At 39.4% G+C, this 288,358-nt stretch overlaps 4 protein-coding genes and 1 long non-coding RNA gene across 6 annotated transcripts in view; 3 read left to right on the forward strand and 2 right to left on the reverse strand.

The window, feature by feature from the left end:
- The window catches only part of LOC133652311 (uncharacterized), a 1,143-nt gene extending 703 nt beyond the window's left edge, over positions 1-440 (reverse strand). The window contains exons 1-2 of the long non-coding RNA XR_009826563.1: positions 280-440; positions 65-207 (exon numbers count right to left, since the gene is read on the reverse strand). This is a non-coding gene — a long non-coding RNA (uncharacterized LOC133652311). The remainder of the gene's footprint in view (positions 1-64; positions 208-279) is intronic.
- Positions 441-7,574: 7,134 nt separating this feature from the next.
- On the reverse strand, positions 7,575-208,236 carry LOC133652312 (single-stranded DNA-binding protein 2). 2 transcript variants are annotated; one of them, XM_062050916.1, is made up of 17 exons: positions 208,096-208,236; positions 117,230-117,302; positions 93,672-93,733; positions 92,597-92,681; positions 39,294-39,383; positions 25,475-25,534; positions 25,315-25,381; positions 25,155-25,225; positions 25,004-25,071; positions 23,743-23,791; positions 23,617-23,652; positions 14,011-14,065; positions 11,958-12,028; positions 11,783-11,861; positions 11,658-11,686; positions 11,484-11,582; positions 7,575-8,809 (listed from the first exon to the last, which is right to left on the reverse strand). In XM_062050916.1, the coding sequence occupies exons 1-17, from the start codon at positions 208,149-208,151 to the stop codon at positions 8,780-8,782; spliced, it is 1,080 nt and encodes a 359-aa protein (XP_061906900.1). In that variant the 5' UTR covers positions 208,152-208,236; the 3' UTR covers positions 7,575-8,779. The 2 variants fall into 2 exon arrangements, with proteins under 2 accessions (XP_061906900.1, XP_061906901.1); XM_062050917.1 differs by lacking the exons at positions 39,294-39,383; positions 92,597-92,681; positions 93,672-93,733; positions 117,230-117,302; positions 208,096-208,236 and adding an exon at positions 26,029-26,155.
- On the forward strand, positions 33,624-34,943 carry LOC133652313 (uncharacterized). Its single transcript, XM_062050918.1, has 3 exons — positions 33,624-33,676; positions 33,765-34,392; positions 34,475-34,943. The coding sequence occupies exons 1-3, from the start codon at positions 33,661-33,663 to the stop codon at positions 34,743-34,745; spliced, it is 915 nt and encodes a 304-aa protein (XP_061906902.1). The 5' UTR covers positions 33,624-33,660; the 3' UTR covers positions 34,746-34,943.
- A 40,459-nt stretch (positions 208,237-248,695) lies between the features above and the next one.
- On the forward strand, positions 248,696-250,517 carry LOC133652739 (uncharacterized). The gene is made up of 3 exons (XM_062051790.1): positions 248,696-249,506; positions 249,732-249,923; positions 250,053-250,517. The coding sequence occupies exons 1-3, from the start codon at positions 248,991-248,993 to the stop codon at positions 250,515-250,517; spliced, it is 1,173 nt and encodes a 390-aa protein (XP_061907774.1). The 5' UTR covers positions 248,696-248,990.
- A 34,086-nt stretch (positions 250,518-284,603) lies between these two features.
- LOC133652317 (arrestin domain-containing protein 3-like) overlaps positions 284,604-288,358 on the forward strand; it is a 17,205-nt gene continuing 13,450 nt past the window's right edge. The window contains exons 1-2 of the mRNA XM_062050922.1: positions 284,604-284,959; positions 286,430-286,499. Coding sequence (XP_061906906.1) covers positions 284,605-284,959; positions 286,430-286,499 — 425 coding nt within the window. The 5' untranslated portion in view covers position 284,604. The remainder of the gene's footprint in view (positions 284,960-286,429; positions 286,500-288,358) is intronic.

The following is a 288,358-nucleotide window of genomic DNA, read 5'->3' on the forward strand; positions in this document are numbered from 1 at the left end:
AGCAGGACTATCACAACGTCTGTTTTATCTAAACTGACATAAATAATGAAAAAAAATAAGTTACATTTTGTCGCCCCAGCGTGCTGTAAAGTCATTACTGTTGAGGATCGGTGTGAATTCAACCCAAGAGCTGCTGACTGTTTTAAGTTCTTTCATTAAATCTTCATGGTCTGATGTTCCAGCGTAAAAGATCCATTTTCCAGAGACCTATGAAGAAATATGACCAAGACTTTTGTTATTTAAATGTTGGTATCTTCACAGATTTTAGGGACTATGCACCAGGTTCGGGTCATCCAGAGGCACGACAAGCTCTTCACAGGTAGGATCAGACGCAGAAGTCAGAGAAAAAAGAGCCAGCAGACCTAAACAGTTGTAAACAAACATGACGACAACTGGACACCACGCTGATGGCAGGAAGAGTGTCCATAGATGTGAGGAGGAGGAGCTGTTATATAGTACGAGACATTGTTATGTAATCAAGGACTTGTGACCTGACAATGAACTTGGGTAATCATTCATTAGTGTCAAGGTATTGATTCTTTTTAAATGCCACCTGATTCATCATGGCGGGACCCAGGCCCTATCTGCTACTAATAAAGAATCCTTGGAAAAAAATGTGTGTAATCCAAACGTGTGACCTGTAAAGGAGTGTCGAAGGTAACTGATTAAACTCCTCCCCAGGTTCTGTGTGCAGAACAGTGATGGTACACATAGTCATTAGCAGTGTTGGGACTAACGCGTTACAAAGTTACCGCTGTTATTTTCGGCGGTAACTAGTAGTCTAACGCGTTAGTTTTTATATTCAGTAACTCAGTTACTGTTACTACATGATGCGTTACTGCGTTATTTTACGTTATTTTTTATGTAGTATTGGCTAAAAACAAAAGATCTGAGTGTGTTTTATTGGAGCGCTGTGGTGTCGTTCTTCTGTGTCACAAGGGAGAGAAGAGGCGCGGTGTGTGTGGGTGTGTGTGTGGGGCGGGGGGGGGGCGTGTTTGTGTTTAATAACAAGACATCATGGCGGAGCCGAAGCCGAGTTTCTTAACATGGAGATATTCTCACTACTTTTCTTTTGTCGAGCACAAAGAAAAGAACATTTTAGTTAAATGTAAGTTGTGTCTTGGATCAAAGATCCTATCTACTGCCCAAAACAGCAATTCAAATCTGCTGAAACAGTTACAAAAGGAACATGCTTTGACAAAGCTAGTAAAGAGAGACACAGACTCCGATGCCACTTCAGCTCCACTTAAGGATTTTAATGGAGGGACTGCTAGCCAGGACAAATTTAATAGAGCCATTGCAGCGTATGTGCTAGAAGACATGCAGGCTATTTCTACAGTGGAGTCACCCGCTTTCAGGCAGCTAATTAGCATGATACCGGCGTCAAACAGCAAATGGCACGGAAAACATTTTCCACGTACCTGGACACAGTGGACAGTGAGTACATAAAAATTGAAAGCGAGCTAAAGAAAACACTCCAAACTCTGCCTCTGCTCAACATTCAGCACTGAAGGTACACACACTCTGTCAATTGTCTTATATACTCTTTCATTCTAGACTTCTAGAGTGTTTGATTATCCCATCACTCTAAATGTATAGACTATAAAGTTCACAAACATAAAGAGGGATCCTAGTGGGCCAGGCCAATCTTTCCTTTTCTCTAAACTAAAACTGGGGAAATGCGTAGAGTGTTCTGGGCTTCAGTACAGTGTTGATCTCCTAAAGACATGATTTGATTTGCGAATTCCTTGACAGAAAACAATGCCTAGTTAGGCTTTGTGTATGTCATGTGTGCCTTTCTTAGGTGAAGCCAGGTTTACAGCTATGTTGTTATTATGCTGTTTGTTACTTATGTATGTTATGTTGCAGCTATTTAAAATAGTTTTTTCAATTTGTTCTGGCCTGAAATAAATTGGCCCTTTGAAACATATCTTTGTCTTTGTGTAGACAACATGGCTTAGCAGAGTTCAGTGACGCAAATGCATGTCAAGTTTATCAACAGATTTTATTATTCTCCAGTGCAATAACAGTACTGAAATGAAGGCTAAAAGGGCATTAATGGGAGCTTTAAAAAAAAAGAAGTAACTAAATGGTTACTTTTCACAGTAATGTATTACTTTTTGGTGTAAGTAACTGAGTTAGTAACTGAGTTACTTTTGAAATAAAGTAACTAGTTACAGTAACTAATTACTGTTTTTCAGTAACTAACCCAACACTGGTCATTAGTACTACTACAAAACAGAAATAAAATACACTTAATAATTAAAAAGCTTGGATGATCCGTCTAAGGCTCAATCACTATTTCATCGACAGCAAAATGAGCGAATCAGTGATTGAAAAAAATACAAACCACTAACTACTAACTTTTTTTTAAAGTCTTATTCCGTTGATATGGAGTTGATATGGAGGATTTTACAATCCTCTTAAGTGGTGTTTTCTTTGTCAAATTATGCATCTTCAAATCTTCGACCTGTGTTTGGAGAGTAGCCAAAAACGAGCTTCTCCTGTTTGAAAGACCAACAGCCGCAAAGTGAATGCAGTGTATGTGCAATAAAGGTATGATACAATTTAAAATATTGCGCAAGAAGAGAAATATTGTCATTTGGGACACTTCTCACCAAAACCTAAACATTCCTATGTACTTTAAACGTACCTTCGACTGGGGCGGAGGGATTTGTATTCATTGCTTCCCAAGTCATTGTATTCTCAGGGCATTCATTTGATCACAACCGGACTAGATGTGACCAATCCAAATCAAAGACTAGATCTGACCAATCTAAATCAAAGACTAGATCTGACCAACCAATCTAAATCAAAGACTAGATCTGACCAATGCAAATCCCAAGACTAAATCTTACCAATCCAAATCAAAGACTAGATCTGACCAATCCAAATAAAAGACTAGATCTGACCAATCCAAATCAAAGACTAGTTTTGACCAATCTAAATCAAAGACTACATTTTACCAATCCAAATCAAAGACTAGATATGACCAATCTAAACAAAGATTAGATCTGACCATTTCAAATCAAAGACTAAATCTTACCAATCCAAATCAAAGACTAGATCTGACCAATCTAAATCAAAGACTAGATCTGACCAACCAATCTAAATCAAAGACTAGATCTGACCAATGCAAATCCCAAGACTAAATCTTACCAATCCAAATCAAAGACTAGATCTGACCAATCCAAATAAAAGACTAGATCTGACCAATCCAAATCAAAGACTAGTTTTGACCAATCTAAATCAAAGACTACATTTTACCAATCCAAATCAAAGACTAGATATGACCAATCTAAACAAAGATTAGATCTGACCATTTCAAATCAAAGACTAAATCTTACCAATCCAAATCAAAGACTAGATCTGACCAATCTAAATCAAAGACTAGATCTGACCAATCCAAATCAAAGACTAGATCTGACCAATCCAAATCAAAGACTAGATCTGACCAATCTAAATCAAACACTAGATCTGACCAATCCAAATTTATGAACAGGAACTGATGAAGCCTACTTGGATGAGAGGCAAAACATCTAAGACAAACTGAACATTCCAGTTGCGATCGATTGCCCTGAGAGTTGCTACAGAGCACCATCGAATTTCAGCAGTCTTAACGGCTTTCAGAAAGAAGCTGTTCTTCAGTCTTGGTGGTCCTACTACGGATGTGCCGCAGCCTCCTGTCTGAGTGGAGGGGGTCTCAGAGAGGGTGTCTAGGGTGGGTGGGGTCCTTGGTGATGCAGAGAGCCTTCCTGCTGCATCTGCTGATGAAGATGTCAGTGGTGGTGGGAAGAGGGACTCCCCACAACTTTCTAAACAGCTTTCACCACCCTCTGCGGTGCCTTCCTCTCTTCAGCCGTGCAGCTGCTGTGCCACACGGTGCTGAGGGTGCTCTCCACCATACATCTTCTAAGAATGGAGCGCCCTAGTCCAGCATGACACAGCTTCCTGAGGAAGTGTAGACACTGGTGTTCCTTCTTCAGCAACCATGTCCCAGAATAGATGAACCCCAAGATACCTGAAGTTGGAGACCGTTTTCACATTTCCCAGGGGCGGGGGGGATTTGGATGTCTGACATTCCTGAAGTCCACCACCACCTACTCTGTTTTTTTTTTACATTAATGCAAAGGTTGTTGCTTTTACACCAATCCACCAGATGTTCTACCTCCTCTTTGTACTCGGACTCGTGGTTGTCTTTGATGCGTCCCAACTGTTGTGTCATCTGCAAGTTTCTTAAAATGACCGCTGGGGTGTTTAGCAGTGCAGTCATAGGTCAGTAGCAGGACAGTTGCTAGGAATTCTGGGCCCCCTGAAATAATTTTGGTGTGGGCCCCTCTACACCATTCATTGCTTGTGTGTGGCGAAGTGTGGGTCCTAGTGGGCTGTGGGCCCTTAGAATTGTCATCACCTTTCCCCCTATAACACGTCAGCACGAGTCAGTAGTGTGAAGAGAAGGAGGCTCTGCACACTTTCCTGGTGAGAGCCTGTACCGAGAAGAGGAGCCAGTGTTGTGGGTTCTGAGACTTTTGGGCTGGAAGTCCAGGCCCCGGATTAATGCTTAATTTGTGGACCCATCAGATGTAAAGACATTATGTGCCTCCAATCTTTTCTTCTCTAAATAAATAAATATTTGCCTCTAAATCTTTCAAAATAGCCAAAATCTGTACTGATGTAGGTAAATAGTCAGTATTGTAAAGAAAAGGAGGCTTTGCACACTTTCCTGGTGAAAGCCTGTACCGAGAAAAGGAGACTGTAGCGGAGTCTTTTGGACTGGAAGTCCAGGACCCAGTTGCCAAGTCTTGGACTTGCTACAGTATAAACTGAAACTGGAAAATTCCCAAGAAAATGTTGATGGGCCTGCTATCTTAATTATTGAACACCAAAGTTAATTTAAAAATAAGTGAAAATTAGCTATAAAATGATTTTGTTTATTTCTGCATAATAACAGGCTAAAATTAGCATGATAACTAGGGAACACACATAGAGAGGCACCAGATGAGGCGGTTTGGGCATATGGTCAGAATGCCCCACCAAACACCTCCCTGGGGAGGTGTTTAGGGAACGTCCGACAGATAGGAGGCCACAGGGAAGACCCAGGACAGGTTGGAGAGACTATGGCGTGGAAAGGCCTCAAGATTCCCCGGGGCGAGCTGGACTAAGTAGCTGGGGAGAGGGAAGTCTCAGCTTCTCTGCTTAGGCTGCTGCCCCCGCGACACAACCTCAGATAAGCGAAAGATGGATAGATAGATGGACTAGGTCAGTGTTTTTCAACCTTTTTTGAGCTTAGGCACTTTTTTTGCATTGAAAAAATCCGAAGGCACACCACCAGCAGAAAGCATTAAGAAACGAAACTCAGTTGACAGTAAAAAGTCGTTGTCGCAATTGTTGGATATGACTTTAAACCATAACCCACCATGCATCACTATAGTTCTTGTCTCAAAGTAGGTCTACTGTCACGACCTGTCACATCACGCCGTGACTTATTTTGTTTTGTTTGCTGTTTTCCTGTGTGTAGTGTTTTAGTTCTTGTCTTGCGCTCCTATTTTGGTGACTTTTTCTGTTTTTTTTTTTGGTATTTTCCTGTAGCAGTTTCTTGTCTTCCTTTGAGCGATTATTTCCCGCATCTACTTTGTTTTAGCAATCAAGAATAATTTCAGTTGTTTTTTATCCTTCTTTGTGTGGACATTGTTGATTGTCATATCATGTTCGGATGTACTTTGTGGACGCCGTCTTTGCTCCACAGTAAGTCTTTGCTGTCGTCCAGCATTCTGTTTTTGTTTACTTTGTAGCCAGTTCAGTTTTAGTTTCGTTCAGCATAGCCTTCCCTAAGCTTCAATGCCTTTTCTTAGGGGCACTCACCTTTTGTTTATTTTTGTTTTAAGCATTAGACACGTTCTTACCTTCACACTTCCTCCCGCTGTTTCCGACATCTACAAAGCAATTAGCTACCTGCTGCCACCTACTGATATGGAAGAGTACTACACGGTTACTCTGCCGAGCTCTAGACAGCACCGACACTCCACAACAAAACATAATTTGCAGACTATAATTACTGGTTTGCAAAAATAGTTTTTAACCCAAATAGGTGAAATTAGATAATCTCCCACGGCACACCAGACTGTATCCCGCGGCACACTAGTGACTAGACTAGGGAACAGTTAGCTTGCTTACAAGATGGCAGCAGGTATCGAAATCCATGATTATTAAGTTTAAACATACGAAATTAGCTAAATATGTAATCATAAGACGTTACCATGCAATTAGCATACTTGTAAGATGACAATCCATGATTTTTAGGTTTAAATGTACAAAGTTACCTAAAATACTTGTATAAAACATGCTAACATGAAACAATATGCACACTCACCAGTGTGTATTCTGGCAAATATAAACCTGGTCTGTGTTTTTTGAGACCAACTTCTTCATGTGAACATTGTTAAATAAATGATGTTAACCATCCCAAGCGGCCCGATCCTTGGAGCTGCTCAACAACAATCCACTCAATCAGGCCTGGACCTAACCAATCTGGCGCCCTAGGCAAGATTTTAGGTGGCGCCCCCCCACATCGGCAGTGAAGTGTATATACTCACAAGAAACTGAATAGCTTTGTCTTTGACCTTTTTTTTTTACTTAAAGAAAGCAAATTAACATATTATATGAGAATGTTATGTTATGATTATCTTTAACCGAATCACAGCAGTGCTCAAATTAAAAAACCGCATTCCCTCTCATGTGATATTGCTTAATTAACATTAATGATGTGCACTTTAACAACTAGGCTTACAACTATACCTAATATATATATAAAGGGGTGGAAAAGTGACTATTACCTGCAGGTCAAACATTAGCTAACCAGAAGGCAATAACAATGTAAACAAAAAACACCTGCTTAAAAGATCTAATACAAATGTCCCTGAGGAATGTAAGGTGGGAGTACTGTAATTACCTAACGTTACATTATTATTTTCCATAACAACTTAGCCCCCTCCACAATATTAACCCGACGTTTAAACAGAACTAGCTATTTATTGATTAGCAATTGCCGAATCATGTAACATTAGCTTAATGCTAAAAACCCAGGTTACTATCACATTCTGTAACAGACAAATAATTTAATGTAGGCTAACGTTACCTCCCTGCTACCTCTGTCTTTTTCTCGTTTCTCCTCCTCTTCTTTTCTATTTTTTCTTCCCTGGGCACCTGACAGTTTTGGTCGTTTTGACATCTTGTGTTGATTTCTAGATGTGGTGACGTCCAAAAAGAGTCATGATACGGGAAGGGAGGGGGCGCAGCGTGCGGGGGGAGGGGGGCGTAATGTTGTAACAAATAATATTTCTATTAAAAAGGCTTTACTTTGCATTTTAATTAACTTGGGGTTGTTTTTTGTATTTAGAAATAATAGTACCAACTTTTTTTTTTTCTTTTTTTTCTTCTCCAACATTTGTGGCACTGGCGTGGCGCCCCCTGATGGACGGCGCCCTTAGCATTTGCGTATACGGCCTATGCCACGGGCCGGCCCTGCACTCAATCGAGGAAGAAAAGACGCACAAAGGACAAAAGAAGACTGTGAATGAGGGAAGAGAAGCTTTATACCGGCATATTCAAAAACATCGAAATACTTCTCCGTATATTTACAAAAACTGAATATAAAAAAAGAGAAAATGAACACATCACAAATGGGAGTTGGACAAACTGCCACCAAACACGGTCCGATTTACAACCGCGTCCTCCTGTCGTCCCACTTATGGCTTCAACCTTACAAAAAGAACCACAAACAAAAGCTACTGTATCTGTGTTGAGTCAACGTCATCAGTCCATACCTCCCTCCCGTTCACAATAGCAACTGTCCTTAAATAATATGAATTGTAATATCAAATACACGTACAAGACAGGGAGCTACATTTGGGGGCTGTACACTTTGCAGTTAGGAGGGCGGAGAGAGAATAATCACAGGCACCTGGACCTTTTTGTACACCATAAATAAAACATCGCCTTTTTGTACCAACACTCCTTTATTTCACACCGACGTCACAGTTCGATCGGATGGTTAGTTGACACTACTTTTTACCTGGGATTTTCTAACTAAAAAGTGCGACGTGTAGTGAGCACTGAATATTTGGTCTCAAAGTTTAGACTGGCGATAAGGGCCTCTTCAAACAGAATTCACCCAAATCAAATTACCTAGGTTCAAAGTTCCATCTTTGCAAATATATTTGAAGCTTTGTTACACCGCCATGTCAACATTGGCCTCGACTTTAGCCTCTGTTTTTGCCAAAATGTAGAATCAGAAATGAAAAACTGGATGTTTGCGGAGAGCACAGATGTAGAAAAGTCCTTAATGATACCTGAAGGACATTACATAACATGTTATTGTAAGGTCTCCGTCATTCTCCTATGGGAAATATTTGACAGAAGAAGTTATAAAAACAAGGCCATGTTGACAACAAGTTACAGTAAAGTGAAGATAACCATCCTGCCCAACCAGAGAGTCTTTAAACTTTATAATAAATAGAATTCTGGCCGTCTGTGTGTTAACTGGGTCATGAAAGGTCAGTTTTTCCTCCACGTGTTCGATGGGTTCCTTTTGTACAGTCGCATAGTCGCAGAAAGAGAACTGCTGACGATGGCCAAGAATTTAGTAGAGACACAAAGAACAGGGGCGACGTGGGATGATGTTGGGCCGAAGGCTTGAGTCGCTGTCCGGACTGGGGTGGTTGAGGGCGAGGATGATGAGGAAGTCACATGTTCCTTGGCGCCAGCAGATGAACACGGTGCTTCACACGCTCATGGTCATGTTTGGAGAATACTGGAAAGGAAAGAGATTCACAGTGTCGGAGGGTTGCATATGACGTCACGTCATCAATCAATCAATCAAAGTTTATTCATATAGCCCTTAATCGCAAGTGTCTCAAAGGGCTGCACAAGCCACAACGACATCCTCGGCGCAGATCCCACATCAGGGTAAGAAAAAACTCAACCCAATGGGATACAATGAGAAACCACGTCTGCTTTTCTTCTTCGCGGCTTAATTGACACGACAGTCAAGCAGCTTGAGCGAAGCATTAAACAAATGAGAGTGAGTGTCGAGTTTGATCAGACAATGTTGTATTGCTGTTCTGTTGTTGGGTGTTCCAGTCGATCAAATAGGAAATACAAAATAACTTTCAGAGAGTCCTGAAAGAAGTGGTTCATACAGGTAAGAGAGTCAGGGAAACGAAATGGCTCTTAAAAATATCACTTTTATCATCTTGTGGAATAGAATCGGACCGGGCTCGTGTCTGCAGAGATCACTTTGTAAAATGTTTGTTTGAACATTTAAAACTTTCTGTGATGCAATCGACTTTATTCTCTACTATATTACTAGTGTTTGAGAGCAGAACTAAACGTGGAGAAAGGACTAAAGATCGCAGTAGTTTTTTGTTCTAAATATTTACCTAAATAGAATTACAAAGACCTGGTTGTGCAAATAAACTAATGTCATGTTAAATCCTAGTAATAACTATTGTGACTGTTGGTCCAATCCATCGTATTTTCTTTCTCAATTTTCATAACAGAAACTAAAAGCGTAGTTGTTGTTGCGCAGGGAAGCCAAGTGCTTTATTTTGACACGGATTACCACATTATAGTGTCTTTGGTGATATTTGTTAGCCACAAGAAATAATATTAATACCTTAGTTGAATGGCAACAGCACATACTGAATATTGATATCACTAGCAAAGATTCAAACTAACTTATCATTTTTCTCATTAGCGTCACGATCACGATCTTTATGTCAATCAAATACGTTACTTACTGATAAGTCCAAATTTGTCTTTCAAGGATTAATGCTTAATTTGTGGACCCCTCAGATGTGAAGACATGATGTGCCTCCCATCTTTTCTTCTCTAAATACCGTAAGTGTCAAACTAAGTGAGGTAGCAGTAACCTCTTGGTTATGATAAATAGTTTAAATACTTTTTTAAATATTTTATAAGAGTGTAAAAATCCACTCCATTTTTTAAATATTTTTTTCATGATCGCTTTTATATCTGCCTCTAAACCTTTCAAAATAGCCAGAATCTGCACATTGAGCCTGCTCAGTGGTCTTGTGGTTAGAGTGTCCGCCTTGAGATCGATAGGTCGTGAGTTCAAGCCGAGTCATACCAAAGACTATAAAAAATGGGACACATTACCTTCCTGCTTGTAGAATAGAATCGGAACCATGCTCGTGTCTGCAGAGATCACTTTGTAAAATGTTTGTTTGAACATTTTAAACTTTCTGTGATGCAATCGACTTTATTCTCTACTATATTACTAGTGTTTAAGAGCAGAACTAAACGTGAAGAAGAAAGGACTAAAGATAGCATTAGTTTTTTGTTCTTTTGTGGGATTTTTTTTTAATCTAAATATAATTACAAAGACCTGGTTGTGCAAATAAACTAACGTCCTAGTAATAACTATTGTGATTGTTGGTCCAATCCATCGTATTTTCTTTCTCGATTTTCATAACAGAAACTAAAAGAAAATTATGTCAATCAAATACGTTACTTACTGATAAGTCCAACTTTGTCTTTCACGGATTAATGCTTTATTTGTGGACCCCTCAGATGTGAAGACATGATGTGCCTCCAATCTTTTCTTCTCTAAATACCGTAAGTGTCAAACGAAGTGAGGTAGCAGTAACCTCTTGGTGATGATAAATATTTTTACTAAATATTTTATGAGAGTGTAAAAATTCACTCCATTTAAAAAAAAAAATGTTTCATGATCGCTTTTATATTTGCCTCTAAACCTTTCAAAATAGCCAAAATCTGCACCTTGAGCCTGCTTAGTGGTCTTGTGGTTAGAGTGTCCGCGTTGAGATCTGTAGGTCGGGACCCATTACCTCCCTGCTTGGCACTCAGCATCAAGGGTTGGAATTGGGGGTTAAATCACCAAAATGATTCCCGAGCGCGGTCACTGCTGCTGCTCACTGCTCCCCTCACCTCCCAGGGTGTGGAGCAAGGGGATGGCTCAAATGCAGAGGGTAATTTCACCACACCTAGTGTGTGTGTGACTATCAGTGGTACTTTAACCTAACTTTAACTTTAACTGATGCAGGTAAATAAACAGCCTTAAATAAAGTGCCTTTGGGTCATGCGATTGCAACACAACTCTTGTCTGATGCTATAAACGCTTCGATATTTAGCATCCTCCATATGTCTTATCTATTGGGTTAAAGTTTGAAAGCAATCAGAAGAAATATCTATGACATACTGTTTAAAAAAATACATTTTTTTGAATGTTTTGAGGTTAAAAATGTACATAAAACATGCAGAGTTGGAATTAGGCACACGACTATGACAATCTCTAGTACCTTACAATTAACTATTGCCGGTATGTGGCTAAACAACTTCCTGCCTGCACGTTGCTTGCCTTCTCTGCATGCTTGGATCACGGCAACAGCCGCTATGCACCATTGTCACTTAAATAAAAGCCCAAATCCTATGGCAACACTCACACTATCACTCTGGAAAGGGTTGAGGAAGTTCCCACCCATCTCTCCGTCCTCTCTGGGGGTTCCGGGCTGGTTACTCATACTCAGATTGCCTGGGGAGTTCTGCATCGACACAACAAGACGTCTTATAAGAAGCACTTGTCGGGTTATATAACCCCGGGGATATATTCATCGTACCTTTGGGAGACTGTCCATATCACCAGACCCTGAAAGAAGCACACGCATAAAACTCATTAACATCACTTTAATGATCTGACAAAGGACGTCAAAGAAAAAGACACAAAGGCAGTTTATTATTGTACCTAATGATCCATTCATATGATGGGGCTCCATTCCAGCCATTCCCCCTAATGGGCCGTCACCTCCTGCACCCATTGGGAACTGAGGACAGACAAACAGAATCTGATTATAGTGTTATAAACCTGATAAATACATATCAATTAAAGTATACACTGACACCACTGGCACAAGTCATACATTGGGTCGACTGCCACCTGGAGGGACTGTGTTGATCATGGTGTACATGTTGTCACCAGAGTTGGTGGAATCTGGTGGGAAAATTGCACACAGTTGATAGAAGCATGGAATACTGTAGATACCAGGGTTGTCTCGATACCAATATTTTGGTAACGGTACTGGTACCAATTGCTAAATAAAGGGCACCACTAAAAAATTGCAATTGGCTTTATTATAACACAACATCTTAGGGTACATTAAACATATATTTATTATTGCAATTTTGTTTTTAAATAAGTGAAGTGAATTATATTTATATAGCGCTTTTACATAGTGAAACCCAATATCTAAGTTACATTTAAACCAGTGTGGGTGGCACTGGGGGCAGGTGGGTAAAGTGTCTTGCCCAAGGACACAACGGCAGTGACTAGGATTGTGGAAGGGGGGATCGAACCTGGAACCCTCAAGTTGCTGGCACGGCCACTCTACTAACCGAGCTATACCGTTTATTAGTAAGTAAACAAACAAAGGCTCCTAATTTGTCTGCTGATGCATGCAGTAACATATTGTGTCATTTATTATTCTATTTTGTCAAAATTATAAAGGACAAGCTGTAAAAAATTGATTTTTAATCCACTTGTTCATTTACTGTTAATATCTGCTTACTTTCTCTTTTAACATTTTCTGTTTCAACATGTTCTATCTACACTTCTGTTAAAATATAATAATCACTTATTCTTCTGTTGTTTGGATACCGTATTTTTCGGACTATAAATCGCAGTTTTTTTTCATAGTTTGGCCGGGGGTGCGACTTATACTCAGGAGCGACTTATGTGTGAAATTACTAACACATTACCGCAAAATATCAAATAATATTATTTAGCTCATTCACGTAAGAGACTAGACGTATAAGATTTCATGGGATTTAGCGATTAGGAGTGACAGATTTTTTGGTAAACGTATAGCATGTTCTATATGTTATAGTTATTTGAATGACTCTTACCATAATATGTTACGTTAACATACTAGGCACGTTCTCGGTTGGTTATTTATGCATCATATAACGTACACTTATTCAGCCTGTTGTTCACTATTCTTTATGTATTTTAAATTGCCTTTCAAATGTCTATTCTTGGTGTTGGGTTTTATCAAATACATTTTTATATATGTTTTTTTCCTTCTTTATTATGCATTTTCGGCCGGTGCGACTTATACTCCGAAAAATACGGTACTTTAGATTAGTTTTGGAAGATACTACAAATTTGGGTATCAATCCGATACCAAGTAGTTACAGGATAATACATTAGTCATAATTTAATTTAAGTCATACATTGATTATACATTATCATGTGTCCAGAGACGTAGTTCTTGAGTTTATGAATATATTATGGCTTTTTTTTTAAAAAGGAAAAAATATTTTGTGACGATAAAAAATATCGATGTAATCACAGTTGTATCAACTAGATACGCTCTTGTACTTGATATCATTACAGTGGATGATAGGTGTAGATCCACCCATGGCTTTTGTTTACATTGTGACGCCGGTGAGCTATTGTATCCTCCTACGATGTGTAGTGAAGCATGTTTAGCTATTCCTCGTCCTGCAGGGATGATACTTGTAAGAAACGTATTTTATTTGTCGCCATGGAGGCGAGGATTAGTGATTTACAAGTAGCTAAAACACGGCCGATTGCAGATGGACGTTAGCTGCTAGCTAGCTAGCCATGTCAAAAAGCACCTCTTCCTGTGGGCGTTTCAGTGTTATATCTTCACCTTTATCGTTAGTTTTTAGGCCAAAATGCGTCCGATCTCCCTTTTCTGTCTACACACTGTCTCTGCTTGTAAGTACTCTGTGATTGTGTGCTGCCGAACATGCTCCTCTGCTCATAAAACCAGCAATGTCACGACGTGACGACGACACGCCGTCATGCCCGTTTAAAAAAGGGGGGGAACGGGTACTTTTTAAACAGAGTATAGTACCGTTTTTGATTCATTAGTACCACGATACTATACTAGTACCGGTATACCGTACAACTCTAGTAGATACACGTTACCATACGCTTGCATATCTTACCTGCTGGACTTGGCATTATCGGGGTCCCAGGCGGCCCCCCTCCTCCTGGAGGTCCCTGAAAATTCAAGTTCCATCAGAGTCACTACATCATAGTCTGCACAAGAGATAACTAAACTCTCTTAATCTACTCTATCTATTTATCCCTTACTATTATAACATGTCTCTGGAGACTGTTTATGAGTAGCAAATTTGGGAAAAAATCCATCAGCTCCCTCCATTATTTGCTCCTCTCGTGATAGAAAAAGCACTCAAACGTTCACTTTTAAAACTCTGACGTCGCGACAGAAACATGTCCCTGTTCATAGACTCGAGACTGTGACCCACCCTTAGCTAGATGAGGACAGAAGGCTTTGCCACTAGGAATAGGTGTCGTTTAATCCAGCCCCCTAGAGAGCGGCGCTCGGTTGTCATACACTTTTCCACTACTTGTGGCAGTAATGACAATATCAAACCAGAGCCAACAAACTGAAGAAGCATGGAGCTAAAGTCAGAGAGAAGTTTCTTAAGTGCAAAGATTATGACTAAAGTGATGAAGCCGTATATTTTATTTACATTTAAATTTTATTGACAGTTTATCTAAAAAACGTATATAGTATCATTATTTTAAGGTGCCATATGTAGAAATTTCATGTCAAGTCATCATTAAATGACCGTGATATGCGAAAAGACATTAATAAATCATGTTATTTTCCAATACCTCTATAACTGATAACAGTAGTTCAGCTGGGATACGCTCATTTCAAAATTAGATTTACAGCCCCAAAATATTGTGTTGGTTTTCATTTCGATGCCCCGCCCTCTACCTTTTGACCAATTAGAAAGTCTGTGAGTGTGTCACATCCAGGTTGCTGGTTACGCACCACCCCTTTTGTCTAGCTACTGCCACTGGTAAAGTTACTAAACATGTCAGACCTTAGTAAATCTAAAAGGCCTTGTTACGATTCTCAACTTATTCATGACAAAGCCAGGAACAAACAAGGATTTGTATCGGGGATGCCTTTGAAAGATGGAGATGATTGAAGGCCGGAGAAGATTTTTTCATCTGACGCCAAACTTGCTAATTTCCTCCTTGATAGGTAAGTCAGGCATTTACGTTTTCTTACTATTTGTAATAAATGGAAATTGACATTTGGTATGTAAACTATGATCTTTGGTATGTAAGTCTACGATCTTGTTTAACAAAGCTAGTATGTTCGTGCAACGAATGCTTAGTGTGATGGTGCTTCGCTCCTAGTGCAATGATTAGCATGCTAGCCCGGTTAATGACACATAAACATACAGGCTAACGGGGGAAATATATGCCCGTTAGCCTGTATGTCGATGTGTCATCCAACTGATAGGGCAAAATACACTATATTGCCAAAAGTATTTGGCCACTCACATATGAACTTAAAGTGTCAGCCCATTCCTAACCCATAGGGTTCAATATGATGTCAGTCCACCTTTCGCAGCTATTGCAGCTTCAACTCCTCTGGGAAGGCTGTCCACAAGGTTGTGGAGTGTGTTTATAGGAATTTTTGACCATTATTCCAAAAGCGCATTGGTGAGGTCACACACTGATGTTGGTGGAGAAGGCCTGGCTCTCAGTGTCCATTCTAATTCATCCCAAAGGTGTTCTATCGGGTTCAGGTCGGGACTCTGTGCAGGCCAGTCAAGTTCATCAACACCAGACTCTGTCATCCATGTCTTTATGGATCTCGCTTTGTGCACTGGTGCACAGTCATGTTGAAGGAGGAAGGGGCCCGCTCCAAACTGTTCCCACAAGGTTGGGAGCATGGAATTGTCCAAAATGTTTTGGTATCCTGGAGCATTCAAAGTTCCATTCACTGGAACTAAGGGGCCAAACCCAATTCCTGAAAAACAACCCCACACCATAATTCCTCCTCCACCAAATTTCACACTCGGCGCAATGCAGTCCGAAATGTACCGTTCTCCTGGCAACCTCCAAACCCAGACTCGTCCATCAGATTGCCAGATGGAAAAGTGTGATTCATCACTCCAGAGAACGCGTCTCTACTGCTCTAGAGTCCAGTAGTGACGTGCTTTACACCACTGCATCCAACGCTTTGCATTGGACTTGGTGATGTACGGCTTAGATTCAGCTGCTCGGCCATGGAAACCCATTCCATGAAGCTCTCTGCATACTGTACGTGGGCTAATTGGAAGGTCACATGAAGTTTGGACCTCTGTAGCAACTGACTGTGCAGAAAGTCAGCGACCTCTTTGCACTATGCGCTTCAGCATCCGCTGACCTCTCTCTGTCAGTTTACGCGGCCTACCACTTCGTGGCTGAGTTGCTGTTGTTCCCAAACTCTTCCATTTTCTTATAATAAAACCAACATTTGACTTTGGAATATTTAGGAGCGAGGACATTTCAAGACTGGATTTGTTGCACAGGTGGCATCCTATGACAGTTCCACGCTGGAAATCACTGAGCTCATGAGAGCGACCCATTCTTTCACAAATGTTTGTAGAAACAGTTTCCATGCCTAAGTGCTTGATTTTATACACCTGTGGCCCGGCCAAGTGATTAGGACACCTGATTCTGATCATTTGGATGGGTGGCCAAATACTTTTGGCAATATAGTGTATATTGTGGATATGTGTAGTGTCAGTGCCTATTTCCTTCTCAATATGCTGATATGCTGAGGAAATGGGTTACAACATTAGCACGGCTGTAATGACAATGTGAAACGTATGGAGACAGCCAAATTACATGATAAAATAATTCCTCATTCGTGTTTGCATACTGCGGACTACATGTACCAAGTTATATGGCACTCTGAAACCTTTTAAACAGTAGCCTACAGGCATACCCTGGTCAAATGTCTCCTCTTTAGTTTTGGGCGTACATTAGGCTGCTAAGCATGCTCTACTTATTTCCACCAGTGTAACCATTGCTAGTGTTGGTTGTAGTTTGTTTTAGTCTTTGTTTTCTGATAGTACTGACAATAACCATATGATTGCCATTTGTTGTGACATTGTACGCAGGCATGGCGTTGTTCTTCCTGAATATAACCTAGTTTCTGTGTAAAATGGAGTAGCCCGGTCGATCGATCTGGATTCGGTCAGAGAGATGGGGAGGGGACTACGGAATTTTGACCGTGATTGCAGTACCATTTCTGGCCACATTATTACATATGGCTCCTTTAATATTAATTTAGTTAGAATTTATTTCATCCTGACCTCAGCCTTGATAATAATTTTTGTGATTTTGATATGATATGAAATGTGTGAAACCATTGTGATGATATGAAACCATTGTGATGGTTTCATATCATTTAACAAAGGTGTATCCTGTTAAACTGTGAGTCGGTTAAATATAATTATTCAATATGAATACATTTAAGAGCAAGATTACTAATTCAGTGTTTTTTTTACCAAGATGGCGTCATGTACAGACGCTGCGGCTAGTGGCTCTCTGTATTGGTGCAGTTTAGTCGGTGTTGTATGTGTTGCTGAATGAATGTGATTGTGTGGATGGTCTCAGTACTTCATACTCCCTAAGTGAATTGTGGTCAGATTTATTTGTCAGATGGTGAGTTTTTGTTTTTTTTCTGTAATTTTGTCATGCTCTCATGTTTGATGACAATTAAGCGTTCTATTCAAACAGGTTAAGAACCCCTGTTTATCCAATACTAATACCAATTTGGTACTTTTGTTGAGAATTTTGCCCATCATTCTCAATCCACATAAATATACCTGTCAACATTTGCGTTTCAAAATATGGTACATTTCATCACAAATCACCGTTAAAAAAGAATAATAACGATTCAAGGACTAGACGGCACTCTAAGCAATGTCCTTATAATCATGGTTCTCAAATTTTTTTCACCAAGTACCACCTCAGAAAACACTTGGCTCTTCAAGTACCACCATAACGATCAACATTAAAACACAGTAGCGTAGTAGACCTAATGCAAAAACATCATCAACAAGATACGTATTTACAGACTTCTTTGGCAAACCACTAGATAGAGCCAGTGTACTACGAGTGGTAACACTGCACTACACTCTCAAATCCCATTAATGAAAAGATACTACGTCGTCTCCTATTTGTTAAGATTAAGATTAAAGATAAAAGTACCATTGATTGTCACACACACACTAGATGTGGTGAAATTTGTCCTCTGCATTTGACCCATCCCCCTGGGGAGCAGTGGGCAGCAGCGGCACCGCGCCCGGGAATCATTTTGGTGATTTAACCCCCAACTCCAACCCTTTGTTGCTGAGTGCCAAGCAGGGAGGTTATGGGTCCCATTTTTAAATCACATAAATGTTGGATTTTTGCCAGAGATGATTTTCTCGTCCTCTTCAATCAATCAATCAATCAATCAATCAATCAATCAATCAATCAATCAATCAATCAATCAATCTTCATGTCCTTCCATCTCCCTTGCGTTGTTTTTTGATTGACTCACATAACATCCGTCCTTTTACAAGCCCACTCCTAAGTGTCGCCCCGACTTGAGTAAAGAAGACACGATTGCAGCAACACTGGCAGTACTGGAGGAAAAAAACAGTACCGGGAAGATGCCAGGAAAGAAGGACCAAAAATGGATTCCCTAGCAAAGATGGGACAGTTGACAGGTCTATGTTTATGTGACTCAAGAACACATTAGTGCACATATGTCAGAGTCAAGGCCCGCGGGCCATATCCGGCCCGCGAGAAGGTTTTTTACGGCCCTTGGGATGATCTTGATTTATTATTAGAACCGGCCCGCAGACCGCAGATCTTTTTTTTTTTTTTTTTTTTTTTTTTTTTTTTTTTTTAGACCGCAGATCTTTTACACGCACCAAGCGGATGCCGGTCCAAGGTTCCGAAAGGGGGCGAGCGGCCCGCCGGGACGCGCCTGCCGGCCGAAGAGCTGCAGCCCGGCCGTCAGTCGCGGAGCCCGCCGTGCCACGCGCGCCAAGGGGGCGGGCCGAAACCCGGCCCCGAGGCCCTGAGACTTCTGCTTTGTTTCCCCAAACCGCGCGTCACCGCCGGGCCCGCACCACCGTCGGGCTGCAGCCCGAGCGTCGGTGGCGGAACCCGTCATGTGCCACGCGCGCCAAGCGGAGCGGGGGGGTCAAGCGGGCCGAAACCCGCAGGCCACCCCCTCCCCACGAGGCCCTGAGACTTCTGCGTTTGACCCCTACGCGCGGCCCGTCGGGACGCGCCCGCCGTCAAGCCACGAGGGCCAGCCGTCGGGTCGCGGAGCCCGCCGTGCCACGCGCGCCAAGGGGCGGGCCGAAACCAGCGGGGGGTTTCGGGCACCCAACTCGCCTCCCTCCCACGGAGGGAGGAGGGGGGTTTAATGTGAACATTACTGTGCAATCACATATTTAGAGTTTTTACTCAATTCAAGTTTAAAAGTTAAAGTTTAATATTTGTTTTCACTGCATGTTACTTCTCCTTAAACAAAGTGTTGTTTTTGATTTATAGATTTTTGCACTTTATTTTATTGTATTTCAATTTAATTATATTTTAAAAATATTTCAGTTGAGTGGATGATAGAAAATTGCTATTATTGTTTTTTTCTTTGAAGTAAATTTAGCCCACTTTTGCTAAAATAGAAAATATAGGCTACTGATGGTGCCTTGAATACCGGTTTCTTTCATTTAATGTTCATGTTATGGGGATTTTTATATAAAGGAAATTTGTCTTTTGTGTCTGTTGAAAATTAAAGATTACTGACAGAGCCATAAGAAAATATTGCTTTATTTATCTGATCATATTGGAATATATTTGTTAGGTTTTCAGTAGGTTCAATTAGGTTCACTAGACTATATGCGTCATTTAAAAATTTTTCAATGAACATTCGAACAGTCCGGCCCTCGGCTTGTAGCTAAATTTTTTATTTGGCCCTCCGTCCATTTGACTTTGACACCCCTGCATTAGTGTTTCCCATTTATGTGCAGTCTAGATCAGGGGTCGGCAACCCGCGGCTCTTTGACCACTCTGATGCGGCTCAATTGCATACTTGCCTCCCTCCCGATTTGACCAGGAGACTTCCGGATTTCAGTGACTTTCCCTGTAATCTCCCGAGGCAATTATTCTACGATTTACACCATGACTATAATAAGGGGATACTGTGATGACACAGCATTTTGCGCCCTCTACAGCCAACAGTATCAACGTGCCAGTCCAGGTACATGTTGTATGCCGCTTCTAGTTACACACATATGTGACAGCCAGGCATACTTGTTCCACAGCCATACAGGTGACACTGACGGTGGCGAAATAAACACCTTTAACACTCTTACTAATGTACTCCACACTGTGAACCCACACCAAACAAGAATGACAAACACATTTCGGGAGAACATCCACACTGTAACACAACATAAACACAACAGAACAAATACCCAGAATCCCATGCATCCCTAACTCTTCCGGGTTACATTATACACCCCCCGCTACCACCAAACCCCGCCCCCATCAACTCTGCCCCCCACACATCAACCCCCCATCCTCCCTCCGTGCGTCGGTTGAGGTGGGCGGGGTTTGGTGGTAGCGGGGGTGTATAATGTACCCCGGAAGAGTTAGGGATGCATGGGATTCTGGGTATTTGTTCTGTTGTGTTTATGTTGTGTTACAGTGCGGATGTTCTCCCGAAATGTGTTTGTCATTCTTGTTTGGTGTGGGTTCACAGTGTGGCGCATATTAGTAAGAGTTTTAAAGTTGTTTATATTTCCACCGTCAGTGTAACCTGTATGGCTGTGGACCAAGTATGCCTTGCTGTCACATATGTGTGCAAGCAGAAGCTGCATACATGTACCTGGACTGGCACGTTGATAATGTTGACTGTAGAGGGTGCTATTATTGTTGTTTGGGTGAAAATCAGCAGATATTCGAGAGAAAAGTGGACTTAAATTTCGGGGATCTCCCGGTAAAATCGGGAGGGTTGGCAAGTATGACGCTGTCAAGTGCCATTCATATAAAACTTGTGGTCCGCACTAACATTACATTTTCATATTAAGATGCGGTCTGCGTGTTTGAAACCCTTGGTTTATACATAGCACAAAGCAAAATAAAACTTTGTATGCACTGTTTTTTCATTTTAAATTTCAAAAGAGTTTGGTGGCTCCCATTGTTTTCTTTAATTTGTGAAACTGGTCAAAATGGCTCTTTGAGTGGTAAAGGTTGCCGACCCCTGGTCTAGATAGTAAAAAAACTGCTAGCAAAAGGCGGCTAATAATGCGGCCAATAGAGATTCACCTATTTCACCTATAAAGCCCTCTAAAAAACATCCAAAAACCGCCAACAACACTCCATTTACATACTAGATGCCGACGTAAACACACACACAAAAAAAGTCTGATACTGGGAACAAACCAGTACTTAAAAATGGTGCTGATGCTTAAACATTGCCTGAACATGTATCTAAAAAATGTTTACCGTAATTTCCGGACTATAAGCCGCTACTTTTTCCCCTCGTTCTGGTCCCTGCGGCTTATACAAGGGTGCGGCTTATTTACGGCCTGTTCTTCTCCGACACCGACGAAGAGGATTTCGGTGGTTTTAGTACGCAGGAGGAAGACGATGACACAATGATTAAAGACTGACTTTTCATATACCGGTAGGCTGGTTATTTTGATAACGTACAGGCGAGCACTTTGTATTACTTTGCACCGTTGTATTATTTGTACTCTGCACGAATGCTGTTCGCCATGTCAAAGATGTGAAAGTTTGATTGAATGATTGAAAGATTTATTGTTAATAAATGGGACGCTTTGCGTTCCCAAACAGTCATCTCTGTCCCGACAATCCCCTCCGTGGTAGCAGGAACCCCTATATACTACGGTAATTACACATCAAAACCCTGCGGCTTATAGTTGGGTGCGGCTTATATATGGAGCAATCTGTATTTTCCCCTAAATTTAGCTGGTGCGGCTTATAGTCATGTGCGGCTTATAGTCCGGAAATTACGGTATATATTTCCATTCTTATGTAATTTTGTGACATTAAATTTTAAAAAATAACTGAAATGCTTAGTTTATGTAAATAAAAGATAACAAAGTAATATAGTAACAATAATACAAAATAAATTATTATTGCAGCCGTACAGAACATAGAGAATGTGCAAAAAGCGACTTTTGCAATATTGATGCTCATAATTTCAGGGTTTTGTGAATGCAACCATTTTTGGTGCATAATGTGCGGTGTTGTTGTTGTTGTTGGCTAGCAGTGTTATGAGGGCAATAAAGTTGTTGCAGGTGGCTGAGTTTGCATTCATTTAGCACCGAAATGAAACACAAATAGCTTCTTCTTTTTCCGGTGTGGTTACAGTTACCGTGCATTTTTCATTATGGAGGAAAGTTTCGATACCCATCCCTTTTCGCTACACATCTTAAAATAAAGCCGAGAGCTCCGCCATTAGCATTAAAGCTAGACACACACACACACACAACTGCATGTTGCTAGTAAGACTTACTAAAATCACTTTTAAACTGTCTACATTGCAGGATCATGGCAACATTTTTGGGAGATTAACGTAATGGGATGGGAGACTCTTGTTTCTGAATGTTCTGAACTCCTGTTTCCACGCCTGTGTTGTATCGACCAGAATATTGTGGCCTGCAGGCCATGGTGGTAACAATCAATTGGTCAATCATTATGCTATACTCAGTCTGCATAAGAAGCAAATTGTTAATATTAGTAGCATAATTTTTGTTTTCATGTATTTAAATATGTAGTTACAGTATATAAGTTTTTATATTGTGTTACTATTGTTATTTATGTGCATTTTTGTTGTAACTAGATAGTACTGTCTTCCTGACACAGTGTTACTGAGGGGGAAACATACAAAAGAGCATTTTTTTTGTATTTTAGTAATGAACATTGTTCAGCAAATTACTTTTAAAAAGTAATTATAAATACTTGTTACTTTCCCACTGAAGTATTTGAACTAGTCACAGAATTACTCAGTAATAAATGTAATTATATGACTAGGAAAAGTAATAAATGCGTTACTTAAAAATAAAAAAGGAATTAAAATATCTGGCGTATGCAGTTGAGAGACGTTTCATGAGAGCAGAGTGTGCGTGTGTGTGCCTTTAAGAGGCGGTGCTTGTTGCCAAGTAACGTGGGACATCAGCAGGAGCGCGCTTCGACAGAGCAGCATTTTAGCTCAGCTGTGTTGTGTTAGCTTAGCACTGACGTCAGCTCTGTTGAATCTATTAATTAGAGCTAGCATAATCAGGTGAAAACCTGATTGTGCTAGCCTATAATTAATAGCGATTGAATGTGCTTTGATGGCTGTAGTCTCCTTGTCCACAAACAGAGTATTGGAGTGTGGCATTCTTGTCACTTTGTTCTTCATTATTCCTGTAATTCCTGTGTGTATTTACATGTGTGTTGTTTGCTGTGTGATGTTGCCTCTTCCAATTTGATTTCACGTTTATTCTAGTGCAGTGATGGTCGTTGCTTTCATTAGTAAAACATTACCATGCTTCTGACACTGTTTTGTTGACGTACAACCACATCAAAAGTAGCGTGCCATATTACATCAAACGCATCGGTAACTGCGTCGTAACGTTTATAAAAGCAATTAATTTGATTACTTGTTACTAGTAAAAGCAACTACATTTTTCCTAACAAGTGCAGTAGAGTATACACACCACATAACTGCCTGGGGATGCAGACGAATATGGAGTCTGCAAAATACACAACAAATGAGTAAAAGCAATGTTAAAATGCGGCAACATTTATAAAATAGGGTTGAGTGTCATTAGTATGATACTTACTGAGTTTGAATTTGGGGGATTTGGCCAGGGTCTTCCACCTCCTGGCCCCCTGGAACAAACACACTTTAGTTTTAGCCATTGTTTTGGATTAATTGGGCTGAGTTGGCATAAACATGCTCATTTATAGTCAGGGAGATGTTCCAGCAGTGGTGGGCCGTCAGGGCCAGCAAGGCCTTTTCTGCTGGCCTAACATAACCAGACATCATGATCATAATTAAAGATAAAAGTAATTTTTTATTTACTTTCCCGAAATATCTAAATTATTAATATTCTCTTCATGTCATATTATGCTCTTTCCAGCGCTGTTATATAGTTTTTATCCAATCAGAATTCAGCTCGCTTATGTTGCCATGCGGTACGAAATCTGCCCGAGGCCTTCAGAAACAACAATGCGGGCGTCCGTGCACTGTAGGTGAACGGGGACATACATTTGACAGACAGTTGCGATAACCAATCAGATCACTAGTTGTTGTCAGTAAGGCCTTCTAGCTGGCCTAAGGCAGATATATTGTGATGTTATGAGCTAGGTAACATAAGAACTCCATTACCCAGCATGCCACAGTAGTGAGGAGCATGCGCAGTAGCCCCGTTTAGGTTGAATGTAGACATGCCGGCAGCTGGAGGTTTTTGATGAGCATGCTGTGGAGTAAACTTTAAGAATTCGGCCAACACGCCTCGTCTGCATCTTTTATGATTAGAGAAAACAAAATATATTTGCAAGGCCATTTTCAAGTAGGATATTTTAAGATAAACTACATCTTGTGGGACGATGTCGGCCAACAAGCTAGCTCAGCTGTTTTAGCGATGATATGGGGAAATGCTCGCCACACAACAAGCGGCACCACTGGCTTATACGGCATCAAATGGGTCCTACAAATTGTGAGTTCAAATATTTTATTTCTTTATTTTGTCACGTTTAATATGTTTTTTGCAATTTTTTAATGTTGACAGTACCACATAAGATACGTTTTAATTGCTGATGCGGGTTTATTTATTTTTAAATACGCCAGAAAATAACCCGTTTTGTACACTGTTGAGGTGGTTCAATGCCCAGTAAATGTGTTTCTGTATAGTATTTCTCCGGCAATGGTTATGTGGTGACATAAAAGATGGTATTTTGTGAGGTAATCATTGAAGTCGGACATCACTGAAGGCCTAGGTGGGAAACGCACGGCCCGCCACTGTGTGACAGGAGCCCTACGTAAGACACGTACACGAGCACTCACACTCTTGTGATAACTGAAGGCCTTAGTGTTCTTACATGTTCATACCGGGCATCCCAGGCCCGACGAGTGCGTTCAGTGGTGGCCTCATCCCTCCTCCATAGCCCTACAAAGACGAAATGCCACAAAACGTCACAAAAAAACCACTAATGATATAGTAGTTAGTGTAAGAAATAAACACCTACACACCTGGGGCCCGAGTGGCACCATGCCTCGTGGCGGCGTCATCCGCTGCATTGGTCCACCCATATTTGGATGTCCTGCATCACAGTACCAGTCATACCTGCAATCCATCCATCCATCCATCCATCCATCCATCCATCCATCCACTCACCCATGCCCACAGTACCTTGCTGCCTTGTGGGGTCCATGCCACTGGGCAACATGGCTTGACTTCCTGGCACACCACCAAGCCCCTGCAGTCGTAAGAGGTTCTGTCACTAGAATTACCTCAAATGGAAAATACCTTTTTGTTGCCCGCAGCAGGGGGCCACTGTGTCTCCTCGTACCTGATTGGGTAATCTGAGGGGCGGTCTGGGTCCTCCAGGGTATCGAGGAGACATAAAAGGCTGCAACAAGCATTTGATTAATAGAGCTGTTTTTGTCATTCATGTAACTGAGCATTTCAAAGTACCCCAGAGTGGGAAAAACAAGTAGCCTCTATATTGAAGCTATTATCATATATATCTGAGGTTTGGCACCAAAAGACTATGAAAGTTTGCGGCGAAAGAGATATGATCAAAATAGTACAAATCTCATGGAGATTCCTGAGCCATTTTGAGAGATAATGAAGAAGCCAGTCACGTGATCGTGTGGCGTCGCACTAGGAACTAAAGATCCCTTCCCCATCAACAACAATGCTAATCAAGCAGACTTTGTGAGAGCCAACAACGATTACTTCGGGAAAAATTGTGATCCAGAACCTTATATTTTTGAGCTAACAAGTTTTAGAAAGCCGACTGCTACCCCGTTGTAGCTTTATAGAAACATTAGCATTAGCAGCATTGTGAGGTGCTCAGCGTACAAACAAACCTTTTTAATTAATAATAAAACAAACACTTACTGTAATATTTACGCTCTCGCTGGGATGCCAAGTGATGGAACGCTCACATAATTCTATTCAGATGAGGATTCGATCACAATCCTCACAAAAGGGTTTAAAAACCTTCCTGCATGAAGTGTCTTTTTGTGTCTTTTTCGCCACCTCGGTTATGTGAAAGTCAACCAGCCTGTCGGTCCATAGCCACATTTGTCTACTAGCAGGTGAAAGATCCATGAATTATGATCTAGAATTTAGTTTTAGCAAGTTTAAGACCAAGCAGAAGCAGCTGTCGGCTTATAGTGTGTCAACATTAGCAAAGTAAGCTAGCATTAGCTCAATGCTATAAATGCGCCGCGTAAATAGACCGTCTGCGTTGGTGCTTATAATAACAATATCACTCATATTTGGTTAATTTTCAGGTCACGCCATGTAAATGGAGTATTGTTGGCGCTTTCTGGATGTTTTTAGAGAGTATAATGAGAGGACCCTCGATCTGTTCACTCAATTGTTAACTATTTATTTACGATTTCGAATGCATAAAAAAGTAAATTTGTTCTTGTCTTACATAAGGAATGTGAATGATAAACAGCACATCTCTTTCAAACTGTTGCGTATTTCCAGTATGACTGATCTGATAAGCGTTACTATTGTGAAGTAGAATCCACGGAAATTCCCGAACATATTCGGAGAGGAATATTCATAATGGCCGACTGAATTTCTGGCATTTTGTGATGTTTTTTGACGGTATTTTCACATACTTTGCGGATATGGTTTAATGGATACAATGCAATACAATCAAGCAAACAAAGTCAACTTGTTTTTCCACTCTACTGGTACTTTAAAGGTTACAAAATGATAAATGATGAGTGACAATATACATACTGTACAAGTATACTGATTGTATACTACATTACATATTACATTTATATATATATATATATATATATATATATATATATATATATATATATATATATATATATATATATATATATATATATATATATACAGTATATATATATATATATATATATATATATATATATATATATAAATATATACATATATGTATGTATATATATATATATATATATATATATATATATATATATATATATATATATATATATATATATATATATATATATATATATATATATATATATATATAAATAAATAAATATATGAATATATTATCTTTGTGTAGATTACATCCTATATACATCTATCTATATATGTATATATATATATATATATATGTATATATATCTATATATAAATGTATATATACATGTATATATATATATATATATATATATATATATATATATATATATATATATATATATATATATATATATATATATATATATATATATATATATATATATATATATATATATATAAATGTATACATCTATATATAAATGTGTATATATATATATATATATATAAATACGTATATATACGTATATATATATATATATATATATATATATATATATATATATATATATATATATATATATATATATATATATATACACAAACCCTGTTTCCATATGAGTTGGGAAATTGTTTTAGATGTAAATATAAACGGAATACAATGATTTGCAAATCCTTTTCAACCCATATTCAATTGAATGCACTACAAAGACAACATATTTGATGTTCAAACTCATAAATAAATGATAAATGATAAATGGGTTATACTTGTATAGCGCTTTTCTACCTTCAAGGTACTCCAAGCGCTTTGACAGTATTTCCACATTCACCCATTCACACACACATTCACACACTGATGGCGGGAGCTGCCATGCAAGGCGCTAACCAGCAGCCATCAGAGGCAAAGGGTGAAGTGTCTTGCCCAAGGACACAACGGACATGACTAGGAAGGTAGAAGGTGGGAATTGAACCCCAGTAACCAGCAACACACCGATTGCTGGCACAGCCACTCTACCAACTTCGCCATTATTATTTTTGCAAATAATAATTAACTTAGAATTTCATGGCTGCATCACGTGCCAAAGTAGTTGGGAAAGGGCATGTTCACCACTGTGTTACATGGCCTTTCCTTTTAACAACACTCAGTAAACGTTTGGGAACTGAGGAGACACATTTTTTAAGCTTCTCAGGTGGAATTCTTTCCCATTCTTGCTTGATGAACAGCTTAAGTTGTTCAACAGTCCGGGGGTCTCCGTTGTGGTATTTTAGGCTTCATAATGCACCACACATTTTCAATGGGAGACAGGTCTGGACTACAGGCAGGCCAGTCTAGTACCGCACTCTTTTATTATGAAGCCACGTTGAAGTAACACGTGGCTTGGCATTGTCTTGCTGAAATAAGCAGGGGTGTCCATGGTAACATTGCTTGGATGGCAACATATGTTGCTCCAAAACCTGTATGTACCTTTCAGCATAAATGGTACCTTCACAGATGTGTAAGTTACCCATGCCTTGGGCACTAATACACCCCCATACCATCACAGATGCTGGCTTTTACACATTTTGCGCCTATAACAATCCAGATGGTTCTTTTCCTTTTTGGTCCGGAGAACACAACACAGTTTCCAAAAACAATTTGAAATGTGGACTCGTCAAACCACAGAACACTTTTCCACTTTGTATCAGTCCATCTTTGATGAGCTCAGGCCCAGCGAAGCCGACAAAGTTTCTGGGTGTTGTTGAAAAACGGTTTTCGCCTTGAATAGGAGAGTTTTAACTTGCACTTACAGATGTAGCGACAAACTGTAGTTACTGACAGTGGGTTTCTGAAGTGTTCCTGAGCCCATGTGGTGATATCCTTTACACACTGATGTCGCTTGTTGATGCAGTACACCCAGAGGGATCGAAGGTCACGGGCTTAGCTGCTTACATGCAGTGATTTTTCCAGATTCTCTGAACCCTTTGATGATATTACGGACCAAAGATGGTGAAATCCCTGAATTCCTTGCAATAGCTGGTTGAGAAAGGTTTTCCTTAAACTGTTCAACAATTTGCTCACACATTTGTTGACAAAGTGGTGACCCTCGCCCCATCCTTGTTTGTGAATGACTGAGCATTTCATGGAATCTACTTTTATACCCAATCAAGGCCCCCACCTGTTCCCAATTTGCCTGTTCACCTGTGGGATGTTCCAAATAAGTGTTTGATGAGCATTCCTCAACTTTATCAGTATTTATTGTCACCTTTCCCAACTTCTTTGTCACGTGTTGCTGGCATCAAATTCTAAAGTTAATGATTATTTGCAAAAAAAAAACATTTTATCAGTTTGAACATCAAATATGTTGTCTTTGTAGCATATTCAACTGAATATTGTCACACCGCGGTGAGGGATGTCTTGTCTTGGTTTTTTTCTGTCTTGTGATTTTCATGTTTTATTTTGAAAAGTAACTCTCCTCTCGTTTCAGGTCACTTGCCCTTCCTTTTTGTGTCATAAGTCTGATTTCATCCCTGTTCCCTGATTGTTTCCACCTGTTCCCTATTACCCTCATGTGTCTTATAAGCCCACTCCTCCGTTTGTTCTGTGCCAGATTGTTTCGTTCATTCGTACTTTCCAGCGTCTACGTCCATGTCCATGCCTTGCCTTGTATCCAGTCTATGTTCCATGTTCTTGAATCCCTTCGTGGCTATTTCGAGTTTTCCTTTTTCCTCCTCAGCAAAGTGATTTTTTGTTATTGACTTTATTCAGCCGAAGTGGTAAGTTATTAGTTAAATTCCTCAATTTTTGAGTGACTATTTTTGTTAAACTTTATTAAATAAGATAGTGTAGAATTGTTCATAGCTGTTGTTTATTCCTCTCGTTGGAGCGTTTTTTGTTTATACATTTTATAGCATTTACTGCGCCAATTATTAGTTCGTCTTTGGTTTTGTGTTTTCCTCCGTTCGGAGTGATTTTCAGTTGTTCCTATTTTTTGGAACCTTTTTCATCGAGTAGTTTTTTGGTTAATTATAGTATTGTATTCCTTGACTTTGGAGGTGAAAGGAAGCTGCCAAAATAAAAGCCTGTCAAGTTCCCTACTCTGCATCTGAGTCCAATCCTTTTACCAAGCCCTGACATTACAATCTGGCCAGAATGGACCCAGCAGAGCAAGGACAGTTTTCAGCGATCCTACAAGCCCAGGAGTCACGCCTCTCTCACCAGGAGGAGTTTCAGACGGCGATGGCCGATTACATGAGCCGTCTTACCTCCCAGCTACAGGAGACGGTCATGCGACTTCCTCAAACTACCGCTTCGGCTCCCGTACACGCTCCGCCTACGTCATACGCCGAAGCAGGAAGTAAATTGGCGGCTCCGACTAAGTATTCAGGTGAAACAGGACAATGCAAGACATTCATCATAGACTGTTCTATTCATTTTGAATTTAACCCTCACGCCTTCTCCTCCGATCGAGCAAAGATTGCTTTTATGATGTCTCATCTAACGGGGAGAGCCAAAGCTTGGGCTTCCGCCGAATGGGGCCGGCGCTCAGCTATCTGCAGCTCGCTCACGGAATTCCAAGCGGCCCTACGAATGACTTTTGATCCAGTCACCGACAACCAGGAGAAAGCACAAGAACTGAGCAGACTAAGGCAAGGCCGAGACTCGGTATGCAACTACGCCATCCGGTTCCGCACGCTCTCGGCGGAGAGCGGTTGGAACTCCACAGCCCTCTATGACGTATTTTTGAAAGGGCTGGCCGCACCGATTCAGGACTTTCTCGTCCCGTTGGATTTACCTGCCGGTTTGGACGAGCTTATCGCGCTCGCCATTCGCACCGACAACAGGCTCACTCAGCTCAGACGACATCGGAGCGCACGGACCACTTCTACGGGAGGGGCCACATACACTCAGACGCAGCACGGACCAGCCTTCCACCACGCTTCACCCGAGCCGAGTCATCACCCTTCCGTGGAGGAAGGTGAGGATCCCATGCAGCTGGGAAGAGCGCGGCTGTCGCAGGAGGAACGACAGAGACGACAGATTGAAGGAAGGTGTTTTTACTGCGGAGAGGCGGGTCACCTCGTCGCCACCTGTCCAGTTAAGCGACCCATAGGAGTGAGTCAACTCTCAGCTTCTACCCCCATTACGCGCACTCTTACTAAAGTGCAGGTAAAACATCACACTATCACAGACATTGGGGTACTTATTGACTCGGGGGCAGATGAGAGTTTAATGGACTGGGGTCTGGCTGCTAAATTGGGTATTAAGTCTGAGCCATTAGCCCGACCCGTTAGAGCCAAAGCCCTAGATGGAAAGGAACTTTTTCTTATCACACACACCACAGAACCCATACGCATGCGCATAAATAACCATGAAGAAAAGATTCGCCTGTATCTGTTCAAAAGTTCCTCGCACACTATGATTTTGGGACAACCTTGGCTTTTTCACCACAACCCCCATATAGACTGGAGGTCGGGTGAAATTAAGGCATGGGGGAAGGACTGTGTCAATGAATGTGTCACCAGTGCTACACAAAATAAGGATGCAGCACAACTTAATTTGTTTTCTACGAACCCCACCACAGAATCAGAGTACCCGGACCTGAACTCGGTCCCTCCATGCTACCACCAGATACGAGATGTTTTCAGCAGGACTAAGGCCATGTCGCTCCCTCCTCACCGCCCGTACGACTGCGCCATTGATTTGGTCCCAGGATCCACCATCCCCAAAGGACGCTTGTACTCTGTTTCCGGACCTGAGAGGGCGGCCATGAAAGAGTACCTCACCACCTCATTAAAAACGGGACTGATTCGCCGCTCCTCATCACCGGCAGGTGCCGGATTCTTCTTCGTGGACAAAAAGGATGGAACCCTGAGACCCTGCATCGACTACAGCCCACTGAACGACATCACCATAAAGAACCGGTACACCCTCCCTCTCATGAACTCTGTGTTTGACCAACTCCAGCAAGCCAAGGTATTTACAAAACTTGACCTTCGTAACGCCTATCATCTCATCCGTATAAGGGAGGGGGATGAGTGGAAGACTGGTTTTAACACTCCCAGTGGACACTATGAGTATTTAGTCATGCCATTTGGACTCACCAATGCTCCTACTGTATTTCAAGCCATGATAAATGATGTGCTAAGAGACTTCCTAGACCATTTTGTATATGTTTACCTTGATGACATTTTAATTTATTCTCCAGACATTGATACTCACAAGGTCCACGTGACCAAGGTCCTAAAAAGGCTACTGGAGAACCAGCTATTTGTCAAAGCTGAAAAGAGTGAGTTTCATGCCAACACTATCTCCTTCTTGGGCTTTATCGTAGCCCCTGGAGGAGTTAAAATGGACCCGGCTAAAGTTAGCGCCGTAGCCGACTGGCCTACTCCTGATAGCTGGAAGAAGGTTCAACAGTTCTTGGGGTTTGCTCATTTTTATAGGCGATTTATTAGAGGTTTTAGCACTATAGCTGCCCCTCTCCATGCTCTCACTTCCACCCAGGTGCAGTTCCGGTGGTCTCCAGAGGCTGAAAAGGCGTTCCAGAACCTCAAGCTTCGCTTCACTTCAGCTCCTATCCTCACCATGCCAGATCCCCAACGCCAGTTTGTGGTAGAGGTGGATGCCTCCAACGAAGGAATCGGAGCCGTCCTCTCCCAACGCTCGGAGAAGGATGGGAAAATGCATCCCTGCGCCTTCCTGTCAAGACGCCTATCCAAAGCTGAGAGGAATTATGACGTCGGTAACCGTGAGTTGTTGGCGGTCAAACTCTCTCTGGAGGAGTGGAGGCACTGGCTAGAGGGGGCCAGTCTCCCGTTCATTGTCTGGACTGACCATAAAAATCTTGAGTATATAAAAAAGGCTAAAAGACTCAATTCTCGCCAGGCCAGGTGGGCGCTCTTTTTCAACCGCTTCTCTTTTTCTCTCTCTTACAGGCCGGGGTCCCGAAACGTCAAGCCAGACGTCCTGTCTCGACTGTTCGACCCCGAGCCTGTTGCCAAGGAACCAGAAACTATCCTTCCACTTACCCGTGTGGTTGGAGTGGTCACCTGGCAAATAGAAGATGAGATGAAGCAGGCCAATGGTGGAGCCCCGCCACCTAGTGGGTGCCCAGATAATCGCTTGTTTGTCCCGGTTGGGTTGCGCCCACAGGTGATCCACTGGGCTCACAGCTCCCTGCTTTCATGCCACCCGGGAGTTCGGAGAACGATGTTCGCTATCTCCCGGCGATTTTGGTGGCCATCCATGGAACCGGAGGTACGGGAGTACGTGGAGGCATGTTCGGTCTGCGCTCGTAACAAGACGTCCTCTGGATCCCGTATGGGCCTATTGCAGCCCCTACCCATTCCCTCCAGACCGTGGTCCGACATCTCAATGGACTTCGTCACGGGGCTCCCGGTCTCTCAAGGTAACACCACTATCCTCACAGTTGTGGACCGTTTCACCAAAATGGTGAGATTCATTGCCTTGCCTAAATTGCCCTCTGCCAAGTAAACGGCAGAAATCATGATGAACAATGTATTCAAGATCCACGGCTTCCCTAATGACATTGTTTCCGACCAGGGGCCCCAGTTCGTGTCACGGTTTTGGAGGGATTTCTGCAGGCTCATCGGAGCTAAGTCCAGCCTGACCTCAGGCTATCACCCGGAGGCCAACGGCCAGACCGAACGCCTCAACCAGCAACTGGAAACCAGTCTCCGGTGCCTGGTGTCCCAAAAGCCCTCTACATGGAGCAAACACCTGGTCTGGGTCGAGTATTCTCACAATTCGTTACCTACATCTGCCACAGGTTTCTCTCCGTTTAAATGTGCGTATGGTTTCCAACCTCCAGTCTTTCCAGACAATGAGCCGGAGGTGTCGGTCCCCTCTGCACATGCCATGGTCCAACGCTGCAGACGCATTTGGGCAGCAGCTCGTCAGGTGCTGATCCGACAAGGAGATCGGATGAAGAAGGCAGCGGATCGCAAGAGGAAACCCGCTCCTGCATATCGGCCAGGGCAGAGAGTATGGCTCTCAGCCAAGGACATGCGGCTCAAAGTTCCTTCCAAGAAGTTGGCACCACGGTTCGTAGGTCCGTACTCCATCACCAGAGTCATCGGACCCTCAGCAGTACGACTCCGTCTGCCTCGGTCCCTGCGTGTACACCCAACCTTCCACGTCAGTAAAGTGAAGCCAGTCAAAGAAAGCCCGCTGGTTCCGGCCACCACGTCCCCTCCACCACCCGAGATGATAGAAGGCGGCCCTGTCTACAAGGTGAAGAAGTTATTGGCAGTTCGTAGCCGGGGCCGGGGCAGACAGTACCTAGTGGACTGGGAAGGTTACGGACCGGAGGAGAGACAGTGGGTGCCTTCTCGGCATATCATGGACTCCACCCTCATTGAGGACTTTCATAGAGACCATCCTGGACAATCTGGGCCGTCAGGAGTCGGCCCTAGAGGGAGGGGTACTGTCACACCGCGGTGAGGGATGTCTTGTCTTGGTTTTTTTATGTCTTGTGATTTTCATGTTTTATTTTGAAAAGTAACTCTCCTCTCGTTTCAGGTCACTTGCCCTTCCTTTTTGTGTCATCAGTCTGACGTCATCCCTGTTCCCTGATTGTTTCCACCTGTTCCCTATTACCCTCATGTGTCTTATAAGCCCATTCCTCCGTTTGTTCTGTGCCAGATTGTTTCGTTCATTCGTACTTTCCAGCGTCTACGTCCATGTCCATGCCTTGCCTTGTATCCAGTCTATGTTCCATGTTCTTGAATCCCTTCGTGGCTATTTTGAGTTTTCCTTTTTCCTCCTCAGCAGAGTGATTTTTTGTTATTGACTTTATTCAGCCGAAGTGGTAAGTTATTAGTTAAATTCCTCAATTTTTGAGTGACTATTTTTGTTAAACTTTATTAAATAAGATAGTGTAGAATTGTTCAGAGCTGTTGTTTATTCCTCCCGTTGGTGTCACGGCCGGGGCGCATTGGAATGCGCCCTCAACCTTGCGCGCTGCAAGCACCGCAGGACACGCCCCCACACGCGCCGCGCAGACCGCGGCCACGCACCTCCACAGCTGGCGGCAATCCTCTATCAGCACACCTGCCGTTAATGAAGTAGCTGCCTTCATAAGCGTGGACAACCTGGCATGCCGCCGCCGGAATATAGTCTACTGTACAGTAAGCGATCATCTCCTGCTTTATGTATCTTGCTCTCTCAGTGTTTTCCCTTCCGTGTTTCATTGTCGTGTCATCCTACCGCAGACCTCCGTTCCCGTGTTTTGACGTTGCTGTGTGTCTCGTCATTCCTCGTCGTTCCCCTGCTTCTCGGACTGCCCCCTTGGATCTCGACCTCCCGCTTGGACACGGATTCCCCTCTTCCCCTGGACTTCCTCATCTCTCGTTCAACACTTGGTAACACACACTTCAGCTAACTACACACATAGCCTAACACCACATACACTTTTGGATCTAGTTCACACTCCACTCTATTGTTTATTTGTATAGTTTGATTATTATATATATATATATATATATAGTTAATATATATAATAAATCATTGTTCACACTGCCATCTAGTGTCTGTCGCCGTCACCTCCCCTAGTAAACCATAACAGTTGGAGCGTTTTTTGTTTATACATTTTATAGCATTTACTGCGCCAATTATTAGTTCGTCTATGGTTTTGTGTTTTCCTCCGTTCGGAGTGATTTTCAGTTGTTCCTATTTTTTGGAACCTTTTTCATCGAGTAGTTTTTTGGTTAATTATAGTATTGTATTCCTTGACTTTGGAGGTGAAAGGAAGCTGCCAAAATAATAGCCTGTCAAGTTCCCTACTCTGCATCTGAGTCCAATCCTTTTACCAAGCCCTGACAAATATGGGTTGAAAATGATTTGCAAATCATCGTATTCCATTTATATTTACATCTAACACAATTTCCCAACTCATATATAACTCTCCTGAAGGAATCAATAAAGTACTATCTATCTATCTATATGGAAACGGGGTTTGTATATATATATATATATATATATATATATATATATATATATATATATATATATATATATATATATATATATATATATATACAGCAAACATAGAACACTAGGGTCCAAACTTGTGATGTACATAACTGAGGAGTTCCACAAGCTCTCTCCTTTTCCCTCCGTAATGTGATTTATGTAATTAAGGTGTTGCCGTTGCCGTAGCAATTTTACTTCAACTTCTTTAGTTATACTAGTGGTGTTTCTTTCAGGTTCCATTATAGGTCCTCTCTTTTTACATCATCCTGACTATTTATACGGTGGCCTGTAAGTTCAGTTCAAAAAAACTTGCGCAAGACTTAGATATTTGCAGCAGATTCTGAAAAACACTGGAGAGTGCTGTCATAGAGGTGATCTTTGACTAGCTTTTTTGCGGAATGGCCTTAAAAACAGCAGAGCGCTCCTGTAACTAACAACACACCTAAGTTAATCACACCTAGCACTTCACTGTTTGGGCTGTTTTGCTATATAGATATACTCGTATATACTGGTTTATTACTATTGTTTTGTTTTTCATTGTAATTATCTTATATGAAACGGTAATACTAACTGTTTAGAGTTTTATCACAGTTTATCATTAATAATTAATATGGTATTTATTAATTTATTCAGCAGTAGTGCGTGATTTCTCTGGCTTGTGTGATAAACATTGGGAAGTTCACATTTACTTGTCAGTAAATCCAGTCAATAATCAAACTACAGGCTCTACCAGCTCTGAAAATGCACCAGTTATTAGTCAGAGCACCTTGTAAGACCACCGGCAGATTTCACTCGCAATATAAATGAAATCTTTAAGATGAAACACTCCTAATGAACAACATAATCATACAAACCTCATGTATTCATTTAACACACAGACCAATTTGGAGCACCTTTGTCTGTGCAAGAACAATAAGATCTGTGTTTACATGGCACATTGGAGCGCTTTAACAGTGAACGTTCAGACAGCGATGTCATTACACTGTTTTTTTTTAATTAATTGTATTCACATAACCCCTTTGATAATTGGCACACCCCACTTTGGAACCTATGTCAAGTGTAAAAACAGCACTGCAAATTAGTTTTGAGACGCAGCTAACAATGCAACCACTAGAGAGCAACCAAGTTCTTGTATTGGTTTGGAGCTCTGTACTGCATTCCTTATGCTTATGCATGCTCTGAACTATGAAGAATGATGTGAGAAAAAGTACTTATTTAGTAATGAATGACTAATACAACATGTTTAGGAAGTACATGTGCAGGTATTAGTTTGATTTAAAAAACATGTATGATGACTTGACCATTACCTATGAAAAAGGAAGACAAGATGGAAATCAGCCTTCTTTTTGCAGCATTAACAGCTTCTGAGAAGATAAGTGTGTTTGCAGGATTTTTTTGTCCTTTCTTTCTGATGTTGGACCTGATAGAGGTGCTGTTTCTCTGTCAACTCTTAGGTGGTCAGGCTCTGCCACTGCAGACTCCCTGATAAGATGAAGAATTAAGAATCGGGGCGAACTAACAGGTCTACTAATCCAGTGTTTCTTAACCATAATTGGGCCCCGAGCATGCCCTAGAGGGCCGCCAAAAAATACCTGTTTCTCAGCTGCATCGGTACTCCGTTGTAATACACTTTTCCACCACTTGTGGCAGTAATGACAGTATCAAACCAGAGATTCTATGGCCAACCTGATTTCAAAGTCGGTAGCAAACATGGCGCCCATAGTCACGTGAAGGGCTTTTGAACAATTATTTAGAAGATCCTCTGGCCATACTCTCATTACGTCGATCACGAGCTACCGGTCAATTGCGGAGGGTGTGTCAGTCCATCGCTAGCCAGGCATTAGAAAATGAGACCTAAAATTAACGATCATCAATCTTCCCCAAGACGTCACTTTCGTCACTTGATTGACATTCACGTCACCCGAGGGTCTTGTGAGATGACACTGGCTGCTGTGAGATCATTATTAAGAAAAAATGACCGACAGGAAGGCGAGAAACACTTTTTATTTCAACAGACTCTCGCGCCGTACCTGCCGTCAAAACTCTAAAGACTGACTGCACAGTTCCTGTCTTCACAATAAAAGCGCTGCTTCGTCCTGCCTGTGCTACCAAAATAAGAGTCTCAGAAAACTGGCGTGCACAAGCAAGCAAGCTACGGAGTTTGCTGTCAATGTATTTCTTGTAAAGTGAATACAAACGAGTATGGAGGCTGGACAAATAAGATGCCAAAATCCAACCACTTTCATGTGGTATTGGACAAAAAGGAGGACTTTTATTCTCCTCCATTTGAAAATGTGGACATTATCATCACTACTGTCTGATTCCAATCAATGCAAGTCATCAGAATCAGGTGATACACGAACTTATATTCTTGTCTTCATGAAAGAAAGGAATCTATATGTGTTAAACATGCTTGTATTATCATTAAACACCTTTAGCTTGTTAACAAAAATGTCTCTTTTATAAATAAATACAAACGTAGATATAATTTATATATATGAATGAGGTAGATCCCCTCGACTTGGTCAATTGAAAAGTAGCTCACCTGCAGAAAAAGTGTGGGCACCCCTGCTCTAAACGGTCAAATGCCCTTCACGCGACGACGGGGCGACATGTTTGCTACAAACTTTAAAACCGAGTTGGCCATACTCTCTCTATAGACGGCTCTGTATAAAACAAACAAAAAAAGTCTGGCGCTAAAGTCAGAGTAGTTTCTAAAGCGCAAAAATGAAAACTAAAATAGTGAAACTGTATTTTCTTTAGTACTGAAATGTTCTTGACAGTTTATTTAAAGAACATATATATTATTTATTATTAACTTAGCTAGAACTCATTCATATCATTTGACAATGTTTATCCTGTTAAACTGTAAGTAGGTTAGAAATTATTATTGAATGTGTGTAAAATCAAGAGTAAGATGACTAATTCAGTGTTAATATTTGATTTAATATCTGTAGTGCGAAAGTTGGACCCCCAGGTCAAAAAGGTTAAGAACCCCTGTACTAATCAGGTGAGTTTATATGTGCAAACTCAAATTTACATCTATTTGGATTACAAGTAAGCCTTTAATTGTCATTGTGTGCTGTAACACAGATTTAACCAACACACACAAAAATGCAAATACATCTAAATCTGTGTGACAATATGTACTTGCCGGTTATTGACAGAAAGCTTTTCATCAGCTTTTCTAAAGGAGATGGAAAACTCGACAGTGACTTTCTGAAAGCTTGGACTGGAGAAAGGCCAATGAAGGATATCGATCTGCCTGTCGGATGCCAGTATCCAGGTTGGACTGATCCAGACAGCAAATCAATGCACAACTGGCGCCCTCACGTGGCTCTGCTAAATGTTTACACTGTACGCTCACCTGGAAAAATCCTGGAGGGACCGGACCCACTGGCATGCCCTCTCCTGGGGGGAGGCTCCCAAGCACGGGGCTGGGGGCTGCCGCTGCACTCTGGAGGAAGAGAGTAACACATATCACCTATGAAACATCAGACAGGAAAAGAAACAATCTCCTGGTCTCTGTCCCAGTGAGTTAGGTTTTCTTTCTGCCATGTTGGACACATTTATTTGGTTTATTTGTTGATGTTTTGCAGGAGTTTGCCACATTATTGTACCACTACTGATCAATCCTAGTCAGCTGTCACCTTAAGATAAAACCTAAACATGTACCGTAATTTCCAGACTATAAGCTGCTAATTTTTTCCCACACTTTGATCCCCTGGGTTCACGAGATTCACAAGGCACCGATAAATTTAGCCTTGTCACATCAGCTCAATAAAATTGCCGAACAGGTCACAGTGGACCCATTAAATTGTTGTTGTTGTTAAATAGTAGTATTTGGCATGGCGCAGTTGGGAGAGTGGCCGTGCCAGCAACCTGAGGGCTCCTGGTTCAATCCCCACCTTCTACCAACCTTGTCATGTCTGTTGTGTCCTTGAGCAAGACACTTCACCCTTGCTCCTGATGGGTCGTGGTTAGGGCCTTGCATGGCAGCTCCCAACATCAGTGTGTGAATGTGTGTGTGAATGGGTGAATGTGGAAATGGTGTCAAAGCGCTTTGAGTACCTTGAAGGTAGAAAAGCATATAACCCATTTACCATTTAAATCAGCACTATTGTTATGGGGGCCACATTTCCAGGACCGTAGGGCACACTTCTTATTATTAGTTTTATTTTGTATATTCCAGAGAACCAGCGTCCTCTACAGCAGCTGTTTGATTTTGGTCTAACCATTTTGTCATAATCACAGGAGCACTCTGCAAAAAAGCTCGTCAAAGATCATCTCTATGACAGCTCTCCCTTTTTTAAAGAATCTGCTGCAAAAATAAGACTCTCTCACAAGTTTTTTTAACTGAATTTGCAGGCCACCAGTCCAATAGTCAAAATGATGAGGACCTATAATGGTACCTTGAGGAACACCACTAGTATAACTAAAGAAGTTGAACAAATGACTGCTGACTGCTAAAGTAAACACGCTACAGCAAAACCTTGGTTACTAAAATCAAATAACAAAAAAATGTGTAACCACCAAAAAAGAAAGGACTTAAAGTGGTGCCTTGAGGAACGCTTCAGTTAGGTAAATCACAAGTTTAGACCTCAGTATTGCTAGAAAGGTTAAAATGTCAATGCAGGGATCTGCCAGTGTGTTTACAGTGGTCCAAGTTCCTCTATACAACAGGAGCACTCCTGTGTTTTTAGGAATTTGCTGCTAACATATTTGTACCCCAAATTTTAAACTGAACTCGGGGGCCAGTATGATGTCATTCCCGTGCCAGTATTTTTCCCACCTGTTGAATGGCCCTGCATTAAATCAAACGCGCTGACACAATCATTCACTCATCCATTTATCGCGTTATGGACTCACCCCCGTCATGAAGAAAACACAGGAAAATAATGACGGCGCAGCACCAAAGTCAAAGACTATAGACCCGCTACAGGAATCCACCGCCTGTCCCGGGCCCCGAAATGCGCGGATATAGGGGAAGGACAAAGAGGGCGCTCAATGACTGTTACAGTAGGCTATTGTATGCCATGTTCCAGGCACAATCTTTTGCTAAATTTGCGCCTGTTTAAATATTTAAAGGCCTACTGAAATTAGATTTTCTTATTTAAACGGGGATAGCAGATCCATTCTATGTGTCATACTTGATCATTTCGCGATATTGCCATATTTTTGCTGAAAGGATTTAGTAGAGAACATCGACGATAAAGTTCGCAACTTTTGGTCGCAGATAAAAAAGCCTTGCCTGTACCGGAAGTAGCGTGACCTCTCAGGTTGTGGAGCTCCTCACATCTGCACATTGTTTACAATCATGGCCACAAGAAGCGAGAGCGATTCGGACCGAGAAAGCGACGATTTCCCCATTAATTTGAGCGAGAATGAAAGATTTGTGGATGAGGAAAGTGAGAGTGAAGGACTAGAGGGCAGTGGAAGCGATTCAGATAGGGAAGATGCTGTGAGAGGCGGGTGGGACCTGATATTCAGCTGGAAATGACTAAAACAGTAAATAAACACAAGACATATATATACTCTATTAGCCACAACACAACCAGGCTTATATTTAATATGCCACAAATTAATCCCGCATAACAAACACCTCCCCCCTCCCGTCCATATAACCCGCCAATACAAATCAAACACCGGCACAACACACTCAATCCCACAGTCCAAAGTACCGTTCACCTCCGCAAAGTTCATACAGCACATATATTTCCCCAAAGTTACGTACGTGACATGCACATAGTGGCACGCACGTACGGGCAAGCGATCAAATGTTCGGAAGCCGCAGCTGCATACTCACGGTAGCGCGTATCCAACTCAAAGTCCTCCTGGTAAGAGTCTCTGTTGTCCCATCTCCACAAGCATGCGTATCATACTCAAAGTCCTCCTGGTAAGAGTCTATGTTGTCCCAGTTCCCCACAGGCCAATGGTAAAGCTTGACTGTCATCGTTCGGGAATGTAAACAATGAAACACCGGCTACGACGTAGCCGCTACGTGTTTGTGTTGCTGCAGCCGGCCGCTAATACACCGCTTTCCACCTACAGCTTTCTTCTTTCCTATCTCCATTGTTCATTAAACAAATTGCAAAAGATTCACCAACACAGATGTCCAGAATACTGTGGAATTTTGCGATGAAAACAGACAACTTAATAGCTGGCCACAATGGTGTCCCAAAATGTCCGCTACAATCCGTGACGTCACGCGCAAACGTCATCATACCGAAACGTTTTCAGCAGGATATTTCGCGGGAAATTTAAAATTACACTTTACTAATCTAACCCGGCCGTATTGGCATGTGTTGCAATGTTAAGATTTCATCATTGATATATAAACTATCAGACTGCATGGTCGGTAGTAGTGGGTTTCAGTAGGCCTTTAATGTTTCAGTATGTACCATTACGGCGTATGGACTTGTGTGGCCAATAATGTACAAAATAAATCCCAAAAATAGATGGGTGCAGCTAGTGTTGTACGGTATACCGGTACTAGTACAGTACCGCGATACTAATGAATCAAATGCTGCCCCTTTTTTTTAACGAGCATGATGGCGCGTCGTCGTCACGTTGTGACATTGCTTGTTTTACGGCATGTTCGACAGCACACAATCACGGAGTTCTTACAAGCAGACACAGTTTGTAGACAGAAAAGGGAGAATGGATGCATTTTGGTTTAAAAATTAAAGATAAAGGTGAAGCTATAACACTGAAACGCCCTCAGGAAGAGGTGCTTTAAGTCATGGCTAGCTAGCTAGCGGCTAACGTTCATTCGCAGTCGGCAGTGTTTTAGCTTCTTCTAAATCACTAATCCTCGCCTCCATGGCGACAAATAAAGTAAGTTTCTTACAAGTATCATCCCTGCAGGACGAGGAATAGCTAAACATGCTAAACATATACACACATAAACACATCGCAAATACACAATAGCTAAACCGGCGTTACAATGTAAACAAACGCCATGGGTGGATCTACACCTGACATCCACTGTAATGATACCAAATACAGGAGCGTATCTATTCGACACTGCTATGATTACATCGATATTTTTTAGTGTCACAAAATCTTTTTTCGTTTATTTAAAATTTAAATCATCTTTTATTGCAATAAGAAACATATGTTTAATGTACCGTAAGATTTTTTGTTAAAATAAAGACAATAATGCCATTTTTTGTGGTCCCCTTTATTTAGAAAAGTATTGAATAGTACCGGTACCAATACCAATATTTTGTTACCGGTACCGGTACCAAAATATTGGTTTCGGGACAACCCTAGGCTTATATTTAGGTGCGCTCTATAGTCCGAAAACGACAATACTGATGAGTTGAGGAACATGCTTGGTGCCTTGTATCTGTTTTCAAGTATCTGCCCACACTATTTCTCTGATCCTTCACTCCCCCACTGAAGGCGATGTGCAATAGTGAAATTGGGCCCGATTCTCTGAAGTTTCCGCCGGCTGACTTTTTAGGTCACAGAGAAGCAAGGTTTAAAGAGTTGAGATAAAAGCAAGCTGATGACACTCGCCGCTCTTCCTTTTGTCTTCCATCTATGTCCACAGTGTCTATTTTGCTGATGCAAACGTATAGCTTTGGGACAACAGTGGACACAAAATTAGTCAACTTGTGTTGTGTAACACAGATCAGCCTCAAGAGCGGAACTTTGGAAGCCTCCCCCCACTCGCCATTGCATGTTTCTTGCACCTTGGATTACCCAGAATGCATCTGCACTCCGGCAGCCTGGAGGTCTGCTGAGTTTGCCTTCATGCTCAGAGAGAGAGCAAAAGGGAGAGAGAGAGGAAAATGAGGACAAAGCAGAGATTATGTGCGAGTGTGTGGCGGTGCGCACATTTTGTTTGTTTGTTTGTGTGTGTGTGTGTGTGTGTGTGTGTGTGTGTGTGTGTGTGTGTGTGTGTGTGTGTGTGTGTGTTGGGGGGATGCTAAAGGAGAAAAATATCTACCTGACCTGCTGACAAAGCAGCATTTCTCTTCAAATGAAGGAAGAAGAGAGAGAAACGAATAACAACAAAAACGAGCAAAAATGTCTGCCTGCCCCAGAGACCAGCACAGACATCTTTTAAGCAAAACCACCACGTTGTCCCATTTAGAAACGGATCTAAACATAAACAAAATAAAGTTAAAAGAAGAGTGTCAGAAGAAGAACACATATGAGAAGAAAGAAGATTATGTTGGTGACGAGAGATTGGATTAATTTTCAATGTGTTGAGAATTGCACGGAAGGTGATTGTTACAGCAAATGACACACAATGGATTGCATTGATCCATAGGTTGACTCACTGTACGTTAGGGTGTAAACAAGGGCAACACGACATCAGCTATGGTACCAGCTTTCACAGACATATTTATAGGTAGGTAGGTAGGTTTTTATTGTCATTGCATAAGTACAACGCAACTTTGTTTTCAGCACAAACCCGTTTAAGATTACACCAACAAACTGCCAGTTAATTAGTTCTAATGTTTAGATTTGGAGAGCAGTGCAAAAAGAGGCAACAAGAAAGTTAAGACAAGACAAGACAAAGAAGCAAGCAGGAGAGATAAGGGAGAGGAAAGGGGAGCGTCTGCCCTTGATGAGTGCCAGTGAGATCAGAGGTCTGCAACCTGCGGCTCCCTTTTGGCTTGCCTTTGACACACAATTTAAATAAATAATGGCTATTTAATTTTAATGAATTCTATTTTATTTAGTTGTTATTTAGGAGAGTTCTATGATACTGTAATATAAAAATAAAACATATTTTAATATTTTGTTGATCAAAACGTATGTCACAAACGTATGTTGACGAAGTTGGTTCATGTGTGTGCTTACTATGTGGGGAGAAAATAGCAAACAACAACAAAAATCAAATGTTGAAGACATTTCCAGAACAAACACACAGAATTTGCGAAAATATACCCAGCTGGAGATGACCGAAAAAGAGCAGTTTCGGAACTGCTGCTGCGTTTGATTTCATAAATGCTATTTCATTAGTGTAGTGAAACTATAAGTGGTGTTATAGTCATTTTAGGGATCACACAGAGTTTGCGGCTATCTGTGGGTTTTATTTGGTGGGAAATGGGCTCAAATGGCTCTTTGTATGGTGAAAGTTGCCGACCCCTGCCCTAGATCATTTAAAAAATCCCATAAATGTACAATAATTTGACCCCATCAAAACGGCTCTGAGTAAAAACACAATCAAACTAAGCCTGCTATCGTGCACTTTACTAATCTAACCCGGCCGCATTGGCATGTGTTGCAAACACTGCGACGATACTTTGCTACCCTAAACATGCTTCTATATTCTACTGATGGACTTGTTAGTCCTGTCTCTACATTACTACTGCATTTGGTGGCAGAAGCAATCTGGTGCACATTTTGAAACAAACTTGGCGGGTTGATAGAAACCACTTGAGGTGAGGCTGATCCCTCTACATAGTGCTTCCCTGTAGAGAACGCTAAACATTTGTTCGACATTTCACTGTAGTGCAATTACACAACAGCACACCACTGTAAAAACTAATCAGAAAGCACAGAACACACTACACACTCCACCAATCCCATCACTGTTATGTCCCAGCAATCATTGCAATACCTAATGAGATAACACACCATGGGCACGATCTACTAAAGGTTTGTTTAGTTGCCAACACAGACAGTTTAAGTAATTTCCTATATATTATATATATACACCTGTTGTGGTTATATACACATTTAGTGAAGAGTATAAATTATTCTATTCATTATATATTGTTTTTGTACAAAACCCAAAACCAGTGAAGTTGGCACGTTGTGTAAATCATAAATAAAAACAGAATACAATGATTTGCAAATCTTTTTCATCCTTTATATTCAATTGAATGAACTGCAAAGACAAGATATTTAATGTTCGAACTGAGAAACTTATTTTTTTTTTGCAAATAATCATTAACTTAGAATTTAAAGGCAGCAACACGTTGTAAAAAAGTTGGCACAGGGACATTTTTACCACTTTGTTACATGGCGTTTCCTTTTAACAACAACTGAGGGGACCAATTTTTGAAGATTTTCAGGTGGAATTCTTTCCCATTCTTGCTTGATGTACAGCTTAAGTCGTTCAACAGTCCGGGGGTCTACGCTGTCGTATTTTAGGCTTCATAATGCGCCACACATTTTCAATGGGAGACAGGTCTGGACTACAGGCAGGCCAGTCTAGTACCCGCACCCTTTCACTACGAAGCCACGCTGTTGTAACACGTGCAGAATGTGGTTTGGCATTGTCTTGCTGAAATAAGCAGGGGCGTCCATGAAAAAGATGTTGCTTGTATGGCAACATATGTTGCTCCAAAACCTGTATGTACCATTCAGCATTAATGGTGTCTTCACAGATGTTTAAGTTACCCATGCCTTGGGCACTAATACACCCCCATACCATCACAGATGCTGGCTTTAGAACTTTGCTCCTAAAACAGTCCGGATGGTTCTTTTCCTCTTTGATCCGGAGGACACCACGTCCACAGTTTCCAAAAACAATTTGAAAAGTGGACTCGTCAGACCACAGAGCACTTTTCCACTTTGCATCAGTCCATCTTAGATAAGCTCGGGCCCAGTGAAAACGGCTGCGTTTCTGGGTGTTGTTGATAAATGGCTTTCGTTTTGCAATAGTACAGTTTTAACTTGCACTTAAAGATGTAGCGACAAACTGTAGTTACTGACAGTGGTTTTCTGAAGTGTTCCTGAGCTCATGTTGTGATATCCTTTACACACTGAAGTCGCTTTTTGATGCAGTACAGCCTGAGGGATCGAAGGTCACAGTCATTTAATGTTGCTTTTCAGCCTTGTTGCATACGTGCAGTGATTTCTCCAGATTCTTTGAACCTTTTGATGATATTACGGACCGTAGATGGTGAAATCCCTGAATTCCTTGCAATAGCTCGTTGAGAAATGTTGTTCATAAACTGTTCGACAATTTGCTTACGCATTTGTTCACAAAGTGGTGACCCTCGCCCCGTCCTTGTTTGTGAATGACTGAGCATTTCATTTGGAAGCTGCTTTTACACCCAATCATGGCACCCACCTGTTCCCAATTAGCCTGTTCACCTGTGGGATGTTCCACACATGTGTTTGATGAGAATTCCTCAACTTTCTCAGTCTTTTTTGCCATTTATGCCAGCTTTTTTGAAACAAGTTGCAGGCATCAAATTCCAAATGAGCAACTATTTGCAAAAAATAACAACGTTTACCAGTTCGAACGTTAAGTATCTTGTCTTTGCAGTCTATTCAATTGAATATAGGTTGAAAAGGATTTGCAAATCATTGTATTCTGTTTTTATTTACGATTTACACAACGTGCCAACTTCACTGGTTTTGGGTTTTGTATATCTTTGTAAATATACAGTATGTGGGTTTATTCAATGACGGAAACAATGTTCGCTCTGTACGTCTTGTGGTGTGGGACGTTAATGATTGATGCACACTGCTACACTGTGTCACAGGAAAACAAAGTCCCTTTCAAGTTGCCAATGTAACCACCCAAAAAGCTTTATTTACCCCTCTAGTGAACGCGGCCAATAAGGTAACCTAAAAGCAATAATACTCTGACTGTGATTTAATTCAAATCAAGTTTTTTGAGTAGTAAATACATGTTTTATGTTCTCTATGAGAATTATCTTGTGTTGTATTGTATTTTAATACCATGTTTTGTATTTTGTACAGTTCTCACGGCATGCTTAACATCATTAAAAGGAACATTTGTTCTGCTACGTTCGACTGGAGGGAGCAACAGTTTACCGAATTAAAACACATGCAAACTTGGTAGGGCTGGCAAAGCTGATCTAATCAGCTCGTGCGCGGATAATTGCGTCTCTTAAATGAGCAAAATAGAGCAATCCATTGAGTGTCTGCCTTCCTGTACAGTATATGCAGAACACAGTATATGCTTATAATGAGAGCGCCCACAATATTAGGAGGAGGAGATGCAAATATAATCATTTAGCACTCGCAGTGTGATTCATCAAGCCTGAAACTTTTCTGCGGCCGCTGTTTTGTGTCTATATTTAGCACGTTTGAAAGGTGCGTGCAAACTGGCTTTGCCGCAGTCAGAAGGAGGCGATCACTGCAGAAGACGGAGGGAGAGGATATTCCAAGCTTATACAGTATTTCTGTCAGACATAAACATAACCATCTTTGAGCTGACTAATGACTTATAATAATAGCATTCATTTTTCCAATCTTCAAGATATATTGTCATTACTCACTATTATTATATTATCACAGTTTTTGCCCGTTGAAAATACTGATTGTGCGTTCTCCTGCAGAGCGCACCTTCAGCACTCTGAAAATAGGTCCTGTTGTCTAGATTGCAATTTTATATTACCGAAAAGATGGTACATATCATTTACTGCAGTGTTTTACAACCTTTTTTGAGCCAAGGCACATTTATTTCACTCGAGTCACACCACCAACCGAAAATGTTAAAAATGAAACTCAGTAGCCTGAATTGATATAATAAAGTAGGGTTGTCCCGATACCAATATTTTGGTACCGGTACTAAATACTAAATATTTCGATACTTTTCGATATTTTTCTAAATAAAGGGGTACCACAAAAAATTGCATGATTGGCTTTATTTGAACAAAAAATCTTACGGTACATTAAAAATATGTTTCTTATTGCAGTTTTGTGCATTTACTGAACATACTAGACAACTTTTTTTAATTAGTAAGTAAGAAAACAAAGGCTCCTAATTTAGCTGCTGACGTATGCAGTACTATATTTTGTCATTTTTCATTCTATTATTTTGTCAATATTATTATAGTACAACACTTAAGACCTTCAGTATATCAGTATGTGGAATTAAATTATGGAATGGATTAAGCAAAGCAATCAAACAATGTACTAATATGATACACTTCAAGAAACTCTTCAAACTTAAAGTGTTTACAAAGTACAAAGAAGAAGAACCATGACAAACATTCTCAATTTATTTCATCCATCCATTCATTCATTCTTAAAGTAATCTTACTTATCTCATCATATGAAATATGACTTACTTCACCAATTATTATTATTAAATTCTTACTATTATTTATTTATTTATTTTTATTGTGATTACTTATGGAGTTTATTGTGAATAAATTGTGAACAGGAAGTGAACAAAAAGTTTTGCAACTGTTATGTAAAGAAAAGGGGTAGGATTAAATAAGCTCTGCTTCTTCCTACTCCTTTTCGAACATGTTGAAAAGGGAAACTGGAAATTGTGATGTATCATGTTGTATGCTTGCATGTTCGAAATAAACTCAAACTCAACTCAACAAGATTATAAAGGACAAGCTGTAAAAATTGATTATTAATCTACTTGTTCGTTTACTGTTAATACCTAGTTATTTTCTCTTTTAACATTTTCTATCTACACTTCTGTTAAAATGTAATAATCACTTATTCTTCTGTTGTTTGAATGCTTTACATTAGTTTTGGATGATACCACAAATTTAGGTATTGATCCGATACCAAGTAGTTACAGGATCATACATTGGTCCTAATTTAAGTTCTCATGTGTCCAGGGACGTATATTTCCTGAGTTTATAAACATACATTTTTAAAAAAGAAAAAAAATATTTTGTGATGCTAAAAAATAGCGATGTAATCATAGTAGTATCTACTAGATACGCTCCTGTACTTGGTATCATGGATGTCAGGTGACGCCGGTGAGCTATTGTATCCTCCTACGGTGTGTAGTGAAACATGTTTAGCTATTCCTCGTACTGCAGGGATGATACTTGTAAGAAACTTACTTTATCTGTCGCCATGGAGGCGAGGATTAGTGATTTAGAAGTAGCTAAAACACTGCTGACTGTGGATGGATGTTAGCCGCTAGCTTGCGAGCCATGTCTTAAAGTACCTCTTCCTGAGGGCGTTTCAGTGTAATAACTTCACCTTTATCGTCAGTTTTTAACCCAAAATGCGTCCGTTCTCCCTTTTCTATCCACACACCGTGTCTGCTTGTAAGTACTCCGTGATTGTGCGCTGCCGAACATGCTCGTCTGCTTGTAAAACCAGCAACGTCACGATGTGACGGTGTGCCCGTTAAAAAGGGCAGGGGAGAGAACCGGTACTTTTTAGAGGCGGTATACACACACCATAGTAATACTTGTATCTCTGACTACGGTAGCTGTAATGGGCCGACAATCCATCAAGCGGTGCGGCTTCAAAGTCACACAAAAACATTTTGACTGATTTTTGTGAGTGTTTTGTGTCATGTTCTTTATTCTCAATGGAACATTTAAAATGTTGGTGGTATTTACTGGCCTCATATTGCAGTCTACACATATCTCTAATGTGTGACTACCATCTACTGGTCACACTTATCATTGCACCATGTACCAAATAAAATTGCTTTGCGGTCGGTAAGCACAACCAGAATTATTCCGTACATTAGGCGCACCGGGTTATAAGGCGCACTGTCGATTTTTGAGAAAATGAAAGGATTTTAAGTGCGCCTTATAATCCGAAAAATACGGTAGGTTTAAATTGTATTATTTCCCACGGCACACAAGACAATATTTCACGACACACTAGTGGTTGAAAAACACTGATTTACTGCATGTTCAACAACATTGCAAAACACTACACATTGGAGAGCGTGACAACATCAATGTGGAGGGAAATGAGTGTCTCCATGGTGACAGTTGGTACACACGCAAAAAAACTCATTTAAAAAGAGTGGTGTGTACCACTTTTGCACTTGTTATCAATTGTGCCAAACATCTTAGGAGATCACCTGCAACACACCCACTAATAGTACACACAATTGTATAGTTTCCACGCGCTATTTAGCACTTGTTATTTGGATCTTAGTAGATCAGGCCCCCTATGTTTACCACACTTGTTCCTTGCTCGTATGTATGTATAACACGTTCTTTGTGTGTCTGTGCGCGTCTGTGTGAGCGAGTGAAAATGCGGAATCATTTCCATTCTGCTTTAGAGATGGAGCAACACTATGAGAGACACTGCGTGAGAAGAATCTCAAACATGCTCCTGTCGTCGCTCTCCCTGTTTTAGCCTTTTTTCCTCCTCGCCTGTAATTCTCCTCCATACTTCGTTTCTCTTGCAGTCCGGCTGTTTTTAAATGAATACAAATATGGTCTTATCACACATTCAGTCAATCAAAATGCATCAATGCTAACACTACTTATCAGTCTATTGTCACAGCAGAAAAACAAAAAAGTGACAGTTTTTTCTAAAAAACAAAGTTAAGCACTGTTAAAGGAAGACAGAGGGGAAAATTGCAGGGACAAGAGGGGGATAAGACAGAGAGAACAACAAGAACAAGACAGAACATCATCAGCAATTAAGATATGTACAAATATGATAGTAAAAGTGAAAGCAGAGAAGCAATTAGTGAAGCAAATAATAACACAGAAATGACAATGAACATTATTACACTACAAATGGAGCAATACAAATACCAATTGAAATAGCACTATTGATAATGAATAATAACAATAATTACCTCAATTATCAACAATACAATTGTTTCAAATGCATCAATACATATATGCAATGATAACTTGAAATACAAAAGAAAGCAGATAAATGGAGGAGAAGAAAGAGAAACTAACTGTATTGACCTTGTAGATTGTTATAGTAACATTAGGTTTGTCAGTGTGCCGTGTTTTACCCAGTTTCTCCTAGGGGAACAACGTTAATATATGTTTGATGTGTGACTGTATGTATGCATATGTGTTTGTATATGTACAGTATGTGTATATGTATGTTTGTACAGTGAATGTTAGACTTAGACTTCATTTTATTGTCATTCAAATTTGAACTTTACAGTACAGATAAGAACAACATTTTGTTGCATTAGCTCGTTGTAGTGCAGGATAAAAGAGCAATAAGGTGCAGATATAAATACATATATTACTGTACAGATAAATATATTGCACTTTTGCATATGCATCCACGTTTATGGATGTATGTTATATTGTCTTTATATTCCAACGAGTTATTACGTTTTTGAGGGGGAATTGAGGGGATTATTATGATGCGTTCAAGAGTCTTCTGTGTGACGTGAGGATGTACGAGCTTTGAGTGTGTATGTACAGTATGTACTGTATTTGTGTATGTATGTGGGAGCGTTGGTACCTATGTGTGCGCGTATGTATGTATGTATGCATATATGTATAAATAATTGTGTGTATAGGAGTATATATGTGTATTTGTATGTACAACATATTTGAAAGCCCAACCCAAAACAGCAGGTGTGGCGCCCAGGGAACAAGGGACCAACGGCCCCACGCAGCCAGGCCGGCCAGCGACAGGAACCCCAGAGCCTGGCCCACCGTGCCGCCTGGAAGGGCAAGCAGCAGCCATAGACAGACGCGCCCGGCAGAGGACAAGGCACTGGAGAAACAGGGGACAGCCAGCCCCCAACTTTCAATGTTTATTATTTCCCACTGAAGTATTATCTTGATATTATTTGTTTTTTTGCAACACATGTTTGCTATGAGTGTTTTGAAAAGCAGCAACTCGCCGAGTCTAAATCAAAGAAAGAAAATGCGAGCAGAACCTAAAAGAGTTAAGTTTTTTACCAAAGGCAACAATCATAAATGAAACTTCCAGCACATACACAATGTTGACATCTAGTCATATTTTGATAAAGACTGGGAAAAACACCCTACTCATAAACGACGCGTGCATCAGCAACAAACATAGCAGTAGACGCAAAAATAAATCATGAAATGCAACCTTACCCGAACAAAAACTATGCATATTTATCCGGGAGAGTCTTGATACCAATTTCCTTGACCCAGCCACACACAAAGGAGTTGTAGACCTCCATGCTTTTCCAAGTTTCCATATCTTTTGTCATCCAGGATGGCGTCTGGAGCACAATAGTTTGATATGTCTGGGAACGCGACCGACGTATAACCCTTGACATCACTCAACAGATTTTTGGGGGATAAAGTATAGAGATTTATTCCATTGTATAGTTTGATTTTTTGCTCGTATCCACTTTTTGCAGGAAGATTTAAGCCTCTTTCGTACTCAGATAGTTCGCGCGCTGCCTCCTGTACAACTGCCATCTTGGCTTGGTTGACCAACGCCTGTTTTCACTTCCGGGAAGAAGTCACGTGACAGAAGACAAGCAATTGGATGGGGATTGTTGTGAGGTGACATCGCTCAAGAGGGGGGATGTAGTTTAGACCAGGCCTGGACAATTATTTTGCCTTGGGGGGCCAGATTTAGAGAAAAAAATACCTATTTTTAGGAACACTAGTAAAAAAAGCTCACAATAATGTCTGATTGAATGCTAAAAACATTATGACAGACCGCCTTAAAAAACGGAATGGAATTTCATATTTTTTTACTCAATGTACATGAAAATAAAGAATGTAGGATCGCGATGAGGTGGCGACTTGTCCAGGGTGTACCCCGCCTTCCACCCGAATGAAGCTGAGATAGGCTCTAGCACCCCCCACGGCCTCAAAAGGGACAAGCGGTAGAAAATGGATGGATGGATGGATGGATTTACAATATTAACTATGATAAAACGTCACACCCACTCTCGATCAACATATTTTACAATCAAGCCAAACGCAACAAAAATGCAACAAACATAGCGAAATATGAACGCGAAGGGTAAAAAAAACATAACACCTACTATCTGATACATCAGATACATCACTAAGCTTTAGAACTTTGTTGTAAAAATCTCCTTCCGCGTCTGTCCCTGACACACGCATGTCAGGCTGGCACTCTTTGGAAACACTCCCCACCCACACTGCTTGGTGCCTCGTCTGAGCTGCTGTGACTTAGATTACCATAGTAACTAATTAGATTACCATAGTAACTAATTAGATGACCATAGTAACTAGTATATCATGCAAAAGCGCGGATTCCAACCATTGAAATAGTTTGTATAATTCAAGACTTACGGTCATTTGAAAACGTCACTGCACATCATAATGGCGGCTACATTTTCGATCTTAAACATCTAAAAACAGTTTTGGGGATTGAAAATCTTAACGGGCTGGGTCTAATTTGCCCAGGTCTGGTTTAGACCATGTGACCAATGAAGTAACGGGTGCCATTTTTAACCTGAAGTCCCCTAAGTCATCCTTGTTTGTAGTCCCTTTTGTGATCATTATCTTATAGGCTTTTTTTTTACTAGGTTCCCATAGCAAACCTGTGGGTGTAGGGATGTGTCCCCTAGTGGTACAAAGGTGTTTTTGATTGATTGATTGAGACTTTTATTAGTAGATTGCACAGTACAGTACATATTCCGTACAATTGACCACTAAATGGTAACACCCGAATACGTTTTTCAACTTGTTTCAACGTTAATCAATTCATGGTAAATTCAATTCAATTCATGGTGTCACTACAAGTAAGCTTTAACTTCCTTTTGACGGCTCAATCAGTTGAGATATTCCCATTCAGTTTGTGCATTTCCCCGCAAGTGCAATGGAGGACCAACCTGAGTAGCTAGCTGATTGTGGTTATAGTGTCCGCCCTGAGATCGGTACGTCATGAGTTCAAACCCCGGCCGAGTCATACCAAAGACTATAAAAATGGTACCTATTACCTCCCTGCTTAGCACTCAGCATCAAGGGTTGGAATTGGGGGTTAAATCCCCAAAATGATTCCGGAGCGCGACCACCGCTGCTCCCCTCACCTCCCAGGGGGTGAACAAGGGGATGGGTCAAATGCAGAGGGTAAACAGGTGACAATTGGTACTTTAACTTTTTTTTTTTTACTTTATATACTTCTTGTAGCCAAGTGGTCTTACCAAGTGCCTCCATATACTACTTACAATTATTCATTATTTTTTCCAATGAAGATATTTTCTTTCAAAACCACAATATCTATATTGTTGCCAAAACTTACTCGAAAGTACATCATGTATATTTTCCTAATTTTCCATTACTGTACACAAATTATAGATGTAAAAAAAATAAAACAGGAGCTGTACAAAGTATAGTTTGAAGGCCGCCTGCAATATAAGAGATCTGCAACCACACCACACAGGAAGGAACTCCATCCCTCCTCCCTCTCTCCTGCTCTCTCCATCCTCTAAAATGCCATTAGTCTACTTCCTGTGCAAGAGAGGCGGTAGGATGCAAAGAGGAGATGCTACAAGTTCGACACACGCACAGACAGAACGGAGAGGAAATGATTAATGGATTACAGAATATTCATACGGTATATTCCCCAGTCTCCTGTGGTAACCAGATACTTTTCACAGTCTTTTTGCAAACTCACTTCTTAGCTTTTTACTTATTTCAAGAACTGTAGTCAAGCAGTATAGTTCCCTTATCTTACGCAACACACGCCGGACGTTACCAGGCCATCCGCCGCCTCATCATGAGCACACCCTGACCTTGCCGGGAGTCCATACAAGCACATGGATGCCATAGGTGCCACGGAGCGATTATAAGTAAATTAGAAAAATATGTTATCATATTTTTCCCACTTTAAATTTGAATATGATTCTAAAAAAAACAGTCCTCTGTGGATTAAATATTTCATTGATTGAAATAGGACAAATGTGGCATGTGTGCTTATTTTGGTTGTCTATGTAGTTCACAATATTTCCAACCATTTTAATTGTAAACATTAGGGCTGTCAAATATAACAATATAAATATGTGACACAAACAAATGATCACATTAATCATGTACAGTACAGGCCAAATGTTTGGACACACCTTCTCATTCACAACACAGCTGATGGTCCCAACCCCATTGATAAAGCAAGACATTCCACTAATTAACCCTGAGAAGGCACACCTGTGAAGTGAAAACCATTTCAGGTGACTACCTCTTGAAGCTCATCGAGAGAATACCAAGAGTGTGCAAAGCAGTAATCAGAGTAAAGAGTGGCTATTTTGAAGAAACTATAATATAAAACATGTTTTCAGTTATTTCACCTTTTTTTGTACATAACTCCACATGTGTTCATTAATAGTTTTGATGCCTTCAGTGACAATCTACAATGTAAATAGTCATGAAAATAAAGAAAAGTCATTGAGTGAGAAGGTGTGTCCAAACTTTTGGCCTGTACTGTATGTATGCAGATTAATCACGCAATGTATTTTAGTCAGTAATCAGGTCAACGCATACGTCAGTGCAAAGATAAGTGAGGAGACTACGACTGGTGCGCTCACTGGTAAATTTCACTTCAATATACGCCCTAACTGCACTTTAGATAAAACTGTTACCAGCAAACACATGACGTACAAACGTACAATCAAGTGAAACATTTAAGAAATATTCCACATTTCAAATATGTGATTAATGATAATTAATCCAAATTCAAATGTGCGATTGTAATTAATTCAATTCTAAAAGTGCGCTTTATTATGCTTAATCTAAACACAAAAGTGTGACTATTCATGATTACTCTAAATTAAAATGTTTAATTAATCATGAGTGTTTCAAAAGTGTGACTGATCATGATTCAAAAGCTTGCTTAATCATGATGAATCCAAACTCAAGTATGATTAGTCATGATTACTTTAAATTCAAACGTTTGATTGATCATGACTAATCCAAATTCATAAGTGTGATCAATCATGATTACTCTAAATTCAAAAGTCAGATTAATCATGATTCCTCTAAATTCAAACGTGTGATTAATCATGAATAATCCAATTTCAAAATGTGATTAATCACGATTACTCTAAATGCAAAAGTTTGATTAATCATGAGAATCCTAATTCAAAAGTGTGATTAATCATAATTACTCTAAATTCAAAAGTGTGGTTAATCATAATTAATATAACCTCAAGTGTGATTAATCATGATGATTCTAAATTCAAAAGTTTGATTAATCATGAGTCATCCAAATTCAAAACTGGGATTAATCATAATTACTCTAAATTAAAAAATGTGGTTAATTACGAGAATCCAAATTCAAAAGTCTGATTATTCATAATTACTTTAAATTCAAAAGTGTGATTATTCATGAGTAATCCCAATCTAAAACTGTGATTAATCATGATTACTCTAAATTCAAAAGTTTGACTAATTATGAATCATGAATACTCTAAATTCAAAAGTTTGACTAATTATGAATCATGAATACTCTAAATTCAAAAGTTTGATTAATCATGGACATCCAAATTAAAAAGTGTGATTAATCGTTATTACTCTAAATTCAAAAGTTTGAATAATTATGAATCATGAATACTCTAAATTCAAAAGTTTGATTAATCATGAACATCCACAATCAAAAGTGTGATTAATCATCAATCAATGTTTATTTATATAGCCCTAAATCACAAGTGGCTCAAAGGGCTGCACAGGCCACAACAACATCCTCGGTACAGAGCCCACATAAGGGCAAGGCAATTCAAAAGTTTGATTAATCATGAACATCCACAATCAAAATTGCGATTAATCATGATTACTCTAAATTCAAAAGTGTGTTTAATCTTATCTAATCTAAACTCAGGTGTGATTAATCATGAGTACTCTAAATTAAAACATTTGATTAATTATGAGTAATCCAAATTCAAGTAAAATTAATCATGATTACCGGTATTCTAACTTCAAATGTTTGATTAAACATGAGAATCCAAATTCAAAAAAATTGATTAATCATGATTAATCCACATTTCAAAGCGTGATTAATCAGATGTTAGAAAAATATATATTTGATAGCATTAACACAACTCTATATCAACACAAAGTGGAGATACATCCATTGACTTTTGGGAACAATTTGTAGCATCGGGGATGTATCGGGTATTCTGTGATGTATAATTGCATGGTTTAGCTTGAAGATACCTAATGTGCCCATCTTGTTGGTGTTAATAATAAGTCAGTTGCACATAAATCTTTTAATGTCTGCGTTCAACACAGCACCAAAAGTAAGTGAAATAGGGAACAGTTAGCAGATAATTTCATAGACTGCAAATGATTTGTAGCCAAACAAATTGATTATTGATTATTATGACTGTTCCAGATAGGGAGGCGTATTCCAATCAATATTAAAATATAATTGGCCCTCAAAATTGAGTCTCTAGATCAGGGGTCACCAACCTTTTTGAAACCAGGGGCTACTTCTTGGGTACTGATTAATGCGAAGGGCTACCAGTTAGATACACACTTAAATAAATTGCCAGAAGTAGCCAATTTGCTCAATTTACCTTTAACTCTGTTATTATTAATAATTAATGATATTTATCTTTGTGGAAACACTGATCATCTTAATGATTTCTCACAATAAATAAATATAGAAACAGATAAATATCAATATGCAACCCTTTATTTTTATATTTTCTCTAAGTGTGCATTTTTCAAATTGAACATTTTCAAATGATCACTTCTAAGACAGTCTTGTGAAATCACAATATCCCATTTTAACTAGCTAGCCACTAACATTTTTTAACAAATCATGAATTACTTTGCACCATGTTTGTACAAATAATAACTCATGTAAAATACAAAAGTAAACTCTCAAATTTTTAAATCATGTCACACTTTGAACTGGACACCAAATCTGTTATCTGTTTCTTTGTCAGTTAGTGGGAAGCCTGGCATTGCATGCTGTTAACTAGTGTGTTGTACTCTGGTGTGTAACTTGACACTGCAACTCTGAGTGAGTCTTGCAGATGTGCATCAGTGAGGCGTGTTCTGTGTTTGTTCTTGATGAAGTTCATGTCAGAAAAGGCTGATTCACAAAGATAAGATTTTTCCTCATTGTTTGCGGAACCTTCTTAATCTTTTGGACATATTTTCACAGCAATCTGGCCTTAAGCTTAATTATGATAAATGTAAAATGTTAAGGATCGGAAATCTAAAGGGAACGTCCTTTCGAATGGAATGCAAAGTGCCTGTTTTGTGGACAGATGGACCAGTTAACATACTTGGTGTTGTTGTCCCAGAAAATCTGGAAGATCTAGGCTCAGTAAATTATGATAATCGACTAAGAAAGCTGGACAAAATTATGCAATTATGGAAAGGGAAATCCCTAACCTTGTATGGTAAAATGTCTATTGCCAACTCGTTAATTATTCCCCAATTTATTTATTTGTTTTTGTCATTACCAGCTCCATCACAAAACTTTTTTAAGATTTATGAGCGGAGGGTCTTCGATTTTGTCTGGAACGGCAAACCAGAAAAGATTAAAAGAAAGGTTTTGTACAAAGAGTATGAATATGGGGGCCTGAAACTTCTCAACCTTGAAGCTATGTGTCTGTCTTTAAAAGCATCAATTGTTCCAAAGATGTATTTAAACATTGAGTGGTACACAAATGTCCTGTTGGACAAAAAACATGTACTGTATCAAAAGAAATTGTATCCTTTTTTACAAGTGATCCCCTCCCAGAGAGTCTGCTGGGAAACATGGCGGGGTTCATAAAGGAAACAATCCACTCATAGTGGTGTTTTCAATTTTATGTGCCAGAAAAAAGAGACAATATTTTGCAGCAGTTAATTTGGATGAACTCTAATATTGTAATAGATGGAAAGCCTTTCTTTTGGAAAAATATGTTTGAAAGAGGAATCATTTTTGTCAATGATATTATCAATGAGAATGGTAAAATTATGAAGTATGATGAATTTAGAGCTATGTATGGTGATGCTTGCTCAAGCTTTTCATTTTATCAACTAACTGGAGTAATTGGGAAAAGATGGAAACAAATAATTAATTATGGAACTACTAAATTATTAGTTTGTAAACCTCTAATAAAAAATTCTAGTTGGCAAAAAGGAACTAAAATAAATAGAAAAATATATAATTTTTATTTAATAAAGAAATCTTTGAAGGCTGCCTCATACAACACAAATGGAAAATGGGAGGACTTTTTTGACTGCCCGTTGCCATGGGATGCCATATTCAAACTAATCAATAAAACTACTATTGATGTGCAAAACCGTTATTTTCAAATTAAAATTATTTATAACTTCTTACCCACAGGGAAAATGTTAAAATTATGGAATATGACAGAGTCAGATGATTGCAGATTTTGTTGTCAGGAGCCTGAATCACCCTGCATTTGTTTTGGTATTGTCATATTGTGTCTTTGTTTTGGGTGGAAGTTGAAAAAATGTGTTTAAGGATTGGTTTGTTTATGAAGCTTAATGTGGTTTCTGTTATTTTAAGAGAGTTCATTGACAATCATGATTTAGTCAATTTAATTATAGTACTCGGTAAAATGTTTATTTTTAAGGCCAAAAACAGATATTCACTTAGTATTACTTTCTTTAAATCATTTATTCAGTATTGTCTAACTTTAGAAAGTTACATGGTTGAAAACGATGATGCCAAAAAACATTAAAAAAAGATGAGAAGTCCTCAAAGGCTTATTTTGAAAGTATAATTATGTTTATAGATTATATAATATCTGTTGTTGTGTTCCCTAATTTGAGTGACCTGGACATAATCTGGACTGTACATAAATGCTTATTTTGAAAATGTAATTTTGTTTATAAATTATATGCAATCTGTTGTGTTCCCTAATTTTTTTCTGTGTACATGAATGAAGGTGTGTGTTGCTGAGTCCGACTTGGACATTATCTGGACTGGGCCTGGTTAAAAAAAACATTTTTTTATTTTTTATTTATTTTTAATTTTTTTTAGAACAGGCCCGCGGGCGACTCATCTGGTCCTTACGGGCGACCTGGCGCCCGCGGGCACCGCGTTGGTGACCCCTGCTCTAGATCCTGTCCCATGCTTTCAGTCTTTATCACCTGAAGGAGAAAACCATCCTTGATTACTAGCTATACAGGCAGCACAATGGGAATCTACCTGGCTTCATGGGGTCACCACAGGTAGGACGCTATCTGCGACTCAGCAAAAGGGTGGTGTCAAAGACAGGGGCGCCGCTTGTTTATCACTGATGTCATTATCGACCCTTGTAAACATCCCTGGCCAGTAAGAGGCGGTGTGAGATGTGAGGTGGCGCGGCGGGCTGATGCTCTGTCAGATAAGTTGCAACGGACTGAAAATGATAGCCAATGTTCTGCTGGAGAGTCACACTTCTCTCCTCGCCTCTATCTCACTTGGCTTCACCTACGCTGGAGCAGAGATAAGAGACTCACCAGAGCAGAGAAGAGAACGATTACAACCTCAGCTTGTTATGACGAGGATGCTGGGTCAGGGCGTGTTATACGCGGCCATTAATGCACATTTTCTTGCAAACCTACTTAGTAATATCATTCCATTTAATAAAACAGAAACTTCAACACATTACAAACGGATTCTGCATTGCAGTCTGCTTTAACACAACAAATGATCAAAATGGTCTGTGCAACTACAATGGAACACACTTTATTAGCACGCAAAAGGTGCACTCTGTAAGGATGTGCTGGAATGTTCTAGATGCGCCAAAATGCATATTGCAAGAAGTTTTCAAATATATGAAAAATAGAACATCATTTAAAAAACACATTTTATATATATATATATATATATATATATATATATATATATATATATATATATATATATATATATATATATATATATATATATATATATATATATATATATATACACACTACCGTTCAAAAGTTTGGGGTCACCAAAACAATTTTGTGGAATAGCCTTCATTCTAAAAACAAGAATAGACTGTCGAGTTTCAGATGAAAGTTCTCTTTTTCTGGCCATTTTGAGCGTTTAATTGACCCCACAAATGTGATGCTCCAGAAACTCAATCTGCTCAAAGGAAGGTCAGTTTTGTAGCTTCTGTAACGAGCTAAACTGTTTTCAGATGTGTGAACATGATTGCACAAGGGTTTTCTAATCATCAATTAGCCTTCTGAGCCAATGAGCAAACACATTGTACCATTAGAACACTGGAGTGATAGTTGCTGGAAATGGGCCTCTATACACCTATGTAGATATTGCACCAAAAACCAGACATTTGCAGCTAGAATACTCATTTACCACATTAACAATGTATAGAGTGTATTTCTTTAAAGTTAAGACTAGTTTAAAGTTATCTTCATTGAAAATTACAGTGCTTTTCCTTCAAAAATAAGGACATTTCAATGTGACCCCAAACTTTTGAATGGTTGTGTATATATCAGTGGCGTGCGGTGACGTTCATGTCAGGTGAGGCACTGACTTTATCACAGTCAGATTTACAAACATATGAACCCTAAAGAGTATCTTATTCAAAATTTGATTGGCAGCAGTTTTACGGGTTATGTTTAAAAGCTCATACCAGCATTCTTCCCTGCTTGGCACTCAGCATCAAGGGTTGGAATTGGGGGTTAAATCACCAAAAATTATTCCCAGGCACGGCGCCGCTGCTGCCCACTGCTCCCCTCACCTCCCAGGGGGTGAACAAGGGGATGGGTCAAATGCAGAGTACAAATTTCACCACACCTAGTGTGTGTGTGAGACAATCATTGGTACTTTAACCTAACTTTAACTTTACACTTACAAACTGTAGCACACAATAAAGCACATTTAATTAAAAAAACGTTATTATGGTCTTACCTTTACTTATAAATGCGGGAGCGTTGTGAATGAATGAAATATGAAATCCGCGCTGCATTCTGCAGGTGTACCTAATGTTGTGTCCCTGTTCACGGCTCCTCCGGCGCGCCGCGCGAGCATTGTTGTTTTTGCACTTTTTGGCTTCTTGTTAAGTGACTTTTTTTGGGTGGATTCGGTCTTGCACGTGGAGAGTTTGGGTGTGGGCTGTGGTTGGTGTGGCACTCCCGTCGGGCGATGCATTCTGCGGCGGGAGTGTTAACCGGCACCAGGAGGCGGGGTTATGAGACGAGCCTCACACAGTGTGTCTTGGCAGCAGTTTTATGATCGCTCAGCACTAAAAATACGTTACACACATAAAGTTGTGGACAAAATACACTGTACATTATATACCTCAGCTAACTAAACTATGGAAATGTATAATATAATTCATATAGCAATACGGTCTCACTGCACAGCAGGCCGGCAGTTAGCCGAGTCATTGCCACAATCCATGTTGAGGGCGAGGCACAACGCAGTGACGTGCCTCAACTGGCTGCTGATCACCGCACCGTCTCTTCTCAGTATTTGAACGGCAAATGTGAAAATAAAAATACAAATAATCTAAAACTGGTGAAGTTAAATGGAAAATAACTTTAGTATGATCACTGGATACATATAACAATTTAATGTTTTCTTTTTTTCTTTTTACTTTTTTTTTCTTTCCTCCCCTGCCTCTAATGACTGCACGCCACTGGTATATATATATATATATATATATATATATATATATATATATATATATATATATATATATATATATATATATATATATATATATATATATATATATATATATATATATATATATATATATATATAAACATATATATGTGTATATATTTTAACAGATAAAATACATGCACTGGGGGTAGGTTGATTGGCAACACTAAATTGGCCCTAGTGTGTGAATGTGAGTGTGAATGTTGTCTGTCTATCAGTGTTGGCCCTGCGATGAGCTGGCGACTTGTCCAGTGTGTACCCCGCCTTCCGCCCGAATGCAGCTGAGATAGGCTCCAGCACCCCCCACGACCCCAAAAGGGACAAGCGGTAGAAAATGGATGGATATATATATATATATATCCATCCATTGGGGGGAGGGGGGGCGCTATAGCCTATCTCAGCTACAATCGGGCGGAAGGCGGGTACACCCTAGACAAGTATATATATATATATATATATATATATATATATATATATATATATATATATATATATATATATATATATATATATATAGTCGAGGTTTCTGTGGTTTATCAAGGTTTCTCATAGTCATTCACATCAACGTCCCTTGTGTGGGCTCTGTGCCGAGGATGTCGTTGTGGCTTGTGCAGCCCTTTGAGACTTTTGTGATTTAGGGCTATATAAATAAACATTGATTGATTGATTGATTGATTATCCGTTATACAGTGCTCAATACCGGGGTAGAGGAAAAAACACAGAGGCTATTTCATCCCTACAAGCCTGTTTTGCAGGTTTCTCTTTTTATATATATAAAATCCCCCAACGAGCAGGGAAACCTACGAAACAGGCTTGTAGGAATGAATTAGCCTCTGTGTTTTTTCCTGACCTAACGTCGTCGTCGGCATCCTTCCGTCTCAGGAGACGATGGGGTAGATCCAAAAAGGGGGGGGGTCTCACTGGGATGGTCCCTCCCACGGACGGAGATGGCCCCTGGCACCTGTTTCCTTCGCCAATCGGATGGGCTTGGATCCGGTATCTGCTGGAGTGACCTCTCCAGTGGATCTAGATGGCCTGGGCATAGAACTATGGAGGGCAAGCTGTTGTCCAGGCAGCAGGGCCCCCCTCTCCGCATGGCTGGTGGATCCAAGGGAGCGACGAGTGTCAATACAACTTGGCACCAGCGACGCCGTAGGAGTTGCCGGAATGACGCTACAACATCAAACCGCCTTCAGGACTCCGGCTCCTGATTTTCTGTCGGGGTTTACTACCTTAGCCTTACCCTCAAGTGGGTTGACCGCAAGGCAGCGGTGGTTTTGAGATTGGAGATTTCCTTCTCCTAGATGGGCTGCCTTACCAGGTTTACGAGCCCCATCTGCCCGAATGCGGCAGGTAGCACGAGGGTATATATATATATATATATATATATATATATATATGATTTATATATATGATTTATGACAGCGAAAGGCATTCAAAGCTTAAGAATAAATAGATATGATCAAAATAGTATCAATCTCAAGGAGATTTCGGAGCCATTTCTAGAGTTGATGAGCAAGCCGTGACGTGGACAGAGTAACCACAGATACCTTCCCCATCGACAACAATGCTAATCACGCAGACTTTGTGAGAGCCGACAACAATTACTTTGGGAACAATTATGATCCAGAACCTTATATTTTTGAGCCCGACCACAAAGAAGATGAGCAATAAGTTTAAGAAGCCAAGTGTAACGACCTGGTCGCATCGTGGTGCGAGGTGTTCTCCCAGGGATGCAGACGCTTCGGACACAGCGTGCAGGTAGGAAAATGATTTATTTAAGCAAATAAGTCATAGCAGGGAAAAAACAAAGATGTGTACATAGCACAAAAGACAAAAACAAAGGGACTAGCGTGGGAGCTAGCAAGCAAAAATAATATAGCATGAAAGCTAGCAGGAATCGAAGAAGTCGTATACTGTTGCATGAGAACAAACTAGCAAGCCAGGCCGAGTGAGGCCCGGGCAAAGACTAAATAGCCCTCTGATTAGCGCTCGGGCAACAGGTGCGCGTCCCGAACGCTAACCAGAGGCAGGTGAGCACAATCTGCCGTCATGACAACAGAAACAAAAACAAGGTGCTGAAAACACACGTGACACTAAAAAGTAAACAAACTGTGATCCGAGCAGCGGATCCTAACACCAAGCGCTAAACAGACGTAACTTTATTGAAACACTAGCATCCGCAGCAGTGCTAGGTGCTCAACATACAAACTAACGAAACCATAGTAAAACAAACACTGTAAAAAAATGTATGGGATCCCGACTGACAGGACACTCACATAATTTCGTTTACATGAAGATTCAATCGGAATCCTCACGAAGGGTTAAAAAAAAGTTGCTGCAATTCGCGTCTTTTTGTGTCGTTTTCGCCATCTCGCGGGATGTGTAAGTCGACCAGCCTCTCGGTCCATGGCCACATTTGTCTACTAGCAGAACAGAGATGCATTAATTATAATCTATATTTTATAATGGGCACATTTGCACAATTGTTGGCTATTTATTTACGACATGATAGACAGCACATTTTTCTTTACATTTTTTGCGTATTTCCAGTATGACTGATCTAGTAACATGGTCAGAATGCAGAAGCGTTACCCCGCTGACGTACAATCTATGGAAATTGCCAAAGATATTTGGTGCAAAATATTCAAAATGGCCGACTAAATTTTTGGCATTGTGTGATGTTTAGACAGTATTTTCACAGACTTTGTGGATTGTAAATACAATTGGATATGGTTTAATTGATACAAAGGAAATTAACTTATTTTTTCACTCTACTGGTACTTTGTCATACAGCAGCTAAAAAACGATATTGCTGAATAAATGATGTGTCTAATATTGTTATTTTTGATAGTCCATATGTTTTAACGTGCATACATAAGACGGAGCATCAGCGCGATCGCCTCCTTTCTCATTTCTGCGCATCTGTTAGTTTGCTCGTACATTTGAAACGTGCTAAATAAAGACACAAAACAATACCGCTTTATTCTTGATAAATCACACTGTGTGTGCTAAATATTTATATTTGCATTTTCTCCTCCCAGTATTGTGAGGATCAGCATATACAATTCATGAAGACAAACACGATAAATGGATTATGCTCTCTATTTTGCTCACTATAGAGATCTGCTTTTGCGTGTGCTATCAAGTTTGCACTAGTGATGTGCGTTGCCACTGATTTTCTTTCCAATCCCATACAGAGTAAACATCAGGCTGGTATCGGCGATACCGATTCAAAACCGATACCTTGTGCAAATGTATCTAATGGGTCCGCTAAAATTTAAAATGTTGTCTATTTCAAATAGTAAAATTGAATAAAGAACACCATTATTTATTAATTGTAATTATATATTACATAGTATTTATTTATTTATGTTTTTATTTATGTATTTATTTATTTATCTATTTATTATTATAAATTCTTTATAATTCTAATTATTTATTTTTTTTAAATCATTATTTATCCTTATATACTAGTTTAGTTTCAAACTCTGAAGTATACTGAGGTAGTGGCGTGAATAACAATATAGCCAAGCTAATACAACAGAAAAAAGTCATACAATGTACACAACAATGGTGTTTCAAACCATAACAAAAGGAATAAAGTAACATAATAAGAGCATTAAAACAAATGAATTAATCAAAACTACTATTAGAATAAAAAACAAGTCACAATTCAGTTCCATGAACATGTTAACGTTAAAATACTGAACACGTAAACACAATCCTTCAACATTGACACATTGCCTCATTCCCAAGTTTAGTTATTTTTTCACTGTGTTCCTGTTAATGATACAGACTATCTCAAATAACTAAAGTATCAAAAGTATCGATATTTCAATTGGAGTATCATTATTAGAGCAGAAAGATGTAGCATCGGCGGTATCGATATTTCAGTATCAACGCAGGTTTAAATTCACGCATGCTTTGTAGATCAGCCCCATGTTTTTCCAAGTCATACCGAAGCCTTTCGCTACCTACATTGTGTGACTCCTTTGGTGTGAACCGGTTTAGTTTATTTCACTGGGAAGACCTTTGCTTTTGGGTTCATGACCCCTGTAGCGGCTCAGTCGAAATTAAGGTCTAGAACTGATGGTCAAATGGTCCTTTACTTTACATCCGTCACCGTGTGCCCAATGACCAACGCATTGAGCAAATGAGCCCGAACACAAAGAGGATGAGCAAACATACAAGATAAATGGTACATTAGAATATGTTGGACTTGAGCATTCAATATTTAAAACAAATTAAACGACTGCAACAATTGACTTTGTTTCCCTTTCAACTGGCGCTAGAATCCTTTTAACTGTTAGTTTTGTATTTCACCTTAACATATACGCTTTACCATCGCATTGAAAAGCAACAACTTCCTTTTTCCGCTTTCATTCGTGAGTTCCTTAACACAATAAAAGCATATCCGCTTGCACAACCTTCGAAATAACAGTCATATGTTACATAACAAAACAGACTTTTACTTAAACTTTTAACAGTTGTCCCTTACAACCCCCGTGGTCATCTCCTGGTCAAACTAGCTTCTCAATCTTACACCTTTTTGTCTTCCGCTGTCCCCGGTTGACCTCTCCCCTTCGCGCATACGTCAGCGATCTGCACAAACACATATATCCTCTCTCTCCCCCTTACATGTCCAAACATGCAAGTGATATGACTCAGCGTTCGGCAGCTCTGCTAAGCGAGCTCCCCTGAGACCAACATGCTGTGGGGTTGTTTTAAGACTAAAGGCAGAGGGGGAAAACAAAAAAAGTGACAAAAAAGAGGGAAGGGCTACTATTTTGAAAAGAGAAAGGAGGAAGCCAGACATGCAGTCTACACCGGGGGTCAGCAACCCATGGAGCTTTATAAAAAATGTATGAAAATGGAAAAAGTTAAAATATATATTTTTTGTTTCAATATGGTTTCTGTAGGAGGACAAACATGACACAAATCTTCCTAGTTGTTAGAAATCCCACTGTTTATATGAAACATGCTTCACTGATGAGAGTATATGGCAAGTACCGTCTTGTCCTACTAATTTCCCGGTCCTGGAACTAACCATAGTTTGTTTACATGTACAACTTTATCCGATGCTGCCACAGAAAGACGTGTTTTATGCCACTCCGTCTTTGTCACATTTTGTCCACCAAACCTTTTATGCTGTGTGTCAATGCACAAATGTGAGCTTTGTTGATGGTATCAACTTATTGAAGTAGTAAATTTGTATATTTGGTCTTCTTTCTTTCTTTCTTTCTTTCTTTCTTTCTTTCTTTCTTTCTTTCTTTCTTTCTTTCTTTCTTTCTTTCTTTCTTTCTAATAGAAACATAGATATCTGAAACATTCATCCAATGTATGCATCATAGTGTTTGTAGCCAAAGCTAATTTACAACACTTGTCCCCAACAACAACAACAACAACAACAACACAGATCTAACATCATTAAAATAGAAAAATAAAAAGAATGAGGCAAAGAGGAGTCGATAATAATGATAATAGTAATAATACAGACAAAGTGCAAACTAGATAAAAGCCAATACAAATAATAATAATAATAATAATAATAATAATAATAATAATAATAATAATAATAATAACACAGACAAAGTGCAAACTAGATAAGAACCAATTAGTAAAAATGAGTAAAAACTAAACATGGGAACATAATTGCTGCTCAACTAGCCACAATTGTGTTTGTTTTTTGAAAGTGACAAGTGCAGGTATACTTTTCAAAGTGTCAGCGAGTTCCATAGTTGTGGTCCTTTTATTTAAAAGGCAGTCCGGAATGGAACGCAACAGTTGCCTTTTGACATTGCTCGGGTGGTAGATCTGGTACCACTTTGCAGTCTTGTAATTGCCTTGCAGAGCAATTGGGGAGCAGTTATTTTATCACTGCATGACTGCAAGCTAATAAATGCTAACATGCTATTTAGGCTAGCTGTATGTACATATTGCATCATTATGCCTCGTTTGTAGACATATTCGAGCTCATTTAATTTCCTTTACTTATTTCCTCTGTGTATTTAATTTATATTTGCATGTCTCATGACACATTATCCGTATGTAATATTGGCTGCATTTCTGATAGTTGTTTTTGTGCCATGTTGTTCCAGACCACAGCAAATGTTACCCAGCTTGCAAAGATTGTAATAAATCCATTACAAGAAGACAGCCTGCCGTTTCCTTTAACTTGGACACACACATCTTTACCTTTGGCCATTCCAAGCCAGTCATTTCCAGGAGTTATCTCACCCTCTGAGAAGCCTTTGTTTTACTAATGTTTTGCAATATTGTAAAAATGTGAAGAATACATTTTATATTTCAACATTTCTGTCAACGAAGATTTGTGTCAGCCTGCGACACATAGTCATTTTGATAGTAGTCTATTATAGCTAATATAGACACTTATATCATGTGTTGTCTTCATTATAACACTTCTATAAGACTTTTAAAGTAATTTTGTTAGTAGGCTATTATAGCTAATATAGACACTTATATCATGTGTTGTCTTCATTATAACACTTAGATAAGACTTTTAAAGTAATTTTGATAGTAGGCTATTATAGCTAATATAGACACTTACATCATGTGTTGTCTTCATAATAACGCTTATATTAGGCTTTTAATTTTTTGTGGCTCCAGACAGTTTTTATTTTTTATTTTTTGGTCCATTTTGGCTCTTTCAACATTGTGGGTTGCCGACCCCTGGTCTACACCAACGAGCATCACGACAACCATTCCCACCCAAACCCAAACTGGAGTTGTTCATGCTTCTTTCCCCCCATCACTCTCTCTTCACATGCCTCCGCCACTTCTCATTGCCATGGCGATGATGCTACAGTGAGTCACCTGCACCTCCTCCCTCCTCCTCAACTGTGCCAAGGAACACTGGAGGATGGACGAGACAGAGCGAGAGAGGAGGAGAGACGGCTCTGTTTCCTAGGAAACAGACTGGGGATCTCCATAGCCCCCATTGGTTCACAACTGGTTGGAAGCAGCTTGTTACCCACGATGCTTTGAGGCAACAGTCTATGTGTCTTTCTGTCTTTTCTGGTTATTGCTCACATGCACATGAACACTCACACAAGTCAAAGTTTGGTAGTGAATTTTGTGATAAGCTTTGAAAATAGATTTCTTTAAACCAAAAATAAAATGTGTTTGCTTTAAGCAGGATAAACTATTGCTGTAGGTTTAATAGTTCTTACGGCCATATTGTAGCGAGTAGTAGTTTCTGCAATTAGCAGCTTGTACTCTGACACAAACGAGGCAACATAGTTTACACAGAAACAAAAAACAAAAAAATCCTTGTACACAAAGAATGTGAAAGAACATTAGTCAATATAAAAAAACAAACCTCACTAAAAGCACCAAAGTCCTAATGTCTTGTGCATGGAGAGTGACGTGAGTAGGGATGTATATCGTTAGGATTTTATCGATACCAATATGGAAATTCCTTATCGATACCGGTATTCATTTGTATTCAAATTTTTTTAAATGCATTTCTTTTATGACCATTTTTTATTAGCACAAGAGGTTGTACCAGCAACATCATGTAACATCTCACAGCAGGGAAGTTAAAAAAAGTTAAAGTTAAAGTAACCATGATCATCACACACACACTAGGTGTGTCGAAATTATTCTCTGCATTTGACCCATCACCCTTGACCACCCCCTGGGAGGTGAGGGGAGCAGTGAGCAGCAGCAGTGAGCAGCAGCAGTGGCCGCGCCCGGGAATCATTTTTGGTGATTTAACCCCCAATTCCAACCCTTGATGCTGAGTGTCAAGCAGGGAGGTTATGGGTCCCATTTTTATAGTCTTTCTTATCAACACCTAATTTTTAGGTCTAAAGCAAGTCAAAAATGTTTGCAGTGCAAGGTGTGATGCAGTGTTGTTTCTGAGCAATTTTATGGACTATTATATCACTTCAATTGTTTACTTTTTTGTGATGATTATTATTGACGTTCATTTCCAACTGATACTAATTATTTTTACTGTCGCGTGCGTTACGTTGAGGGACTTTTGAGGAGGGAATATAGTTGATACAAACTTTTGTGTGGCTTCACTTACTTTATTTATGATTATTCCAAGCTGATTATCAGATTTTTATCTGTGTCTATTTGATGCTTAGCAGCGGCACCTGAAGGAATGACAACGGTCAAATGGATTAAGATATACATATACATACTGTGTATAAATATATATATATATATATATATATATATATATATATATATATATATATATATATATATATATATATATATATATATATATATATATATATATATTTAGGCATGGTGTTCCTGGGATTGAAGGCCTCCCCTTTTCTCCTCCAAACATATCGCTAGGTGTTGTGGCCAAACAGCTAAATTTTTGCTTAATCTGACATCACATGGACAAAGATAAGACCTTTTGGAGGAAAGTTCTGTGGTCAGATGAAACAAAAATTGAGCTGTTGGCCACAATACCCAGCAATATGTTTGGAGGAGAAAAGGTGAGGTCTTTAATCCCAGGAACACCAATTCCTACCGTCAAGCATGGTGGTGGTAGTATTATGCTCTGCGCCTGTTTTGCTGCCAATGGAACTGGTGCTTTAAATGGGACAATGAAAAATGAGGATTACCTCCAAATTCTTCAGGACAACCTAAAATCATCTGCCCGGAGGTTGGGTCTTGGGCACAGTTGGGTGTTCTAACAGGACAATGACCCCAAACACACATCAAAAGTGGTAAAGGACTGGCTAAATCAGGCTACGATTAAGGTTTTAGAATGGCCTTCCCAAAGTCATGACTTATACGTGTGGACAATGCTGAAGAAACAAGTCCATGTCAGAAAACCAACACATTTAGCTGAACTGCACCAATTTTGTCAAGAGAAGTGGTCAAAAATTCAACCAAAAGCTTGCCAGAAGCTTGTGGATGGCTACTAAAAGCGCCTTATTGCAGTGAAACTTGCCACGGGACATGTAACCAAATATTAACATTGCTGCACATTTGGTCACATTTTCAGTAGACCCATAATAAATTCATAAAAGAACCAAACTTCATGAATGTCTTTTGTGACCAACAAGTATGTGCTCCAATCACTCTATCACAAAAAAATAAGAGTTGTTGAAAGTATTGGAAACTCAAGACAACCATGACATTATGTTCTTTACAAGTGTATGTTTACACTTTTACTCGCGACTGTATATATATATAAAGCCATATTATTTGTCCAGAATCTTAATGGTCTTCCTGGACCGGCCTAATTCAGAATTGATACTCGGTATACATCCCTAGATGTAAGATTATGAAGCTGTACTATTTATTCTAGGGTGGGGGTAACACTTCTCTCATATGGGCACATACTTGTGTTTCATTAGTCCACATGTGTTTGTCATCAGCTTTCAAATTTGAACCGATACGGTACCAATTCCAGGTACTCAAAGGTACCAATTTTTGGTACTTTTGTGTGTGTTAATAAATGTTAATTTTTGAATAATTAAATAATTTTTTTAATACAACATTTAAAAATGAGCTGAATATGGTAACTGTGCTTTCCAGTTGTTATATCTTGATGTATTATTACATTTCTGAGTCTTATTTGCAAGTATTATATAAAAGACTTTGCATTCAGTTACAATTCCAAGATGTTAGATGGCAGTAGTGTACAGACTATGGTGTTTTGCCTTAGCCAAGAAGTAGTTTTTGCCTTTAAGTTTAATGTCCCGGTCTAGTCTTATGTTGGGTCCTAAAAAGTATTCATACTGTAAGTATTGTACTTATTACACATCACCTGTTTGATTGTAACATTTATCTTAGTTGTAGTTTACATTACCAAATTTGGAGATGCCATGAACAATTGCTAAAGCTTATCAGAATCAAACATATGGCAAAGGTAATATAAATTAGCATCAAGCTAGCGCATCATAAAAAACGGAGTCATAATCTTCTATCAAATTCTAACTTCTATCAGGCATCTTAGTAGGAATACTAGTGATGGTATTATTTTAGCTACATGCATTGATCATATTTATACAAATGTTCCTGACCAATGCTCCGAAGCAGTCTCGGTTCCTGTAGGTTTTACTGACCACAATATAATAGCTGTCACTAGAAAGACAAGGGTTCCTAAACCTAAAGCGAAAATTATTTTTACAAGGTCTAATAAGAGATTTGATTAAGAATGTTTTATTGATGATATATCCTGTTTAAATTGGAACGAGGTGTGCAGTGAGGAAGACCCTGAGGCTGCACTGGACTTATTTATGTTAATGTACATGAGTGTTGTGGACAAGCATGCTCCTTTGAAAAAGTTTTCAGTCAAAACTAAGTCTGCCCCATGGATTGATAATGGACTAATGGCTAAAAAAGCTTTAGTCAACTCTGGTTTAATTGATGACAGGCATGAGTACTGTTCCTTAAGAAACCAGGTCACAAAGTTGAACAAACTGAAAAAAAGGGAATATTACAAACAGAGGTTATATGATGTGAGATATGACAGCAAAAACTTATGGAATGTTTTGAATGAAATCATGGGTAGAAAGAACAATGTCTGTACACCTTTTGTGGAATCAAATGGGTTGGTACTCACTAAGCCATGTGACATTGCCAATCATTTTAATAACTATTATGTTGACAAGGTATTTCAATTAAGGCATGGTATGCATTCATCCAATAACAACAAATCAGCTGACCTCATTAGGAATATTATAATGGATAATAAGGACTGTGAATTCAATTTTCATCAGGTTGAAGTCAGTGAGGTTGAGAGGTTACTACACTCTCTTCCGGACAACAAAGTAGCTGGTGTAGACAACCTGGATAGTAAATTACTGAAAATGACTGCTGGTATCATATCAGTGCCTGTTTGTCATATTTTTAATAAATGTTTACAAGTGGGCCTGTGTCTAAAGATATGGAAGGTGGCAAAGATTACTCCTCTACATAAGGATACCAAATTGGCTTTCAATGAGGGCAATTCTAGACCATTAAGCATCCTACCTGGGTTATGTAAAATACTGGAGAAATGTGTGTATGCACAAATTCAAGCTTACTTTCAATCAAATGGGCTAGCAACTGATTCTCAACATGCATATAGAACGGGCCACTCTACGTCCACTGCTCTTATACAAATGGCCGACGATTGGCTTAATGCTATAGATGATTCTATGTTGGTTGGAGCTGTGCTGTTAAGATTTTAGTGCAGCTTTTGATGTGATTGGCCACTCTCTTTTAATTGAGAAACTTAAATGTTATGGTTTCAATACTTGGGCTTTAATGTGGATACAGAGTTATTTGTCCTCAAGATCACAACAGGTGTATCTTAATGGCAGCTTGTCTAATAGTAGAAGTTTGGATTGTGGTGTTCCACAGGGAAGTTGCCTAGGACCTTTACTTTTTTCTATATTCACCAATGATTTACCTTGGGCTACCAGGCGTGCAAGATTGGTTCTTTATGCTGATGATGCAACCTTATATCAATCAATCAATCAATCAATGTTTATTTATATAGCCCTAAATCACAAGTGTCTCAAAGGGCTGTACAAGCCACAACAACATCCTCGGTACAGAGCCCACATACGGGCAAGGAAAACTCACCCCAGTGGGACGTCAATGTGAATGACTATGAGAAACCTTGGAGAGGACCGCATATGTGGGTAACCCCCCCCTCTAGGGGAGACCGAAAGCAATGGATGTCGAGTGGGTCTGACATAATATTGTGAAAGTCCAACACATCAGCGAGAGTCCAGTCCATAGTGGGGCCAGCAGGAACCATCCCGAGTGGAGACGAGTCAGCAGCGTAGAGATGTCCCCATCTGATGAACAGGCTAGCGGTCCACCCCGGGTTTGGAGCAGAGTAGATAAGAAAAGAAAAGAAAAGAAACGGCAGATCAACTGGTCTAAAAAGGGAGTCTATTTAAAGGCTAGAGTATACAAATGAGTTTTAAGATGAGACTTAAATGCTTCTACTGAGGTAGCATCTCTAACTTTTACCGGGAGGGCATTCCATAGTATTGGAGCCCGAATAGAAAACGCTCTATAGCCCGCAGACTTTTTTTGGGCTCTGGGAATCACTAATAAGCCGGAGTTCTTTGAACGCAGATTTCTTGCCGGGACAAATAGTACAATACAATCGGCAAGATAGGCAGGAGCTTGACCGTGTAGTATTTTATACGTAAGTAGTAAAACCTTAAAGTCGCATCTTAGGTGCACAGGAAGCCAGTGCAAGTGAGCCAGTATAGACGTAATATGATCAAACTTTCTTGTTTTTGTCAAAAGTCTAGCAGCCGCATTTTGTACCATCTGTAATAAAACGTTACAGTAATCGAGACGAGATGTAACGAACGCATGGATAATGATCTCAGCATCGCTTGTGGACAAAATGGGACGAATTTTAGCGATATTACGGAGATGAAAGAAGGCCGTTTTAGTAACACTCTTAATGTGCGACTCAAACAAGAGAGTTGGGTCGAAGATAATACCCAGATTCTTTACAGAGTCACCTTGTTTAATTGTTTGGTTGTCAAATGTTAAGGTGGTATTTTTAAATAGATGTCGGTGTTGAGCAGGACCGATAATCAGCATTTCCGTTTTCTTAGCGTTGAGTTGCAAAAAGTTAGCGGGCATCCATTGTTTAATTTCTTTAAGACACGCCTCCAGCTGACTACAATCCGGCGTGTTGGTCAGCTTTAGGGGCATGTAGAGTTGGGTGTCATCAGCATAACAGTGAAAGCTAACACCGTATTTGCGTATGATGTCACCTAGCGGCAGCATGTAAATACTAAAGAGTGCAGGGCCAAGAACCGAACCATGGGGAACTCCGCACGTTACCTTAACATAGTCCGAGGTCACATTGTTATGGGAGACACACTGCATCCTGTCAGTAAGATAAGAGTTAAACCAAGACAAGGCTAAGTCTGTCATCCCAATACGCGTTTTGATACGCTCTAATAAAATATTATGATCAACAGTATCGAAAGCGGCGCTAAGATCAAGAAGCAGCAACATAGATGACGCATCAGAATCCATCGTTAGCAATAGATCACTAGTCATTTTTGCGAGGGCTGTCTCCGTAGAGTGATTTGCCCTGAAACCGGATTGAAAAGGTTCACAAAGATTGTTAGACGCTAAGTGTTCATTTAGCTGCTGTGCTACAATTTTTTCGAGGATTTTCGAGATAAACGGAAGGTGGGACACCGGCCGGTAGTTTACCAGGAGATCAGGATCGAGGTTAGGTCTTTTGAGTAGAGGATGAATAACCGCTTTTTTGAATGCTAGGGGAACAGTGCCAGAGGAAAGTGATAAGTTTATAATATTTAACACTGATGGACCTAGTAATACAAAAAGCTCCTTGATAAGTTTCCCGGGAATTGGGTCAAGTAAACATGTTGTTAGTTTTGTCCCATTTACACATTTTGACAATTCCTCCAATGTTATTTCATCAAAGAGAGAGAAACTATTTTGGAGGGCGGTATCCGTCGTATATACAGTCGTATCTGTGTTAATAGAACCCAGTTGTAGCTGAGATGCATTGTCTTTAATCTCTTTTCTAATGACTTCAATTTTCTTATTAAAGAAATTCATAAAGTCATCTGCTGAGTGGGTGGAGCTACTGGGAGAAGTCCCTTGTTGGGTTAGAGATGCTACTGTACTAAACAGAAATTTAGGATAATTTTTGTTGAGGTGGATGAGATTTGAGTAATATTTAGCTTTAGCTGAGGTAAGCATGCGTTTATAAGTTATTAAACTATCACACCATGCTTGATGGAAAACCTCAAGTTTAGTCGCACGCCATTTGCGTTCCAGCTTTCTACATGATAATTTCTGGGCTTTAGTTTCTTCTGTAAACCATGGGGTACGCCTTTTAGGGGCCCTTTTTAGCTTTAGCGGTGCTACAATATCAATGGTGTCGCGCAGGGCGTCATTAAAGTTGTTAGTGAGGTTATCAATAGAGCCCACATAATTTGGGAATGGTGCCATTACCGAAGGCAGTAGGTCAGTAAGAGTCGTCGTTGTGGCAGCATTAATGTTGCGGCTGCTATAGTAGTTATTATTATTATTATTAGTTTGTTGACAATGAGTCAGAACTTCGAATTTTATAAGGTAATGATCGGACATTACTTTAGTGTACGGGAGTATCGTAACTTTAGAGGTGGTGACACCCCTGACAAGCACTAGATCTATCGTATTACCGTTGCGATGCGTGGGTTCATTTATTATTTGTGTAAGACCACAGCTATCAATTATAGTCTGGAGCGCCACGCATGGAGGGTCCGATGGGGTATTCATATGGATATTAAAGTCCCCCATTATGATTATATTGTCGGCGTGCGTCACTAGATCAGCAACAAACTCTGAGAATTCACTGATGAAGTCCGAATAGGGCCCAGGGGGGCGGTAGATAACAGCCAGGTGGAGAGGCAGCGGTGTGACAAACCTCAAAGTGAGCACCTCAAACGAGTTATATTTATTATTTAGGTTAGGTGTAAAATTATAGTTTTCATTGTATATTAGTGCGACACCCCCTCCCCTTTTCAGAGGTCGGGCAACATGTGTATTGGTATAGCCAGGAGGAGATGCTTCATTTAGCGCAAAAAAATCGTCTGGTTTGAGCCAAGGTCTCGGCGAGACCAATGACGTCAAGTTTGTTGTCTCTAATGACTTCATTAACTAATAGCGTTTTGGAAGATAATGATCTTATGTTTAAAAAGCCCATATTATAGGTAGTGGGCTGTTTTGAGGATTGTCTGTTGAAATTATCCGAAGTAGCAATATTAACAATGTTGCGTTTATTATGCGTATTGCACTTTAAATAGTTTTGACCATATCTAGGAATTGATACGACGGGGATATTCAGATTGTTTGCTTGATGTTGCGATAAACTGAACGCATCATAGTTAGCTACCTCAGTACAATGTATGTCTGCCTCTGACATGGTCACAAAAGAAAAAACATTATGTGAGTTGTGTTTTATTCTAAGAGAATTGCTATGTGTGCAGGGATTATCCAGCCTGACGCCGGCTAGTTCTAGTTTAAATGGCTTCTTACCCGGAGACTCCACGCTTCTTTGGTTAGCTTTTCTCTTTGTTGTTAGCCCAGCTCGGCATCCCCGCTTCTGCTTCCGCTCGCACCGCCTATGTCGTCTCCATTGGCGGTCACCGCTAGCACTTGACTCCGCTGCTACAAAGGCCGCTCGATGTAGCCCACAAAGTATTCCCATGCTAGCGAGGAGGTCCACCGTACATGCATCTTTCAGTCCATAACGACCCGATCCATCCACATCCAGAATTGTCTGTCGGTCATATGTGATCACAGAGTGTTCACGCTTTGAGCCAGCCATGAAATTGACAGAAATGACGGGTGTTTTTTGCCAAATCGCTCTACACTCCCAAGAGCGTTAGCAGAGCCGCTGCATTCCCATGCGCCGCCATCATGCAGTGTACTTAATGTAGTATTGAGTGAGGAACCAAAAGCTGTGCATGACTGGACAGTATGCAACAGACTTGTCCTTAACATCTCAAAAACAAAAAGTATTATATTGGGGACTAGGCAAGGGTTATCTTGTGACCCAAAGTTGGATCTGAGGCTAGGTATTTCAACAGTTCAACAGGTCAGAAGTGCCAAGCTCCTTGGAGTGATGCTGGACTGCACTCTATCCTGGTCAAATCATATCAGTGATATAGTTACAAAGATGGGAAAGGCTGTTGGTATTTCCAGGAAATGTGCTGATTTTGTTGATCCACCTCTTCTTTGTCAAATTGTTAAGAGTTTAGTCTTGTGTCATTTTGACTATTGTTCTAGAGTCTGGGCGTCTGCTGCAAGTGGTGAGATGAGTAAGCTCCAGATTGTCCAGAATAGGGCAGCAAGGCTGGTTCTTGGTTGTTCATTAAGAATGAATGTGAACCAAATGCATGCTTCTCTTTTTTGGCTAACAGTGCAGAACAGGTTGTCAGCTAATACTCTTATATTGTTAAAATCAGTAACCGCTAGTAAAACTCCTGCTTTTCTCATGGCCCAAATAGTTCACAGTAGCACTATATATAGTCATAATACCAGGGCGTCCAGTGAGGGGCATTTTGTACTCCCTCGTCCCAGGAAGAATGCTTTGCGGAAATCTTTTATTTATAGATCTTTATCGCTCTGGAATAACCTGCCTCAAATTCTCACCGGCATTGAAAGTAAACAGCTTTTTAAAAAGAAAGTAATATTTTATCTGAGTTTTTAAATGAGTTTGCTCGTTGATGATTTGTTTGGTTCTATATTGTGTAGTTATATTTTTATGGTAATTATTATTCTGTGACTGTAAATTGTTTGCTCGTTTTCTTATTGATGCTTTTATTTTTATTCTTTTTTCTGTATTGTGTAGGTATAATTATATGCTTTTACTTGTAATTGTATTGAATTGTGGACCCCAGGAAGACTAGTGGGTTGTTGGGGCAACCAGCTAATGGGGATCCTTAATAAAAATCTAAATCGAATCAAATCTTAGTTTTATTGCCATTGAAAATTGTAACGCTACCTAGAGGCAGTTTGGCTGAGAGTGCTGCTTAAATGCTTGTTTCCTCGCCAAATGTTTGAGCCAATGTTTAGTCTGCAACCAAATCTGATGTCACGAGCAACACAGGTATTGAAATATAGCACAAGGTTTCATCGAAACTGTTTGTGTATTGAGTATGTCGACAAATAAACAGCATTATCACATGCCTTTGTGAAGCAGAATCCTTGGGATGCACAACAGACACAGAATGTGTTTTGTCGCGCTGATCGGTCAATACATGTGAATTCACTTGCAGTAGTGAGTATATGTAAGACTAGGCAGCGTGAGGTGTTGAATTTGTATCAAAGTAACTTGCTCTCAGTACGGCCTCTTTGCCTGTTTGTCTCTAACTGCCGTGTGTTTGCCGTTTCCCACAGTGCTATCTTAAAATGATAGCATGCAGGCTGCTCACCATTTACATCTAAAATGCTCATTTAAGGTCTTTACGCCGTTAAATATATTATGGTTCGAGTGCAGCTGGGCTAGGCTCCATCCCCCCGCGACACCAAGAGGGACATGCAGTAGAAAATGGATGGATGGATATAACATTACCTAATACCTTCTTAGGTGTTTCAAATATTGGTTACTGATAGTGTAGTGCAGGGGTTTCCAAACTTGTTGACTGGGGGCATTGGGCTTAAAAAAGTTGTCCAGGGGCCGAAAGCCTGTATATATATATATATATATATATATATATATATATATATATATATATATATATATATATATATATATATATATATATATATATATATATATATATATATATATATATATATATATATATTTATACACACACACATATACACACACACACACACACACACACACACACACACACATATACGTATGTATATATATATATACCGTATTTTTCGGACTATAAGTCGCTCCGGAGTATAAGTCGCACCGGCCGAAAATGCATAATAAAGAAGGAAAAAAACATATATAAGTCGCACTGGAGTATAAGTCGCATTTTTGGGGGAAATTTATTTGATAAAACCCAACACCAAGAATAGACATTTAGACTTAGACTTAGACTTAGACAAGCTTTAATGCTCCACAAGGGAAATTGTTCAACTTGAAAGGAAATTTAAAATAAATAAAGAATAGTGAACAACAGGTTGAATAAGTGTATGTTATATGACGCATAAATAACCAACTGAGAACGTGCCTGGTATGTTAACGTAACATATTATGGTAAGAGTCATTCAAATAACTATAACATATAGAACATGCTATACGTTTACCAAACAATCTGTCACTCCTAATCGCTAAATCCGATGAAATCTTATACGTCTAGTCTCTTACGTGAATGAGATTAATAATATTATTTGATATTTTACGGTAATGTGTTAGTAATTTCACACACATAAGTCGCTCCTGAGTATAAGTCGGCCAAACTATGAAAAAAACTGCGACTTATAGTCCGAAAAATACGGTATATATATATATATATATATATATATATATATATATATATATATATATATATATATATATATGCTGTGATCCTTGTGGTGGTGTTTTTTTAAATGTATTTAATTTTTTTTAAATTAATGAACACATGTTAAAAGTACATTTATAATGTTGATGAAAACAAGTCTCTCACACGCACATACACACACAAACACCAATCACGGTTGCAGTACTGTAAGTATTACTTAAAAACAAATTGAGTATTTTTTTTCACTGAATACTTGTTTACTGAAGTACTTATTTGGATGAATACTTTTTACTTATACTTGAGGAATAATAATTTAAAGTAACAGTACTATTACTAAGTACTATTTTAGGCTAGTCTGGTGATGTATAATTACTTTTTGTTTAACAGGCAAAAACAGGCTTTTTTTTTTACAGCTGGAGGATGGATGATTGTCATCACTTTGAGAAAAAAACCTAATAATTCTCAAGTTTTAGCGGACTACCCCTACAGTACTTTAGTTCGAATATCTAATCATACGACTGACTTTAGTCAGCAAACACACATTACCACATGCACAAGTGACACATCTGGAAGATCCCCCTCAGTACTACATCGTATCTGCAAAGTTTTATTACAGTGCACACGCAAAGACAAACTACTCACTTCTTGAGCATAAGTTTGCCCTGAGGACACTTTCCCCTCGCCCCAACCAACAGCTCGCTTCTGTTAATAAGCATATTCTTATCAGGGGTTGTACAGCGCAGCCAGTACAAGTGTCAGACGCTGATAATCTCCTCCGTTCAGGACTCGGGTATCACGCTCATTTTTCCATCCCAGCAGAACCTGCCATGCCACCAGTTTGCTTTGTGATCTTAGGCGGCCTCTGTCTATTCTGACGCCAAATTCACCAACTCAGCAAAATTTGAGTGTCTGTGTCGTTAAATTGGATACTACGCACATCCTGAACACTGATCACAGGATACTGTTTGTAGACAATGCAATAGTTTAAGTGTGATTACTGGTAGTAGAGGTACCTGCGCTCCCACATACAGTACATAAACAAATACAGTACATACATCCACACACACATTCACTGTACAAACATACATATACACATACTGTACATACAGTCGTGGTCAAAAAATTGCATACACTCGTGAAGGACATAATGTCGTGGCTGTCTTGAGTTTCCAATCATTTCTACAACTCTTATTTTTTTGTGATAGAGTGATTGGAGCACATACTTGTTTGTCACAAAAACATTCATGAAGTTTGGTTCTTTTATAAATGATAAATGATAAATGGGTTATACTTGTATAGCGCTTTTCTACCTTCAAGGTACTCAAAGCGCTTTGACAGTATTTCCACATTTACCCATTCACGCACACATTCACACACTGATGGCGGGAGCTGCCATGCAAGGCGCTAACCAGCAGCCATCAGGAGCAAGGGTGAAGTGTCTTGCCCAAGGACACAACGGACGTGACTAGGAAGGTAGAAGGTGGGAGTTGAACCCCAGTAACCAGCAACACTCCGATTGCTGGCACAGCCACTCTATCAACTTCGCCACGCCGTGAATTTATTATGGGTCTACTGAAAATGTGACCAAATCTGCTGGGTCAAAAGTACTGTATACATACAGCAATGTTAATATTTGGTTACATGTACCTTGGCAAGTTTCACTGCAATAAGGCGCTTTTGGTAGCCATCCACAAGCTTCTGGCAAGCTTTTTGACCAACATTGGTGAAGTTCAGCTAAATTTGTTGGTTTTCTGACATGGACTTGTTTCTTCAGCATTGCCCACACATTTAAGTCACGACTTTGGGAAGGCCTTTCTAAAACCATAATTCTAGCCTGATTTAGCAATTCCTTTACCACTTTGTGTGTTTCGGGTCTTTGTCCTGTTGGAACACCCAACTGCGCCCAAAACCCAACCTCCGGGCTGATGATTTTAGGTTGTCTTGAAGAATTTGGAGGTAATCCTCCTTTTTCATTGTCCCATTTACTCTTTGTAAAACACCAGTTCCATTGCCAGCAAAACAGGCCCAGAGCATAATACTACCACCACCATGCTTGACGGTAGGCATGGTGTTCTTGGGATTAAAGCCCTGACTTTTTCTCCACCAAACATATTGCTTGGTATTGTGGCCAAACAGCTCAATTTTAGTTTCACCTGACATCACATGAACAAAGATAAGACCTTTAGGAGGAAAGTTCTGTGGTCAGATGAAACTAAAATTGAGCTGTTTGGCAACAAGCCAGCTCCAGCTCGTAGTGCCCAAGACCAGACTTAAAACCAGAGGAGACAGGGCCTTCTCTGTGGTCGGCCCTAAGCTCTGGAACACTCTGCCCCTCCATGTTCGAACTGCTCCCACAGTGGAGTGTTTAAAGTCTCGTCTTAAGACCCACTTTTATTCTTTGGCTTTTAACACTACGTGAGTTGTGTGGTCCTCTGTTGTCCTCTGTGTTTTTAAAATGGTATTTCTATTTACTGTTTTAATTGGTTTTACCCTTTAAAATAATTTTTAATCATATTTATTTTATATTGTTTTGTTTTATATGTATTTATTTTTTGTTTTTATTCAGTCATTAGTGGAGCTAAGGATAATATTTGAATATTGTTTTTAATATTGTTGCGCAGCACTTTGGAAACATTTTGTCGTTTAAATGTGCTATATAAATAAAGTGGATTGGATTGGATTGACAATACCCACAATATGTGCTCCAATCACTCTATCACAAAAAAATAAGAGTTGTAGTTATACATATGCATACATACACTCATGCATATAATCACGTTTCATCAAACATATATTAACGTTGTTCCCCTAGGGGAAACTGGATAACACATGGCACACTGACAAAGCTTAACCTCTTGTTACTATAACAATCTACAAGGTTAATATAGCTGGCTTCTCTTTCTTCCCTCCATTAATCTGCTTTCTTTTGTATTTGAAGTTATCATTACATATATGTCATGTAAATGGGTTATACTTGTATAGCGCTTTTCTACCTTCAAGGTACTCAAAGCGCTTTGACACTATTTCCACATTCACCCATTCACACACACATTCACACACTGATGGTGGGAGCTGCCATGCAAGGCCCTAACCACGACCCATCAGGAGCAAGGGTGAAGTGTCTTGCTCAAGAACACAACGGACGTGACGAGGTTGGTAGAAGGTGGGGATTGAACCAGGAACCCCTCAGGTTGCTGGCACGGCCACTCGCCCAATTGCGCCACACCCGTCCCATATGTATTGTTGCATTTGAAACAATTGTATTGTTGATAATTGAGGTAATTATTGTTATTATTCATTATCAATAGTGCTTTTTGTATTGGGATTTTCAGTACTCTATTTGTAGTGTAATAATGTTTATTGTCATTTCTGTGTTATTAATATTTATTTTACCAACTGATTCTTTGCTATTACTTTTACCATCATATTTGTACACATCTTATTCGCTGCTGCTGTTCTGTTGTTGTTGTTGTCTCTCTGTCTTATCCTCCTCTTGTCCCCGCAATTTCTCTTTCTATCCCCTCCTGCTCCGGCCCGGCTGCACCAAATAATAATATAAATCCATTTAATAAAGTCAAATACAAATAAGGCAACAGGAGAAGTATCACAGACTTCTCTTTTGTAAAGTAAATCTGTGCAGCCGATATGGACATCTACGTTTGTACATCAACAATACAATTTGCCTGAGTAGCTGGACAGGACACCAACAAAAAAAGTGTAATTATTGCTTTCAATCAGTCTATGTCATTTATTTACCCAGGTAAAAACTCATTAGGATTCAAATCTATTTTCCAAAAGTGATCTGGCCAAGAGGGCAGAAAAACAAAGTCACAGAAATACATATAAGAACAACAAAAACAGCAGCAGTCACACGGCACAACTAAAAAGTGCATTATTTATATATGTTAACATAAAAATAGGTCAATTGTTTTGACCTATTTTAAACAACGTTAAAAACAAGTACAATACCCAATAGGAACAGATTCTCGATTCTTTAAAATGGCCTGATATTCCCCCAAAGTGATCAGCTCAAGTACCTCAGATCGTTTTGTAATTTATTCCATGACCATGGAGCAGCATATCTGAAACCCAACCGTCAACACGTCTTTCAAGTTCGCTTGCATTTACCTTAAAATGCAGACTGCTCACAGAGTTTGATCCTGGCAGCGTAGTCAATACAAAATGCTTCTAATGGAGGTCGGCCTCTTCAACAAGGCCAAGCCCGCACAAAGCGTAAGCATTTAAAAATAACTTGCTTTCATGACATCATGGCCCCTGGCAAATGGAATACATTCATTTACTATTGAGAACGCAATTTACAAAGCACTTAACAGGACTGCAAACTGCACATCTGATGCCTGGGAAGCCTTGACTAATGACGGAAATCAATATCATAGCATATCACATCACTCCGGTCCTCAGTCTGTCTTTCTCTGTAAGGAGAAACAAAAAGACCATCGCTGGCTTGAAAACCGAAAATAATTTGACATATGAAATAACAAAAACGATTACATGGGTAAGTATAAAAAACAGCAGGGGCTACATGAAAGTAATTACAGAATTAAGGCACAAAACCTTTTTTTTCCAAAACAACATTCACCGCGATTGTCCTCTTATTTAGTTTTAATTGAGCGACAGATATCTCAATTGTACCTCGGATTGGATCTCAGAAGCAGTGCAGGATTGATGCGGTTGATTAAAAGTGACCTGTGTCTAATTACAATTGGTCTGATTCTCTTTCTTTCTCTTATTATATCTGTTTTGTTTAATCAGCCCTTTTACTGCTGTGTTTCAGGCAACGCTAGGAAACTATGAAAGTATGTAAATAAACATTTACAAAAGCTTTCTGTGTAAATAACTAATTTCACAAAGTATATATCTGCGGCTGGATAATATATGTACACAAAAATGTTTCTTCAAAAATTTCGTGGGTATGTCAAGACTTGGACTTTGGCGTGGTTTGTTCTCCCGTGGTGCAAATGATTTGGACCAGACATGGCGTGAAGGTGAATACATATCTAATTTTAACACTCAAAAAAGGATTAAACAAAAGGCGCGCACAATGGCGGAAGTACAAAACTTGGCTATAAAAACAAAAACTCGCACAAAAGCAGAACTATGGACAAAAAAACAAAACTTGCAAACTATGGCATGAATAAAGAAAACTTACTTGGACGAGAAAAGGGCATGAAGAAGAGCAGCATGGATCATAAGGGTGTGTAGAGAGTGTGATGTCGCCAGGCTGACTTCCTGGCAACAATGGGCTTAAATAATAGTGACATGATTAGTGAAAACAGGTGCGTGACTCAAAACGTGAAACAGGTGCGTGACAGGACAGGTGAAAACTAATGGGTTGCTATGGTGACAAAACAAACAAAAGTGCACAAAGAGTCCAAAAACAAAACCGAACATGACTAAAACAAAACATGATCACACAGACTTGACAGGGTACAGCTCATATAAAACTTTATAGTCCGGAAAATACACTATTAAATTTCAGAATAGGCAAAATAAAATGTGGAAAAAGTGAAGCCCTGTGAATACTCTCCCCGGATGCACTGTACAATGTCGCAGCAATAAAATAATTAGCCTTTTAACATCAGACAGATGACATTTCCACAATCATTCATTCATAAATAATTTTGTCAGCCATTTAGCGTGTTATGCACTCACCGTTCTCAAAACACAGCGAAATGCACACAACGCAGCCACAAAGCCAAAGGCGATCGGCACGGTCATTAAAAAAGAAAATGGCCGCTGCACGGTAGAGAAATCCACCACCACCAACGAGCCCTGAAAGGCCGAAGAAAAGGACACAACCCATTGCTGACCAACCTGAAAACGAAAGTGAAAGCGAAAACGAGGCCAAGAAATACTTACCTCAGACACCATAGAAGACAATCCCAGCGCAAAGGAGGTAGGCTGTATGGTGTGTTACAGGTACTGTCTTTTGTTAAATTTATGAATGAACACAAACGCATGTGTAAATATTTCCTCTTTCAGTGTGTACACTTAAAAAAGCATCATGTTTAATTAACAAACATTTACATAAAGCAAACAGTTTTTCCAGTCCAATGTTGATAGTAATAAAAACTTGAAAATGATCTGTCTAAGGTACACTTGTTAAAAAAAATAAGAAAATATATAGCTGTGAATAATCACGATTAGTTAGTTAACTACAGACAAATTGTGATCAATTGATTAAATATTTGAATTGTTTGACATTTGTTGTAAGTTGTATTTGAGAACATGTCTACTTTTTGTTTTATATTATGTAATTAGATGCTTTGCAGATAGCCGAAATAACGATGGTTTCAAGAAACGTTAAAGGTGCCTTATCCTTTGTAATTCATATTTTAGTCATTGTAATTTTAGGCACTTCAAATGTTGTCAAATGTAGTCGACTAAACCTGGAATAAAACTAAATCAGTCTAAATGACTCAAGTATGACTAAAACTAAAATATATTTTTGTCAAAAAACTAAGGCTAAAATTGAATTAAAAACTGCAGTCAAAAGTAACACTGTTCTAGAATGTTCTTTAACTTTAACTAATGCTTTAGATACCAGCAGCCTGGCTCCATAGTCCCCACTCCCTCCCCTCTGTTGCAAGTCTTGTGGATTCTATGTATGTATGGCTATTGTTTTTTTTTTTTTCTTGGCCTCAGTCTGGACCCCCTCCCCAGGAGCCCAGTCTGATACAGATCTTTTTTTTTACTCATCTCCCCCCCAGAGCGTTTACCTTATTCCCATCTTTCTAAGGGGCACCTGAAGTTGGCTGACCCGTCAGCGTTCCTGTTCTGTCTCCCTGTATGTCTGCTCTTGAATGGGATTGTGCTGAAAATCTGAATTTCCCCTTGGGGACTAATTAAGTAAACAATTGAACTTCTGTAACGGTTCTTTAATCATGTTTGATTGCAGTTGATAGTTTCTCCGTTTTACTGTAGGATACAAATGTTTAGCTTGACAGAACTCATAATTAGATAAACCAACAACCAACAATGGAAAAGTCAAATGATTAAATAAAATCCAAATTAAATTCAAACTTATGCACTTGTTTTTAAAAAACATTACAAATGCGCATGGAGTCATTCCACCCAGTTCAAATAAATAACCGAAAACTTAGACTTTCATGCCCTTGCTGTGTAAACATCTGAACACAATTGTAATATATGTGTTACAGGTTTTTGACAAGGATGCATGTATTTATGTTTATGTTTCATCTCTGTTCAATTCATATTTTGACCAGTCCGTTTTTCTTCCTTGCCTATCCCTCGGGACTAAGGTCATGCCGTCCTCCAGCTGCCTTTCCCGCAGCCAGTGGATGACATCATTGCATATCTACCTCGTCCTTGGAGTGACTATTCATCACCCTGATCATCAGCGGCATCACCTGCCCACACACACACACACACACACACACACACACACACACACACACACACACACACACACACACACACACACACACACACACACACACACACACACACACACACACACACACACACACACAATTGCACGAGTCCAGATCCTGCGGCAGCTCTGCAGGATAGCAAGTGTAAGAAAAGGAGGGATAGAACCGCAGAAAAGAAGGAGATGTGGAGGGCAGGATGCTCCTGCTGGGGTAGGCAGAAAGTCCTGACCTGTGCACTTCCAACAATACGTCTCAATAAAGTCTAATCCAGACAAATCTGATGAGTCAGACCTAAGGATACACAGAGGGGGTGAGAAGACCATCTACGCTCATGCGTCACACTCTCTTCCACAAGCAAAATGGATCGTGGAGTGCATCTTCTCTATAATACACCCTTTCTGAATCCACTCGTGTCCTAATGAGCAAGCATTGCAGGAGTGAAGAGGTGACACATTAAGAACACAACAAGCTTTCTCTGTATTTTACTTGGAGTTTTAGACATGAATACTAGGAATTGAACTACTGTGAAACTTGGATTCACAAACGTAATTGCTTCTTGAACAGGATTTGTAAATAGATATAAAAGTTTGTATATTAAAGGAAATTTCTCCATAAGAAAGACTAAAAATGAATAATGGGTTCCAGCCATGTTTTAGAAAAAAGCCTGTACCCTTGAAACACATTATAAAGCGCTACACAATACTGTATGACAAACAAATATGACAAGGGGTGATGGATCAACTATCTATTTAATAACAAAGTCAAAACAACAACAAGTTGAACTGTCGACACGCACACACACTGTCACTAGCTCAGTGGTGCACTCACATTTTCAAATCATAAAACTCCTTAACCTTAACAGCCAGGCTGCTAAATTGAATTGGACTAGTTAATAAAATCCACTTTACCTTGTCGGTCAATTTTTTCTGGAGTTCGTTAGAAGGGAGGGGGACTTATATTGAGCTAGCTGTACTAGACAAATGTTGTAAAAAGGCTAAAAAAAAAACACATTAATTTGCACAGTAGCTAAAGATAAAATGGCTGGGCTGCAGGCACACAATGAAACATGTGTGCAATGAGCCAAAATTTGTACACAAAAGCATATTTACATTTTTTTAAAAAGTTTGTACAATGAGTTTTCACTGTACAAATGTTATCCCTTAGCTGACGAAGGGTGACGTCACTCCATTGTCATTAAAACAAATCTGGTTTAAATGTGTTTCATTTTGGTCTGTCTTTTGACTACAATCTGGACGATCGAGCATTACACTTGCTCACTGAGTCTTTTTATTTATGTAATACACACTAACCACACATACATCGGTAACTGTTAACAGCCAATATGGTTTCCGGTCCGTCACTCAAATACGTCTGTGTGCATACAGTAAACACAAACAAAAATTCCTAGTGTTACAAAATGCACACCCAACATGTTAATTGATTGTATGTTGTCTGTCTATCTGTGTTGGCCCTGCGATGAGGTGGCGACTTGTCCAGGGTGTACCCCGTCTTCCGCCCGAATGCAGCTGAGATAGGCTCCAGCACCCCCCAAAGGAAAAAGCGGTAGAAAATGGATGGGATGGATGGATGGATTTATATATGATATACCATGTAAAAGGTCTGTGTTTTGCACATGAATGCCATACATTATATTTCCAGCTGAGTGTAATTGTAATGAATAGAACACAGTGATGGATCTGTGTGGTGTTTACAAGAAGATGACATAATTGCATTTCACCTTACACTGCACACCTAAAAAAAAGAGGTGTTGATAAAAGACTTCCCTGCTCTGAGATGTTACAGTACATCATGTTGGACGTGTTCAACCTCTTGAGCTAATTCTACTTAAAATGCATTATTTCACATCATTGTTTTCACAAATTACATATAGTACCGATAAGAGTACCGATAAATACTGGTATCGATAAAGGAATATCGATAAGGATATCGTATCGATGAATTCTTAACAATATACATCCCGAGTCACTGGTGAGAATATAATGCACAATTTCGTTAGTGCTGGTCTACAAAGGAAGTCTTACTGTGCCAGGTTTGATCCCAGGTTGGAGCCGTCTTAGAAAGGCTTTCAAATGTATCTTCATTAATTGTGTTATTTTGCAATAAAAACATTAATTATTGAACAATTCATTTCCCATCAATTTGTTTCAGAACAAAACATGCGTTAAATTAAATTTACATTTGGTTAAAAAAGTAAATACATACGGTTTTCCTGAAAAAAATCTATTTTACTCTCGCAAAGAAGACATTACTTTATGGTAGGGTTGTACGGTATACCGGTACTAGTTGTCATGTCTGTTGATCATGTTTTTGTTTGGCCATGTGCTGTTTGTTTTTTGGACTCTTTTTAGTTCCTGGTTGCACTTCCTTGTTTGTTTGTTACCTAGACAACCATTAGTGTCACCTGTTACACTTCTTGGACTCACGCACCTGTTGCTAATTATGTTCTTCTGTCTCTGATTAGTGTTCGGCCACTCACCTGCTACCCGAGCACTAATCAGAGGCATTATTTAAGCCTGCCTTTGCCTGTCAGTCGGCCTGGCGTCATTATTTGCTTCATGCAACCTGCTGCGGAGGTTTTGTTTCATGCCAAAGTTTTGTGAGTATTACTTGTCTCAAGTCCATGCTAAGTGTTAGCTTCTTTGTTTCCTGCGCTAAGTTTTGTGCTTTAGCTCCAAGTGCGATCAGCGCGTTGTGCCTTCGCTTTGTGTTACTTTTTTTTTTGCACCTCTTTGAGGTTTGGGTAATTAAATCATGTTTTTACCTGCACGCCTTGTCCGGAGTAGTCCATTCTGCATCCTGGGAGAACAACCCGTAGTGAGCTGACACTAGTATGGTATCACGGTACTAATGAATCAAAAATGGTACTATACTCTGTTTGAAAAGTACTGGTTCCAATTTATTTATTTTTTTAATGGGTGCGCCGTCACGTCATGACGGGTTTACGAGCATGTTCGGCAGTGCACAATCACAGAGTACTTACAAGCAGACAAAGTGTGTAGACTGAAAAGGGAGAACGGATGCATTGTGGCTTAAAAACTGACGATAAAGGTGAAGCTATAACACTGAAACGCCCTCAGGAAAAACATGGCCAGCTAGCTAGCAGCGAGCATCCCTCTGCAGTCAGCAGTGTTTTAGCTACTTCTAAATCACTAATCCTTGCCTCCATGGCGACAAATAAAGTAAGTTTCTTACAAGTATCATCCCTGCAGGACGAGAAATAGCTAAACATGCTTCACTACACACCGTGGGAGGATATAATAGCTCACCGGCATCACAACGTGAACAAACGCCATGGGTGGAGCTACACTTGACATCCACTGTAATGATACCAAGTACAACAGCGTATCTAGTCGATACTACTATAATTACATCTACATTTCTTATCGTCACAAAATCTTTTTTCCTTTTTAAAAAAATCATACTATGTTTATAAACTCAGTAAATATAGATAGAACATGTTAAAACAGAAAGTAAGTAGATATTAACAGTAAATGAACAAGTGGATTAATAATACATTTTTACAGCTTGTCCTTTATAATTTTGACAAAATAAAATAATGATAAATGACACAATATGTTTCTGCAGACGTCAGCAGCCAAATTAGGAGCCTTTGTTTGCTTACATACTAATAAAAGACAAGTTGTCTAGTATGTTCACTATTTTATTATTATTTGATTGCAATAACAAACAAAGCCAATAATGCCATTTCTTTGTGGTCCCCTTTTTTGAGAAAAGCATCAAAAAGTATCGAAATACATTTTGGTAAAGGTACCAAAATATTGGTATCGGGACAACCCTACTTTTGGTGTAAACAAAAAAAAATGGTGGATGAAGAACAAATGAAAGGTAAACATATTTTATAAAATGTCCAAGAATTTCAAGCATGCATGGGAGTCCTCAGATAGGAATTCTCAAGGATGAGAACGCTACCAAACTCTGTACCACTCATTCATTATCAAGTTAACACTGCTGTTGAAGGTTAGATCGGGCAATATAGAATGTGTATAAGAATATGAATGTGGACACTGACTAATTAAAAACTGATAATGCAGCATTATTTGTGGGAGAAAGTGTAAAGTAGGCAGTTGACTCACGTAGTCATGGAAGGCCTTGGCCTCACTGGAGTGCTCACACGTGTCTCTTCTCTCTGGAGCAGCGCAGTACAGGTCCCAGAAAACACTGCAACACACCACACATCTTTGAGAATCAGACATCCGTCTGATGAATATCATGTCACAGTGATACCTCATCTTAGGAGTACCTCGGGTAATTTGCGGTACTAGCTGTCTCTCGGCTTTTTGTTACGCTTTAAGTTGCGAGTCCACCCTGCCACCGGTTGAAGTAGTGTTTGTCACAAGGATGTGCGGTTTGAGCAAGGGACAGATTACGTATTGTTACACATGGCTGTTTCTTCTTCGTTTACACAACAAACAAAGTTTTGATCAAACAGACGTGCTCAGAGATCCACATAACCCTGCCCTTCAACCACCGGAGCTGAGAAATGTTTGCGTGAAGGAGAAAACGCGGATAACCGAATCAGAAAGATAAAGCAACGTCCGTGGGACATTTATCCATGAAAACATTGAGAAGCTGCAGATGCTGTGTTTCAGTTTATGTTGCCTAGTCCTGACTTAATAAACTGGACAGTCAAGATCCCCTTTGGTACACAAACATACATATTCTTCTACTCTAACCTCTTCGGTCCGTCAATCAAATACATCCGCGTCCAACATAAACAACAGTTTCCTAGTTCCTATTGTCACACAGCCGAGAAACTGCCTGTTCAATGCTGAACAACATTATTTCATTCAGTTGTTTTAAATAAATCTAATGTAATTGTTTGTGCTACATGCCATTGAAATGTTTTTCAAACAACAATTCTTATCTAAAAGTTAGTTTTTCTTTTGAATAGGCATGTTACATGATAAAATGGGGATGTTTTGGGAAGAACAAGCAAATATTCAATTGATTTCAAATAATTTCAACGGGCGGGGCTGATTTGAAATACGAGTGTTTGGAGTGGAACGGAATGTGCTCATTTGTTGAGATACTACTGTACTTTTGTGCCATAGTCACGCAGTCGGCCCATTATATTGTAGACAGAACTTGAGATAAAACTGCAAGATTAAGACAAGGTATATTTTTTTGGTCGGTGCTATATAAACTTACCACCACCAAGAATGGAGGAACCCTGGAGGTTCTCCTAATGTGATGTTCTTCTCCCATCGGATCTGAACAAGCCAGGAGACAGAAAAAGTTGCTTTAGAAGAAGAAAAAACACAGGCTAGACCAAATACAGGATGCGATAGAATACTGAGACACACTATGCTATTATGTCATTGTGCTATGAGCCTCCTACTGTATTTTTTTTTCTTTACAACTAGATAGGTCAGTGTTTGTCTGTGATCACTGTCAATTCACAATAACCCAAATATGTGTTTGAAGTGAGGTCATGGACATGTACCAGCCTGAGGAGCACAGTGAAATAACTCAAACACACATCCCATTGTGCGCCTACTAGAGATGCGCAGATAGGCAATTATTTCATCCGCAACCGCATCACAAAAGTCGCCATCCACCCGCCATCCACCCGAACTAACATTTAATCAAAACCACAACCCCCGCCACCCACCCGTTGTTATATATCTAATATAGATGATGCAAGGCATTAGTGAGGTTAGAAAGCTTTTGCCTGTTAAAGAAAGGAGACTGATCCAATGCAGCAGAGACATTCAATGCGTGCCACGCATTAATATCTCTTGGCCACGCATTAGAGGCTAAGAGATATTAATGCATGATAATATTATTTATCATTATTATAATATTATTGTCATTTCCATTAAGAAAGTGTTGACTATTATTGTTATTTTTTTCCCCTGGTCTTTAGTATTCCCTTTTTTAGTTTGTCGCGTACCACGTTTGCAGCCGGCGTTGCCATCTTTTTATTTTTTTCTTCTTCTTCTGTTGTGTTGTGGTGTGCTGTGTCACGCCAAATTTCTTCCCCCTACAAAAATCTTCCCCCCACCCCATTTACTTCCGTGGTCATGTTTCCTCTTACGTCATTGACAGCGATCGATAGCACTTCGGCTTTGACTGCCCGTCGCTGGAAGGATACTTCGTCTTTGAAAGCTGCTGGAATCTGAAGAAATCGATTATTGTTTTTTTTTGTACAGGCGCGAAACAGGACAGTCACGTGCCGGTTACGGACCCCCGGCAACTTTGTGACTTTATTGGACGCAGCCCCGGAAGTAAATGGGGGGGGGGGATGTTTTTGTAGGGGGGAAGAAATTTGGCGTGGCAGCTGCAGCAGTGCCTGATGAATAATTGCCTGTTTCAAAGAGTGCTGCTCGTTTTTCGTATGTGGGTAACAACATTTAACTATGTATATATATTTCTGAATTGGTTCAACCGCCACCCGCCCGAATCTATTTAAAATCAATTTTTTTCGTCATGCATCCGCCCGACCCACTGATTATCCGCGGACTCCACGGTTGTGTCCGCAAACCGCGCATCTCTAGCGCCTACTCTATTTCTGGCCCATTGCAGTATTTCTTACTGACAATAATTCCCAAGAAAAGACAGCTCTATGTGTGTTTAACTATTCATCAAAGGTGTTGTGGTAATGACCACCCAGAAACAAAATTCAACAGAAAGAGTTTTTTTTTTTTTTTATAGCGCATGTCTACACGAAAATGAATACTTTTATGAAGTGTTAAAACACACAATCTCTGTCCCCACGAAAACGCATAAGCAGGGCAATTTTGGCCAATCATAAGCATCCAGTATGGCGAATATGGCGGGTCACGGCAAGAAAAAGGCATACTGACGTCTTTTTGTCAATGTGTAGCGAAGCTGCAGTAGAAAGGGGATTCCTATGGCCCCATTCGTCGTGGTTTACCTGACGCATGAAACATGACAAATTTGAGGCACGCACTATCCAGTTTAACTACCAGATGGTTGTAGATTGTTTAATATCTTAAAATGTGCTTTGTGGCAATTACAACTTAGACCACAGCGTGACGAGTGGTGCTTTCCATCGTTTTCAGTAGACTGGATTGCCAAATGATTAACCCCCCCACCTTCCTCTCAAGCAAGATCCACCCAGGAATGGGGCCAAACGAATCTCCCTACTGTGTATGTGTACCATATTTTTCAGACTATAAGGCACACTTCAAATCCTTTCATTTTCTCAAAAATGGACAGTGCGCCTTATAATGTACGGCATAATTCTGGTTGTGCTTACTGACCTCGAAGCAAATGTATTTGGTGCATGGTGTAATAAGTATGACCAGTAGATGGCAGTCACACATAAGAGATACGTGTAGACTGCAAGATGATGCCAGTAAACAACACCAAAACCTTAAATGTTCCATTGAGAATATAGAACATTACACACGGCACTCAAAAATCTGTCAAAATGTTTTTAGTACGATTTCGGTAAGCTATGAAGCTGCACCGCTTGATGGATTGTCGGCGCATTAAATGTACAAGTATTATTATGGTGTGTGTATAAGGAGCGCAAAATGGCACCTATTAGCAGACATTATCTGGTGTTTTGTTTCACAATATTATGCAAAACCAAGTTTTCTTACCTTCTGGTACCTGCTGATGTGTATTTGGGATCTGCATAAATCCTGAAAATGTGCGCGGGTCTGCCATTGTAGTCCGTGATGACGCTGTAGTCATAATCTTCTTTTTCACTATCTTGTTATGTGACAGTCATCTTCCGCTGTTGCCATTTCTAATATAAAGTAGCGTTATAAAGTTCTTACTCATATCTGTCAGTAGACTAGCTATCAAAGCACTAAAAACTGTAGTGAGTTAACATAATTCACCCACGGAACTTTAGTTATTAGAGAGTTCCGGTCGAACGGTTTTTCACGGGACACATTTCCGGCGTTAATGTTGCATTATTGAGCCACGGATGAGGAGATACTGCTCTGTTATTGATTTAAGTAAAGTCTGAATGTCATTAAAACAGTTAGCTCCATCTTTTGACACTTCTTCCACTCCCGTCCTTGCACGCTTCACCGCTACAACAAAGATGACAGGGAGAAGACGCTGCCGAAGGTGAGCCACGTAAATAAGACCGCCCACAAAAAGGCGCATCCTGAAGCGACTGTCAGAAAGCGACTTGAAGATGATCAGTAAAACATAATCTATGCAACATTTTGACCAAAGAACCACCATTACATGTTATGTAGACCACAAGGAAGTGTTTTCCATTTAGAAAATAATCATAATATGACCCTTATAATGCGCCTTATAATCCGGTGCGCCTTTTGTATGAAAATTGACCTGAATAGAACCGCTCATCAGCAGTGCCCCTTTTAATCCGGTGCGCCCTGTGGTCCGAAAAATACGGTACACTTAAAAAGGTTATTTCAGTATGTCTAAATTTTGCGCAAAATTGTGACAATACGTCAGCGGCACTATAGCAAACATGGTGGGTCACAGCCAGAAATATTATTTCCAATGAGTTATTTCAGTATTTTTTTTGCCTGTGTATTTTTCGAGGGTGAAAATAATGGGGCTTAATTGTGACGTCATCCGTGGACAAGCCATATACTCTCTGTTTAAGTTGTCCTCACACGCACACGCTGAAAACAGAGATTTGAAAATCTTCACCCTGGCCAGCATGTTCAAAAGTGTGAGTTTTCAAGGACAAAAGCTTCTTTGTCAGTGTGGACGTTGCCTTTTTTGCACTGCTTCACCTAACTTCTGAGTTAGGATAGGATAGACCAGACCTGGGCAAATTAAGGCCCGTTAAGCTTTTCAATCTGACCCGCCGGACATTCCCAAAACATTTTTTTAGATCTTTAAGATGGAAACTGTAGCTGCCATTATGATGTGCAGTGATGTTTTCAAATGACCGTAAGTCTTGAACTATACAAACTATTTCAATGGTTGGAATCTGCACTTTTGCATGATATACTAGTTACTATGGTAATCTCATTAGTTACTATGGTAATCTAATTAGTTATTATGGTCATCTAATTAGTTACTATGGTCATATAAGTCACAGCGGCTCAGATGAGGCACCAAGCAGTGTGGTAACATTTCCACAGAGATGCTATAGCTTAGTGATATATCTGATATATCAGATAGTAGGTGGGATTTTTTTACCCTTCGCGTTCATATTTTGCTGTTTGTTGCATTTTTGTTGCATTTCGCTTGATTGTAAAATATGTCGATGTTGTCGTTCATATGTTGTCAATATTCAGTGTTTTATCCTTCATAGCAGTGGCGTGCAGTGAGGTTAATGTCTGGTGAGGCACGACTGCATCATCACAGTCAAATTTAAAAACATATGAACCTGCAGTGCAGGTGTACCTAATGTTGTGTCCCTGCGGTCGTTCGCGGCTCCTGCAGCGCGAGCATTGTTGTTTTTGCACTTTTTGGCTTCTTGTTAAGTGACTTTTTTTGGGTGGATTCGGTCTTGCACGTGGAGGGTTTGGGTGTGGGCTTTGGTTGGTGTGGCCGCGGCGCTCCCGTCGGGCAGTGCATTCTGCGGCGGAAGTGCTTGGTACTAGGAGGCGGGGTTATGATACGAGCCTCACACAGTGTGTCTCCGCAGCAGATTTATGATCGCTCAGCACTAAAAATAAGTTACACACATACAGTTGTTGACAAAATACACTGTACATTATATACCTCAGCTAACTAAACTATGGAAATGTATAATATAATTCATATAGCAATACGGTCTCACTGCACAGCAGGCCAGCAGTTAGCCGAGTCGCAATCCATGGTGAGGCACAAGTGCCTCAACTGGCTGCTGATCACCGCACCGTCTCTTCTTAGTATTTGAACGGCAAATGTGAAAATAAAAATAAAAATAATCTAAAACTGGTGAAGTTAAATGGAAAATAACTTTAGTATAATCACTGGATACATATAACAATTTAATTATTATTTTTTTCTTTTTACTTTTTTTTTAGTGACGGCACGCCACTGCTTCATAGTTAATATTGTAAATCACACATTCTTTATTTTCATGTACATTCTGGGTGTCTAATTCAGTAAAAAAAGAATACAATTCCATTCTGTTTAAGGCGGTCTGTCATAACGTTTTTAGCATTCAATCAGACATTATTGTGAGGTTTTGTATTAGTGTTCCTAAAAATAGATATACCGGCCCCAGACACATTTTTTCTCTAAATTTGGCCCCTCAAGTCAAAATAATTGCCAAAGGCCTGGGCTAGACCTTTATTTATCCCACAGTGGGGAAATTATGTGGTTGTAGTACATCTTTTTACATACAGCTACAAAAAAAACAAAAAACTAATGAACAACTAAAACATTTGAATAAATATTACATATTGTGCATGAACAGTAGGTAAGATTGTATTTTTGCCTCATTCCTGTGAGAATCCTGCACGTGACTGAAGCATTAAGGAGTGGGATTATCCAGGACTAGCTGCAGGGTGCAAACAACCACCAGGTAGCATCTGTGAGCAGATACTACTGTATCATCTAATTCTCTTTCTGATTTATGGTCATACATTCTTCACTCAGGCTTTAAGTGAAAACCAACCCAGACCCACCGTTTAAAAAGAGTTCATAGGAATTACATAAGTGTGTTGTAAAGTCTAATGGCTGTGGAGTTACTGAGTTAAGACAACCTGAAACCTTGCCAAATGAAATACTGTACCAGGTACTAGGGTTGCAAAACTGTCCTGTTTTATCCGAGGCATGCCATAAGCTAAATTGTACGGAACCCTGTACAATTTGTCTCGTATTGACCATCAGTAGGTTACCAAAGAGGCAATCGCCCAATCAATTTATTGAGCGATAGACTTTTCCGTTCCGTAAAAACTGGGTACAAGAGGGTTCACTCTGTGCATCGCTCTCAGTACCTGAAAAATTATGTCAATAACCAAATGTTCCAGTGTGGGAATATTTCGGCTTCAAATGAGTGAGAAAGTGGAAAAAGTGGTAAAGGAATGGCTAAATCAGCGTAGAATTAAGGTTTTAGAATGGCCTTCCCAAAGTCCTGACTTAAACGTGTGGACAATGCTGAAAAAACAAGTCCATTTTCAGAAAACCAACACATTTAGCTGAACTGCACAATTCTGTCAAGAGGAGTGGTCAAAAATTCAACCAGAAGCTTGTGGATGGCTACCAAAAGCACCTTATTGTAGTGAAACTTGCCAAAGGACCCAGCACATTTGGTCACATTTTCTTTCAGTAGACCCATAATAAATTCATAAAATAACTAAACTTAATGATTTTTTTTGTGACCAACAAGTATGTGCTCCAATCAGTCTATCACAAAAAAATAAGAGTTGTAGAAATGATTGTACACTCAAGACAGCCATGACATTATGTTATTTACAAGTGTATTTGTATGAATGATGGTCAATTGAAAAGTAACTCGCCTACAGAAAAAGTGTGGGCACCCCTGCATTAGCGCTTAATTTGGTGTCAATGTCTTTGTTTACGGTGAAATACTCAAATCCAGCAAAACGTGTTGTCGGCCCAAGCTTTGTTTCAAATGATGCTGCTTCGGACATGCAGCAGTTAATCCATCTTTCATTATTAAAAAGGTTAACGAATAATCCCCGTGAGACCACCGTCATAAAGGTGTAGAAGGAACGAGACCAGGCGCACAAATCACTTGGGTTATAAGCGGTGACTCTCAGTGAAGGTCAGTGACTAACACAGCAGTGACGTCAGCACATGTACTTGACTTTGATTTACGTTCACCCAACCCTTTTAAAAGACATGAACACACAGGCTGCACAATCACCATACTGTTCTATTTCTGAAAAAAACAAAAAAACAAAAACATACCAGTTGCCTTTGTGATGTCTAAATTTAAGGTTTGATAAGGCAAGACTGAGCAATCTGTTTTAAAAGAAGTGTGAAAGATAACAGGAAACAGAAGAACGTAGCTCTTTCTACAGACTGCCCCGACCTCGGTTGCAGGTCAGACTGTGACTTTTGAAGGAATGCTTTGCTTTGAAGCTCACTGGAGGTCAGGAAGGAAATGCTTCTCTTCTTGCATGCGTCGACAGCTCCAGCAAAGACATTTATCTGGCATGCACCGTGACGAAGACACCACAGTTACTCAAAGGGGAACAAAGGAGAATGAAACAAAACAAAAAATAAAAGTCCCATCTCTCTGAATTTGGCCCCTAATCTTGCACAAGTCCAACTATTTAGAAGAACTACTGGAAATGTGTATACTAGTGGTTAGAGTGTCCGCCCTGAGATCGGTAGGTTGTGAGTTCAAACCCCGGCCGAGTCATACCAAAGACTATAAAAAATGGGACCTATTACCTCCCTGCTTGGCACTCAGCATCAAGGATTGGAATTAGGTTTTAAATCACCAAAAATGATTCCCGGGCGTGGCCACCGCTGCTGCTCACTGCTCCCCTCACCTCCCAGGGGGTGATCAAGGGGGGTGGGTCAAATGCAGAGAAACATTTTGCCACACCTCGTGTGTGTGTGACAATCATTGGTACTTTAAAGGCCTACTGAAATTTTTTTTTTTAAATTTAAACGGGAATAGCAGATCCATTCTATGTGTCATACTTGATCATTTCACGATATTGCCATATTTTCTCTGAAAGGATTTAGTAGAGAAAATCGACGATAAAGTTCGCAACTTTTGCTCGCTGATAAAAAAAAAACCTTGCCCCTACCGGAAGTAGCGTGACGTCACAAGCGGTAGTGCTGCTCACAATTCCCCGTTGTTTACAATGGAGCGAGAGATATTAGGAGCGAGAAAGTGACGATTACCCCATTAATTTGAGCGAGGATGAAAGATTCGTGGATGAGGAACGTTAGAGTGACAGACTAGAATGCAGTTCAAGAGATATCTTTTTTCGCTCTGACCGTAACTTAGACACAAGCTAGCTCTTTGGATTCCACACTCTCTCCTTTTTCTATTGTGGATCACGGATTTGTATTTTAAACCACCTCGGATACTATATCCTCTTGAAAATGAGAGTCGAGAAGGCGAAATGGACATTAACAGTGACTTTTATCTCCACGACAATACATCGACAAAGCTGTTAGCATGAGCTAACGTGATAGCATCTGTCTCAAATGCAGATAGAAACAAAATAAATCCCTGACTTGAAGGATAGACAGAAGATCAACAATACTACTATCAGGAGACACCGAACCAAACACTGGACATGTAAATACACGGTTAATGTGTATTCGACGCCTGTCGAAGCCTAGCAATGCTGTTGCTAACGACGCTAACTTAACAACGGGACCTCGTTGCGCTTAGCGCTTCACCTACGCCAGCCAGCCCTCCTCCGGTCATCAACACCCGTGCTCACCTGCGTTCCAGCGATCGACGATGCGGTCGGCGGCCCGGAGACGTAGGAAGTCAAGGTGAGTTCACCGCTAGCGCGTCTTCTATCTAACAAAGTCCTCATTGTTGTGTTGCTACAGCCAGCCGCTAATACACCGATCCCACCTACAACGTTCTTCTTTGCAGCCTCCATTGTTCATTAAACAAATTGCAAAAGATTCACCAACACAGATGTCCAGAATACTGTGGAATTTTGTCGAAGAAAACAGAGCTGTTTGTATTGTGTCCAAAAGGGTCCAAACACTTCCGTGGACCTCGCGACGTCACGCGCATACGTCATCCTCCAAAGGCGTTTTGAACCGGAAGTTCCCCGGGAAATTTAAAATTGCACTTTATAAGTTAACCCGGCCGTATTGGCATGTGTTGCAATGTTAAGATTTCATCATTGATATATAAACTATCAGACTGCGTGGTCGGTAGTAGTGGGTTTCAGTAGGCCTTTAACTTTATAAAATGGAATTGTAAGTTTAACATGTTTTTGCAAAAAATTTGCCAGATCTAATCTCGATGAGCATGAAAATGATTTTTAACGCTTTTTACGTTTTCTTTGGCTGTTTTGCACATTATTGTGTGTAATTCTAGCATGGAAAAGTGGCAGTGAAGGCAAGGGCGTTGAACTGTAGTGAGGCTCCACTTTTAAAAATGTGCTAGCTCGATGCTAATTTACATTGTGAATTAGCATTAGCAATTTTACATGGCGATTTCATCACTTCCAAATTTGTTAATCAAAACTACAACTAAGATGCATTTTACAATCAAACAGCTAGTGTGTCATAAATACAATACTTATAGTATAAACAATATATAGGGCATTTGGCATATTGAGCTCAATGGCAAAGATTGCATCCTGGCTAAGACGACACACTGGCCCCGTTTACACTGCACACCAAATCAGATTTATACGGCCCGCCCGCGTCCAAAATCCAGCCCGCGGAAGTCTCAATTTTTAATTTTTTTTTTGTCCGACCGCTTCTATGTTAGCTACCTCTCTTTGTTTAGCCACTAAAATGTTTTTTTTTTGCTGCAGCTGTTACATTTACTGTAATACTGTACATCAGGGGTGTCCAACTTATTTTAGCTCAGAGGCCGCATAAATCTGATCTTTTGGCATCAGATTCGGGCCACATTAGGAGATAGTCCTGAATACGATGGGAATGTAGGATCTGATGTCGTTGTAGCTTGTGCAGCCCTTTGAGACACTTGTGATTAAAGGCTATATAAATAAACTTTGTTTGAGATAGGCTCCAGCACCCCCCCGCGACACCGAAAGGGACAAGCGGTAGAAAATGGATGGATGATTGATTGATTGATTGAATCTGATCTTTTCAAATGGGACTTCTGTCTAAACGCAACACGACCTGAATGTGATTTTTTTCCCGTCAGCTTTGAGAGAGCTACGTCACTCGTGTGCGCGGGGAAAGACGCGGTCGCCAGCGGAAGTGGATATTTCATCACAACATTCGGTTTTGCTGAGCAAAGTCTATTTAAGACGACTGAATTTTGGGTGCATCACTTGTCAATAGTGCACAAATAATAGACTATATGAAATATATGAATATATATTTTGATTCCGAAGAAATAGCGTTTGTAGAAGGACCGGAACTGACGCTGTGGCGCATTTGCTTACATGTGAGTTGAAAAATAAAGCTGATGTCCGTGTTGCCTCTACTTAACAGCCATAAAAAGATTACAACCCTCCCAAATATATTACACTATATACATCCATTCATACATTATATTACTTTCATTTATTTTCACGTAAAAACCAACACTCATTTTTAAGGTGTTGCAACTTTTGTTTTATTTTGTAGTAGTAGCAACTTCCTTTTTTTTCACTTCATCAAAGTGCGCATGCAAGTAATGTCGAGACCACATTAGGGCCGGTGCGCTTTTATGGAGTCTGATCAAAATCGCATTTTACTTGCAGTGTAAACAGTCAGCTGTAAAAAAAATAAAAATTTTTGGCCTGCAGTGTAAACGTAGTCACTGTAGCCTTTACACTAAAGCCATACAGCATCTTGGAATTGCTACTGCTATTTTACTACATACAGTAATACCTAATAATTATATACAATAATATATGTAATAAGTATATACAGTAAAACTTGCAAATGAGACTCAAAAGTGTAAGAAAACAAGATATAGCAACTGGACAGCACGGTTATCATTATCAGATCGGCGCTAAATGTTGAACAAACGCACATACAGTATATACAGTACAGGCCAAAAGTTTGGACACACCTTCTCATTCAATGTGTTTTCTTTATTTTCATGACTATTTACATTGTAGACACATGTGGAGTTACTGTATGTATTTAACAAAAAAAGGTGAAATAACCGAAAACACGTTTTATATTCTAGTTTCTTCAAACTTTGCTCTGATTACTGCTTTGCACACTCTTGGCATTCTCTCGATGAGCTTCAAGCACACCTGTGTAGTGAAAACCATTTCAGGTAACTACCTCTTGAAGCTCATTGAGAGAATGCCAAGAGTGTGCAAAGCAGTAATGATATATTTTCAATATTTTGAAGAAACCAGAATATAAATCATGTTTTCAGTTATTTCACCATTTTTTGTTGAGTTCATTCATAGTTTCGATGCCTTCAGTGACAATCTACAATGTAAATAGTCATGAAAATAAAGAAAAGGCATTGAATGAGAAGGTGTGTCCAAACTTTTGGCCTGTACTGTATATATTTTACAATAAAAAAAATTAACATTTATTAACGCACACAACACAAAAGTACCGGAAATTACTACTGTTGATAGCCATCCCAAGTACCAGGAATTGGTACCGTTACAATTCAAATGTGAAATACAATAACCAAAACAAATGGAAATTGGACTCACTGTAATTAAACATGGGAAAGTGGGTTTACAGGTCTCTAGCTTGGCTGCTTATTAAAATATGGCTGAGTCCAAAACAATAATATACTGTAGAGATTAAATCAATGGAGATTTAAATGTACACTGAAATGTTACAAGCAAAAGAAAAACAACTTACTTTTTTTAAGCATCGTTACAATAATAATAATGACAAAAAATGAGTCCCTTATTTTCATTTTTTTATTTTTGTATTAAACAGTCCCAACAAAATAATACACACTAATACAATTCCAATTCCAGAACCAAACCCAGCCCAGCAACATTCAGATTAGCAATCAATAGAGTAATTGAGAGGACACACAAACATAATACAAAACAATACAAAAGCAGTCAACAAAAATGAATAATATCAACAACAGTATCAATATTAATAAAAATTCCAACCCAGCAGAGATTAGAAATCCCTCATTTACATTATCATCACATCTATTCATAAAAAATAAAATAAAAACAAAAAAAGGAAGTCACCTTGCCTGGGACTCTCTGCAGTTGAGTTGCATAAAAAAGGAAGGGTCTAATAGCAGTTTAATTTAGCCTCTCTTATTTTCTTCCCTCAATTGCATTGTTTAAATTTAACACGTTAGGCCTCCTTGAAGTATGGAAATGAAAATAAAATGTGCTTACAGTATTTTGTGTGTGTGTATTTCGGGGCAACGTGATTTTTGTTTTGCTATTTTTGCCCGGATGGCCTTCCTGAGACGGCGGATACACTTGAAAGAGATGTAGATGATGGAAAAAAAAAGTAGATAACAGGCCTTTAAAGTTATGTTTTACTCCACCCCACCAGATCAACGAAAGCAACACTGCGGCAGAGAACTGTGTGTACAAGGCTGTGTTTATACTTGTTGCACTCTTAGCTAATGCATTCCCACATTCAATCCGACACCGCCTATCCTTTTCATCTTCCACATCTGTAGGAGAGAGCGCACATACGGTGGAGGAGGGAGAGAAGATTGCGCATGTGCACACACACACACACACACACACACTTCTTAATTTTTTACTTCAAGTTATTACAGTATGTGTTTATATACACACAAACACACACACACACACACACACACACACACACACACACACACACACATATATATATATATATATATATATATATATATATATATATATATATATATATATATATATATATATATATATATATATATATATATATATATATATATATATGTATATATATATATATATATATACACACATATATATATATATATATATATATATATATATATATATATATATATATATATATATATATATATATATATATATATATATATATATATATATACATATATATATATATATATATATATATATATATATATATATACAATGTTTTAATACATTTTATTTCTTACACAAACTTGTTATTTCATATGTTGGCCAGAGGGGGAGCACTTTTAAAACCGACACACATTCAATATGAAAAATCCCTTCTTTTTGGAACCACCCTAATTTTGATAGTTTTCACCACCAGGGGTGAAAATGAGACATTCTCTATTAGATGCAATGGTTTTCCGTATTGGGACCATGATTTATGTCCTAACTTGTTCACCGATCCTCATATGGAAGGCACTTTTCCTTGTTGATGTCTCAAGAAGGTTAGAAATACAAACACACACACACACCCACACACATTCTTGTATTTGTTACCTTCTTGAGACCTCTGAAAAATGCCTACCTTTTTAGGACCACCCTTTCGAGATACAGTATATAAAGATTTGTATTTACAACATTAATAATATATACATACTATGCAAATATAAAAAAGCTTGTTGTGAAAACTGAGTTTGAATATCTCAACAAAACGGTCACAATTTCACAAAGAAAACTTAGAATTTTGGCAGTATTTTAACAAAAGTCGTAATTTTACTCAACGCAAGTCAAGAGTTTACAAAAAAAACTGAACATTTGAGCAATATTATGATAAAAGTTGGAATTTTACTCAATAATATGTCATGATCCGTTACCCGGGTCATGGCATGATTTATGTTTGGTAGTTTTCCTGTTTTAGTCTGTTTCCTGGGTGCACCCTGTTTCCCTGTTTACTGTCGGTTTCCATGGGCACTGATTCTCCTCACCTGTCTTTTTTTTAGCAATTGGTGTTCCCACCAGGTGTTTTGGTTAATCACTCCCCTTTATAGTTTTCTGTCACCCAGCATTAGTTGCTGGGTCAATGTTTGCTATAGGCAACATTTACGTTCTCCTGTTTTTTTCTCCTCGCTCTAGTGATTCGTTTACACATTAGCATTCCTCGTTTTTTCACCCTTGGTGACATTTTGTTTTTTTTAGCTCCACGCTTGTTAGCGTCCTTAGTTTTGTATTTTTGATCCTGCCTTAAAATAATTAAAACCATAAATCCTACCTGCATGCCGCTCCAGCTTGTCTTCTGCCTTGGAAGAAACACTACCAGCGCAGTCATGCGACCACAATGTAACATAACACTCGCAATTTTACAAGAAAAGCTTGAAATGTTGGCAATTTTATGAAAAGAGTCGTCATTTTACTCGACAAAAGTCACAATTTTATAAAAACTCTAAAAATGTTGGCAAAATATTATAATAATAATCGGAATTTTACTTGGCAAAACTATGACATAAGTCATAATTTTAGTCAAAAAATGTCACCATTTTACAAGAAAAACAAAAAAATTAGCAATAATGTTAAAAAGTCAGAATTTTATATGACAAACATCACCATTTTGCATTAAAAAGTAATAATTTTACATTAAAAAGTAATAATTTTACATAAAAAAGTAATAATTTTACGAGAAAATTTTGCCACATTACAGAAACAGAAAGAATATGAGAAATTGGTCCCAATTTATAAGAAAAAAGTCGGCACACTGTGAGAAAAAGACCGCTTTAAGTTATTTTATATTTTGGGGAATTTTTTGTTCGTAATTGTTTTTTAATTTTCATTATTTACTTCCGGTTATTACATTATGTCTCCATATATGTATTTATTTATTTATTATTAAATATTTATCATTAAAATAAAAATACTGCTTTTAGTAAAACAATTGTTTTAATTTTTTGTTTGTAATTGGTTTTTAATCTTCATTATTTACATTACGTTATTACAGTATGTCTCAATATACAGATTTTTATTTTTATTTTTATTTTTATTTTGGCCAAAAGGGGTGCATTTCAATTTCTTACACACACTTATTACATATGGCCAGAGGGGGAGCACTTCGAATTTGTACACACACTTGTTATTTCATATGTTGACCAGAGGGGGAGCACTTTTAGAACCAATACACAGTCAATTTGAAAAATCTGTCCTTTTTGGGACCACCCTCATTTTGATAGATTTCACCACCAGGGGTGCAAATGAGACATTCTCTATTAGATGCAATGGTTTTCCGTATTAGGACCATGATTTATGTCCTAACTTGTTCACTGGTCCTCATATGGAAGGTACTTTTCCTCATTGATGTCTCAAAAAGGGGACAAATACAATAAAACACACACACACATACACACACACGCACACACACACACACACACACAAAAGGTCACAATTTCACAAGAAAAACTTGGAATTTTGGCAGTATTATAATAAAAGTCGTAATTTTACTCAACGCAAGTCAAAAGTTTACAAATAAAACTGAACATTTGTGCAAAAGTTGGAATTTTACAAGAAAAGCTTAAAATGTTGGCAATTTTATGAAAAGAGTCGACATTTTACCCAACAAAAGTCACAATTTTAAAAGAAAACTTTAAAATGTTGGCAACATTATAATAATAATCAGAATTTTACTGGGCAAAACTGTGACAAAAGTCATAATTTTACTCGAAAAATTTCACTATTTTACAAGAACCACAAAAAAATGGGCAATATTGTGATAAAAGACCTAATTTTACATTTTGCATTGAAAAGTAATACTTTTAAATAAAAAAAGTAATAATTTCACGAGAAAATATTGCAATATTACAGAAACAGAAAGAATATGAGAAATTGTTCCCAATTTTAAGAAAAAAGTTGACACATTGTGAGAAAAAGTTATTTTATTTTTGGGGGAATGATTTGTTTGTAATTGGTTTTTAATCTTCATTATTTACTTCAAGTTATTACATTACTCCTCTATATACATATTTATTTTAATTAATCTTGACAACAGGGGGCGCATTTCAATTTATTGTTATTACATATGTTGGCCAGAGGGAGAGCACTTCAAATTTTTACACACACTTGTTATTTCCGACACACAGTCAATTTGAAAAATCCCTTCTTTTTGGGACCACCCTAATTTTGATAGATTTCACCACCAGGGGTGCAAATGAGACATTCTCTATTAGATGCAATGGTTTTCCGTACTGGGACCATGATTTATGTCCTAACTTGTTCACCGGTCCTCATACGTACTTTTCCTTGTTGGTGTCTCAAGAAGGGTAGAAATACAAGAACGCACACACACACACACACACACACACACACACACACACACACACACACACACACAAACACACACACACACACAAACACACACACACACACACACACACACACACACAAAGTCAGAGTGATGAGAATTGGTGCCAGCTGATGATGTAACCTTTTCCATCCCCGCGTTCTTTGTTCTCCTCTTAGTTCCCACAAGCCACTAAAATGGTAATTTATTGTCATCTTGGTCAAACCACCACCATCGACTGACCTCCTTTTCACCTCCTCACCTTTTTGCCTCATCTGAACCACGCCGAGGACACACTCGCATTCAAGGGAGAGACATGGAGGCGGAGATAAGGACGAGCGAGGTATCCAAAAAGGAGCATTAGTGGCGATCACAGTCAGTGATATCATGGAAAAAGACATCAGCTTTAAGACGTCATGCTCAATGTTCTCTGGCGTCAGTTCTTTTAAATTCCTGCACCGACATTAAAAAAAAAGCCTATCATGTTGGCTCAGCAATATTGGTCCCGGCTAATTCAATCATCTGTTACATTTACTGGACACACACTCGACAAGGCGAGGTTGTTTGTTAGAATGTGCTCAACATGCACCACATGTACATATACATGTACATGTACAGCATGCTGGGGCTGGCCAACAGTCCCTTGTAGAGTTGTACCGTATACCGGTACTAGTATAGTATCGCGGTACTAATTAATCAAAAACGGTACTATACTCTGTTTGAAAAGTACCTGTTCACAATTGTATTTTATTTTTTAACGGGAATGACGGCGCGCGGTCATGTTGTGACATTGCTGGGTTTACAAGCAGAGGAGCATGTTCGGCAGCGCACAATCATGGAGTACTTACAAGCAGACACAGTGTGTAGACAGAAAAGGGAGAATGGATGCATTTTGGCTTAAAAACTGATGATAAAGGTGAAGTTATAACACTGAAACACCCTCAGGAAGAGGTGCTTTAAGACATGGCTAGCTAGCTAGCGGCTAACGTCCATCCGCAGTCTGCAAGGTTTTAGCGACTTCTAAATCACTAATCCTAGCCTCCATGGCGGCAAATTAAGTATGTTTCTTACAAGTATCATCCCTCCAGGACGAGAAATAGCTAAACATGGTTCACTACACACCGTAGGAGGATACAATAGCTCACCGGCGTCACCGCTAACAAAAGCTAGCGTGGCTGAATGTAAACAAATGCCATGGGTGGATCTACACCTGACATCCACTGTAATGATACCAAGTACAAGAGTGTATCTAGTCCAGTGGTTCTTAACCTGGGTTCGATCCAACCCTAGGGGTTCGGTGAGTCGGGCTCAGGGGTTCTCCCTATCAGCGTAATACGGATACGGCGACAGCTGACTGATTTGCAGGTGTGTGATTTGTTGTGAGTTTATGCACTGTGTTGGTTTTGTTGTTTGATCAAGGTGATGTTCATGCGCGGTTCATTTTGTGCACCAGTAAAAATAAAACATGGTAACACTTTAGTATGGGGAACTTATTCACCATTAATTAGTTGCTTATTAACATGCAAATTAGTAACATATTGGCTCTTAGCTAGTCATTATTAAGTACTTATTAATGCCTTATTCGGCATGGCCTTACTATAACCCTAACCCTCTATCCCTGACCCTAACCCTAATCTAATAACTCTAAATTAAGTCTTTATTACTTAGAATATGTTCCCCTAGTGTCCAAATAACTCTAAATTAAGTATTTGTTACTTAGAATATATACCCATACTAAAGTGTTACCAAAAACATAAGTTTGTCTTGAATCTGAAAAAAAAAAACATTTTATTTTTCACTAAAGAAGGTTTCAGTGAATGCGCATATGAAACTGGTGGGGTTCGGTACATCCAACAAGGTTAAGAACCACTGACCAAGTCGATACTACTATGATTACATCAATATTTTTTATCATCACAAAGTCGTTTTTCTTTTAAAAAAAATCAAGTTATGTTTATAAACTCAGTAAATATGTCCTTGGACACATGAGGACTTTGAATATGACCAATGTATGATCCTGTAACTACTTGGTATCGGATCGATACCTAAATGTGTGGTATCATCCAAAACTAATGTAAAGTATCAAACAACAGAAGAATAAGTGATTATTAGATTTTAACAGAAGTGTAGATAGAACATGTTGAAACAGAAAGTAAGCAGATATTAACAGTAAATGAACAAGTGGATTAATAATCCATTTTTTAGAGCTTGTCCTTTATCATTTTGACAAAATAATACAATGATAAAAGACACAATATGTTACTGCATACGTCAGCAGACTAATTAGGAGCCTTTTTTGCCTACTTACTATTATTAGTAAAGTTGTATCGTATATTCACTATTTTATTTAAGGACCTTGTTCTTGATTGCAATAATAAACATATGTTTAATGTACCCTAAGATTTTTTGTTAAGATAAAGCCATTAATGCCATTTTTATATGGTGCCCTATATTTAGAAAAGTATCGAAAGTATCGAAATACATTTTGGTACCGGTACCAAAATATTGGTATCGGGACAACCCTAGTCCCTTGAAAAACCGAGTCGTCCCGCGTTTAGAGTACACGTTCCGTATTGAGTTGTCAAGGGATGCACTTTCTCCCTTTATTTTTGTGACCGTGAGAATAAACAAAAGTCTAAAATATAATAGTTTGACTTTTCTGTCATTTTTGAGTATTTTGCCGAGTGGCATTTTTTTCCTCAAGAAAAAAGGAGCAATCGGGGAAGCGACATATGTTGCTGTCACACCCGCCAGAGATGTGCTAACTTACTTTATTTAGAAGTGTCATTTAGCAACTCTGCTCTCTTGTTGTCATTACAGTAAAAATGTCTCGCCCTCAAAACACTAGTTGTGCATCCAAGTGGTTGAACAGAAACACAGCTCTATGATGGAGACCAGGGCCGCCATAACCCATGTGGGGGCCCTGGGGCTGAGGGGGTTTTGGAGGCTCACCTGCCCGAAAACACAGTTTGAAATTTGTTTTAATATATATATATATATATTTTTATATATATATATATATATATATATATATATATATATATATATATATATATATATATATATATATATATATATATATATATATATATATATATATATATATATTAACGTTCATGAATTGAGCTCCTTTGTGAGTGTAATAGTAGCCAATCAACTTCAAGTAAAGTGCTGCCTCTGTTTTAGCTCAATGGTAGTACGCACTGAGCAGTGGGAAAAAACAACACTAGACCAGAGAGAGAGAGAGAGAGAGACGCTGTCTATCACAAACACTGATCTGTTTGTGATAGACAGCTATGAACACCAATCATTGCATTCCGCCATCAAAATCAGGGGCCGTAGTGATAGCGACATTACACTTTATAATAGTGACACTACACTTTATGATAGTGGCATTGCACTTTATAATAGCGACACTACACTTTATAATAGTGACACTGCAATTTATAATAGAGACACTACACTTTATAATAGTGACATTACACTTCATAATAGCGACACTATACTTGATGATAGTGACATGGCACTTGATAATAGACACTACAGTGTATAATAGGGACACTGCAACTTTATAAAAGTGACACTACACTTTATAATAGGCGCACTACACATTCCGATCGGGACACTACACTCTATGATAGAGACACTACACTTTATGATAGTGACATTGCACTTGGTAATAGAGACACAACACTTTACAATAGTGACATTGCACTTGATAATAGACACTACAGTGTATAATAGGGACACTGCAACTTTATAAAAGTGACACTACACTTTATAGTAGGCGCACTACACATTCCGATCGGGACACTACACTCTATGATAGAGACACTACACTTTATGATAGTGACATTGCACTTGATAATAGAGACACTACACTTACACTTTATCTTTGGGACACTACAACTTTATGATAGAGACACTACATTTTATAATAGGGACACTAAAACTTTATGATATATACATTACACTTTATAATAGAGACACTACACTATATGATAGTGATATTGCATTTTATGATAGTGGCAGTACACTTCATGATAAAGACACTACACTTTATAATAGGGACACTACACTTTAAAATAGGGACACTACAACTTAATGATAGTGACATTGCATTTTATGATTGTGACACTACACTTTATGATAGCAACACTACACTTTATAATAGGCACATTAAACCTTACAATAGTGACACAACACTTCATGATAGGAACACTACACTTTATGATAGCGACACTACACTTTATGACACGGACACTACACTTTTTGATAGGGACATTGCACTTAATGAGAGTGACTCTACACTTCATGACAGGGACACTACATTTTTTATAGGGACATTGCACTTTATGATTGTACACTACACTTTATGATATTGACACTACATGTAGCTGGTAATACAGTAACTTACCAAAGGGTCAAATAATATTTGCGCGAACTCTCATTTTGCTTCAGCTTCTACTTATTTTTTGTCGTTATAATAATTATAGCTTTTATGTTGAACATAAATAAAGTGTGTCCAGTTTTATTATAGTGACGTTACACTTTATGAGAGTGACACTACACTTTATTATAGTGATATTACACTTTATGAGTGTGACACTACACTTTTTATAGTGACATTTCACTTTATGAGAGAGACAATACACTTCATTATAGTGATATGACCTTTATGAGAGTGACACTACACTTTAGTATAGTGACTTTTCACTTCATGAGAGTGACACTACCCTTTGAGAGTGACACTACACTGTATTATAGTGACATTTCACTTTATGAGAGTGACACTACACTTTCTTATAGTGACATTTCACTTCATGAGAGTGACACTACACTTTATTATAGTGATATTACCTTTATGAGAGTGACAATACGCTTTATTATAGTGATATACAGTACATTTTATGGTTTTGACACTACACTTTCTGATAATGACGTTATTATAGGTACACTACACTTTGTGATAAGGACACTACTTTATGATAGTGACACTACACTTTATGATAGGTACACCACACTTCATGATAGTGAAACTATGGGGCTTTCCAACAGGTAGCTGGTAATACATTGACCAATGGGTTGAATGCTATTTGCTTCAACACTTAGCAGATCTCAAAGTATTAAAGGAGAACTGCACTTTTTTGGAATTTTGCCCATCATTCACAATCTTTATGAGAGACAAGAAAACACATAGGTCTATTTTTGAACAAATGAGGGTCACAACCTTATATTTTTTAAGCTGAATATAAGGAGAATGAACTTTTGGTTCTACAAGCTAGTACGGAGAAAAGCTGGAACATTAGAGCAGACAGAAGCCGAGAAAGTGAGGTCGGCGTGACTCATAGCTCATGTGGAGTTTGGAGCCAAGCTATGCAGACATAAATTGAGTGCTTACCCAAAATAAACTGGAATTGTCTCCGGCCATACATGCGTGTTACAGTACATATGCTATCAAGCTAGATGTGTACAAACAAAGCATGAAATGTGGGCTGATACTTTACAGATACTGTAAAATGATTGTTCATGTTGTTCAGTCAGTACAGATTGGTGTCCTATCGCATTGTGTTGTGAATTGCAAACTCAGACGCTATTCGGGTGCTGACACAGCAGCTAGCTTATCTCTGACTGTGGTTAGTTTTTACGGCTAATACCGTCGCACGCCGATGTGTTACTACGCTAGAAAAATAATTCCTTAGTGTTCGCTCTTGCAATAACAATGTCGCTACACTTAAAAGTATTGTTGGCGGTTTTTGGATGCATTTTTAAAGTGATTTAAAGGTAAAATTGATTGCTCCCATTAGCTGCATTGCGAGCCACCTAAAACGAGACGATTTTTAAATGTTAGAATGCAGAAAAATAAAAAAACCTTTTGTTATCTTGTCTCTCATAAGGAGTGTGAACAATAGGCAAAATTCCAAAAAAAGTGCAGTTCCTCTTTAAATTCAGACATTATATTTCTGTTTTCACACTGATGAAAGTTGAAGACCTGCTCCATCATAAAGCTGCCCACTGAATTTATACTGTTTTAAAGTAAGACTTCTGTTATAGAAATATGTTCATTTGTATTCTGTTAAGTTAAGCCAGGGGTGGGCAATTAATTTTTACCGGGGGCCGCATGAGCAACCCGAGCACTGCTGGAGGGCCACACCGACAATATTTCAATTAAATTTTGCTCAAATTATTTTTGATGTACCGTAAGATAAATAATAATAATAATAATATTTTCATTTAACCTAACTTATCTTTATTCAAAAGCAGATGGCTTTTGATGGTTTTATTTTTAACACTTTCTTACACAAAGCTTCCTGATGTGTAATACCATGCAAAAATTTAAATTTCTGTCACTTTATCCTGCATCCTCTTTGTTGTGAACGTAGCACGCCTGTAAGGTGATTGGCGAAGAAGGAGGAAGCGTTGCTGTTGCGGAAATGAGGAGTGAGGATGGACGTGCTTGTGGAAAGAACGAGATAAGTTGAGCTGTGTTAGTATAGGTTGCTAAATAAAAGTTTATAAAGAGCATCAGACTTGGTGTGCACTTCTTCTGGACGCTACAATTGGTGTCAGAAGTGGGATGAAATGCCTCCCAGTTCGCCTTGCCATCAAACCTGGGAGTCTTCATTGAGGGCGGGATTCCCCCATGCCAAGCAGTGTGCGCTGCACCTGTAGACGCTGCCTCTCTTCTTCCTCCCTCTCTCTCTCTCTTTGCGGCGAGCTCCTCACGTCCTGGATTCACACAGACATCTGCAGTGCTGCTGGCACCTTAAGTTCCCACTCAATGTAATTTCCCTCCCGTTCCATTTTGACAAAGTCGCCAGGAAACATCGATGACGTAGCAGGCTGAGCACACAAGCAGCGCAGTATGCACAAAGATTTACTTCTGACACCAATTGTAGCGTCCAAAAGAAGTGCACACCAAGTCTGACGCTCTTTTTAAACTTTTATTGAGCAACCTATACTAACACAGCTCAACTTATATCGTTCCTTCCACACGCACGTCTATCCTCACTCCTCATTTCCGCGACTCAAGAACACAACATCAACTTCAGCAGGTTGTTACACTATATTCTTTAAACACAGCAACATGTGTACCACAAATTGAGCATGCAGCTTTACCTTTACTTGGCAGTCTATGTCTTCTTTAAAACACTCCATTCGTCATCAACTTTTCTCTTTTTAGCGTCTCGGGGATAACCGGGCATCACTTGTCACTGTGCGCCTTTACTCACAGGTTACACTCGGACATACGCCCATAAATAACACTTTTCAAAATAAAAGCAGCACAGTTGTATTGCACGCACGACATAGATGTTTTTTAAAATGTATTTTGTAATTTGTGATTGCCGCTGCGCGCACAAGCATACGTCCACACGGAAGTAATACAAATAGCGCTTTTCAAAACAAAAGCAGCACCGTTGTATTGCACACTCAAGATACATACTTTTTTTTAAATGTATTTTGTAATTTCATGATTGGCCTCACGCGGGCCAGACAGGGACGTACAAAGGGCCGGATGCGGCCCACGGGCCGCAGAATGCCCAGGTCTGAGTTAAGCAATCATTTTGTATATTTAAGACAAAACATATTTCATGCTGTTGATGCTGTGATTTTACACACACACACACACACACACACACACACACACACACACACACACACACACACACACACACACACACACACACACACACACACACACACACACACACACACACACACACACACACACACACACACACACACACACACACACACACACACACACAAGGAATATTAAAAAACATATTTGCCATGCATTAAATTCTAATTCAATTCTGCTTAAGGTGAAATAGTATAAAATGTGTGTTCGTAGATTGTCAGTGATCATATAATCCACAAAGGTCGAATGGATGCAACTTTGAAACATCTTCAACAAACAAGAAGAGTCCAGTTGCTTCTATTCAACCTTATAAAAAGTCAATTCACACATATAAAAAAAAGGCTTAGAAAAATGAGGTCGACCAGCCCTGCAAGGTGTCCCTTATTTTTTTTTTCCCAGGGAGTTGGCAACCCGAGAGGTGACTTACCTCTGAGAGGAAGGTCTGTGCTGACTTCTGTGCTCCTACATGCAGCAGGTACTCGTACACATACAGAGCCAACCTGCACATAAAAGACAGGGATGGGCTAACTAGTCTATTTCTTTAATATGAGACACTCTGCATTTATGAGCAATATAAAAAATACCAAATGTAGTAAACTGCTGTAGTAGACGTATAGTTTTCTGCAAACTCATTGAAGTCAGCTCAAGCTACAGCTTTTAAACACTCTGACTTCATCTATTGATTTTTACGGCTTATCCTGGTCAGTCGGGGTTGTGGAGAGCTGGAGCAGAAAACCAGCTGACTTTATGTGATAGGCTGCGTAAACCTGAGGCTGGTCGTAAGTCAATCACAGAGTATAGAGACAGAAATTCACATATCAATACAGTCCCAGTTCATTATTTTCTCGTTGTTTCATACTACTGTTGTGTTATGACCAACATGGTAGAGCATGTGGTTTGGCTAATGGGTTGACTCTCGTTTTTTTCTGATATCTAAAAACATGCATAGTATGTTACACTAATTGAAGACTCTAAAATGTCCGTAGGTGTAAATGTGAGTCTATATGTTCCTGTTATTAACTGTTGACCAGTCAGGGACTACTCAACCTCTCAACGAAGTCAGCTGAGGCAACGCTCCAGCTCATCCTTGACCCTGAACAGGGTAGGCGGGGGGTTAGCGCCGCCCTAGTGGCTCCCTGGACCTCTTTCAGAAATGTGTGAACATGGGAAAAGATGAAGAAAAAAAAAAAAAAGTATTGTGATATATTTTCTGTAGGAGGACAAACATGACACAAACCTTCCTAATTGTTACAAATCCCACTGTTTTTATGCAACATGATTCACTGATGAGAGTATTTGGCAAGCACCGTTTTGTCCTACTAATTTCAGCGATCCTTGAACTCATCATAGTTTTTTACATGTACAACTTTCTCTGATGCTGACACACAAATACTTTTTTTTATGCCACTATTTTTTGTCTCATTTTTCCCACCAAACGTTTTATGCTGTGCATGAATTCACAAAGGTGATCTTTTTTGATTTTATTGATTTGCTGGATTGCTAATCAAGCATATTTGGTCAGTGCATGACTGCAAGCTAATAAATGCTAACATGCAATGTATGTATATATTGCATCATTATGCCTCGTTTGTAGGTATATTTGAGCTCATTTAATTGCCTTTACTTATGTCCTCTGTGTATTTAATTTATATTTGCATGTCTCATGACATATTATCTGTGTGGAGTATTGGCTGCATTTCTGATAGTTGTTTGTGTGCCATGTTGTTCCAGACCACAGCAAACATTACCTAGCTTGCAAAGATTGTAATGAACCCATTAGAAGAAGACAGATGATTAGAATTTTACATGTTAATGCAGTGGTTCTTAACCTTGTTGGAGGTACCGAACCCCACCAGTTTCATATGTGCATTCACCGAACCCTTCTTTAGTGAAAAATATTTTTTTTTTTTTTTTTTTTCAAATTCAAGAAAAAGTCATGTTTATTTACTGGTGCACAAAATTAACCGTGCATGAACATCACCTTGTTCAAAGAACAAAACCAACACAGTGAATGAAATCACAACAAATTACACACCTTAAACACATTACCAGGAATTGATTAACGTGGACCCCGACTTAAACAAGTTGAAAAACGTATTCGGGTGTTACCATTTAGTGGTCAATTGTACGGAATATGTACTGTACTGTGTAAACTGTACTGTTTCATATAATGTATTCTCTTCCTTTGCAATCTGCTAGTAAAAGTTTAAATCGATCAATCAAACAACCTGCAAATCAGATGGAAAATTAGGGGAAACATTGTTGGGTCCGTAATACGCTGATAGGGAGAAGTTTTTATTTACACGATAAGTCGGATGTGTCTTTACCTCCGTGGCGGAGGCTCCGCCGAACCCCTGAGGCCGACTCACCGAACCCCTAGGGTTCGATCGAACCCAGGTTAAGAACCACTGAGTTAATGTATGTAAATATTTGTATAATGAACAACATTAAATTATAAACAATAAACAAAATGAAAACTACATTGACAACAACAATTCTGTTCAATGTTTCAAGTTCATGTTTTTATATTCCAGACAATGTCTAAAGTTCATTAGAAAAAGGGGAAAACAAGGTTAATAGGTCCTGGAGGGGGAAAAAAAGTGTTCAATATCTCCTACTGCAGTGAAGTCAATTTAATCATCAATCAATCAAAGTTTACTTATATAGCCCTAAATCACAAGTGTCTTAAAGGGCTGCACAAGCCACAACGACATCCTCGGCTCAGATCCCACATCTGGGCAAGAAAAAACTCAACCCAATGGGATGACAATGAGAAACCTTGGAGGGGACCGCAGATGTGGGGACAGCAGATGCGCAGATGTGTCGCTTAAGAACAGGAAATTGAGGCTACATTTTTTACATACTCGACAGATTTCAGCAATAAACGGTTGTAAAAACTTTGTCAGGCCAAGTTCTGCTGATTCATGAGAATTTGAAATAATCACCATGAAAAACTAGAACCATCCGGCCTCGGATCAATATTTCAGTCTGGGGGTGTAAAGGTTTTATGTTACTTGCGAGAAAAGACCATTATTTAAACACCACCGTCTGTCTGAGTATTGTTGCTGACCGTGTCTATTCCAATAAGATCAACATGTTGAAAAGAGAAACTGGAAATTGTGATGTATCATGTTGTATGCTTGCATGTTCGAAATAAACTCAAACTCAAACTCAAACTCAAACTCAAACTCAAGTATGATCACATATTTTGAGAGGGGAACATGTTGCAGAGCTAAACTAATCATCTAAATCAAGGGTGCCCACACTTTTTCTGCAAGCGAGCTACTTTTAAATTGACCAAGTCGAGGGGATATACAGGTACCTCATTCATACAGTACATATCCATCCATTTTCTACCACTTGTCCCTTTTGGGGTAGAGGGGTGGTGCTCAAGCCTATCTCACCTGCTTTCGGGCATAATTTATATTTATCTATTTATGAAAGAGACGATTTTGTTAACAAGTTAAAGTTGTTTAATGGTTACACTAGCATGTTTAACACATATAGATTCCTGTCTTTCATGAAGACCAGAATATTGGTTGGTGTATTACCTGATTCTGATGACTTGCATTGATTGGAATCAGACAGTAGTGATGATAACGTCCACATTTTCAAATGGAGGAGAAAAAAGTCCTCCTTCTGTCCAATTCTACATGAAAGTGGTTGGTTTTTGTCATCTTATTTGTCCAGCTTCCATACTCGTTTTTAAAATCCTTTACAAGAAATACATTGGCGACAAACTCCGTAGCTTGCTAGCTTGTACATGCTAGCTTTCTGAGACTCTTATTTTGTTAGCACAGGCAGGATAAAGCAGCGCTTTTATTGTGAAGACAGGAACTGTGCGGTCGGTCTTTAGAGTTTTGACGGCAGGTACGGCGCGAAAGTCTGTTGAAACAAAACGTTTTTTCTCGCCTTCCTGTCGGTCATTTTTTATTAATAATGATCTCACAGCAGCCAGCGTCATCTCACAAGACCCTCGGGTGCCGTGAATGTCAATCAAGTGACGAAAGTGAGGTCTTGGTGAAGACTGACACACCCTCCATCGTCGACCGGTAGCTCGCGATCGACGTAATGGGAACCCCTGATCTAAATAAAATCACTCTATTTCAATGACGACTAAGGATAATAATAAAAAATTTTTAGATCTCCTGAAAGTGGGTGTTTAAATCACTGATTACCAATGTGCATTGTAAACAGTTCCAACACCCTATCCTACATTTATGTCATATCCAGGTGGTACCTAGATTAAGGATGTATCTGTTATGTACTGTTTTGTCATGTCCGAGCCACCGTAGCCGGTGTTCAGTGTGTGACGTCAGGAGAGCGAGGGAGAGTTTGGACTCTCGAGGTTGTTAATAAACGGGAGCGATCCGAGGCATTGAGTTGAAACGTGTTGCCTGATTATTATTAAATTAAGACACCTAAATAAGCATATAGGTGAAACCGAGGACATAACAATGGCGACGAGTGATGCACAGAGCCTACAAGCCAAGTGAGATAACGCCAGCATACCGAAGTTTAATTTGAAGTGTAACAGAAAGTTGCTGCTAGCGTTAGCATAGCATTAGCATGGAGAGACGAGCCTGTCTGCGTTTGATTGCTACTCCGACCCGGCGACGTTGGGACCGCGGTGGACAAGATGGCTAATGTCATTTGAACTGTTTGCTGATGGAAAAGGTCTGATCATCACAGAAGACGCAGATGATTTCGTGAAACAGCGGCGGAGAGCACTTCTTTTGCATCATGCAGGACCGGACACACAGGACATCTTCTCGACGCTGGATAACACGGGAGGTGCAGCAGACTATGATGATGCTGTTGCTGCTTTAAACGGATACTTCGTGCCACAAGTAAACGCCACTTTCGCCCGCCAGACATTTCACAAAATTACACAAAACCCAAGTGAGACTGTACAACAATTTTCCACACGTTTAAGGCGTGCTGCAAAGGACTGTAGTTTTGGTGCAGGTGCAGACGACCAGATTAGAGATGCTATTATTAGCAAATGCACATCGAGCTATATTCGCCGTAAACTGTTGGAAGAAGGACATGGGTTGGTGCTCGCTCGCACACTCGAATTGGCGGCACAATGTGAGCTAATTGAGGGACAAATGGCGGAAATGTCTGGGAAAGGGGAGAGAGCAGAGGCGTCTGTGAACCGCGTTACACAGAAAGGAGGGAAATATCGGAAGAAAGGACAAGGAAAATTTGGCATGGACAGAGAGAAAACAGACAAAACTTGCTACCGGTGCGGACATGCTGACCACTTTGGGAGGGATCCTAAATGTCCCGAACGCGGTCAAACATGCCACAAGTGCAACGGTAAAGACCTTTTTGCCAAACAATGCAAAACAAAAGGCGCAACAGGAAAATAAAAAGTTCATAACATAGGGATAGAGCAACATGATTATGCTTTTATGCTAAATGACACTAACAGGTCAGAGAGACTTAACATAAATGTGGGAGGAGTTAGCTTGAAGATGCTTATTGACTCCGGGGCTACATGTAATGTGATAGATGAAAAGACATGGGAGGGGTTAAAAACAGAGAAAATAAAATGCCACTCCTATATTCTAAAATCAGAGAGGAAACTATTTTCTTACTCATCCAACCAACCTTTACCTATTAAAGGGGTGTTCACATGCCAAGTAAAAATAGGAGAGCGCAGTGAACAAGCAGAGTTCATAGTAATCAGAGGTGATGGAGAACCTCTACTGGGAAAAGAGTTAGCCATGAAACTAGGTATACTGAAAATAGGGGCCAACATATCAGCAGTCACAGACCTGAAACAGTCACTTCAGCACCAGTACCCGATTGTATTTCAGGGGGTAGGGAAGCTGAAAACAAAACAGATAACGCTACACATAGACCCAGAGGTGACACCAGTAGCACAGCCACTCAGGTGTGTACAATTTAGCACCTGTGGAGGCTAAGATTAAAGAACTCTTAGATCTAGACATCATAGAACCGGTCGATGGACCAACACCATGGGTAAACCCAGTGGTCATCGTACCCAAGGCAAACTCCAAAATCAGACTGTGTCTAGATATGCAACAGGCAAACCTTGCAATCATCAGAGAGAGATACCCTATTCCAACAGTGGATGAACTGCTACAGGGGATGAACGGATCAGTGGTGTTCAGCAAACTGGACTTAAAGTGGGGCTACCACCAACTCGAAATGACCCCAGAATCGCGTGGTATTACCACATTCGCCATCCACAATGGAGTATACAGATACAAAAGACTTATCTTCGGCGTGTCTTCAGCCAGTGAACAGTACCAGCATGAAATCGCTGCCGCACTTGCTGGTATAGATGGGGTGGAGAACATCTCAGATGATGTCATAGTTCACGCGAAGGATGAGGAAATGCACAACGAGCGACTACATGCAGTCTTGAGAAGACTGGAGGAATGTGGACTGACGCTGAATTCTGACAAGTGCCAGTTCAACATGGATCGGCTAATCTTCATGGGAATCCTGCTGTCTGAAAAGGGAATCGGTCCGACAGAAGAGAGAGTGAGAGCTGTGAGCGAAGCAAGAGAGCCAGAAAATGCATCAGAAGTGAGAAGCTTCCTCGGACTTGTGAGTTACAGCAGCAGATTTATTCCACAGTTCGCAACATTGTCAGAGCCACTGCGACGTCTGACAAGACAAGACACTACTTTTGAATTTGGTCCCGAACAGAAAAAAGCGTTTGAGGTGCTAAAAGAGGGCTTAGCCAAAGCAGGGACACTAGCCTACTTTAAAAAAGATGCACCAACCAAGATTATCGCAGACGCTAGTCCCGTGGGGCTAGGAGCAGTGTTAATACAGAGCCAGAAGGGAGAGAATGTTCCCATATGTTACGTCAGTCGTGGTCTAACTGACTGCGAACGTAGGTACTCTCAGACAGAAAAAGAGGCCTTGGCTCTTGTATGGGCCTGTGAGAGGTTACACCCATACGTATATGGTAGACAGTTTGATTTGGTTACAGACCATAAGCCTTTAGAATCTATCTACAGTCCACGTTCAAAACCATGTGCTCGTATAGAGCGATGGGTTCTAGGGCTACAACCTTATGATTTTAAAGTAATACCTATCTTGGGCAATAAGAACATAGCAGACCCGTTATCACGTCTACTAGGAACAAGTGTACTGAAACAGAAACATGCACACGGATCAGACGAATACGTGAGATTCGTGGCAGTGAGCGCGACACCCAGCGCACTGACAACCCGTGAGGTTGAGGAAGCATCAGCCCACGATGAAGAGCTGAGTGAGGTGCGTAAAGCCATCGCTAGTGGACACTTTGAAAAGTGCACAGCATATGCTGTTGTAGCTAGTGAGTTATGTGTGATAGGACAACTGCTTCTACGCGGGACGCGCATCGTGCTGCCACAAGCACTGCGGGCACGCGCTCTCTCACTAGCACATGAAGGACACTTGGGAGTCGTCGGTACCAAACAGCACCTCAGGAGCAAAGTCTGGTGGCCAGCTATGGACAAAGCAGCTGAGAGACATTGTAAATCATGCCACGGTTGTCAAGTTGTTGCTCGCCCAGATGCAGCGGAACCTTTGAGACCAACACAGTTACCGGAGGGGCCTTGGCAAGATGTTGCAATCGACCTACTCGGAACCCTGCCGACAGGTGACTCAATTCTAGTTGTAGTTGATTACTACAGCCGTTATTATGAATATGACGTGTTAAAATCCACAACTGCATCAAAGGTGATAGACAGTCTAGAGACAATTTTCGGTCGGCATGGACTTCCCATCACACTGAGGTCAGACCAGGGTCCTCAGTTTAAATCAGAGGAGTTCAGTGAGTACTGTGACACCAACGGCATTAAGCATGTGAAAACGACGCCACGATGGGCGCAAGCAAACGGCGAGGTGGAGCGTCAAAATGCTTCGCTGATGAAAAGGATTCGCATCGCTGTCTCAGATGGACTTGATTGGAAGCGAGAACTCAGAAAATATGTCACAGTATACCGGAGCATCGATCACACAACCACGGGGAAGAGCCCCGCTGAGTTGCTTTTCAATCGAAAAATGAGGGGGAAGTTGCCAAGCATCACGGCAGCAGCACACGCTGATCTGGAAGTAAGAGACAGAGACGCAGAACAAAAAGGACAATCCAAGATCTATGCAGATGAACGCCGTGGAGCCAGATATTCAGATGTCAATGTTGGTGACACTGTCCTGGTGAGACAAGAAAAGATTGATAAACTCACCACACCTTTCTACAGAACGCCACATAAGGTGGTGAGCAAATCAGGAAACCAAGTAGTTGTTGAGTCTCCAACGGGAGCCAGATACACAAGGAATACAACATTCGTGAAACGATACAACAACGCTCATGAGACACTCACCAGAATGGATGCATCCCAGGACGCTGAGGACTGCACAATGAACAGAGAGACACAACCTGCTCAACGCGCAGAGCAGAGTATCACCAGCCATGATACCCGAGAGACACAGAGACCTTCTAGAGAGATACGTTTGCCACAGAAGCTGGCAGACTATGTAATGACATAGACGTTTATCTTGTTACGATCTGGTGATGTAGGTGTAACATTAAAAAAAAAAGGGGAGAAATGTTTGAGTCAAGTTGAGTGACAATATTGTGTGATGTTGTAATGTGAAATGAACAAGTTCAAAGTAAGGTCAAAGCAAGTTTAAAGTATAATATATTCATTGACTATTCAAGAGTGAAAATGTGTGTTAATAGTGAATTGAGGCATGGTTGAGAATACTGAGAAAACATACAGAATATTTGAGTATGTGTTTAATAAGAAATGTTTTGAATACTGCCTAATGTTTATTTTTGATATTTGAAAATAACCTGAAGTTTATTTCTAAGGAAAGGAGGGATGTCATGTACTGTTTTGTCATGTCCGAGCCACCGTAGCCGGTGTTCAGTGTGTGACGTCAGGAGAGCGAGGGAGAGTTTGGACTCTCGAGGTTGTTAATAAACGGGAGCGATCCGAGGCATTGAGTTGAAACGTGTTGCCTGATTATTATTAAATTAAGACACCTAAATAAGCATATAGGTGAAACCGAGGACATAACAGTATCGATCACTGTTATAATGTAAAAAAATAAGAAAAAGAAAGTGCTAAAATTCCTGACGGTTAGTATTACATTTTCAAATTCGCAAAATTTGTCAAACCATGATTAGGGATCGGTACAGAATACTGTACTTTTATAGGCATCGATTCACATAAAATCAAATCAAATGGTTCCATATTGCAAAATCTTTTTGCACTTGACGTCACATCCGGTTGCTAATTTACTTTTTGGCTGTTCTATTTTTGTAGCCATTTTTAATGGAAATTCCAACACCTCCAAATTTGGTAATACAATCTACAACTAGGATGCATGTTACAATCGAACAGCTAGTGTGTAATAAATACAATACTTACAGTATAAAGACTTTTTAGGGGCTCAACAAAAGGCTACATTCAGCTTAATGGCAAATACTACTTCCTGGCTTGAAAACACACCATTGTCTATAGAGGACTGCCATCTAATGTCTTAGAATTGCAACTGCATGCAAAGTCTACTATATAATACTTGCAAATCAGATTTAGAAGTAGGGATGCTCAACAAGGGAAGTTTGAACTAATACCGGTAATTTCCAGACCGGTACAATTTATAACTCATAACGATAACAATATTTATGTATAAATATTTACAAAAGATTTTATGGGAATAAATCATTTTAACACTCCACACTTTCGTCAAATATGTGGACACTAGGGAATAAAACAATGTCAACTGATATTTCTTTACTTAATGAACTATAATTTAAGTACAAATACATTTCTTACTACATTATTATTCTGAACCATGCAAACAATTAGCATCATTACGCAGTGCAAAAAGAAAAAAGAAATGTATTGACATTTCAAGTTTTAAAATCACGCCATTGACAGACAACAATCAATTCGAACCTGATTTCATAAAATAAAATAAAAAAAATGTTCGACACAACATACATAAATGAGGCCAACAGAACTAAGAACTAAGAACTGCATTGCAGTGAGAAATAACATTCTAACAAATGTAGCCATAACATTTGTTGATTGACAAAATAAAATAATAACAAATCAGTGTTGATATAATAAAGTGCATTTTTTCCACAAAAAAATCATAAAACTGTGTCTTCAGATGAACCATGCAGTGAAACATAAACACTCATTTTGTCGTCAAGTGCTTTTCACTAAAGGTATTTTCATTCAAAATGTTGCCTTTCTCATCAGTCCTGTGACTTTGCTGTGGTCGCCGCTATTAACACAACAGGCCCCGCACATACAAAAACTCTTGGTGATACTGCTCATTTCCTGGAGAAGTAGCTAGCGCGCTGATCGCTAGCTAGCTTAAACGCTAACATGAATACAAGGCACATTTACGTCTTTCCCCGTTACACCCGTGTTGCCTTTATCATTAGAAAACTTTTACGAATTAAGAAGCCAGAAAAATATTTTATGTTTCTTTTGCCAAGAAAAGTATATTATTGTATGTCTCTTTATATTTTTTAATTGACCTTGCTTAAAATATTTTAATGTGTGTATAAGTATTTTTTGTACACATTCAACAAAACCGTGGGAATAATGACAACCGTGATATGTATGTTCACAATAACTGTGATGTGAAATGTTCATATTGTTGCATCACTAATCTAGATTGACTTTTGTTACGTCTGATCAGAAAAAATTCAGTTATTTTCCAAATTTGAGCAAAAAGACGAGTGCCCTGGCCTCATAAATTGAACATTTGAGCAGCATACAGAATGATGCCATGGAGACAGTGAAAACATTAACCTACATCACTAGTCAACTTCCATGGTTCAGCACAGTGTTAGAGCACCTTAACTTGAGAATGCATGTACAGTCATGGTCAGAAGTTTACATACACTTGTGAAGGACATAATGTCATGGCTGTCTTGAGTTTCGAATAATTTCTACAACTCTTATTTTTTTTGTGATCGAGTGATTGGAGCACATTCTTGTTTGTCACAAAAAACATTAATGAAGTTTCATCTGACATCACATGGACAAAGATACGACCTTCTGGAGGAAAGTTCTGTGGTCAGATGAAACAAAAATTGAGCTGTTTGGCCACAATACCCAAGTGGGCAGAGAAGGTGAGGTTTATTGAGGAAAAGTGGAGGCTTATTCCATACTCCATGGTGGTGTAGTATTAGTGCTCCTGGACCTGGTGTTGCTGCCAGATGGAACTGTGCTTTACAGAGTAAATGGGACAATGAAAAAGGAGAATTACCTCCAAATCTTTCAGGACAACCTAAAATCATCAGCCCGGAGGTTGGGTCTTGGGCGCAGTTGGGTGTTCCAACGGGACAATGATCCCAAACACACGTCAAAAGTGGTAAAGGAATGGCTAAATCAGGCTAGAATTAAGGCTTTAGAATGGCCTTCCCATAGTCCTGACTTAAACGTGTGGACAATGCTGAAGAAACAAGTCCATGTCAGAAAACCAACACATTTAGCTGAACTGCACCAATTTTATCAAGAGGAGTGGTCAAAATTTCAACCAAAAGCTTGCCAGAAGCTTGTGGATGAAAAGCACCTTATTGCAGTGAAACTTGCCAAGGTCCAGTATCTGCATCATTTACAATAGTATCCCACGCAGAAGGTCAGTAAAGATTGTGGATGCAACAAATAGGATCTGATAAGGTGAGGTTGAAATTAAAACATCATGATCTGATCGAAGCAAACCAAATTCTCATTGAAACCATTAATAGACGTATTGGTTTAAGTAAAGTTTAAGTAAAATTCCAGAATAGTTTGGAGCCCAAGGAATGTTTCAGCATGCATAGACGCTGGTTGTCCTAGAACCCCCTTGGAAAGACACTACAAGCCTGCTAAATCTGGTGATGGTTAAAAATAAACTAAGTCCCCGGACTGTCTGGCCGTCTTGAAGACGATGGACTGTGCACCTTTCTGCTCTACTCACAGGTATGTCTCCTCCTCTGTCTCACTCCCCATCTCCTTTGTCACGTCCATCCTTGTTTCCTGCTGCCAGTCCGACAACATCCATTTCACCCTGCCTTCCTCGCTGCCCGTGTTTGTTTAATGATATGTGGAGTTGCGCTGCGCCACGGCGTCTTTTATGTCCCTTTCGTCCCTCATGCTGCCTTGTCGTTGCCATGTCTCACCAAAGAGATAGAGACAGAACCTTGTACAGGGACAAGTTCAACAAAACAACGAGAAGCTCGACAAAACTCCCGACACCTCGACAACTGAACATGAATAAAACATGTGTCCCACTACATTTTTTACCAGGCTCTGAACATGTCGAGGAACAACTTAGTTTTCTGTCCACGTCTATACGTATCTCTACCTATACGTGTCGTGTATCTGCCATATTCACAGAGATAACATGGTAGAAGGGCTGGGCGATGTACCGAGTTTGTAAGATACACTATATTGCCAAAAGTATTTGGCCACCCATCCAAATGATTAGAATCAGGTGTCCTAACCACTTGGCCCGGCCACAGGTGTATAAAGTCAAGCACTTAGGCATGGAGACTGTTTCTACAAACATTTGTGAAAGAATGGGCCGCTCTCAGGAGCTCAGTGATTTCCAGGGTGGAACTGTCATAGGATGCCACCTGTGCAACAAATCCAGTCGTGAAATTTCCTCACTCCTAAATATTCCAAAGTCAACTGTCGGCTTTATTATAAGAAAATGGAAGAGTTTGGGAACAACAGCAACTCAGGCACAAAGCGGTAGGCCATGTAAACGGACAGAGAGGGGTCAGCGGATGCTGAAGTGCATAGTGCAAAGACTTTCTGCACAGTCAGTTGCTACAGAGCTCCAAACTTCATGTGACTTTCCAATTAGCCCACGTGCAGTACGCAGAGAGCTTCATGGACTGGGTTTCCATGGCCGAGCAGCTGCATCTAAGCCATACATCACCAAGTCCAATGCAAAGTGTCGGATGCCGTGGTGTACTTTGAATGCTCCAGGATACTAAAAAATTTTGGACAATTCCATGCTCCAGCGCACAAAGCAAGGTAAAGACTTGGATGACAGAGTCTGGTGTAGATGAACTAGACTGGCCTGCACAGAGTCCTGACCTGAACCCGATAGTACACATTTGGGATGAATTTAAGAGTGTTTTGAGACAACAGCTAATCGCTATGCTTTAGAATGTTACCAAAACAATGTAGTTACAAGCATTCTGGCTGTTAGTTGTCACAGCAAATGGGACAGGGAGCCCCGTAAGATCTGACCTTTGGGGCCCCCGCCTTATAAGCTAATACAGCTTCCTGGGAGTTTCCCTTTTCAAAAGCACATACAAATCATATACAATTAAGTGTATGGACTTTTATAATGTTTTGTAAATAAAGAAAAATTTAATTTAATTGACCAAAACATTTGGTCTTACTCGCGAGCATTAGCTAGTAGCTACAGATGGACATAACGTTGTTTTCCATCCATGGTAACAAAGAAAGTGCGAGTCAACGGCAGTGCTGAGAAGTAGTAAATGGTATTCATTGAATTAAGAAAATAAATCTTCAAATTGGCAAGGCAATTTGAAGATATCACTGCAGGTCTGCACCATATTGAAGTTGAATGTTAAAATAATATTTAAACGGCAGACATTTACCAATGAAAATATGGAGAAGCTGCTGATGGTGTGTTTGACGGAAATACCATAAAAGGCCACGCTCCGAGGTAAAATGCTGTACATTATTACGACATTACTTCATAAAAGAACTGTAATTGTCAGTAGTAAATTATATTGTATTGCTTTTATACAATATTCCTGATGTAAAAGTTTTTTTTTCTTTTTAAAAAGCATGTCACATGTTAAAATTGGGCTGTTGATTTGAGATACAAGTGATTTTGGTAAAGAGCTCCATCATAGAACAAAATATGGTTGTGGTGTTAGTTTATTCCAAACATTATGATGAATCCCATATTACAGTTTCTCCTTACAGCATGTCTGAAAAGGAGTATGAAGAAGCAGTGCTTATTTAAGCCTACTACTTTTCGTGTCATAGCAGTTACTAACACAGTTGTTACTAGTCATTATGTAACACAACAATGAATAAATAGCTGTATCAGTAAATAATTAAATAGACAAATGAGTGAGTAAATTGTTATTAAATACATAAATAGCATTAAATAAAGTTCTCATAAAGAAATACTTAAGTAATTTATGTTTCACATTATGAGATGACCAAGACTATCTCCTTTTTTAATAATGTTCAAGATGTATATCAAGATTATTCTTCTTTGTATTTTGTGAACACTTTGAGTCATATTAGTACTCTGTTTGATTCCCGTACTTAATCCATTCCATAACTCCAAGGTTATATATTGTTTCTTTCGTTGAGAAGAATTGTTGCACATTCTTGCTTAGTGCATTATTTTAGCTGTTTGCAAATTCACCAAATCATTAAATTTTAATATTTTTGATTCAATAAATATAGAGTTTGATTGTTCTCTATATCCAACATTATGTATTATTCTAACTGATCTTTGTTTAACAAGGTAAGGGAATTAAGCTGTTATCAGCTATTATCAGAGGTAATATCATTATTATCATTAATATTAGTATTATTATCACTGTATTGTTGAATGTTTTTTAAAAGTACTCATACACACATACTAAAAATGTTTAATTAAAAAAATAATTAAATAATTAAATATAAACACAATATATTTAGAGTAGGGTTGTACGGTATACTGGTATTAGTAAAGTACCGCGATACTAATGAATCATGTTCTGTACTATACCACCTCTAAAAAGTAGTGGTCCACCACCACCACCCCCTCGTCGTCGTCACGTCGTGTCATTGCTGGTTTTACGAGCAGAGGAGCATGTTCGGCAGCGCACAATCACGGCGTACTTACAAGCAGACACAGTGTGTAGACAGAAAAGGGAGAACGAACGCATTATGGCTTAAAAACTAACGATAAAGGTGAGGCTATAACACTGAAACGCCCTCAGGAAGAGGTGCTTTAAGACATGGCTAGCGAGCTAGCGGTTAAAGTCCATCCGCAATCGGCACTGTTTTAGCTTTTTCGAAATCACTAATCCTCGCCTCCATGGTAACAAATAAAGTAAGTTTCTTACATGTATCATCTCTGCAGGACGAGGAATAGCTAAACATGCTTCACTACATACACACCGTCACACCGGCGTCAAAATGTAAACAAACGCCATTGGTGGATCTACACCTAACATCCACTGTAATGATACCAAGTACAGGAGCGTATCTAGTCGATACTACTATGATTACATGGATATTTTTTGGCATCAGAACATCTTCTTTCATTTTTTTTAAATTTGTGTTATGTTTATAAACTGAGGAAATATGTCCCTGGACACATGAGGACTTTGAATATGACCAATGTATGATCTTGTAACGACTTGGTATCGGATTGATACCCACATTTGTGGCATCATCCAAAACTAATGTAAAGTATCAAACAACAGAAGAATAACTGATTATTACATTTGAAAAGAAGTGTAGATAGAACATGTTAAAAGGGAAAGTAAACAGATATTTACAGTAAATGAACAAGTAGAGTCATAATTCATTTTCTACCACTTGTCCTTAATAATTTTGACAAAATAATAGAATGATAAATGACACAATACGTTTCTGCATATGTCAGCAGCTAAATTAGGAGCCTTTGTTTGTTTACTTACTACTAAAAGACAATTTGTTCACTATTTATTTAAGGACACAATTGCAATAAGAAACATATGTTTAATGAACCCTAACATTTTTTGTTAAAATAAAGCCAATAATGAAATTTTTTGTGGGCCCCTTTATTTAGAAAAGTATCGAAAAGTACCGAAAAGTATCGAAATATCGGGACAACACTAATTTAGAGTCATATTCTTGTTGTTTGAGTGTTTAAAGTTGTGTTCACACGTTTATATCTCTGGTACGCTGTTTGTTTGAGTTTGAGTTTGAGTTTGTGTTTATTTGGAACATGCATGCATACAACATGATACATCACAATTTCCAGTTTCTCTATTCAACATGTTCGAAAAGGAGTAGGAAGAAGCAGGAAGAAGCAGAGCTTATTTAATCCTACCCCTTTTCCTTTACATAGCAGTTGCTAAAACTTTTGTTCACTTCCTGCTCTCAATTTTTTTTCACAATATACTCCATAACTAATAACAATACAAATAAATAAATAAATAAATAATTAGTGAAGTAAGTTATATTTCATATGGTGAGATGAATAAGATTATCTTGAAAATGAATGGATAGATGAAATAGATTCAGAATGTTTATCATGGTTCTTCTTCTTTGTACTTTGTAAACACTTTAAGTTTGAAGAGTTTCTTGGAGTGGATCATATATCCATAAACGTGGATGCATATGCAAAAGTGCAATATATTTATCTGTACAGTAATCTATTTATTTATATCTGCACCTTATTGCTTTTTTATCCTGCACTACAATGAGCTAATGCAACGAAATGTCGTTCTTATCTGTACTGCAAAGTTCACATTTGAATGACAATAAAAGGAAGCCTAAGTCTAATTAGTATTTTGTTTGATTTATTTACTTAATCCATTCCATAATTTAATTCCACATACTGATATACTGAAGGTCTTAAGTGTTGTACGTGCGTACAAATGTTTTAAATCACATTTTTCCTCTAAGATTATATTTGTCCTCTTTTGTTGAGAAGAATTGTTGAACATTCTTGGGTAGAAGATTATAGTTTGCTTTGTGCATAATTTTAGATGTTTGCAAATTCACTATGTGGAATTTCAGTATTTTTGATTAAATAAATAAAAGGTTTGTATGTTCTCTATAGCCAACATTATGTATTATTCTGACTGATCTTTTTTGTAACACCGTTAATGAATGAAGTGTACTTTCGTAGTAATTTCCCCATATTTCTGCAAAATAACTCAGATATGTAACACTAGTGAGCAGTAGAGAATATGAAAAGATTTTTGGTCTAGTACATGTTTTGCTTTATTCATTATTGACGTGTTTCTTGCTACTTTATGTTGTATATTTTTTACATGAGATTTCCAGTTCAATTTATCATCAATCTTTATACTAGAAATTTGGTTTCATTTACTCTTTCAATTTCTAACGGGGAAAGCTGTTCATATCTCTCGAGTTAGCATTTGAGTTCGCAAGCCAACAGCTTCCTAGCTTCCTTTTTTTAGTAAATGAGCGATATCACGGTTGGTGAGTTTATCGACGAGCAGTTATCAACCACGGTTTTACTTTCAAACGGTGAGACTAACTGAGTTTTACCGCGATTTATCATGAATTAAATCCTTGAAGGCCTACTGAAATGATTTTTTTTTATTCAAACGGGGATAGCAGATCCATTCTATGTGTCATACTTGATCATTTCGCGATATTGCCATATTTTTGCTGGAAGGATTTAGTAGAGAACATCGACGATAAAGTTGCAACTTTTGCTCGCTGATAAAAAAAAAGCCTTGCCTGTACCGGAAGCAGCGTGACGTCACCGAAGGAAGGACTTCTCACAATTCCCCAGCGACGATTACCCCATTAATTTGAGCGAGGATGAAAGATTCGTGGATGAGGAACGTTAGAGTGAATGACTAGAGTGCAGTGCAAGACATATCTTTTTTCGCTCTGACCGTAACTTAGGTACAAGCTGGCTCATTGGATTCCACACTTTCTCCTTTTTCTATTGTGGATCACGGATTTGTATTTTAAACCACCTCGGATACTATATCCTCTTGAAAATGAGAGTCGAGAACGCGAAATGGACAATCACAGTGACTTTTATCTCCATGACAATACATCGGCGAAACACTTTAGCTACGAGCTAACGTGATAGCACCGTGCTTAACTGCATATAGAAACAAAATAAATAAATCCCTGACTGGAAGGACAGATAGAAAATCAACAATACTATTAAACCATGGACAGGTAACTACACGGTTAATGCTTTCCAGCCTGGCGAAGGTAAACAATGCTGTTGCTAACGACGCCATTGAAGCTAACTTAGCAACCGGACCTCACAGAGCTATGCTAAAAACATTAGCTCTCCACCTACGCCAGCCAGCCCTCATCTGCTCATCAACACCCGTGCTCACCTGCGTTCCAGCAATCGACGGTGCGACGAAGGACTTCACCCGATCACAGATGCGGTTGGCGGCCCGGAGACGGAGGAAGTTAAGGTGAGTTCGGCGGCTAGCGCGTCTGCTATCCATCTCTCAGTCCTCCCGGCTGTGTTGCTGTAGTCCGCCGCTAATACACCGATCCCACCTACAACTTTCTTATTTGCAGTCTCCATTGTTCATTAAACAAATTGCAAAAGATTCACCAACTCAGATGTCCAGAATACTGTGGAATTATGAGATGAAAACTGTATTGTTTTCAATGGGGTACCGATACTTCTGTTTCACTGGTTACGTCACGCGCATACGTCATCATCCAAAGACGTTTTCAACCGGAAGTTTAGCGGGAAATTTAAAATTGCACTTTATAAGTTAACCAGGCCGTATTGGCATGTGTTGCAATGTTAAGATTTCATCATTGATATATAAACTACCAGACTGCGTGGTCGGTAGTAGTGGGTTTCAGTAGGCCTTTAAGTTGGTGTGGTCACTTCAGTTAAAATGAAAGGAACACGTTGAGGAAACTCACGGGCGCAGAGATGGGTATTACAAAGAATATTTTTTTTGTATGAGCAATGAAAGAGTTTGTATACAAGTTTATCTCCGAACTTGATTTAAAAGCTAAGACATAAATTAGACATCAACATCGCACTACTATCTTTGTTAATATTCAACACAGAGCAACAGGAGGTAGAGCTGCAATTGGACCGATAAGCAGAAAGCAGAGGGACACATTCTGTAAAGGTAAGCATTTATAATCGGCCAAACTATGACTACTCATTCCCCTTAAAAGAAAGAGGGCTTAAGAAGGTACGTTAAAACCACTCACTTTGCTCGCTCATTGTTCATTTCCCACTTGTTCGCTCGACAAAAAGCACTCAGCTCTGTGGAAGTGGACGGACAGTCAAAACACTGAACAGAGATAAGCTTGAAGGATTAGAAGACGGGGAGACTGTTCAAGGTTAACAATCCTCCATATTTGACACAATAAAGTGAGAGCATTAGGGCTCTTGCCGTTAAACAAACTGTCAGTTTGAATAATATTTTCATTAGCGGCTGAGCAGTTCAGCTTGAGGCAGCTGGTGCATTTTTCATGAGTTTGGAGTCCATATTCTTGTTGTTGGACGCTAAATTAGATTTAGTAATAGTTTATTTGGATCTGGAATTATGGTAACAAAAATAAATCAATACATTTGTTTTTATATACAGTAAAGGCCAAAAGTTTGGCCACACCTTCTCAGTCAATGCATTTTCTTTATTTTCATGACTACTTAGATCAGGGGTGTCAAACTCATTTTAGATCGGGGGCCACATGGAGAAAGATCTACTCCCAAGTGGGCCGGACTGGTAAAATCACGGCACAATAACTTAAAGATAAAGATGACTTAAGATTGTTTTCTTGGTTTAAAAATAGAACAAGCACATTCTGAAAATGTACAAGTTATTGTTGTTGTTGTTGTTTTTTTACTCTTACATTTTGCTGTTAATAGGGGCGGTATAGCTTGGTTGGTAGAGTGGCCGTGCCAGCAACTTGTGGGTTCCAGGTTTGATCCCCGCTTCCGCCATCCTAGTCATTGCCGTTTTACCCACCTGCTCCCAGTGCCACCCACACTGGTATATATGTAACTTAGATATTGGGTTTCACTATGTAAAAGCGCTTTGAGTCACTAGAGAAAAGCGCTTTATAAATATAATTCACTTCACAATTCACTATCTTTATTTGTACTTTCTGAATAAATTAAGTGATAATGTTCACCAGTCAACTCATTGGGGTTATTTTCCATTCTATCAAGATAAAAAAAATAATATCGAAATCAAATTACAGGATGTTATTTATGTAGTTTGCTCATTTTCCTCGACTGGTGCACTAACATCATGTGGTTTATTAATTTTTTTACATACACAGCTTAATCTACAAAGATACAAAGAATTGCTATTGCGACATCTAGTGGACACATTTAGAACAACGGTTTCTTTCATTCAAAAATGTTGGCTAAATTTTACACTTGGCAAACTCATCCCGAGGGCCGGATAAAACCTGCTCGGAACAGGCCTGCGGGCCGTACGTTTGACACCCCTGACTTACATTGCAGATTGTCATTGAAGGCATCAAAACTATGATTGAACACATGTGGAGTTATGTACTTAACAAAAAAAGGTGAAATAACTGAAAACATGCTTTATATTCCAATGTCTTCAAAATAGCCACCCTTGGCTCTGATTACTGCTTTGCACACTCTTGGCATTCTCTTGATGAGCTTCAAGCACACCTGTGAAGTGAAAACCATTTCAGGTGACTACCTCCTGAGGCTTGTTATGATTTTTAATCTACATTTTAAGCACTACTTTGTGGTCTACAAAATGTCTTCTAAGCCCCTTTCTGACTGTCTCTGGAAAACGAGTTGTTTTGGGAGGCTGTCTTCACACTGTCTCCATGCCCCGTTCCTAACGCTGACTGAAACTGCTTCCCCGCCCGTCAGCCATTTTTTGCGTTTGAGTACGATACATTTCTCACAAGGGACTGAAAAATATCATACATTAGAATTATATTACACTTTTTCTTAGAAACAGCAACAGCGACAGAGTGAAAACCTCCTAAAACAGGCCTGGTGACGCCTCTGCTTGTTTTTTTTGCATTCCAAATGTTTCAGTCAAAATGGAACATTATTATCCTCATATTTGCAGATTTTTTTTTATATAACTCTTGTATTGGATGTTATATTTGGTATCATACAACTGTTTTAAATGATGTGTCTGAAGCTGCATCATTGACAGTTTTTAATAACTTATGGGCCTATTCTCCAGTTTCTGCATTTTGCTACGTGCAATGTAAAGTGCAGGCCAAAAGTTTGGACACACCTTCTCATTCAATGCGTTTTCCTTATTTTCATGACTATTCACATTGTAGATTGTCACTGAAGGCATCAAAACTATGAATGAACACATGTGGACTTATGTACTTAACAAAAACAGGTGAAATAACTGAAAACATGTTTTATATTCTAGTTTCTTCAAAATAGCCACCCTCTGCTGTGATTACTGCTTTGCACACTCTTGGCATTCTCTCGATGAGCTTCAAGAGGTAGTCACCTGAAATAGTTTTCACTTCACAGGTGTGCCTTATCAGGGTTGATTTGTGGAAGTTCTTGCTTTATCAACGGGGTTGGAACCATCAGGTGTGTTGTGAATGACAAGGTATGTCCAAACTTTGGGCCTGTACTGTACCTCTTTAGGCTGAGCTGGAGCGTATCCCAGCCACGCCGCATTGGTCACCAGTCCAGGGCCGCCCCTCACTATATTGTGCTTCAAAGTTTGTGGCTTTACTGAATCACACATTTTTTGGGGTCACCTCAAATTTTGTTGTGTGCATATTTTAAGTATAAAAATGGCTGAATGGACAAGAAATTTCAAAATTGCAGTAGTATTGGCCATGAGATGAGACCAAACCAGTCAGAGTGCGCTGTTCAGTAACGTGGCCACTGATTGGTTCAACACATCTGTGAAGGCACCATTAATGCTGAAAGGCAGATACAGGTTTCGGAGCAATATATGTTGCCATCCAAGCAACGTTATCATGGACGCCCCTGCTTATTTCAGGAAGACAATGCCAAGTCACGTGTTACAACATCATGGCTTCATAGTAAACGAGTGTGGGTACTAGACTGACCTGCCTGTAGTCCAGACCTTCCTCCCCTTGAAAATGTGTGGCGCATTATGAAGCCTAAAATACCACAACAGATTGACAGCTTAAGTTGTTGAACAACTTAAGCTGTACATCAAGCAAAAATGGGAAATAATTCCACCTGAAAAGCTTCAAAAATTGGTTTCCTCAGTTCCCAAACGTTTACTGAGTGTTGTTAGAGGGAAAGGCCACAACACAGTGGTAAAAATATCCCTGTGCCAACTTTTGCAATGTGTTTCAGCCATTAAATTCTGAGTTAATGATTATTCGCAAAAAACATAAGTTCCTCAGTTCGAACATTAAATATCTTGTCTTTGCAGTCTATTCAATTGAATATAAGTTGAAAAGGATTTGCAAATCATTGTATTCTGTTTTTATTTACAAATTACACAGTGTGCCAACTTCACTGGTTTTGGGTTTTGTAGTATAAATCTCGTTTCACGGAAATAAAGTGTTGCTCCTAATTAAAATCTGCTTTGGGCCTTAATTTAGTCAGGTGTGGCCGTGAGTCAATCACATATAGCCACATACAGTAGAATCTCTATGTAGCCCAACATTCATGTTTTGGGGCTATGGGAGGAAGCTGCAGTACTTAGAAAAAATGTGCAAACAGATTTCCTGACTATGAGGCTAAATAAGATAATATATATGATGTATAGTTCTATATGAAAAAATAACCAAAATGGATGATTTAAAAATACAGTGCATTATACGCACATGTTACTTTGGTTTGCATATCGAACAAGGCAACATGATGAAATGAAGAGCACTTTGCAGTGCAGTAATTACAACATTAACCAGGGTCAGGGGCTCACCAATTTTCCTTCCCCTTTCCAACGGAGGTGACAAGTGGAGGTGAGCCAACCTTAAGATCTCCGCCTGACCTTTTTCTACTTCATACTGAAGTGTGTTTGTGCTCTCTGACTCACATTTAATCACATTTAAATTTGGAACCGACCCTCATCTGGGTGCTGCCGAGTGAAGAAGCAAACAGCCAGCCAGCCCTAGGAGTCAGAGACTGCCTTTGTTTAAATAAAGGTAGTCAGTGGAAACCCGCCTACACTTTGAAAAAAGAAATATGAGACACAAATGTTTCTGTATGTTGGGTAAAATGACTATAATTGGGACATTATGGGTGTTAATTCATGTTTTAGTGGGCTCTAACCAGCTTTTTTAATGCTCAAACTAGGGAAATATTTGATCTACGATAGTAACCCACCGTGACTGTTGTTGTTATTGTTTTTATAAATGCCAGTGGTGGTGATAGAAACAACAAGTGATAATAACTATGATACACATCGTTCAGTTTATTTAATACATTTTGTTATTGTTGTCTAATGTTTTAAATCACTTTTACTGATATGGTTATTGATACTGTTGCTAATAATTTTTGGTTTACATTTTTTTTTTCGTATTTTATGTGTATGTTTTCTTAATTGCTTTGTAAATTTTGATCCTAAGTATTGCAAAGCAGGGGTTGCAATGGGGTTGTGGTTGCTCTATTTTCTTTTATTACAAAACCCAAAACCAGTGAAGTTGGCACGTTGTGTAAATCATAAATAAAAACAGAATACAACGATTTGCACATTATTTTCAACTTATATTCAATTGAATAGACTGCAAATACGAGATACTTAACGTTCGAACTGGAAAACGTTGTTATTTTTTTGCAAATATTAGCTCCTTTGACGCCTGCAACATGTTTAAAAAAAGCTGGCACAAGTGGAAAAAAGTCTGAAAAAGTTGAGGAATGCTCATCAAACACTTATTTGGGACATCCCACAGGTGAACAGGCTAATTGGGAACAGGTGGGTGCCATGATTGCGTATAAAAGCAGCTTCCATAAAGTGCTCAGTCATTCACAAACAAAGATGGGGCGAGGGTCACCACTTTGTTAACAAATGCGTGAGGAAATTGTCCAACAGTTTAAGGACAACATTTCTCAACGAGAAAGGAATTTAAGGATTTCACCATCTACAATCCGTAATATTATCAAAAGGTTCAGAGAATCTGGAGAAATCCCCGCACGTAAGCGGCAAGGTCGGAAACCAACATTGAATGGCCGTGACCTTCAATCCATCAGCCGGTACTGCATCAAAAAGCGACATCAGTGTGTAAAGGATATCACCACATAGGCTCAGTAACACTTCAGAAAACCACTGTCAGTAACTGCAGTTCTTCGCTACCTCTGTAAGTGCAAGTTAAAACTCGACTATGCAAAGCGAAAGCCATTTATCAACAACACCCAGAAACACCCAGGGTTGTGGTTGCTCTATTTTCTTTTATTAGATTGAATAACATTCTGTTTGATGTTTGTCAATTAAATTGAGAGTAAAATATTTTAATGAAAATAAAAATATTAATAATCTTACTTAATGGTAATGTGTTTTCTACAGTCATGCATGAAACCATTTAACTGTGAGGAACCAGGGACGACTCTAGAACTTAGTACATTTAACAGTCATGTTTTTCTTCAACAAATAGGCTAACCTAGCATATTAGCCTATTAATGTTATTACTGTAACATTGCAAACTTCCCTTACTTATTATGTTGTTGTTGTAGGGCAAAGCATTTTGGCTGTAAACTGTATCACGATACAAGTGTTTTATTTTGGCTAATATCGATAATGATTGATATTTTTTATGACCTACTGAAAATAAGGACCAGGAGAAACATATACTAAATGTAAACATTTGTATTTAAAAGGTAACCTTCCTCTGATTATAATCACCGCAGCCATTGAGGCAGAAAGGAAAGGAAATGTCAACACAACCACGGAAGACACTCAAACAATGTAAACAAAATTATAAAATCACATTAAGCGCTTAACAATAATAAGAGATTAGTAAGAAATGGTTATTAAAGCGTAACAAAATAGTGCAAAGTGTGAAAATGTAAACCTAGAGAAAATGGAAAATAACTATTTTCTGCATGTGTAGAGCTCAAGGGGCAGCGCGGCCAAGGTGGCATGGTATTACTGATTATGAGCATCTTGGTCTGATTACGGTCTATTTTATTTTTATTTTTTCAAAAACTGCCATTGGGCCGAATCGATTTTCTTGTTTTATCGACAATTTCTTCGCTATCTGCAGGACTAATTTTTTATTTCTCTTCTCATTCCCTGCAGAGAATCAACCACGAGACAACAAGACGGCGTGTCCAAACGTGACCGTTGATACTGTTACCTGATTGGCGGTTAGCGTGTCACTCCCACTAATCAGTGATCACTTCCTGTGTTGCTCAGTTAGCAAGTGCCTTTGTTCATGCAACCAACCTTGTTTCGGCACTTCCTGCTTCCTCCGACGAAGAAAAAAATATATAATGTTGTATCAAATAGATTTTTTATTGATATTGATTACGTGTCTATCGCAATATATATTGATATCGTTTTATCGCCGAGCCCTACGTTGTTGTATGTGATACATCATATCTATAAACTTCTTTGTAGTATTTACTGAGAACACTTTAACATTCCAGCATCTCCCAAACACACTTTGAATACACTAGAGTGGGACCTTGGAGACTTAAGTAGGAGAATATGAGACCTTTAATGAAGGTTTGGAGCCAAAAATGTAATTGACTTGAATGAGCTTATACTCACTGTGGTTTAAGTGTCCTACTATGAATTCTATCATGAATAACTTACAGGTGACACACACTGAGGGGGAGGGGAAAAAAAAGGAATTACAGACAGAAAAAAAAAGCCTCATGAGGAGTACGGAGATGAAGGTGTCTAGCAGGATGAGACGAATACATGTTCATATTCTGACGTGGTAGCTGCAGTTTAAGCTGAAGCTCACCTAACATAACACCTTGCTGTGACCTCCTTCTATAATTAAACACTAAGTTCTTCTTTGCTTACCTCGACTACATGGTTCAAAGAAATGAACACACGCGCATTTCATGTGCTGTTAGCTGTGTAATATTTATAGCAACGGAATTCCAGTTTTAAAATGAGAAATTCTAACAATTGTACACTAGTCCTAGAATGAACGAAGCCACAGTCAGAAAGGCGAAACACTATGATGGCCTCCTAATGATGCTTAACCACAATAGAGACACCAGATTACCTCATTAATGTAAGCTTGTGTTTTGTAAAAGCAGCACAAGAAACTTGCGCGTCGATTCCAAGTGGACACAACACTCTCTTGGCTATAAGTCTAAATAATGTCACTTCTTGTACAAATTAGAACGTCTCACAATACATTGAGCAAGACTGAAGTTTTCCTGAAAAATATGTCCCTAAAACCACAAAAAACAATCAAATATTAAATTGGTGTCATTCGGGATGTCAATATTTTGCATTTCTAACAGAAGACACTGCATAAGAAGTGATAATAGAACCTCCAATGAGCCTAACATATTAAACAGTATTTGCATTTGGACAGTGAGATGAAGCGGAGGTGCAAAAAAATGTGCAAGAAAACATGCCAAACAGAAAGCACAAATAATATAATGAACCGCCCTGAGATCGGTAGGTTGTGAGTTCAAACCCCGGCCGAGTCATACCAAAGACTGTAAAAATGGGACCCATTACCTCCCTGCTTGGCACTCAGCATCAAGGGTTGGAATTGGGGGTTAAATCACCAAAAATGATTCCCGGGCGCGGCACTGTTTCTGCCCACTGCTCCCCTCACCTCCCAGGGGGTGAACAAGGGGATGGGTCAAATGCAGAGGACAAATTTCACCACACCTAGTGTGTGTGTGACAATCATTGGTACTTTACTTTAACTTTAACCATATCAAAACTAGATGAGGCAATTCCTGCAGGAATTGCATGTGAATACTTCAATGCTGAAATTTAACTAAAATGCTGACAGAATGTAGTATAAATGTAAGAATAGTTTGAATGTTGGAGTGGTTTGAATGTTGAAGCGTTTGAATTTTCGGGAAAACCGGAATTTGGTTTGGAACTTGGGAAAGTGTTAGTTTGAATGTGCATGATGAGTGGAATGTGTTGAAGGTGGAATGGTTTGAATAAGTTGAAAAATGTGGGAATTGTGGAAATGTAAAAAATGTGTTAATTCATTTTGAATGGGGAAAGTGTTGGTGCTGGAATTTTTCGAATCGGACGAGAAATGTTGAAGTAGTAACATTTTAACTGAGCAATGGTATTACGTAATTCTTGGAATTTCGGGAAAACCGGGAATTTTTCCAGTTAAAAAAACAACTTTGTTTTTTGTCCTGATTAAGAGGAATGATTTGTCGGTGGAACGGTTGAAGTGGGTTAAAAATGTGGAAGGAGTAGTCGACAGAAAAAAGGGTGAAAAAAGGTTTTGAAAAATTGGAAATTCCGGGAATTCCTGGAATTTTTCGGACACTTGAAACAATGATAGTTTGAATGTGCAGGATGAGTGGAATGCGTTGAAGGTGGAATAGTTTGAATCGGTTGAAAAATGTGGAAATGGTTGAAGTTTGAAAAATGGATAATTCATTTTGAATGAGGAAAATGTCCCTAAAAACTGAGAATTCTAGGAAATCCAGGATTTTTTTAAAATAATTGTTGAAAGGGAGCACACGATTCCTGAACAGGCTGAATATTTTGAAGTTGGAACGGTTTGAATCGGATAAAAAATCTGGGAGTAGAACTTCGAAAAATGTCCTATTCTGTTTAATGGGAATTTCATTGAAATTTGGAAATTTCGGGAAAAGAGGGAATTTTTGGGAAAATGCAAAAAAAAAGGATGTTCTGAATTAAATGGTTGGTGTTGGAATTTTTGAAATCGGTCGAGAAATGTTGAAGTAGCAACATTTTTAATTGAGAAATGGTATTACGGAATTCCTGGAATTTCGGGAAAACCGGGAATTTTTCCAGTTAAAAAAACAACTTCGCTTTTTGTCCTGATTAGGAGGACTGATTTGTCGGTGCAACGGTTGAAGTGGAAGGAGTAGTCGACAGAAAAAAGAGTGAAAAAAGCTTTAATTCTGGGAATTCCTGGAATTTTTTTGAACTTGAAAAAATGAACGTTTGAATGTCCAGGATGAGTGGAATATGTTGAAGGTGGAATGGTTTGAATCGGTTGAAAAATGTGGAAATGGTGGAAGTTTGAATAATGGCCTATTCATTCTGAATGGGAAAAATGTTCCGGAAAACCTGGAATTCTGGGAAATCTGGTAATTTTTGGAATTTTTCAAAAGGAAAGCCCGCGATTCCCGAATAGGCTGAAGAGTCAGTGGCCTAGTGGTTAGAGTGTCCGCCCTGAGATCGGTAGGTTGGAGTTCAAATCCCAGCTGAGTCATACCAAAGACTATAAAAATGGGACCCATAACCTCCCTGCTTGGCACTCAGCAACAAAGGGTTGGAGTTGGGGGTTAAATCACCAAAGTCATTCCCGGGCGCGGCGCCGCTGCTGCCCACTGCTCCCCAAGGGGATGGGACAAATGCAGAGGACAAATTTCACCACATCTAGTGTGTGTGTGACAATCATTGGTACTTTAATCTTTAATCTTTAGTTTGAAGTTGGAACAATTTGAAGCGGATGAAAAATGTGGAAGGTAGAGCGTGCCAAAAATAAATAGATGAATGCTTTAGACAGGGGTGTTAAACGTACAAACAGGTTTTGTTCGGCTCGCGTGATGAATTTGCCAAGTATAAAAATGAGCTGCTTTTTTCTTTTTTACGAAAGAAACTGCTGCAAGAGGTACACAGTAAAGGGGGACTGTGGCTCCTCCTCCTCGACCCACATGAAACTTAAAACCTGCCGTTTTATGTCTGCCCCAAAATGTCCCTGTCAAACACGAGAAAAGTGTTAGTTTTTAATTTTTACCTCCGTTTCTTACGGTTTGTTGAGTTAGCACTGCATTGATACGTGGACATGACAAAGGAGGTGTTTGATACCTAGAAGAGTTTACATGTTGTGTTTTTTGTTCAGTCCTAGAAAGACTGTGACGGAGAGTTGAATCCTGGCTTTGTAGATACACTGAGACCAAGTCTAAGCTCATTGTGTTTTTCAAACTGCACCAAGTGGTTAGAGTGTCCGCCCTGAGATCGGTAGGTTGTGAGTTCAAACCCCGGCCGAGTCATACCAAAGACTATAAAAATGGGACCCATTACCTCCCTGCTTGGCACTCAGCATCAAGGGTTGGAATTGGGGGCTAAATCACCAAAAATGATTCCCGGGCACGGCCACTGCTGCTGCTCACTGCTCCCCTCACCTTCCAGTGGGTGATCAAGGGTTATGGGTCAAATGCAGAGAATAATTTCGCCACACCTAGAATGTGTGACAATCATTGGTACTTTAACTTTTTAACTTTAATTTCCTAAGAATTTTCAACAAATTTTAAGTGTTTTGTCCAGAGGATTATTTGTGATTTGTAGGTTTTCAGAATGTGATTGTTCTATTTTTGGCCAAAGTAAAACAAAGAAAACAACCTGAAGTTGTCTTTATTTTTAAGTTATCATGCCATGATTTTACCATTCCGGCCCACTTGGGAATTGATTTTCCTCCATGCGGCCCCTGAGCTAAAATGACTTTGACATCCCTGCTTTAGAGCAGTGGATCTCAACCTTTTTTCAGTGATGTACCCCCTGTGAACATTTTTTTAATTCAAGTACCCCCTAATCAGAGGAAAGCATTTTTGGTTGAAAATACAGCACTATGTCATCAGTTTCGGATTTATTAAATTGTATAACAGAGCAAAATATTGCTCTTTTGTTGTGGTCTTTCTTGAACTATTTGGAAAAAAAGATATAAAAATAACTAAAAACTTGTTGAAAAATAAACAAGTGATTCAATTATAAATAAAGATTTCTACACATAGAAGTAATCATCAACTTAAAGTGCCCTTTTTGGGGATTGTAATAGAGATCCATCTGGATTCATGAACTTAATTCTAAACATTTCTTCACAAAAAAAGAAATCTTTAACATCAATCTTTATGGAACATGTCCACAACAAATCTAGCTGTCAACACTGAATATTCCATTGTTGCATTTCTTTTCACAGTTCTTTTTGACAGACATTTAAAAAAAATCTCACGTACCCCTTGGCATACCTTCAAGTACCCCCAGGGGTACGCGTACCCCCATTTGAGAACCGCTGCTTTAGAGCAATCACACAATAAACCAATAATGACTTTGCACCAAGTAAAATTCCTAGTTTTTGAACCCGTTCTCAAACAATGGCAATAAAAACTATTCTGATTTTATTCTGATTCTAATGTAATTGTCTACTTTACGCAACTTTTATCATCACCGGATTCAAAGGAGCCAAATGGTCCCCTGAGCAACGAGCATCAAGCACACGCCACCTGCAAACCTCGCTCTGGCTGCGTTGCGTGCCATGTGCTTGTGACCACTTTGGCCCAAATAGAGAGGGACTCACACAAAACTGTGCGGTGATCAAGATGGCGCCCCCACTGAGGACAACCCTGTGAATGCTGGCCAAACACTTTCCCTGATTAATCAAGCCTCGCATCACGGCTTTATGTGCCATTAAGAGCCGCTCTAAATGACTCCACTTCATTCATTAAAGTGGAGCATCCTCCACGGGTCCGAGCGGCTCGCCAGGAAGACAGACGGACATGCGAGGGCGCCGGGGCACGGCGAGGAGAGAGGCAGGGGCACTGAGGCAAGATGTGCAACAACAAACATAGACCCATTACTATGTTGAATAATTCATGGTAAATGCGAGGCTTTGAGAAAACAACAGCAGAAAAAGAAAAAAAAAGACAACAACCTTTGGGATGTTTTCTTTCCCCCCAGTGAAAAGTATCCTCGGAATAATTTTGCACAAACACAGTCTAGGAATGCAAACGCAGCACAGGCAAAACGCTCTATGACGGAAATCAGGCTACAGCTGATTAATCCCTGTTGCATTATCATTAGACCAACGTGTAATTGAAATCGGTGCAGGGGACCAGCAGGTGCGTTCACAGCTGGTCTCGCTTGCAAAGTTGCACCGGAGCCGTGTAAACTGTAGGCCCACGGAACTTGAAAAAGGTCCTTCTCGAATAGACGCAGAGATGAAGCGTACGAGTGGCCGGACAGAAAGATGGAAAGAGACACAGCGCGAGAGAGTAAATGATTAATGAAAGGAGCGGGGAAGCGCAGAGAGGGCAGGTCAAGACGCAGGCTGACGAGGAGTGATGCCGCAGTCTGGGAGCGACATTGTAAACATGCCGCGCATACAAGAATCGCCTTTGAGTGAGGATAGAGCTTCTTGTAAGCTTGGTGCGAGACAATGAACTAGTCCTTTGAAATACGAGGGATCGGAAAAGAAGATCCGTATCGGTCAATTTCCATGAAAAAGTGTTCCGCCGATGCGATCCCTATTGGCTGATACTTTATTTAGCAGAGGCTAGCAGCTAACTGTCCATGTCCATACACAAATAAATCCATAAAGTAGATAATCATCAATTACTGCAAATAAAGCACATTTCTAACAAGTACACTTATCACTGGAGGACTGAAAAACGAGGCTAAACATGTTACACACCGAGTAAGAGCAGACGAGAAGGCATGCTAATTAGGGGTGTCCGATATCGGACTGCCGATATTATCAGCCGATAAATGCTTTAAAATGTAATATCGGAAATTATCGGTATCGGTTTCAAAAAGTACAATTTATGACTTTTTAAAACGCCGCTGTGTACACGGACATAGGGAGAAGTACAGAGCGGCAATAAATCTTAAAGGCACTGCCTTTGCGTGCCGGCCCAGTCACATAATATCTACGGCTTTTCACACACACAAGTGAATGCCATGCATACTTGGTCAACAGCCATACAGGTCACACTGAGGGTGACCGTATAAACAACTTTAACACTGTTACAAATATGCGCCACACTGTGAACCCACACCAAACAACAATGACAAACACATTTCGGGAGAACATCCGCACCGTAACACAACATAAACACAACAGAACAAATACCCAGAACCCCTTGCAGCACTAACTCTTCCGGGACGCTACAATATAGACCCCCCGCTACCCTATAACCCCCCCAACCTTGCCCACCTCAACCTCCTCATGCTCTCTCAGGGTCAGCGTGTCCCAAATTCCAAGCTGCTGTTTTGAGGCATGTTAAAAAAAATAATGCACTTTGTGACTTCAATAATAAACTTGAGTTGATTTATTTTGGAAAACCTTGTTACATTGTTTAATGCATCCAGTGGGGCATCACAACAAAATTAGGCATAATAATGTGTTAATTCCACGACTGTATATATCGGTATCGGTTGATATCGGAATCGGTAATTAAGAGTTGGACAATATCGGAATATCGGATATCGGCAAAAAAGCCATTATCGGACATCTCTAATGCTAATCGCTAAGCATGCTCGTAACAACACAAGAAGTAAGTGCTTCGTAAAGTTTAAGAAGTGTAGATGGATAATGACAGGGATTAATGCGGCCCGCGAAAGCCCTGAACTAAACGAGTCAATAAAACATGTTATCATTTACTCAATGTCATCTTTTATTGTGACAGACATAAATAAATGTATTGCATGCTATTGAGTATATTTTACATGGAATTATCTAATAATGCAACAAATATAATACAAACATGTACAATCATTAATTTAAACTTTTTAAAATAAAATGAAAAAATATATATCTGCTTGAGTTATATCAAAGCAAGTTAGTCATCAAATTGTACACTTTAGAAATGATTTTACAGTAAAAAAAACAAAAACTGGCAACTCAGTTGCCAGGATTTTACAGTAAAAAAAAAAACAACTATAGTACCGTTTTTCCATTTACAGTATTATGCTGTAAAACCATCGTAAATTTTTGCCAATTTTTATTTTTTTTTTACTGAAAAATCTATGTATTTATTTTTTTTACAGTGTCTTTACAAATACAAATAAAATAGTCAAATGCATAGCAATTTATTTTATAATATCAAATACAGCTGGGATAGGCTCCAGCACCCCCCGCAACTCCGAAAGAGACAAGCGGTAGGAAAAGGATGGATGGATGAGGTGAATTCGTACACATTCATATTCATAAATTATATACGGTTACAAGCGGCCTTCCTAGGGCAGCCATAACTGCGATGTGGCCCTCAGTGTAACCGTGTTCCACACCCCTGACTTAGTAGAGTAATAAGAGACTAAAGAGAGGATAACATAACCATGTCCATTGCTGTGTGGCCAGGCGTACACATAAGGGGAGGGCGTATCCATCCATATAGCGAAGGTATCAATAGCGAGTGTAGTTTCAGTATGTGATTGATACTAGAGCAGGGGTCGGCGACCCAAAATGTTGAAAGAGACAAATTGAACCAAAAAAATCAAAAAATGATCTGTCTGGAGCCCCAAAAAATTTAAAGCCTAATATAAGCGTTATAATGAAGACAACACATGATGTAAGTGTCCATATTAGCTATAATAGACTACTATCAAAAGCACTATAAAAGTCTTATACATATAAGTGTTATAATGAAGACAACACATGATATAAGTGTCTATATTAGCTATACTAGCCTACTATCAAAATTGACTATGTGTCGCAGGCTGACACAAATCTTCATTGACAGACTTGTTAAAATATAAAAAAATGTCTTCACATTTTTACAACATTGGAAAACATTAGTAAAATGAAGGCTTCTCAGAGGGTGGGGTTAACTCCTGGAAATGACGGGCTTGGAATGGCCAAAGGTAAAGATGTGTGTGTCCAAGTTAAAGGAAACGGCAGGTTGTCTTCTTCTAATGGATTTATTACAATCTTTGCAAGCTGGGTAACATTTGCTGTGGTCTGGAACAACATGGCACAAAAACAACTATCAGAAATGCAGCCAATATTACATACAGATAATATGTCATGAGACATGCAAATATAAATTAAATACACAGAGGACATAAGTAAAGGAAATTAAATGAGCTCAGATATACCTACAAACGAGGCTTAATGATGCAATATGTACATAAAGCTAGCCTAAATAACATGTTAGCATCAATTAGTAAGTCAATAACGTCAACAAAGCTCACCTTTGTGCATTCATGCACAGCATAAAAGGTTTGGTGGACAAAATGAGACAAAGAAGAAGTGGCATTAAACACGTCTTTCTGTGGCAGCATTGGAGGAAGCTGTACATGTAAACAAACTATGTTTAGTTCAAGGACCGTGAAATTAGTGGAACAAAACGGCACTCTCATCAGTGAAGCATGTTTCATATAAACAGTGGGATTTCTAAAAAAATAGGAAGATTTGTGTCATGTTTGTCCTCCTACAGAAACCATATTGAAACAAAAAATACATATTTTACCTCATCTTTTTCCATTATCATACATTTTTGAAAAAGCTCCATGGAGCCACTATGGCGGCACTAAAGAGCCACTTGTGGCTCTAGAGCCGCGGGTTGCTGACACCGTACTAGAGTGATTAGATAAATATTCTTATTTTAACAAAATAAGTTTTTTGTTGTTTATGTTCACAAACTCAGTCAAGAACTCCCTGGACACTGGAGGACTTTCGGCAAAATACCAAATGATTTAAATGAGTAGAGCAATGTAGATTTTGTTTTGTTTAGCTATGGTGTATTATTGACGTTTTCTTGCTCAAACAATTGTACATAATAAAAAATAACAATAAACCAGTCGACATATTGTGTTGAAATCGTTAAACTGTCAATAGGATGGACAATGAATGGTTGGTATCGGACTCGGCAGCATAAAACCCAGACCAGAACATCCCTAGTTTTTAGGAAAATTAGAGGCTGCTGATACTTCGAGCTCGTTTTCATGGGTTGGATATTTAAGTGTTTATGTGCAAGTAAAATTAAATACATAAAGATAACTATATTGTCAGGGTCAGATAAAAACGGTGAGTGGGTTTTTACAGTGACATATTTCATAAATACAGTAGTCCACTCATGACATACAGTATTTACAGTTTGCATCTTAGTACACATGTACTGCGGTAATGATTGGGTATTTTGAATCGAGCATAACAAAAATAAGGAGGAATTAACCGATGATTGGACTGAAGCAATATAATTACTTCCACCACAGACAATTGTAGGACAGTTTTTGCAACATTTTCTTAATTTGCCATGCAGAGAAAATACAAGTGTGTAAGTGCATTATTAAGACTAAACTTAAACTATCATTGCATTTCAAATGAGTTTGTACTATATGATAATAATTAGAGATGCCGCCATCAATATTTTTGGCCTCTAATCCCGATTACATTTTTTGGCATCAGATTGGATCCGAGTTTGAGTCCTGATGCGATACTTTGACAATAGATCATAGAACTGAAAATGTTTTAGAGCAAGTAACTAAAGTAAACACAAAAAACAACTTTTTTTAAAGGTTTATATTATAAATAAATAAGTAAATTTAAAATTGGATAATATTGTTGAAAATTATATGTATTAAAAAACAGTATATGGTATTTAAAGCTACATACATTTTTTAACAAAATAAAGTGGCTAGTGCACAATAACTAAATAAAAAAGCAAAAACTACAATTGGCTCCCATTTAAATCAGTTGGGTTTTGCCCTCAAAGCCATCCTCTATCACAGGGGTCCCCAAACTAGGGATCCGGCCTGCCAGTGTCCAAAATCCGGCCCGCTAGAAGCCCCAAGTAAAAAAAAATAAAAAAATGTAAAAAAAGATATGTATATATATATATTAATATATATGTATTTTTTTGTTTTTTTATTTATTTAAAAAAAAAAATTAATTCTTATTATTTTTTATTATTATTATCTTTTCAAATCTGTCCTTTCTAATCCATTTTCTACCGCTTGTTACTTTTGGTGTCTCCTAGCCACTCAGGCAAATCATATTGTCTAAAAATGCATTTTCCATCAATAACGTGATATTATCGCGCTCGGAATACATATATATATATATATATATATATATATATATATATATATATATATATATATATATATATATATATATATATATATATATATATATATATATATATATATATATATACACATACATACAGGTATATGGAGCCCTGGCCACATTTTTTTAACCCAATGCGGCCCCCGAATCAAAACGTTTGGGGACCCCTGCTCTATCCAGAGGCATACTCCCTGACTTTGGAAACAATGACAAAAGCGCCCCCAAAAGTATTTTGTAATAATAAGAACAGGAAAAAGACAAATATCAATCTAGAGGGATGTAACGTTGTTATAGTTACCGCGGTATTTTAGTTCAAAGTCTTCACAATAATAGGGTAGTGTGATGGTATAAACTAAAAACTTGGTGGGTGTAGTTTTTTTTCTGGTGCTTTAGCTTTGGCCGGATCTGTAAATAAACTACATCTGCCGGAACACCCTACGCAGCACGGGAACGGCAAGGTGGAGGCGTGGAACGCCGTAAACAGGAAGTGGAGTGTTTTTTTTATTCGTTGTCGATAAAAGGAATTGTTTTTTTAGGACATTAGATCTGATTTATGCTAAAAGACGAACAGTGGCGAAAACATAACCTTTTTTAGCGCAGGTAAGAAAGTCTGTGTTCTGCAAAGCGAAAGCGCAGCACTTTCGTTTCGAGTGTTTCCAAGGCGACACAAAGCCAGCTGGTCACGGAAATCACCCCAAAAAATATTCACCGCAGGGAATACGAGTAGACTGAAAAGCTACTTAATTAATCCTTAAACCATCCATCCATATTTCTATTGGTTGTCTCCCTCAGGGGAGGGGCAGCAGCCTACTCACTCGAGTGGAAGGCAGCGCTGGACAAGTTGTCACCTCATAAACCATCACCCAGAAAATATATTTGAAGCCAGCAGAGCTAAACATCAATTTGTGATGTACCTACATGACTAAAAGTTATATCGTTTTCTGAGAAACAACATTTTCCAGAGTGATATAAACATGTCCACCGTAGAGGACACTGCTTCCCATATTGTACAAGTTGAAAGACACTAAACTGTACATTATTGTTGTACATAATTGATACAGTGGATGTTTACATTACTTTAAAGACATCAACTGTATGTTATTATTTTTAACATTTGCTTTATTTTATTTTATTTGCTTTATTTATTTATCCTAAACATTCCTGACACTTCATCTTACACACTTTGGCATTTTTACCAAGCTTTTTTGGGGGGGTGACATACACCACAATAATATCGTAGTGTAACCTTAATACCGTGATAATATCGTGCCGTGAGATATTGATACCATTACACCCCAACAATCTAATCACTTTAGTATTTTTATATAATGACACTACACTAAGTATCGATATTATCGACATCTTGATTGATCACCCCTACTTTTCATTGACGCTTTGGCGGTTAGCTTTTTGTGTCATGTGTTAGCCATTTCTTTTTTCTAGTCCCCCAGTTAAAAAGCTACTTTGGAAGAAAATTGGTTTACTTTCCGCAATGGTGGTGAGAATTGGTCTCTTAGAAGTCGATCTCGGCTTGCTCTCAAATTGGGGCCGATGTTGTGGCAAGACATGCACCCTCTTGGAATTAATGCAACTAGTTCATGTGTTTAACAAGGAATCCGGGGGGAAAAAAACAAGGAATCCGGAAATGTAATTGTGTCTCCCTGAGCGTGCATGGCTTTGGATTGTTGGATTGTTTTACGCAAATACAATCTTCAATCTTACAATCTTACAATGATCTCGGCAGATCATCAGCTGATCGTTGAAAAAGGCAGATATGGGCCCTCGAATCAATCCCACGATCGTAATCGGGCACTAATAATAACCCACACAATTATGAATAAGCTTAGTTAATTGAGTCAACAGAAAGAGCTAACCTTGATTGATCAAGTCCTAGTAAAAAAGATAATATATAAGAAAATAACATTAAAATGACGATTGTTATCAGTCTCCACTGTGCTTTATCCATGAAATTGATGCTTCTGATTCATCTCCAAGTAGATTAGCGGTATATCACTGGCCTTTCACTGATGCATCTCTAATTGACATTTCTGCTGATGATCACAAGTTGAGTCCATATGCTCCATTACGCTCCCTAGAAATCCCCCTGAGACCTATGTAATGGTTTCTGCTAAACGCACGGGGCTTCTACTGAGATTCCGATTAAGTGTTTTCTCCAGCGCAGATGTCAGCGGCAGGTTTGGGATGTAGCAAAGTGTTCGGAGGAGCGGCGAAAAGTTCACTCCAGCTTTGAAGATTAGCGGAGCACGTCATAATCCCGCATGGAAAGAGTCTCGGGGGGAAGACGTTTGTACTCAAATAAAACTTAGTTTGGTCTGCTCATGTTCTGTGTTTTGTCTCCACTGAAGTCGTCTTATGCACGGCTTTGCTGGGAAAATGTTTGTCGTAGTCTTTATCCCGCTCGCTTCCGTGGCCAATGATGGCACTCTTGGCTGAAGGGGCCTAGTGCTTAGGCTCCGCTTTGGCACAGTCCAGACTGAAGAAAGCTGCACCACATCATACTGGTTACTGACAAAGGCTGCATGAGGAGAAAATGTTTCCTATAAAGACCGTTGGCTGTTTATACAATAAAGACGGAGTGCTTTGTAAAACTTGCCCTCCCGCAAAGGGAAGGATTCTCCAGCGGGAAAGGTCACACGTGAGAGTTTAAATCCCAAAAAATGAAGTTCATATCCTGATGGGGAGGAAGAATTCTGTGTTCTTTGGATCACCTTTTGTTTACCTTTCATTAAGTCCAGATCCTAGAATGCCCTTCCGGCAATAACCTTTGGAAAAATCCGATGTAAGATGAAAAATGTACAAAACAAAACGTGCGGTTCAAAAAAGACTGTGTTAAAACGCGTGTAAACTTGATAGCACACGCAAAAATGATCGACTAAACGTGGGCAAACATTGTCTGTTAATAAGTTGTGCAATCTATTTTGCATCTCTGTCTTCATTAATTTGCAAAATATCGTCAAAATGCCCACAATACCGAGAGGAGAACATGCAAATATATTACAGAGCACGCGCAATGTGATTTATCAACACTCATCAATATTTTGGGAGCACTATTTTTCCTTGTTTTTTAGTACGTTTGAAAAAGACACGCAAACTGACTAAATTCCGTCCTACGTGTACGTATGAACATATTTGGACAGTCAGAAATAAAATATGTTTAGACACATCGTCTATGCAACAACATTCTTTTATAATTTAATAGCAACTGGATGACTTAAAGCAGGGGTCCCCAAACTACGGCCCGTGGGAAGTCTCAAGTTTAAAAAAAAAAAAAAAAAAGTTTTTTTTGTTGTTGTTTTTTAAGTATTATTTTTCTAAATATGTCCTTTTTAATCCATTTTCTACCGCTTGTTACTCTCGGTGTATCCTAGCCGCTCAGAAAAATTATATTGTCTAAAAAGGCATTTTTCCATCGATAACGTGACATTATTTCACTTGGAATATATATATAAATATTAGGGGTGTGGGAAAAAATCGATTCGAATTCAAATCGCCATTCTCACGTTGTACGATTCAGTATCGATTCTCATTTTTCAAAAATCGATTTTATTTTATTATATATATATATATTTTTTTTATATATATTTTTTTTTTTAAATTAATCAATCCAACAAAACAATACCATAATAATGCAATCCAATTCCAAAACCAAACCCGACCCAGCAACACTCAGAACTGCAATAAACGGAGCAATTGAGAGGAGACACAAACATGACACAGAACAATCCAAAAGTAGTGAAACAAAAATGAAAATTATCAACAACAGTATCAATATTAGTTACAATTTCAACATAGCAGTGATTAAAAATCCCTCGTTGACATTATCATTAGACATTTATAAAAACAAATAAAAAAATAAAATAAAAATGAACAATAGTGTCACAGTGGCTTACACTTGCATCACATCTCATAAGCTTGACAACACACTGTGTCCAATATTTTCACAAAGATAAAATAAGTCATATTTTTGGTTCATTTAATAGTTAAAACAAATTTACATTATTGCAATCAGTTGATAAAACATTGTCCTTTACAATTATAAAAGCTTTTTACAAAAATCTACTACTCTGCTTGCATGTCAGCAGACTGGGGTAGATCCTGCTGAAATCCTATGTATTGAATGAATAGAGAATTGTTTTGAATCGGAAAAATATTGTTTTTGAATCGAGAATCGCGTTGAATCGAAAAAATCTATTTATAATCAAATCGTGACCCCAAGAATCGATATTGAATCGAATCGTGGGACACCCAAAGGTTTGCAGCCCTAATAAATATATATGTATATACAGCCCGGCCCCCAGCCAAATTGTTTTAACCCAATGTGGCCCCCGAGTCAAAAAGTTTGGGGACCCCTGACTTAAAGGGAAATTGCACTTTTTGGGGGTATTTTGACTATCGTTCAAAATCATTATGAAAGACATGACGATGGATGGATTTTTTTTAATGCATTCTAACTTGTAGATAAACGTAAAAAAAATAAAAATAATAATAATAATAATAATACATTTTATTTAGTGTAGCGCTTTTCAGGGTACTCAAAGGCGCTTTACAGGATACAGAAAAACAATAAAAATTAAAATATGAAACAGTTCAAAGTAATAATATAAAATACAGGAAAAAGTCCGTTCTCAGTGGAGCCAATGGGAGGCCCTCTATTCCGCCCATAAAATCCAATAAATAACCATTCAGAATCTGCCAACAATACTTTATTTACATTTCGTGACTTGAATATTAACCAAGTATTAGTGATATTGTTATTATAAACGCTAACGCAGACAAACTATTTATAGCGGCGATGTGGGCACTTCCGTTTGTCCCTATGTTTACATCATCGAGTGGTCTGCTGCTTCCTCGCTTCCCTGCTCCCTGTAAGTTTATTGTAGATCATAAAGAATGCATCTCACCTGGACAGATAAGTCAGAGTAATTATTCCGACAAGTTGGTACACTTTGACAACCATTTAGGACCCCGAAATGGCGAGAACAACACGAGAGACGCTTGGTGCCCCGCCCCCTTTTCATCGTGAGACATTCTTCACCTAAATAGGAATATATAAACATCCCAGCAGTCGGCATCCTAATGACAGCAGACCTTGCACAGTAAGTGATGTCGGAAAAACGAATCATAATATGACCATTTTAATGCGCCTTATAATCCGGTGCGCCATTTGTATAAAAAATAGACCTGAATAGACCTGCTCATCGGCAGTGCGGCTTATAATTCGGTGCGCTCTATGGTCCGAAAAATAAGGTTTTTTGTTTTTTTTTAGAAGATTGTCTTTCTTTTTAAAATGCATGTTACGTGTTAAAAGTGTTGTCTTTGGGGGGCGGGTGAAGCACGGATTATGATATGAATGTTTTGAGTTACGAGCCCAGTCATTCTCCTATATTAAGACTGTCATGACTCTCCATGACAGTTTTAGACATGTGTTTATTTTCCAGTCCCAGCGCTTTTGTTTTCATGTTTCCACTTCCTGTGTTTTCATTTCCTGCCACTTCATCTCTGCCCTGACAACTGCTTCCATCGCCTGCTCTTGTTTGGCATTTAGGACACACCTGTGCCTCTGGACAGGGCTTAATCATTGTTTGTGGCTACCTGAACAAGTCTAGACCTTTTTAGCTGCATAAGATCTCTTAGCTGCATTTTCTATCATTATATACTGTAAACATTTTTTACTGCGCTACACCTGCCGTCTCTACATCCTGGGATCACGCTTCAAGCTTTGCTTGTGTCAACCTGACAAAGGTACTACTGTATTGATTTTGTGAATTTCAGGTATCATAACCTTGACAGGAATAACTTTAACTCAAACAACAACCACTAAAAAGCTTCTAGAAATTCCTAATTGTGTAAAAACTCCAAAGCATTCACACAATTCCGTAATAGCATTTCTCAATTCAACATGTTACTACTTCAACATTTCTCAACCGATTTGAAAACTTTCAACACCAACCATTTCAACTCATTCAGACCATTCAAGCTTTTTTCAATTTAAAAAAAAAAATCCCGCTTTTCCCGAAATTCCCAATTGTTTCTGCAATTCCCATTGAAATCAATGGGACATTCTTTAAAGTTTCACAATTCCCACAATTTTCATCTGATTCAAACTGTTCCAACTTCAAAATATTCAGCCTGTTCAGGAATGGTGTGCTCTACTTTAACAATTCTAAAAAAAATTCCCAGATTTCCCATAATTCCTTTTTTTTTTGCATTTTCCCCATTCAAAATGAATTGTCCATTTTTCAAACTTCCACAATTCCCACTTTCTTCAACCCATTCAAACCATTCCATCTTAAACACTTTCAACTCATCCTGGACGTTCGAACTACCATTTTTCCACATTCAACAAATTTCCAGGAATTCCCGTTTTTTGGTAACGTACTTCCAGCCTTAAGTTCGACTACTCCTTTCACATTTTTTAACCCATTTCAATCGTTCCACCGTCAAAACACCCCTCATATTCAGGACAAAAACCAAGTTGGTCAAGGAACTAGACAAATTCCTGGAATTTCTCAATTAAAAACTATTACTAATTCAACATTTCTTGACCGATTTAAACAATTCCAACACCAAACAATTCAGCTCATTCAGGACATTCATGCTCCTAATAATTTTCAAAAAAAAATCCTGCTTTTCCCAAACTTCCCAGGAAGTATCGAATGAAATGAATGGGACATTTTTTCAAGTTGCACAATTCCCACATTTCTCAACCTATTCAAATCATTCCAACATCAACACATTCCACTCATCCTGGACATTCAAACTAACACTTTTCCAAGTTCCAAACCAAATTCCGGTTTTCCCTGGAAATTCAAACTCTTCAACATTCCCTTTGGGACTGTGCGACAAGGGCTGGCACTTTTGTGACTTCTGCGGTGCTTTATGGTGAACTTCTGGATTTCAGTTCAACTTCAGCATTGGAGCATTCACACACAATTCCTTCAAGAATTGCCTCTTCTAGTTATGATTAGTATTGTGGAATAATTATTTGTAATTAAACTGTCTTTCAAGACTAAGGTTCAATGTTGTTTAACCGAAAAAAGGGTGATTATTCCAGTGTTGCAATTCTAATCTATCAATCAGAATCACGTTTTATGTGGTGGTTAAAGTTCCACACTTGGCTTTTCTGCCAACTGCATCATCCAAAATAGAAAATTTTAGGCAAAACAAGCATTTACATGTTGACATTTTCGACAGGTGAATAAATAAAGTGCTTGTAAAGCAGAACGTGAATCATCTCTGCTTGTGTTGACTCTTTAACGAGCAGGAAGAATTATCCCACAAAACACCGTGAATGACAAGATCAATTGCAACAAGCACTTGTAGTAAAGACTTCCATTTATCTCCAATTGAGACAGATACAACAGCAGCGAATCTTGGAGACGGCTGATTGGTTAGTGGGCTGCACATTCTGGCAGGATGCAGAAAATCAGCGTGGCAGGAATTAAGACTTGAGCAGACAACACAATGAGGAAGGACACCTCGAAGCAATCACCCTCGCACAATGAGACTCACTGAAACAGTTGTTGTTCTGTCAGCGGTGCCCAGACTCGGCTGTCTCGGAGCGCAGACAACAATGCGTGGTGCTGAGATAACAGGAAATGCCAGCTTATCGTAGCGCAGGAGGAACAGACAAAAACAGTGAGACAGCGGAATGAGAGAAGAAACGACAACGGTAATGATAGACGCAACAAATCAAGAGCTTTGATATTTGACGGGGACCAAAACCACGGGGCTAAATTCAACACAAGTTGAAGTAAAAGTGTCATTTCTTGATTTTAGTTCCATTTCATTGATTTTTTTTAGACTGAGTCACCTCCCATGCGAAATTTGGTTAATTTCACACAAGAAATAACACAAATGATTTCTACGAACGATTTCTTTGTTCAAGTTCGTCTATCTGCACACTATTCCAGTAAATCCTAAATTCAAACTGATCATATGATGTTTATAGGGGGGCGAACTTAACAGAAAAACATAACATAAAAAAAACACCTGTCGTTGAAACACGACTACTGTCGAAAGCTCTCTTTTTTCCCACCAGTCACACACTTCTGGCGTTCACAATGATAGCGCAATGTATCACATTCAAAATGATTTGGACTTTATTACATGTTGAGTAATGTTCCTATCAATTACACTAGGGGTGTCAAACTCGTTTTCATTGAGGGCCACATCGCAGTTATGGTTGCTCTCAGAAGGCCACTTTTAACAATGAGTAATATATGAATATACATGTATTTATACTGTATAATACATTAACAATATATATTTTTACATAGGCTGCTAAAAAACGTTTTTTTTCATTTTAGTTTAAAAACTGGCAGCTCAGTTACCAGAATTGTTCAGTAAAAGCAATGGATTTTTTACAGCGTATAAAAAAATAATAATAAATGGAATGGAATGGAAAAACAATACCACTATTTTTAGCAGTAAAATTCAAGGAACAGAGCTGCCTTTTTTTAATGTTTTTTTGGTTTGTTTTTTAATGCTTTAGTGTCTTACTGAATATGGAAACAAAACAGTACCAAAGTGGATTTTAAGGTTAAAAAAAAACGGTAAATGTGTCATTTCTTGATTTTAGTTCCATTTCATTGATTTTTTTAGACTGAGTCACCTCCCATGGGAAATTTGGTTAATTTCACACAAGAAAGAACACAAATTATTTCTACAAACGATTTATTTGTTCAAGTTTGTCTATCTGCACACTATTCCAGTAAATCCTACATTCAAACTGATCATATGAGGTTTATAGGGCGGGGAACTTAACATAAAAGCTTAACGGAAAAAAACACCTGTCGTTGAAACACGTCTACTGTTGAAAGCTCTCTTTTTCCCACCAGTCACACACTTCTGGCATTCAACATGATAGCGCAATGCATCACATTCAAAATGACTTGAACTTTATTACATGTTGAGTAATGTTCCTATCAATTACATTAGGGGTGTCAAACTCGTTTTCATTGAGGGCCACATAGCAGTTATGGTTGCCCTCACAGGGCCACTTTTAACAATGAGTAATATATGAATATACTTGTGTATATATAATACATTAACAATATATTTTTTTACATAAGCTGCGAAAAAAATATAAACATTTTACTTTAAAAACTGGCAGCTCAGTCACCAGAATTTTACAGTAAAAGTAGTGTTTTTTTACAGCATATAAAAAACGGAATAAATGAAAAAATAATACCACTGTTTTTAGCTGTAAAATTCAAGCAACAGGGCTGCCAGTTTTGTTTTTTTTACCGTAAAATCTTCTTGTTTTAATGTTTTTTGTTTGTTTTTTAATGTTTTAGTGTCTTACTGTATATGGAAACAAAACAGTACCAAAGTGGATTTTACGGTAAAAAACGGTAAATGTGTCAGATCTTGATTTTAGTTCCATTTCATTGATTTTTTTAGACTGAGTCACCTCACATGGGAAATGTGGTTAATTTCACACATGAAAGAACACAAATGATTTCTACGAACGTTTTCTTTGTTCAAGTTTGTCTATCTGCACACTATTCCAGTAAATCCTACATTCAAACTGATCATATGATGTTTATAGGGGGGAAAACTTAACATAAAAACATAACGTAAAAAAATCACCCGTCATTGAAACACGTCTACTGTTGGAAGCTCTCTTTTTCCCACCAGTCACACACGTCTGGCGTTCACAATGATAGCGCAATGCATCACATTCAAAATGACTTGGACTTTATTACATGTTGAGTAATTTTTTCTATCAATTACATTAGGGGTGTCAAACTCGTTTTCATTGAGGGCCACATAGCAGTTATGGTTGCCCTCACAGGGCCACTTTTAACAATGAGTAATATATGAATATACTTGTATATATATAATACATTAACATTATATTTTTTTACATAAGCTGCGAAAAAAATATAAACATTATACTTTAAAAACTGGCAGCTCAGTCACCAGAATTTTACAGTAAAAGTAGTGTTTTTTTTACAGCATATAAAAAACGGAATAAATGGAAAAATAATACCACTGTTTTTAGCGGTATAATTCAAGCAACAGAGCTGCCAGTTTTGTTTTTTTACCGTAAAATCTTCTTGTTTTAATGTTTTTTGTTTGTTTTTTAATGTTTTAGTGTCTTACTGTATATGGAAACAAAACAGTACCAAAGTGGATTTTACGGTAAAAAAAACGGTAAATGTGTCATATCTTGATTTTAGTTCCATTTCATTGATTTTTTTAGACTGAGTCACCTCCCATGGGAAATTTGGTTAATTTCACACATGAAAGAACACAAATGATTACTACGAACAATTTCTTTGTTCAAGTTCGTCTATCTGCACACTATTCCAGTAAATCCTAAATTCAAACTGATCATATGATGTTTATAGGGGGTCGAACTTAACAGAAAAACATAACATAAAAAAACACCGGTCGTTGAAACACGACTACTGTCGAAAGCTCTCTTTTTTCCCACCAGTCACACACTTCTGGCGTTCACAATGATAGCGCAATGTATCACATTCAAAATGACTTGGACTTTATTACATGTTGAGTAATGTTCCTATCAATTACACTAGGGGTGTCAAACTCGTTTTCATTGAGGGCCACATCGCAGTTATGGTTGCCCTCACAGGGCCACTTTTAACAATGAGTAATATATGAATATACTTGTGTATATATATAATACATTAACATTATATTTTTTTACATAAGCTGCGAAAAAAATATAAACATTTTACTTTAAAAACTGGCAGCTCAGTCACCAGAATTTTACAGTAAAAGTAGTGTTTTTTTACAGCATATAAAAAACGGAATAAATGGAAAAATAATACCACTGTTTTTAGCGGTAAAATTCAAGCAACAGAGCTGCCAGTTTTGTTTTTTTACCGTAAAATCTTCTTGTTTTAATGTTTTTTGTTTGTTTTTTAATGTTTTAGTGTCTTACTGTATATGGAAACAAAACAGTACCAAAGTGGATTTTACGGTAAAAAACGGTAAATGTGTCATATCTTGATTTTAGTTCCATTTCATTGATTTTTTTAGACTGAGTCACCTCCCATAGGAAATTTGGTTGATTTCACACATGAAAGAACACAAATGATTTCTACGAACAATGTCTTTGTTCAAGTTTGTCTATCTGCACACTATTCCAGTAAATCCTAAATTCAAACTGATCATATGATGTTTATAGGGGGTCGAACTTAACAGAAAAACATAACATAAAAAAACACCGGTCATTGAAACACGACTACTGTTGAAAGCTCTCTTTTTTCCCACCAGTCACACACTTCTGGCGTTCACAATGATAGCGCAATGTATCACATTCAAAATGACTTGGACTTTATTACATGTTGAGTAATATTCCTTTCGAACTCGTTTTCATTGAGGGTCACATCGCAGTTATGGTTGCCCTCAGAGGGCCACTTGTAATAATGAGTAATACATGAATATACATGTATATATATATAATACATTAACAATATATTTTTTGTACATGAGCTGCAAATTTTTTAAATCAAATTTTACTTTTATAAACTGGCAGCTCAGTCACCAGAATTTTACAGTACAAGCAGTGGGATTTTTACAGCATCTACAAAAATTTAATAAATGGAATGGAATGGAAAAACAATACCACTGTTTATAGCGGTAAAATTCAAGCAACAGAGCTGCCAGTTTGTTTGTTTTTGCCGTAAAGTCTTGTTGTTTTAATGTTTTTTTTGTTAGTTTTTTTAATGTTTTAGTGTCTTACTGTAAATGGAAAAAAACAGAACCAAAGTGGATTTTACGGTAAAAAAACTCAGTCGGCTGAACTCTGCGGTTCACTTACCGCGGACTCAGTGCATTTCGGATTTTAAAGTACCACTGATGATCAGCAACTAAAGTGACCGTGACCCTGTACAACCACACAGTGTTTATGCCAGGGGCCGGCTGTGGCTCAAAAGGTCAGTGAATCTGTATTTGATCGATTTTAGTACATGGTGAAAATGAGCTAGCGTACATGAAATTCTACTTGTGGTCGCTAAATGTCAGTTTCCCACATTGTTTCATAAGAGCTGAATTGTTAAAATGTATGATAAGATTTTTGTCTTTCAATTAAAATAATATATTTTTAATTTGACATTCATCTGCTTTATTGCTGTTGTCCTAAAAGAGGGTTTCTACTCACCCTCATCATAATAGGAAATCTAACGTTATGAGACGCTCCCATCTCACATCCATCTGCACGTTGTTCAGCTCCTACAATGCAACGTGGTACCATCAGTAGCAAACCCAACAACACCCGGGGGACAAGGTAATGAATGGATTACCGTCCTCTAAATCTTTGAATTAGAATTGTTTTCTTCAGAACTCTAATAGAACTTTTGAACGGCAAAACCATGCAGTGAGACAGAATAACTGGGTGAAGAAAAAATTAAAATAATGCAGTTTAGAGCAATCAAAGGCAAGAATGGTACGCTATTAAAATCAATTGATTTCAAAGATGAAAGAAAGCAATCAATAAATGTAATAGAAAGGTTGTTTTAATTAGCTGCAACGTAACAGTGTAAAATAACCTTTTTTTTAATAATTGCAGGCACACAATACTGTTGAACCATGAACTGAAAGGTTGCCATGTGATCAGAAGGACATCTATTCTAAATCCAGCAAGCAACAATGGAACACATCAACACAATACTTTGGCATTCATTCACGTCTCTTCTTTGACTAAAGTTAATATTATTTCATGTGTGTGTGTGCAGTATAAACCAAGGTTCTAGGCAACATCTAATCTGATGATTGACACAATGTAGTTGGTTAGGGATGGACGATATGGCCTAAAATCTATATCCCAATATATATTGCAGTGTCCAATGATGTATTTTACGATATATTATTTGGCATATACATGATAAATAAATCATTTCAAAACAGGTTACAAAGTCTTCTCATTTAGCCGCTGACATACGCAGTAACATATGCCGTTAATTTCGGGTTGTATTATTTTCTCAAGACTATTATTATATTTACTGTTAATATCTGGTTACTTTCTGTTGTAACATGGTTCTATCTACACTTTTGTTGAAACGTAATGATCACTTATACTTTTGTTGTTTGGATACTGTACATTAGTTTTGGGGGATACTACAATATGTACCGTATATAGTATACCTAAAATGTTCAGAGTCAACAAATGATTCCGTTTTTGATCAAAACTGTAATCTGACAAAAACAGACAATGGCGGTGTAATAATATTAATTAATATTTGAATCACCTTTGTATTACTTACAAAACTGATACTATACTTGGTACAATTACTATCTATATTTGTACCGGGTGGCCCATCCCTGTTTACATTCAAGAGCTTAGCGGTTAGCTTTGCTTTTTTTATCCTCCTACAGTGTGCAGTGTAGCACAGTGTTTCTTAACCATTGGTGGGGCGCGAGCACCCCAAAAAATATCTGTTTCGCAGCTGTGGTCCGTATGAGCCGCCGCAGTATTTAATTGTAATACACTTTTCCACCACTTGTGGCAGTAATGACAACATCAAACAAACAGAAGATATCTGGAGCTAAAGTCATAGAGAAGTTTTTGAAGCGCAAAAAATATGACTAAAGTGGTGAAACTGTATTTTCAGTCACACTTTAATTTTATCGACAGTTTACTTAAGAAACTTATTTATAATTTTTTTATTTGTATTAATTCATTTAAAATGCATTTTAAATAGCAGTCCTTTCCACTGCAGTATATTTGATTAATATTCATTTTTGTAATCATTTTACAAAAAAGAGCAGTAAGGACCATTCACAAGGTCGGCTATCTGGAACACACCAATGCACTATTTCTACAGTCTAAATTATTAAAATTCACCGACATTGTCTCATATCAAACAGCAATAACTATGTACAGGGCTAGGAACCATTTGTTACCACTGAACATTCAAAACATGTTTAGTGAACGTGAGGGGGGGCATAGTTTGAGGAGAGAACTCAATTTTAAAATTCAGATGAGAAATTCCACCATGAAAAGTTTTCGCATTTCCATCACAGGTTTCAAGTTGTGGAACAATCTGAGCGAAGCACATAAGCAAAGTCCAAGCATCAATGTTTTTAAAAGAATGTACAAAAATATATTGTTCACAGGATATAGTGAACTGCACTAAGAGTCAGTAAGTTTGTATGTGTATGTATATGTATACTATGTATACACGCTGTTGTGTCACATTCATAGTTACTTGTTAAATGTGTGTTGTAGATATATATATATGTATATGTACATACTTATATATGCATATGTATTTATATGACATAACATTTTTATATACTATTATTATTATTATTATTAAGCATACAGTAAGTAATAAGAGGGGTGGGAGTACATAAGTTTTTACTTCTTCTCACTCCTTTTCGGATATGTTTACATTAATGTTTATTTTCATTTCTTGTTTCTTTTGCTTTTCATTATTACTATTATTATTATTATTATTGTTTTTGTTATTCATTCTTTAATGGCTTTTTTGTTGTTTTTTTTTCAAAATTTGTTGTTTTTGTTTTGTCTACATATTCGAAATAAACATGAATGAAATGAAATTAAATGAAATTAAATCAGACTGACCTAAATATCGATGATATTTGTGATTAACACATGCCTTCATATCATTTGACAAGGTTATAAACTGTAAGTAGGTTAGATATACATTTTGAATATGATTAAAATCAAGAGTACAATTACTAATTCAGGGTTAATATTTGAGTGGTGGTCCCGGGCCCCTCTGAAGTGAAACAGTTGGGCCCTGAGGTCAAAAAGGTTAAGAACCCCTGGTGTAGCATGTTAAGCTATTCCTTGTCCTTTCATCCTCCAGTGATAATGACGGAATGTGTTATTTTCATGCCAGAATGCCGGCTCAAATTTGAGAACAAGCTGTAATGTGCGCACTATCTAGAATCCCCCTCTAAGATACTAAATCCTCACCACCATGGAGAAAAATAAATAACAATTTAGATTTTCCATGTAGCATTATCACTGGAGCATGCAACACACACACACCAAACAGGAGGACGCAAGAAGATAGATGCTAAAGCTTTGATGTAAAGTACAGGTGATCGATCCTATTGATACCTAGTATGGTATCAGTGTAGACATTATTTTTCTTAATATTATTACACAATCTTTTTTCGCCACTTTATTTTGTTTATAAAAAAATGGTAACACTTTAGTATGGGGAACATATTATGTTAATAAGAAACTAATTAATGGTGACAATGTTCCCCATACTAAAGTGTTACCGACTTAATTTAGAGTTATTTGGACACTAGGGGAACATAAGGGTTAGGGTTACTAATAAGCAATAATTCTGAGGTTATTGAGGGAAGACTCTTAGTTAATGGCTTACTGGTTGTATAATAAGGCCATGCAGAATAAGGCATTAATATGTACTTAATAATGACTAATTAAGAGCCAATATGCTACTAATTTGCATGTTAATAAGCAACTAATTAATGGTGCATATGTTCCCCATACTAAAGTGTTACCAAAAAAATGTATGTAGTATTCACACCACAAATTTTATATGTTATCTGATCTACAGCAATACTAGCAAATTTAATAAGGTAAGCCGTCAAATTATCGGACCGGGGCTCGAAATCGGATCGGAGGCGAAAAAATCAGATCAGAATCAGAGTAATTATTACAAAAATAACAATAGTATTAAAAGCTCTATCATCGGCCAAATTAATATAATTTATTTCTATAAACCTGAGAAATAACCTTAATACAAATCCATCACAAACCAAGGCGATGTGCTTTTTTTATCATTTCATCAAGGATTTAATCGGGACTGGAGGACAGACACATGTGTGCAGTCAAGTAAGGACGATACAGCTGCTGAACTTCACACAAAGAAGATGTGGGTGTATGCTTTTACTAATACTAATGGAGGGAAATGCAGAGACGACGGCAGAAAAAGTAGCAAGTAGTGTATGCATGCATGCTTAACCTTGCGCTAGCGTCGGAGGGATGCTGCCTGCATACCAATGACTAAGGAATACCAGCAGCAGGGAGAAGCACAGCCGCCTCGTTACAAGACACACGCCGGTCCTAATTGGTGAAAGATGATATTTTGACTGTACTTGGCTGGCATGGGGACACCACATCAGCATCTTCTTATGGTTATCATTCATTTCTTCCTCCATGCCATTTATTCTGCTCGGGGTCACGGCTGAGCTCAGTTGACTTTGGTCGCTAGTCGATCCCTGGGCACATACAGACCAACTCACATTCACACCATGGCACAGATTAGGGTCGTCGGGTGACCTAACATGCATGCTTTTTGGGGACTATGGTTGCCGAGAAAGGCTACCATACAGACTAGTGTTGTATTGATACCAATATTTTGGTACCGGTACCGGTACTAAAATTATTTCGATACTTTTCGGTACTACAAAAAAATTGCATTATTGGCTTTATTTTAAAAGCCATCCAAGCAACGTTACCATGGACGCCCCTGCTTATTTCAGCAAGACAATGCCAAGCCACGTGTTACATCAACGTGGCTTCATAGTAAAAGAGTGCGGGTACTAGACTGGCCTGCCTGTAGTCCAGACCTGTCTCCCATTGAAAATGTGTGGCGCATTATGAAGCCTAAAAGACCACAATGGAGACCCCCGGACTGTTGAACAACTTAAGCTGTACATCAAGCAAGAATGGGAAAGAATTCCACCTGAGAAGCTTAAAGGCCTACTGAAACCCACTACTACCGACCACGCAGTCTGATAGTTTATATATCAATGATGAAATCTTAACATTGCAACACATGCCAATACGGCCGGGTTAACTTATAAAGTGCAATTTTAAATTTCCCGCAAAACTTCCGATTGAAAACGTCTATGTATGATGACGTTTGCGCGTGACGTCATTGGTTGAAACGGAAGTATTGGGACACATTGTATTTCAATACAAACAGCTCTGTTTTCATCTCAAAATTCCACAGTATTCTGGACATCTGTGTTGGTAATTCTTTTGCAATTTGTATAATGAACAATGGAGACTGCAAAGAAGAAAGCTGTAGGTGGGATCGGTGTATTAGAGGCTGGCTGCAGCAACACAACCAGGAGGACTTTGGTTTGGATAGCAGACGCGCTATCCGACGCTAGCCGCCGACCGCATCGATGATCGGGTGAAGTCCTTCGTCGCGCCATTGATCGCTGGAACGCAGGTGAGCACGGGTGTTTATGAGCAGATGAGGGCTGGCGTAGGTGGAGAGATAATGTCCGAATCGCTCTCGCTGCTGGCGTAAACAATGGGAAAATGTTTATGCCCTTCAACCTGCGACGTCACGCTACTTCCGGTACAGGCAAGGCTTTTTTTATCAGCGACCAAAAGTTGTGAACTTTATCGTCGATGTTCTCTAATAATTCCTTTCAGCAAAAATATGGCAATATCGCGAAATGATCAAGTATGACACATAGAATGGATCTGCTATCCCCGTTTAAATTAAAAAAATTAATTTCAGTAGGCCTTTAAAAAGTGTGTCTCCTCAGTTCCCAAATGTTTACTGAGTGTTGTTAAAAGGAAAGGCCATGTAACACAGTGGTGAACATGCCCTTCCCAACTACTTTGGCACGTGTTGCAGCCATGAAATTCTAAGTTAATTATTATTTGCAAAAAAAAATAAAGTTTATGAGTTTGAACATCAAATATGTTGTCTTTGTAGTGCATTTAATTGAATATGGGTTGAAAAGGATTTGCAAATCATTGTATTCCGTTTATATTTACATCGAACACAATTTCCCAACTAATATGGAAATGGGGTTTGTACAATGAATACCGCAACAGTGTTGTACTGTTTACATATTTGTAAGTAGGTAAACCCACACCGTATAATGTATATGTTTTTTAAATTTTTATCTTGAGTACCCCATTTGACAACAACTGTTCTAGTTGATTAAATATCATAATAATATTGTATCGAGTTAAATATGTGATCATACCCTGCTGACTAAACAAAATTATCATGTGGCATTTTGACTTGGCATTTAAATGCAGTTTCTAAGGAAATTACTATTTCTGTTTGCAGCAAACGGAATAAAGTATTGTGCCTATGACGCTGCAGAGTGAAAGTGTTAGTGTGAGTGTTCTTTCCACATTTGTAGCTCGTGTTACAGGAAATGATCCGAGGGCACGCACATCCCTGGCGTGCTGCGGTTTGGAGCAGAGCTGTGCACATTTAGTGTCGCCAGTACACAACACAAAACTACCAAACAAAACCACAAATGCTACCACTATCACAAACAATTTAAAGGGCCCCTCTAATGCTGACATTAACACTTATTTCATAGTTCTGTACCTAAAATTGATGTCCACAGGTAAAATTGCCCCCAAAATAGCCATAGTAGTGATTTTAGGGTTATTTTCTAACACGTGTCAGCACATTTTGGAACACCAACTGTTAACTCCAAAATGTGTGTGGGCTGACGTCACCTACAGAAGACTGAGAGCAATTTCATATTGCGTCGTATGTGCCTGATCTACTAAAGGTTTGTGTGTGTTAAAACGCATGTGCAAACTGATCTACGAAGCTTGTGGAGGATTGTGTCTCTTAAGTGAGCAAAATAGAGAGTGCAATACATTTTGCGTGTGTGTCTTCATGAATGTGCAGAATAACCACAGAACGTCCACAATATTGGGAGGAGAGAATGGAAATCTATTTATTTAGCACACACAGTGTGATTTATCAAGACTAAAACTGTACTGCGAAATATGTTTGCATCTGTTTTTAGTACGCCTGGAAAAGAAGTGCAAACTGGCAGTTGCACAGAAATGACCATGCTGCAGCTCTGTCCTTTGTACAATATATATGGATGGTCAAAAATAAAAATATTAGAATTAGACTATTCAGCAATATCATTTTATATATATATTTTTAAGCTGCTGGATGACTTAAGGGGCTGATGTAGAAAAATGTAAATGGTGCGTTTTGGTGTCTGCTGAAGAAGACATTTGTTTTTTCATATACAGTAAAGGCCAAAAGTTTGGACACACCTTCTCATTTCAATGTGTTTTCTTTATTTTCATGACTATTTACATTATAGATTGTCACTGAAGGCATCAAAACTATGAATGAACACATTTGGAGTTATGTACTTAACAAAAAAAGCTGAAATAACTGAAAACATGTTTTATATTCTAGTTTCTTCAAAATAGCCACCCTTTGCTCTGATTACTGTTTTGCACACTCGTGGCATTCTCTTGATGAGCTTCAAGCAAACCTGTGAAGTGAAAACCATTTCAGGTGACTACCCCCGAGAGAATGCCAAAAGTATGCAAAGCAGTAACCAGAGCAAAGGGTGGCTATTTTGAAGAAACTAGAATATAAAACATGTTTTCAGTTATTTCACCTTTTTTTGTTAAGTACATAACTCCACATGTGTTCATTCATAGTTTTGATGCCTTCAGTGACAATCTACAATGCAAATAGTCATGAAAATAAAGAAAATGCATTGAATGAGAATGTGTGTCCAAACGTTTGGCCTGTACTGTATATGAAAAACAAATCCTTGCAATGTGCATTGCCCTGTGTGTGGAACATTCCAGTACATGGTCACAGTTAGTGTCAGTCAGTTAGTCTTTCATAAGCATCAAAATATTGGGTTCCATCGTAGATGCATTGCAAGACTGCTTCTAAAATACCCATAAAAAGTGGTACATGCCTGCTGCATACATAGCTAAACGCCCTAGGGTACAAAGGAGCATGAGAACATGGATGTGTCGTAAATGAGTGTCTCCATTGTGAAATTTCGTTAAAAAAAACTAATTTAATAGGGCGGTCTGCACCAGTTATCAATTGTTCTTGTGTTTTGGTAGCATCTTCAACCCAAATCATGTTATTTTCCCACATAATTTGAAGGAATAAGCAAAATCCCCTCGAGAGGAGAAAGAACCTACGGAAAAATATTATGTTAAGTTTTTGATGGTGCCACCAGGACATCACGATTCCTTCTTGGAGCAGAAACACCACTGGCTACATTAGGTAGCTTAATGGTATTAATATCGTTAACACCATAGAGAAGGTCTGCTTCACGTTCGCAGCAGAGAACACAATCTCCGTAGTGGATTTTGGCGCTTAAAAAGCAGGGCAAAAAAAGGTAAATCGCTAGTATTCTATTTTGTGTCCTCTTCTACTGATGTTTAATTGCTGGAGTTGTACCTTGAGTTGAGTTGAGTTGAACTTCGGGAGAAATTCACATTTCCAGCAGCTTTACGCAAGAGTGGGAACACATAGGGGCAGGTGAAGTTTAAAAGACTTTTTAAAACAAATCATAAAAGGTTTAAGAAAATACCCATAACAGGAAGGCACTGGAGATAAGGAAACACAGGCAATGGTGTCTATATATATATTTTTTTTTCTCCAGTTTTTAAGTAATCAGGAGCACCCTCGAGGTGAGAAAGACTGAGTCAAAACTTTCAAAAAAAATTGAAAAAGAGCAAACTCGGCGCTCTAATGTTATTTTTTGCGTCCTCTTCTACTGATCTTTTCCTCCAGATGCTTGAATAAATGCTGAAAGAGCCTAAGTAAACACAAGCTATTGTGTCTATGAAATGGCAATTATTTTATATTTATTATTTGCTCATTATGTTAACCATATCAGTTTTGACGTAATCACGGGGCGACAAAAACATACAATTAAGTGATCTAAATAGTAGTTTTACATACCTTTATCCACACTTTATGCGGGGGAAATGTGCTCCAGTTCACACCAAGAGGAGCTAGCGATGGAAAGGGGGCGTTTCAAGTACAATTAGTTATTTATTGATTACTCAAAAAATTAATAATGGGACTGCCAGATTAATTTTCAGGAGCAAGAAAATACATAAAGAAAACGTATAAATCCACCTCTCAAAGACACGCCAAAATAAAGGACGAATCGTTTTATTTGGCCAAAGACATACAGTATGTCCTACTTATACTGTGAGCAGTACAATAATTGTGTTCCTTTGTATGCGTCTTTCATGCAGAAGCCTTTTTTTGCACTTTATGATCGCACTCTGCAATGGCATATTTATTTTAGTCAGCACTTTGTCTTTTGCACATTTTATTTTATTATTAATGAATTGTTTTTAGTGTGTAAATGTGAGTGTGAATGTTGTCTGTCTATCTGTGTTGGCCCTGCGATGAGGTGGCGACTTGTCCAAGGTGTACTCCGCCTTCCGCCCGAATGCAGCTGAGATAGGCTCCAGCACCCCCCGCCACCCCAAAAAAGGGACAAGCGGTAGAAAATGGATGGATGGATGTATTTATTATTTCATTTTGAAATGAAAGCCAAGTTTACATACTGGTTGTTTAAAATAGAAAGTGCAATAAAATATGTTTTCATTAACAGTAAATAATTGTGATTTCAATAATTATGAAAATAATAGTTTGGCCATAATCGTGCAGCCCTACTGTCAGTACAATTTGATCAGGACACTATGGGTCCTGTAACTGTAACGATCAACAAGAGAGAGCATGGCTCTGTCTCGCCAACTATGCAGTCTTCCTATTGAAAGAGTGGAGGTGATGTTTACAGAGTCAAACGACAATTAGACATATTAAAAAAGAAGGTAAAGTGAAGGAAAAAGAGAAGTGTAATGGTGGAGTTCTAATCAAAGCAGAAGCACTTGAGGACACCCACGAGCCCCCGAGGGACAAAATATATTCACTTAACTGTCTCCTCAAAGGTGTGACAAAAAAACTTTGAGGATGCTTCCTCCCTGCTCTTCTTCCTCACATGCTATCTGATGCTGGTCCTTTGTTGCCTTGATCCTCTCCCAAGGACCCTTCAGGCTTCTAGCATTGACTGATACATCTGTCTGTCACGTTTGGGCTTGTGTTCATCACAAGCACGCGCCTTCAATAGGAGGATTTGACTTTGATAACTGTTCTGTTTTACAATACAGGTAAGCTCTTGGGATGCCATCAGATAAGAGATGTGTTTAAAAACGTGTTGTTTTATTAGGCTTTCATCCTATGCTTTGTGTGACAAGGTTTTGTTTGCGGCTCTATTTTAATATTACTTATTTGTTATTATTATTTCCCCTAGTACTTTGAAGTGTCTAGAGACTTAATGAGTTTTTTTAAATTAGAAAACAACTAGCAACAAATCTAGCATCTTGTGATATTATAAAGTGTACTCGTGTTTAAAGACTCCACTTCTGTCCCTCGATGTCCCTGACGAAAGAGGTGAGCTGCAGCGAGCATGACGTCACACTTGCATTGCGCTATTGCTCCAGTTGTTGCGCTGTTTCTCTTCTTAAAAATGTGCACATTTTGTAGATGGCCGGGCACGAGGATATCTGGGATTCATTAAAATTACGTCCCCATCACAGACATGCTGACAACGCTCCAGACAATGGCGTGCGTTTTGTTAACCGGTTTCGGAAGCGCGGTTTTCGATAATCAAAGTATTTTTCCGGTGGCCGAGTTTTCGGTACATCACTTGTAAATATTGCGCAAATAATAGGATACATATATCAATTTATACTGTAACGACCAGCAGGTGTTAATGTTTTATGTTCATGTGGTTTGGATTTTTATGTCAGTTTTTTCCATGTTTGCAAACACACCCTCCGTTCCAGAAAGGTGATTGGCGGAGAATGAGGAAGTGTTGTTGTGTGTCTGGGAAGTGGGGACTCATGGTTTGATGATGAAAGTGTTTGCTCGGGAGGTAAAACCTGTTGGAATTGTGCGGTTTCTTATCATAAGATTGGTAATAAAAGTTAAAAACGGCATCAGACATTGTGTGATTTATTCTGGGGGCTACAGTACTGTAGGAGCCAAATAGAGAGCCATACTTGAATCCATGTTTATTTTATTATTTTTGAGTGATTGATGTGTGTATGTCAGCGTGCACCCTTTGCAGGTGGTGAAAAGTTCCCTCGCAGGCCTATAAGGGCCAGGAGTGCGCTGGGCGCGTGATTGGCAGCCGGGCACCAGCATACCGTCTTTGACCTCACCTGTCTGTAGACCTCAGCTTTATTAGGCTACCATTTATTTTGTTTCCCGAGTATTCTGTTCCTTGATTTTTGTAAATAAAACAATCTTCAATTGCGCTGCTGGATCAGTTTGAATTAGTGGATGGATAGCGGGAAAAGGAAGAATATGTGACAAGGAAGGCTGTGTATGGTGTGAGTCAGACAAGATGCCCGCGCCCCCAGTGGAACAAAAATTTGAAACAAAGGGGTTATAGGAACAATCACTTTCAGTGTTTTATGCCACTTCAAGAACATTACATTATTTTAATTTGTTTTCAAGTAAAAAACAAACAAACCTTATTTTCAATGTGTGGCGGTAATGAAAATGCTGTGGTGGCACGCCACGCATAATTACATTAAGGGGAAACCTTGTTATTAATAGACTCCTGAATTATTTGACACCCCACCCTGAACTTAATGTCTCCACCCCATATACACATACTCTGTATATTTATGTGCATTAAAAAATATTTAGTTAACCTAATTTGGTTGAAACTGGCTTATTTAATCACCTGGGCAGCCCAGGTATCATATCAGCAAAAAATTGGTTCTATTATTAAACAATGAACAGTACCGAAAATTAGTACCGTTAAGTATGGGTATTGATTGCCAGGTTTCGGGAATTGGTACCATGTTGGTTTAAATGTGAAACGTACACATCCCTATAAGTGGTAGGGATGGGTGCCGAATCCATATGTCACGGCCCGAGCGCACCTCAGTGTGCATTCATGTGTGCAGTGCGCTGAGCACATCTCCGGGAGCGCGCCGGGCGCTTGTCAGTCCGGCTGCAGCAAGCAGCTGCAATCAATCGCCAGCAATCAGCGCACCTGTCACTGATCAGAGGACCTGCCTTCATAAGCCTGCACAACGTAGTCATCTGTTCGAGTACACAACCCCCTTCGTTCCCACGTGACGAGATGTGCGTCTCGTCTCCCCGCGGTCCTTCTGCTTCCCTGACTGCCTCTTGGATCTCGACCTCCCGCCTGAACACGGACCTTCGACGCCTCGCTATAGCCCCTGACTTCCTACCTGCTCACGGATCTACTAGCCTGACTTTCCCCTCCGGGACTTCCGCCTCTCGCTCAACACTCCCGGTAACACACAACAGTTAATTTACACACATAGTCGCACACACACACATTTTGGATTCATTACACACTTAATTTATATATATTTTGTGCATATATATATATAAATAGAGTTAAACGACATCCCTCCTTGTCTGTGCTGTCTCCTTCTTCTGCACACGTAGCACCATATTATCTAATATTATCTTTACAATGGGCCGCGGTCCATTAAACAATTAGCTGCGGGCTGCAAATGGCCCCCGGGCCGCAGTTTGGACACCACTGACCTAAACCCAGTAACCACAAGTTGGATTGATGGTTTAATACAAGAAAACTTGTGTTTGTTTGTTTTTTTCAAATCATTATTGTTGATTATCACAGCTGTTTGCAAGCGCTCCATGTGAGCCATCGTATGTAATAATGACTGACTATTGTCATTCCCATTCACAGAGGCAGCACGGAGGACAGATGGAGATTGATTATGAGGGATGAAACATATGGGGAAAATGCTGTAAGCAGACAGCTCAGATGGGCTTATGAAGTAGCAAACACTGCTGTCGTCCAACACACACATTAACGCCGCTATCTCCCTCAAAGCTTGCCGCTTAAGGCGGACGGGTCAAACAAACAACAGACTGCACCATCAGATATCACCTTCCGAGTCCAGTTTGCAACTGTCACTTTCACTTGTTGAGTTACTCTTGGAACTATCCAACATCAATCTTTTGAGCAGCCTAAAAACGATGCAACAGTTTTTCTTTCAACTTTACAGGTAAAAGACAACTTGACATGCAGTTGTATCAAAAAGACTGTAAAACATGATCAAGCTCTATTTTGTTAGGGAGACAAAGGCTGCTGACACATGTAAACATAACTGTTAATACACAGTCGATTAAAAAGATGTAACATTTATGATTAAATGTAGTATAATATTGGACATTTTTTGTTGGTTTATTGCAAACTACTGCAAGTTTATAAACTTTGCAAACAAATATAATTCATAATGAGGGTTGACCTGCTGGCGTAACATAAATCTTGATCATAAATTGATAAAAGTTAATTTTGTTTTTAATTTACTTTCCATAAGTACATAAAAGTATTCATCATATTCTATTCATGTCTTATTAGGCTCCAATGTTGCTGTTTTTAAGTTAGAGCTTGTATCCAATCAGAATTCAGCTAGATTGTTGCCAGCGCTGTATGAATTCTGCCGGAGGCCTTCTGAATCAACTTTGGCAATGTAAACAAGCGGAGGACATTCAGTTGATAGACAGTTGCGGTAGCCAATCAGATCACAAGTTGTTGACGGTAGCCTTACGTTGAACGTGACTGTCAAGTGAGTATCCAATCACAAGTTGTGATTTACTAAAGCAGGAAGTGGCACCGGAGCCATACCCGGCCAGCAGTGAAATCATCGGTACTCACCTTTTTAACCCACAAGAAGAAGAGCAAATGTTGATTAGGTGGAAGATATATATTTTCAATAAGGATATTCAAAGAGAAACTGGATTTTGTGAGACTAGCTAAGCTGTCCCGGCGAAAAATGGTTTGCCAGTCACTTCGACTCGAATCAACCAACTACGACCAGTACCACTGCCTTATATAGTATCGGATGGGTTCTACAAATTGTGAGTTCAAATACATTTTTTCACATTCTTTAGGTTTTTGACAATTATTTTAATGTTGACAGTACCACGTAATGGATGTTTTAATAGTTGTTCATTGATTTTTAAATGGGCCGAATAATAGCCCGTTTTGTATACTATTGATAAATTGAGGCGATTTAAAGTTCAGTAGTACCCGTGTGTGTCTGTAAAGTACTTCTCAAACTGTGGTCACGTGGTGACATAAATGATGGCCTAGGTGGGAAACACACAGCCCAACACTGGGGTTGACCAATGTAGAGTAATTAATGAGGATGTGCTGATCAATCGGCCACAGATCATTATCAGCCGATTTCGGTGAAAAAGTATGTGATCACCATTTGCCATTGCCAATTAATGCCTTTTAATGCCGATCCCAAACGGCAATCTGGCTGACAGTATTTATTTTTAGTCCCACGGCTGACAAGTGGCTAGCAGCTAATTATGTGTCTCCATTAACAGTGTGGAGCCGCTCCCCTAAGCTAATAATAATCACCTTCACTACAGCAAATAAACTGCATGTCTTAGTATCTTAAGTATCATTATCACTTTAGAACGAGGCTAAACATGTTACACACCGAGTAAGCCAGGAGCAGGCATGCTAACAGCTAAGCTAACTGCTAAGCTCGATTTAAACGACACAAAGAAACAAGTAAATTACTAAGAGTCTAGAGCGAGGATAATATAACAACAATTGTTGGCATGTCGGAATAGTCACAGTCAGTGCACGACACGTAAGATCCATGAACTGGTAGTGTCGATATAAGGTGTAGTATCAGTATTTGATCGGTATTAGAGTGATTAGGTCGATATTTGTATATTTTCTCAAAATAAGTTTTTGTTGTTTTTCTTAATGTTTGCAAGCTCAGGGAATAATTCCCTGTACACAGCAGGATTTTGAGGGCAAAAAACAAAGGATTTAAATAAGTAGTAGCTAGTGTTTTTTGTTTTAGTTTAGTTATTGTATACTTGTGTTAAATTGTAAAAACTGTCAATTGTACTCACCATTAATAATTTAAAACATTTACAGTTAATACATGTGATCGATATTTGTATCGGCCAATCTCATTCATGGATGATTGGAAGCATAAAACCCTGATCGGAACATCCTCTGTAGAAAATGTCAAAATCCCTGCACTAACCTAAATGGAACAGTCAAAGACCAGTAGACCTTTCATGAATTAATTCTGTAACATCATTCAATATTTGTTAATAATTGAACAAAACCAACACTCAAACATTTGTACAATCACATACTGATAATAGTTGATGAACCAAAACATTGACTGTAGCTTGACAAGCTTCACAAAACTCTAAATAACTAATCTAAATGTTAAAAAAAACAGCTATACTTACACAGTCATAAGTACCATATTTTCTGGACTATACGCCGCTGCTTTTTTCTCACGCTTTAAACCCTGCGGCTTGTAAAACGCTGCAGCTAATTTATGGATTTTTCTTCGCTAACAGCTATAATTTTTTGTCTTCGACAAATAGTTTTCATAGAACACCGACAGAGACTGAAAAGTGTGTGTAATTGCCTGTGCTATGGCACCATCTTTTGGACGTGTTCGCTCACTGCATGTGCTGCGGGTTAAAAATGCATTTCCTATTTCGTTCCTTGAACCGGATGTATTTGTCCGGAGCGTTTCTGTTCCAAAGGATTCTTCAGTCATCCCTCCAAGCAAGGTTTGCAAGTTTTACAATATAACTAAAACAATCCATCCTTATTAAAACTGTCTCATGTGTCTGTAGGAGTGTTTTCATGTATCCTTGTACATGCTATTGTAATTAATCAGGCTAGCGTTGTTAGCATTAGCGAATATGCTAACACGTTTACAAGTGTCTGTATTAGTATCATTAAACTTACAATGGCATTTTTAAAAATATTGTTTCAGTTTTGTAAATTCAAAATTTGGCCACCTGTCTTGACTCACATATGAACTTGAAGTGCCATCCCATTCCTAACCCATAGAGTTCAATATGATGCCGGTTCACCTTTTGCAGCTATTACAGCTTTAACTCCTCTCGGAAGGCTGTCCGCAAGGTTGCGGAGTGTGTTTATAGGAACTTTCGACCATTCTTCCAAAAGCGCATTGGTGAGGTCACACACTGATGTTGGTCGAGAAGGCCTGGCTCTCAGTCTCCATTCTAATTCACCCCAAAGGTGTTCTATCGGGTTCAGGTCAGGACTCTGTGCAGGCCAGTCAAGTTCATCCACACCAGACTCTGTCATCCATGTCTTTATGGACCTTACCGTCATGTTGTAAGAGGAAGGGGCCCGCTCCATGCTGTTCCCACAAGGTTGGAATCATGGAATTGTCCAAAATGTTTTAGTATCCTGGAGCATTCAAAGTTCAGTTCACTGGAACTAAGGGGCAAAGTCCAACTCATGAAAAACAACCCCACAACATAATTCCTCCTCCACCAAATTTCACACTCGGCACAATGCAGTCCGAAATGTACCGTTCTCCTGGCAATCTCCAGACCCAGACTCGTCCATCAGATTGTCAGATGGAACTCATCTCCACTGCTCTAGAGTCCAGTGGCGACATGCTTTACACCAGTGGTCCCCAACCACCGGGCCGCGGCCCGGTACCGGTCCGTGGATCGATTGGTACCGGGCCGCACAAGAAATTAAAAAAAATAAAAAAATTAAAAAAATGTATTTATTTTTTAAATTTTTTTTTATTAAATCAACATAAAAAACACAAGATACACTTAAAATCAGTGCACCAACCCAAAAAACCTCCCTCCCCCATGTACACTCATTCACACTCATTCGCACAAAAGCCTTGTTTCTTTCTGTTATTAATATTTCTGGTTCCTACATTATATATCAATACAGATCAATACAGTCTGCAGGGATACAGTCCGTAAGCATGCATGATAATTTTCAAGCGTTGACCGGTCCGCAGTTACAAAAAGGTTGGAGACCACTGCTTTACACCACTGCATCCGACGCTTTGCATTGGACTTGGTGATGTACGGCTTAGATGTAGCTGCCCGGCCATGGAAACCCATTCCATGAAGCTCTCTGCGTACTGTACGTGGGCTATTTGGAAGGTCACATAAAGTCTGGAGCGCTGTAGCAACTGACCGTGCAGAAAGTCTTTGCACTATGCGCTTCAGCATCCGCTGACCACTCTCTGCCAGTTTGCGTGGCCTACCACTTTGTGGCTGAGTTGCTGTTGTTCCCAAACTCTTCCATTTTCTTATAATTAAGCCGACAGTTGACTTTGGAATATTTAGGAGTGAGGAAATTTCAAGACTGGATTTGTTGCACAGGTGACATCCTATGACAGTTCCACGCTGGAAATCACTGAGCTCATGAGAGCGGCCCATTCTTTCACAAATGTTTGTAGAAACAGTCTTCATGCCTAAGTGCTTGATTTTATACACCTGTGGCCCGGCCAAGTGGTTAGGACACCTGATTCTCATCATTTGGATGGGTGGTCAAATACTTTTGGCAATATAGTGTATCTGCAGCTTACCCTCTAATATATGTAGACATATTTATTTCTTCTAAAATTTGGTGGGTGCAGCAAAATACAGTATCATACAGTATCAGCAATTTTTATCTTTGCAAATGCAGCATTTCTGTACAGATATTTTGATGTAACGTAATTGGATTGTGCAGATAAACCGAATGAAGTGTGCAATGATCAAGTGTTTTTGGGGTATTGATCTTCTAAAGCGCTCCTCTGTTTTCAATGACCCTGACAGTAAATGTAGTAAACAAACAAAACACTTCTACATCAGGTGATAGCTTGTACAGACAAAAGGAGCTCATTTGATACTGGCCAGTGTGTGTGTGTGTGTGTGTGTGTGTGTGTGTGTGTGTGTGTGTGTGTGTGTGTGTGTGTGTGTGTGTGTGTGTGTGTGTGTGTGTGTGTGTGTGTGTGTGTGTGTGTGTGTGTGTGTGTGTGTGTGTGTGTGTGTGTGTGTGTGTGTGTGTGTGCTGCTCTAATTTCATTGTAATGTGACTCACTCTGACAGAGCCGAAGTGGCAGCCTGAATTTCGACTGTAAGATAAACACTCCCAGCATGCAAAGCGTCACCTCGGTCTGTGCTATGCCGCAATTGCAGCCTCCTGGTGGAATCCGAAGGTGTCTCTGTTCAGAAGTTAGAGTGAGAGTGCAAAATGCTGACACACGGCTGGAAGGTAGCTTCACTTGAATGAACCTAACTATGACTAATAAGTGTTTAGGATGATTTGGATAAATAACTTACATTTTTTACATTTCAGCTCACAGTAATGTGTGCCTCAGATTGTGTGATGCATGGATACAGGAAAAAAAAGTAATAAGGCATACCGGTACTAGTATAGTATTGCGGTACTAATGAAATAAAAACAGTATTATACTCTGTTCAAAAAGTACCGGTTCCCGAGCATGACATCATATCGTGACATTGCTGGTTTTACAAGCAGAGGAGCATGTTCGGCAGCACACATTCACAGAATACTTACAAGCAGACACAGTGTGTAGACAGAAAAGGGAGAATGGACGATAAAACTGACGATAAAGGTGAAGTTATAACACTGAAACACCCTCAGGAAGAGGTGCTTTAAGACCTGGCTAGCTAGCTAGCAGCTAACGTCTACAGTCGGCAGTGTTTTAGCGACTTCTAAATCACTAATCCTCGCCTCCATGGCGACTAACATAGTATGTTTCTCACAAGTATCATCCCTGCAGGACGAGGAATAGCTAAAAATGCTTCACTACACACCATAGGAGGATACAATAGCTCACCGGCGTCACCGCTAACAGCAAGCTAGCGCGCCTGAATATAAACAAATGCCATGGGTGGATCTACACCTGACATCCACTGTAATGATACCAAGTACAAAAGCGTATCTAGTCGATACTACTATGATTACATCGATATTTTGTATCATCACAAAATCTTTTTTGCTTTTTTTAAAATGTATATTATGTTTATAAACTCAGGAAATATATCCATGAGGACTTTGAATATGACCAATGTATGATCCTGTAACTACTTGGTATCGAATTGATACCCAAATTTGTGGTATCCTCCAAAACTAATGTAACGTATCAAACAACAGAAGAATAAGTGATTATTACATTTTAACAGAAGTGTAGATAGAATATGTTGAAACAGAAAGTAAGCAGATATTAACAGTAAATAACAAGTAGATTAATAATAAATGTTTACAGCTTGTCCCTCATGATGTGGACAAAATAATAGAATGATAAATGACACAAAATGTTACTGCATACGTCAGCAGACTAATTAGGAGCCTTTGTTTGTTTACTTATTGATAAAAGACAAGTTATCTAGTATGTTCACTATTTTATTTAAAGACACAATTGCAATAATAAACATATGTTTAATGTACTCTAAGATGTTTTGTTAAAATAAAGCCAATAATGCAATTTTTTTGTGGTCCCCTTTATTTAGAAAAGTATCGAAATACATTTTGGTACCAGTACCAAAATATTGGTATCGGAACAACCCTTCATGGGCTCAGAAGAACCACAAACCTGCAACTACGTGCACTTTGGCCATCAGCTGTCAGTGACAGGAATTGTTGAACTTGTTAAACAACTACAGCACACAGTCGGTGGTCATGTACTGTCATTCCGAATCCCAATCAAGTGCAGGTCGTAACACAGGTACAGCCTGCCAGACAGAGAAGAGCTTGGCTCTGTTTTTCTAGAAGGCACAAAGAGTGTTAAGTCATGCAAACATGCATTACAGTAAGACATCACAACCTCAAACAGTGGTACGCCACGCAAATACACGCTACATACTATCTATATCGGAAACTGAGGTAGAGGATGGGCATGGAGCATCGGGCAGCAGTGGGCACCAGATTTTACATTCCGATTCTCCAGGAACGGTTCATATTTTTAAACGTCGATGCTCAGTTCAGAAGAATTAGCTTATCAGCTAAATATGTATCTCCATACACGGTGTACTAAGTCAATAATTATCCATTGTGGCAAATAAACTACATTTCCTATGTATTATTATCACTGGAGGACAGGAGCAGCTAAGCTAATAGCTAAGCTAACCGTTAAACTGGCTTGAAGCAATGGAATAAATAAATGCTCAGTAAACTTTAAGAAGTTTAGATGGATGCACAATACAGCAGAAAGTAAGCAGCTATATTAATAAAAGGAAATTAAGATTAATAAGAGTCTAGAGAGTTGATAATATAACAACAATAACAACTGTCGGGCTCCCTACAGTTTGTTATGTTATAGCCTTATTCTAAAATGGAATGAGTTAAATTTTGTCCTAAAAATTCAACACACAATACTCCATGATGACAATGTGAATATTTTAGAGCTTTTCTTCAAAATAGCCACCAGCTTAGTGGCCTTGTGGTTAAAGTGTCCGCCCTGAGACTGGGAGGTCGTGAGTTCAAACCCCGGCCGAGTCATACCAAAGACTATAAAAATGGGACTCATTACCTCCCTGCTTGGCACTCAGCATCAAGGGTTGGAATTGGGGGTTAAATCACCAAATGATTCCCGAGCGCGGCGCCAGATGCTGCTCACTGCTCCCCTCACCTCCCAGGGGGTGAAGATGGGGATGAGTCAAATGCAGAGGACACATTTCCCCACACCTAGTGTGTGTGAGCTTCAAGCACACCTGTGAAGTGAAAACCATTTCCGGTGACTACCTCTTGAAGCTCATCGAGAGAATGCCAAGAGTGTGCAAAGCAGTAATCAGAGCAAAGGGTGGCTATTTTGAAGAAACTAGAATATAAAACGTATTTAAGTTATTTCACCATTTTTTGTTAAGTACATAACTCCACATGTGTTCATTCATAGTTTTGATGCCTTCAGTGACAATCTACAATGTAAATAGTCATGAAAAAAAACAAAAAACACATTGAATGAGAAGGTGAGTCCAAACTTTTGGCCTGTACTGTATATGTATATATACATATATAATATTACTGATATTATTTTAAGATTTCATCTGTGCTTAATTGGTCTAAAAATAATGCTGGCAATAATATCACTTATCTGCAATTTGTGGGACAATGAATTGTCCATCAAAATGAATTATGGGTCCCTGGTAGTCATAGCTCAACAGCTTTGAAATCAGACTTGAAACACACCATAAAAAGTAAACATGAGTGTTTTCCTTAATTTTTTTGCCATTTGTTTGGCCGCCACATGAGCCTATGAAGAAGAGGCTACAAGCAGAATCGCACACAGACTGTGGTGAACGTCAGCCAACGGTCGCTATGGCAGCCAATGAGATCTTGACAGCAGGTCACCTGTCAATTAAGATGAAATCTCGGAGTTATGTGTTTATAACAGGCGCCTTCCCGTTATATGAGGTGGAGGCAAAATATTAGGAACAGCTTTCGGTAAGAGCCAAGACATCAAATTACAACCTCCTAAACGAGCACTAAAATAAATCAACACCTCCCGCCAACAGATGCAATAAAAAGTGAACATGATGATGCTCATAAATGGAAGATTTATGGCTGGTTTTAATGACCTACCTGATCAGGGCTACGTGCACGTCATCCTTTGTTGTAATATAACCACTTATTTAGCATTCAAATAAAAGGTCACTTGGGCGCATTTATGAGCAATTGTTATAATCGTGCCTCATGTTTTTTTTTTGGTCTAATATAAAATGTTTGTTTTATCCCCAAGAACAAAGAGGTTTGCTGGCATTTAGGACCCTCCGTGACTATTAAACAGACTTTAATGTTAACAAAAAAGAAAGCCTGGCATGCTCTAGTTGATTCATATTCTCAGGCAGATTGTGCAGACTGTAAATTATTTTAAAGGGGCCTTTTTTTTTTATGTGCATATGCAGCAAGGACACATGGGACGAACCAGATGAGCACTTGCATGGAGGTCAAATGCATTTAGATTTCACACGCATGTAGCGGCTATGTATCCTGAGGTCAACGCTACAAGCAATGAGCTAATGATCCAGCAAATTCCATCACCGCGGCTCATTCCTCGCTAATCTGTTGTCGCCGTCGCTCGCTCTTTGACGGTCCGCCGTGCCGCAGGAAGGAGAAACGACGACTCGGCAGCGGCAGTCGGACCCGCTCTGCCTCTCTGATACACACCACTGATAAACAAGCCTGCTTGTTAAGAGCGAAATTAATCTCGCCCTTGCCTGCCTTTTGCCTTTCGCTGCCTTTCCAGCTTGTCAGAGAGTCCTTTACTTTGCCAGAGCTTTGGCAGCGTCACACATGATAAACCCTTTTTTTTTTATGTACAAATAACCTCATACTCTGCAATGACTTTAGAGGATTTACAGCATTTTTCGGACTATAAGGCGCACTTAAAATCCTTTAATTTTCTCAAAACTGGACTTACTATGGTGTGTGTATAAGGACCGTAAAATGGCACCTATTAGCAAACATTATCTGGCGTTTTGTTTCATAATATTATGCAAAAACAACTTTTCTTACCTTCTGGTACCTGCTGATGTGTAATTGAGATCTGCATAAATCCTGAAAATTTGCGCATGTCCGCCACATGTAGTCAATAAGCTTATTTTTCACGATCTTCTTTACTTTGCCAGAGCCTTGGCAGCGTCACACATTATACACCCTTTTTTTATGTACAAATAACTTCATACTCTGCAATGACTTTAGAGGACTTACAGTATTTTTCGGACTATAAGGCGCACTTAAAACCTTGAATTTTCTCAAAAATCGACAGTGCGCCTTATAACCCGGTGCGCCTAATGTGCGGAATAATTCTGGTTGCGCTTACCGACCTCGAAGCTATTTTATTTGGTACATGGTGTAATGATAAGTGTGACCAGTAGATGGCAGTCGTACATAAGAGATACATGTGGACTGCAATATGACGCCAGTAAACAACACCAAAACTTTAAATGTTCCATTGAGAATAAAGAACATTACACACGACGCTAAAAAATCTGTCAAAATGTTTTAGTATGACTTTGAATCCGCACCGCTTGATGGATTGTCGGCCCATTACGGCTACCGTAGTCAGAGATACAAGTATTACTATGGTTTGTGTGTATAAGGAGTGCAAAATGACACTATCTGGTGTTTTGTTTCATAATATTATGCAAAAACAACTTTTCTTACCTTCTGGTACCTGCTGATGTGTATTTGGGGTCTCCATAAGTCCTGAAAATGTGCACACTTCCGCCACTGTAGTCCGTGCGGATACTGTAGTCGAAAGGCTTCTTCTTTTTCACTATCTTCTTGTTATGGGACATTCACTCTCTGCTGTTGCCATTTCTAATATAAAGTAGCGTAAAGTTCTAACTTATATCTCGCTATGGAAGGGCTAAAAACTACCAGTGTAGTCGGTTTACATAATTCACTCCAGGAACTTTAGTCATTAGAGAGTTCCGGTCGGACGTTTTTTCATGGGACACATTTCCGGCGTTGTTGTTGCACTAGTGAGCCACGGATGAGGAGATGCTGCTCCGTTATTGATTGAAGTAAAGTCTGAATGTCATTAAAACTTTTGACATTTCTTCCACTCCCGTCCTTACACACTACACCGTTACAACAAAGATGACGGGGAGAAGACGCTGCCGAAGGTGAGCCACGTAAATAAGACCGCCCACAAAACGGCGCGTCCTGAAAGCGACTGTCAGAAAGCAACTTGAAGATGATCTGTAAAACCTAATCTATGCAAGATTTTAACCAAAGAACCACCATTACATGTTATGCAGATCACAAGGAAGTGTTTTATATTTAGAAAAAATATATTATTTGACCCCTTTAATGCGCCTTATAATCCGGTGCGCCTTTTGTATAAAAATAGACCTGAATAGACCCGCTCATCGGCAGTGCGCCTCATAGTCCGGTGCGCCCTATGGTCCAGAAAATACGGTATTTAAATGTAATGCCAACTATGACTTGATTCGTAGAAATTACAAGCGGATTGGTTGCATAAACACAAGTATGGACACCTACTGCGCTTCCAAAGACACAGCCAGAAAATTTAATTACAAAGAGATCTGTACACAGTATTATTCCTTTATAAAGATAACTGCAGTCGATTGTTATAATTTAATGATTCAACACGGACACAAAGCTTGAATGTTGTCGAGCAAGACATTTTGAGTTGACTAAACTATTGAGATTTGCAGGAGGCTAGGGAGCAGTGGTGTGCCGTCAGGGCCAGCAAGGCCTTCTCTGCTGGCCTAACATAACCAGCAATCTTGATCATAATTAAAGATAAAAGTAATTTACTTTCCCTAAATATCTAAAATTATTCATATTCTCTTCATGTCTAATTATGCTCCTTCCAGTGCTGTTGTTTTTAGGTTAGAGTTTTTATCCAATCAGAGTTCAGCTAGCTTATGTTGCCATGCTGTACTAAATCTGCCTGAGGCCTTCAGAATCAACAATGCAGGCATCTGTGCACTGTAAGTGAACGGGCACATACAGTTGATAGATAATTGCGATTGGTGTCTCTTGTTTGCGTGTTGGCGTTTGGGCTTGCTGGCGGGCTGGCGCTGGCTGGTCTCTGTGATCCTGTTGGCGTGTGGTTGCCGGTCGCGTTTTTTTTTTTGATCGCTTTGATCTGATTGGGTGGTGCTGGCTGTCTGGGGGTGTTGTGGCTGCTGTTTCTGCTGCCGTTTGTTTGTGGTGTGGGCGCCCGTGGCTGCTGGGTCTGGTGCAGGGGGGTGGCTGATGTTGTGACTGGTGGCAGCGCGCACGCGTGGTGGTTGTCGGGGCTGACAAACTGTGTATATGTATGTGTATGTGTGTGTGTATGTATGTATGTATGTATGTATGTATATATATGTGTATGTGTATGCATGTGTATGTGTGTGTATGTGTACATGTGTATGTTTATGTGTATGTATATATATATATGTATGTATATTTCTGGGGGTACGTTCTGGGCCTGCCTGTCGGGTGGGGGTCGGCGCCTCAGGCTACTGCATCCGGACTGCGTGTCTGGAGCTCCTGGGTCCCACCGTCCATCCCTTCCGGGTGCCCGTCTTGGTTGGGGCCTGCTGGGTCTGGTCCCTGCGTCTACTGTGGTAGCTTGGTGCTGCAGGGTATTCCGAGGTGCTGCGAGTCGGCCAGTTGTTGGGGTAGCGACCTTGTGTGTCAGCATGTCTGTGATCTTCTTTTATTCTTTTTTTTTTTTTTTTTTTATAAATAGATTGAATTGTTTATTTATTCTTATTTTTTTAAAATATATTTTATTAATATTATTATTATTATTATTATTATTTATTTATTTATTTTATTTATTTATTCCCCTACCTCAGGGGGGGGGACTCGGCGGGGCGGTTGCTGGTTGTTCCATCTCCATCGTTGGGGTCCCTGCGGGTGGGGTGGGTGGTTCCTGTGGCCCCGTGGTGGGTGGTCCTGTGGCGGCCGGCTTGTGTGGGGTGGCCGTGGGCTGGCCTCGCCGCGCTCTCCGGGGGTGGGGGGAGGGGGCCCGTGGGGGCCCTGTTGCCGGTGGGGCGGGGGCGGTCTTCCCGTCCGGTTGCGGGGGTCTCCGGGCCCCTCGGGCGGGGCGTCCCGCCTTTCTGTCCGTGTGGGGTGTGGTCTCTCGCCGGCTTGGGGTCTGGCTGCCCCCTGCTTTTCTCGTGCCTTGTCCTCTGCCGGGTGCGTCTGTCTGCGGCCTGCTGCTGGCCCTTGTGGGCGGCGCGGTGGGCCAGGCTCTGGGGTTCCTGTCGCTGTCCGGCTTGGCTGCGTGGGGGCGGTGGCCCCTGGTTCCCTGGGCACCACACCTACTGTTTGTGGGATGGGCTCTCGGGGAGGCTGGGGCCGTACTCTGGCTCCCGCACACACTGGGAGTCAAATGTATTGTACATGCAAATTCACATATACTCACACACATACATACAGACATACATAGGTACCTACGCTCCCACATACATATACAAATAAATACAGTACATATTTACACACTCAAAGTTCGTGCATCCACACGCACATTCATTATACAAACATACTGTATACACATACTGTACATATACATTCACTGTAAAAACATACATATACACATACTGTACATATACACTCACTGTAAAAACACACATACACATACTACACATTTACATTCACTGTACAAACACACACATACATATACTGTACATATACATTCACTGTACAAACACACATATACACATACTGTACATATACATTCACTGTTCAAACACACATACTGTATACACATACTGTACATATACATTCGCTGTACACACATATACACATAGTGTACATATACATTCACAATACAAGCACACATATACACATACTGTACATATACAACTACATATGCACACACACACTCATGCACATAATCACGTTTCATCAAACATATATTAACGTTGTTGCCCTAGGGTAAACTGGGTATAACACATGGCACACTGACAAAGCTTAACCTATTGTTACTATAACAATCTACAAGGTTAATGTAGGTTGCTTCTCTTTCTTCCCCTCCATTTTTCTGCATTCTTTCGTATCTCAAGTTATCATTACGTATATGTATTGTTGCATTTGAACAATTGTATTGTTGATAATAAAGGTAAAGTATTGGTATTGTTTATTATCAATAGCACTATTTCTATTGGTATTCATATTGCTCCATTTTTAGTGTAATAATGCTCATTGTCATTTCTGTATTTTTATTTTTATTTTCGCTAACTGCTTATTTGCTATTACTTTTACCATCATATTTGTACATGTCGTATTTGCTGATGTTGCTCTGTTGTTGTTGTTGTTGTTGTTGTGTTTGCTGTTGTTGTTTTTGTCTCTCTGTCTAATCCCCCTCTTGTCCCCACAATTCCCCCCTCTGTCTTCCTTTTTCTCTCTTTCTATCCCCTCCTGCTCCGGCCCGGCTCCACCAAATGATAATATAAATACATTTAATAAAGTCAAAATACAAGTAAGGCAACAAGAGAAGTATCCTACACTTCTCTTTTGTAAAGTAAATCTGAACAGCCGATATGGGCATCTACATCTGCTATATGATTTGCCCGAGAAGCTGGGCAGGACATTATAAAAAAAAAATAAAAAAAATTTAAAAAAAGATAATTGCGGTAGCAAACCAGATCAGGAGTTGTTGTCAATAAGGCCTTCTAGATGGCCTCACGTTGTTGAACATGACATTGCTATGCAGATCAGCAGAGCCACACCATTAGCGGATGAATTAGATCACAAGTTGTTGACAGTACCCTATCTAGGTAGCCTGACGTTAACCAGACTGTGATTGGATACTCACTTGTCACTCCTAAGTGAGTATCCAATCACAAGTTGCAATTTACTGAAGCAGGAAGTGTTGTGCCGTAGCCATACCGGGCTAGCAGAGAAATCACCGATACTCACATTTTTAACCCACAAAGAAGGAGAACAAAACGTTGATTAGGTAGCAGATATATATTTGCAAGGCCATTTTCAAGAAGGATATTTAAAGAGAAACTACATCTTGTGAGACGATGTCGGCCAACCCCGGAAGCTAGCTAAGCTATCCCGGTGATGAAATGGTGAAATGCCCGCCACTTAAGTCAACCGACTAAAAGGGGTACCACTGGCTTGTACGGCAGTGAGTTCCAATATTGTATGTCTTTATTTTTTCATGTTTAATATGTTTTTTACAATTTTAATTTTGACAGTACCACTTAAGATATGTTTTAATTGCTGATGATTTTTAAATGCGCCAGAAAATAACCCGTTTTGTACACTGCTGAGGTGATTCAATGCCCAGTAGTGTTTATGTATAGTATTTCTCCAGCAATGGTCATGTGGTGACATAAAAGATGGTATTTTGAGAGGTAATCATTGAAGTCGGACATCACTGAAGGCCTAGGTGGGAAACGCACGGCCCGCCACTGCTAGGAAGATTAATTCAAAATCAGTGTTCTGATTGTTGCTTATTAAAGATGACCTATGGTTAATATTTCTACAATGTTAGACAAAGTCAAAGCATCAAATCATAAGGTTCATGCATTTTGGCGTGAGCTTGCACGCAGTTTGGGACGCCTGTGTTAGCTGGGTTTTGCAGTCCGGCTACGTCGTGACAGAGCGAGGTGGATATATAGGTGAAACTAAAAAATATATATTTAATACGTGTAAAGGTTTGTTTATTCCAGCAGTTAAGATTTACAAGGTGCAACTAATATATGACATAGGCTTATAACATGTGACTCTAGATATGTCAAACCTTCTTTTGATATAATTTTGATGATCATGCTTTACGGACATCGAAAACTTCAAATTAAAAATGTCCGAAAATTATGGGTTCTCAAAAACTGTAAGCCGTGATCATCAAAATTATACCAAATAAAGGCTCAACATATCTCAATTTGTATGTAATGAGTTGATATCACATATTAGTTTCACATTTGAAGTTAAAATGCTGACATGAATGAACTTTTACACGATATTCACATTTTTGGTGTTGTACTTATTTAGGCATTGAATATAACTTACAGCCAGAGGGGGAAGAGCTTGTTTTATTCTGCTTCCGGCTATGCAGAAACCCAAACAAGTTAAGATAAAGTATTATTTACAAAAAATAAATTTTGATACTTTTAGAGAAGGCGGGCGTTGTTTCTGAGTTTTAAGTTTTGAGTGCAGACAGACTCAAAAAGTGGATTACAAAAGTCACTGTGGACAAATTTTACACCAAAGCATATACAATACAGGGTTTCTCCTTAATGTAATGTCATTTTCTATACCGCCATACCTTGGATATATGTTTTTTTTTTACTTAACCCTCCTGTTGTCCTCGGGTCATTTTGACCCGCCACTGTGTTAAAAACCAAAAAAAATCCCCTAAACGATATTTTTTTAACTTGAAATGTTATGACTTTTCCTAGCTTGGCACCAACAGTAGAAAAAGTGAAATGTTGCTTTTATTCACATTTCCATGTAAGCTGTACAAAAAAATTTACAAAGATGGTCTTCAGGTCAAAATTACCCGTGACTCTAGTGTTGAAATCAAAGTCACAGAGTTATTTATACATCACAGAATGTTACAATGTTTTAGTTGTTATAGTCCATCAGTAGAAGAGCTCTTTTTCTGTGGATTTCCAGAGATTATAACGGTGCTGCAGATCACAGGGCCCCGAACTATGTCTGTGCTGAAGCCATGAGTGTGCGTTATACCGCTGAAGAGGCTCTAGAGCTGATTTTTTCAGATGTCCTGCAAGACAACTCTGATTCAGAAGAGGAAGTGGAGGATGTATCAGAAGAATAAGATGGGGAGGAATACAAGCATGGTGAATCATCTTCAGAAAAAGAAGAAAACCCTGAAGCTGAAAGAGAGACTTTCCTTTCAAAAAATGGCAAAATAACATGGTCCTCAGCAGCATATGACCATCAAGGCAGGCATACAGAACAAAACATCATAAAGATGACCCCAGGACCCACAAGGTATGCCGTTTCTCATGTCCATGACATTGTCTCTACATTCTACCTGTTTATCACACCAGCAATTGAAAAAATAGTCCTGGAGATGTCAAATTTGGAGGGTTCTCGCAAATATGGAGACAGCTGGAAAAAGATGGACGAGATTGACCTGCAGGCCTATTTAGGGCTGCTAATCTTAGCCGGTGTATACAGGTCCCGGGGTGAGGCTGCAACTAGTCTATGGGATGCAGAGAGTGGAAGGCCAATTTTCCGAGCCACAATGCCACTCAAACTCTTTCACACCTACTCAAGACTGATACGATTTGATGACTGTGAGTCAAAACCAGCAAGACGTGTGACAGACAAACTTGCAGCCATAAGAGGTCTAGGACAATGTAGTTCTTCTGAGCACACTGCACACAGATGGTGACGTTAGCGATCGTGAGGACAGGAAGCCAGTCATCATCCTAGACTACAACCGCAACAAGGGAGGTGTGGACAACCTAGATAAGGTTATTGGAACATACAGCTGCAGAAGGATGACTGCCCGCTGGCCCCTGGTCATCTTCCACAACATCCTTGATGTTTCCTCCTACAATGCCTTTGTGATTTAAAGAGAGATCAACCCGACCTGGATGTCTCGTAAGCAGAACAAGAGGAGGGTGTTCCTGGAGAAGCTGGGAAAGGCACTTGTAATTCCACTCATTGAAAGAAGGAAGCATGTCCCCCACACAGAAGCCTCAGCAGCAGTTGTGAAAGCTATTCAGAGTGCAGGAGCTCCTGATCAACCTGAGGATCCAGCTACCACAGCCACTTGCCCAGCTAGGGCAAGTAAGAGGAAGAGATGTCAGTTCTGCCCTCAAAAGAAGGACTGTAAAACACATACTGTGTGCTGCAGGTGTAAGAAATATATCTGCAAAGGCTGCGCACTTGCATACTGCCCTACATGTGCCAATTAGGGTTCGTTAATTAGTTGAATGGGTTATGTTATTTTTCATATTTTTGTATTGTACATTGTCTTCAATTGTTCACTGGAGAAAGAAAAGAAAGAAACTGAGTAATTGGGATGAATAAAAATGCATTCAAAACGCAAATTTTTTTGCTTTTCTTAAGCTATAGAAATGAATTGAAGAGGGAAAACTCAGTTATTCACACATTTTGTGGTGAATGACAAGTTGTTTTTCATGCAAGATGAAATTTGGTGTTTAAATTAAATTAAGCTGCTTATATTAGGGGTTTAGTGAAGACGGGTCATTTTGACCCGGAGGACACGGGGTGTATACAGGAAATGAGGACAACACAAGGGTTAAAAACGAATTAAAGTAATATATTGTAGCCCTCAGAAGAAATCACACAAAGTCCGACACTATTTTTAACTTTTATTACCAATGTTACGACAAAAAACGGCACAATTCCAACAGGATTTACCTCCCGTGCTAACACTTTAGTCTCCATGAGTCCACACTTCCCCCGACACACAACAACACTTCCTCATTCTCCGCCAATCACCTTTCAAGTGTGTTTGCCAACATGGGAAAAACTACAATCAAATCAAAATGACACAAATATAACATTAACACCAGCTGGTCATTACAGTATAAATTGATATACCAGGTAAAAGCCAGTATATTAGAATATTTTGAAAAACTTGATTTATTTCAGTAATTGCATTCAAAAGGTGTAACTTGTACATTATATTTATTCATTGCACACAGACTGATGCATTCAAATGTTTATTTCATTTAATTTTGATGATTTGAAGTGGCAACAAATGAAATTCCAAAATTCCGTGTGTCACAAAATTAGAATATTGTGTAAGGGTTACATTTTGAAGACACCTGGTGCCACAAACTAATCAGCTGATTAACTCAAAACACCTGCAAAGGGCTTTAAATGGTCTCTCAGTGCAGTTCTGAAGCCTACACAAACATGGGGAAGACTTCAGATTTGACAGCTGTCCAAAAGGCAACCATCGACACATTGCACAAGGAGGGAAAGACACAAAAGGTTATTGCTGAAGAGGCTGGCTGTTCTCAGAGCTCTGTGTCCAAACACATTAATGGAGAGGCAAAGGGAAGGAAAAACTGTGGTCAGAAAAAGTGTACAAGCGATAGGGATCACCGCGCCCTGGTCAAGATTGTGAAAAAAAACCCATTCAAAAATGTGGGGGAGATTCAGAAGGAGTGGACAGCTGCTGGAGTCAGTGCTTCAAGATCCACCACCAAGAGACGCTTGAAAGACATGGGTTTCAACTGCCGCATACCTCGTGTCAAGCCACTGTTGATCAAGAAACAGCGCGAAAAGCGTCTCAACTGAGCTAAGGAAAAAAAGAGCTGGACTGCTGCTGAGTGGTCCAAAATCATGTTTTCTGACGAAAGCATATTTTGCATTTCCTTTGGAAATCGAGGTCCCAGAGTCTGGAGGAAGACAGGAGAGGCACAGGATCCACGTTGCCTGAAGTCTAGTGTAAAGTTTCCACCATCAGTGATGGTTTGGGGTGCCATGTCATCTGCTGGTGTCGGTCCACTCTGTTTCCTGAGATCCAGGGTCAACGCAGCCGTCTACCAGCAAGTTTTAGAGCACTTCATGCTTCCTGCTGCTGACCTGCTCTATGGAGATGGAGATTTCAAGTTCCAACAGGACTTGGCGCCTGCACACAGCGCAAAATCTACCCGTGCCTGGTTTACGGACCATGGTATTTCTGTTCTAAATTGGCCCGCCAACTCCCCTGACCTTAGCCCCATAGAAAATCTGTGGGGTATTGTGAAAAGGAAGATGCAGAATGCCAGACCCAAAAACGCAGAAGAGTTGAAGGCCACTATCAGAGCAACCTGGGCTCTCATAACACCTGAGCAGTGCCAGAAACTCATCGACTCCATGCCACGCCGCATTAACGCAGTAATTGAAGCAAAAGGAGCTCCAACCAAGTATTGAGTATTGTACATGCTCATATTTTTCATTTTCATACTTTTCAGTTGGCCAACATTTCTAAAAATCCCTTTTTTGTATTAGCCTTAAGTAATATTCTAATTTTGTGACACACGGAATTTTGGATTTTCATTTGTTGCCACTTCAAATCATCAAAATTAAATGAAATAAACATTTGAATGCATCAGTCTGTGTGCAATGAATAAATATAATGTACAAGTTACACCTTTTGAATGCAATTACTGAAATAAATCAAATTTTTCAAAATATTCTAATTTACTGGCTTTTACCTGTATATAGCCTATTATTTGCGCACTATTGACAAGTGATGTACCGAAAACTCGACCACAGAAAAAAGACGATTACCAAAAACCGTGCTGCCGAAACCGGATGTAAACAAAACGGATGCCATTGTCTGGAGCGTGGTCAGCATGTCTGTAATGTGGACGTGATTTTAATACATCCCAGGTACACCCGCGCACAGCCATCTACAAAATGTTAAAATATTAAGCGGACAGTAGCGGCTTTTAAGGAGAGAAAGTCCAACAACAACGCGAAGCACATGTGACGTCGCCTCTTTTCTAAACACAAGTACATTTCCGAGTCATACCAAAGACTATAAAAACGAGACCCATTACCTCCCTGCTTGGCACTCAGCATCAAGGGTTGGAATTGGGGTTTAAATCACCAAAATGATTCCCGAGCGAAGCCACGGCTGCTGCTCACTGCTCCCCTCACCTCCCAGGGGGTGGAACAAGGGGATGAGTCAAATGCAGAGAGTAATTTCACCACACCTAGTGTGTGTGTGACTATCAGTGGTACTTTAACTTTTTAACTTTATAATAACAACATAAGAAGATGCTAGATTTGTTGCTAGTTATTTTTAATTTAAAAAAAAGTCATTAAAAGTCTGTCAACACTTTTGAAATCTCAACAAAGTACATTGTACAATAAGCAGCAACAATTGAAAAAAAAAATATGGCAAAATGATTAAAAAATATATATATGTTAATACTAATCAATAATAACAGATTTGTTTTTAAATGTACATATAGATTTTTTTTTTTTTTTAAAGAAATATAATATAATATATAATCATAGAAAATTATGCAAATTCTTTGATGGCGTCATGGTGACCACGCCCCTGACCACGCCCCCACCACCACAGGTGATACATACTGATACATATAATCAAGAATGCAATGAAGAGTTTTAAATGTACATTAAAAAATCACCACAGATCCCTTTTAAGAATTTAAAAGGGAGACACATAATTAGACCCAATAATAGCCCTCCAGAGACGACCCAGGAGGCAAAGCGATTTGTGATTTCATCGAAGAAATGATTGCGCCGGACCACTCGGCCACCAACAATGCTGAAGACACTGGACCCTGTCGGCCAGCAAACCACCGGAGCCACGGTTTGTACTTCCGAACTGCCAATTGAAACAATACCTGCCAATTATGCCTACCATCTTTGTCCAATACCTGCAACTTCCCAGCACATTTTTGGCTAATCGGTGTCATTTTTTTCACCCACCAAACTAGTTTTTTAGTGGCGCTCAAACGCGCACGTCAACTGTCTAATCAAAACTTACGTTTGTTTTTTGTGTAGACGAAACAGCAACTTGTAACAAATGTATCAACTCTTTATTGCTCAACTGGCACAATTGTCATCATCTCACTTAGCTCAAAACTACTTCCTGTTCCTGTCTACGGCGCACGCCTTCTGGGTAATGTAGTATATAAACATTCACTTCTAAGTTTACATGTATTTATAATAAATAATTAAATATTCATTTATCCTTTATTCTTCCAGGGTAAAGCATTTAAGAACAGATTTTAATTTGCAACACCGACCTAACCAATAGGTAGCATTTACATGATAGAGATGTTGAAGTGTGATGATAATCTCGCATTGCCCCAGCCATCGTCATTGGGGGAAAGGTCGACACGCAAGCACAGGCCTTCATGAGTACACAGCAGCAGCCACTTCATTAGGTACGCCCGCTCCCATGTTTGCATACAGCCAAAGTACCAACAGTTGACCTAAAAGTGCTAACAGTTGACTAAAAGTGCTAAGAATGGCCCTAAAAGAGCTAACAGTTGACTGTAAATGCTTACAATTGACTTAAAAATGCTAACAGTTTACCTAAAAGTGCTAACAATTAACTTAAAAATGCTAACAATTGACTTAAAAGTGCTAACAGTTGACTTAAAAGTGCTAACAGTGGCCCTAAAAGTGCTAACAGTGGCCCTAAAAGTACTACCAGTTGAGTGTAAATGCTTACAGTTGACTTAAAAATGCTAACAGTTTACCTAAAAGTGCTAACAGTTAACTTAAAAATGCTAACAGTTGACTTAAAAGTGCTAACAGTTGACTGTAAATGCTTACAATTGACTTAAAAATGCAAACAGTTTACCTAAAAGTGCTAATAGTTAATTTAAAAATGCTAATAGTTGACTTAAAAGTACTACCAGTTGACTGTAAATGCTTACAGTTGACTTAAAAATGCTAACAGTTTACCTAAAAGTGCTAACAGTTAACTTAAAAATGCTAGCAGTTGACTTAAAAGTGCTAACAGTTGACTTAAAAGTGCTAACAGTTGACTTAAAAGTGCTAACAGTTTACTGAAAGTGCTAACAGTTGACGTAAAGTCCTAACAGCTGACTTAAAAGTGCTAACAGTTGCCTTAAAAGTGCTAACAGTTGACTGTAAATGCTTACAATTGACTTAAAAATGCTAACAGTTTACCTAAAAGTGCTAACAGTTAACTTAAAAATGCTAAAAGTTGACTTAAAAGTGCTAACAGTGGCCCTAAAAGTACTACCAGTTGACTGTAAATGCTTACGGTTGACTTAAAAATGCTAACAGTTTACCTAAAAGTGCTAATAGTTAACTTAAAAATGCTAACAGTTGACTTAAAAGTGCTAACAGTTGACTTAAAGTGCTAACAGTTGACGTAAAGTCCTAACAGCTGACTTAAAAGTGCTAACAGTTGCCTTAAAAGTGCTACCAGTTGATGTAAAGTCCTAACAGTTGACTTAAAAATGCTAACAGTTGACTTAAAGTGCTAACAGTTGACGTAAAGTCCTAACAGCTAACTTAAAAGTGATAACAGTTGACTTAAAAGTGCTAAAAATTTACTTAAAGTGCTAACAGTTGACTTAAAGTGTTAACAGTTGACTTAAAGTATTAACAGTTGACCTAAAGTGTTAACAGTTCACTTAAAAATACCAACATTTGACTTAAATTACCAATGCAAAATTACTGCTATAGATCGCTCTTAACAGTTGTGTTGATGGACACTTTTCAAGCATAAAATAAACACGGAGAACGTCTGCAACTCATGGCCGACAGAGCAAACAACAGACGATAAGAACGACTTTGGTGGTGTTTCTTTTGGTAATTATAGTTAATTATAACTATTAATATTTAAAAATAATTAAATCCAGTAGAGCTGCTTGACAATGAGCTCTGAGTATGTGCTTTTACTGGAATCTGTCGTCGTACTTTTAAGTCTGTGCGGTATAAAATGAGTAAAATATCAATAAAAAGCTTTTGTTTTCCATTTTTTGTTTGGGCTTTTTATGGTTGGTTGCAAGGAACACTTAAAACATTGGTTACTAATTCATAAAATCACATGATTAGATTTAATATTGAAAAAAATAAGCCTAAAAACATCCCGACTTTTGTCAATCGTCAGTCATTGTGTGGACGAGCTTGTGTTGCTTTGTCAGGCAATAAAAGGAGTAATTTCACCAAAGAATACGATTCAGATCGCAGGAGGTTACTGCTTTAAAAATTTAAAGTAAATATTCACAGAGATGAAATTGATAGTAGGCAATTTGGAACTAAAAAGTAACATAGACCAAACAATGAAGGCAGTGAGGCTCCCAATGGTGGTGAAGTTAGCATGCTAATAAGTATGTTTACGTGCACTTTCTGAGTTGCTGTCATCAGCCAATGGACAACCTGTCACTTGGTTTCTTTCCGATAGTAATATGTGCATCACAAACATAAATCTATTGTATAAAGTCGGTTAATACAGTTGAACGATTAGTGGTTTAGCTGCTTTTCTGTTCTGCCATTCTTTGTTTTGTTTGAACAAGACTCTTAGTGCTTCAAAGTTGAAAGGAAACCTCAAAGTCTGGATACATTTCCCATATCAGTAGACACACTGATATGGGAAATCTTAAAACTCATTTGTATACTCTAGCCTTTATTTAGACCCCCATTTTAGACCAGTTGATCTGCCGTCTCTTTTCTGCTCTGCCCCCCTCTACTTCATGGAGACGGGAGGCACAGATGACGCGCTAGCTGTTCAAAGTCGGGACCTGGGGTGGACCACTCAACTGTGCATCAGTTGGGGACGTCTCTGCGCTGCTGACCTGTCTCCACTCAAGATGATCTCCTGCTGGCCCCACCATGGACTGGACTCTCACACTATTAACTAGATTCACTCGACGTGCATTGCACCGGTCGCCCAGGGGGGCGTTCCCACATCTACGGTCCCCTCCAAGGTTTCTCATTGTAGCCCATTAGGTTGACTTTTTCTTGCCCTGATGTGGGATCTGAGCCGAGGATGTCGTTGAGGCTTGTGCAGCTGTTTGAGACACTCGTGATTTAGGGCTATATAAGTAAACTTTGATTGATTGATTGATTGATTGATTGATTGATTGATTGATAGATATACATTTACAGGTTCGAAAAATAGATCCTGGACACTCCCATGTTGCATTTAAAGAGGTCATATTATGTTGTTTTTCTACATTTAAAACACTTTCTTGTGATCTACATAACAGTTAACGGTGGTTCTTTGGTCAAAATGTTGCATAGATTATGATTTAAAGAACATTTTCAAGCCGCTTTCTAATCGCCACTTTGTAATCGTCGCTGTTTTGTAGGCAATCATATTTACGTGCCTGCGCTTCGACAGCATCGTCTCCCCGCCATCTTTGTTCAGGTTTATAGCGCTTCCATAGCGAGTCTACTGACAGAGCTAGAACTATATGCTACTTTGTATTAGAACTTAGACTTAGACTTCCTTTTTATTATCATTCAAATTTGAACTTTACAGTACAGATAAGAACGACATTTTGTTGCATTAGCTCATGGTAGTGCAGGATAAAAAATCAATAAGGTGCAGATATAAATAAATAGATTTCTGTACAGATAAATATATTGCATTTTTGCATATGCATTCACATTTATGGATGTATGTTATATTGTCTTTATATTCCAGCGAGTTAATCCTTTTTTGGGGGGAATCGAGGGGATTATTATGATGGTAAGAAATGGCAACAGCGGAGGATGCATGTGCATGTACGAGCCGGAGGATGGAGAAAAAGAATACGTTTATTGACTAAAGTGTTGGAATACAATGGCGGACTCGTGCAAAGCACTTTGGGTAAATGTCTACCATATATGGACAATGCGATGACGTCACTGATGGCAAAAACGTTACTGCCGTAAATTCCAAAACGGCTCATTTCCCAGAAGTATGAAAGAAGAAGGCAGGATTGTTTTAAAAATATCTCCACAATGCCTCGACGGATGTAAGGAAAGTAGGGTTTGCATATTAAAGCCATCAAGTGATTGCACTTAGTGGTTAGCCTTAAGGGTTAGCTGTGTCGACTAGCCGTAAGTATCACTACAATGTGCAGCGTTTGGTTGTGATATCAGGCAACAAGGGAACAGGGAGAACTGCCGTCAGGCTTCACAGCTTTCCCACTAAAAGGGAAGAGGCGAGAGCAGTGGGAGATTGCTTGTGGCATTGAACTACGTCCACAGAACTAGCAACTGCGATGCAACAATCTAATGCTTCTGATCAACCATATTTATTAAATGACTTTTAAATGTCCAGGCTTTGTGTAGAATTACTCTGTCTTACAACAATAATGTATTAAGGAATGCTGTAACTCTCTGATGGTGTCAATTAATACCAAACAACTGTTTGGCAGTAGTTTTGATAGATCTATGATATTCTATCGTATATTGTTCATGTTCAATGTTTGTGTTTGCAAACCTTACAAAAGCACATGTCTCTAGTAAATCTCACAAGGATACATTAATACAGGCATTATTAAACATATTGCATGTTTGGTTTAGGAGTTATGCTTTAATAATTGTTTTATTGCTTCAATCGCATTATCTCAGGATTCTAAGAACATTACTGTCATATTGAGTAAAAAACTAATTGTTGTGTTTGTAATCCTTACAAAAGCACATGTCTCTAGTAAAACACAGAAGGATACATTAACACAGGCATTATTAGACACATTGCATGTTTAGTTTAAGAGTTATGCTTGAAGAATTTTTGTTTTCCTTCAATCGCATTTTCTCAGGATTCTAAGAACATTACTGTCACACTGTGCAAAAAACAAACGTTTGTGTTTGCAAACCTTACAAAAGCACATGTCTCTAGTAAAACTCACAAAGATACATTAATACAGGCATTATTAGACATATTGCATGTTTGGTTTAATGATAAATAAATGATAAATGGGTTATACTTGTATAGCGCTTTTTCTACCTTCAAGGTACTCAAAGCGCTTTGACAGTATTTCCACATTCACCCATTCACACACACATTCACACACTGATGGAGGGAGCTGCCATGCAAGGCGCTACCAGCAGCCATCAGGAGCAAGGGTGAAGTGTCTTGCCCAAGGACACAACGGACGTGACTAGGATGGTAGAAGGTGGGGATTGAACCCCAGTAACCAGCAACCCTCCGATTGCTGGCACGGCCACTCTACCAACTTCGCCACGCCGTCCCTATAAGTTTAAGAGTTATGTTTGAATACATTTTTTAATGCTTCAAACGCATTATCTCAGGATTCTAAGAACATTACTGTCATATTGTGTAAAAAACTAATGTTGGTGTTTGCAAACCTTACAAAAGCACATGTCTTTAGTAAATCTCACAAATATACATTATTACAGGCATTAGGGTCGTCTGGTGGTGCCTCCATCCCAGGCGATTCCCACTATGTACAAACCCTGTTTCCATATGAGTTGGGAAATTGTGTTAGATGTAAATATAAACGGAATACATTGATTTGCAAATCCTTTTCAACCCATATTCAGTTGAATATGCTACAAAGACAACATATTTGATGTTCAAACTCATAAACTTTATTTTCTATTTTTTGCAAATAATAATTAACTTAGACTTTCATGGCTGCAACATGTACCAAAGTAGTTGGGAAAGGGCATGTTCACCACTGTGTTACATGGCCTTTCCTTTTAACAACATTCAGTAAACGTTTGGGAACTGAGGAGACACATTTTTTAAGCTTCTCAGGTGGAATTATTTCCCATTCTTGCTTGATGTACAGCTTAAGTTGTTCAACAGTCCGGGGGTCTCCATTGTGGTATTTTAGGCTTCATAATGCGCCACACATTTTCAATGGGAGCCAGGTCTGGACTACAGGCAGGCCAGTCTAGTACCCTCACTGTTTTACTATGAAGCCACGTTGATGTAACATGTGACTTGGCATTGTCTTGCTGAAATAAGCAGGAGCGTCCATGGTAACGTTGCTTGGATGGCAACATATGTTGCTCCAAAACCTGTATGTACCTTTCAGCATTAATGGCGCCTTCACAGATGTGTAAGTTACCCATGTCTTGGACACTAATACACCCCATACCATCACAGATGCTGGCTTTTCAACTTTGCGCCTATAACAATCCAGATGGTTCTTTTCCTCTTTGGTCCGGAGGACACGAGTCCAGTTTCCAAAAACTATTTAAAATGTGGACTCGTCAGACCACAGAACACTTTTCCACTTTGTATCAGTCCATCTTAGATGAGCTCAGGCCCAGCGAAGCCGAAAGCTTTTCTGGGTGTTGTTGATAAACGGTTTTCGCCTTGCATAGGAGAGTTTTAACTTGCACTTACAGATGTAGCGACCAACTGTAGTTACTGACAGTGGGTTTCTGAAGTGTTCCTGAGCCCATGTGGTGATATCCTTTACACACTGATGTCGCTTTTTGATGCAGTACAGCCTGAGGGATCGAAGGCCACGGGCTTAGCTGCTTACGTGCAGTGATTTCTCCAGATTTTTTGAACCCTTTGATGATATTACGGACCGTAGATGGTGAAATCCCTAAATTCCTTGCAATAGCTGGTTGAGAAAGGTTTTTCTTAAACTGTTCAAAAATTTGCTCAGGCATTTGTTGACAAAGTGGTGACCCTCGCCCCATCCTTGTTTGTGAATGACTGAGCATTTCATGGAATCTACTTTTATACCCAATCATGGCACCCACCTGTTCCCAATTAGCCTGTTCACCTGTGGGATGTTCCAAATAAGTGTTTGATGAGCATTCCTCAACTTTATCAGTATTTATTGCCACCTTTCCCAACTTCTTTGTCACGTGTTGCTGGCATCAAATTCTAAAGTTAATGATTATTTGCTAACAAAAAATGTTTATCAGTTTGAACATCAAATATGTTGCATTTGTAGCATATTCAACTGAATATGGGTTGAAAATGATTTGCAAATCATTGTATTCCGTTTATATTTACATCTAACACAATTTCCCAACTCAGATGGAAACAGGGTTCGTAGTAGGAGCAGGCGTATCAATCTAAATAGTGATAGTATCGCTATTAAGGTGAGTATTGGTATCAGATTGATACTAGCGTAATGGAATCAATACTTTTGTTGCAGTTTCTCTCTCTCTCTCTCTCTCTCTCTCTCTCTCTCTCTCTCTCTCTCTCTCTCTCTCTCTCTCTCTCTCTCTCTCTCTCTCTCTCTCTCTCTCTCTCTCTCTCTCTCTCTCTCTCTCTCTCTCTCTCTCTCTCTCTCTCTCTCTCTCAAATATTTAGCCTTTGGAAAAAAATATCCTAACTGTTTGACCAGAGCGCAAGCATATAGATAAAGAGTAGTGCTGTCAAAGATTGATTGTTTTAATCAGATTAATCACACTTTTGAATTTGGATTAATCATGTTTATCCAGTATTAATCACAGGTTATTTACTAATCGCTCGCATATTTGAAAACTAACTTTAAAAAACAACAACATTTGGACGCAAATGCAATTTGACGACAATTTATTTAAAATTGTTTACTTAAATGCACATTTATTTACAGAAAACTTGCTAACAGTTGAATCAAAAGTTAGTAATTATTAATATATCTTTTGTATTATTGAAGTTACTTTTACAATTTACATGTATTTATAATTATGTGTAGTAGAACGAAATTAGGGAATTATCTTGTAATTTCTATACTGTTAGATTGTATTATATTACTTAATAAATGAAAAAAACTGTTTTGCATAAACGATACTGTAGGAGCACACATGACCCATATTTACCTCCACATTTTATACATCAGAAAGATGACAGAAGCACAAATGTGAGAAAAATAATCACTCAATACGCTGTCCTGTCCTTCAACTCCGTCAAGCACTAATCCATCCATTCATTTTCCATATCACTGGTCCTCATTAGGGTAACGGGTGATGTGGAGCCTATCCCAGCTGACACCCAACAACCAGCCACGCTCACATTTACTCCTGTATGGACAATGTAGAGTCTGCAATTAACCTAACATGCATGCTTTCAGGATGTGGGAGGAAGCCAGAGTATGCAGAGAAAACCCACACAAACACTGGGACATGCAAGCTCCACACAGAGATTCAAACCCTGTGAAGCCAACATGCTAGCCACTGGTCCACCGTGCAGCCAATGAACATAATAAGAGAAAAATGTAGTTTTTCACCAGAGTGCAGACAAAACACACATCCTTGTCTAAAGTATACAGGCATAAGATTTCGCCAAACTCAAATCCAAGTTCAAGAACAATATTCATGCTTTTGCATACATACGTACTGTAAAATGGGAAATATTCACACTGTATTACAAGTTAAAACACAGCTAAAGGAGAGAAAATGAAATAAAACCCTATATACTGCACAAGAGTATGTCCATTGGTTATTTTATTACATCAACTACAGCAGGGGTAGGGGACCTATGGCTCTCGAGCCAGATGTGGCTCTTTTGATGACTGCATCTGGCTCTCAGATAAACCTTAGCTGACATTGCTAAAAAATAACATTCAAACTATAAAACATTCTCATGCATTTTTAATCCATCCGTCCGTTTTCTACCGCACCTGTTCAAGAAGTCGCATTAATGGTAAGAAGTATTTTATTTATTATTGGTTAGGTTCAGAATAGCAATGGGCCCCATTCAGCAATCAGTTCTAACTTTTCCTCTTATCTTTCTTCCTAAGTGATTTTCTAAGAGGAGTCCATTCAAATTCATGACGTGTTCTTAAACGCCCAAATTGTTCCCACCTGCTGTTCTTAAATTGCTGAATGCCAAATGTTTAGCGTGCGTGTCTATCATAATTTGCATATAAACACGCCTTTATATCCCCAATATGCATATGTAAACACCCTTAATTCTGTAATTTGCATAGCTAAACACCCTTAATTCCATATATAAGGGCACAATTCCGGCGGAAAAGCCGAACATGCAGACACACAGAGTAAAACACAAACAGATTACAGAAGAGAAATTCGTATTATCCCGCGGGGGAAATACATAATGTCAAAATGTAAGTTTAAGAAAGGGGACCGCTGAGGTAGCCATGAAGCGGTCAAATAAATATTTGTCACTTCGGGCAAAACATGGTCATGAAATATGCGCTCCCTCCCCAGGGCACGATCTGCGGCATCTTACAGTAGCAGCAAGAGTGTGTGTGCGCGTGTGTGTGTGCGTGCTATATGTTTGTCTGTCTGTCTTGTCTATCTATCTAGCTATGATATTAATTTAACATTAGACAATAGAAGTAACGGAACTTGTCACACTTAAGAAGAAATAGGCCACCCTAAGAGTGCTCCGGAGCACTCGTAGGTTTTGTTCTTACCTACGAACAAATCCCAGCTAAGAAAACATTGGTGAGTACAAAAATCTCCTTAAAAACTTCATAAGTTGGCCTAAGAACAAAATGTGTTCTTAAGAATGGTTGCTGAATGGGGCCCAATGTTATTAAAAAAAATAAGATACTTTTTAAAAATGTTGGTCTTACTTAAAAATGCACACATTTAGTTGTATTCAGTGTTAAAAAAATATTATATGGCTCTCACGGAAATACATTTTAAAATATGTGGCTTTCAAAAAGGTTCCCGACCCCTGAACTTATAGTGTTCAGTCAGAACAGACGTTTGTCATATAGGCTAGAATTCCAAGCACTTTTCTTTACCATTTTACTTTGGCATGTCCTCTACCTTGAAAACTATTCAAATCTTAGCATTTTCAAACATGAAACAAAAAACAACAACAAAAAAAAGCCCCCTTTTGGAGCCGTGCATGCTGCGCATGAACCCGCGCACTTGCTCCCCGCGTGCATCCAGGCTCAATGTCTAGTTTCACTTTCATTTCAGGATGCGCAAGGTTTTAAACGGCAAAAAAACAAAACAAAAAAAAAAAACATCCTGGAAGTTGTGACCCGTTGACAGCAGAAGAAGAAAAATAAACATCGCACTAAATTCTACTGGAATTTAGCGAAAAGGAGAGAAAAAAAAACAACCTTAAAACTGCTTTTCTTTCCTAAAAGAGAGCAACCGGTCAACTTTCCAAGCCCGGGCGCAGAGCTCCGTGTCGCGGCTGCGTGTGTGCCTGCGCTCGGCTGCACACGCACGTTTCCCCCCCCCCCCCCCCCCCCCCCCCCCCTCCACACGCAGCGGTGTGTGTGTGCCCCCCCTCCTCCCCCCCATGAATAAAACTTACTTTTCCCTGGCTTGGCTGTCGGACGGCACGTTGCTGCTCTTGCCTTTGGCGTACATGCTTGCAGAGAGCTCCGATTGTCACGCACCTGTCAAACCATCACAACCTCCTTGGGCACGGCCCCGTCACCATGGCGACACGAGCAGCGTCCGCTGCCATTGGATGCCGCCCTCTCGCAGGACCGCCCACTGGAAGCGGCGACCGCTGTTGAGCGACAGGGCGGAGGCCACGCCCACCCCCCGGCAAAAGTCCCGCCCCCTCCTGCACTCCCTCTCTAGTCTCTGTCTCACCACTTTGCTTTCCATTTCTGAGCTCTGTCTGTCTGTCATTTCTCCCCTGATTGGGAGGCTCTCCTGACACACACACACACACACACACACACACATACACACACACACACACACACACACATCCTCCCTCCTCTCAGTGTAAAGGGGAATTTGAAACCGTCCAACAACTGCTTTGGCTGCTTTTTTTTTTTTTTTTTACAACCACACTCTCCACCTATACACACACACACACACACACACACACTGTAGAGTATGCATGCAACTCTTTGCACATATTGCCAGCTGTGTGTATTTACACATGTCGCTGCAAACACGTGTCAACAGCTTGTTGCACACGCAACAAACATGTTACGGGACGGTGCACGGGTGGAAAGAGTGTCGTGTTGTAAACAATCACCTGTTGGAGCCGAGCATAGTGTGTGTAGTAGAAATGTATAAACAATACCTCATAATTAAGTGCCCTATCACGCAAAACCAACTTGTCTTATCTCTTGGCGCCGGCTGTTGTGTATTTGGGACCTGCATGAGTCACGGAAATTGTGGAAATATTTATTAAACGTGCCTTTTTTCATGCTTCCGCCAAACGAGCTAATTGAGATTTTGCAAAACCTGTGAGGTTGAAGAGTCTTCATATGTGGTTCACATTTGCCCAAAGTGCTTTGGCACAAGTCCGCCATTGTAGTCCAGGGTTGCGAGCTACCGGTCGATGGTGGAGGGTGTCAGTGGATCGGCAGCCAGGCATTAAAAAAATAGACTTAAAAATTAGCGATCATCAATCTTCACTTTCGTCACTTGATTGACATTCACGGCAGGGTCTTGTGAGATGACGCTGGCTGCTGTGAGATCATTATTAAGAAAAAATGACCGTCAGGAAGGCCAGAAACACTTTTTATTTCAACAGACTCTCGCGCCGTACCTGTCGTCAAAACTCTAAAGACCGATTGCACAGTTCCTGTCTTCACAATAAAAGCCTAGCTTCATCCTGCCTGGGCTAACAAAATAAGAGTCTCAGAAAGCTGGCACACACACGCTAGCAAGCTATGGAGTTTGCCGCCAATGTATTTCTTGTAAAGTGTATAAAAAGGTGTATGGAAGCGGGACAAATAAGATGCCAAAAAGCAACCACTTTCATGTGGTGTTGGACAGAAAGGAGGACTTCGTTTCTCCTCCATTTGAAAATGTGGACGTTATCATCACTACTGTCTGATTCCAATCAATGCAAGTCATCAGAATCAGGTGATACACCAACTTATATTCTTGTCTTCATGAAAGAAAGGAATCTATATGTGTAAAACATGCTTGTGTTATCATTAAACACCTTTAACTTGTTGACAAAAACGTCTATTTCATAAATAAATAAATATAAATTATATATATGAATGAGGTAGAACCCCTCGACTTGGTCAATTGAAAAGTAGCTCGGCTGCAAACAAAATGTTTGTTGTTAATTGTTTGGGTTTTCCTGTGTGTTTGTGTTTATTTCCTGTCAGCGCTCTTATTTTAGTTCCACTTCCTGCATGTCTTCCTGAGCGCTCGTTCCCCTCACCTGTCCCTGATTGGCAGCCTGGCACACCTGGCTGCAGTTGCCAATCAGGCTGCTATTTAAGCCTGCCTCGCCTTGCAGTCAGGGCTCGATGACTGTTTCCTGTTGCCTTTTTAACATTGAAGTCATGTTTTCCTGTGCTACGCCTGCCATCTCTGCATCTTGGGGTTCAAGACCGACAGCACCTGACAGAATCATCAAGTCCTGACTGGAGGGCGAGGCAGGCATAAATTGGAATAGGAAACGAGCGCTCAGGAAGACATGCAGGAAGTGGAACTAAAATAAGAGCGCTGACAGGAAATAAACACAAACACACAGGAAAACCCAAACATGACCAAACTGTTAGTAACAATTCTGACAAAATAAGCTCTGCCTTTTTCTCTATTCTCTCGGTGTGGGGCAGACTGGCTCGTACATGCACATGCGTCTTTTGCTGTTGCCATTTCTCATACAAAGTAGCATATATTTCAAACTAGGGTTATACGGTATACTGGTACTAGTATAGTATCGCGGTACTAATGAATGAAAAACGGTACTATACTCTGTTTGAAAAGTACCGGTTCCCAACAGGCATGACGGCGCGCCATCACGTCATGACATTGCTGGTTTTACGAGCAGAGGAGCATGTTTGGCAGCGCACAATCACTGAGTACTTACAAGCAGACACCGTGTGTAGACAGAAAAGGAAGATTGAACACATTTTGGCTTAAAAACTGATGATAAAGGTGAAGCTATAACACTGAAACGCCTTAAGACATGGCTAGCTAGTTAGCGGCTAACATCCATCCGCAGTCGCATTGTTTTAGCTTCTTCTAAATCCCTAATCCTCGCCTCCATGGCGACAGATAAAGTAAACAAAAGCTAGCGCGCCTGAAGGTAAACAAATGCCATGGGTGGATTTACACCTGACATCCACTGTAATGATACCAAGTACAAGTAGTCGATACTACTATGATTACATCAATATTTTTTATCGTCACAAAATCCTTTTTTTTTTATTCATATTATGTTTATAAACTTAGGAAATATGTCCCTGGACACATGAGGACTTTGAATATGACCAATGTATGATCCAGTACCTACTTGGTATCGGATATATACCTAAATTTGTGGTATCATCCAAAACTAATGTAAAGTATCCAAACAACAGAAGAATAAGTGATTATTACATTTTAACAGAAGTGTAGATAGAACATGTTAAAAGAGAAAATAAGTAGATATTAACAGTAAATGAACAAGTGGATTTATAATACATTTTTGTCCTTTATAATTTTTACAAAATAATAGAATGATAAATGACACAATATGTTACTGCATACGTCAGCAGACTAATTAGGAGTCTTTGTTTGTTTACTTACTAATAAAGTACAAGTTGTCTAGTATGATCACTTTCTTTTAAGGACAACATTGTTCTTAGATTGCAATAAGAAACATATGTTTAATGTACCCTAAGATTTTTGGTTAAAATAAAGCTAATAATGCCATTTTTTGTGGTCCCCTTTATTTAGAAAAGTATCGAAATACCAAAATATTGGACAACCCAAGTTCAAACCTAATCTGTCAGTATACTCGATATGGAAGCCCTAAAAACTATACCATGGCTGACGGGGAGAGGATACTGTCAAAGTGCATCCTGAGGAGACAAACGTAATAAAACATAATCTATGCAGAGTTTTGACCAAATAACCACCATTACAAGTTATGTACACCACAAGGAAGTGTTTTAAATGTAAAAAAAAATCATAATATGACCCCTTTGAGTAGAAAAAGCTGAGGTTTTCCAAGTCTGCAATAAGTACAGCGCACTTGAAGTTTGGATGCAGTGTATACCACACAGAGGTGGGTAGAGTAGCCAGAAATTGTACTCAAGTAAGAGTACTGTTACTTTAGAGATTTATTACTCAAGTAAAAGTAAGGAGTAGTCACCCAAATATTTACTTAAGTAAAAGTAAAAAGTATGTTGTGAAAAAACTACTCAAGTACTGAGTAACTGATGAGTAACCTGTTCATTTAATGATGACGGCAACAAATAATGCACAAAAAGATAAAAATAGCAATGAGCAAATTCAGAGCCAGGAATATCTCTCAAGCAACTAAAACAATAATATATATTAAATAATAATACATTAACATAAAAAAATTAAGGCAAATTGAGCCACAATAACTTAACAGCACCATAGGCTCAGTAGGCAGAGATTACAAAGGAAAATAACAAGTTAGCCTTTACGCAAACCATAAACTGATAGGTGTGGGCTGCACCTGGGAACACACTGTGCACTTCTGATTGGTGTTTCTATGCATGCGTGTGTGTGTGTGTGTGTGTGTGTGTGTGTGTGTGTGTGTGTGTGTGTGTGTGTGTGTGTGTGTGTGTGTGTGTGTGCGACTGTGCGTGTGTGTGTGTGTCTCTGTCTGTCTGTCTATGATGCTGCAGTGCGTTAATAAATGTCCCCACACTATGTACATTTGACAGTGATTTATAACAGGGAAGCTAACATCAGCCTACGGTGACAGCCAAAATATCTACTAACGTTACTTATCGCGATGTGCTTCTTCAAATTTGACGTTGAGTTCATGTAAGCTTAAGCTTGTTGTTGTTTGCCGCTGAAACTTTATGTGCGGTTAACCATGTGACCGCCTGGCTCTGTTTGATTGGTGAAACGGAGTCAAACGTCACCAGTGACTGTATTTGATTGGTGAAACGCAGGCATGCGATAGATCCTACTTTGAAAGTCTGTCTGACAAACCAAAACAAACAAAACGTGCATTAACAGATCGATAAAAATCAGTAGCGAGTAGCGAGCTGAATGTAGATAAATGGAGCAGAGTAAAAGTTGCATTCCTTCTCTATAAATATACTCAAGTAAAAGTAAAAGTATGTTGCATTAAAACTACTCTTAGAAGTACAATTTATCCCAAAAGTTACTTAAGTAGATGTAACGGGGTAAATGTAGCGCGTTACTACCCACCTCTGATACCACACATAGCAAAACCATAAATTATATTTACCAAACAACTATCAAATCTATTCTGATTGCTTCATTTTGGATGCACCTGAAAACATCCATTGAGATGAGGATAAAAGATGACTATAATGCCGCTCCGAATCAAAAAACAAAATCGTTGTTTTGTCTGCTTGAGTGGAAGAGAAGAAGAGCGACCATGGCGGAGGGCGAACATAAGGGCCCCGTTTGGACATCCTGGGGCTAATGGACGTTCAATGCCAACAGGGATTTCAGCTGGACCGGGAACATGGAACTATAATGGGACTATTTAATAGAAAATACATATATAATATAGCGTGACCATCATCATTCTCTTAATTGAACATATTGCCAAAAATGTAGCGAGCAGAATCCCTGAAGAAATTTAACACATTTTAGTCAATCTATTCAAGTAATTATTTGACAGTTATGTCCATCTGTCAGCTGTCAACTGCACCTCACATTCATGCAAACAAACACGAGCATCTTAAGTTTCATCTGTGGAGTTACATTCAGCCGGAGGAAGACGCTGTTACGTGTCCATACTAGGGTTGTCCCGATACCAAAATGTATTTCGATACTTTTCTAAATAAAGGGGATCACAAAAAAAGGGCATTATTAGCTTTATTTTAACAAAAAATCTTACAGTACATTAAACATATGTTTCTCCATCCACTGATGGGATGTTTTTATCTTCCCGTTTAAATGAAGACTTAATCATAATCCTCACAAACATGTGTCTTTTCGTGTCCAAGTCTAAGTTAAAAGTCAAATTTAACCACTTCTTGGTTTATGTTTACAACTTTCTACTATGTTAGAAAGAGACATAATCTAGAATAAACTTTTACCAACTCGGAGGCGATTCAGCGGCTCAGTTAGCTCTCCGCGATCATTGCACCGCTAAAAAGTAGTTTTTCAGATAAAATACAAATAATATCAAGATAATACTCAAATTGGAAATTCTAACCTTCAATATTAAATCAAACAAACCTTTAACGAAGTGTTCACTGCAAACTTGTACGTTCTTCGGTTCTGCTCCCTTGGACTGGAGTGTGTGCTACTTTTGTCGTCGTCTTTCGGAAAATCTTGCACTCTTTCGCCCTCGATTACTTCTCGAGGAACTCTGAAGAAACGTTTATCCTTTTCGCGACTTGAACGGGTCATACAGCCAAAAACAACGCAAGCACAGGGCATATTTTCTTTGAGACAGGCTAAATGGCGCTGAGTACCCTTTGAGAACAGAGCTAGCTTGACTACCACGCATATTTAATGAGCCGGACGTGACGGCATGCAAATCAAAGCAACACTTGGGTAATATTCAGGTCACAAGATGTAAATGGAGTATTGTTGGCTGTTTTTTTAAAGAGCTTTATGGGCGCAATAGATGACTCACATTAGCTTAACTGTTAGGCCATAAGTTAAAATAGGTCCATAAGTTATTGAAAACTGTCAATGGTGCAGCTTCAAACACATCATTTAAAACAGTTGTATGATATCAAATATAAGATCCAATACAAGAGTTATAGAAAACAATATACAAACCCCGTTTCCATATGAGTTGGGAAATTGTGTTAGATGTAAATGTCAACGGAATACAATGATTCTCAAATCATTTTCAACCCATATTCAGTTGAATATGCTACAAAGACAACATATTTGATGTTCAAACTGATAAACTTTTTTTTTTTTGGCAAATAATCATTAACTTTAGAATTTGATGCCAGCAACACGTGACAAAGAAGTTGGGAAAGGTGGCAATAAATACTGATAAAGTTGAGGAATGCTCATCAAACACTTATTTGGAACATCCCACAGGTGAACAGGCAAATTGGGAACAGGTGGGTGCCATGATTGGGTATAAAAGTAGATTCCATGAAATGCTCAGTCATTCACAAACAAGGATGGGGCGAGGGTCACCACTTTGTCAACAAATGCGTGAGCAAATTGTTGAACAGTTTAAGAAAAACCTTTCTCAACCAGCCAATTCAAGGAATTTAGGGATTTCACCATCTACGGTCCGTAATATCATCAAAGGGTTCAGAGAATCTGGAGAAATCACTGCACGTAAGCAGCTGAGCCCGTGACCTTCGATCCCTCAGGCTGTACTGCATCAACAAGCGACATCAGTGTGTAAAGGATACCACCACATGGGCTCAGGAACACTTCAGAAACCCACAGTCAGTAACTACAGTTGGTCGCTACATCTGTAAGTGCAAGTTAAAACTCTCCTATGCAAGGCGAAAACCGTTTATCAACAACACCCAGAAACGCCGTCGGCTTCGCTGGGCCTGAGCTCATCTAAGATGGACTGATACAAAGTGGAAAAGTGTTCTGTGGTCTGACGAGTCCACATTTCAAATTGTTTTTGGAAACTGTGGACGTCGTGTCCTCCGGACCAAAGAGGAAAAGAACCATACGGATTGTTATAGGCGCAAAGTGTAAAAGTCAGCATCTGTGATGGTATGGGGGTGTATTAGTGCCCAAGACATGGGTAACCTACACATCTGTGAAGGCGCCATTACTGCTGAAAGGTACATACAGGTTTTGGAGCAACATGTTGCCATCCAAGCAACGTTACCATGGACGCCCCTGCTTATTTCAGCAAGACAATGCCAAGTCACGTGTTACATCAACGTGGCTTCATAGTAAAAGAGTGCGGGTACTAGACTGGCCTGCCTGTAGTCCAGACCTGTCTCCCATTGAAAATGTGTGGCGCATTATGAAGCCTAAAATACCACAACGGAGACCCCCGGACTGTTGAACAACTTAAGCTGTACATCAAGCAAGAATGGAAAAGAATTCCACCTGAGAAGCTTAAAAAATGTGTCTCCTCAGTTCCCAAACGTTTACTGAGTGTTGTTAAAAGGAAAGGCCATGTAACACAGTGGTGAACATGTCCTTTTCCAACTACTTTGGCACGTGCTGCAGCCATGAAATTCTAAGTTAATTATTGTTTGCAAAAAAAAAATAAAGTTTATGAGTTTGAACATCAAATATCTTGTCTTTGTAGTGCTTTTAATTGAATATGGGTTGAAAAAGATTTGCAAATCATTGTATTCCATTTATATTTACATCTAACACAATTTCCCAACTCATATGGAAACAGGGTTTGTATATAATGTTCCATATTGACAGTGTTTTTCAAATATTTGTAGTGCTACAGTATATAGGCTAAAGTGGTGTAGAAGAGAAACAAGCAGAGGTGTCACTAGGCCTGTTTTAGGAAGGTTTCAGTCCGTTTCCATTCCTAGAATTTAATTCTAACGTATGATATTTTTCAGTCCCTCGTGAGAAGTGTATCTGACTCAAACGCCACAAAAATGGCTGACTAGCATTTTGTAGACCACAAAGTAGTGCTTAAAATGTAGATTAAAAATCATAACAAGCCTCCTTTAATGTTACATTGTTGTATGTGATCCATGACTTCTGCACAATATCACCTCTTGGAGCCACACACAAAGAGGTGTGGACAATCATAGCTCAGTAGCTTTACAGCTACCAAAAAAAAAACATTTCAAAATGTCTAAAAAACTTTTTTTTACTTCCAAAAGGATCCTGATATTGCAGCCCTGAGTTTTGGTCACAACTGGATGGACTTGCGGGAGCAAAGTTTAATATAATGCTTATATCGGGGGCTAATATAGGACAATTTTGATTCATGCCATTGTCTTCCGGTCTTTTGTTGTTGCTATTGGGCCGATTTAGCTGTTGGCGTGTGAACCTAGAGTGCAGAGATGGTAGGCAAAGAGCAGTTCATAAGGTCATTCAAATAGGTACCCAAAATTAAAGAGCTATGGTGTGGGTCCTTCACTGATTAAAAATATAAATGCTTCGTAGTTGGTAGGAGAAGAGAAAGAACACATTCAAAGCGATAACCAGCTGAGGTGTAAGCTTAGCAAAGCAATGTAAAAGTGATCCAGCCTGGAGCTTCCTGGTTGACAACCAGGCACAGGTTTGCACGGGAGCAAGGAGAGCTGAAACTTAAACAAAATGACAAAGTCCAAAAGTGTTACGTGGGATCATGACACAATATCCAATATAGGTTCGAGACGACCCTTAGTATGAATAAATTAAAGCAGCATATTTCCGATACTCTTTTGGGGCAACTCTGATTTTTAAATTGTTGAAAAATATTGTCTGGGATTGATTGTTGGGTAATTGTGTCATCCCTTTGGGTTGAGTTTTTTCTTGCTCTGATGTGGGATCTGAGCGGAGGATGTCTTTGTGGCTTGTGCAGCCCTTTGAGACACTCGTGATTTAGGGCTATATAAGTAAATATTGATTGATTGATTGATTGATTTGAAGCAAATGAAGTTGATTCAGTCAAACCAGGGAAGCCCAAAGTAGGGGCCGGGGGCCAAATTTAGCTTGTCGTGTCATTACGTTTGGCCCGCCAAAGGGTGGCTACCAAATTTAATACACATCAATTTTGACCTCTTTCAAGCTGTTCAATCATTGATGGCATGTCGGTAAGGCTACATGGTAAAACATTTTTAAAAAATGCTAATTTTACCCAATTTACTGTGAAATCATCACCGGTACCATTTTTCTATTTACAGTAATGCACTGTGAAAACAATGAATGTACATTTAGCGTAAAAAAAAAAGTAGCGGCTCATTCACCAAAAGTTTGCGTTAAAAACAGTGCTACTTTTTTTCAATTTATTTCATGCACTGTGGAAAAAAATGATCTCGCTGGCTGACTCGCCAAAATGTAATCACAAAAACAGCAGTGGCACGGTTCTTCAATTTAGAATATTGCACTGTAAAAAAAAAAAAAAAGCCATTTTACGGTTAAAAAAACTGGCAGCTGAGTCGAAAAAATGTAATCATAAAAATAAGAGTGGTACTATTTTTCAATTTTGAGTAATGCACCGTAAAAAATAAAAAAATAAATGCCATTTCACAGTAGAAATCTGGCAGCTCAGTCGCCACAATGTAACCCTAAAAATAACAGTGGGATCGTTTTTCAATATAGAGTAATGCACTGTAAAAAAAAAAAAAAAGCCATTTTACGGTTAAAAAAAACTGGCAGCTAAGTCGACAAAATTTAACCATAAAAATAAGACTCATACTATTTTTCAATTTAGAGTAATGCAGTGTAAAAAAAAAAAAAAAAGGCCATTTCACAGTAAAAAAAACTGGCAGCTCAGTCGCCAAAATGTAACCCCAAAAATAACAGGGTTAATTCAATATAGAATAAAGTTAAAGTACTAATGATTGTCACACACACACTAGGTGTGGTGAAATTTGTCCTCTGCATTTGACCCATCCCCTTGTTCACCCCCTGGGAGGTGAGGGGAGCAGTGGGCAGCAGCGGTGCCACGCCCGGGAATCATTTTTGGTGATTTAACCCCCAATTCCAACCCTTGATGCTGAGTGCCAAGCAGGAAGGTAATGGGTCCCATTTTTATCGTATTTGGTAATGCAGTGTAAAAGAATGCAATTTTACAGAAAAAAAAGCTGGCAGCTGTTGGAAGCATATCCATATTTAAGTGTTACTTCTTTCTAAACTCCTATAGTCATATAAAGAATAGCTAGTATTCTTCCTTCTTTTGAGTCTCATAGTAAGGTGTTGGCCTTCTAGATTGGAATGTGTCAGAGTAGAGATAACTCGGAGTAGTCTAAACAAAGAGAGTGGGGGCGAGGGACCGACGGAAGATCACGGGACTTCCGGGGGGTTTGAGCTAGACCGAGCTAGACCGATCTGGACCGGGCTAGGGAACGCTTGGGTGCTGGGTTGGTCTCAGGTTTGTCCTCTAAGCTTTGAGAATAAACTACAAAATACCAACTATTGCCTGGAGATTGAATATAAACATCAGCGTATTGCCATAAAAAGAATCTGGGAGAGACTAGCAATTTGAATTCCCCATTGGAGGAATGCTGGTCGACGCAACAATTTGGGGGCTTCGTCCGAGATGGCACACTGTTGATTGATGACTTCTTGCAATCTTCTGGACAGACTCAATTGGCCAATTCAAGGTAAGCAGAACCTTTCTTTTTAGATAAAATCTGCGTTAGGAGTCTGTCCTGAAGTCTGTAAGTCAAACACTGTTTTGTAATCCCAGGCACAGATTGGTGATTTTGATAGATTGATTGCATTTTTGCCGAGCCTGCCATTGCATTAAAATTGTAAATAAGTGGTCAACTCAGGCCATTGTGTCTCGATTACCGTGACGGGCAGTTTCATTGACGAGTGAACTAATAGTTGGGTGTAGCTTACCCTGGGATTTGGTCGTCCCTTAATGAGTTCGGGTTGCAAGATCCCAGTGAGATAAGACACTAAAACGTAAGGAAGCGGGTTCAAAGATCCCAGTGAGATAAGACACTGAAACGTAAGGAAGCGGGTTCAAAGATCCCAGTGAGATAAGACACTGAAACGTAAGGAAGCGGGTTCAAAGATCCCAGTGAGATAAGACACTAAAACGTAAAGAAATAGACACATGGCCTTGGAGTGTGACGGACAGGAATGTGATGGCGGTCTGGGAAAAATGTGATTAATCATTACTGTGTAATGATCAATTGAATGGACGGTTGTCGACAATGGAACTAGCAGGTAGAGAAAAAAGAAAGAAAAAAAAGGAGAACGTTCCTTGAAAGGGTTAAGAGGGAGTTTACAATACTCGAAAAGTTGTGAACTCAAACGTCTGGTAAAATAAAATAAAAATTTTTTTTAAAAAGTAACTGGAAGTTTTATGGTAAAGTGAAACGCAGAGAGTGTGCTGCTGAGTGTGTGTGTGAGCGGGAGTGCTTACGCGTGCTTGTGTGTGTGTGTGTGTGTGTGTGTGTGTGCGGGAGTGCTTACGCGTGCTCGTGTGTGTGTGTGCTGCTAAGTGTGTGTGTGTGTGTGTGTGTGTGTGTGTGTGTGTGTGTGTGTGTGTGTGTGTGTGTGTGTGTGTGTGTGTGTGTGCGCGCGCAGGTGAAAATGGAACACTCAGGGAGAGAATTTAAGAGTTTGGCGTATGATAAAAGTAAACGGGGATTACGTGGAAAAACAAAATGCAGCAAAAGAAACGATGATTAATGACAGAATGAACTGATTGGTTTTTTGTCTGCCGCGCATGCGCAAGACAATTCAAACGACCCGCCCAGACTTTGACTAGGACACCGCCCCTACTCCAGTGACAAGAGAAGGAGGTATTAACACGCCCCCTCTAAGATTAATCCTGCCTCCGAAAATTAACCCCTTGTACACGTCTGACCATTTTCTCTGGCAGACATTTTTGACACATGACATTAACACTTTGGACATGCTACAATATAAGTCTCTTGCCGATGCATACATGCAAGCCATTGTTGACCTTGCTTTCCCACCTGTACCTCCGGGAGGGAACCTTTGGCCAAACACTTTGGACAAAGTTAACCCTGATATACACGGTGCCAAAAACAATATATGGCAGGACATTTTATTCATCTCATGCAAAATAGGGCTAATGACAGAGCAACAAGGAAACGACTACTTAAATTACAGATCGCTGAAGATAAAAGGTTAAAAGAACCAAAAGGTCAAAGATCAGCTAGGGTATATTCAGCAGTGGGTGACCTTGCTTTTGAGTTCCAACAGGTGGAGGAAAGAATCCTCAACAGACGTGCGGTTGGACTCGGGTGGTGGACAACACGATGCTTCAAAGCCGGTCTGGGGTAGACACTGTTTCGGCTGTGACCAGCCTGGTCACTGGAGTCGTGACTGTCTGAACATTTCCGAACAGGAAAGGTTCCGTCGTGCCAACAAACGAACACGAAGACGTGTAAGAGGACGCCCACATCAGGAGCCGCAGCAGGAAGTACCGACAGGACCCCTGCTGGACATGAGTGTCAACGGACAATTTTATCAGCCACCCATTCGATTCTGAATGCAGAGGTACCAAAAAAACTGTGTGCTTCCTCTTTAAAGGTCGAAGGCTTCGCTGGGGTCACAAGAAGGTTACCTGTCACCAAACCACTTCCGGTTCAGATTGCTGGACCTCCTTTACAGACTGTACCCTGACATTCAAATCTCAAAGAAGGAACATTCCTGGTGTTACCGGACGGCTGAACCACCCAGCTGCGACACCACTACCAAGACTATTCCATGAGCTCATACCACAGCCTGAAACAACAGGAATGGCTGACATCCAACTGCTCTAACGGTGAAAACCCTGACTGGCTGAGATGCTTCCGTGTGTTCTGCCACCCGAGTCGCCATATGTTATGATTATTTATATATGTTGGAACTCAAGGTGTGGCTGCTCATGTTGACCTATCTTTGCAACAGCTAGCATGGTATAAGATGGACACAATAGTGTCCCACATTGTTCCCTTGCTCTCTGTCTCGCCTACAAAACCAAAGAACTTAGGTCCAATGATAAGACACGGCGTAGCTGCCAAACATTACACCGACACCCAAATACCACATTTTCAAAAGATTAGGTTTAGCCCATAGTTTAGCCCATAGTGCACTTTAGACACCTGTAGGCTACGAGGAGCTAGCAACTACACAACAGCTGAGCTAAAACGACACATTACACATTTAAGCATATCAAATAATTATAGTTGCTCATTACATACACATAGTCGTCAAGACAGAAGTCTGATAGAAAGTATTCAGTAACAAACGTGTCTGCATCATTCAACTTTCTACAACATGAGCTTGACTTAATGAATTATTGGGGCCACCAGGTGTGGTAAAAATTCAAAATACTATTGCTAAAGCATCCGCCATAAGGGTAGTATTTTTCTAGTATTGGTGACAATATAAATATAAGCATATTTTGTTACTTTCACCATATTGAATAAATTACATAAAAGATAGGGTTTAGTTGAGTTTGAGTTATTTGTGATATCGCTAAGGGGTCCTCTACCCTAACACCACCCCCCAGTGGACCATAGAGGCTAAAGAGACTTTCATTGACCTCAAACATGACCTGTCCTCCGCTACTTGACTATTAGCTGACCTTTTTCTTACATGTTTCTGAAAGTGATAGTATGACTAACACAGTCCTTTTTTCAGAAACAGAAGGGGGTGAGTGAGGGTGGATACAGACTCCTTGGAACAAAATCGACAATCATCCGACTCTGACACATTCCATAGTTTTAACATTTTTCCCGTGGGTAAGAAGTTATAACTAATTTTAATTTACAAATAATGATTTTACACATCGATAGTACTTTAGTATATCAAATTTAGAATATGGAGGAGGTGAGGGTGAACCATGTATAGTCTTTGATTTCACTGATATGATCAATACGGTACAAGGGAAAAGGTACGTACTGACTTGTGTTGACAATCACAGTGGTTGGCCGGAAGCAACAACAACCTCAAAAGAGGATGCAATATCAGTAATTAAATGACTTGTGAATGACCTAGTACCCCGACATGGTTTCCCCAAAAAGATTAGGTCAGACAACGGCAACCATTTAAAAAAATACTCACTTAGCCTTGGTCGAAAAGGCTTTCGGACTAGAACACAGGTTTGGGGTACCATCCTGAGTCCCAAGGCAAGGTTGAAAGGATGGACCAGAACATAAAAAACTAATTGGCTAAAATCTGTGCACAGACCAAATTTAATTGGATTGACATGTTGCAATTAGCGTTAATGATCATTCGAAGGTCCGTGAATAAAACTGTTTTACCGCCCTTTGAGTTTTTCACCCTATGAGCTGCATACAGGTCAGCCATTCACAGGACCTGACTGATACAGACGCTAAAGGAATTATTAAAATTAATGTCCTTGAGAGGGCGTTAACTACCTCTACACCCTCTGTAGCACCTAAAGTACCACCCCACCTCGGTGGTGTTTCAAAGGCTCACATCCGTGCGTGCTAATGACATCACCACCGAAGGCCTGGTAACTTTGACCTTAGGAGCGGGTGCAGACAACCTGTGGCTCAGGTGGATGCCAAAACCTGGGTGACTGTGTTGCTTCTTCCGCTGGACGTCCCTTTTTCCACACTTACCCCGCCCCTTTTAAGTTGACTGACATGTGTACCCTTCTGTTGACAATGCCACCCGACTTCTTCCCTTTGTGGCCCAAAAGCTGAATTACACGCAATTTCAAATTACAGGACCCTCTCCGTCCCCCAACAAATTGGGTGACATCAACCGTTACTGGTGCACCACACTGATAGATGGCTATAGGATAGGCCCTTGGGCACGAGCTGACTTATTCTGGTGTTGTGGGAAGCACAGATTGTACATTAGAATCCCGACGTCAGCCGTTGGGCTTTGTGCTATGGTTAGACTGGTGACCCCACTCACCAAATTAACACCCCTTGGAACTCCTGTTTCAGCGGCCTCTCTAACTCCCCGCCGCCATTGAGACTAACCAACCTGACTTGTGACGCCGTTGAGGGACTTGCTGAACAACTTGCCCCGACCTCCCTCAGGGCCGTTCAGATCCGCATAGCCCTTGACCGCATCCTAGCCAAGGAAGAAGGAGTGTGTGCAATGTTTGGTGACCAATGGTGTACCTTCATTCCTAACAACGCTACCCCCGATGGCTCAGTTCAGAGGGCCTTAAAGGGCTGGAGGCCCTGTCTAGGGACACATTAGGCAGGTGGACTGACCTAATTAAGTCTGTCTTGGTCTCCATTCGGAGTTTTTTTGGCCATCATAGCCTCATGCGGTTGCTTTATCGCCCCCTGGGCTAAGTGTCACTAAAGGGGGTCTAGCAAAGTGGTAACTTTAAGACTTTCGAGAATTGTTGGTTTACTTCCCTGACCATGACGACATTGACGTGGACTCCTTCCATCTATCTCCCATGTAAATAAGCTGTTGTTTTATTGCTAGCTTGCTTAAAGAAAAAAAACAGCACCTACTTTAATGTGGGGCGTGCTTTATATGTTTTGTACAAGTAATAAAGATCTTATTAGAAGATCTTAAAGGGGGACTTGTTGGAAGCATATCCATATTTAAGTGTTACTTCTTTCTAAACTCCTATAGTCATATAAAGAATAGCTAGTATTCTTCCTTCTTTTGAGTCTCATAGTAAGGTGTTGGCCTTCTAGATTGGAATGTGTCAGAGTAGAGATAACTCGGAGTAGTCTAAACAAAGAGAGTGGGGGCGAGGGACCGACGGAAGATCACGGGACTTCCGGGGGGTTTGAGCTAGACCGAGCTAGACCGATCTGGACCGGGCTAGGGAACGCTTAGGTGCTGGGTTGGTCTCAGGTTTGTCCTCTAAGCTTTGAGAATAAACTACAAAATACCAACTATTGCCTGGAGATTGAATATAAACATCAGCGTATTGCCATAAAAAGAATCTGGGAGAGACTAGCAATTTGAATTCCCCATTGGAGGAATGCTGGTCGACGCAACATTTTTAAACAGAAACAACAGTGGTTTTTCAATATATAGTAATTTGGTGTAAAACAACCCATACTTTTTTGGGGTCAAATTCTGACTGACCTGACAGTTTTTTTTTACTGTAATATCTATAGATTTCTTTTACAGGCTAACTAGTTTCTAACTATTGGACCTGACAATCTTTATTACCTAATATTTATATATGGCAGTGTGAGGCTTAAAGGCCTACTGAAACCCACTACTACCGACCACGCAGTCTGATAGTTTATATATCAATGATGAAATCTTAACATTGCAACAGATGCCAATATGGCCGGGTTAACTTATAAAGTGCAATTTTAAATTTCCCGCTAAACTTCCGGTTGAAAACGTCTATGTATGATGACGTAAGCGCGTGACGTCAATAGTTAAACGGAAGTATTCGGACACCATTTAATCCAATACAAAAAAGCTCTGTTTTCATCTCAAAATTCCACAGTATTCTGGACATCTGTGTTGGTGAATCTTTTGCAATTTGTTTAATGAACAATGAAGGCTGCAAAGAAGAAAGCTGTAGGTGGGATTGGTGTATTAGCGGCTGGCTGTAGCAACACAAGCAGGAGGACTTTGACTTGGATAGCAGACGCGCTATCCGACGCTAGCCGCCGACCGCACGGATGATCGGGTGAAGTCCTTCGTCCTTCCGTCGATCGCTGGAACGCAGGTGAGCACGGGTGTTGATGAGCAGATGAGGACTAGTGTAGGTGGAGAGATAATGTTTTTATCATAGCTCTGACGAGGTCCCGTAGCTAAGTTAGCTTCAATGGCGTCGTTAGCAACAGCATTGTTAAGCTTCGCCAAGCTGGAAAGCATTAACCGTGTATTTACAGGTCCATGGTTTAATAGTATTGTTGATTTTCTGTCTATCCTTCCAGTCAGGGGCTTATTTATTTTGTTTCTATCTGCATTTAAGCATGATGCTATCACGTTAGCTCCGTAGCTAAAGTGCTTCGCCGATGTATTGTGTGGAGATAAAGGTCACTGTGAATGTCCATTTCGCGTTCTGGACTCTCATTTTCAAGAGGATATAGTATCCGAGGTGGTTTAAAATACAAATCCGTGATCCACAATAGAAAAAGGAGAGAGTGTGGAATCCAATGAGCCAGCTTGTACCTAAGTTACGGTCAGAGCGAAAAAAGATGCGTCCTGCACTGCACTCTAGTCCTTTACTCTCATGTTCCTCATCCACGAATCTTTCATCCTGGCTCAAATTAATGGGGTAATCGTCGCTTTCTCGGTCCGAATCGCTCTCGCTGCTGGTGTAAACAATGGGGAATGTGAGGAGCCTTTCAACCTGTGACGTCACGCTACTTCCGGTACAGGCAAGGCTTTTTTTTATCAGCGACCAAAAGTTGCGAACTTTATCGTCGATGTTCTCTACTAAATCCTTTCAGCAAAAATATGGCAATATCGCGAAATGATCAAGTATGACACATAGAATGGATCTGCTATCCCCGTTTGAATAAAAAAAAAATCATTTCAGTAGGCCTTTAACGGCCTACTGAAACCCACTACTACCGACCACGCAGTCTGATAGTTTATATATCAATGATGAAATCTTAACATTATAACACATGCCAATACGGCCGGGTTAACTTATAAAGTGACATTTTAAATTTGCCGCTAAACTTCCGGTTCGAAACGCCTCTGAGGATGACGTATGCGCGTGACGTAGACCGGGGAACACGAGTATGCCTTCCACATTGAAGCCAATACGAAAAAGCTCTGTTTTCATTTCATAATTCCACAGTATTCTGGACATCTGTGTTCGTGAATCTGTTTCAATCATGTTCATTGCATTATGGAGAAGGAAGCCGAGCAAGCAAAGAAGAAAGTTGTCGGTGCGAAATGGACGTATTTTTCGAACGTAGTCAGCCACAACAGTACACAGCCGGCGCTTCTTTGTTTACATTCCCGAAAGATGCAGTCAAGATGGAAGAACTCGGATAACAGAGACTCTAACCAGGAGGACTTTTGACTTCGATACACAGACGCCTGTAGAGAACTGGGACAACACAGACTCTTACCAGGATTACTTTGATTTGGATGACAAAGACGCAGACGTGCTACTGTGAGTATGCAGCTTTGGCTTCTAAACATTTGATCGCTTGACCGTATGTGCGCAACTTTTTTTTGCGTATGTACGTAACTTTTTTAAAATATATAAGCTTTATGAACCTTGGGTTAGGTGAACGGTCTTTTGGGCTGAGTGATTGTGTGTGTTGATCAGGTGTTTGAATTGTATTGGCGTGTTCTATGGAGCTAGGAGCTAGCAGAGGAGCTAGGAGCTAGCATAACACGTACCGTACCGTACGTGCGCGTCTCGTACGTAACTTTTTAAAAATATATAAGCTTTATGAACCTTGGGTTAGGTGAACGGTCTTTTGGGCTGAGTGATTGTGTGTGTTGATCAGGTGTTTGAATTGTATTGGCGTGTTCTATGGAGCTAGGAGCTAGCATAGGAGCTAGGAGCTAGCATAACACGTACCGTACAGTACGTGCGCATCACGTACGTAACTTTTTAAAAATATATAAGCTTTATGAACCTTGGGTTAGGTGAACGGTCTTTTGGGCTGAGTGATTGTGTGTGTTGATCAGGTGTTTGAATTGTATTGGCGTGTTCTATGGAGCTAGGAGCTAGCAGAGTAGCTAGGAGCTAGCATAACAAACACGCAGGTGTTTTTATGCAGGATTAATTTGTGGCATATTAAATATAAGCCTGGTTGTGTTGTGGCTAATAGAGTATATATATGTCTTGTGTTTATTTACTGTTGTAGTCATTCCCAGCTGAATATCAGGTCACCCCCGGCTCTCACAGCATCTTCCCTATCTGAATAGCTTCAACTCCCCACTAGTCCTTCACTTGCACTTTACTCATCCACAAATCTTTCATCCTCGCTCAAATTAATGGGGAAATCGCTTTCTCGGTCCGAATCTCTCTCACTTCATGCGGCCATCATTGTAAACAATAGGGAACTTTGCGTATATGTTCAACTGACTACGTCACGCTACTTCCGGTAGGTGCAAGCCTTTTTTTTATCAGATACCAAAAGTTGCAATCTTTATCGTCGTTGTTCTATACTAAATCCTTTCAGCAAAAATATGGCAATATCGCGAAATGATCAAGTATGACACATAGAATAGATCTATGGCTAAAACAACTATTTGGGAATGTCCGGCGGGCCAGATTGAAAAGCTCAACAGCCCCCGGGCCTTAATTTGCCCAGGTCTGACTTAGAGTGTATATCTGACAGGATGCCGTATGTTATCAAGGTTTACAGCAGGGAACGAGTGCTATGTCATGCTTCTGTCCATCCGAGCAGCTGACAAAGAGGACACACTCCAGCAGTTGTCACAACATCACAAATAAACTAAGAGGACACAAGAGGAAAGAGGTGCACCTCCTCCTGGCATCAGTCAACATTATGAAAAAAAACATTACAGGCTGTTATAAAAGGGCTGATTCACGAAATACAGGAGGGAAGTGTGTGTGTGCAAAATAAGGGCGCAGCACAGGGACAGCAGTGTTTATGATTACACAATGCTCCTGCGACGTGACCCACTTGGAGTGGATGCTGCCTTGTTCTCGTCTGTTATCTCCCCCCCCCCCCCCCCCACACACACACACACACGCACAACACTTTTCTCATCTCCGTCACCACCCCTCGCTCGCTACCCCTCCCGGTGCCAAATGAACCCCTTTCCCCCGGAGACAGTGGCTGGTTCTATTTTAGACAATCAGAACTTTTGGTTTTGAGATTAGTCCCCCGAGGTTGATAACCATGACAACCTCTCACATGCAACAACCATGTGTTTGAGAGAATAGGGAGGAAGACAACGGAGGAAAAGGGGTGACAATGTCAGGGGTAATATTCCTGGGTTTTATCAGATCAACTCCAGAGAAATCATTTATTGTCTTTCACAGCCTTTGTTATTTCACAATAAAGTTTAGGGGTTTTTATGCAAATTATTTTCATAAGTTAATTTTTATTGCATGGCACTTAAGAATGTTGAAATGCTATTGAAAACATTAACTGCATGGTTCATGTTAAAAAAAATCACAATTGATTAAAATATCGACACAAATCCAAGGTTGACCATGCAGTGGCCTCAAATAATGGTCTTCAACATTAGACGTTCCACTTTACATACAGTACAGGCCAAAAGTTTGGACACACCTTCTCATTCAATGCCTTTTTTTTCATGACTATTTACATTGTAGATTGTCACTGAAGGCATGGAAACTATGAATGAACACATGTGGAGTTATGTACTTAACAAAAAAAGGTGAAATAACTGAAAATGTGTTTTATATTATAGTTTCTTCAAAATAGCCACCCTTTGCTCTGATTACTGCTTCGCACACTCTTGGCATTCTCTCGATGAGCTTCAAGAGGTAGTCACCTGAAATGGTTTTCACTTCACAGGTGTGCTGAAGCTCATCAATCAATCAAAGTTTATTTTTATAGCCCTAAATCACAAGTGTACATCCTCGGCTCAGATCCCACATCAGGGCAAGAAAAAACTCAACCCAATGGGCTACAATGAGAAACCTTGGAGGGGACCGCGGATGTGGGGACTCCCCGCCCTGGGCGATCGGTGCAATGGACGTTGAGTGGATCTAGTTAATAGTGTGAGAGTCCAGTCCATGGTGGGGCCAGCAGGAGATCATCTTGAGTGGAGCCAAGTCAGCAGCGCAGAGACGTCATCAACTGATGCACAGAGGAGTGGTCCACCCCGGGTCCCGACTTTGAACAACTAGTGCAACATCTGTGGTCACCTAATCTGTGCCCCCTCTCTCCCAAAGGAGAGGGGGGCAGAGCAGAAAAGGGACAACAGATCAACTGGTGTAAAAGGGGGGTCTATTTAGAGGCTAGAGTATACAAATGAGTTTTAAGATGGGACTTAAATGCTTCTACTGCTTCTACATAACTACACGTGTGTTCATTCATAGTTTTGATGCTTTCAGTGACAATGTACAATGTAAATAGTCATGAAAATAAAGAAAACGCATTGAATGAGAAGGTGTGTCCAAACTTTTGGCCTGTACTGTATGTATTTCAGGGTCTCTGCTGGTTTCAACAAGTCAAATTTAAGACTTCTTAGGACTTTTAAAGACCATAATAAATACAATTCAAGACCATTTCATACTCATACGGACACAAAAGTACAAGGACGTTAAAGGGAAACTTCGGTTTTTTTCAACCTGGGCCCTGTTTTCATAATTTTTTCTGTATATGTGAGTGCTGGATAAAACATTTTTTGAGGTCGCGCCAGTATTGAGCAGGGCAGGCAGCCTCCAGCCCAGCTAACGCTCGTACACAGGGCAACTGGCTCTCGTCAAAATTCGGCCTATAAACATGCATTTTTTTCACACTGACAGGCTCAGATAGTTACAATGAGTGTCCGACAACATACTAGAAAGGAGAAATTAACGTATGTCTCTACCTTTAGCTGGAGATCGCTGTTTGTTGTGAGCTGTGTCCAAATCTCACCACGCTACAAATCTCGTTCCGAAATCTCGCGATAACTCGCGACAAAACACCGGTGGAAAAACAGTTACCTGACTGAGGTGAAGAGAGATGATTTTCTGTTGGATTACCGAAGACTGTTATTTTAGTTTTATAGAAAAGTTTGTTTGTTTGTCTGTCATGGCTGAATTTTTGCCTGATATGGACGACGTGGATGAAATTGCATTTGATTTTGATGTCGCGAGATTTCGGAACGAGATTTGTAGCGTGGTGAGATTTGGACACAGCTCACAACAAACAGCGATCTCCAGCTAAAGGTAGAGACATACGTTAATTTCTCCTTTCTAGTATGTTGTCGGACACTCATTGTAACTATCTGAGCCTGTCAGTGTGAAAAAAATGCATGTTTATAGGCCGAATTTTGACGAGAGCCAGTTGCCCTGTGTACGAGCGTTAGCTGGGCTGGAGGCTGCCTGCCCTGCTCAATACTGGCGCGACCTCAAAAAATGTTTTATCCAGCACTCACATATACAGAAAAAATTATGAAAACAGGGCCCAGGTTGAAAAAAACCGAAGTTTCCCCTAAGGAAAATCAAAGGGCCAGAATGAAATGTGAGTATATCATTTCATTCACTGCTCTTTCACATTGGAAAACAAAATGGGTAAACTAACTAAATACACTCTTTATTGTAAACTAATTGGAAAAAATATTAGCAAACATCATAACAGCCATTTTACCGCTTTTCCTATTGATGTGTTTTCTTGCAAAAGGTGCAGGGTGCGACATATCAAGTGTTTTCATGTAACAACAACCAGAACATCAGCAACAGTAGAGGAAAGCACAACAATGTATTGTCTGTGAAAGGACAGTTAGCATCTCTGCTAAGCCCAAATGGTTAACTTTTGCAACGTTTTTGCGGCTGTCAGAATTGAGCAAACAGATCAAAACATCTACAGTATGTATCTGCACACCAGTGGCGTGCAGTCACTAGAGGCAGGGGAGGCGGGGCCTCACCTGCCATCATGGAAAGAAAAAAAATGTAAAAAGAAAAAAAAAATTATTAAATTGTTATATGTATCCAGTGATTATACTAAAGTTATTTTCCATTTAACTTCACCAGTTTTAGATTATTTTTATTTTTATTTTCACATTTGCCGTTCAAATACTGAGAAGAGACGGTGCGGTGATCAGCAGCCAGTTGAGGCAAGTACTGATTTGTGCCTCAACATGGATTGTGCACAATGACTCGGCTAACTGCTGAGCTGCTGTGCAGTGAGACTGTATTGCTATATGAATTATATCAGCTAACTAAACTATGGCATAGTTTAGTTAGCTGAGGTATATAATGTACAGTGTATTTTGTCAACAACTGTATGTGTGTAACGTATTTCTTGTGCTGAGCATTCATTAATCTGCTGCAAAAGACGTACTGGTTGAGGCTCGCAGTAATCCGGCCTCCTGGTGGTAGAGGGCGGTAGTGATCCCAGAGATCATTCCTCGGCCGCAGAAGAAAAATAAAAAAAATAAAAAAAGTTTGCAAGTCAATTAGTTGTTTATTTCCTCTCGCCTGGACTTTTATTAAAAACATGGAGGATTACATATGTAAAATAAAACCGTTTTCTAAACTGGACTTTCAATCGAAGCAGGAGGTAATAATTAAAGGTAGACCAACGCCGGAGCTGAAAGGTTTGCTTTTGACTTCGGGACAGAAGACCCGTTCTTTTCAAACGGCGTGGTACACAAGCAAAGGCTGGCTGTGTGGATGTCCAGCAAGAAAGGTAAGACCATAATAATGTTTTTTTTATTAAATGTGCTTTTTTGTGTGCTACAGTTGTGTAAAGAATGCTGGTATGAGCTTTTAAACATAACCCGTTAACTGCTGCCAATCACATGGTGAATAAGATACTATTTAGGGTTCATATGTTTGTAAATCTGACTGTGATGATGCAGTGCCTCACCAGACATTAACCTCACCGCACGCCACTGCTGCACACAGTTGTGAATAACAGAGAGTGCAGAGTGATTGTCTATAAAGAAAGAAGGCGATTATGGCTTGCAAGTCTCAAACATCATTTGGATGAGAATAATGTGGATAACATTCAAATTTGCTCTGCTCATTTTGTGTCTGGCGCGTATGAATACATTTTAACCTGTCTTTGTGACCTTTTTTTGAAAACATATTGCTAAGAAACAAGGACTTGTTTTTATTTAGGCATGACAAGTTGACATTCACAAATCTTCTTTGTTTTCCTCACCCCACCATAAACTGATTGTACGCAATAAACAGACAACCTTTATAGCTTTAATGTCAGTTGCTGTGTAAACTTGGAGAAAAGATTAAGCATGAGAAGCTGACCTGACATTATAGGAATAAATAAGAGAAATAATATAACATAATAATTGTTTTACTGTATATTACTCACAGCACATAAGTATAGGAAATTAAATAGCTGAAATATAGCTACAAACGAGGCATAATGATGCAATATGTACATACAGCTAGCCTAAATAGCATGTTAGCATCGATTAGCTTACAGTCATGCACTGACCAAATATGCCTGATTAGCACTCCACACAAGTCAATAGTATCAACAAAGCTCACTTTTGTGCATTCATACACAGTATAAAATGTTTGGTGGACAAAATGAAAGAATTAGTGGCATAAACACGTCTTTCTTTAGCAGCGTCTGAGAAAGTTGTACATGTAAACAAACTACGGTGAGTTCAAGGTCTGCCGAAACTAGTAGGACAAAACGGCACTCGCCAAATACTCTCATCAGTGAAGCATGTTTAATATGAACAGTGGGATTTCTAACAATTAGGAAGGTTTGTGTCATGTTTGTTCTCATACAGACACTATAATGAAACAAAAAATATATTCCCCCCCCATCTTTTTCTATTTTGATACATTTTTGAAAAAAACTGCAGGGAGCCACTAGGGCGGCGCTAAAGAGCTGCATGCGGCTCTAGAGCCCCGGGTTGCCGACCCCCGATTTAGGAGAAGAGATGTGATTTGATGATGATTAAGTAATGTGTCTTAATCATCGTGTGAAAACTTTTGTCAAAGTTGTCCACAAATGGACTCTGATCCCATTTTCCCGCTTGGATCTTGAAAAAAACTGGGTCCGCAAGAAACTTTACCTCAAGTTATCGTTGTTCATATGATGCCCTATTCTCCCGTTTGCACTTGAGTATTTTTCTACATGTTTGGAGTTACGCACATTTCACCTCTTGGTATTCTCCCATCCAGCCTGTGGACACGTCCACTTTTGCATTAAGGAGAGACACGTGCCCAAGTCTGGACTCAAGGTGGGCTCATTATTACTTTTTTGGGATGTGTGAAAATGGAGTTTTCCAAGCGCTTGTTAATGTCATTCAAATCTATGTAAGTAAGGGGGATGAAGTGTCTTGCCCAAGGACACAACGACACTGACTCGGATGGTCAAAGCTGGATTCGTACCAGGACGTTTCTGGATGACCGCTCTACCATCTAGTTTAAAAATATTATAATTGTAGAAAATAGCTATTCAAGTTAGATATTTTAATTTTACCCCCATATAAAATATTGTTTAATGATTCTGCAACACCTCGGGGGTGCTTAATTTAAGAATTGCAAGTTGAATCACCCATTGTTTGCTTTCAGAATAACATACTTATTTCTTTCTTAAAAGTCCTGCTAATTTCTAAATCTACAAATCTTAATTTAGGATGTGAAATTGGCTGCCCATGCAGCCAATTTCACTAGTTTTTAGTACAAACCCCAAAACCAGTGAAGTTGGCACGTTGTGTAAATGGTAGGGGTGTAACGGTACACAAAAATTTCGGTTCGGTACTTACTTGTCAGAGTTTGTAGTTGACGAACCCCAAGATGCAGAGATGATGGCAGGCATTGAATGGGAACACATGATTTAATTCAGCTCTATAGCAAAAAAAACAAAACAAAAGGGAACAAACAAAAGGCGTGCACAAGGCGGAGAACAAACTAAGCTATAAACTAAAATAGCACAAAGCTAACTGTGGACAATAACCAAAAACACTTACTGTGACACGAAGGAACTATGACTAAAGCGGAGTGGACAAAAGTAGACGGAGCTACAACGACAAATAGGTAGAAGATAAGTGACAAGTGACAAGTCTTGTAATGACAATGATCCAGCCATGACTGGAGGGCAGGACAGGTTTAAATAGGCAGCTGGCTGACTGGCACCAGGTGTGGCCACGTGCCAATCAGCCACAGCTGAGGGGACAAAGCACTTAGGGAAACAATCAGGAAATGAAGACAAAATAAAAGCACTGACAGGAACTAAAGACAGGAAACTAAGACAAACGCAGAGGAAAACTAAAACTTGATCAAACTGTCAGGGACAACCCTGACAGTACTTCGGTTTAGAGGTCACGGTTCGGGTCATTTTCGTTACAGTAAGAAAACAACAAAATATACATGTTTTGGTTATTTATCTACCAAATTTGTAAACAATGGCTTTATCCTTTTAACATTGGGAACACTATAATAATTCTGCCCACGTTAATCCACATTAAACTGCCTCAAGTTGTTGCTCAGATTAAATAAAATGACAAAACTTTTCTTCTACATATAAAAAGTGCAACATTAAACAGTTTCAAGTCAACTCATCATGCTTAATTTATTACAGCATTTGGGAAGCCTGTAGTTAATAAATAAATGATAAATGGGTTATACTTGTATAGCGCTTTTCTACCTTCAAGGAACTCAAAGCGCTTTGACAGTATTTCCACATTCACCCATTCACACACACATTCACACACTGATGGCGGGAGCTGCCATGCAAGGTGTTAACCATCAGCCATCAGGAGCAAGGGTAAAGTGTCTTGCCCAAGGACACAACGGACGTGACTAGGATGGTAGAAGGTGGGGATTGAACCCCAGTAACCAGCAACCCTCCGGTTGCTGGCCCGGCCACTCTACCAACTTCGCCACGCCGTCCCCAGTTGATTTTTATTATGTAAATGTTGTATTTTTATCAACATGTGATAGCAGGGACCCTGCCATTCAAAACTAGGCTGCTCCATTACTAATGATTAATGTAACTATAGCTGAAAAAATAGTACAATAGCAATAGGAGAGACTATTCATCCCTGAACACCATGGAGTTCATGTAGGCTTTATGATGCAGTTGCATTATTATATCAACTATCAGAGACAGAAACTCTTCATTTAACATAATGTCCTTTTTTGCTGCTTCAACGCAGCTCAATCAACACAGAAAAAGGTAAAGTGAAATAACAGACAGACATGGCTTTGCTGTCCGTAACACACACACACACACACACACACACATACACCGCAAAATGAGCTAACATTACGCTAAAAGCTAATTAGCCTTCACCCCAAGCCAGGACTGCGAGCGAGCTGAAGCTGCAGTTTCAGTTTCTAGAACGTCAACAGGCTCATAGTGATGTTACTAGTAGTTGACTGGGAGGTGTTTATTATCATTTGGGGAGAGTCCGCTGCCTGATGCTTACCTGCAAAACACCTACCTGCTCATCATGACGCTGGAGAAATGACTACATGCGCTCTGAATACGCACTGCTGATTGGCTGTTACCGCTCTGAATACACACTGCTGATTGGCAGTTACCGCTGAGTGTGTAACCAATCAGATGGTTGTGTGGGTGGGACAATGCTGCGTGCTGCAGAGTACTGACAGAGACAGGCAGAAGGAAGCGGAGCAGCTTATTAATATATTAATATAATATTAATATGTTATATATAATAATATAATAATATATTATGTAGCTTAGGCGGCTACATAATATGTACGTGTGGAAACTCGTTCGGTACACCTCTGAACCGAACCGAAACCCCCGGACCGAAACGGTTCAATACAAATACACGTACCGTTATACCCCTAGTAAATGGTAAATAAAAACAGAATACAATTATTTGCAAATTCTTTTCAACTTATATTCAATTGAATAGACTGCAAAGACAAGATACTTAACGTTTGAACTGGTAAACGTTGTTATTTTTTGCAAATATTAGCTAATTTACTGCACATAAGCGGCAAATATTAGCTAATTGACTTCACATAAGCGGCAAGGCCCGTGATCTTCGATCCCTGAGGCGGTACTGCATCAAAAACCAACATCAGTGTGTAAAGGATATCACCACATGGGGCGGTATAGCTCGGTTGGTAGAGCGGCCGTGCCAGCAACTTGAGGGTTGCAGGTTCGATCCCCGCTTCCGCCATCCTAGTCACTGCCGTTGTGTCCTTGGGCAAGACACTTTACCCACCTGCTCCCAGTGCCACCCACACTGGTTTAAATGTAACTTAGATATTGGGTTTCACAATGTAAAGCGCTTTGAGTCACTTGAGAAAAAGCGCTATATAAATGTAATTCACTTCACTTCACTTCACTAATTTGGAATTTGATGCCTGCAACAGGTTTAAAAAAAGCTGGCACAAGTGGCAAAAAAGACTGAGAAAGTTGAGGAATGCTTATCAAACACTTATTTGGAACATCCCACAGGTGAACAGGCTAATCGGAAACAGGTGGTTGCCATAATTGGGTCTAAAAGCAGCTTCCTTGAAATGCTCAGTCATTCACAAACAAGGATTGGGCGAGGGTCACCACTTTGTGAACAAATGCGTGAGCAAATTGTCGAGCAGTTCTCAACGAGCTATTGTAAGGAATTTAGGGATTTCACCATCTACGGTCCGTAATATCATCAAAAGGTTCAGAGAATCTGGAGAAATCACTGCACATAAGCGGCAAGGCCCGTGATCTTCGATCCCTGAGGCGGTACTGCATCAAAAACCAACATCAGTGTGTAAAAGATATCACCACATGGGCTCAGGAACACTTCAAAAAACCATTGTCAGTAACTACAATTTGTTGCTACATCTGTAAGTGCAAGTTAAAACTACTATGCAAAGCGAAAGCCATTTATCAACAACACCCAGAAATGCCGCCGGCTTCACTGGGCCCGAGATAATCTAAAATGGAATAATGTTCTATGGTCTGACGAGTCCACATTTCAAATTGTTTTTGGAAACTGTGGACGTCGTGTCCTCTGGACCAAAGAGGAAAAGAACCATCCGGACGGTTATAGGCGCAAAGTTGAAAAGCCAGCATCTGTGATGGTATGGGAGTGTATTAGTGCCCAAGACATGGGTAACTTACACATCTGTGAAGGCACTTTTAATGCTGAAAGGTACATACAGGTTTTGGAGCAACATATGTTGCCATCCAAGCAACGTCTTTTTCATGGACGCAATGTGGCAATGTGGCAAGACAATGCCAAGTCACATTCTGCACGTGTTACAACAGCGTGGCTTCATAGTAAAAGAGTGCGAGTACTAGACTGGCCTGCCTGTAGTCCAGACCTGTCTCCCATTGAAAATGTGTGGCGCATTATGAAGCGTAAAATACCACAACGGAGACCCCGGACTGTTGAACAACTTAAGCTGTACATCAAGCAAGAATGGGAAAGAATTCTGCCTGAAAACCTTCAAAAATTGGTCTCCTCAGTTTCCATACGTTTACTGAGTGTTGTTAAAAGGAAAGGCCATAATATTCTCCATAATAAAATGCCCCTATGCCAACTTTAATGCAACGTGTGGCATTAAAGTCCGAAGTTAATGATTGTTTGCATAAAAAAAAAATTGTTTCTCAGTTCGAATGTTCAATATCTTGTCTTTGCAGTCTATTCAATTTAATTAAATTTGAAAAGGATTTGCAAATCATTGTATTCTGTTTTTATTTACGATTTACACAACGTGCCAACTTCACTGGTTTTGGGCTTTGTAATTTTCCCAAAAATCTAGTCTTTTTATCTCATATTTTCACAGCTCTTTGCAGTGCAGAATCTTAAGCACATGGGAGAACAGGCCCTCTATTGATTATCAGTGATACATGATTCAGCCTTGGCGGAGGTCTACACCATCTGACTTTGTAGGTTAAACTGCTATTTTTGTCTCTCTTTTTGTCTTCTAGCATCATCTGTCTCTTTTTCCAAAATTCATGCCTGTGGACGACAGTATTGCAAATGGCAAGTGTAATCTGTTTGTTTATCGCCTGTCTTGTTCTGGCACACACAGATAAAGTCGTCCCTCTCTTGCAATACTGTACAAGTGTTGGCATGTTGGGATAACAGTCTTTGTTTTACTAAGCCTGGTATAATCGGGTATTTCCACTGAGGCTGTCTGTCAGCAAGGACACTAATTAGCAACCGATTATAAGTTTCTGCACAAAAGAGGTTCTTGAGATTAATTGGCATTGAAGTTTACAAAATTAAGCGCATCAGTGAATAATGGTGTATAATGGAGCATGAGCAATACTACTCCTTGTCATATTGTTTTGAAATGAAGCCGCAATGGTTGTGAAGTATGGTAATGTCCTCTTTCATTTCACTCATTGCACATGGTTTGTTTGAGTGAACACAGGTTGTTTTTATGGTTTCTGGCTCGCCCGATCGAACATCCATTTCATCACAATTAGACAAGTGCTTCATTCGTGCAGGGTCACATGCACACTCACAGATACAGTTCAGTATTGTGTGTGCAAACACTCAGGCGAGAATGAAGTCTATGTGGCTCACAAACACGTACGCAGCTCGAACAAAGTAAAACGCATGAGACTCCTCCGGTCCATGGGCAGGGGCGTCTTGAAACTGCCTGGTCCATTAGGCTCTTCCTTCCCCCTCCTTTCTGCTGATGAAGAGGGTGTCCCAACCACGGGTTTTGCTAATGGTGGAAAAAGTTACCAACCCTCTGCATGACTTGCTCAAAAAAATCTGGAGGTAATTAGAACCTTGGCACTCTGTATGGAGTCAAACTGCTACCTGAAGGTGATTGCCGATGTACAGACCACCAACATACCAACACGAATGCACAGATCTAATTCTTCACACTAATCTGGATGGAGGTGGATCTCATTAGGACACTGTGCGGCCACATATGACCTGCTTTAAGGGTTTGGGGGACTTATTGTCTCTTATTGACTATTGGCATTTTATCATCTAGGCCAAATATGTCATCTGACTGCTGATGTATATGTATATGTACCTACTAGGGTTGTACGGTATACCGGTACTAGTAAAGTACCGCGATACTAATGAATCATATTTGGTACTATACCGCCTCTAAAAAGTACTGGTGCCCCCCGCCCACACCGTAGCGTCAAAATGTAAACAAACGCCATAGGTGGATCTACACCTGACATCCACTGTAATGATACCAAGTACAGGAGTGTATCTAGTCGATACTACTATGGTTATATCAATATTTTTTAGCATCACAAAATCTTTTGTCTTTTAAAGGCCTACTGAAATTAAATGTTGTTATTCAAACGGGGATAGCAGATCCATTCTATGTGTCATACTTGATCATTTCCCGATATTGCCATATTTTTGCTGAAAGAATTTAGTAGAGAACAACGACGATAAAGTTCGCAACTTTTGGTCTCTGATTAAAAAAAAGCCTTGCCCCTACCGGAAGTAGCGTGACGTCACAGGCTGGAGTGCTGCTCACATTTCCCTATTGTTTACACCAGCAGCGAGAGAAATTCGGACAGAGAAAGCGACGATTACCCCATTAATTTGAGAAAGGATGAAAGATTTGTGGATGAGGAAAGTGAGAGTGAAGGACTATGGTGCAGTGCAGGACGTATCTTTTTTCGCTCTGACCGTAACTTAGGTACAAGGGTTCATTGGATTCCACACTTTCTCCTTTTTCTATTGTGGATCACAGATTTGTATTTTAAACCACCACGGATACTATATCCTCTTGAAAATGAGAGTCGAGAACGCGAAATGTACATTCACAGTGACTTTTATCCCCACGACAATACATCGGCGAAACACTTTAGCTACGGAGCTAACGTGATAGCATCAGGCTCAAATGCAGATATAAACAAAAGAAATACAATAAACCCCTGACTGGAAGGATAGACAGAAAATCAACAATACTATTAAACCCTGGACATGTAACTACACGGTTAATGCTTTCCAGTTTGGTGAAGATTAACAATGCTGTTGCTAACGACGCCATTGAAGCTAACTTAGCAACGGGACCTCACAGAGCTATGATAAAAACATTAGCGCTCCACCTACGCCAGCCAGCCCTCATCTGCTCATCAACACCCGTGCTCACCTGCGTTCCAGCGATCGACGGAAGGACGAAGGACTGCACCCGATCATCCATGCGGTCGGCGGCTAGCGTCGGCTAGCGCGTCTGCTATCCAAGTCAAAGTCCTCCTGGTTGTGTTGCTACAGCCAGCCGCTAATACACCGATACCACCTACAACTTTCTTCTTTGCAGTCTTCATTGTTCATTAAACAAATTGCAAAAGATTCACCAACACAGATGTCCAGAATACTGTGGAATTTTTAGATGAAAACAGAGCTTTTTTGTATTGGATTCAATGGTGTACCAATACTTCCGTTTAACTAGTGACGTCACGCGCATACGTCATCATACATAGACATTTTCAACCGGAAGTTTAGCGGGAAATTTAAAATTGCACTTTATAAGTTAACCCGGCCGTATTGGCATGTGTTGCAATGTTAAGATTTCATCATTGATATATAAACTATCAGACTGCGTGGTCGGTAGTAGTGGGTTTCAGTAGGCCTTTAAAAAAAATGTATTATATGTTTATAAACTCAGGAAATACGTCCCTGGACACATGAGGACTTAAATTATGACCACTGTATGATCCTGTAACTACTTGGTATCGGATCGATACCCAAATTTGTGGTATCATCCGAAACTAATGTAAAGTATCCAAACAACAGAAGAATAAGTAATTATTACATTTTAACAGAAGTGTAGATAGAACATGTTAAAAGAGAAATTAAGCAGATACTAACATTAAATGAACAAGTAGATTAATAATTAATTTTCTACCACTTGTCCTTAATAATTTTGACAAAATAATAGAATGGAAAATGACAGAATATGTTACTGCATATGTCAGCAGCTAAATTAGGAGCCTTTGTTTGCTTACTTACTAATAAATAACAATTGTCTCTATTTTATTTAAGGGCAAAATTGCAATAAGAAACATATGTTTGATGTACCGTAAGGTTTTTTGTTCAAATTAAGCCAATAATGCCATTTTTTGTGGTCCCCTTTACTTAGAAAAGTATCAAAAAGTATCAAAATACATTTTGGTACCGGTACCAAAATATTGGTATCGGGTCTGTCATGACACAAGCACAGTCCGTTCCTCCCTCATCTGCGGGAGCACTCAGCAGTATGAGGGGCCGTTAGGGACATTATTCAGAATTACCTCTTACATACACTACTGAAATGCTCTCACATAAACAACTGAAATCTTTTTCTTTTATACACACTACTGAAACACTCTTATAAACACTACTGAAATGCTCTTACATACACTACTGAAATGCTCTCACATAAACAACTGAAATCTTTTTCTTTTATACACACTACTGAAACACTCTTATAAACACTACTGAAATGCTCTTACATACACTACTGAAATGCTCTCACATAAACAACTGAAATCTTTTTCTCTCACACACCCTACTGAAACACTCTTATAAACACTACTGAAATGCTCTTACATATACTACTGAAACACTCTTATAAACACTACTGAAATGCTCTTACATATACTACTGAAACACTCTTATAAACACTACTGAAATACTCTTACATACACTACTGAAACACTCTTATAAACACTACTGAACTACTCTTACATACACTACTGAAACACTCTTATAAACACTACTGAAATACTCTTACATACACTACTGAAACACTCTTATAAACACTACTGAAACACTCTTATAAACACTACTGAAACACTCTTATAAACACTACTGAAACATTCTTACATACACTACTGAAATGTTTTTGTCTCACGCACACACACGCCTGGAATTATTTTTCACTAGTATGTATAAACGGATTTCACCTGTGTGTGTGTGTGTGTGTGCTTTTTACACGTGTGTGTAAGGGACAACAATTTCAGTAGTATGTGTGCAAAGATTTCAGTTATGTGTATGAGCGCATCTTACCATTGTGTATACGAGCATTTTACCACTATGTGTAAGAGCATCTTACTAGTGTGTGTGAGCGATGTTGCATTCCGGTTCCGGTATAATACCCGCCCCTTTTCAGACAAGTTTATTTTTATTTTTTTTAAAGCCAAGTTGTGGACAAAATGTCTGCCGACAAGTAGCTTAACCGAGGCGGGAGCTCCACTTCATAATTTGAGGGCTTCAGCGGAGAATATAATAACACTTTCAATGCAACAAGGGTCGGGCTGCCGCCATGGGTCTCCCCCGCAGGACGCGGCACCTGAGCGGCCACACAGCGGTGCCTTTCTCCTCCCGACAGCCGCAGCCTGGAGCACTCGTTCCATTGCGAGTTTGCACCGCACACATGCAACGTTTCAGTTCATGGACATCGGGGCAAAAGGAGGAAAAGGTAATTAGACATTATTTATTTCTAAATGATTGTTGAATCACACGAAATGTAAGACAACATGGCATTGTAGTGAGCTACAATGGTAACATGTCGAAATGTGAGTCACGTCGTGTTACGTCAGTAGCTAATCATATACTAATGATAATGGATTGCATTTATTTAGCGCTTATCATCGACTAGATAAGGGGTCCCCAAACTACGGCCCGCGGGCCGGTTACGACCCTCCAAAGTCCAACATCCGGCCCGCTGGGAAAAACTATTTTTTTGTATTATTATTTTCAATCTGTCTTTTCTAATCTAATCCATTTTTTTGGTGTTCCCTAGCGGCTCAGGCAAATCATATTGTCTACAAATGCATTTCCCTGTATGACTTATATTGTCTTAGCTGTTTTCATGTGATCTGATTGTTACATTCTTTTTTCAGAGTCACCACACAGCTGCATGACCATTTCAACAAGGACGGAATAAACAACCTCTGGATTCATGGAACTTCTCTGCACACAAATATATTAATTGGAATATTCAATAAATTTCACATAGAAACATTGTGAATATTATTTTCAACAGTGTGTTGAAAACAACCTTTTTTGGCTCAGAAAGGTTCCTTATGTCTCATTATTCATATCCTTTCAATACTTGTCGGTGTGTAATTCCAGACATAGATGTAAACATTAATGAGACAACAATGAACATTTTTCAACAAGTGAACCCACTTGAAAATGATGGCACCTATGGAATAGACATTTTCACTTCAATTCTGTACTTTATTCAGTGGACAACATGGGAATAATAAGGTTTGTTAAAATGTTTTCTTCACTTGTGCAGTGTATTCTGCAAATTAACATTTTGCTTAAACATTTTGTAAAAAAATAAATAAATAAGGAACCTGTTATACAGACCTGTATGAAGTTGCCCACTTTATTATTGCAAATATCAGAATAACACCACAATATGTTTGTGCTGTGAACATTCATGTTTCTACGGTTGATATTTTTAAGTTATTTTATGTTCTGACTAGTAATGTCATCCAGCCCCCACCCCCACACACACTTTGTCAAAATCTCCCCAAACTTGTCCCAAACGCTTGTGATACACAATTGTTTTGTCTTATGATTATTGTATTTAGGTTAGGGGCTAGGTGTAAATATTAACACATTAACTTAAACTATAATTTTAGACAAACAATATCTATTGTCTGACTACAAGAAGCATTAAAAAGTATATAAATAATAAGGCATAGGGAACCTTTTTTGAGAAAAAAAAAGAAAAGATATGTAATATGTTTATGAGAAATGTATTGAATATTCCAATTAATATATTTGTGTGCAGAGAAGTTCCATGAATCCAGAGGTTGTTTATTCCGTCCTTGTTGAAATGGTCATGCAGCTGTGTGGTGACTCTGAAATAAGAATGTAACAATCAGATCACATGAAAACAGCTAAGACAATATACGTCATACAGGGAAATGCATTTGTAGACAATATGATTTGCCTGAGCGGCTAGGGAACACCAAAAAATGGATTAGATTAGAAAAGACAGATTGAAAATAATAATACAAAAAAAAATTTTTTTCCAGCGGGCTTGATGTTGGACTTTGGAGGGCCGTAACCGGCCCGCGGGTCGTAGTTTGGGGACCCCTTATCTAGTCGATGATAAGCGCTAAATAAATGCAATCCATTATCATTAGTATATGATTAGCTACTGACGTAACACGACGTGACTCACATTTCGACATGTTACCATTGTAGCTCACTACAATGCCATGTCTTACATTTCGTGTGATTCAAGAAATCATTTAGAAATAAATAATGTCTAATTACCTTTTCCTCCTTTTGCCCCGATGTCCATGAACTGAAACGTTGCATGTGTGCGGTGCAAACTCGCAATGGAACGAGTGCTCCAGGCTGCGGCTGTCGGGAGGAGAAAGGCACCGCTGTGTGGCCGCTCAGGTGCCGCGTCCTGCGGGGGAGACCCATGGCGGCAGTCCGACCCTTGTTGCATTGAAAGTGTTATTATATTTTACGCTGAAGCCCTCAAATTATGAAGTGGAGCTCCCGCCTCGGTTAAGCTACTTGTCGGCAGACATTTTGTCCACAACTTGGCTTTAAAAAAAAAAAAAAAAAAACTTGTCTGAAAAGGGGCGGGGATTATACCGGAACCGGAATGCAACATCGCTCACACACATTAGTAAGATGCTCTTACACATAGTGGTAAAATGCTCGTATACACAATGGTAAGATGCGCTCATACACATAACTGAAATCTTTGCACACATACTACTGAAATTGTTGTCCCTTACACACACGTGTAAAAAGCACACACACACACAGGTGAAATCCGTTTATACATACTAGTGAAAAATAATTCCAGGTGTGTGTGTGTGCGTGAGACAAAAACATTTCAGTAGTGTATGTAAGAATGTTTCAGTAGTGTTTATAAGAGTGTTTCAGTCGTGTATGTAAGAATGTTTCAGTAGTGTTTATAAGAGTGTTTCAGTAGTGTATGTAAGAGTATTTCAGTAGTGTATGTAAGAGTATTTCAGTAGTGTTTATAAGAGTGTTTCAGTAGTGTATGTAAGAGTGTTTCAGTAGTGTATGTAAGAGTATTTCAGTAGTGTATGTAAGAGTGTTTCAGTAGTGTATGTAAGAGTATTTCAGTAGTGTTTATAAGAGTGTTTCAGTAGTGTTTATAAGAGTGTTTCAGTAGTGTATGTAAGAGTATTTCAGTAGTGTTTATAAGAGTGTTTCAGTAGTGTTTATAAGAGTGTTTTAGTAGTATATGTAAGAGCATTTCAGTAGTGTTTATAAGAGTGTTTCAGTAGGGTGTGTGAGAGAAAAAGATTTCAGTTGTTTATGTGAGAGCATTTCAGTAGTGTATGTAAGAGCATTTCAGTAGTGTTTATAAGAGTGTTTCAGTAGTATATGTAAGAGCATTTCAGTAGTGTTTATAAGAGTGTTTCAGTAGTGTGTATATTAGAGAAAAAGATTTCAGTTGTTTATGTGAGAGCATTTCAGTAATGTATGTAAGAGGTAATTCTGAATAATGTCCCTAACGGCCCCTCATACAGCAGCTCCACTCTGAGTACGTCCAGACACGCCCCCACACGCGCTGCGCAGACCGCACCCACAAGCCGCCGCAGCTGGAGACAATCATCAATCAAGACACCTGGCAGTGATTACGGACGACAGGATAAAGAGCCTCGCCGCTGACTACTCCTCGTCGGAACGTTACTTTGCTTGCAGTAAGCTCACGTCTCTGACTTCCCACCAGTGTTCTTCTCCTGTGCTTGTTTCTTCGTGCCTTGTTTTTGATCTCCTTCGTCTCTCCTTCCTCCCACAGTCCCTGTCTCAGCTCCCGCTGTCATATTCCCCTGAATCCTGTTTGCCCTCCTGATTAATCGACACCTTGCCTGGACATTGGACGCTCTCTCCTGCACTACGACCCCGCTTGGACCCCCGGACCTCTTTGCCTTCTCCCCCTGGATTTGGACGCCACCATTCAACACGCATGACAACACCCCTTACGGTATCTTTATATATTAATTCCAGCACATAGTTTACATTCAAACACATAGTAGCATACACACCCTACGTAATCATAAATCACTCAATAAATACATTGAGTTTATACGTCTGCTGTTGTGCCGTCTCCTTCCCCCCGTCTAAGACATAACAGAACGTTCCGACCAAGATGGAACCAGACGGCACAAAACATCCCCCACCTGGAACTCTGGTCCGAACTTCCCCTCCTAGAGACCTATCTGCCATCGAGTCTGTCATTCGACAACATCAGGCCCGATTTTCCACCTTGGAGGACAAACTTGATGTCGCATTTGCTAGTCTGCTGTCAAGATTGGACAAACTCAGTACAGGTCAGGTGACACCTCCCACTCCCATTTTTAGCTCTTCTGAGGAACCTGCCCCCGAAGGACCGTCTTCCCTTCGTGAACCAAAGATAGCCAGTCCTAAGATTTTTGAGGGGGATTTCGAACTTTGTCGTGGCTTCTTGGTTCAATGTGAATTTATTTTTGAACACCAACCATCTCGTTATGCTAATGATGGGGCCAAGATAGCCTTTATGTTTTCCTTATTTTCTGGACCTGCCCTTAAATGGGCCACTTCCGCCCTTAGCAAGCCTACGGGGTGTAAAGCTAATTATTCTGCGTTTCGCAAATAATTTTTGGCTGTTTTTGATCATCCCACGGATGGAAGAGATGCTGCAGCTAGGCTTCATTCCCTCAGACAGGGTCACCGCTCCGTGGCTAAATACACCCTAGAATTCCGCACTTTGGCAGCTGAGAGTGGTTGGGATGACAGGGCTCTTTTGAGTGCCTACAGGAGAGGCCTTAATGAAAATATAAAGGATGGATTGATGCGTGACAGGCCGTCTTCTAGTCACGAGCTAATTGAACTAGCCCTCTTGTTGATCAGCGACTTTCAGAAAGAGAAGCGGAGAGAGAGAGCGACTTCGGCAGCACGAATAGGGCAAGACCTCCTCGTTCTACCAGCTGGGACCTCACGAGACAGACAGGCCAAGTTAATCCATGTCCTAGTCCTTCCCCAGAACCCATGCAGATAGGGAGATCTCAACTTTCCTTCGAGGAACGGGAACGGAGGTTTCAACGACGCCTATGTTTATACTGTGGTATGGCGGGCCATCATATTCGCAACTGCCCATCTCGGCCAAAAGATCGGGCTCACCAGTCAAGGGGATACTGGTGAGCCATACTACAATCCCCACAATCTTTTCCAGGCAAACCCCGAGTACGCTGTTCCCTGCTACCTTGTCTTGGGAAGATAGGACACTATCAGTAGAGGCCTATGTGGACTCCGGAGCCGACGAGAGTTTGCTCGACTTAAGGTATGCCACAGAATCTGGTATTCCGTTAATTTCCTTAGAGAATTTTGTGTCTGCCCAAGCCTTAGATGGTCACCCTTTAGGGCCTATCAAACACCGCACTAAACCTTTATCCCTTACCCTTTCTGGTAACCATACAGAGACCATCATCTTCTGGGTCCTGGATGCGCCGGTAGCCCCCCTTGTCCTCGGCCGATCATGGTTGAGTCTACATGACCCCCACATTTCCTGGTCCACTGGCAAGATACTGGCCTGGAGCAACCACTGTCATGCTAACTGTCTCCGTTCTGCTGTTATACATTCCGAAAGACCCAGATCGATATCTCCCCCTGTTGACCTGTCCCAAGTCCCGGAGATATATCATGATCTAGCCACAGTTTTCAGTAAGGATCAAGCACTGTCACTTCCACCCCACAGACCATACGACTGCGCTATTGATCTTATTTCCAACGCAGTTCTTCCATCCAGTCGACTATATAACCTTTCCCTTCCTGAGAAGAAAACTATGAGGGACTACATCTCCGAGTCCCTGGCCTCTGGTATAATCAGACCATCCAAGTCACCTGTGGCCGCTGGATTTTTTTTTGTCAGCAAGAAGGATGGATCCCTTCGGCCATGTATTGATTACCGTCAACTTAACAGCATCACTGTAAAGAATAAATATCCGTTACCCCTACTCAATTCATCTTTTGAACCCCTCACTCCGGCCACCATATTTACCAAACTGGATCTACGCAACGCCTATCATCTGGTACAAATCAGGGAAGGAGATGAGTGGAAGACTGCCTTCAATACTCACTTAGGGCATTTTGAGTATAGGGTCATGCCTTTTGGTCTGACCAATGCTCCTACAGTTTTTCAAGCCCTAGTTAACGACATCCTCAGAGACATGATAGACCGTTTTGTTGTCGTTTACCTGGATGACATCCTTATCTTCTCCAAGAATCTTCAGGAGCATCAACATGTCCGTCTCGTCCTACAACGCCTTCTGGAGAACCGTCTGTTCGTCAGAGCCGAGAAATGTGAGTTCCACTCTTCTTTTGTTGATTTCTTGGGATTTGTGATTGAAAAAGGACATATTAAGGCTGATCCAAAAAAGGTGAAGGCAGTGGTGGACTGGCCTCAACCCTCTACTCGCACTGAGTTGTGACGCTTCCTTGGATTTGCCGGATTCTACAGGCGATTCATTAAGGACTTTAGTAAGTTGGCCGCACCTCTTCATGCACTTACCTCTACCAATGTCCCCTTCCAGTGGAACCGTGAAGCAGGAATGGCGTTCTGGTGTCTCAAAAGAAGTTTCGTCTCTGCACCCATCCTCGTTTATCCAGACACGGACAGCCCGTTCATTGTTGAGGTGGACGCCTCCGATTCTGGTATAGGTGCAGTTCTCTCCCAACGCTCCAAGCAGGATAACAAGGTCCATCCATGTGCTTTCTTCTCCCGACGCTTATCACCTGCTGAACGCAATTATGATGCTGGGAATTGGGAATTGCTCGCTGTACACGAGGCATTGAAGGAGTGGAGACATTGGCTAGAGGGAGCTAAGTACCAATTCCAGGTCCTCACGGACCACCGCAATTTGCTGCGTGTCCGGTCGGCCAAAAGACTGAACGACAGACAAGCACGATGGTCCCAATGTTTTAGTCACTTCAATTATATTCTTTCTTTCAGACCGGGCTCCCGTAATACCAAGGCTGATGCCCTCTCCCGTCAGTTCTCAGAGGAAACCATTGACGATATCCCGGAGGAGACTATCCTTCCTCCCTCCAAAATTATTGGCATGGTCACATGGGAAGTGGAGGGCCTGGTCAAGGAAGCCCTGAGAGTAAGTCCTGGACCCAAGGGAGGACCTCCCAACAGACTCTTCGTCCCTCGTGAGTTACGACCTCGGGTTCTGGACTGGGGACATTCCAGTGTTTTCACCTGCCATCCGGAATTTCAGCGTACCCTATCCTTCATCCGCCGGCGGTTCTGGTGGCCATCCATGGCCAATGATACCCGTGAGTTCATTGCTGCTTGTAGCACTTGTGCACGTAATAAGCCTTCCCACAGACCGCCGGCAGGACTATTGCTTCCCCTTCCTGTTCCCAGTCGCCCTTGGTCACACATATCTCTGGACTTCATCACTGGTTTTCCACCTTCCCAAGGTAACACCACTATTCTCACCATTATTGACCGTTTTTCTAAAGCCTTCCCACAGACCGCCGGCAGGACTATTGCTTCCCCTTCCTGTTCCCAGTCGCCCTTGGTCACACATATCTCTGGACTTCATCACTGGTTTTCCACCTTCCCAAGGTAACACCACTATTCTCACCATTATTGACCGTTTTTCTAAAGCCGCACACTTCATTCCTCTACCTAAACTTCCATCTTCTGCCGAGACTGCTGATCTTCTCACAACCCACATAGTCAGGCAACACGGCATTCCTGTGGACATCGTCTCGGACCGTGGTCCCCAGTTCACCTCTCGGGTGTGGCGGAACTTTTGCAAGGGAATTGGGGCCAAGGTCAGTCTTACCTCTGGTTACCACCCTCAAAGTAACGGTCAAGCAGAAAGAGCCAATCAAAGTGTTGAGACCATGCTACGGTGCATATCTGCCAGACAACCATCCTCGTGGTGCAAGTTTCTGCCATGGGTCGAATTTGCTTACAATTCCTTGAAGAGTTCGGCTACCGGATTGTCACCTTTTGAGTGCTCCTTAGGTTACCAACCACCTATGTTTCCTCAACAGGAGCTTGAAGCTGCAGTTGCCTCTTCCCGTACACACATCAAAAGATGCCATCAAGTTTGGAAAGCCGCCCGGGCTTCTCTAATCAGGTCCTCTGAAAGGATGTGCCGCAGTGCTAATCAGCGACGCATCCCGGCTCCCTCGTATTCTCCGGGTCAACAAGTTCTGCTACGGGCTAAAGATCTTCATCTTGAGGTACCATCTCGAAAACTCGCACCCAGATTTGTAGGACCATACACTATAGAGGCCATAATAAACCCCGCTGCGGTTACACTTTCTTTACCTCCCTCAGTCAAGCGACATCCCGTGGTCCATGTTTCACAGATCAAACCAGTTACTACTTCCCCACTTTCTTCACCTGATCCCACCCCCCCTCCCAGGATTTTGGACAACGGGGACCCCGTTTGGACCGTTAAGGATATTCTCGGGGTCCGTCGGCAAGGAAGGGGGTTAGTTTATTTAGTTGACTGGGAGGGTTATGGGCCTGAACATAGGTCTTGGGTTCCTGCCTCCTACCTTGCTGACCCATCACTACTGGAAGACTTCTATCGGGCAAATCCAGGAGCTCTTCGGCGCTCGTCGGGGGTCTCGCATAAGGGGGGGCACTGTCATGACACAAGCACAGTCCGTTCCTCCCTCATCTGCGGGAGCACTCAGCAGCTCCACTCTGAGTACGTCCAGACACGCCCCCACACGCGCTGCGCAGACCGCACCCACACGCGCTGTGCAGACCGCACCCACATGCCGCCGCAGCTGGAGACAATCATCAATCAAGACACCTGGCAGTGATTACGGACGACAGGATAAAGAGCCTCGCCGCTGACTACTCCTCGTCGGAACGTTACTTTGCTTGCAGTAAGCTCACGTCTCTGACTTCCCACCAGTGTTCTTCTCCTGTGCTTGTTTCTTCGTACCTTGTTTTTGATCTCCTTCGTCTCTTCTTCCTCCCACAGTCCCCGTCTCAGCTCCCGCTGTCATATTCCCCTGAATCCTGTTTGCCCTCCTGATTAATCGACACCTTGCCTGGACTTTGGACGCTCTCTCCTGCACTACGACCCCGCTTGGACCCCCGGACCTCTTTGCCTTCTCACCCTGGATTTGGACGCCACCATTCAACATGCATGACAACACCCCTTACGGTATCTTTATATATTAATTCCAGCACATAAATTACATTCAAACACATAGTAGCATACACACCCTACGTAATCATAAATCACTCAATAAATACATTGAGTTTATACATCTGCTGTTGTGCCGTCTCTTTCCCCCCGTCTAAGACATAACAGGGTCAACCCCAATACCTACTCAAATAGGAATGCAGCAACACACATTAAACTCACAGTCAACTGAATTAAATAAAACAATACACCTAACTAATGCAACCTAAATTAAAATACATCCGAATACGGTTTTGGCCAGAATATAAGATGGCCAAGCCTTTTCCATGACCGTTTTTTGTGAGACGTTTCTAAAAAGTCAAAGATTTAAGTAAAAAATGTTTTAAAACATGTTTTCATTACTAGATCACAATAAAAATTATATTATTTTACTTAACTGCACTACAGTTATTTTATGACTCTGCTTCATTGTAAACTAGGGGTGTAACGATTAATCGATTTATATTCCTAAGATTCCATTACATTGATCCGTGCTCGGCCAATTTCCCTTTCCCAAAATAGGTATGGATCCAACATCGTTTTGAAATGAAATTGATCAGTTTCATCCACACTAAAACAAGGAAAACATTTAAGAACGACAGACTTTATATGAAGTTTAACACTTTTAATTATAAGTTAAACGAGTCTGTCTGCCCGTCAGGCGGGAAAACAAGAATGGCGGATAGCTACGGTGGCTGAGAAAGCTCACAATCAATACCAATGCAACAAGATAAAATCGTAAATTACAACACAACAACTTTCAGCTACAGCACAATTGCAAAAGCCACAACAAATACATGTGACACAACACAATATTATAAAGCCCCATCACAACTTTAAGCCATAAAGGCGCGACGGACACAATCGAAGTGGCAGCGGATCAAGTTACCAACTTCCTATATTAGTATAATTGAAAAAGTAAAAATGTATTATTTACAACTGAAAAAGTGGTCGCACTTCACTTACTTTTCCAACTTCGTTCATTACACTGTTTTCAACTTTCCGTCTCAAAAAGTTGCTGAAACTTGTCCGCTGTCACTGCAGTTTTGTCTTTGAATTGTCGAGTTTGGCGCATAGTTGCTGTGTTATGCATTGCGTTGTGGCGTTTGCATGTGTTTTCTTTTCTCTGCTATCGTAGCTGTTTATTAAAATGAGAGTAGTAGCAGGTCAAACTACTTCTCATTTAACCTGTAAATATTTGGTCGCACTTAATTGTTTATAATAATTGATTTTGTATTATTTCTGTATTGTAAAACATCAGCAAGAGTAGCGGGTTAACCTACTGTTATTTCAACCTGAAGAGATGTTGGTTGTACTTTATTTTTGATATTAATATTATATGATTTTTTGTTGAAAAACAAAAGCAGAAGTAGCAAGTACATCTACTGTTAAAATGTTGGTTACTGTACTTTTTTCAAAATTTGCTTCAATTTGAAAATGAGTGCAGAAAATATTTCCTCTTTTTAATTCAACCAAAAGTGTTCTTCGCACTTTATTCAAATAATATGTAAACGCATTGGCCATTAAAGGCCTACTGAAACGCACTACTACCGACCACGCAGTCTGATAGTTTATATATCAATGATGAAATCTTAACATTGCAACACATGCCAATACGGCCGGGTTAACTTATAAAGTGCAATTTTAAATTTCCCACTAAACTTCCGGTTGAAAACGTCTTTGGATGATGACGTATGCGTGTGACGTAATCAGTGAAACAGAAGTATCGGTACCCCATTGAATACAATACAAAATAGCTCTGTTTTCATCTCATAATTCCACAGTTTTCTGGACATCTGTGTTCGTGAATCTTTTGCAATTTGTTTAATGAACAATGAAGACTGCAAAGAAGAAAGTTGTAGGTGGGATCGGTGTATTAGCGGCTGGCTACAGCAACACAACCAGAAGGACTTTGACTTGGATAGCAGACGCGCTAGCCGACGCTAGCCGACGCTAGCCACCGACCGCACGGATGATCGTGGTGAAGTCCTTCGTCCTTCCTTTGATCGCTGGAACGCGGGTGAACACGGGTGTTGATGAGCAGATGAGGGCTGGCGTAGGTAGAGCGCTAATGTTTTTATCATAGCTCTGTGAGGTCCCGTTATACTAAGTTAGCTTCAATGGCGTCGTTACCAACAGCATTTTTAAGCTTCGCCAAGCTGGAAAGCATTAACCGTGTATTTACATGTCCCTGGTTTAATAGTATTGTTGATCTTCTGTCTATCCTTCCAGTCAGGGATTTATTTATTTTGTTTCTATATGCAGTTAAGCACGATGCTATCATGTTAGCTCCGTAGCTAAGTTAGCTTCAATGGCGTCGTTAGCAACAGCATTTTTAAGCTTCGCCAGGCTGGAAAGCATTAACCGTGTATTTACATGTCCCTGGTTTAATAGTATTGTTGATCTTCTGTCTATCCTTCCAGTTAAGGATTTATTTATTTTGTTTCTATATGCAGTTAAGCACTTTAGCTCCGTAGCTAAAGTGTTTCGTCGATGTATTTTCGTGGAGATAAAAGTCACTGTGAATGTCCATTTCGCGTTCTCGACTCTCATTTTCAAGAGGATATAGTATCCAAGGTGGTTTAAAATACAAATCCGTGATCCACAATAGAAAAAGGAGAGAGTGTGGAATCCAATGAGCCAGCTTGTACCTAAGTTACGGTCAGAGCGAAAAAATATATGTCTTGCACTGCATTCTAGTCCTTAACTCTAACGTACCTCATCCACAAATCTTTCACCCTCGCTCAAATTAATGGGGTAATCGTCGCTTTCTCGGTCCGAATCGCTCTAGCTGCATTGAAAACAATAGGAAAATATGAAGAGGCTATCAACTGACTACGTCACGCTACTTCCGGTAGGGGCAAGGCTTTTTTTTATCAGATACCAAAAGTTGCGATCTTTATCGTCGTTGTTCTCTACTAAATCCTTTCAGCAAAAATATGGCAATATCGCGAAATGATCAAGTATGACACATAGAATGGATCTGTTATCCCCGTTTAAATAAAAAAATGTCATTTCAGTAGGCCTTTAATTGTTGTTTACTTGCTTGTTTGTATTGATTAATATATCAATTCATTAAAATAACAGGAATATTGAAAACTACACCTACATTGTCCAGTATTTATTTCACAGTCCCACTGATTCAGTAACTTTTTAGCCAAACATTCTACCAATTTCAACTCATTGAATAGTTTCAGATGGTATCGTTTAAAAAAAATGGTATCTTCCCTAAATAGTATCGGCAACCACAAATTCTGAATCGAATCAAACTGTTGATAAAACGAATCGTTACAGCCTTGTTGTATGCTATTATCTTTCAATCACAACTCCTTATTATGCAATGGAAATTGTTTCTTCTATCGTCCCTTTCCCATTAATAACTAACTAAATGAGCTGGGGGGGAGAAAAATCAATAGTGACTACTATGGGGGGCGTAGAATATTCGAAAAGGGAGGCTCCAGTTACAAGTCTCTCGGATTTTGATGTTTTTGTGCGTGTATAAAATACTGTAGCTTTTGCGCGGGTGTTGAAAGGACGACGAGGAGATTGTTGATCAACAATCAAAAGATCTACAGCCGACTGACTTGACTTGCAGACCGCTCCAGCAACACTCTCACTCCCTACCTTGTTACCGTCATTATACATTTACAGACCTCAGACTGTTGGAAAATAGAACTTCAGCTGGGACGACTAGCCAAGGACGGACCACGGGAAGACCATTGTTTATGGCCTATGCACCAGAAAGGACGAAAGGCCTATTGATTTAATTACATAATTTATTTTCTGCTAATGTTTGAACTTCAACAAGGTAGTTAATTCTAATTTTATATTGAGTATTTTGTATCATGAGCCTTATATTGTATTGTGAGTTGACTATGTTGTTATATACCTAGCAAATACCCTTTTCAGTACTGAAATAAAGTACACTGAATGTCTGAGAATTTTTATAGGCAATGGTGATTCATACAGTAATTAGGCAGCAGTTAAATGGTTTGTTACTAAAGGGGCCTCAAGCGGTTCTCCTCAACAGATGTGAAATAATTACGTAGCTGAAATTTTTTCATTGTACTCTCTAGGATAAATGCAGTGATTCTGACCAAATCATTTGTTGTGTTGATGCAGATTTTAATCTAAACTGAAAAACATCAGTTATCTCTCAGGCACTGAGGATATTGAAAGTCAGAAAGGTGTGCATACAAGTTCAGATATCCTGGTTTGGGCAAAAAAAATACTTTTCTCTCTTATCATTTTTGTCTGGCTCTATAAAGAAAAGAATGTGACTGAGCAAAAGCACAAAACTCTCTCACAATTAGAGATATATGCACTGCCTTTCTCTGAATTCTAAGCAGGTTTTTCCATTGGTGAAATTCCTGATGATCTGAGCTGGGTGGAACGTGCGCCGAGTGCTGATGTGGATAAGCCAGCACACCAACAGACAAGCTTCAGTGGGGCAGCCACAGAGAATTATGTGTAAGAAAGGCTGCAGATTAGAATTTCCCAAAAGATGACATGAGACGGCATCCTTCTGTGTATTGATCAATCTAGCAAGTTATCAAATGTCCAGCTTCTTCACATGTTGTTTTTGACTTATGAATGATGTGTGAGGCACAGCTGCAACACAACATTTAGAACCATATACTGCATCCCAGACTATTGTATACCGCTTTTCCTTATTAGGTCATTTGGAGACTATCCCAGGTGACTTTGACTGAAAGACAGCGTACACCCTGGACTGGTCGCCAGTCAATCACAGGGCACAAAGAGACGAACATACACTCACATTTGCACGTACGGACAATACAGAATCTCCACTTCTTAACCTAACATGCATATTTTCGGGATGTAGTCTCCTAAATCCCATACTAATAGGAGAAAGCTGGAAAAGCCCGACATAACCTTCACAATCACTCGGCGAACATGCAAACTTCACACAGAGAATAATCGTGAGCCAGATATGCTAACTACGTGTGACTCTACCGCAAACTAAAATACTTTTATTTTTAGTTATTGGTTCGGCTTTGCTTTGTCACTTCTATTGTTCCCTTTCAAATGAATATGTTTTTGATTATTAGCAAAATGCTTGCCACAAAGCAATGTCTAATAATTGACTCTACGAGATTTAATGTCAAGTTCAGGGACCTCTGTGGTGTGCATTTGAGCAATATTTCCGAAAAATTGGACCCGATCCATCTTATTTTTTAAGCCATTTTGAAATAAATATCATTCCAATAGCCATTATATAAAAAAAGTAAGTGATCTCGGTCAGCAAAAGTAAATAAACATAACCCATGTTCAAAGGGAGCCTGGAAGCATCACCTTCTCCCCAAAAACTAACTTTACTGTTAATTTGATGATGGCTCTAAGGTGGGTAGAAGAGTCTTTCATTCAGAAACACCTTTAACCCTCAATCCTTCCCAAGCCTAAATGATGGATGATCTGGTATCAAGGTCAGGACACAGGTTGTGTGCCCACATTAACTGCCTTCTTCTACTGATACACTGGCAGACTCTAGGGCCTGAAAGGCTCCTATTGGTCCAGATGGAAGCTAGAGCAGACTGGTTGTGACAAATGCAGTGGTTGTGACTTTCTAAGCGTATGTCACATGATGTATGCAAAAGTATGGTCAGAAATTATTCATCTAGTTTTGTTATGATAGAAACAATAGTCATTGAAGACAAATAAATAAGCGAAAATTTGTTGAACAGTTGTGGTTTACCTGACACATGAAACGTGATGAATTGGGGAGGTGCACTATACACTTTAGCCGCCAGATGGCAGTAGAGTCTTGACTATTTTAAAATGTCTCTTGTGGCAATTCCAACTTTCAGCAGACTGCTTTGCAAAATGATTACCCAGCCTCCCCACTTTCTCTCACGCGAGATCTACCCAGGAATGGGGCCATTTGAATCCCTTATCTACTGTCAACCACATGTGTGATGTAATGTAAACTTAAAAACTTGGGTCGTCAAACAATTATTTGCATTTTGTCTAGTTAACTCAAAATTATAAGGCGGATGCAAGACTTCAACTACCAATGCCCAAATGGAACCAAAACACGTAAGTACCGTATTTTCCTGACTATAGAGCGCACAGACATATAAGTGGCACCCACTAAATTTTAAAAGAAAAATATATTTTTCCATATAGTCGCACCCACTAAATTTTAAAAGAAAAATATATTTTTCCATATATCAGCCGCACCGGACTACAAGCTAGAGATATTTCCGATATGAGCATACTTGCCAACCCTCCCGTTTTTAGCGGGAGAATCCCGATATTCAGCGCCTCCCCCGACAACCTCCCGACAGAGATTTTCTCCCGACAAACTCCCGGTATTCAGCCGGAGCTGGAGGCCACGCCCCCAAAAAAAAAAAGTCTGCCGCAGCTGCGATTGGACCTGACCAGCCTCCGGGTACAAGTACTGGAGTACCAATTGCTTGCCAGGGAAGATCTTCCCCAGGAAGCAAGGATTGACCGGTTTTGGGCCATGCTAGGGAGAGATGGAAGATTCCACACTCTCATGCATTTGATGAAAGCACTTTTGTGCGTGCCACACAGCAATGCATCATCAGAGAGGGTGTTCAGCATGGTTAGAAAAATAGTGACAGAGAATAGAAAGAGGATGGACAATTCAACCCTTAACAAAGCATTGTACTTTCAAGTACAACAATGAGTAGATGAGTGTTGTGTGTGTGTGTGTGTGTGTATATGTGTAAATAAATGAACACTAAAATTCAAGTATTTCTTTTATTTATATATACATATATATATATATATATACAGTGTATATATATATATATGAAATACTTGAGTTGGTGAATTCTAGCTGTAAATATACTCTCCTCTTAACCACGCCCCTAACCACGCCCCCACACCAACCACGCCCCCCCCCCACCCCCGACCAAGCCCCCCCCCCCCCCCCCCACCTCCCTATATTGGAGGTCTCAAGGTTGGCAAGTATGGATATGAGTTATTTACACAGTAATAGTCTGTAAATATTTATTTACATACCTTAATTGTTTCCAAACTGGGCCCTGTAAAACAGCAGTTAAACGGCTGATCAAACAAAACAGAAGTCCTTGCCATGGACCTACTAGCTGCAGAAGTTAGCTCTCCAATCAGCTAAACAGACTCTATAACTACGGTAACGTCTTGGTGAGTTTACTAAGGAATTTGTGAAACTGACACAATACAAAAATATTCCCAGTGTAAGTTAATAATACTAACACAGACGCCTGTAAATGTCTTAGCATATTAGCTAATGCAAAGGACGCTAGCATCATTACATTACGATAGCACGTACAAATATGCATGAAAACACTACTACAGATATCATGGTTTAGTATGTATAAACAGTTTTAGTTATGTTGTAAAACATACAAACGTTGCTTAGAGAACGCTATGTACGACTAGAAGACTGTACAGTATTCCGGTTGAAAAAAAAAAAAAAAGCAGTACCGATAAATGGAAGAACTCTGCAGCACCTGCAGTTAGCAAATTTGTCTAAAAGATGGCACTATAGCACAAACAATAAAACACTCTGTCCGTATTTTTGCTTGTTTTTTTTTTCTATACAATTATTTTTATTATTGCCGTCAGCCAAAAAAATCCATAAATTAGCCGCTCCGTCTGTTAAGCAGCAGGGTTCAAAGCGTAAGAAAAAAGTAGCAGCTTATAGTCCGGAATTTACAGTAAAGTATGCCTTTGCATGAAGACAAGAAGGCAAAACGAATATAATTTATATATGTATATCTACGCTAGAGGTGGGAATGTTTGGGCACCTCACAATTCGATATAATTCCGATTCTTGGGTGACAACTCCATTCAGAATCGATTCTCAATTGAACTTGATTAAGAAACAATTCAAACCGATTTACTCAATGCATTATTTGGCATAGCAATTATAATAAAACAATTTCAAAACATCCATCCATCCATCCATCCATGGATGGATGGATGGATGGAATTTCAAAACAGGTTACATGTCGCAAAACATTTTGATTCGGAAAAAAAACAACAACAACATTTTAACAGCAAATAAAAATAAATTGTTGTAAGTTATGAATTGATTAGGAATCAGGTAAATAACAATTAGAACCCCCCTAATGTACGCATATGAGTTGTTAAAGTATTTGTGTTTGTGTGGACATTGTCTAAGTAGGCAACTTCCTGGTTGATAGAGGATGACAAACAGACGGTATGATTCTAGGAGTTGGACCCTTTCCTTGACTACATCGTGAAACAAATAATATTACATTCCTGAATAACCCCCATAATCCAGATCCTCACGCGAAAAAACCTGATTCTTGAAAGTGAGTCCTTATACTCCAACTTCTAGGTAGTTCTTATCGTCTGGCTGGTCCTCTTTATATAAAACAAAAGGTGCAAAAACTATAGCGCTAAACCTTGACGCTTGCTAATCTGAAAGTTGAGCTAAGGACCCGTGCGGTATCATACATGCTGCCAGTTTGAACATGGAAGGTTGTTGCAACATTAAAGTGTATTTTTCTCCAAGGTCAAATCCTGAGCTCTGGGGCGTTCGACTTTAGAGGTTCCACTGTAGTGTATGTTTTGGTTTCTAGCAACTGTTTGAGTGACAAGAGTCTTTTTCCTCACCAAGTGGAAGTTTGGAGGGACGATCGACTGGATTTGATTTCGAGGAACTCGCTTGCTGGCAGGCAGCTTTGATTTTGAAAGAGCTAAACTGCTCAAGGCAAATATTTCACCTAGCTCTGACAGACAACGCCTTAATGCTTCAGCGGCAAAGTGATTTCAGAGTGCGATGCGTAATCATTTTCACAAATAAATGTTGCTAAGGTTGATGTAACTTTGCTGCCAAAACCTTGAGCTGTACTTGAGTGTGTGACAACTCATTCAGGATTAGGAAAGAGTGTTGTCTTAACATGTGTCAACCTGCATCGTGCACAGAATCCTACAAACTCCGTTTCCATATGAGTTGGGAAATTGTGTTAGATGTAAATATAAACGGAATACAATGATTTGCAAATCCTTTTCAACCCATATTCAATTGAATGCAATACAAAGATAATATATTTGATGTTCAAACTCATAAACGTTTTCTTTTTTGGAAATAATAATTAACTTAGAATTTCATGGCTGCAACACGTGCCAATGTATTTGGGAAAGGGCATGTTTACCACTGTGTTACATGGCCTTTCCTTTTAACAACACTCAGTAAACGTTTGGGAACTGAGGAGACACATTTTTTAAGCTTCTCAGGAGGAAATTCTTTTCCATTCTTGCTTGATGTACAGCTTAAGTTGTTCAACAGTCCGGGGGTCTTCGTTGTGGTATTTTAGGCTTCATAATGCGCCACACATTTTCAATGGGATACAGGTCTGGACTACAGGCAGGCCAGTCTAGTACCCGCACTCTTTTACTATGAAGCCACGTTGATGTAACACATGGCTTGGCATTGTCTTGCTGAAATAAGCAGGGGCGTCCATGGTAACGTTGCTTGGATGGCAACATATGTTGCTCCAAAACCTGTATGTACCTTTCAGCATTAATGGCGCCTTCACAGATGTGTAAGTTACTCATGCCTTGGGCACTAATACACCCCCATACCATCACAGATGCTGGATTTTCAACTTTGCGCCTATAACAATCCGGATGGTTCTTTTCCTCTCTGGTCCGGAGGACACGACATCCACAGTTTCCAAAAACAATTTGGAATGTGGACTCGTCAGACCACAGAACACTTTTCCACTTTGTATCAGTCCATTTTAGATGAGCTCAGGCCCAGCGAAGCCGACGGCGTTTCTGAGTGTTGTTGATAAACGGTTTTCGCCTTGCATAGGAGAGTTTTAACTTACACTTCCAGATGTAGCGACCAAATGTAGTTACTGACAGTGGGTTTCTGAAGTGTTCCTGAGCCCATGTGGTGATATCCTTTACACACTGATGTCGCTTGTTGATGCAGTACAGCCTGAGGGATCGAAGGTCACAGGCTTAGCTGCTTACGTGCAGTGATTTCTCCAGATTCTCTGAACCCTTTGATGATATTACGGACCGTAGATGGTGAAATCCATAAATTCCTTGCAATAGCTGGTTGAGAAAGGTTTTTCTTAAACTGTTCAACAATTTGCTCACGCATTTGTTAACCAAGTGGTGACCCTCGCCCCATCCTTGTTTGTGAATGACTGAGCATTTCATGGAATCTACTTTTATACCCAATCATGGCATCCACCTGTTCCCAATTTGCCTGTTCACCTGTGGGATGTTCCAAATAAGTGTTTGATGAGCATTCCTCAACTTTATCAGTATTTATTGCCACCTTTCCCAACTTCTTTGTCACGTGTTGCTGGCATCAAATTCTAAAAAGTTAATGATTATTAGCACAAAAAAAATAAAAATGTTTATCAGTTTGAACATCAAATATGTTGTCTTTGTAGCATATTCAACTGAATATTGGTTGAAAATGATTTGCAAATCATTGTATTCCGTTTTTATTTACATCTAACACAATTTCCCCACTCATATGGAAACGGGGTTTGTACTTAGACTGTCAAATATGGGGAAACAAGAGTTTAAAAAGATAAAACTAAGGCAAACGGGATAGCTCAAAAAAGTTATTTATTTGCCTGTAGCGTCACTGTGTCTTTATGCACCACTACCTCTTAAAGCACAGTCGCCGTGTTCTCGACCAAGGTCTTTGCAAGGTGAACGGTAATTGCTGAGGGAGGATTTAACCTGACATGGGAACAAAGCAACTCTTTTGTTTTACTGAGACAACACACCTTTTCTCTGAGATGGAACGGTGATCTAGACATGAACCTGAAACATGAATGCTGTAGAATACGTAGGTTGTGCTCAGGTGTTTTTTTTTTCAAGCACCAGTAGTGAGGCAGCTGCTCATTAAAGTATGTTTACAGTATGTGCATTACAGAAAAACAAACATGTTTGAATTAGGTCAATTGAGTTTAAAATACATGTAAGTACCTTAATGGTATTTTTTAAAGGCTTCCTGGCTGAGCGAAATGATCGAAGCTAAAACTTTATGCCGCACTCAATTTGCTTGCGTGTTGGCACGGCAAGGTCCATGTCCATCAGCGGGCCTCCCAACACCCCCCATGCCCCCCATCTCGGAACATCCTACCAACATACAGATTCAGATTCCTCGTCCAAACAACGGCAATCTATTTAATGTAAATGTGACATCCTTATTCTTGCTAATCGGTCAATAAAATAGAAATAAATCATACATAAAAGCGCGTAATTTCCCTTTCTCACCGTAAAGTGGGAGGGGCATAAGTGAGCTGGTAAGGGCTCGTCACTGCTCTTTCTACAGAGAGGAAAAGCCACCGCCAGCGGGGTTTAAAATTGTTTTCATTAAAATAAACAAACAACAGCGTCACTGTGTCAGCAAGACTCAGCAACAAGTGAGATGGAATAAATAAATTTTTCTGCTGAATAAATGAATGAATCTGGCTGCCAAGATGGAGAAACTTCTCAAAACAGAAGGTAATCTTACTTTCATAAAGTACCACGTTTTCTTGGAGAAGGATAGGCCCATTAACATTGAATACAAATAATGAAAAGACAACAAATGTTTAACTTTATACAAATAAATTAATAGGATCAAGTATTTCCATTTTCTTTTAATGATTTTTTTTATACCAAATATTAATTATTTCCTTTTGTTGTGTGTGTTATCCTCTTAATGAGAAATTTGTATTAACATTGATTAGAGCACAATATTTTGACATTTAAAAAAATAACTAAGGGAGTCAATGCCTCAAAAGCCATGAACCTCACCACCAACACTGGTATACTCTGTCTGTAATTGTTTCTTAATATGTAAAACTTAATATAACATTTGTTTCATAACCAAGAAAGGCATATTACAAGGTGTCAAACTCATTTTAGCTCTGGGGCCACAAAGGAAAATCTATTCCCAAGTTGGCCGAACTGGTATAATCATGGCATGAAAACTTAAAAATAAAGACAACTTAAGGTGTTTTTTTACACTTACATGTTGCTGTTAATAGTAGTCTATTTTCATTTGTCTTGATTTATACTTTCTGAATAAATGATGTGATAATATGCATCAGTCAAATACGTGGAATTGAGTCTGGCAGAGTTTTAAAATGCTCCTATTGGTGTTAATTTTTAATCTATCAGAAGATGGAATAAATTATCATATCAAAATCAAATTATGGGGTGTTATTATTGTAATTTACTAATTATCCTCAACTGATGTACTGCATCATCCACAACAAAACTTGTGAATTTGGACTCATTTCATTCATCAAACATGAAGTTAGGAGGGGAAACATATTATTTCAGCATATTTATGTGCACCCAGATAATGGGTCCCCAGTCCTCTATCTTAACCGGGCACATAGCTTTGCCCCCTGTGAAGTCATGCGCGCTCTTGCGGCAGGGGATACAAAAAATTCCTTTTGTGACCTTCAGTGGACACATTGAGAACAGCAGTTTCTTTCATTCAAAAATGTAAACTCATTTCAAATCATCTCTCGGGCCGTACGTTTGACACCCCTGATTTAGAGAATCAAAGACAGGACTTTTTATAAGTACATCTATTCAGTTTTTCGCTATTTACTGGGCATCTTGGAACGCAAACTCTGCCGATAGCGGATATTTATCGTAAATCTCTAAACCCCGAATATAATACAAGCCATCTTTTTAAACTCATATTCAGGTCAATATAGTATTTGAAAGCTCTGACCTCAACCCCCATCAAACACCTTTGAGATAATCTTCTCATTTAACCTCAGTGACATCTGACCTCACAAATGTTCTTCATGATGAGAAATTCATGTAGCCACACTAAAATTCAACAAAGTCCTCCCAGAGGAATAAAAGCAAATATACGGTAGCTGCCAAAGAGGAGAACACTGATATTAAGTCCTATAGCTTTAGATTAGGAGGTCATAAACGCGTGTGTGTGTGTAGGTTTTGTGCACATATTGTCAGAAAAATATCTACATAATAAAAACGGTATTATTCTTATTTCTAAAAATGTTCATACTCACCACAAACACATATTAACCCTTTCAGTCCCAGCTGGTTAAAGAAAAACAGACTTTTTGTCACCAGTTATTATCGTGAATCGTAGAATCAGCGCTCCAATAATCATGTTTTTTATTGTAGTCTTAACTCAAGAGTCATTATACTAAGGATTGATTGAACTAACTCAGATCAGCTGAAACCCGACACACAGAGTTTCCCATCTTAGGGTAAATCAACTCACACTTCAGGTTTACACTCAAGAGTATTTTTTAACTTCCTTCCTTGAAGACCCCGCAGGGCTCTATCTTGAATTCGGTAATTTTATTCTGGGGATTGGATAGACTGTTAAGGATAATGTATAGCATTCTACTAACACATTCAAAACAGACAATGGTTATGTTTTTTTTAAGTCTGGATATATGCAGATCAGATGTGAAGGCAGAAGACAGAGGTTGTAAAATATTTAAAAAAAAACATCTGGGTTGCTGTGCTCTTGAAGTATATAAATAAAAGCATCTTGTGGCGGCACAAGTGTTTTCAAATGACCACACCTTACCGAAAAAACAGACAGATCAGTTGTGCCTAGTTGTCACATCTTTCAGCAACATTCAGAGCCACCTCAGCCCTGACGACCATTGTTTGTGGTGCAGAAAGCTATCAGAGGATCTGCACAAGATTAGGGCTGTTAACTGTTCCCCCTGTGGCTTCCTGTTTTGCCACAGGAATTCTTCTGGTGGGTGCAAAAAAATAAAAAATACAACAGCACAAAATTAGTCTTTAACTCCTTCGCAGATTTATCACAAAGACAGACAACATCTCCTTTCAAAAACAGTCACGGTCAGTTGTTAATGCTCGGGGTATAACGTCACACGTACTCGTATTTGGAATTTATCTAATTTCGGTACAGCTGTGTAACGATTTCCCACATTTGAAGTGAGGCACAGGAAATGCACCTCCCTTAAACCACAAAATCTAGGCTGACAAAATAAAACAAACCCTGACCTTAAAACTGAGGGACGGACCTGTGATGATGGCATACTGTTAAAGCACATTAGTTTGTGCTTGCATTTTGGTGTTAGGACCATGCTCTCATTCTACTTGACTTTCCCTTCCCATTATTACCCACATATTGTCTCCCTACCCTGCATCTAAATTGCAAATGGTAGACTGGCGGCGGAGCTCCTCAATGTCATTAGAGCTGACCCTGTGGATTAACCGGAGGGGAGCAAAGACGTTGTGCAGGAACTACAGATCAATAACGGAGCTTATTCTCTGGGCTCTTTGACTTCACTTTGGATTTAGATCAGTCTCACTGAAATATCCCCTCAACACATTTGCAAAAAGAATACAAGAATAGCAATATGACCCCGAGTTCTTCACCATATATTCGAAAAGCATTCATATTTCCATTTAACAAACTGCACTCCAATTACGGATTGTGTTTTCATCGCATTTCACAGTTCAGGGTAGTATGGAGGAGTGGTTAAGTATATTTTTACACTGATATCACATAAATAAACAGACATTAGGTCACAGTTATTTTAGTAAAGTCTAAGTAAATTACATACAAAGTGTGTGGAGTTTTCATGTTTTCCCCGTGACTGCGTGGGTTCCCTCCGGGTACTCCGGCTTCCTCCCACACCAAAGACATGCACCTGGGGATAGGTTGATTGGCAACACTAAATTGGCCCCATTGTGTGAATGTGAGTGTGACTGTTGTCTGTCTATCTCTGTCAGCCCTGCGATGAGGTGGCGACTTGTCCAGGGTGTACCCCGTCTTCCACCCGATTGTAGCTTCTTCCACCCGATTAAAGCTGAGATAGGCTCCAGCACCCCCTGCGATCCTGAAAGGGATAAGCGGTAGAAAATGGATGGATGGATGGGCAATAATATACAAAACGATATGATTTTAAAAAATAAAGTTTATCGAATTGATCATAAAATGTCAGGCTTTTATCCGCAATGTCCAACAGTCAGAAAGTCGTCCTCTCGGTAAATGATGAATTCATGAGGGTCAAGTGATTCCTTTTGGTCCATTTCAGCTGGAAATAACAATAAATGAATAATAAATGTCAGTCTTTATCTCAAGCCGACAACATGAACACGTCGCTTTAGCTTGTTAGCATTAGCATACTGTTCAGTCAAGTTGACTGAAACTAACTGTTTACTAAAGTAAACAGTTAATATTTGATGTTATTTACCTTCATTTCACTCGTGTACTGCCCCTTTTATTTCATATTTGTCCAACAAAGTCAGAGTAGTTAGCAACTGAGGTCGTCGCTTCAAGTCCGGCTTCATACTCCTTCGTGAATTCGTTTAAAAGAGTCCGTCCATTTCTCGTAGCTTCGCGCATTGATATTAAGTTCATAAACCAAAAATAAACAACAATCAACTGCGTATGGTTTAAAGCAGGGGTCACCAACCTTTTTGAAACCAAGGGCTACTTCTTGGGTACTGATTAATGCGAAGGACTACCAGTTTGATACACACTTAAATACATTGCCAGAAGTAGCCAATTTGCTCAATTTACCTTTAACTCTGTTATTATTAATAATTAATGATATTTATCTTTGTGGAAACACTGATCATCTTAATGATTTCTCACAATAAATATATATAGAAACAGATAAATATCAATATGCAACACTTTATTTTTATATTTTGTCTAAGTGCACATTTTTCAAATTGAACATTTTCAAATGATCACTTCTAAGACAGTCCTGTGAAATCACAATATCCCATTTTAACTAGCTAGCCACTAACATTTTTTAACAAATCATGAATTACTTTGCACCATGTTTGTACAAATAATAACTCATGTAAAATACAAAAGTAAACTCTCAAATTTTTAAATCATGTCACACTTTGAACTGGACACCAAATCTGTTATCTGTTTCTTTGTCAGTTAGTGGAAAGCCTGGCATTGCATGCTGTTAACTAGTGTGTTGTACTCTGGTGTGTAACTTGACACTGCAACTCTGAGTGAGTCTTGCAAATGTGCATCAGTGAGGCGTGTTCTGTGTTTGTTCTTCATGAAGTTCATGTCAGAAAAGGCTGATTCACAAAGATAAGATTTTTCCTCATTGTTTGCGGAACCTTCTTAATCTTTTGGACATATTTTCACAGCAATCTGGCCTTAAGCTTAATTATGATAAATGTAAAATGTTAAGGATCGGAAATCTAAAGGGAACGTCCTTTCGAATGGAATGCAAAGTGCCTGTTTTGTGGACAGATGGACCAGTTAACATACTTGGTGTTGTTGTCCCAGAAAATCTGGAAGATCTAGGCTCAGTAAATTATGATAATCGACTAAGAAAGCTGGACAAAATTATGCAATTATGGAAAGGGAAATCCCTAACCTTGTATGGTAAAATGTTTATTGCCAACTCGTTAATTATTCCTCAATTTATTTATTTGTTTTTGTCATTACCAGCTCCATCACAAAACTTTTTTAAGATTTATGAGCGGAGGGTCTTCGATTTTGTCTGGAACGGCAAACCAGAAACGATTAAAAGAAAGGTTTTGTACAAAGAGTATGAATATGGGGGCCTGAAACTTCTCAACCTTGAAGCTATGTGTCTGTCTTTAAAAGCATCAATTGTTCCAAAGATGTATTTAAACATTGAGTGGTACACAAATGTCCTGTTGGACAAAAAACATGTACTGTATCAAAAGAAATTGTATCCTTTTTTACAAGTGATCCCCTCCCAGAGAGTATGCTGGGAAACATGGCGGGGTTCATAAAGGAAACAATCCACTCATAAAGGTGTTTTCAATTTTATGTGCCAGAAAAAAGAGACAATATTTTGCAGCAGTTAATATGGATGAACTCTAATATTGTAATAGATGAAAAGCCTTTCTTTTGGAAAAATATGTTTGAAAGAGGAATCATTTTTGTCAATGATATTATCAATGAGAATGGTAAAATTATGAAGTATGATGAATTTAGAGCTATGTATGGTGATGCTTGCTCAAGCTTTTCATTTTATCAACTAACTGGAGTAATTGGGAAAAGATGGAAACAAATAATTAATTATGGAACTACTAAATTATTAGTTTGTAAACCTCTAATAAGAAATTCTAGTTGGCAAAAAGGAACTAAAATAAATAGAAAAATATATAATTTTTATTTAATAAAGAAATCTTTGAAGGCTGCCTCATACAACACAAATGGAAAATGGGAGGACTTTTTTGACTGCCCGTTGCCATGGGATGCCATATTCAAACTAATCTATAAAACCACTATCGATGTGCAAAATCGTTATTTTCAAATTAAAATTATTAATAACTTCTTACCCACAGGGAAAATGTTAAAATTATGGAATATGACAGAGTCAGATGATTGCCGATTTTGTTGTCAGGAGCCTGAATCCACCCTGCATTTGTTTTGGTATTGTCATATTGTGTCTTTGTTTTGGGTGGAAGTTGAAAAAATGTGTTTAAGGATTGGTTTGTTTATGAAGCTTGATGTGGTTTCTGTTATTTTAGGAGAGTTCATTGACAATCGTGATTTAGTCAATTTAATTATAGTACTCGGTAAAATGTTTATTTTTAAGACCAAAAACAGATATTCACTTAGTATTACTTTCTTTAAAACATTTATTCAGTATTTTCTAACTTTAGAAAGTTACATGGTTGAAAACGATAATGATGCCAAAAAACATTAAAAAAAAGATGAGAAGTCCTCAAAGGCTTATTTTGAAAGTATAATTATGTTTATAGATTATATGATATCTGTTGTTGTGTTCCCTAATTTGAGTGACCTGGACATAATCTGGACTGTACATAAATGCTTATTTTGAAAATGTAATTTTGTTTATAAATTATATGCAATCTGTTGTGTTCCCTAATTTTTCCTGTGTACATGAATGAAGGTGTGTGTTGCTGAGTCCGACTTGGACATTATCTGGACTGGGCCTGGTTTAAGAAACCCTTTAAACAAATCTAATTTCATTGACAACCTGGTCTGTTGAAGATAAGGCCCTTTTTTAAAAAATAAAATAAAATAAGATAAATAAATAAAAAAAAACATTTTCCTAGATAAAAAAGAAAGTAAAACAATATAAAAATAATTACATAAAAAATAGTAATTAATGAAAATGTTAGTGGACCAGCAGCCTATACAATCATGTGTGCTTCAGGGACTGTGTCCCTTGCAGATGTGTTGTCTATGTTGTGGGAACCAGAATATTGGTAGCAGAAAGAAATAACCCCTTTTGTGTGAGTGGGTGTGGATGAGTGTGCATGGGGGATGTTGTTTGGGTTGATGCACTGATTGAAAGTGTATCTTGTGTTTTTTCTATGTAGATTTAATTTAAAAAAAAACATTTTTTTTTTTTAGAACAGGCCCGCGGGCGACTCATTTGGTCCTTACGGGCGACCTGGTGCCCGCGGGCACCGCGTTGGTGACCCCTGGTTTAAAGACTACGGCTGAGTAAAACATTCCAAGATAGTTCTACCGCATACTTGCCAACCATATATATATATATATATATATATATATATATATATATATATATATATATATATATATATATATATATATATATATATATATATATATATATATATATATATATATATATATATATATATATATATATATATATATATATATATATATATATATATATATATACATTCATGTGTATTTTATTATATATATATATATATATACATATATGTAAATAAAGCACAGCACAGCCTTGGAAGGAGCGTAGGTATGGGCAGTGTAATATTCTGGGTTGGAGTCAATAACCAGGTGAGGTGACGAAGTTACGTCTCTTTATTTCATACTTCAGAACCGACTCCCACACTTGCCGTCAGGGTGCGTAATACAACGTAAACCACAGAACACTATACGCTATAGTGTTCTGTGGTTACTTTTTGGTTGGCCAAGCGGACGTGACGACAGGCTGTCCTTACTCAGGTCCGCACGGACCTGGAGGGGGCGTGCCTTCAGTCCGGCTGGAAATCGGGAGAAATTCGGGAGAATGGTTGTCCCGGGAGATTTTCGGGAGAGGCACTGAAATTCGGGAGTCTCACGGAAAATACGGGAGGGTTGGCAAGTATGTTCTACCGATCGGCGTTCTTTAGCACAAAAATACCCCACAAAAGTTCCTGCATGTTGAAAGCTCCTTTAGTTCTTCTTTCTCTCCCTTGTCAAGTTTGTTGGAATCAAAAATCCACAAGAAATGGGAAATAAACATGTCGCCGCGCATATTCTGATGGTGGTCGTGTGTTTAAAAAAAAAGTTTTAGGAACGCCCCCAACTGTGTTCAACCAATCAGCATTTTCAGCACAGATTGCCCCCAAAAAGGTTGTGGGTATCTTCCAAAAGTCCCACCTAGCAGGCAGGAACTCCAAAAAGTTCCTGAAGAACTAAATCTACCCAGTTAGTTTTTGGTGGAAACACAGGGGGGGACTTTATTTAGACTTAGACTTCCTTTTTATTGTCATTCAAATTTGAATTTTACAGTACAGATAAGAACAAAATTTCATTGCATTAGCTAATGGTAGTGCAGGATAAAAAATCAATAAGGTGCAGATATAAATAAATAGATTACTGTACAGATAAATATATTGCACTTTTTACACGTTTATGGATGTATGTTATATTGTCTTTATATTCCAGCGAGTTAATCCATTTTTGGGGGGAATTGAGGAGATTATTATGATGCGTTAAAGAGTCTTACGGCCTCTTGAACGCATCATAATACCTTCAATTCCCCCCAAAACCTGGGTAAATGGGAAAGTTCCTGTAAAAGTTCCTGCGGTGAAAAATCTAAGCTGAGGTCTTCATCATCATCATCCATCCATCCATCCATTTTCTACCGCTTATTCCCTTCGGGGTCGCGGGGGGCTCTGGAGCCTATCTCAGCTACAATCGGGCGGAAGGCGGGGTACACCCTGGACAATTCGCCACCTCATCGCAGGGCCAACACAGATAGACAGACAACATTCACACTCACATTCACAAACTAGGCCCAATTTAGTGTTGCCAATCAACCTATCCCCAGGTGCATGTTTTTGGAAGTGGGAGGAAGCCGAAGTACCCGGAGGAAACCCACGCAGTCACGGGGAGAACAAGCAAACTCCACACAGAAAGATCTCGAGCCCGGGATTGAACCCAAGACTACTAAGGACCTTCGTATTGTGAGGCAGACGCACTAACCCCTCTTCCACCGTGTTGCCCTTCATGGATCAGTGGATTCCAAAAAGATAAAATATTCACGCTCATACAACTTGGTATTTAATGTCACACGACAAAAAAGGTATTCGGTTTATATGGTTTTGTGTTGTCAGGTTTATTGGGGTGCATTTTATCTATGTGTTGTACAACATAAAGCTATAAGGTCGAAAATATATTAATTGAAGTCAGGAGGACCAATAGCATGTTAATGAATTTTAGTTAGACAGGATTTTGGTAAAATAAATAAAATATGTTACCTATTAAGGCAAAATTCCCCTTTTATTGTATCAAAATCTTGTCTGACTATAAGTAACTCAAACGTATATTCAACTAGAAGACATAATAAAACTCTTTGAGCTACAAAATTAGCATGTTGCAAAAACTGTGTCTTAAAAATTACACTTTTTTTAATACTTCAACCATAGGCACATTTTTTTATACTGAAAGGTCACTAATGCACTGATATAAGGTCAATGACAACAATAAAGAAAATTCATAATGAAAGTGTATAGTGCCATCTAGTGGCTATATATTTACAACTGTGCCACTGCATAGCCATTCATAAATGGAATAAAGTATAACTTAACAGACATGCAAAAACTGGTTGTTTTTGGCGGAATGCAACAACAATAAGACAGACATGATACATGTACATTATATATATTATATTATACTTACGGTTAGAACTGTAAAATGAGGGGGAAGAAAGAAACATTACAATGTTACAAGTTGCCATGATAATCTAATGCATTATCAAATCAACTCTCTGACATTTTTAATAACCAACTATCTTGTTTACATATTTTATCTGAATTAGACTACACATTAAATACAAAATACATATATAGAAATTATATAATGTATATTACATATTATTACTAAAGGCTGGACTATATTTAAGCAACCATTGTATTATTTCTGGTTAGGGCTCTATACTATAGAAATTAAACCTGGATTTACAGTACCCTAAGAGTAGTCAGTGTATAGCTTGCATATATTTAATATTGTCTGAAAATTAGTTAACATACAGCCATTATTGTCTAAATAGCAACACATTTGAGTACACTTCACAGTGAACATATCCATATTGGGCCAAATTTACTCAAAGTGTGCGTGTATTAAAACACATGTCTACTTGACAGCACATGCAAAGCTGATGTAGTAAACTTGTGCACAGAGGACTATGTCTCTGAAACATATTTGAACCGTCAGAAATAAAAACATTAGATATATCATCTATTCGGCAATATCAACTTATAATTATATAGCTGCTGAATAAATTCAGGGTCTGATTGAAGCAAATTAAAATGATTCGTTTTGGTGTCTACTGGTGTTTTTTTAATGGGGTTTGTTTTTTCACAGGAGGAACTATAATATAATATATTGCCTACATGAATAGGCTGGATCATTCCAGACGGACGATGACAACACCCTAGCGCCTCCTATAGGTAGAGTGCACCTTCAACATGCTGAAAATAGCTTCTGTTGTCTGGATGGCCCTTCAATATAACCTTGAAAAAGTGCTATGTATTATATGTGTGTGCTGCATGTTAAACAACGCCACAGGTTGGACCATATGATCCCATAAATGTGGACGGAAATGTGTATCTCCATGGTTACAGCCGGTTTACATGCAACAACCTCATTTAAATAGGGTGGTATATACCACTTTCACGCTTGGTATCAATCTTACACTCAGTCTTAGTAGATCACCCGCAACACACCCACTAATAGTACACACAATTTCATAGTTTGCAGACACTATTTAGCATGTGTTATTTGATTCTCAGTACATCAAAATGTCATCACCATTGTGATCTCAAACTGCATTAATTCTCTTGAACATGGAAGTCACCAGAGATGCACAAATTGTTACTGGAATCCACGTCCAGTCCGCCACAATGCTGAAGATGCCCCCCATGTACTTGGTTGGGTACAGATCATACTTGGCCACTCCATCACCTTCACATTCAGTTTCCTGAGCAAAGCACTTACTTGTATGTGTGTTTGAGATCAGTATCATGGTGTGCAGCCCAGTTGACCAGCAAGGGGATAATGCTTTGCCTCAGAATATCACAGCACATGTTGGAACTCATGTTTCCCCTCAGTACTCATGCAGCCACAACCCATGTGCTTGACTTTAGACAAAAACAATAAGAATTATATTGGTTCTCCTTTGTGTTGGAAGCTAGTTAGGCTGTGTTGAATCATTTATAGAACATAGAAAATCTATTCTGCTATACAAACTGTTGCTCCTTTAAAGTTTATTTTAAGTAGTATTGTCCTTCCAGCACATCTACTGCAGTAAAAGCATTAATAAAAAAATGCAAATTGTTAAATACTTAAAAATATGGATTGGAATAGTAATTTCTGCCTTTCATTTTAATTTCAAACCCAAACTCAAACAAACTGCTAAACGTTATATGTGTGTTGGTGCCTTAAGATAAATGATACATTTTAACTCACCCATTTAGACAGTGACACTGACTTTTAAATAGGAGGATGGCTGGCAGGCAGATACAAAAGACAACAAATCATCTTCTGTTGTACCATTTAGGCTCTTCAGATCAAGCATCTCCCCAGTAATGTAAAAATCACAAAGGTGAGTTTGGCATTTGTTTAAGTTAATAGGCATGCTAATTTCCCTTAAATTTAATTATCTATTGCCTTATTTGACAGGGGAGGCGAACATTAATTAACATTGGTGCAAATGCACCACCAGAATTAGCCAAAAGTCTTTTTTTCATCTGATCTTAAAAATGTCTACCTAAAAAGGGTAAAAACATTACACAGTGAACAAAGCAATTCAAATAAAACAGCAGTAAAATACACATTACTATAAAAAAAACATGTTGAAAACACTATGTACATAAAAAAGAAGCTATATTACAGGCATGTCAAATTATGGAAATGTAAACATACTTAAGTACCTAATGTTGAATTCTCAAAAATATTGTTTAATGAAAGTCTTCAAAGATAAACTGCGGTAATACTGCCGATGGTTATCTTTTTGTTGTAAAACCGTGATTTTAAAACATACTTAAATCAACTCAGGTACCATTTCTGCTGGAAAAGCAAGCTAGCACTAGCTTCACTGCTAACAAGAGGCATTAACGTCAATTAACTTGAACACCTTTTCAGATTAAAATGGAAGAATATAAACATATTTTAACAATAAAACAATATGTTTCCTAAGATGCTAGGACAATATTTAATGTTTTTTCTGCCCATATAGTTTGTGTCTATTCATTTACTTAAATTTTTGGAATAAAACTTAATTAAAAGATGTCAGTGTGGGTATAAGAACTTTTTGAGCATGCTCAACAATATCGTGATAATCATGATAACCGTAATCATTTTGGTCCCGATAACCGTACAGTTCCACAAGGCTCGGTATTGGGACCTAAGTTATTCATACTTTATTTAGATGATATGTGTTCAGTATTTAATACATTGAAATGTATTATGTTTGCAGATGATACAAATGTATATTGTTCAGGAGAAGACTAGAAGGACGTGTTGAGGATAATAGAGGTTGAGTTGCTTCAACTAAAAAAATGGTTTGATATTAATACGTTTTCATTAAATGATAAGAAAACTAAATGTATGGTGTTAAGTGGTGCAAGGACAAATTGAGAAGCAAAATTTAAATTAGATCAAGTTTAAATTGATCGAGTATAAAAAACTAAGTTCTTGGGAATAATAATTGATCATAAATTATGTTAGAGCCATTTACTTTTTTCTGTCCGACAGGCTCATGGCGTCGCTGGAGGGGTTGGCTCGGGGCCGGGTGCCGGTCTACTTGGGGAGGGGCTGGGAGCTTGCTCAGGTGTTGCTGAGTGGAGGCGCAACAGTTTTTGACTGTGTCAGGCTATGATTTGTTTGCTCGCGTTTATTTTCCATTTTTGTTAGAAAGTGAGTATAATTTACATGACTGTCTGTTAATAAATATTTTGGTTAAACACGGAAATCATTCTGGACATCGATTATTAGCCGGCTGCACACGTCGGAACTAGCTTCATTTATATTCGGCAACCATGTAGCAGTAGAGTATAGGACTTTAGCGCTACAAATTATGTTGGAAACCGCAGATTGAATAAATAAAGGGAAAAATATTCAAATCCATTGCTATTCTTTATAACGTAAGACACATGCTGAATAAGAAATGTCTGCATATGTTATATTATTCTTTTATTTTTCCATATCTAACATATTTTGTTGAAGTTTGGGGAAATGTTTATAAAACAAACATAGACCCAATAATTAAACTTCAAAAAATAGTAATTAGAATAATGCACAAAGCGTGCTACTATGACCCTAACAATCCATTATTCATAAGTTCTAATGTGTTAAAATGTTCAGATATTGTATTTTTAAAAACAATGGAAATTGTGTTTCGAGTAAAGAACAACAGCATTCCAGCTTGTATTCTTAGGTTATTTAAATTAAGAGGAGAAAACTATAATTTACGGGGGATATTGATTTTTGAAATATGTAAAGTAAGAACGAATATAAAATACAAATGTATTTCAGTTAAATGGTGGAACAAGCTCAGTGATGAGTTGAAGACATGTCGTTCTTTGTTAAGGTTTAAGAAAGCCTTGAAAGGTGAAATAATGGAAAATTATCAAATATAGCAACGATTACTTTCATCCCATTGATATTTTGAACTTTGATGTTCCAGGCAATCTAATTTTCAGTGAATGTATAGGATAGGCCAGGGGTGGGCAATTAATTTTTACCGGGGGCCGCATGAGCTACCCGAGCACTGCTGGAGGGCCACATCGACAATATTTCAATTAAATTTTGCTCAATATTATTTTTGATATATACCGTAAGATAAATAATAATAATAATAATAATAATAGTAATACTTCAACATAGTGTGTGTAACAGCATTCCATGACTAATATATATAAATTAACATTAATAATAAATGACAGTAAAATAAGCACACGTATGACTGAGGAGTCATAGTGTAACTTTGTGTGGTGTTTGAGTTGTCCGACTTTTTGTGTGGCCTTAAACGCACCAGTGGTTTAGTGCTATGCGTGTTGGTGACAGATGACAAGTTGGTTTTGGCCTGGTTTGTACGGCAGAAAATGACTAGTTTTTCGAGATAGAATTGTTTTACTCATGTTTTTGGTGTGGTTATGTCCGAATATAAACAGTTTTGTTCAATAAAGTGATCGATATAATTCCTGTCCTCGAAGCATCTCGATAGACGTTACAATAATTGAACGGTGTTCAATTGAACGGTGTTGACGAACACCGTTAGGGCCGCTTGTTGTCACTGTCACTCAAAGTTGCATTGCAAAATTCCATGGAATAAATATGTTTATTTTGTTTAGAATTCAGATGGGATTTGATTTGGTGCGCGGCATATACTTGCTGCGCGCAGCGGACGCTTGAGCAGTGCGCAATTGCGCAGGCACGCACCTTAGGTGAGGGGACGTTGCTTTGCAGTTCATGTGTTGTTGGAAACACGGCATTCCTCATCAACTTTTCTCTTTTTGGCGTCTCGGGTGTAAACCGTGCATCACTTGTCGCTGCATGTGCACCTTCACTCGCAGGTTACACACGGACACACGCCCATAAATAATACTTTTCAAAATAAAAGCAGCACAGTTGTATTGCGCGCAGGACATAGATGTTTTTTCAACTTTATTTTGTAATTGCAGTTGTTCACATTCACTCACAATCACGCATACGTCCACACGGAAGTAATACAAATAACGATTTTCAAAACAAAAGCAGCACCGTTGTATTGCACACTCGACATAGATACTTTTTAAAATTTATTTTGTAATTTATAATTGGCCTCACGCGGGCCGGACAGGGACGCACAAAGGGCCGGATGCGGCCCGCGGGCCGCAGAATGCCCAGGTCTGGGATAGGCAAATATAAGCCTTGGCTTCAGCCTATTCCTTTTTCGGTCATTATTTTTCTTTTTGTGTGTGTATGCGTATGATTGTTAATATGTATAATCTGTGTTGTTAAATTGATCACACAAAATAGTTGATTATATGACCAAAATAAATTAATTTCATTTAATTTCATATGAAATTATTGTTACATCCTTAATTGGCAGAGAGAGGCAATCGAGCAGGCAGTCAGTTAAACACTCACTTGGCATGGCATTGGTATAAACTAATGCCGTTTGGTTTATTTTTAGTATATTTTCCAATAATATAATATTTGGAAACCAAACACAGCAATTACATACCTGCAGTGGCGGGCCGTGTGTTTCCCACCTAGGCCTTCAGTGATGTCCGACTTCAATGATTACCTCTCAAAATACCATAATTTATGCCACCACATGACCATTGCTGGAGAAATACTATACAGAAACACATTTACGCACTACTGTGCATTGTACAAACAGGGTTATTTTCTGGCGCACTTAAAAATCAATAAACCCGCATCAGCAATTAAAACATATCTTATGTGGTACTGTCAAAATTAAAATTGCAAAAACATATTAAACGTGAAAAGAAATAAAATATATGAACTCACATTTCATCGCCGGGACAGCTGAGCTAGCTTCCGGGGTTGGCCGACATCGTCTCACTAGATGTAGTTGCTCTTCAAATATCCTTCTTGAAAATGGCCTTGCAAATATATGTGTTGTTTAATCATAAAAGATGCAGACGAGGCGTGTTGGCTGAGTTCTTAAAGTTTACTCCATAGCGTGCTCATCAAAAACATCCCGCTGCATGTCTGCATTCAACAACCTAAACTAAGGTTACTGCGCATGCTCTTCACTACTGTGGCATGCTGGGTAATGGAGTTACCTAGCTCAGGGTTTTTCAACCTTTTTTGAGCCAAGGCACATTATTTTCATTCAAAAAAATCCAGAGGCACACCGCTAGCAGAAAACATAAACAAATTAAACTCAGCAGCCGATATTGACAGTAAAAAGTCGTTCTCGCAATTGTTGGATATAAATTCAAATAAGGCTGAAACGACGCGTCGACGTAGTCGACGTCATCGGTTACGTAAATACGTCGACGTCGTTTTTGTGCGTCGACGCGTCGCATATTTACGTCACACTACCGTCACGGTGAAGCGCAAAGCAGACGATCAAAGCAGACGATCAAAGCAGACGATGCGAGCAAGGGGGAAAAATCACGCCAAAAGTCGTCAAAAGTGTGGAAGTATTTCAATACACAGCCTAATAATGTTGTTGTATGCACACTGTGTCGAGCGTAAATGGCCTATCATAGCAGCACAACGGCTATGAACGAACATTTGAAAAGAAAACCATCAACCATCAACTAGTCAATCGTCCGCGTGAGCATACGTTGTCATCATTACACAAAAACATGAATGTGTCATTTGTATCTATTAGGGGTGTAACGGTACGTGTTTTGTATCGAACCGTTTCGGTACGGGGCTTTCGGTTCGGTACGGGGGTGTACCGAACGAGTTTCTAAGCTAAAGCTAACTTTAGCTGCTAAATAGTGTTGTGTCGTTCGCGAACGATTCGTTCGAAAGAACGAATCTTTTGAGTGAACGTACTGAACCGAATCACTTCATGAACTGATTCGTTCCTTTCTCAGTTCAGTTGAGCTCCGCCGCGACCATGCCGGTATGAGTGGAACTGGCGCATTCTGTGACTCACTGAACCCTCGACGTCGGCGAACGATGCAGCCAATGAGAGGGCGGGGGGAGGGACTGAGCGAACGATCCGTTCACCGCGGATTAACGACATGAATCACTCAGTGAACGACAACGCTCTCGCTCTCTGCTCTGCTTGCCCCAATGCCGCGAGTGATTCTCCCCCGTCGCGGGGATATGTTTCATGCCATTGGCATCCGTTCTCCATTCATTCTCCAAGCTAACGGCTAATGTTGACTCAAGCCACATGAAAACAAACACACGTCCCCATTATCTCAACACATAAAGTTAAAGAAAATCCGTGCAGGCTGAGCAGCAGCGACGCGAGGGGGAGGGGCGGAAGGTAACGTGTAGGGCAGGCTGTTTTGAGAAGATTTAAAATAAAAATAATAACTAATGTATGTACACATACATAGGCTATTATTTACACAGTTATTGTAACAAAAATAAATTTCTCCTTGGGGATCAATTCTGATTCATATTATTATTATTATTATTATTATTATCCATTCTACTGCAACTGTTGTTGTTGTTGTTGTTTAGTAGCTATCATCATCATTATAATAATGCTGATTTGCAATTAAACTGTACTGCTGCTGCAGAAGTGATTCGGTACACGTACTGAACTGCGGCCACAGTGTGGCGTTGTCAGTCACTGATTCTAGTGATTCGTACAGTCAAAAGAACTGCAGAAGTGATTCGGTTCACGTACTGAACTGCGGCCACAGTGTGGCGTTGTCAGTCACTGATTCTAGTGATTCGTACTGTCAAAAGAACTGCAGAAGTGATTCGGTACACGTACTGAACTGCGGCCACGGTGTGGCGTTGTCAGTCACTGATTCTAGTGATTCGTACTGTCAAAAGAACTGCAGAAGTGATTCGGTACACGTACTGAACTGCGGCCACAGTGTGGCGTTGTCAGTCACTGATTCTAGTGATTAGTACAGTCAAAAGAACTGCCGATCCCATGAAAACAAGCCACATGAAAACTGTTTTCAGAAGATTTAAAATAAAAATAATAACTAATGTATGTACACATACATAGGCTATTATTTACACAGTTATTGTAACAAAAATAAGTTTCTCCTTGGGGATCAATTCTGATTCATATTATTATCATTATTATTATCATCCCTTCTACTGCAACTGTTGTTGTTAGATTAACGCGAGTCCCTACGCAGTGCGCGAATGTCTACGCATGCCCCCCCCCCACAATTTTTTTTTTGGGGGGGGGGGGTGATTCGGTGAACACATTTTTTGAACGAATCAATTTAAGGAACTGATTCTAGTGATTCAGAACAGTCAAAAGAACTGCCGATCCCATCACTACTGCTAAAGTCTTAACAAGCTACTTCGCTCCTTCTGCCTCTGTCTCAGCACGCAGCATTGTCCCACCCACACAACCATCTGATTGGTACACACGAAGCATTATCAGCCAATCAGCAGTGCGTATCCAGAGCGCATGTAGTCAGCGCTTCAGCGTCGAGCAGATAGGTGTTTAGCAGGTGAGCATCAGGCAGCGGACTCTCCCCAAATGATAATAAACACCTCCCAGTCAACTACTAGTAACATCACTATGAGCCCGTTGACCTTCTACAAACTTAAACTGCAGCTCAGCTCACTCGCAGTCCTGGCTTGAGATGAAGGCTAATTAGCTCTCAGTTCCAGCCACATCGACCCCTTCTGAGCGCCTATTTTCAGCTGCTGGAAATATTGTAAACAAGAAAAGAAGCAGAGCATGTAGACATGCTAACCTTTCTTCATTACAACTGTTAGTCACTCACTGGAATGAGTAGAATTGGTTATTGTGTACTGTGTTGGACTGGATGTTTATTTTGCACATTTTAAAAGCAATACTTAATGTTTACAGTGCTCCAGAATATTTAGATTGGCACTTTTTTGTATTGGATGTTTATCTTTATTTTTGCACATTTTAGCAAATAAGCAATACTTTCACTTTTGTTGAAATGTTTACACTGTTGTTACAGAATATTTCGTTTTACACTTTTTTGTATTGGATGTTTATCTTTATTTTTGCACATTTTAAAGCAAAATAAGCAATACTTTTACTTTTGAAATGCTTATACTATTGCAGAATATTAAAGGCCTACTGAAACCCACTACTACCAACCACGCAGTCTGATAGTTTGTATATCAATGATGAAATCTTAACATTGCAACACATGCCAATACTGCCGGGTTAACTTATAAAGTGCAATTTTAAAATTCCCGCCACACTTCCGGTTGAAAAACTCCTTTGGATATGATTTATGCGCGTGACGTCACAAAAGCAACGGAAGTGGTTGGACCCCATCGGACCCGATAGAAAAGCCTCTTGTTTTCTTTGACAAAATTCCACAGTATTCTGAATCTTTTGCAATTTGTTTAATGAACAATGGAGACTGCAAAGAAGAACGTTGTAGGTGGGATCGATCGGTGTCTTAGCGGCTAAGTACAATACTGTAATATCCGTGATTATTGCATTAGTGTACTGTCTTTAAGGGTTTGGGGAACGCGCATGCGCGAGTGAGTTGGCGGAGAACTTGAGTGTGTGTGATCGTGACTTTTGGCTAACAGCAGCTCGTGTATGTGTGTGCGTTACTTTTTGAACTACAACCAGTTACCGCTTGTTAATAAAGCGATTGAGCAATTTGTTTAATGGACAATGGAGACTGCAAATAAGAAAGTTGGAGCCGGTGGAGCAGCGGACTACAGCAACACCAACACCAGGAGGTTGTGTTGTGTTTTGAGCAGGATAGCAGACGCACTACGGTGAGTACAGCTTTGGCTTCCAAACATTTGATCGATTGCCCGTACATGCGTGTCGATATGTGCATGTGACGTACGTAACTTTGGGGAAATATATGTTTCTTGCCGACTCTGATGGCGGCCGGGGTGTCGTCAAAAGCGTACAACGCCCACCGCCGCATCTAAGTTAGCTATGTAGCTAGGTTAGCTTCTGTTTTTTTAGCTTCGCCAAGCTGAATATTATTAATCGTGTATTTACATGTTCATGGTTTAATAGTATTATTGATCTTCTGTCTATCCATCCAGTCAGGGTTTTTTAAAATTTAGTTTCTATCTGCATTTGAGACTGGCGCTATCGTGTTGGCTACGTAGCTAGGTTAGCTTCTGTTTTTTTAGCTTCGCCAAGCGGAATATTATTAATCGTGTATTTACATGTTCATGGTTTAATAGTATTATTGATCTTCTATCTATCCATCCAGCCAGGGTTTTTTTTTAATTTAGTTTCTATCTGCATTTGAGACTGGCGCTATCGTGTTGGCTACGTTGCTAGGTTAGCTTCTGTTTTTTTAGCTTCGCCAAGCGGAATATTATTAATCGTGTATTTACATGTTCATGGTTTAATAGTATTATTGGTCTTCTGTCTATCCATCCAGTCAGGTTTTTTTTAAATTTAGTTTCTATCTGCATTTGAGACTGCTGCTATCAAGTTGGCTACGTAGCTAGGTTAGCTTCTATTTTTTTAGCTTCGCAAAGCTGAATTATTAATCGTGTATTTACATGTTCAGTCACTGTGAATGTCCATTTCGCGTTCTCGACTCTCATTTTCAAGAGGATATAGTATCTAAAATGGTTTAAAATACAAATCTGTGATACACAATAGAAAAAGGAGAGTGTGTGGAATCCAATGAGCCAGCTTGTACCTAAGTTACGGTCAGAGCGAAAAAAGATACGTCCATCACTGCCTTTCAAGTCCTTCACTGTAACGTTCCTCATCTACGAATCTTTCATCCTCGCTCAAATTAATGGTGTAATCGTCACTTTCTCGGTCCGAATCTCTCTCACTCCATTCATTGTAAACAACGGGAATTGTGAGCAGCACTACCGCTTGTGACGTCACGCTACTTCCGGTACAGGCAAGGCTTTTTTTATCAGCGAGCAAAAGTTGCGAACTTTATCGTCGATTTTCTCTACTAAATCCTTTCAGCAAAAATATGGCAATATCGCGAAATGATCAAGTATGACACATAGAATGGATCTGCTATTCCCGTTTAAATAAAAAAAATTCATTTCAGTAGGCCTTTAAGATTTGCACTGGATGTTGACTTTTATATTTGCACATTAAAAAGCAAATAAGCTACTTTTAATTTTGTTAAAGGTTAAAAGTTTTAAATGTTTACATTGTTACAGAATATTTAGTCATGTTGTTGTCAATGTTGACTGAGTGGCCATACTTCTTTTTTTTTGTAAATAAAAGCCATGCCTTTTGAAAAAACTGGCCTACATTTATTTTTTCATCTTCATTTTGAATAAAAAAATAATCGGTAAAAGGAAAAATAATCTATAGATTAATCGAAAAAATAATCTATAGATTAACCGAAAAAATAATCTATAGATTAATCGATAGAAAAATAATCGTTAGCTGCAGCCTTAAATTCAAACCATAACCAACCGTGCATCACTATAGCTCGTCTCAAAGTAGGTGTACTGTCATGACCTGTCACATCACGCCGTGACTTATTTTGAGTTTTTTGGTGTTTTCCTGTGTGTAGTGTTTTAGTTCTTGTCTTGCGCTCCTATTTTGTTGTTCATTGCCATGTCATGTAGGGATTCTTTGTGAACACCGTCTGCTGCTCCACACGCTGTAAGTCTTTGCTGTCGTCCAGCATTCTGTTTTTGTTTACTTTGCAGCCAGTTCAGTTTAACTTTCATTTTGCATAACCATCCCTAAGCTTCAATGCCTTTTCTTAGCGGCACTCGCCTTTTGTTTATTTTTGGTTCAAGCATTAGATACCTTTTTACCTGCACCCTGCCTCCCGCTGTCATCTGCATATTGTGATCACGACAAACCATGTTCCCGACATCCACAAACCAATTAGCTACCTGCTGCCACCTACTGATATGGAAGAGTATTACACGGTTACTATGCCGCGCTCTAAACAGCACAGACACTCAACAACGGCACATTATTTGCGGATTATAATTACTGGTTTGCAAAAAATATTTTTAACCCAATGAGGTGAAATGACATCATCTCCCACGGCACACCAGACTGTATCTAACGGTACACTAGAGGGGGGGGGGGGGGGGGGTTACCCACATATGCGGTCCTCTCCAAGGTTTCTCATAGTCATTCACATTGACGTCCCACTGGGGCGAGTTTTCCTTGCCCGTATGTGGGCTCTGTACCGAGGATGTCGTTGTGGCTTGTACAGCCCTTTGAGACACTTGTGATTTAGGGCTATATAAATAAACATTGATTGATTGATTGACTAGTGTGCCGCGGCACAGTGGTTGAAAAACACTGACCTAGCTCATAACATCACTATATATTTGCCTTAGGCCATCTAGAAGGCCTTACTGACAACAACTCGTGATCTGATTGGCTATCGCAACTGTCTGTCAAATGTTTGTGTCCGTTCACTTACAGTGCACAGACGCCTGCATTATTGATTCTGAAGGCTCTAGGCAGATTTGGTACAGCAGGGCAACATAAGCAAGCTGAATTCTGATTGGATACAAACTTTAAAACCTAAAAACAACAATGCTGGAAGGAGCATAATATGACATGAAGAGAATATGAATACTTTAAGATATTTAGGGAAAGAAAAGAAAAAAATATTTTTATCTTTAGTTATGATTTCTGGTTATGATAGGCCAGCAGAGAAGGCCTTGCTGGCCCTGACGGCACACCACTTGGAGAGACAATCTAGCAGGCAGTCAGTCAACCACCGTTTGGTTTCTTTTTAGTATATTTCCCAATAATACAATATTTGGAAACCAAACACAACAATTACATACCTGAAAAACACTGTGTACCAGTAGTCTGCCTCCTAAGTGTAATGGCGGCATTGCAGTAGGAGGCGTTGTGGGCATCTATGGTTGTGGGTATAAGACTCTAGAGCCCCGCCCACTTCAGTATGCGCCTGCGCTTTAGGCACATATGACTGGGCCGGGTAGCGTTATTATTGTGCATCGTCGTCAACTAATTCCACCCTTTTATGAGGCTTTTTTCCTTATTTGTTTACCAATTCGGGTGTCAACGATGTTCGCCGAAACCTTCAAGGACTTCAACATTAATTTTAATAACAGGGATACGTTTTGCAGTGGAGACGCAATCACAGGACATATTTCCTTCGAGCTCCCCAAGGCGACGAAGATCAGATCGGTCTCCATGTGTCTGAAGGGGCAGGCACACGTCCACTGGTCCACCGCCGGGGGCAAGAATAGGAATCGAAAGAGATTTTCTGCAAAGATCGACTTTTTTAACCTCAAAAGCATGATTTTGACGGAAGGAGGTACGTGCGTGTCTCCCACGCTCGCTGCAGAACATGCAGCACAAGAATCGGTTTAAAATCCCGTGCTAATTTAATTGACAGTGTCAACCTAAGAAGATCAATAGTATCCTACAGAGGCTAAAATGCATCTCATTATCTAGTGCAGGGGTGTCAAACTCATTTTAGATCGGGGGCCACATGGAGAAAAATCACGGCACGACAACTTTAAAATAAAGACAATCGCAAATTGTTTTCTTTCTTTCTAGAACAAGCAGATTCTGAATTGTATTTATTTATTAGTTTTTACACTAAATAGTATTCTATCTTTATTTGTCGGTATTTATATTTTCCGAATAAATTATGTGATAATGTTCATCATCATTGGTGTTGATTTTCAATCTATCAAGATTTTAAAAAATTATATCAAAATCAAATTACAGTATGTTATTTATGTAGTTTGATCCTTTTCCGCGACTGATTGTACTAACATTCATCCATCCATTTTCTACCGCTTGTCTCGTTCGAGGTGGCGGGGGTGCTGGAGCCTATCTTAGCTGCATTCGGGCAGAAGGCGGGGTACACCCTGGACAAGTTGCCACCTCATCGCCAACACAGACAGACAACATTCACACTCACATTCCCACACTAGGGCCAATTTAGTGTTGCCAATCAACCTCTCCCTAGGTGCATGTCTTTGGAGGTGGGAGGAAGCCGTAGTACCCGGAAGGAACCCACGCAGTCACAGGGAGAACATGCAAACGCCACACAGCAGGATCGAACCCAGGACCTTTGTATAGTGAGGCAGGCGCACTAACCCCTCTTCCACCGTGCTACCCTGTACTAACGTGGTTTATTTTGAACATATGTAGCATCATCTACAAAGATACAAATAATTGCTATTGTGACATCCAGTGGACACATTTAGAACAGCTGTTTCTTTCATTCAAAAATTTCAGGTTCATTTTTATACTTAGCAAACTCATCCCGCGGGCCGGTAAAAAACCTGTTCGCTGGTCTGATCCGGCCCTCAGGCCGTATGTTTGTTTGGTTTTTACACTTAATAGTATTCTATCTTTGTCGTTATTTATATTTTCTGAATAAATTATGTGATAATGTTCATCAGTCAACTCATAGGTGTTGATTTTCAATCTATCAAGATTGAAAAAAATTGTCAAAATCAAACTACAGTATGTTATTTATGTAGTTTGATCATTTTCCTCGACTGATTGTACTAACATCATGTGGTTTATTTTGTACATATGTAGCATCATCTACAAAGATACAAATAATTGCTATTGTGACATCCAGTGGACACATTTAGAACAGCTGTTTCTTTCATTCAAAGATTTCAGGTTAGTTTTTATACTTGGCAAATTCAACCCGCAGGCCGGAAAAAAACCTGTTCGCGGGCCTGATCCGGCCCTTAGGCCGTATGTTTGACACCCCTAATCTAGTGAGTGTATGTGTTATACCCCTCCTTTGTCTTTACAGCTGTTGGGGAAGCTGCTAAACTTCCGGCCGGCAGACATGTGTATCCATTTACATGTCATATTCCACAAGGGTAAGTAAGACTTTTTATGTTATCATCATTCATCAGGTGTGCTGCATGGTCCAAAGACTAAACTCTTAATAAAAAGTCTCACTCACCAGCCACTTTATCTGTTATACCCTGCTATTAGGTCCCCCTTGTATTTACCTTTAGAGCTGCTTTTATTTTGAAAGTCATTGTTCAATAAGGCACTGGAAACATTTACTCACACACATTTATGATGTGCATTTGACCAACATTATCATTCCCATAATTACATTTTCATTGATTCATTTTCGATCGTCCTTATTAGGGTGACAGGGTATCCGCGGGGTGTCAAAAAGTCTAAAAAAGTCTTAAATCCAATCATTTGAATTTAAGGACTTAAAATGTCTAAAATTCTCCTAAAATCTCACAAAAGGTCTTAAGTACGATTTTGAAAGGTCTTAAAAATCTATTGACGTTACTTTTATTTAAAACATGTATACACTTCAGTCTCGCTTTGAAATGTTTTGATTTTTGAGGATACTAAAATGTAACTACAAAACGGAACTAAAGTAGGCTACCTGTGCTGACCCGTCAGAATTTATCGAGCACCACCAGCTAGTGTGCTGTGCGCGCTGCTGTGTGTAGTTACAGCTAAGCATAAGAGCGGAGAAAACTTAACGGAAGCCCACAGCAAAGCCAAATTACTTAAACTTAACTATTTAGTTAGTTTAACCATTTTGTTTTCCAATGTGAAAGATCAGTGAATGAATTCATATACTTAAAATTCGTTCTGGACCTCTGATTTTACTTTGTCGTTGTATTTTTTGTTCGTATGGATGTGAAATGGTTAAATTATTTTCAAAATGGTCTTAAAAAAGTCTTCAACCCATGGTCTCTGCAGGAGACCATGGGTTGAAGACCGGCTTTTGCCGGTTGCTAAGTTAGCTTCAATGGCGTCGTTAGCAACAGCATTGTTAACCTTCGCCAGGCTGGAAAGCATTAACCATGTATTTACATGTCCATGGTTTAATAGTATTGTTGATCTTCTGTCTATCCTTCCAGTCAGGGATTTATTTATTTTGTTTCTCTATGCAGTTAAGCACGATGCTATCACGTTAGCTCCGTAGCTAAAGTGTTTCGTCGATGTATTGTCGTGGAGATAAAAGTCACTGTGAATGTCCATTTCGCGTTCTCGACTCTCATTTTCAAGAGGATATAGTATCCGAGGTGGTTTAAAATACAAATCAGTGATCCACAATAGAAAAAGGAGAGAGTGTGTAATCCAATGAGCCAACTTGTACCTAAGTTACGGTCAGAGCGAAAAAAGATATGTCTTGCACTGCATTCTAGTCCTTCACTCTAACGTTCCTCATCCACGAATCTTTCATCCTCGCTCAAATTAATGGGGTAATCGTCGCTTTCTCGGTCCGAATCGCTCTAGCTGCATTGAAAACAATAGGAAAATGTGAGAAGCCTTTCAACTGACTACGTCACGCTACTTCCGGTAGGGGCAAGGCTTTTTTTTTATCAGATACCAAAAGTTGCGATCTTTATCGTCGTTGTTCTCTACTAAATCCTTTCAGCAAAAATATGGCAATATCGCTAAATGATCAAGTATGACACATAGAATGGAACTGCTATCCCCGTTTTAAATTTAAAAAATTCATTTCAGTCGGCCTTTAAAGTCCTGAATGGTTGGTTTATTCATTGTTATTTTATTTTCAAATTTATTAGCCTGTGAAAAAAGTTAATGTTGATATTTACCTCAGAAGGCTGCACATAGAAAAGAGGCATTACATTTTTATTTAAATTGTATTTGATATGCCATTGATATTTTTTAATTATTATTATTATTATTTGAAACTCGATTTTGCATGTCACTATAAAGTTATACAAGCCTTGCT

This window comes from Entelurus aequoreus, linkage group LG06, assembly GCF_033978785.1.
Source record: "Entelurus aequoreus isolate RoL-2023_Sb linkage group LG06, RoL_Eaeq_v1.1, whole genome shotgun sequence".
Lineage (NCBI taxonomy): Eukaryota > Metazoa > Chordata > Actinopteri > Syngnathiformes > Syngnathidae > Entelurus > Entelurus aequoreus.

Bases quoted from the DNA above. Each gene is read 5' to 3' on its own strand.
- LOC133652312 (XM_062050916.1), bottom strand. From the start codon at position 208,151: ATGTACGCCAAAGGCAAGAGCAGCAACGTGCCGTCCGACAGCCAAGCC. The intron at 117,303-208,095 runs GTAAGTTTTATT...TTTTATGTGCAG, and splicing joins GACAGCCAAGCCAGGGAAAA to GTTGGCTCTGTATGTGTACG. The intron at 25,535-39,293 runs GTGAGCGTACAG...TGCTTGTTGCAG, and splicing joins TCCCTCCAGGATTTTTCCAG to CCTTTTATGTCTCCTCGATA.
- LOC133652313 (XM_062050918.1), top strand. The intron at 34,393-34,474 runs GTGAGGGATGTC...CTCTCGTTTCAG, and splicing joins AGGGGTACTGTCACACCGCG to GTCACTTGCCCTTCCTTTTT.
- LOC133652739 (XM_062051790.1), top strand. From the start codon at position 248,991: ATGATACCCGTGAGTTCATTGCTGCTTGTAGCACTTGTGCACGTAATA. The intron at 249,507-249,731 runs GTCAGTCTTACC...TTTCCTCAACAG, and splicing joins GCAAGGGAATTGGGGCCAAG to GAGCTTGAAGCTGCAGTTGC. The intron at 249,924-250,052 runs GTACCATCTCGA...CATGTTTCACAG, and splicing joins CTAAAGATCTTCATCTTGAG to ATCAAACCAGTTACTACTTC.